General features: G+C 37.6%; 4 protein-coding genes across 10 annotated transcripts; 2 read left to right on the forward strand and 2 right to left on the reverse strand.

Moving 5' to 3' along the window:
* Window positions 1-270: 270 nt before the first annotated feature.
* LOC145988855 (uncharacterized) lies at window positions 271-22422 on the reverse strand. Of its 4 annotated transcripts, none has more exons than XM_083124096.1 (3): window positions 22402-22422; window positions 12897-14758; window positions 271-1087 (listed from the first exon to the last, which is right to left on the reverse strand). In XM_083124096.1, the coding sequence occupies exons 2-3, from the start codon at window positions 14540-14542 to the stop codon at window positions 325-327; spliced, it is 2409 nt and encodes an 802-aa protein (XP_082980222.1). In that variant the 5' UTR covers window positions 14543-14758; window positions 22402-22422; the 3' UTR covers window positions 271-324. The 4 variants fall into 4 exon arrangements, with proteins under 4 accessions (XP_082980222.1, XP_082980218.1, XP_082980220.1 ...); XM_083124092.1 differs by lacking the exon at window positions 22402-22422 and adding an exon at window positions 21642-21855; XM_083124094.1 differs by lacking the exon at window positions 22402-22422 and adding an exon at window positions 21513-21587.
* LOC145988860 (uncharacterized) lies at window positions 22010-58436 on the forward strand. The gene is made up of 4 exons (XM_083124107.1): window positions 22010-22341; window positions 43643-44648; window positions 47829-48514; window positions 56921-58436. Exons 2-4 carry the CDS (start codon window positions 43666-43668, stop codon window positions 57013-57015), a joined length of 1764 nt encoding a protein of 587 aa, XP_082980233.1. The 5' UTR covers window positions 22010-22341; window positions 43643-43665; the 3' UTR covers window positions 57016-58436.
* Window positions 58437-86894: 28458 nt separating this feature from the next.
* LOC145988861 (uncharacterized) lies at window positions 86895-126219 on the reverse strand. The gene is made up of 5 exons (XM_083124108.1): window positions 126126-126219; window positions 111327-111832; window positions 105366-105770; window positions 95120-95185; window positions 86895-90024 (listed from the first exon to the last, which is right to left on the reverse strand). The coding sequence occupies exons 2-5, from the start codon at window positions 111824-111826 to the stop codon at window positions 89262-89264; spliced, it is 1734 nt and encodes a 577-aa protein (XP_082980234.1). The 5' UTR covers window positions 111827-111832; window positions 126126-126219; the 3' UTR covers window positions 86895-89261.
* A 155-nt stretch (window positions 126220-126374) lies between these two features.
* LOC145988856 (uncharacterized) lies at window positions 126375-207501 on the forward strand. Of its 4 annotated transcripts, none has more exons than XM_083124100.1 (3): window positions 126375-126399; window positions 195680-197246; window positions 206680-207501. In XM_083124100.1, the coding sequence occupies exons 2-3, from the start codon at window positions 195940-195942 to the stop codon at window positions 207470-207472; spliced, it is 2100 nt and encodes a 699-aa protein (XP_082980226.1). In that variant the 5' UTR covers window positions 126375-126399; window positions 195680-195939; the 3' UTR covers window positions 207473-207501. The 4 variants fall into 4 exon arrangements, with proteins under 4 accessions (XP_082980226.1, XP_082980224.1, XP_082980223.1 ...); XM_083124098.1 differs by lacking the exon at window positions 126375-126399 and adding an exon at window positions 161371-161404; XM_083124097.1 differs by lacking the exon at window positions 126375-126399 and adding an exon at window positions 188284-188445.
* The last annotated feature ends 80857 nt before the right edge of the window (window positions 207502-288358 follow it).

The raw sequence follows: 288358 nt of genomic DNA on the forward strand, positions 1-288358 counted from the left end.
CATGCAATGGTACATTTTGAAATTTAACAGTTGTGTTGCTCCATGCAGCTGCATCACACTAATATTCTAAGATTTTGCTGATGCAGTTAAGTGTAAGTTAAGCATACTAATTGAATTTAAGCACAGTACTTGAATTTCACGAAAAACCCTAAGGTACTTAAGAGGTTTGGGCCACAGATTGTCTGTACATACATATGGGTGGTAAAGATTTGCCACGCTCACTGCTATAGGCTAGTGCATAGCTACTAGCAAGGAAAAATCATGTTCACTATTTTCATGACTTTATTTTAACTGAAGCAGCAAAGAACAAACAATTACAATGTTTCACTTATGGCAGGATTCTACATGTTTACGAAGATTCCATTTCTGTGAAAACGTTTTCCCACAAATTTCACATACAATATGCTTGATACCTGCATGGAGTTTTAAGTGCGTTGCCAAATTGTATATACGGGCAAATTTCTTACCACACACTTCACACACATGTGGCTGTTCCCCAGTGTGTACAGTCATATGAAACTTCAATGTACCTGAATTTGCCAGTTTGGAACCGCAAATTTCGCACTGAAATAATCTTCTTTCCTTGTGCGTTCTTGCATGTTTCCTCAAAGTACTTTTTTTACAAGCTTTTCCACAAATATGACACGGAACAACACTAGTGTCGTGTGTTTCGATGTGACGTTTCACCATACGTTTACAGGTAAAGCTCGCACCACACATGTCACACTTGTATGGCGTATGTCCCTCGTGCTTCATCAAATGTGTTCTCAAACTACCCTCTAGGAGGACGAGTCCACAATATGTACATTTCGTTAGCACGTTTAACTTCTCATGAACAATTTTCACATGGGTGTTTAGAACACCTTGTTCGTGAAATTTCTTGTTGCAAACTTCACATTGGTATGGAAATTCACCAGTGTGTTTCCGTTGGTGGTAGCGCAGCTTGGATTTCTTGTGGAAACTACTAGGGCAGTCACCGCACTGATACCGCTTACGGCCATGCTCTCTCATCATGTGGCCACAAAGTATTCTCACCCATGTAAATTCCTTTCTACACACTGGGCAGTGGATCACACGGCTTGTCCCTCTGTAAAGGAAAAAATTATGAGCATTATCCTTTAATAATTTACTGTTTAATCCTATAATAAAATTCATATTATACTCTACTGAACCTTAAACTCTTAAGCAAGTATTTATGTGTGATAAGCCTCGTTTGATCTGAGTCGAGAACTAACATCTTACATAAGTAAGACTTGAAGCTTTCCTGGCGACGAATGATGAACAGATTCTCTTGGGCTATTGACCAGGTGAGTTGTGGAAATGATTACAAGCTTTCGAGAGCTAACATCACTCTCATCTTCATGGTACAAGTGCAGTTCTGAGCATCAACCCGGTGTATATACAACAAGAAAATTTCAGATCTTCTAGCAGACTCTACATACAGAAAAGTCCCCCGAGATCCCACAGCAGCAGTTGAAAGAAGACCAGAGTACTTTTAAAGAAAACACCTTTTCCAAAACCGATCCAGGACAAATTGACACCGGACAGAACAATACCGCCACGACTGTACGGACTTCCCAAAATACGTAAGACTGCAGTGCCATTAAGCCTCGGCTGGATGTTGAAAGAAATCCAAATTTCGAGGGTGTCGTTAGTTCCGTTCTAACAACAGCACGAAGGGAACACGAGGGAGGCGCTGACGTCGCTTTCAAGAAATTCTCCTTTTTTCCCAGTCACAAATCTCCCATATTCTTACCATCGTTACCCAGTTTCAGCAACCCGACCTCGCTGCTTTTACAATCTGGCAGGGAGAGGGGGAGAATGAATGGTCGTTCCCACTGGCCATTGACAGATGTGCCGAAACCCTGAAAAATAACTGTTTTCCTTTCCTTAGTTGAAAAAAACCTTACGCATCGTTCTGAGAGATCACCAGCCTATGCACTGTGAAGCTGCATGTTTCTTTTTGCTTGCGTCGGTACATTCATTTTGTTACAGTAAAATGGCCAACTAACATAGATTATGTAGTAAAACACCTAAAATATAAATTCTCCGCTTTGGAATCAGGATTCTGTTGTTACTGTTCTCGTACAAGAAGCTTCACACTTTGTGTTATCAGGGCCTCTCCGATGGCATAGTGGTGACGTTGTCACCTTGTAATCAAGGGACCCGGATTCAATACTCGGTGGAGACGTAGTGGCTCCAGTGGCGTAGCAGCCACCCCCGCAATCCCCGCAACATGGGGGGGGGGGGGGTGTAGGAGCCCCACAATGCGCTCTTGAATTTTTTTATATAATCACAGAAATTCCACATATAGTGTCGCTTATAAAAAAATCGATTTACGAAACGAGAAATCTGGTTACCAGTAACATCATATATGACGTCTGCGATAACAAGCAGTGACGCATTATCTCACCCAGAGGGGCCCCAGTAACTTATCATATGGGTCCCTCTCCGAAATGCAGAATTAACTTACTTGCTCGCAGATGTCCATCGATAGGAAAATATCACTCATCTCATACCTTTGTATCTACACAGTTTGTCGTAAACGTAGTGTAGCGTGTCAATTGTCTACAGTTATCAATCCAGTAGAAATATTCAGTTGCTCACCCAGTCTATCCTTATTTTACAATAAACATCAAAATTCTTAATTCGTAACCTTTTAGTTTTACACGTGATATATAAAATTTAACTTCCCACCTAATATTTTCAAGGGGGGTCCCAGTTCTTTTCATATTGAAATAAGAGCTGAAATGAATTTCCCATATTGTCTACACTAGTTGCATTTTACTTCAAAGGGGACGAAAACCTCAGTTAAAGGTGGGAGCCATAGTAAATTATCCCTTTGCTGTAAAGACAATCATTATCCCATCCTCTACCACGCAGGGTATACAACGTATGAGTTAAATGTGACCATTATTTTGTGTAATTTTGTAAGTTCATTTTTCTTACAATTTGGCATTTTGTGGACATTTCTGTATAACTAGTTCTTATTTTCCAATGTGTTACGATTTTTTGATCTGCAGTGTTCGAAGGGAAAATTCCTTGCTGCAAATTTCCTTGTTTGTGTTGGGGATAGAAGGAAGGATCCTTGTGTGGAACAACTTGAAGATAATGCAGTAGGTGAAGGAGAATTATTATGCAAATTCGAGCACTGATGGTCTATTAAGAAAAAGGTTCTTGTTTCATGAAAAAGTATTTAAGACAGTATGATCACTGGTCTATCGAAAAAAGAATGGCAGCATTAAAATTATGAATAATGATGTTGAGGTCTACTAACCTGTGGCAACCTTCTTTAATTTTGTTGGGGGGGGGGGGGTCAGTCCTTCCAAGCTGCATTTCATGGAGTGACAAATTTTCAGTGAATAGAGTTCCTTCACAGCTTTATTATCTATCACTCAAGACTAGAGTCCGCAGTTATTTCTTCGTAGCAGATTGAAATTTACCTTGTGATAGGTTACTACCGACAATCTAGATATCCGGTTCAACCCCCTTTACTGAAGGATAAGTTTGTTGCTTGAGTATATTACTCAATCAGTATTAGAAGGCTAATATGAGCGACTCTTACGTTGAATCTTGACCTGGAGGAACCAGGGGATGGCTTAGGGGCTGAAGGCACATCCACCTCAAAGTCCAAAAGAGGAGTGTTTACTATCTTTTTACAATTCCACCAAAACAGTATTTTTTAATATCTGTGTAATATGTAACTTCATTAAAAAAAATATTTCAAGCAAAAATACAAAGCATCAAGAACAAAATATTTGGCAGCGGGAAGCTTCCCCCTCCTCCAAAAGTGATTCCTGGTTGTGTCCCTGCGTTGAAGTAGAGAAAATATTTCCAGATTCTTCTTCCAGTTATTTTTCAGAGATTCAGACCATCCTGATTTAGTTCCAAGAAGGTACTACAGTGATATAAGTCGATAACAAAAAAATGGGAAGGCATAATATTTGAGGTAAAAGTTAATTTCTTGTACAACGAAGGGGGGAGGGCAGATAACTAGCTAACTATTGTACCTCTCTCCCATTCTGGCATCATATTTTTTTTGGCACTAAGGGGGCCACTCAATATTTTACTTGCAGGGAGGGGGGGATGGGTCGGATCCCACTTTAAACTATACGTCCAGTCCCAATTTGCCATTCTGTGCATAAATTGGTCTTAAAACAAGTTTAACAAACAAACTTTTTGCTATTAGTTCACAATCATAATTGCCTGTGCTCTAATAGTTGGAGATATTGATGTGTCCAAAATGGATAGATGCACGTAAAGAGTGAGGTATTTGCAAAATTTCCAGCAACTACTCTTGAAGCATCGATATATTATAAATTGTACATATATAGTCTCGCCACAATAACCAAATATTAGTAAGCAGATGGAGGACTTCCCGTTCCCTTTCAAATACCATTCTGTGCATAACCGCCGAACTCAGGACCTCTATTACTCAAGATTAGTCTGTCTGATACCCGGTGGAGGCAAATGGCACAGTGGTTCGGATCCCACTTTCAACTGTAGGTCCAGTCCCGATTAGACTTCCTGTGCATAAAGTGGACTTAAACCAACAAATCAATCAATCAATCAAGATTAGTCAAAAGCAGGCACGTATCAAGAAATATATTTGGGGGGGGGAGTCCGAACCAAGTCTCAGAAATAATAATAATATAAATGATGAAATTAAAGTATTCACATTAGATTAATGACATTAATTAAATATGTAAATTAATTAATAATGTATTATTATTATTACTTGAATAGGCAAAAGACGGTGTAAGAACAGGGATATAACAACACATATTCTTTATCTAGCTTAGGTGTAGTTAATATCGCAAAAAAATTCAATGGGAAATGAATGTCAAATAGATCAAGGATCGAATATTTATTGAATAACAAAAAAGAAGGTTGGATCCAGTAGACGAAAAGTAAATTTCTTGGTTAGTTTCAGTGTGCATAAATCGTCTTTGACACTGGCCTTCACAACCGTATGTTCCCAATATAGCTAATCATTGCCTTCCAATAAGTTCCGCAGAAATAAATAACCTTCGATTATACAACAAATACTAAAAACATATATTTTTATTATTTAATTTCAGTACTTGATACCCTCTGGCACTGGCGTACGAAGAATTAGAGATTATAATTTTCTATATATTTTATTTTGGGGGGCTGAACTTGTGAACTTGGATGGTGCATAAACAGTAGCGCAGGAACATTTTTCATCTTTAAGGTACAAAATTTGTCCTCCATATATATGTCTCTCTCTCTCTCTCTCTCTCTCTCTCTGTGTGTGTGTGTGTGTGTGTGTGTGTGTGTGTGTGTGTGTGTGTGCGTGCGTGCGTGCGTGCGTGCGTGCGTGCGTGCGTGCGTGCGTGTGTGTGTGTGTGTGTTATACACACACGCACATAAAGTTGGGGCATTGAAAATTCCATTTTAGAAGAGCACACACAGATTTCCTGTTTTTTTTTAAATAAATACATTTTTTTTTATTTTTAGAATTTATGGTTATTTTAAAAACAGATAATTTCGAAACATATAAAACTCTTTTTGTTCTCCTTTGGAAGAGGATGAAACTGAAAATCAGAATTTTGTCATTTGAAAGTAGCTAATATCTATTAATTTTAATGCAGGGTGTCATTTGAAGGGACAATAGGAGGGATTTTCCCCACGTCTTCTTTTGAAACATCAAATTTCTAGTTATGAACGACACATCTCAACTGGGGATCATTATTTCCAACCCACTTGTAAACTATATCGTACTTATGGTGTTCCATTTGGATTCAATTAAGTTTACCACACCATAGCTACATACAAAAAATTTTCGTTATGCAATTTATGGTGACTGTGTACAGTGACACCAATTTATACGGGTCTGTGGGGCCCGAGCCCACCCAATAATTTATGTGATTTGTGAATTCAAATTTTTGAGCCCACCCAGTGTTTTTGAAAAATTGGGACCCCTGGCTGTCTCTTTTAAATGCTATGTATTTGGTATTTTTCAGACTTCTGGTGATTCACACGTACTCTTGTATCGAACACTAAAACTGGGCGGCGTTTCTGACGTATGTTGAGTCGCTTGGTCATATAATCTTCTTCGAGAGCTTGTTGAGATCTGTAGTATTTTGTTGTGTTTTATAAAAATAAGTCGAGGTGGTCCTCGATCGAGGAAAACCATACGTTTGAAAGCATTGTTTTCAATCTTAATTGCACAGTATGAATGGCCGCTTTGAAGACAGGTTTATTTTTTAACATGGTCCTATTAAATGCACACACATGGCATTTAGACGATTAAGAACGTGTGTTTTATGAAATCATGTCAGCCAAGACACATTTTCACCTCACTCAAGGTCAAGGATTATGTGAATTCAATTGAAATTGTACCAATATCTACAACTGAATGTGAATGCGGGTTCCGTGTCATGAATCTAACCTTTACTGAACAGAGGGAGATTAAATATTTGGTTGAATCATAGAATACATTGCCGTAAATCAATTTCAGTGTTGGTGTTTTATTTTCATTTGGTATGAGCTCAAATTACAATTATAAACCTTCGTTTTAACAGTAATTCAAACACACAAATGGTTATTGGGGGTCATTTTGAGTTTTTTCGACTTTATTACTACCTTCATTTGAATTTTTTATTTTCTAAAAATTTCAGGGGGGGGCTGTAGCTCCTTTAGCACCCCCTCTGCATATGCCAGTGCCCTCTGCATCTCCCTCCCCTAAATAGTCCTCGGCTCAAAAGTGACAGAAAAGCCAAGGTGAATTCCTTTTTATAATCTCTAATTCTCCGAAACTATTCTTTTTGGAATGAAAAAATAGAGATTAAAGTTGATTTCCAAAAAAAAAAAAAAAGTATTGAAGGACAATAACAGGGAAGTTTTCCCTTTGTAAAGTCGGCTGGGCGTCTCACTGGCCTGCTGGAAACTAAGATTAGGTTCCTGGGCGTGTTTTGTGAGGTCGGATTTTTGCGGCCCTCTCTCTTCATAAAGTGACTCTGGGGTTCACTAATTCTCAAATAAATAGGTACCAGTGGAGGACTGCACCCCTAGGGGTGGGGGAGGCTAAAGGAGGTTGGAGTGTGATGCTTAAAAACCAAAGGATAGAGAATGAAAGTGAAAATAAAGATTGATTGATTGATTTGTGGTTTTAAGTCCACTTTATGCACAGAAAGGCTAATTGGGAGTGGACCTACAGTTTAAAGTGGGATCCGAACCACTGTGCCATGTGCCTCCAGTGGAAATAAAGAGGCAACACAGACTGAAAGAGAGGAAAAGGAAGAGGAAAACCAACCAAAACAGACTATAATAACAGAGGGAGGGGTGGATTGAGAGAAATGAAGATAAACATTTCTCACGATGGAGTGAGAAAAGGAACAAAGAAAAGAAACAGTACAGAATGATAAAGAGATAAAGGAAGGAAGAGAAACAAAAAGAGAGGCATACAGAGAAATCCATAGAAAGAGAGAATGCGAAATAGAGAATGAGCAAGTGGAGGGAGAGAGAGAAAGAGAAGGGCAAGAAATGAAGGAAGCTCTATATCTGAAGAGCCAGGGAGAGAGAGCAAAGAACACAGGAGGGAAAATGGAACAAGACCTAATCTTGAAAAAGATACTATGGTTTTACACACACAGAGAGATAAAAGAGTTATAAATAAAAGTTAGTTTTCTGTATTACAAGTTCTAGACTCTCCCAAGTCTCCTTCCAGCTAAAATGAGGCGAAAAAAAAAGTCGCCCTAGTTTCGAGTGTAAGCGAAATTTTAAAATTTTACTCGCTAAACTGCTGGAAAAGGAACACAATTCAATTGTATTCAAATATTATTCATTACTAAGGAGGGCCTACCAGGTGGCTTAATGGTAACACCTTGTAATCAGAGGGCCATGGGTTCAATAGCCGGTGAAGGAACGCCGCTCCCGAAGGAGTGGTTTGGATCCCACTTGAAACTAAATATTAAGATTTCACCAGATTTCTGACTGTGATGCACTGCAAGGTCATAAGTCCTATAGGCTCGAATGTCAGTTAATGAATGAATGCTTCCTTAGTTAATGTTACCAATGTCAAGTCACTGTTCAAATTGAAGGGGATTCCAGGAAAGAGTCTCCTGTCTCATTTTCCCCAGCCTCTACATCTTCCAACCAGTAACATAAATTTCCCCCTTCGTAAATTTTCTGTTATTTTTGTATAATTTGTCTTTTAATTTTTAGGTTCATTTAATGCCGACACGTCAGTCAAAATTGTCAATTTTTACATAATCTTACATTATTTTTTGTATTAAGTCCTATGTTATGCACAGATAGGCTAATTGGGATTGGACCTACAGTTTAAAGTGGGACCCTAACCCGGGAACCCTTGATTACAAGGTGATGACGTTACCACTATGCGATCGGAGAGATCATTAATTTCAGATGAAATTCATGGTTTGTAAATAAATTTATTAAAATTTTGTTACTCCACAGCAAACTCACAGAGCAGTTTCGTCCTATTAAATTTTGCACTTTACGTTTTATAATAATAATAATAATAATAATAATAATAATATGATGATGATGAACGTTAATTTAAATTTTTATTTTATCATTTACTTTGAGCCTCAATAAATTAAAATAAGTCAGTTCTTGGGTCTCACCGTATAGTATAAGTATAATTATTGTATTAGGTAAAAACAAAAGTCAAAATGCAAAAATGGGAATCTCTGAACCACCCTCTTCCATTATACATTTTCTTCAATTCCCATTATGATGCATATAACCTAGATATGTAAAAAAAAATCGGAGAGCATCACAGAGTACGTCAACGAAGTAACTGGCTTTCTTGTTTCGGATCAGACTTGTATGAACCGATGTAATTTGTGTAAACTAAGTGATGGCGATTCACTTCCTCGACTTGCAAGACTGTCTGTCTTGTATTTTGCAAGTAGCCACAACTGAAGGAATGAATGCACTTCTCTGAGTTCCAAGGTCTTTGCGTGGACAAAACATAAACCAGATGTCAAAGCAAGATAAGTTTACAAATTGCAGTGTGAAACCCTCCCCCTCCTCTGCTCTGAGCGGCACATGACCGGTGCCGCAGATGGGAGAATACACATTCAGAGGGTTGCTCGCCCAGAAGCAACAGCAGCCCCATAAGCGGAAAATCCTCGAACTTGCAGAAGGCGTGGGAACTAAATATTTGTCTTTTTTTTAATAAAATTATGTAATTTCTGTTGAAGATATTGTGCAAATGCTTGGAATTATCTATATAAATTCACGACACTAAGATGCACAATATTGAACTTAAATGCTAAAATGGTTTAAAACTCTTCAAACGCCCCATTTAAAGCTGCTTTCAGATCCAATTAATGCTGAATTTCCAATTTTTTGTACACCAAACTAGAATCCCAAATTGATTTTTTATTCATTACATCACTCTGTGTATCCTTCTAGAAAAGCCTTGCAGGGTATCACCGAAATTGGAGGCATGTGTTAGGAGATTTTTAGAAGGAGGAGCCGTTTTCAGCTGTTGAGAGAAACATCCAGCCGAGGCTTAAGACCAATCGTCAGCGCCATTGGAAGCCCAACGTATAGACTCGCCAAATTCCTGACAGCCCAGCTTCAACCACTCATAGGGAAATGTGAACACCGTGTGAAAAACTCAGCAGAATTCATCGAGATGCTGCAGCAGATCAAAACATCACCAGATGACATCTTAGTCAGCTTCGACGTGGTGTCACTCTTCACCAAAGTGCCACTTCAAGATTCACTTGAATTTCTGGAATGCCACTTTACACCAGAAATCATCAGGCTGTTCAAACACACACTGACCTCTACCTACGTCAGCTACGGTGGACAGTACTATGAACAAACCGACAGTGTGGCAATGGGCTCCCCACTCTCGCCTGCCATAGCGATTTTTTTTTTCATGGAAAGCTTTCAGCACAAAGTCCTGCGCACAGCTCTGCTGAAACCTGCCGCCTTCTACGGATACGTCGATGACACCTTCATCGTCTGGCCGCACGGTAAAGAAACTCTTCAGCAATTCTTACACCACCTAAACAATTGACACCTAAATATCAAGTTCACCATGGAGACTGAGAAGAACAACAGCCTGCCGTTCCTGGATATTCTCATCAAACGCAAGCCAGACGAATCCTTGGGACATAGTGTATACCGGAAACAGACTCATACCGATCTATATCTCAATGCCAACAGTTTTCACTACCATTCTTTCTTTGTCTTTGTTTTAAGCTCAGCTGCATAGTTCTACTTCACTTCTATGTGACATGATATTACAAAGTTAATGATAGTCGCATGCTTGGATGACAATTGTCTATCACGTACTTACATATGTAACACAAAAAAAAATGTCAAATTATCGAAAGACAGAGCACACAGCAGATTCAGATGTTGCATGACTGAAAAAAGAGGAGGGCACTAACAAGACTGACCATTTTATGAACAATAGAATTCCCATATAGTGATTACACATGTAAAGTTTCATGCTTCCACTTTGATGTTTTGTTGCCTCAAATGACCAACAGTTTGTGAGTTTGATATTTGTTATTAAGCATCATTCTTCTGCTACTTTTGGCTAATCGCGATGGTGAGGAGGAGTGATAATATGATGAAACTGATGAGCATCGTCATTTATCACACATTGTTTTGTCAGCATATTCAGCCGAGTTTGACACCCATAGCTATATCAAGACACAACAACTCATCGGGGTCAACAGGGTGGCAACGTAAAAACAACAGACGGAACAGGGAAGGAAAACGAAAGGGTCATTGTGTGTGTGTGTGTGTGTGTGTAGAGACGTGTTGTTTCCCGTGTTTCTTCGAGAAACGATAACTCCGGCTGTATGCGACGGAAATTCATGGGACTTGGACAGTCAGGTTCAAAATGTAGTGTCCCATCTTATGAGGAACCTTAAAGTGGCGAGTTTTATGAAAACTTCTTGCACGCAAGAAAAATACAGAACTTGGTGTTTAACTCGTGTGCCGCAGTCTCCTAACTGTACAACGTTGCACTCCTGCCATTGGCTGGTCGCAACGCACACCCTCTCCGTGGCTCTGCCCGATATCGCTTCTAAAACCGTGCGTCGTATAGTTTTTACTGAAAAACCAGTCTTCCGTTCTGTGCCTGGCTAACGTAGAACAAAACATATAATTTCAATTTCTAAAATTGCGAGTGGAAACTCAATACCAGCTTGCAAATGGTAGTTCTTGCTTTCACTTCAATTGTCAAAAGAAAATATCTAATCATAATAATTGAGGATTTGAAATCTTACACCATTAATTTAGCATATTTTACAGAGGTTGTTCGCTTTATATCCGACCATTGTCGATTCTGTGCTGCCACCTGGTGTATCATGCTGGAACGATGGGTCTGCTGGCGGGAGCAGTGTTGTGTCTGACCTTGTAGGTGCGTGAGTTGTTAGTGAATGTTATCAAATGGTGCCGAAAATCAACCAGTATTGGGAGGGTTACGTAATGGCCCTTTTCCATGCTAAGTTTTCATATGTATGCATTGTGAAACAGTGTCGGGAAAATGGGTTATCACTCGGGGTGACTACTGCGAAAGCTATTGTGGCCCGTTACACACAACAGGCTCTCCTTGTGAAACATTCACCCACGGAAACCACCAGGAGAAGGGCTGCAAGCAAAGTGTCACCCGTAGTGCTAAGGGGGATCCGTCGATTGGCATGCCAAGAAAATCCCCCGACTCAACATGATATGGCCCACAGATTTCACCTCGCACCGTCAACTGTGAACAAAACAATTTGCAAGCGCCTCAGGTTGAAGTGTGTGCGGAAGGCCAGTGTACACCATCTTCTACCACGTCACATTGCCGAAGACGAACTGCAGGAAACTGTATGAAAAGTACCTGATGGGTTCCAAATGGAAGAAAGTTGTCACAATGGATGAATCATATGTCCATTTCACTGCTGGTGGTCACATTCGGGTGATCACATACCATGACATTGACGGCAAGGTGCGCAGCAACTTTGTTAGTCAGTGTAGGGAAAGTTTCCCTCGTGGCTTTATGGTTGTGATGGGATTTGGATATGAGGGTAAGTTGATGAAACGCAAGGTGGACAAAAACGTGAAGGTGAATGCCAGATACTTCCAAGACTCCATTCTGACACCTATCTATCAAAGAGACATCCCACAATTGCATGGAATGGATGCAAACCAGGTGATGATCCATATGGACAAGGCTTCGAGTCATACCACCAGAACATCACTACGTTTTTATCAGGAAATGGCAGAGGAATTAGAAATTCGTGTCATTCCATTTGCAGACATTCCTGTGAAAACCCAGTCCAATGGATTTTTGCGCATTTGGACTGTTGAAATGACGTCTTCAACATCGCCGCCCGTGCATCCTGGATGATCTATGGAAAGCTTGCAGGGAGCAGTGGGACAGAATTCCCATGTCTGTCCTGCGCCAGAGCTTGCTGCAATGGAAACTGCGATGTGGGGCGGTAGTCCACAATGCTGGGGGTCCAATAGAACATGATTGGTGGTGGTGGTGTGGTATCTCTTAAGGTGAGTACCCATCAAAAATGGTCGGATATAACGCGAACAACCCCTGTAAGAAACCCAGTCTCTGGAACCGTACACAATCATCGACTTAACTTTTCTTGCACTACCCATGAAGGTTTAATGAAGGCAGTGGCCCTTTGAAACTTATTCAACAACAAAAATAACAAAACAGGAATAAAAAATTTTACCTACACACTCCCTTCATCCTCTTTAACTGCACCAAAGTATGAATAAATATTGGGATTGTTGTGCCTTGAACTGTATTTCTGTACTGAAAGCTTAAAAAACTGTTCCCAGGAACAGGATAGGCATTAGGGCAAAATCCAGGCTCTTATTCACATCAGAACATTTTACATCAATATTTATAATGGAGAGAAATTGATACTTACACTTCTTGTATTGTAACAGTTTTGTCAGCAACAGTCTTGTTGGCACTATTTCCAGCATCACTACAAGCTTTAGGCTGCATAGACCTGAAGCTATCGGTATTTCGGTTTGGAGTTTGTTGCACTTGATGCAAGGGAGGACAATTTTCAGAACGATCTTGCTTTACAGAACTTATCAGTCTGTCAATGTCATTGCTAAGAAAATTCAATACATGATCAGTTATCACCGCAGATAGGGCATCAGCATTATCTGAAGGCACACTTTTGAAAGGAATCTCATGTTTCAACTTTTCGCTATTTTCACATTTTGCAACTTGAAGTGTTTCGATATCACTTACTAGAATATTTGATACTTTGTTATCTTCAGTTACGGTAGGACTCACAGTAGTATCTTCATGTGCTAGCCCAAGGAAGGAAGTACTAGCCATAGGTACTTGTTGATTTGGCAGAAAACTTTTGGCACTGTTTTCAGTCAAGAGACAGGAAACATCTTTATTTGCATTTATAAATTTGTGTGTATTACTTACATGTGGTTTCCTTAGCAGAGAAGGTGCAGTATTGTAATTTTTCTTAAGAATGCTTCTACTGTTATCACCTAATAATACTTGCACAATTACACCATTTGACTCTTTCTCTATTTGAAATCTGACACCAGACGGACTCTTCAATTTCTCAGTAGATGTATTAACAGCAGCTGCAGTCCTGTTAAGAGGGCTGGCGAGGGTGATCTCATTCCTTTCTGTAAATTTACTTATATTATTGACATGGTGCTGTGACAAAGATGTAGGCACATTGATAGCAATACCCTTATGTGTGTCCACTGGAGAACTTTTCCTCTTTTCATTTGGTTCAATATCTGAAAATATATTGGCAGTATTCTTCTGACTTGGTGGAATTTCTGGAAGTACATAGGTAGTACTCTTCTGACTTAGTGGGACTTCTGTAAATGCATAGGCAGTGATCTTCTGACTTGGTGGAACTTCTGGAAGAACATAGGCGGTAGTACTCTTCTGACTTGGTTGAACTTCTGGAAGTACATGGGCAGTACTTTGCTGACTTGGTGTAACTTCTGGAAGTAGGTAGGCAGTAGTCTTCTGACTTGGTTGAATTTCTGGAAGTACATAGGTAGTACTATTCTGACTTATTGGGACTTCTGGAAGTACATAGGCAGTACTCTTCTGACTTGGAAGTACATAGGCAGTACTCTTCTGACTTGGAAGTACATAGGTAGTAGTACTCTTCTGACTTAGTGGGACTTCTGTAAGTGCAGAGGCAGTACTCTTCAGACTTGGTGAACCTACTGGAAGTAGATAGGTAGTAGTCTTCTGACTTGGTTGAATTTCTGGAAGTACATAGGTAGTACTCTTCTGACTTAGTGGGACTTCTGTAAGTGCAGAGGCAGTACTCTTCTGACTTGGTGGACCTACTGGAAGTAGATAGGCAGTAGTCTTCTGACTTGGTTGAATTTCTGGAAGTACATAGGTAGTACTATTTTGACTTAGTGGGACTTCTGGAAGTGCATAGGCAATACTCATCTGACTTGGTGCCTCGTTTGATTCTGATGAGGACCTCCATGCATCCTTCAGATTGTCAATACACTTACTGGAACTGACTGTATTGGAAAGTAAATAAGAAAGATGAATACTCATGTTTAGTATGGAATTATTCCGATTTATGGCTTGGACACTTATCTATCTTCATGCAAAAATTTTAAAATTTCAGTGCAAGAACACTTTTCTAAGGTTCAACATCAGCCACTCTGTGCTTGCATTACACAGACACACAATCTGCTAAAGAATCATTTTTGTTCAAAGTCACTTGGTACACCACTGTGGCTTGGTTGTGTTTTCCTCATTGCAGTAAATCTGTAAATGAAAAAGAAAGAATCTGAAAGCACTATGAAGCATGATATTAAAAAAAAAAACAACCCTGCACATTATTCATTGTAAAATTTTATTACTAGCTCAAGGTTTGAAGCAAATTATATTAAGGGCATACAACACAGTCCCCACAAAACTCTTCCCAAGCTCTTCCATCCGTAGCAGTGTGCCAACTTAGCTCTCTTGGAGCCAGATCTGGCTCTTTTGTGAACTCGTTCAGCTGTGAACTGGAATGCCCACCCCTGTGCCCCACTATGATGCCATCACTGGTTCCGGCCCACATACACCAACTTTTGTCATAATTATACATTTTGCACGTGACATGATATTGTTATATTGGCTGCGTCGCTCCACTCTCTCTTACCTCCCCAGCTACTTCTTTATAGTGCTGTTTCACGTGAAATTGACATAATATTGTTATCAGGGAATTCTTTATTTTTGATTTCATATGACCATCGGTGGATTATTGAGATGGGTGATGCCGCCAGATCTAGATATTGAAAACTAAGAATAAATTGCCATCAATTTAGAGTTAACGATAACAGCAGTGCCCCCACCCCTTTGACAACTAACATTACCCTAGGAGGCACTTTATCCAGCCATCGTAAATCTAGCTCCATGAAAGTCAGTTTTAACTACATTTGTGGTTAAATTTAGTTCTTTTATGCGCATCAGGTTTGACAACATTGCCAGGAGGCAAGGAGAAAAGCATTGATCATGTGGGAGTATGATCTGATTGCTTCTTTTGGGAATATGAAACTTCCGATGGAGGGAAGAGAAAAAGATGTAAACTGGAAGAGGGCAGTTTGAAGATAAATTTCACAAGAAGAAAAGTCAAAACTTCCATTTCATTAGCCGTAACTTTATGTTGACGTTGATTCCCCATAAGGAATACATGGGATTCCGAAAATTCTTATTCATCATATTTTTCAAACATCGTGTCCAGCTCAATAATCAACATTAAAAAAACGCTTCCACTTGCAACATTGAGAGAAATTCAAACTCTTGGATACACCCAGGGTTATTTCTAGTAGCAGTGCCGATTCGGGCAATATTGAAATAAATCCACAATTGGTGCATAACTGTATCTCCTCCCCTTAAGTATGGTAATTAAGGATATAATGTAATATTATTAAATATGTAATTTGCCTATTTTCTAATCCAATATTCCTACAAATAACATTTCAGTTCAATATATTTTAAATGTTTCTTTTTCTATCCTTTAGAGCAGCCACATCAAATTCGCAGGCTGCATGCGGCCCTCAGCATGCCTTGTTGCAGCCCGTTTTGACCATGTGTACACTTCATCCACGCAGGATGATCCGTCAATCCACTTTTTATTTTCTCATGAAACAAGACTAGACTCATCCGAACTTCACCAGAATGACATACACTGCCTTCCAAAAGTTAAACACGCAATGCAAATTTTCGAAAGCGTATGTGAATTTCAGTGACTGAAAATCGCTTTGGATCTAGATATCAGTTTTTATGTGAAGCTTCCTTTTTGTAAGTAGAGAGTGAATCATCTGTTCCTAGGTGCATAATCTATGCTCTTGAAATAGCATAAAAGCGAGGATTTCATGCAAGAATCATCACACTTTCGTTGAAGGGTTTGAGGTGCATTTTAAAGATGATACGAAGTGTTTGTAACTTTTGTAGGGTTATTTTTGATAATATTAGTGTTTCTATGGCTGAAAGAAGACGAATGACAGATAGTGAGCACCGGCATGCTGTCGGGTGCATTGAAGCAGGACAGTCAATCAAAGATGTCGCTATTTTCTTTGGTGCTGATCATTCGGTAATTTCTCGATTATGGAAACAATTCCAAAAAACCCAAACAGTTGTCCGGAGACCTGTGTACGGTTGTCCAAGGGTTACCTTCCCCTCTGATGATCGATATATTGCTATAGTAGCCAAGCAGAATCGACGAGCAACCTCAACAACTGTTCCATCCATGGTTGCAGCAGGACTTGGTAAGACAATATCTTCCAGTACTGTGCGCTGAAGGCTCCACATGAAGGGATTGTATGCCCAAATACCACATGTTTGTGTTGTACTAACTGTCCAAGCCAGAGGGACAAGATTAAAGTGGTGTTGTCAACATGTCAATTGGACTGTCTCAGATTGGTGGAACGCCCTGTTCACGGACGAGTCTAGAGTTGCGCGGGAATCAGATTATAAGCATGCAAGGGTCTGGAGAGAATGAGGCACACACAATCAGGCCAAGAACGTCATCGAACATCATGCATTCAGAGGTGGCAGCATCATGGTGTGGGCTGGAATTTCAATGGGATATCGCCCCGAGCTGCACATTTTTAAAGGCGGTTCTGTGATGGCTGCGCAGTATAGAAATGAAGTCCTAGACCCCATTGTGAGACTCTATGCTGCAGCTGCTGGTCCCGATTTCCTCCTTATGAACGATAATGCCCATCTCCATCGAGCCATACATCTTTGACGACCTGGAAGATGAAGGAATTTCTCGTGTGCAGTGGCCGGCATATTCCCCCCGACCTTAATCCCATTGAAATCCTTTGGGATGCCCTCAGGCATGCTGTCTCGGCACGTTTACCTCCTCCAGCCAGTCTCAGAGAGTTGGAAACGGCCCTAATGGAGGAATGACCATTGCTCGCATCTGTGATGGTTGATGATCTCATTGAAAGTATGGAAAATCGTTGTAAAGTTTGTGTGAAGGTCCGAGGTGGTCACATACCATATTATTGTAAGTATTGTTTGCCTTTAAACATCATTACGTTAATGACCCAAATGTGACGTCATCATATAACTTACACAAAGTAAATTTTTTTTTTCATCATTGTACACAATTCTTGTTTACTTTAATGCATAAACACATTTGCTACCTTCATGTGCAATTTTGTGTTAATCAAAGTTTTACTTTTCCATTTTTGTTGTTTTTACCATTGGGTGTTTAACTTTTGGAAGCATGTTTATATTCTTACACAGGTACATTCTTGCATTCCATTAACCTTTAGTCACCCGAGCCTTTTTCGCATGTAACCCCCTTGCAGCCGGAGCTGATTTTCAGTAAAATGCAGAGATTTATAAAAATGACTGTAGATCGGATGCTAATTGCCATAGACAGACAAATGATATATTGTTTTACTCAGAATGAACCATAGATTCAAACTATATAAAATTTATGCACATGTGGCATATATATGGATGGAGGGGGGGAGGTAACTGAAAATTCCAAACATTTTTAAGAAAAAATGGGGATTTCGGTCCCTCTCCCCGACAAAAAGTACAAAACATTGTAACAATACATATGAAAATAATTGCTGGAGTGTTAGGAACAAGAAAATATTTGCACTATTATCATATGATCAATAGAAAACGACGTGTACCCCCAAAACGACATGTCTGCATGCCACTGACTCTTTCAGAATATATACAAAAAAAAAAACCAACTGATGCACGCACAAAACCACCACCGCTGAGCTATGGGATGTTCCTAGAATGATAGCCAGGAAAGGGGTGACGAAAGTGTGCCAAATCTTCTTCTTTCTTGCATCTGCGGCATCATTCTATTTTTAGACAATGCATGCTTGGCAACAAAGACGTTTTTGTCTTGCTTTCGAACTTTTCTTTGTAATAGTGCAGTTTTACTCAACCCTCTCTTCCCCCCCCCCCCCTTTGTGGCAACATGAGGAAAATTCCTTGTGACCTTGGGTACCCGTCTAGTTTCCAGTGGCGACGAAAAGAATTGCTAACAAATTAGGCCTCTGTTTGTTGGAATTATTTTTCCTTTGTGAGGAAGCACAAAAAAAGGTGCCATTTTCCCACCTTTATTGTTTGACACCAAAAAGTGCAAGAGTCATAATTGTTTAATAAGTGTGTTAACAATAATGTATAAAAGAAGAAAATCACAAATCCAGCTAAAAATAGCAAAATTATAACGTCATATCTACGAGCATGCTAGAGGATCTCGATCGAGAGAGATGCAAGGGTTACATGTAGGATCTCGATCGAGATGCTCGGGATGCAAAAGGTTAAGGGGTAATGGTTGTGTTAACTAAGCAAGTTGATTGACAGGTTAGTCCTGAGGTCTTGCTGGCTGGCAGAGGGAAGTGTGCACACTTTCTGTCGCCAATGAATCAGTTCCTTTGATTGTAAAGAAGGAAAGTAAGTTTGCGAAAAAAATTCAGGTAACTGTGTCGCTTACTGTTTGGCACATATAGATGATGTACTACTGCCTAAGCTTTGTGGGATTGAGAAAACAAGAGAAGAGGAATGTAGAATTTTTCAAGTGAAATGGGAGATTGCCTAATTTTGTTGGGAAATAAAGAGTGAATATCCTGGAAATGTTGTGCCCTGATAAAGTTAATTAATTCAGAAACCCTTATTTGTTATAAAATATAGGTGTTGACCTGCATGGTGGAGTGATTAGCTCAGCGATCCTGTGTTCGAATACCGGTCTGGCATGGGTGTTCTTTGTGTATCTTCATCAATGTCATCGGTAACGGTTCCGATTCTTCTATGATTTCTCCTAGCACAAAGACTAATTATCGTAGAATTTTGGAAATCTTTGTCACATGAAATTTGAACCTTCCTTAAAGTAATGAGCAATGTTTGGACTCGAAAAATTGTTATTTATGGTCAAAAAAACAACTTGAAAATTACCTTACGCACTTCTCATGGACAAGATATTCTCCGTCGACAAGCGATAGTAAATATCGTAGAAGTGTTGGATTGAATGTAGAAGTAAATCAGAACCTTAGTAGAATGCATTTAGGGACTTTATTTTCAAGCTAAGGGAACCAAACCTAATCTGCCTAACCTAACCACGAAAGCATATATTGAATAAAACCTTAAGCAATCGCTAAAACTCCTCAGTATGTGTTAACAGACGTACACCGAAATTGAACCATGTAAAAATTGCATTCGTAGCATGATGAAATCGCAATAAAACAAAAGGAACTTGGTACCTTTTTTTTTCAAATTCTCCTAGCAGAGAGACTAACTATCGTAGAATTTTGGAAATCATTGCCACACGAAATTTGAACCTTCCTTAAAGTAATGTGCACTGTTTGGATTCCAAAAAAAGTTATTTATGTTGAAAAAAAATAAATTACATTACGCAAGCATGCGTGCTTCCAATGGACAATGTTCTTTCCGTTGATAATCGACTGTATCATAGACTAGTTGGAATGAATGTAGAAGTAAATCGGAACCTTAGTAGAATGCATTTAGGGACTTTATATAAATGCTAAGAGAACCAAACCATACCTGCCTAACCTAATCATGAAAGCGTATATTAAACACAATATTAAGTGATCGCTAAAACTCCGCAGTATGTATTAACAGACATAAATCAAAATGAAACCATGTAAAAATTACATTCCTAGCATGATGAAATGCGAATAAAACAAATGGAACTTGGGCCCAAATACCTGCTAGGTTCTATGTTTGGAACGACTTAAGATGACCGAACCCCTCTCCGATTTTCTTCAATTGAGGCACCCTAATCATGAATCTGAAGTTAAAATTTGTCGGAAACGTCTAGAAGTTGCGGTACTAGTTTACTATTCTTCGGACACATTTATTTATTTTTACAGAAGAAACTACTTACCGTAATAAGTTCCTGTAGCATTGTCGAACATCGGGAAGATGTTTTGTGTGATGTGGGAATGTTTCATAGCTGAAATTCATGTTGTTTATTGAAAATTAATTCTCCAACGGAGAATAGCATTTGGTGCGTACACCTTCGTACAAAATCATGCATCGTGACTGTTACATGACGTGTTGTGATTGTGTTTTGTTAGTCCCACGAACCATTGGCACATGGTTAGGTTAGTTCGGTTAGGTTAGGCAAACATAGTTAAACTTTGGTGTCGTGTTAGTATGAGGATCTAGAAATTGGAAATAATTGCGAACCATTGGCGCTAGCCCCACAAACCATTGACGCTAGCTCCACGAACCATTGGCACGTGGTTAGGTTAGGCAAACATAGTTAAAATTTAGTGTCGTGGTAGTATCAGGAATATATATATTTGGTTATGAAACAAAAAAAATCGCGAAAATCGACAGGTTCCATTCCGAAAACTAACGCCTTATTTTCGCTTATTTTGCAATTTCTAGATGTTCTACACCTTCAGGAATGTTCCGCGAAGCAGATACGTAAGTACGAATGTCAAAAATTGACGAAACGAAAAAATTAGAGGTGTCCGAAGGATAGTAAATTTTTACCGCAATTATTTGCAATTTTTAGATCCTGATACTACCACGACACGAAATTTTAACTATGTTTGCCTAACCTAACCACGCGCCAATGGTTCGTGGGGCTAGCGCCAATGGTTCGTGAGGCTAGCGTCAATCGTTCGCAGTTTCTAGACGTTTCCGACAAATTTTAACTTCAGATTCGTGATTAGGGTACCTCAATTAGTGACTATGTCAAATATGAAGAAAATCGGATAGGGGTCCGGTCATCTCAAGTCATACCCTGACTTAGTATGTGTTATGTGATCAGAGTAGGTTAGGCTAGTTAGTTCTGGTTGCGTTAATGTTACAATGTATCTTCTCCTTTTTCCGTGTAAAAAACTATGGCTTTGTGTAACATACGATAGTCACGCACTCCTTCTGAAGCACATAATAATGTATTTCACTTACCATTATTTTCTAAAATAATTTATTCTTTCTGTTTTATCAGTTTTTTAAGAGAATCATCGCTGAGAATTATCTGTCTCTTCAATTAAATCAATCGCAGATCTTCATAAGTACTTACAGTGATATGGTTTTCCACGTACGATGAGTTCTGTTCATGTTAATGTATTATATGTAGCTCACAACGAAAATCATCTGCAAAGTAAGCAGAAAATAAAATAAAAAAATCAGTGCAGAAAATGTTGCTTACCTTGCACAATCTCGGAACTTCCTTTGCCTTCCTGTTACTTTTCGCACCCTAATATAACACATATTACGAAAGGAACGAACCAATTCATATAATGAGCCTTATTACGGTTGCAAGTAATTGTAATTCTAATAATAATATAAAAGCTTGCTTGCTTGCTGTTTCTTGGCTCACACCGCCTATTAATATAAAAGCAAAAAATGTGTTGCACGTGCATTGCGCTTCAACGTAGTTCTGTTGTTTACGGGTGTTGCCAACCTGCTGTAAATGATTCCTCGTTAGATTTTGACGTCATATATTATTTTTTTGACTGTTTATCTCATTTTTTAATCCTACGTCCGTTTTATAATCCAAACACTTTTTACGTAAGTAAACATAATCCAAGACACTAAATTCACAACAATGTCTGAAGTAAAAAATACATACATGTTTTTAATGATGAGTCTTGCAACGCTGATTCAGAAAGTAAACATTAAACAAGATCGAAACTCAAAAACCATGCTCTCGTGCTGGAGCGGAAATAACCTCATAACGGTATGCATACTTTCACAACTTACGAGTCTTCAAATTCAGAAATGTTTCACAATCCACAAACTACAGAATGATGACACGTTGAAGCGAGGGAGACCATCGTTATTTCAGAAGTACAGCATTCTTTTGCAAAGATTGCGACAACTGAATATACTTTTGGAGTACATCGAGGGTAAGTGAACGGACAAATTATATGTATGAAATAGTGAATATTAGTGAAGCCCATACTTACTGGCAATAAAATAGTCCACGATTTTTTTTTCTGTTGTAACCACGTTGAGTTTCGCGTGATTCAATTTATGGTCATTCCACGCTAAGGGGTCTAATCTACAATGTCTCAAATTATAGACGTTTTCGAATTTGCTTTATAATTCAGATTTTCCTGCGCCGGCATTAAGGTGTTGAAATAAATTTCGCAAAATGTTGCATTTCTAACTGAATTGATTAGTGAGATAAATCCCCTTATCCAATGGTTCGTGCTGTTGACCCTCAGTATACCAGAGAGAAAGTGGAAAATTATTCATGGTTTATGAAGATTGGAGACCCAAGTTCCTTTTGTTTTATTACGATTGATTTCATCATGCTACGAATGCAATTTTAAGATGGTTCTATTTTGATATACAGTATGTGACATTCTTATTCGTACTCACACATTTTCAAAGAAAATGCTTAAATATCTGAAAGGAAATACACTCTTTTGAAATTGTTTCTTTACAATTCAATAACTAATATCATTAGGAACATAAAATCTTACCCAAATTCTGTATAACCAATGACAATAATACATTAAATGAAACTGAAAGAGAAACATGCCATTTTTTGTACAACTTTTCTATTCGTACACTTAATAATATAAAAGGAAAAAGTATATTCAGAGCAAATTGACTGTGATGCATATCCTTTGGCTTTAATTAGTGCTTGACACCTGTTCTTCATAGAATTAATCAGTTTCCGACATGTTTCAGAGATTATTTTATTCCACTCGGCTTGCACAACAGTTTTCAACTCTTGTTTGGACTTGACGTCTGCTTTATGGACTCACCTCTTCAAAATTGCACATAAATGTTCCATGGGATTTAAGTCTGGACTTTGAGCTGGTGTTTGTAGTAGTTTGGGCACATTCCATATTAGCCAATTCATGTTAACTCACACCTTATGCTTACTGTCATTGTCTTATTGGAATCTATAGATAGGCGGCATGTCCATTTTTTAGCACTCTGCTTTACATTGTTCTTCAATATGTCCAAATAAACATATGCATCCATGATACCATCAATAAACTGGATGGTACCAATACCTTTGGACGACATACAGCCCCAAATCATTAATGACCCACCACTGTGTTTAACTGTTGGAACTGTGTTAATGTGATCATTGTCTTTATTTGATTTTCTTCAGACCCTATTTATCCCATGTGACCCGTATGTATTAATCTTGGACTCGTCTGACCATATGATACTATCCCAAAATACCTGGTCCTTGTGGGTGTGTTCTTTCGCGAATGAAAGTCTATTCCTGAGATTCACCTTATTTACATACGACCTCTTTTGTGGTATTCTGCCATGATATCCATGCTTCCACAAGGCACGTCGGACAGTTTGATCGGACATCATCTTGCCAGCAACATTTTCTACTAACGGTCGTAACTGAGGAACACTTAGTTGGGGGTTATCTCGCACTCTCTTTAAAATAAAGCGTTCATCACGTTTATTCAACCGTCTCTCTTTTTGTTTTCTCGGCACATTCTGTGTTGAACCTTCCTCTCTAAATTTGTTTACTATGTATTGAACTGTGGTGTGTGATTGTCCAATTTTTCTTAACAAATAACCTCTAAGAATCAAATTTGTAATAACATCCTTCAGATTGGAACTAAGTTCCTTCACCTTGCCCATTTCGAACACACTGATAGATAGACGATAGGCCTACAACAATACCTACGCCAACATTCCGCTCGGCGGGGAGCGCGCCTGCATGTTCAAACTTGTTACAAATAGTGGTGGCGCTGTATGCGAGGAAGATTAAAACTCTTGCCTGTACGAATAACAATGTTGCATGAAACAGCATGTTTTTCTCTTTTTACACAAATTATATGCTCTGTTTATACACTTTGAACATACATTTTTATTGACGTTTGTTGGTGAAACCTTCATTAACATTAATTTCCAGGTACATATGAAAATGATTATATTTACTAGTAGATATGACATTTTTTCCTCGGAAATTCTGTGTGTAGGAATAACAATGTTACATACTGTACATACTGGGGAATTTTAGCAATTACTTTGTCACGTGCTGAAACAGGATCAACTCAACTCAACTGTGCAACGCAGAATCGCTCCCCGTGACACCTGTCACGCGGATTAAACATTACATGAATACGGTCAGGATAAGTGCCTATAGTCGGAGTTACCGAGAATAAACCTAGGAGGATTTGATTTTAAGTACCTGAAATGACGTTACATAATTCTAGGGTGGTTCTGAATATACACGTATATCAAAGCACAGATAAATACACAGTACATCTTGCCCTCTTTCACTCGATCTCTCATTCATACACTCATTCCATGTCATATTGCAACAATATGACAATTACAAAGGTTAGATTAATTAATACTTTGACTGTACTCATGCTATTTCTTGGCTACATTGTCGTTTACAATTTACCGTTTAGGATTTTCAGTATAAAGTGAATAATTGTTCCTTGTGCGAACCCCTTTTATCTTTTCTGAAGGTATAAATATATTTCAATGAACTATTGTTTGCTGTTAACATAAACTCTGATCTACAACATTGATTGTCCGCCGGAATACCGTTGTCTAGTTATGCCCTAGCACTGATTGTAAGTTATGCAATGATTTGATTTACGCTGATTCGCGGTAGATTGGCGTCATCTCTCTCACACACGCACATGGTTGGATCTTACCTTCGCGGCATTCCCTCTGACCTGGGTAGGGTGAAAGGGGTCCTACAGTTTTGGATGACGTTTGCACTCCATTGTTGTACTTCGCGGTTATCCTTGTTGGCGAAAATGGTTCTCCCGGCAGTTCCGTATGGCATCATCGGATCCTGGCTTCACTCGTTCACTTCACAGGGACATCCATGACGGTACATGTACACTGTCAACTCCATACGACAACTAGCGCAGTAGTAGGTCAGTCCTTCACGGTTTCACATGGACTCACATGGCTATTAAATGTTATTAACTTCTGCTAACTTAGGACATTGTTTCGGACGATTGACACAGGTGGACGTGGCTGGCGTTATTCTCACATACCACACGTATGTGCACGAATGCGGCAAGGGGGAAACGACCCCCCTAGGTCTACTCTGTTCTACTCCATGGCTCTAAAACACTCACTCGAGGAAAAAACAAATCCAGACCTCGGATCCGATCGCAACTCTGAGCTAGGTCGCACGTAGCTTACACTCCGGTGGCGATTGTAGGCAAACTGTTTTCTCGCTATTCCGAATCATCCCTTTTATTCCAGATTTGAACGAGGTAACGCTCTAGCCTCTGTGTTTAGGTATTCATTTATTGTTTCTGGTGCTTTGACCGTTGTCCTCCTATCCTGGTCAACGCTCACTCCGGTCCTTAACCTCTGGTAGCAGCCCCTCGTGCAGAGATTAGGTTAAATCCTCGGCTATTGTATTCGACACGTTCAGTAAGGGCCAACTCAGTAGGGTAGCGTCTCCCATTCAATCCAGCGATTAATCTTTAATAATTCGTAACTCCCGTATTTCTGTTCTGATTAGGCTCAAATCTTGGAATCAGTACTTTCATGATGTAGTCTTCCGCTGGTTAAAAATCTCATCCAATTCGGTCCATTGGTTTAGAAGTTGCTCTTTTCCTGCTATTCCCCATAAGAATGCATGTAAATCCGAATTTGGGCGAAAAGCTGTGGTTAAGCAAGTTAGTGTTGGCTAAGACAGTCGCTAGACACCTGTATTCGCGACGGATTTTAATATTACCAATTGTAATTAATTCTTAATAACGGGCAATTAGATTAATTACCTGTTACTCAATATTTGACCGTTATAACATTCCCCTCCTTTTAATTATGAATTTTTTTCAGAGCGAACTTGCGAGTGACAGGAAAAAATTCATACCACATATTAATGATATTTGTTAGTGGTTGCGCACTTAGGCGTCTGAATAGGGACTCGAACCCTGGACCATATAACTTTCAACCCAATATTTGAATGAAGTTATACTTCCTGCAATTGTACTATAATTATAAAAATATAATCAAATATAATAAAGTATACAAGAATACAATACAATGTACATTTTAACATCGAAATCTCAACGTATATTACCACTTACATACTAACTTTGGGTACACCCTGTAGTTTTATACATAATAAGTTAATACTGAATAATAAGCTAAATAAGATATAAGTAAATATTTGGTTTGCAATTTGTTCCCTCTCGCACATATGTCTGCATACCTCTTTCATTAATGATAATAAATGTCTACATTTTTGCCTTTTAATATAAAAAAAATAATCTCTAATCTCCCTAATGTTTACTTTATAATCAGGGTGGCTCTACTGCGATATTTTCTTCAGTGTCTCCTTTGACCTGAGCCGAACTGTCACAGGAGTCTGCTAGTCTCCCGTCGGGCCTTGAATATCGGTTGTCTGCTCCAAAGATCGCTGTTCTTGCCTCAGTCCACTTCGTCTGGGTTGGTAATCCGGGGAGAGTGGGTTCAAGTTATGGCTAGTAGACGGTCTATTCCAGTTGGGTAAATTAGCACCAGTCAGTGGGGCCACCATTCTTCTAACTGCATTCACAGCACGATTCCTCTCATCTTGTCTTGTGTTGTTTTGATCCCAGCAGTGTTGCCATCTCGCGTTTCCTCCATCCCTATTGTCTCTGAAGTGTTGTTGTTGTGGGCGGTGATTGTTGTACGAACCTCGCTGGGGATAAGCTTCTCTACGGTTCCTCCCAGAGTTCTGTCTCCTACTATTGTTTGTTGCCAAGTTTACTTTTGGGAATCCCTCTTGCCTTCCTTCATCAAAATTTCCATACCTTCTTCTGTGATTTTTGTTTTCCCAGGATGCTCGTTTCTCTTGCTCCAGCGCGTCCAAATCGCAAAGGATCATTGACATCGTGTCCTGGTTGGTAAGTGCGTCTCCGGTTAGCTGACGTTGCACATAATGTGGAAACATGGCACGTATTGTGGCTAACATTTCAACTGGCTCAATTCCAGGCTTCAGGGCGTTGAAATCACTCACTCGTTGCCAAAAGAATTGTTTATAGGTGGTTTTCTGGCTCTCATCAAACCTGCGATTTCTAAGTAAAGTGATTTTACGTTCTACTAGCTGGCGACCTTGAAATTGTTGTAGACAGGCTTGTTCAAATTCTTCAAAGCTATCAAATTGTGGATTCTGCTGCTCGAGCCAGATCCTTGCACTCCCTTTGAGTAATTTTCGCATTAGCCTCAAGCAGTCTGAGCTATCGATACCGTACAACAAACAATCTTCCTTGAAGTCCATTATGAACATTGATGGTAGAGTCTTGTCGTGATCGGGGTTGTACATTTGGAAATTAATTACCTGTTACTCAATATTTGACCGTTATAACTTAAGATTTTGTTCAATATATGCGTTCGTAGTTAGGTTAGGCAGGCAAGGGTTGGTTCTCGTAGCACTAAAAGTCCCTAAATGTATTATACTGAGGTTCCAATTTACTTCTACATTAATTCCCACTAATCTACGGGGGTCTCCCCCATGGCACAGTGGTAGCGTCTTTGCCTTGTAATCAAGGGGTCCCAGGTTCGATACCCGGTGGAGGCACAAGTGGTTCGGATCCCACTTTAAACTGTAGGTCCAGTCCTGATTAGCCTTACTGTGCATAAAGTGGACTTAAAACAGCAACTCAAACCACTAATCTACGATACTTACAGTCGCTTGTTAATGGAAAATACATTGTCCATGGGAAGTGTGCATCCTTGCATAATTTTTATGTTGTTTTTTTCAGTACTATTACAGTATAAGGGATACACCTATAAATCATATATTTCACACTTTTTTACATTGCTAACATACTATTTTGGAATGCGGAACGTTTCCTAAGGTGAAATAATGCATTTCTAACTAAGATAATGTCTATTTCTTACATTTCCGAGTACTTACTGTTACTTGTTATTTCGATTCTGTAACGCGTTATGATGGGCAATAGCGTACTGGTTCAGGGCAAGTTGTGCGAGTGTTTTGACGATTTATGCAATGTTGCAACCTCGTTCACTGGAAAATACCTACTTTCATGCCCAGATTTAAAATTATGCTAATACGTCGGAAACCATTGACGTTAGCCCCAAAAACCATTCACGTTACCCCGAAAGACCATTTTTCGTAAGGTTAGTTAAGTTAGGTTAGGCAAGCATAGTTAAAAAAAATAAAAAAAACAAATTAAAAATACTCGACAAGTCCTGTTCTAGTGAAAACATGGTGAGGCTGAAACACTGACTATGGGGTTGCATCATCTTAACACATGGAACATTGTACTCTCGTACAGAAAGCAAATGGCAGCAGCAGAAACAGTGTGTCGGACAGATTTTCACAGAAAACGACATGTTTTCGCATTAAAATGGATAGAAACTACATTCATGAACTTCCACAGGGATACAGAAAATGATTTCCGTAAGTACTTTCTCCTGTAAATTTGAAGAAATCTGTTTCCCTTATACTATAATGTTACCGTTTTTTTCCAACATAAATAACTTTTTTTGAAATCCAAACAGTGCTCATTACTTTAAGGAAGGTTCAAATTTAGTATGACAATGATTGCCAAAATTCTATGATAATTAGTCTTCCTGCTAGAAGAATTTGAAAAGAAAAAATCATAAAACAATTGGCACCATTACCGAGAAAGATAAATTTTCAAGGGTGTAGAGTTTGATGACTGGCCCATGTTCAAGGCAACTTCACAGTTTTTATTCAAATTTCAAGGTCAATTTGAAAAGGGGTCATCCTGAATACCCGAACAGTCAATATCTGAAAAACTTTCCCTGCTCCATGGATATATTTTCATTTTGCAATGCCACCATTATAGTAGATTTAAATGTATTTCAAAGCTTGTGACTTTGTGCGAGCACAGCATTTGAATAAGTATTATAGATTTGACACTAATATTTTATACTTGTTTTCAGGGGCGATGCCAGATAAGTTTGACCGGGTGGGCAGGATTCTCATATTGTTAAATTAGGGTGGCCAGATATAAAGTGTAAGTGTGTGTGTGTGTGTATACAGTATGTAACAGTCTTATTCGTACACATGGATTTTCAAAGGAAATGCTTTAATATCTGAAAGGAAATACACTCTTTTGAAATTGTTTCTTTACAATTCAATAACTAATATCATTAGGAACATAAAATCTTACCCAAATTCTGTATAACCAATGACAATAATAAATTAAATGAATCTGAAAGAGAAACATGTCATTTTTTGTACAACTTGACTATTCATACACTTAATGATATAAAAGAAAAAAGTATGTTGAGAGCAAATTGACTGACAGTTCTAATACTTTGATGCATATCCTTTGGCTTTAATTACTGCTTGACACCTGTTCTTCATAGAATTAATCAGTGTCCGACATGTTTCAGAGCTTATTTTATTCCACTCGGCTTGCACAACAGTTTTCAACTTTTGTTTGGACTTGACGCCTGCTTTATGGACTCGCCTCTTCAAACTTGCCCATAAATGCTCAATGGGATTTAAGTCTGGACTTTGAGCAGGTGTTTGTAGTAGTTTGGGCACATTACATATTAACCTCATGTTAACTCACGCCTTACGCTTACTGTCATTGTCTTGTTGGAATCTGTAGATAGGCGGCATGTCCATTTTTTGGGCACTCTGCTTCAAGGTCCGTCGAAGCCCACGTTCCCCTGCTCTAGAAGGTCTGGTCATAACAGGCCTTTTTGTCAATCCCCATGTTTACAACTTCGGCAGGGCTTCTGTGACATCATCAGCATGATACTCTCCGCGTGTCTGCTATTTTCAGCACTGTAAAGCTTGCAACACTCTTGAATTTAAGAGAAAAATCAAATACTGAAGAGCATCGCAAAACAACTTACACAGAATACATGAAAGTAATGGTGTATAGATGAATTATAAGTATGTAAAAGCATAAACTTACCCACGGCTAGTGCTGGAAAGAACTGGAAGAAGAGCAGCTCTGGGTCCATTGTTTTTGTTTCATGGCATTTCTCCTTTTTATTGCTTGGGTCCTGTGATTCAGATATCGAACTCGGAAAAATGTTCTTGCTCTACAAAACAACTTGAGCATCTTCAGATCTTCATGGAGAAACCTATGTTTCAGAATTTCCAACAGACTGCTTATTACTTTTGCTCCCCGATTTTTTGTTTTTCCGTGGAACTGCCGGAATACTCCCTCACACTCTTTTATAACTTGCATCCAATTAGGAGAAGGAGACACAAGACCGCCCCGTGACAAAGTTTCTATCCATCCTCCACCCGATGAATTTGATGCACAAATTTCACCAGCTTCGACATGCCTACATTTTCTTGCGATATAGCCCGCAACATACCGCAGAGCCTCCTTTTCTTCATTTCTCATCAAGTAAACCATGTCACTGTTTTCATGTGGCAAGTCTACAGATGATGACGTAAAGGTCACTTCTTGTCTTTGGTCAGTTGTTTGAGTATCGACGAGACCATCAAACAATGAAGCAAGCATCGTCATAACTCTTGCCTCTGATATTGCTTTCTCCATTTCACTAAGCACTTCCATTTGTTCGTTATAATGTATGCCAAAGCCACATTTTATTTTATTTCTAGAATTCAGTGGCACACCTGAATTCATGACGTCAATAAAATTGTTAGTGAGATGGAAAAAAATTTGCCTCAACCTCATTCTCTGGGAAGACATGCTCAATAAGAGCAGCAGTGTGCCTGGAGAATAGTTCCATTGCTGGCGCAACCCTTTGTCTGTCGTTCTGTTGCACTGATATGCGCATCCAATTTAACTTTGGAGCAAGCCTGAGTTCGGAAGAATCCATTTTGAGTATCCTTTCTATGATATTTTTCTTCATAACTGTTTCATTCGACTGGATTCCATTATCGATAAAATGATTCCTCAATAATTTTATTAAGTGTGGCAAATCCACAAAAAACCCAAATTTTCTCCCCTTACAATGGAAATAAAAAAAAAAGGCTGCTCACAATTAACACTAAGATCGTTCCATAGTTTTCTATTACTTCCACCTAGATCCGAAACTATAGCAACTATTTTATACCCAGCTACCCCAACCATTGATATAATATCAAACAACAAAGCCTTGGTCATAGCCGTATCAAAGTTATAGTATACTGGCTGTTTCTATGCACCTGTCAATCCTCGAAGATTGCAACCTGAACATTTCTATGGGGACCCAAAACTCTGTCATTTTCACTGTCGTAGCACACTCGTCCGTTAACATTAATTTCACCAAAGAACAGGACACACAGTTTTTCCACTTCAGTCAAACACTGTCCCTGGTGTTTCATAATATTCAAAACTGGTGCAAGAATTCCCAGTGGGAGTCTCAATTTCTGCACCCAGCGACGAAGTGTTGCAATGCTGGGTAATGGAATTCCGACCTCTGATCTCATGTGGGTATACAATCGTTCACTGATCGCCCTTTGTGTTAATGCAGGAAATATATATTCCTGTTTCCACCTCTGCTTTCTATTCCCCTTAATTAACATGTTGATTTGCCCTGGAGTAAAGGTTTTGCTCAAAATTTGTCTCACTATTTTGTTCACAATAGTTTTCACTTTCTTCCGGTCTCTTGTTTTTAAAGCCACTTTTGACTTCAATATCTTCTTATACCTTGCTTGCAATTTTTGCAAATTGATTTTAAGGTTTTTGATTTCCTCATGACAATTATTTATATCTGTCTTTAGCTTTTCATTTTCCCCATGAAGCACTTCCAGTTGTTTTGTGTTCTCGATTTTTTCACTTTCTATTGAACAAACAAATGACAACACAGATAAAGGCTTTTGTTCTTGAGGTGGCACGCTGCTGTTCACTAATAATTGTTCACTTACATTAGAGAGAACCCTTTTCCTAGCACATCTTGCCTTTGCACGTCTTGCACGAACGCTGTTGTCATCACTGACCTGCACATGTGTGACTGGAAGTAACAATGTAGGAATGGCATCTTTCTTCAGTCTCTTCTTTGGTGTAATTCCTAATAATTCCGATTTTAAATCGCGTTCGTAACATTCTGGTGAAAAATGTGAAGAACAAATACTCGAGTTAGCAAACCTGAAATTTGTCTTTTTGATAACATTTGCTCTCCCAGATTTTTCGGAACTTCTCGTTGGGAGGAAATTTATGGTAAACAATTTCAAAATTTTTAGTTTTCCTGAGATAGTTTCGACATGTGCTCACAGCACAGTTAGACATTATTATCACTCACATTACAATATGAAAACACAACAAAATGACTGAAAATACACGCGAATACACGAATACAAGAGCAAGGAAAGATCACAGAAACACGTTTCCCCTGTTAAAACTAGCGGATACTAAACTTTCCCCAGCGATCTGTCATGTGTATGACGTCACAGTTTTACAACCACCTCGGCTTGCTCAAAAGGCACGTTATGAACGGACCTTTCAAAGCGAGTGGCAAACACAGGTCAACGGATCTTGCTCTGCTTTGCATTGTTCTTCAATATGTCCAAATAGACATATGCATTCATGATACCATCAATAAACTGGATGGTACCAACACCTTTACGACATACAGCCCCAAATCATTAATGACCCACCACCGTGTTTAACTGTTGGAACTGTGTTAATGTGATCATTGTCTTTATTTGATTTTCTCCAGACCCTATTTATCCCATCTGACCCGTATATATTAATCTTGGACTCGTCTGACCATATGACACTGCCCCAAAATTCCTGGTCCTTGTGGATGTGCTCTTTCGCAAATGAAAGTCTATTCCTGTGGTTCACCTTATTTACATACGGCCTCTTTTGTGGTATTCTGCCATGATATCCATGCTTCCACAAGGCACGTCGGACAGTTTGATCGGACATCATCTTGCCAGCAACATTTTCTACTAACGGTCATAACTGAGGAACACTTAGTCGGGGGTTTTCTCGCACTCTTTTTAAAATAAAGCGTTCATCATGTTCATTCAACCATATCTCTTTTGGTTTTCTTGGCACATTCTGTATTGAACCTTCCTCTCTAAATTTGTTTTCTATGTATTGAACTGTGTAGTGTGATTTATTGACTGTTTGTCCAATTTTTCTTAACGAATAACCTCTAAGGGCCAAATTTATAATAACATCCTTCAGATCGGAACTAAGTTCCTTCACCTTGCCCATTTCGAACACGCTGATAGATAGACGATAGACCTACAACAATACCTACGCCAGCATTCCACTTGACGGGGAGCTCACCTGCATGTTCAAACTTGGTACGAAGTTGCAAACTGCACAAAATTGCGCGTGGCGCTGTATGCGAGGAAGATTGAAACTCTTGCCTGTACGAATAACAATGTTGCATGAAACAGCATGTTTTTCTCTTTTCACACAAATTATATGCTCTGTTTATACACTTTGAACATACATTTTTATTGACATTTGTTGGTGAAACCTTCATTAACATTAATTTCCAGGTACATATGAAAATGATTATATTTACTAGTAGAGTGCTCGAAAAATTTTCTTTAAAGCTAGGCATCAGCTCTGAAGATCAGGTGCCAGGAGGCTACCTACTAGCAATTGTGCATACTACAGGACAGCAAAAGTAGGGGATATTTCTTGGAAAACCTCGTGCACACGAATGTAAGAATGAGTAGTAAAATAATTTTCAGCAATGCACAGGCACTGCTCCAAAGAATACACCATGCTGAATCAATTAAAAGAACAGGCACAGTAGCGTCGAAAGTGAGCGAAGAGAATTCAGTGTAAACCAGAGGCAGACTAGGATTCTCTCAAGAGTCCAATTTCGGCACAAAATCTTGGTTTATGATTTTTCACGTAAATGTATAGCCAATACTTAGGCACATGTTGCATGCATCTATTGACAATATTTCGACCTGCTAGCATTGTCATACATGCCCCAAAAATGGCACTTTTTCACTCAACCCATAAAATCGCCAATAAAAGATCCATCAAATGTTGGACATGACCAATATTGGTCGCAAATGACAGATTGACATGGCATCAGACATCTAATTATAACCCTTCGATAATTTCTTACGTATTTTTCTAATTCAAAAGTGCATTTCTGGAAAAATTTTAACGCTGCCTTCCGTCAGTGATTAATTTATCTAAATTTTCTGTATGGAGAAAACTGATAATTTTAAGCATTGAAAAATATATCAATGGATGAAACTTTATAATGCAGAAAACCCGATGTAAATATCTCTTACGGTTTTCATGATATACATTTTCAAAGTTTTGGTTGTGCAACTTTTGAAACACACTGTATAAGAAGCTGAGCATCACGGTATTCAAAACATCGCTAAATCATTCGAGAAAACAGGAAATGGGGTGTTGGGGGACAAAGAGTAAGAAATTATTACTGACACTCTGGATGTTCACAACGTTGATTTAAAAAAAAAAATCATTTGCTAACTTACGCTCTACTGCAATTTGAACTTAGAATCATCAAAATTTCGTACATATTACAGCATAAGATCACAGCCACCAGGCTGAAATTTTTAGTATTTTTCGAGCCCTGGATATGCCATTTTTTCCTTGGAAATTCTATGTGTGTACAATTAACAATGTTACATACTGTTCATATATGAGTTTCACAAACATGCATTCTTTCTCCCACTCTTCTGCCTCATCTCTCCCGATTTCGTTTATATTTCTTTTCCTATTTCTTTTTGTTGGTGTACATTTTCTTATTTATCCTTTACATATTGTTTTTTCCTCTTTTGTGTTCCCCCTTTCTCTCGCTCTCTCTCTCTTTCCCACATGCACATAATTCTTTTGTCAATTCTTCTAATTAAATTGCTCATCTGTATCCTTTCTATCCACTCCACTTTAGAAAAAGATGGTGAGGGAACTCGATGCAGTCACCTATTGATAAAAATGCTTGGCGAGTCCTGGCCCTCAGAGATCTGTTGCTGCTCAGGAGTTTTTTCATCTCTATCATTTCTTCTGTCATTCCTGTGTCAGTCTCCACATAATCTAGTCTCTTTTCCTTTCATTGTATCGTAGGAAATAACAGTAGGCTGTACTATAATTCATGCGAAAATTATGAAAGTGAAAGTTATGGGTCGGGTACCCTATTCTACACCCTCGAATTTTGAATTTTTTTTTTTTCATTATGAACATTATTCGATCCTATTTGTGAATAAAAAAAATTGGAGCGTGGAAAGAAGTATTTACGACTGTACAGCCATTTAAAGTTGAAATTTTGTCGTTTGAAATGGTTCGCAATTATTTCCAATTTCTAGATCGTGATACTAACACGACACCAAATTTTAACTATCGATCTCAACCTAACTGAACTAACCTATCCATGTGCCAATGGTTCGTGGGGCTAGCGCAAATGGTTCGTGGGGCTAGCGTTAATGTTTCGTGGGGCTAGCGCCAATGGTTCGTGAGGCTAGCGCCAATGGTTCGTGGGGCTAGCGCCAATGGTTCGTGGGGCTAGCGCCAATGGTTCGTGGGGCTAGCGCCAATGGTTCGTGGGGCTAGCGCCAATGTTTCGTGGGGCTAGCGTCAATGGTTCGTGGGGCTAGCGCCAATGGTTCGTGGGGCTAGCGTCAATGGTTCGTGGGGCTAGCAATGTCTAAAGTCGCACAAAACAATTGCAATGTCTCAAATATCCAATCCGGCAATAAATTACATAAATAATATATTGAAATCGCAAATTATCCCATTGCACAAGTCATTCATAACAAGAAAAAATTGCAAATTATCCCATTGCACAAGTCAAAGATAAGAAGAAAAAGAAAATTTTCAGACGTGCGCCTGTGACATGAATCCAAGATGCACCATGATCAAATCCCTGCAAAACCGTTTCGACGTTACATAAGGAATCTAAATATTGAAAAACGTAAGTTTCCTAGCACGTAGATCTAAAAAAATTATTTTCCGCGCTATTTAGAAACATCGTTTCTTATGAAGAACTAATTTTCGTAACGAGAATATTTGAAATGTGCGAAAAATCGAGGGTGTAGAAAAGGGTACCCGAGCCAAAGTTATTAGGTTACAAGAACTATTTATATTTTTGAAACCAGCGCCGCCCCTAGGAGCGAGGCAAGGCTTCACGCTACATGGAGGGTAGCCACCTAGCAGCAAAAATATTTGAAATATAATTTTAACATACCTGGTGTAGGTACATAGTGGTTCAGATTCCACTTTAAACTGTAGGCCCAGTCCCAATTAGCCTTACTGTACATAAAGTGGACTTAAAAAAATAATTAAAAAATCAAATTTAATTTTAGCGTTTAGATTCAGAAAGCGAGTTATGCAAGAATTTGATGTTTACACTTGCGTAATTTTGACTGCCCTCCTTTGTTTGCCACTATTAACAAAACAAAATATTTTGTTTTCTCTATCGATGCAAGACACATGCTGTGTGTATATTATTTATTCAAGGATGGCGACAGATAGATAGTGGTGTGTCCCAACATCTGTATTTGATTGGTTTTCGAAATGTCTTCGCTCTGCATCCTCAGGGTGCCCTGCTGGTGTCGATTCAAGGTTTGGAACAGGTAGCATTGATGAGGGGTTTCGTCCACATTCACGTTTTCTTAGTCACCTGACGTGTACCATGAATGTTGATCCGTATAACAATTGAACTTTATATATTAGGCAGTTGCTTTATATATTAGGCAGTTGCTAACTCTAGACAATACCATTCCTAGTACTTTCTTCGGTGTCTGAACCCAGACCGGACCATTAGGAAGATATGTAGTTTGGTCAAGTCTCTTCCTCTACTCGGGCCCTGCCGTGATTCAAGAAATGGTGGGTGATCCGCTCGCCTTTCCAACTCAGGCATACCTGTTACGATCCACCAGAGTCTTGGTTGAAATCCCAACACTGAAGCAGAAGGCAAGCTTTGTGGTTCTCCTAATCTTAAATTCCTCAAAAACAGAAGAACTTCTGCGATCCTGACATCCATTTGTCATCATCATCCTTTTCCGTTTCCTCCCTCTGGCTGGGTCGGCATAGAAGTCCAGCCTCTCTATTTTTTCCTGGTTTTCCATCACTCCTCTCTTTCCAAGATGTTCCAATCTTGTCCTCTTCTCCTAACACTCTCCACTATCTGCTGTTTCCACTGACATCTTGGTCTCCCCCTTTGCCGTATTCCTACTTGTTGCGCATTGTAATCTCTTACTGGTAGTCTTTCTGTTCGAACTATCTCATCTGTGCCTGATCTGTCCTGTCCTGAAGCTTCACCACACCCACTGCCTGTCAGATCTCATTCCTTATTCTATCCCTTCTAGTCTTGCCTAGTATACTCCTTAAAAATTTCATCTCCACTGCCTGCATCTTTCTTTTGTCTCTCTCTCTGTCACTGTCCAAGTCTCTTGTCGGTAATTATTGGCACATAGTATGTGCTATATTACCTTCTTGCATCCATTTGTAATGGACTCGAATTGGGATGTTCCAATACCAGTTTCCTCAAATGATCTTTCGTGGTGCGTATATATATCTCTCGGCCACTCCGTTATTTGGGCTTTTATTTTGGGATTTTTTTTTTGAAATGTTATGCTACTGAATGCAGGATCATTATCTGATAAAATATTATCTGGCAGACCCAAGAAAGAACACTACTGCAATATCCAACGCACTGTTTTGGCGAAATCGAGAGATTGAACAGGCCATATGTCAACTCATTTACTGAATGCATAGACTAGAATGAGAAATTTATTTTCTGTGAAGAAAAATGATCTACGTGTACTCTCAGCCACACGTGAAGCTTCTGGCCACTCATTCACAGTGCCTTTTCTTACTTTCCACTTTTATGGTAATTCATTATTAATGTTTGTGTTATTCTTTGGTTCAGACCCGTTATTTAATACTTTTCTCCAACCTGGATAAATACTGTTGAGCCATGAACGCCCATCAATGGACAATGCAGTTCTTCTTCACACTGTATAACTGGTAATTTATACAAAACATCATTCAATGATAAATCCGCCAAGGTTTGACCTTTCAACTTAACGTATCATTATTCACACCTCGTAACATTTGTGAAGTGAATTATGTTCGCCAATGAGGAAACAATTGTTTGAAAGACTTATCATTGAACAGAGTAACTGTGGATCCAGTATCTACTTCACATTGTACAATTCATTTATCAATACACAGATCAACTATGCACGGTTCTGCTAACACAAGAACATTAGTGCCAAATATAGCTTGTACTTTTGGCTTGAAACTAACTCTCCTTGTTTCTGAACTCATGATGTAAATAATGTGGGAATGGGCTTGGATGTGAATGTAGATCACAATATGATTGATGTTTGTCACAGACTGAAAAAACTCCCTCATCAAAAATTAGGTGGAATAATTGTTAACATTTGTTAGGCGTACTGATAAGGGCAACTTTTTTGCAAAATGCAAGGTAAAAAGAAACTTGAATTGTACTCATTTGGGATACACGAGTAATGAAATTATCTATAGTAATCAAAGCCTTACACCTTTTCGAAAGATTGTGTATGGGAAAGCCAGAAAAATTAAGCATGAATGAAATTATGCCTATTTATGGGTAGATAGTTCAGGGAATATCAGATTAAGGAAAAAAGAGGATGATAGGGACATACTTGTACTAAAGACGATTGAAGATGTAAATAACCTATAATATTATAAATGGCTACTTCAGATGAGATTACAATTTACTATCAAAATGTAAGAGACTTGTGTACAAAAACCCAAGAATTATATGTAAATGTTATCTCAATTAGATACGACATTATACTCATTACTAGAGCCCGGAAGTTCAGTCATTTATTTTCGTTAAAATAGGCAGGCAAAAAGGCATTTATAATGTGGTAAATAGGCACTAAAAATGAAAAAAAGGCAAAATAAACCGAAAAAAGGCACATTTAGAAGTTGCTTACTTTTATCTATAATTTCAGGCAAAATGTTAAAATCTAAATTGGGAAGAGCATTTCAATTTTCTCCGTCTTGATTGCACATAACTACAAGGTGCTTTTTAAGTTCTAAACATTCATTGATAGTCGTCTATCAGAGAGAATGTTTTTCATAATAGAAAATGATCTTTCTACTTCGACAGAAGTTATTGGAGCATACATATAACAAGCTAATGTAGCTGGACTCATTTTGGTAACAGCATTTTCACCTTTTAGAATATCAAAAATTGTTTTCAATTGTTTCAAGTCCTCATTTGCACTCACTACCCGTTAGCACTTTTCCACAACATCTCACCCCTTTTCTCCTGGCACTTCCATCATCTACTGCATAGATTCCTCGAAGATTTTCATGGATGCTATAATTGTAATTGTCTCTGGCAATGCACCATAATGTGCAAAAGTAAACTTGAATAGCACAGGAGTTTTTTCACTTCACGAATTGAAGCCGCTTCATTTTCTGGAAGAGCATCGATCACCTCACTGATTTTTTGAAGGTTGTTAGCATAATATATAGCTGCTGATATCCAGGTTCCCTATCTCGTCAAGACTGGTTAATGAGGTAAACTAAGATCAATCGCAACTTCCTTAAATTTTCGTGTTCGAGAGGGAGATTTCAGAAATATTTTCTTTGTGTTCGAAATCAACCTGTCCACTTCAGCGGTCAATCATGCACAAGAAATGTTAACCGAAAGGCAATATACTGACTCAGCATGAAATACTTTTTTCTCACACATTTCTCCTTCAGCAATGTTGAAATATGCGTGAGTTCAATATTACTTAAATAGGCGAAAATTATTCACATAATAAACGGAAGAAAAATAAATGCCAACAACGTTTTTTGGGAGAAAAATAATTTATATACACATTTTTTTTAAAAAAAAAATGTCAAATTTCATTGAAAAAGGCAAAAAAATGCATTATTAAAAATAGGCAGTGGGGTCCCAAATAGGCAAAATAGGCAAAATGAAAAGGCTTCCAAAACATTCGAAACAACATAAGAAACGTATATCCGGAAAATTTTTATCAATATATGCAGTAGATAAAAAGAGGCATTTTGCCAAACTTCCGGGCTCTACTCATTACAGAAGCATGGTTACATCAGGGTATACATGATACTGAACTATTTAATGAGAAATGATAAACCGGTTAATAATAGAGGGGAGGAGTTCTCATTGCAGTAGGGAAGGTATTATTTCTAAGCACATAAAGTTAGATGACAACCTTGACTTATGTTGTGTAAAAGTAACCATATGTAACATACTATATATTATTGTTGTTGTATACTTGGTATAAAATCTAAAGTAGATTTGGGTGGATCGTTACTTAAGACTGTGACTGCCTGAAGTGAGAGGTATTGGCTGTGAGAGGTACACTTACGGCTTGAGGTACTACCCTGGAGAAACAACAGTAACACGTAAACAAGCAAAGCGGGCTAACCTCTGTGAAATAAGGAGAACACTTAAACATTAGATTTTAACACTTCGATGGCTGGTTGGTGTGGCAGGGTTGTGAGAATAATAGAAATGTGGTAAAGGAACGTCCGTTTACCTGTAGAACTCGATGTGAAGATTGTCTCGCTGAATCCGTAGACTAGGCACAGTCCTGAAATAAACTTCTTTCGGTAGTGCAAATCCTGTGGTAACTCTTTATGTAACAATTAACTGTTTACGCGATAAATTTCTGAGTACAACTGGGCTGAGAAATGTTCTCTCGAACTATTGATGTGAATTTCCGATCGTTAGAACCGTTGGCGAGCTGCATCCTGTCGCTAACGGTGTTTTTAGCATAAAGCTGTGTTCGCTTTATTTTTCATACAATTTCCGGTAGAATTCTTATCTGCGGATTTTTCAAGATCCGCTGAAGATTGCTCGTGTTATGTGCTTGTAAGGAGCTATTTACAGGACTTCAGCCAGACCCCTATGGCAAGTTATGATGCCAGGGCTACCGGGTTCGAGTCACACCTTCACCGTGATACGACTTTACACCTGGTTCTAACGTAGACAACGATGCAGCTTTTTATAGGTTATTTGAAGACCATGAAGAAATCCAAAACAATAATCTTATTAAATGGTGACTTCAAGCTTCCATCAATAATAGATTCAAATTGTAGGTTACAAAATGAAGGAAGTTGTTACAGAGTATCGGATGACTTTTTAAGTCTTGTTAACTTACAATCGATTAATAATATTGCAACGTTCTCCGGGGTGCCTACTACAGCTACAGGAGTACGTCAGCGGAGGTGCAAGCCAACTAACTTGGCAACTTCCGATCAGTAGCACCAAATCCACTGCAAATTTACCCATCATGCTACCTTTTTCTCTCTCGCGGTGGCATGAGATTTCTATTTCACTCAGGGTTCGGGAAAAAGTACACAGTCTAAAGTTCAGAGAAAGTTTAATGACCGTAGATGGATACACTTATGCAATAGCAACTGTAAACGGTGTAAGTTTAGCACATGCCCATGTAGGATATTACACTCACTTGACCAATATACTGCCACACAATGGGGGAGAAGGGCTTCTGTAAACTGCCATAAACTGGAAACAGGAACACTGTGGCTGCTGCCTTCTGCCGTCGTGACCGTAACTCCAACCCTTCTTAGGAAAGTGCAGTCCTTTACTTGCGCCGTCTTCTGTAGCTGCAGCCTCTCCGATGCCGCATTGGTAGCATCGTAGCTTTGTAATCAAGGGGTCCCAGGTTAGATTTCTGGTGGAGGCACATAGTGGTTTGGATTCCATTTTAAACCGTAGGTCCAGTCCCGATTAGCCTTACTGTGCATAAAACTTAAAACAATAGATCAACCAACCAACCAACCAAGATATCTTGAGAGAGATCTTTCTTTTTCTCCTTCTCTCTTGGGTCTCTGGAAAGGAAGAGAAGAAGACACGAACCTCCTTCCCTCTTTCCTCTCTGTCATATTAGATTAAGTTACACCGCGTTTGTTACAACCTGTCCTGCTTCCCGCGCTTGCTGATCGCTGGCTTCTCTAGCAGAAACCACGTGGCATTGCTGCCGCAGACCACGTGAACTGCATGCTGGGGGAAGCCGAAGCCAGGCTGTGAATAAAATACGCGGAAATGAACAAATATACACAATTCCCCTTCCTGAATGTTCCAGCTAAGATGACACTAAACACAAAAATGACACAAGCAAATATCACCAGAATACATTGCATCCTGGATATTTTAAAACACACACTAATCAGCACCAGGCTTACAAAACAAGCTTCTTCAACAAGACACAAACAAAACATGTGGCAACAGCGTCTATGTAAGCGCCTCTCTTCTGCCTTTCATTTGCTCCTCGCTGCCCAACAGACGACTTTTTCCTCGTTTCTGATTGGTACCGGTTTATATTTTATTTGTTAGGTGAAAGTAGTGCAGGAAATAGTACAGTTTAGGCACTGAAAATATATTTATACATATATAGCAAGCAATCCTTCTGCTCCCAATGAAATGGCCCTGAATCATCTATTAAGCCCAAGTGTTAGGGTTGCCCCAAGTATGGAAGTTATCATAGCATCCTTTTTCCTCTACAAGAATGCAGTATTCCTTCTCATAAGAGGGGTCCATTGAATTAAGTACATATAAGGTGACCATGGGATCATTTTTTTTCTGATATATATGAGGGCGGGCTGAAAAGTAATGCCTGCTATTTTTTTTGTGACTGTGTAAAGACATTTTGGATTTTGAGCAACCATGCATTGTACTCTTCAGACTTTCTCCCTTCTCCATTCCAAGATTCAAACTTCTATCTCCAGGGGTTGCTGAACTAGAGCGAGGAAAATGGCAGCATGTAACCATAGTATGTCGGTGCACCTGAAACTGCATGTGGTGACAGAGTTTCTAACTGCAGAAAATGTTCCCCAAATTGACATTCATCAGAGAATGAAGGCTTTTTATGGCAATGAGTGTGCAACGTCAGTACTGTATAATGTTGGGCTGTTCATGCTCACAATGAGAACTCCTGCCGAAGAACTCGCAATGTGTGTGACAAAGAACTTCTTGAGAGTTCAAACCTCACATCGCTACTGTTTCTGGTTTCTTCGCTATTTCAGGTGGTACTTTTAGGTGCCTCACGTGGTGTGTGTGTGTGTGTGTGTGTATATATATATATATATTTAGTGTTTCAGATAAACTCAAAGAAAGTTGGAGTCAGACCTTATCTATCTCACAGTCTTTATAATACATGAAGAAAGAATGTGGCAGTGACATGTGTCCTTGCAAGAATTGGCAATATGGAAGGTCATCAAGGTTATGAGGGAGATATGGGTCCAACTTTCTTTAACTTTGTCTGGAAGTATAGTCTCCATTTGCAACTGGAGATTGGTAGTTTTCATATACTGGTTTAACATGTTTTTTTTTCTGTCTTTACAGGTTCACCATAAACAGTTAAAACCATGGATCAAAAACATTCATTATCTCTACAGGAATCACAGTGCATCAATATAAATTCACCCTGTTACCAAGAGAGCTCTGTCAACGGCAAGATAACATACCAAAATATATCTGATGTTGAGAAATGTGTTGATGAATTTGTTTCTCTCTTGGGTGTATCTCAACAAAGTAAAGAGTTGCATGCTCCTCAAATGCTACAAATAAAGAAAGAACCTGACAACAATTTGAGTCATGATTCACTTAACGATGAAACTGCTGTAAATGGAGCTGTATGTAGTAGCACCCTAATGCCGGCAGCATTGTACAAAGAGGAGAACAACAATGTTTTTGAGAGTAATATCGTGGATCAAGATTTTATCAAGAAGGAAGACTGTAGCTATAAAACAAACAAAAGTAATGAAAAGTATTTTGAAATTAAACCAGATAGCATTTTCAAAGATGTTACCGTTGATGCCATGACTTCATCACTGACAGATAACATATTGACATATGTGAGTCATGAATTAGATTCATTGATAAGTACAATAAAAAAAGAGAACATTCCTGCATTGCTTAAAGTCAAGCAAGAAAATGACTGTAGTAATGTTAGCCTCAGTTCTGACACTGCTTCGGAGAGTTTATCAGTGCACGTAACTTCAGATGGAAACAATGTGAAGAAAGAAGATGGATTAGTTTTCAAAACATCTGAATTTGATGTGGAAAAGTCATCTGCATGTGTAACTGAAGACAGAAGTAATGTCAGGGAAAAAAATGCATCAGTTGTCAAAATGTCTGAAGTTGCCTCGAAGAGGTCATCAGTGCGTGCAACCAAGGGTAGAAATGCTATTAAAGAAGATGGAGGCAATGTCAGGAAAGAAGGTGGATCAGCTGCTAAAGTTGCTTCGAAGAGGTCATCAGTGCATGCAACCAAGGGTAGAAATGCTATTAAAGAAGATGGAGGCAATGTCAGCAAAGAAGGTGGATCATCAGCTAAACCATATGGAAAGTAAGTAACTGACACTGGGCTTATAGTAAGTCAAATTAGGCACTTTTGGAAGCAAACCTGGACATTCAAAAAAATGAAATGAAACTTGCTGGAGCACGTAGTACTACTTGAGTTGTATTTCTCACAAAAAGTCCCAAAGAACCCTGTTTCTTGTTTTGGAGAAATGACGTCATCAATATGGCCACCGTCAGAATTGTAGTAAAATCTTTAACGCGAAACCGAATAGTCGATGTGCAGTCCAGCTACTACTGTACCAATGTGACTAGCAGACACACCTGTGTGTTTGAATGCCCGCAACGCTGTGCATGGCCAAGGGGTGGTGGAGGCGAGCCCTCCAGCAGCATGTTCTATAATCACCGGTGTTTTAGTTTCAATGTCCACCACCTGTAGTCATGACCATTATCCGCTGCATATTTCATGTAGAGAGGAAGGCTACTGTGCACTTCATGTCATAAAGGTCAAACTTTGTCTTCCAGTGTGCATAAAATATCTTCCCTCTGTACTGTTCATCTGTAAACTGTGTTGCCTAGAAGTGAAATAGCTCATCTACTCCTAGAAACTCTTTGAACGTCTCAGGATTTTTGTGGAATGTGTGATTTGGACATGAATTCCTTTATCTCAAAATGTGTTCTCTAGACTGCCGGGTATCAGGCCAAGATTATGCCCATCAAACATCACATCAATTCGAGTTAAGTTCAGCAACAACCTACAACTTGAAGACAATGTAGTACTCCAAAAAACGTTTTTCTTGTCTTTGGAGTAAGTACATGCATTATTACTGCTTCATCTAGTACAGCTGTCGTAATTTTAATATTACTTATATTTTCTTTGTAGGTCATCAAGTTTTGCCTTTGAATTTGGCTTAAACTTAATCATTTCTCTTTGACTGGAAACCACATATTTCCAATGACTTTTTTCCATTTTTTGCTATTGGCTCTAATAATGGAGTTGGTCTATGGGGACTCAGTCTGGCACTAATTTTGGTGCCACTGCTGAATTCTAGAACCTTCAAAACACGGAATGATTCCAAACCTTATCGTATAGGTGAAATGTTCATTTTTAGATTTCGGCGGCCATGTTGACCACCATATTTAATGTTATGTAATAAAGTGGGTCTTTTAAATTTCTTATAGGCCTATTCATAATAGAGTTTTAAACTGAAACTTTCATTAAAATTAGATGCCATGAATGATAAATAACTGTAATGAAGTAACAGGGTTCATGAATGAAAATATTTGTCATGGCCACCATTTTGATGACGTCATTACAGACGAACGAGAGGTTAAAAACTTGTGGTCTTGAGCGTTTTACATTCAGGAATAAATGTAGGTCTCTGCCAGAAGTGAAATAATCTACCACTTTTCCTTACATTTCAACGGCACTAGTAGGCCTGTATGTCACCTAGCAAACAACCACTACATTAAATCAAATAACCAGGTACCGTCCTTAAACACGCTCTACAATTACAATGTCAAAATGTTCAATAGTACATTATATTCATAATTGGGAAAAGATGCGGTAGTATATAAATTTAGAGAAACTAGTACTCACTTTATCCGCGAATAAAGTGAGTACTAGTTTCTCCATATTTAGTACATTATAGTTATTAAGTAATATACGAAAAATCTAATTTTCTCCATTTTTGTTAATATATTTCAGACAAAGTTTTCAGTACACATAATATACTTTATTTAATAAATTTGCCAATTGATTTTCTTTCATTTGGTATAAGAACAAAGGTTCTATCACTATCCTGTGAGAAGTTAATTTTGTACTAAAGTTTTTCTCTCAAATATTATAGCCACGGTAGCTCAGTTGTTAGGGCATCTGACTACCATGTGAGAGACCTGGGTTCGATCCCTGGTGGGGGAGAACCAGGATTTTTTCCATCTGTTCAAGTGGCTCCGGTGCTCATCCAGCATCCTATGAAGTGGGCATCTGGAGGAAACTCGAGGGGGGGTTAAAGGTGGCCAGGGGTGTGGTACTGATCACGTCACCCTGACCTTGGGCTGTGATCAGGAAAGTGTGAGGCCCTAACTTCACACCCCCTATATGCCTTCATGGCATGGTGCAAAGCAAAGGAGAGCACTTTAACATGCAGAAGGTTTATAAATACAAGGGGAAGTCATTAAATAGGAATTTTATTCTAAATTTCATGGAGATTTATGCAATATGAAAATTTGTATTTCGGGACTGAAAATGGTTCCTTAGCAACATGCCATGAACGGGTCATGACGATCGAGCAGTATGCACCTGCGCAGTATCTCGTACAACATGGCCGCTCCACTGTTGACTTGCATCATAAAAAGCAACGAAGTGTTATTCGTTTTTTTGTGGTCAGACGGGAGTGAAATCTTCTGAAATCTACATCAGAATGAAGGTTCAGTACAGAGACATTTGATTTGATTTAATTTATTTTTATTTTACTTCGCGTTTTGTGCCTTTTGGCTAATTTGCGAAGATGGGGATGAATGATGAAATTGATGAATGGACATTCACAAACAACCATGCCCGAGCAGGATACAGAGACATTTGTTTAAGTCAGGAAAGAGATTATGAATGGGTGGAAAGATTTAAAGACTGAAGACAAAATGTCATGGATAAACACCGGAGTGGCAAGTGAGGCAGTGAAGCAGCAGATCGACCAGTGAATCTGTTAATTTAGTACACTCTCCACTGACTTAAACAATTGTCTCCATACCGAACCTTCATTCTGCTGTAGATTTGAGAGAGAGAGCTAATCTAATTAAAAAATTTCATAATTTGGAATAAGAATGTGGTCATTATTTACTGATGCAGTCAGTCATTTTGGTTCTCCTTTCATCTTGTACACATGAAGATTATGTTTGTAGTTGATGAAGTGCTTGCTTGTTCCCATTACTTAGCATCAATAAAATTACCAGAAAAATGCTAATGTGATACAATGTGTATGTAACAATTCTAATATACACTAGGCGCCATAAGTACAGAACTCCTCTTATTCCATGAATCCCATGAATAAGATGCATTGTCCTGGTAAAACACAAGTTGTTCTCTCTTTGGCATGAGTATTCCATTGTCTTTGTTTATTATTGTTAGTGTAATCAGTCATGCTTAGTGTGACTATTAAACAGAAGAACTAGAAAAGAAACAAACTACAATACAATAGATAAGAGCATTCTTTTTTTACTGTATTTTCAGGGACATCTGGAATGATATTCAAAGACAGCACTACCCTCTCTGTCCACTGTGCAAGGAGAAATATACTGAACCGAGAGAATTTAGGAAGCATTTGAAGGTGCATGGCATCCGAAGATGGCAATGTAAAGAATGCCCTCGTTGTTATGATCAGGAATGGAGGGTGAAAGTCCACTTTAGATATCATTCAGGATTCCGACCTGTCCATTGCAAAGTGTGTAACAAAGGATTTTGTCATAATGTTGCTTTAAGAAACCACATAAGATGTGTTCACGAGCGTGAAAAGATAAAAGTAACATGTGAATTTTGTAAATTGAAAGTCTTCCAGGAAAATTTGAAGAATCATTTGAGTATGCACGAAGAGCACCCACAGTTTAAGTGTGATATTTGTAAAGCATGTTTTCCTTTAAAAAGTTATTTAAAAAGACACTTGACAAAACATGATCCCATCATTGTTCAGTGTGGCATTTGTAGTGATCGCATATACAAAAACAGTTTACAGTCTCATCTAGCATGTCATAACAAAACTAAGAAGCAGTGTGAAGTCTGCGGAGCTAAGCTATCAAGCTTTAACACTTTGAAACTCCACATGAGTATGCACAATGGAGAACAACCATACGTCTGCGATATATGTGGGCGGAAGTTTGCTCGGAAGACTAATATGCAAACCCACCTGAAACTTCATGCAGGTATCAAACATATCCAGTGTGAATGTTGTGGGAAGAGATTTTCTCAGAAGTGGAACCTTCAAACGCATGTGAAATCATGCCACAATTGAAGCAGGAAATCCATTAAAAAAACTGCTCATAGGATATTTGGCAATGATACGGTGTTTTAGGTTTTAACTTATTTTTAATGAACTGCAACTGCATGCACTGATTTTATACTGTGCAATCAATAATAATTTATTGAATTTGTTTAACTGGGTTGGTAGGTTAATAGTATTTGTTTCTATTTTATATTTGCATTTTTGTTTGCTTCTATTTTATATTTGCATTTTTTCTGAAAGCAAAGACGTTTTTACAAAGCCATGTCTTCCCACATCATGATATTTATAGTTTACATCGTGACATGTGTAGTTTTTCAGCTTGAGGAGATTTTAATACATCACATATTCATAACAAAATGAAAAATTTATATAAATTTTCCCTATAAATAAGTTAGATATTATAATACAAAGTGCAAGCATTATAGTTTTGTACATTCACTGTAATGATATAAATTAATAAATACTTTATTTATTTGTAAGTATTGCTCTGGAACAGTTGAAGAGTATTCAAAATCCATATACGATAAATTCAATCAGCTCTCCTGCAAAGTCAGTGCAGATGGACACAACAAAATACGTGGGTTGTAAATCAAGTAGTGACAACACTGTCAGAAAAAAGTGATGATACCATGCATGAGCTATCAGACAGTGAGCAATGTCAGTTTGTGGCCATGTCGATGTATGGAGATTTTGATTCACAATCACTGTTCTACCTTTGTATGAATAAACATGTTTTAGTGGAGTCAACAAAATGGTGTTCATTTCAACCTCGTACATACACAACAGCACTTGCTGCACCAACCACTTTTAGCACTTCACACATCGACATGGGTCCCAACGGACAATGCTCACTGTCTCACAGCACATGCAGAGTGTTATCACCTTTTCCTGACAGTGTTGGCACTGCTTTATTGACAACCCACGTAGTATTCCCCACACGATGTGTGTGTGTGTGTATTCACATTATAAAATATATTAACCGGCACGGCTACATTTCTGTTGGTCAGAAGTAAACTTCTTGTGATAAAGCAGCATACTTTTGTCCCTGAGCCATTCCAAAATTCCTTTCCTATATAACTTTCAGCAAAAAGGTTAATCCTTTTACTTGTGTTTTCCATATTATCCAATTGCTAAATTGTTCCATGCCCTTTTCCCAAAATTTCATTGTCAACCGTCTTGTTGGTGACAATTAGCAACCTCATAGATTTATTTCATTCACGCTAGAAATACCTTTTTCCCCAAGAGAGTATCACATTACAGGATAGGTGTATCTAATAACTAACTAACTAACTCTTTAGCCTTCTTAAACCCGAAGATTCATGTCTGCAGCAACACAGGCCTTTCATCTGTCCCTATCCTGAGCAAGATCTATATACTCCTTTCCATCCCTACAGATTTCCCTTAGGTCCATCTCAATGTTGTCCCTCCATCTTCGTCTTGGCCTTCCTACAGGTCTCTTACCATCAGGTTTCCCAACAGGAATCCTGTAAACTATTCTTTCCTCTCCCATTCGTGCCACATGGCCTTTCCTAAGGATCTTATTTTCAAATACTCTCAATTTATGTTCTTCTTTCAATGTAAGGGACCAAGTTTCACACCCATATAATACTGCAGGCAAAACTGTTTTGTATATTTTAACTTTTAGTTTCTTAGATATTAAACGAGAAGACAAAAGTTTATGAATAGAAAAGTAACATGCATTAACTGAATTAAGCCTACTTTTTATTTCCTCTTAATATAAGTTCTGTTTGTTAATATTACTCCTAAGTATTTGAATTTGGAAACTGGTTCAAATGAGTTGTTATCGTAATTAGATTTTGATTTTTGCGGAATATTGCTGCCGAGGTGAATATCAGTGTCGGGAGTGTTGAGACAATCATTCACGACCACTTACGCTCCCGCAAAATCTGTGCAAGGTGGGTTCCCCGCCAGCTGACATTCGATCAGAAGTGGACACGAAGGACGGTCTTTGAACAGCTTCTGAATCGGTTTCGAGCAGAAGGTGATGAATTGTTGCAATCCATCATCATGTGTGATGAAACATGGTTGCACAATTCAACCCCAGAGACCAAAAGATGCAGCATGGAGTGGGAAGAAATTCACGACAGACGAAGTACTGCAGTGGCTACGACACCAACCAAGTTCTTTCTATGCCAAAGGAATTCGGGAGCTGCCAGAACGATGGCAACGTTGCCTCGGCGCGCACCGAGAATACTTTGAAAAACTGACATAGTTTGGTGTTTCTTCTGCTACCTATTTCCTCTGCAGAAATAAAAGTCCCGGTCAACCTTGAACGACCCTTGTAGATATTAAATGAGAAGACAAAATTTTATGAATAGAAATGTAACATGCATTTCCTGAATTAAGCCTACTTTTTATTTCCTCTTAATATAAGTTCCATTTGTTAATATAACTCCTAAGTATTTGAATTTGGAAACTGGTTCAAATGAGTTGTTATCAATAATTAGATTTTGATTATTACCTAACACTTGGTTTCGGCCTGTAAGCATATATTTAGTTTTCTCTTTGCTAATTTCCAAACCTATCTCTTTAGCAGTTTTGAAAAATATTTTAGCATTATTCTTAATTGTATTTATATCATCCCCTAATAAGTCTACATCATCTGCATATGCTAACAACCGAGTCACGCCATTTAATTTTAGTCCTTCATTAGTTTCTTTTACCTTCCTAACAGCATATTGTAAGGCAAAATTAAAGAGCAATGGAGATAATGCATCTCCTGGTTTTAACCCATCATGAATTGTAAATTTGTCAGACACATTAATACCCATATGAATTTTACTTTCTGTTTCACTGGTGCATACATTTATCATATTAACAACATTCTTAGGTATTCCAAACTCTACTAATATATTATATAATTTATCTCTTTTGACCGAATCATATGCTTTTTTGAAATCAATAAATAGTTGATGGACATTTTGATTATATTCCCACTTTTTCTCAAGTGTCTGTCTGATGTGAAAAATTTGATCTGTAGTTGATCTGTTATGTTTAAATCCACATTGATGATCGATTACCTATAATTTCATTAGCATATGGGGTTAGTCTTGTTAAGAGAATGTTAGATAATATTTTATATGTTGTTGAGAGTAAAGAAATTCCACGGTAATTATTGCAGTTCAGGCGTATCTAATAGACCTTGACTTTTAACTTTTAACCAACAATGTCCCAGAGTTCAGAAGTAGTTGAGACCTTGCCCCTTTGTGTCCCTGCATATTGCCACAATAATATATTATCAATTAGTCTTGAGTAGTGAGCGTGTACTGGAACAGTGTCTGAAAGAAAAGAAAGAAGAAAAAAATGAAAAAACAGCATAAACACCCATCAGCGTACACTGCTCTAGAAGTGTGTTTCATAAATGCACATGGGATTTGCTACTGGCGAGTTAATAGCCAATCAACGGCAAGGAGTGAAAGTAACATCATGACAAACTTGCCATCCACTTTCTCTTCTGTCAAGAGGGCCGTCGCAATATTTGACCACTCTTTCTTTCCAATATGTAATGTAATTTCACAGGTGCCATTGGTTGTAGACTATTTGCATAGTGAAGATTATGTCAATGTAAAAGAAATTACACAATTTAAAATTTAGTCATTAAAAAAGGTCCTGGTTTGGTACATGCAGTACTTGCATTTGTTAGCATCATTTCTGCCACTTCTGGCTAATCACGACAATGAGGATGAATGGTTGACAATTAGATTAAATTGATTAAGGGACACTTGCAAAGAAAGCAGGCCTAGGACAAACTTTAAGCAAATTCAAATTGATTCACGTGCAAGTGGTATGTATGCTATGAAAGTGTCATTTTAACACATACAAATTCAAACTTAAATAGCACTAGCTGATTGCCCGGGTATTTATTTATCCCAATCTTCTATTTGACAGAAAAATAATGAATTCTAACTATAGTGTAAAATAAACTTGGAGTTGAACGGCATTGGTAGTGTCACTATTCATCTTAGCAGCCTCGAAAGCTATGGATTCCACACTAATATCGGTCGTTTTACATGTCACCACCTTCCCACCTGCACCCCTAGGGGTGCCAGGGGTGTCTTGGAGTTGAATGGCATTGGTAGTGTCACTATTCATCTTAGCGACCTCGAAAACTATGGATTTCACACTAATATCAGTCGTTTTACATGTCATCCTCTTCCCAACCCCATCCTTAGGAGTGCCAGGGGTGTCTTAAGAGTCGAGTGGCATTGGGAGTGTCACTATTGATCTTAGCGACCCCAAAAACTATGGATTCCACACTAATATCATATGTTTTACATGTCACCCCTTCCCCCCCCCACCATACCCCCACAGTATTTCTTTCGAGATTGCAAGTGTGTACCTAGTTTGGTTGAAATCGCTCCAGTGTTTGACAGTTATGCCGGAACAAACACACACACATCCATTTTTATATATATAGATTGTTAGAATATTGTATTTTTGATCATTCAAAGCCATTTCCAGTACTGTTAGCATAGAAGCAATGTATCAATTTTCCTATGTATGAATATCAGCTGAAATTTACAGATTCAAAACTTGCAAATATGTGAAAGTGATTCTGATGTTCAGCTCTTGAAACTTGAAAACATGCAAATCAGTCACAGATATAATACAGTACAGTGTGGTATGGTTTCCACATAAGGGAAACAAGAATTATGGGTTTTCAGCTCAGTTTCCTTGTAATGCTTTCAAATCTACCATACTTCATGTTATTTCTCTTACGTTGCTCTACCAATCTAAAATGAGGATGTTTTTAATGTAAAAACAGAGATTTTTTTTTAGAATATTTTATTCACATTGCTGGAAATGCCATTGTATTTTTATACATAAATCACACATAACATAATTGTTTAAATATCAGCTTTGGAAACATTTAAAAAATATTCAGGGAGTACACATTGGAATGTAAAACATGCTATTTCTTCATTGTAATTACTATTTGGTCTAGGAATTAATTTGTGCACCTGGACAAGAGATGGCGTAACGAGCGTATCGTCCGACAGTTCCGTGTATCCACACATGCATTGAAAACTCCTGTCAGCGCGCATCGTTCGTAGTATAGGGCAGTTGATTGACGCGTCAACAACAGCATTTTGTAGTCAACTGAACATGGCGCAGTTCGTGCCAGATAAAGTGTTTTTGCGGGGTGTTCTGCTTCATTACTTTAACATGCAGAAAAGTGCTACCGAAAGTCATCGTATTTTGGGGGAAGTGTAAGGTGACTATGCGCTAGCTGAGCGAACGTGTCAGAAGTGGTTTGCACGGTTTAGAAGTGGTGATTTGGCCTGGAAGACCAAGAGTGACCTGGACAGACAAAAAAATTTGAAGACGAAGAATTGAGAGCATTGCTCGATCAGGATTCATGTCAAACGCAGGAAGAACTTGCAGAAGCATTAGGCGTTGATGAAACAACAGTTTCCAAATGCCTCAAAGCCATGGGAATGATTCAAAAGATATCACATTGGGTTCCACATGAATTGAAAGACAGAGACGTTGAAAGACGAAAAACCATTTGTGAATTGCTGCTTCAAAGACAGAAAAGAAAGGGGTTTTTGCATCGCATTGTTACTGGCGATGAGAAGTGGGCCCATTACGAGAACCCGAAACGAAAAAAGGCCTGGGTGAAGCCAGGTGAACCAGGTCCATCACAACCGAAACAAGATATTCACTGTGCAAAGGTTATGCTGTGCATATGGGGGATATGAAAGGTGTGGTGTACTATGAGCTGTTGCAACCGGGTGAAACTATTAATGGAGAACGTTATCGACGACAATTAATGCGTTTGAAGCAAGCTCTGGCCAGGAAACGACCAGAATGGGAGAACAGACATGATAAACTTATTTTTCAACATGATAACGCTCGCCCACATGTCGCAAAACCGGTCAAAACCTATTTAGAAAATGTTGTATGGTAAGTTTTACCCCACCCGCCGTATTCACCAGACGTTGCTCCTTCGGACTACTACTTGTTCGATTGCATGAATAACGATTTGATTGGACAGCGGTTCACTTCTTCAGAAGATATCGAAAAATGGGTCTCTGACTGGATCGCTTCAAAGGATGAGGACTCCTTTCGCCACGGAATCCGTAACTTGCCTGACAGATGGGCGAAAGTGGTGGCTCGCGATGGACAATATTTTTCTTAAGGTATTTATGTATTTTGTGTTTGAACTACAGCTTCAATGTGTGCGTAACAACCGCACGAATTAATTCCTAGACCAAATAGCTGTTAGGTTAATTGCAACAATGGGGTCGAATGATAATTAGATGAACTAATACATACAATGTTAGTGCTGGGATTCAATGTGTTTCTTAAGGTTCCAACGCTGGGTGAATGTCTTTCCGCAGGTGTCGCACACAATATTGCGAATTCCCGCATGGAGTTTCAGATGGGTCTGCATGTTGGATTTCCGTGCAAATTTCCTACCACAAATCTCACAAACAAAAGACTGTTCTGTATGTGTTGTCATTTGGAGAATAAGTGCATATTTGTTTACCAACTTTGCACCCCATGTCTCACACTGACTTCCTTCTCTGTGACCAGCCATGTGACCTTTCCATGATGACCACTTCCTTAATACTTTCCCACATACTTTGCATACTTCCATATGGTCCTGAATATGTTTCTTCAAATATGGTCTACCTGCGAAGGATTTTCCACACAAATCACAAATGTATGGTTTCTTATTCGCATGGCTATTTAAGTGTACCTTCATGTAATCTCGCAGGATTCTTTTTCCGCACTCCTTACAATCTCGATATTTCACAGCTCTAATCATCTTGTGTACATATGCATCGTGACTATAAAGCATGCGCTTGGTTATGAACTTTTTACCACATTTCTTGCACTCAAAATCTTCCCCTCCTCCAAAATGTATTCTCAAGTGATCTTCAAGGAAAGGTTTCTTTTGAAATTGCTTACCACACAGGTAACAAGTAACTTTTGCATTATGTCTTGTTATCTCTACAATCTCTTCTGAAGAGAATTTCGTCACTAAAAAAATAGAAAAGAAGAAACATGGTTGAAATAAGTAGAGTAAAAACTAAATAATTATGTGTGCCATAAATGGAAATATCAGCAAATAAAATAAGCAAAAGATATGTGCTGCATGCAATTTTAATGGAGAAGTATTGTAAAATGAATAATAAATAAATAAATAAAATTACTATAATCCAATACAAGTTTGAACAACAACGAACCATACTGAGAGCAGAATTATCATATAGAAAGCAACAGTTCTAACTTCTTTCCTACCTAAATGCAAAATTAATTACACTTCTGGCCTTGGGCTGTGATCAGGAAAGTGTGAGGCCCTAACTTCACACCCCCTATACGCCTTCATGGCATGGTGCAAAGCAAAGGCGAGCACTTCAACATGCAGAAGGTTTATAAATACAAGGGGAAGTAATAAAATAGGAATTTTATTCTAAATTTCATGGAGATTTATGCAATACGAAAATTTGTATTTTGGGACTGAAAATGGTTCCTTAGCAACATGCCATGAACGGGTCATGACGATCGAGCAGTATGCACCTGCGCAGTATCTCATACAACATGGCCGCTCCACTGTTGACTTGCATCGTGAAAAGCAACGAAGTGTTATTCATTTTTTGTGGTCAGACGGAGTGAATCCTTCTGAAATCTACATCAGAATGAAGGTTCAGTACAGAGACATTTGTTTAAGTCAGGGGAGAGTGTATGAATGGGTGGAAAGATTTAAAGACGGAAGTCAAAATGTCATGGATAAACACAGGAGTGCCAAGTGAAGCAGCAGATCGACCAGCAAATCCGTTAATTTAATACACTCTCCACTGACTTAAACAATTGTCTTCATACCGAACCTTCATTCTGCTGTAGATTTTAGAGAGAGAGAGAGCTAATCTAATTAAAAATTTTCATAATTTGGAATAAGAATGTGGTCATCATTTACTGATGCAGTCATTCTGGTTCTCCTTTCATCTTGTACGCATGAAGATTATGTTTGCAGTTGATGAAGTGCTTGCTTGTTCCCATCACTTAGCATCAATAAAATTACCAGAAAAACACTAACGTGATAAAATGTGTATGTAACAACACACTAGGCGCCATAAGTACAGAACTCCTATTATTCCATGAATCCCATGCATAAGATCCATTGTCCTGGTAAAACACAATTTGTTCTCTCTTTGGCATGAGTATTCCTTTGTCTTTGTTTATTATTGTTAGTGTAATCAGTCATGCTTAGTGTGACTATTAAACAGAAGAACTAGAAAAGCAACAAACTACAATACAATAGATAAGAGCATTCTTTTTTTTACTGTATTTTCAGGGACATCTGGAATGATATTCAAAGACAGCACTACCCTCTCTGTCCTCTGTGCAAGGAGAAATATACTGAACCGAGAGAATTTAGGAAGCATTTGAAGGTGCATGGCATCAGAAGATGGCAATGTAAAGAATGCCCTCTTTGTTATGATCAAGAATGGAGGGTGAAAGTCCACTTTAGATATCATTCAGGATTCCGACCTGTCCATTGCAAAGTGTGTAACAAAGGATTTTGTGATAATGTTGCTTTAAGGAAACACATAAGATGTGTTCACGAGCGTGAAAAGATAAAAGTAACATGTGAATTTTGTAAATTGAAAGAGTTCCAGGAAAATTTGAAGAATCATTTGAATATGCACGAAGAGCACCCACAGTTTAAGTGTGATATTTGTAAAGCATGTTTTCCTTTAAAAAGTTATTTAAAAAGACACTTGACAAAACATGATCCCATCATTGTTCAGTGTGGCATTTGTGGTGATCGCATATACAAAAACAGTTTACAGTCTCATCTAGCGTGTCATAACAAAACTAAGAAGCAGTGTGAAGTCTGCGGAGCTAAGCTATCAAACTCGAACAGTTTGAAACTCCACATGAGTATGCACAATGGAGAACAACCATACACCTGCGATATATGTGGGTGGAAATTTGCTCGGAAGACTAATATGCAAACCCACCTGAAACTTCATGCAGGTATCAAACATATCCAGTGCGAATGTTGTGGGAAGAGATTTTCTCAGAAGTGGAACCTTCAAACGCATGTGAAATCATGCCACAATTGAAGCAGGAAATCCATTAAAAAAAACTGCTCATAGGATATTTGGCAATGATACGGTGTTTTAGGTTTTAACTTATTTTTAATGAACTGCAACTGCATGCACTGATTTTATACTGTGCAATCAATAATAATTTATTGAATTTGTTTAACTGGGTTGGTAGGTTAATATTATTTGTTTCTATTTTATATTTGCATTTTTGTTTGTTTCTATTTTATATTTGCATTTTTTTCTGAAAGCAAAGACGTTTTTACAAAGCCATGTCTTCCCACATCATGATATTTATAGTTTACATCGTGACATGTGTAGTTTTTCAGCTTGAGGAGATTTTACTACATCACATATTCATAACAAAATGAAAAATTTATATAAATTTTCCCTATAAATAAGTTAGATATTATAATACAAAGTGCAAGCATTATAGTTTTGTACATTCACTGTGATGATATAAATTAATAAATACTTTATTTATTTGCAAGTATTGCTCTGGAACAGTTGAAAACTATTCAAAATCCATATGCGATAAATACAATCAGCTCTCCTGCAAAGTCAGTGCAGATGGACACAACAAAATACGTGGGTTGTAAATCAAGTAGTGGCAACACTGTCAGAAAAAAGTGATGATACCATGCATGTGCTATCAGGTAGTGAGCAATGTCAGTTTGGGGCCATGTCGATGTATGGACATTTTGATTCACAATCACTGTTCTACCTTTGTATGAATAAACATGTTTTAATGCAGTCAACAAAATGTTCATTTCAACTAGGGATGGCCAAATGGATCCGGATCCGAAAAATCCGGAACCGTTCAGATCCGGATCCACAAGTTACGGATCCGGATCCCGATACGAAAGTTTCGGATATGGATCCAGATCTGGATCTTTATCCAAAAATCCGGATCCAGATCCGAGAGTTTCGTATCTCAATCCCATTATAATATTACCACACCTTAAAAGGTATTATGATCTTTGATTACAAAGAAATTTTTCATTAGTTAGTCCTTCAAAAATTTTTTTCAAGTATTGTTCAAGTGTTGTTCCTAAAATACTTTGCTACTCATCGGCTAACACACTCGTGCACAAAAATAATCTTACTTGTTTAACATAAAATGTCAGAGGTGATTTTGTAAATGCCATTGAAACGAATATGTATTCATTCGAATGTGTTGGAAATGGAAACACACATAAATGTGACACATTCCATTCCAGGATGAAACCTTTAACACATTTAACAAGATAGAAATGTTATACAAAAATTATACAATTGTTCTACAGTTGCAGTTTTACAAATTAAAATAAAACATTATGATATATGCAGTGTTATATAATTACAAAGTGTAAGACAAACAAGGCAGGTTATCTAAGTGTCCACTTTTAGCACTTCACACATCGACATGGGTCCCAACCAAGACCATCTTAGAGACTCAGGCCACAGCGCTCAGTCCTGACGTCATCATCTGGAGGCGATCATCTTAACGCTGTACAAGGAAGACAATATTTTATCGTGAAGAATTTAAGTTCGTTTGTTTCTTTTAGGAAGGACTGGAAGCTCAGAGGAAGTTTGTTTTCAACATTTACTCTCAGAAAATATAGTTAGAAGAGATAGAAGAAAATATTGAATATTTACACCATTTTTTGTTCAAGAAGCCACTATGGCCACCACAAAAAAATCCCTAATATCACACAAATTCATGTTGAAAATCTTTACAAACTTCCTGGTGGAAATTTTTTAAAAAAAACTGCGTGTATTTGTGAAATATTATCCGTAATATTTTTAAGTTTTACATAAAACTCGTTACAGTTTTTGTAAAAAAAAGTAAGAACAAATAGAATAAGTTTAACCCCGCATGTTACGTTCAGAGGAAATTCGTCAAGTTGCTAACCAATTAATAAACTCTCAGAAGCATCGCTAGCACTTTCATTATTATTATTTCATTGTCTTTCTGTTCATGAAAAGACGACGACAGATAGCACTTTGTAGTACCAACACTCAATTATTTTTTTAACAATTAAATAAGGCAAACAGCAAAAAAGTTTAGTGTGTAGAGAGTTAAAAATGCCAGGAATTGGCAGTAAAAAGAACATAGGCGAGTATGACATTCATTTTCACCAGCATAGAATTAAACTGGGAAAGCTCTTACAATTTATTAACAATACACATCTACAGTATTTAGTTACTTATCCTGTCCTCAAGCAGACATGTAATACTTTTGTTGAAAGGAAAAAAATATTCTCTCCTGGAGGTCACCTGACATCAGAGCCGACCTCGGTGGCTGAGAGGTTAGCATAGCGCGCTACAACGCCAGAGGATCCGGGGTTCGAATCCGGCCGGGGCACGGATGTTCTTTGTCAGTGCTACATCAATGTTATCATATCGTCATTCGTCCTCATCGTCGCCATTAACCAAAAATTGTAGAAAAGCGACGCTAAATAACAAAAATCAAACATGACATGAGCAAGTCTGAATACTAGTAGCTGTACATTTTTTTTTTCATTTTGAACCAATACTTTTTACAAAACGGTTTAAGGATTCAGGTTACGATTGGTACAGAGAAAAAATATTTGCTTAGACTAACGAAAAAGGTTAGGTTGAGAGTTTGGCGATTTATTTGTTTCCAATAACTAAACATCAGTAAAAATGTCTAAATCATTTTGTTTAGGAATACCAAAAAAAAACTGTCACATAAAAGTTGGTACAGTCAAAATAATTTATACACATGTAAGTAAAGAATTTGATTAAATATACTAAAGAAAAACCAATTTAAACTTAATGACTATGTTCGCTTATTCACATAGCTCGGTAAAAAGTATGCTTTTTGTGTGAAAACGTTTATTTGATACACAAACAATATATTCTTGTATAATTATACAAGGAAACATTCCATCAAAGTGCTTGTTGTTACACAATGTACTTTGTATCTCAATGCACAACCTAAATTCTAACTTGCCTTCCATTATCTCCGATTAACCTAAAGAAGCACTAAAGTGAGCTAAAAATAAGAATATAAATGTTCATATTTTTCAATCTTGCTCACTTCTATAGTTTTCTTTCCTTAAGCATGCTTTGAAACTGAACATTTGTATAAATTATATAGACGTTTCCATGAAGAACATGTTGTCGAAGCAGTAGACTGCTTTGGCAGATATGACAATATTTTATAACGTTGAACAATTCATTTTGCAACGATAAACAACTATGTAACGTTAACTAAATATGGTAATTCAAGTTAAATTATTTGACATTTCTAAAGAAATAAGCTTGGTTACATTTACCAATTCGATACTGGTGATTAAAAATGATTTTCAAGAAACAAGTAAAACTTGACCAAATCTAAAAGTATGTTAAATGCCTATTTCGTGCACATTAAATATTTACATTATGAACTAAACTATTTCTCTCGTTTATTTATAAGTATAAAGTCGGTGTTACTTACCCTGGAGTTGATCGTAGAGACACAATTACGTGGAATTGCCCTAATCCATCTATCTTTTTCAGTAACGTCTTGAGGAAATCTAAATACGTACATTAGTCTTACCGATCTCATCATAATTTCCTCTACAATTCGGAACACAACACTTATAGACCATATTCCTTTAACGCTCCTAATTCAATTATACTTCGTTGCAGTTCTTAAAATTGCATTGCAATTCCACATTCGCTAAAAAAGATCCAACATTACTCCTACCAAATAAATCAAACATGGCGGCTGTCTTGCCTACAGATGATGACGTCGCTCACGTGCCTAGAAAAAGCCATTCGGCTTTCTCCAGTTTGAGAAGGTGATGTCCCAACGGACAATGCTCACTGTCTCACAGCACATGCAGAGTGTTATCACCTTTTCCTGACAGTGTTGGCACTGCTTTATTGACAACCCACGTAGTATTTCACCACGCGATGTGTGTGTGTGTGTATTCACATTATAAAATATGTTAACCGGCACGGCTACATTTCTGTTGGTCAGAAGTAAACTTCTTGTGAAAAAGCAGCATACTTTTGTCCCTGAGCCATTCCAAAATTCTTTTCCTTTATAACTTTCAGCAAAAAGGTTAATCCTTTTACTTGTGTTTTCCATATTATCCAATTGCTATATTGTTCCATTCCCTTTTCCCAAAATTTCATGGTCAACCGCCTTGTTGGTGACAATTAGCAACCTCATAGATTTATTTCATTCACGCTAGAAATACCTTTTTCCCCAAGAGAGTATCACATTACAGGATAGGTGTATCTAATAACTAACTAACTAACTCTTTAACCTTCTTAAACCTGAAGGTTCATGGCTGCAGCAACACATGCCTTTCGTCTGTCCCTATCCTGAGCAAGATCTATATATTCCTTTCCATCCCTACCGATTTCCCTTAAGTCCATCTCAACGTTGTCCCTCCATCTTCGTCTTGGCCTTCCTATAGGTCTCTTACCATCAGGTTTCCCAACAAGAATCCTGTAAACTATTATTTCCTCTCCCATTCGTGCCACATGGCCTTTCCTAAGGATCTTATTTTCAAATACTCTCAATTTATGTTCTTCTTTCAATGTAAGGAACCAAGTTTCACACCCATATAATACTGCAGGCAAAACTGTTTTGTATATTTTAACTTTTAGTTTCTTAGATATTAAACGAGAAGACAAAAGTTTATGAATAGAAAAGTAACATGCATTAACTGAATTAAGCCTACTTCTTATTTCCTCTTAATATAAGTTCTGTTTGTTAATATTACTCCTAAGTATTTGAATTTGGAAACTGGTTCAAATGAGTTGTTATCAATAATTAGATTTTGATTATTACCTAACACTTGGTTTTGGCCTGTAGGCATATATTTAGTTTTCTCTTTGCTAATTTCCAAACCTATCTCTTTAGCAGTTTTGAAAAATATTTTAGCATTATTCTTAATTGATTTTAAATCATCCCCTAATAAGTCTACATCAACTGCATATGCTAACAACCGAGTCACACCGTTTAATTTTAGTCCTTCATTAGTTTCTTTTACCTTCCTAACAGCATATTCTAAGGCAAAATTAAAGAGCAATGGACATAATGCATCTTGTTTTAACCCATCATGAATTGTAAATTTCTCAGACACATTAATACCCACACAAATTTTACTTTCTGTTTCACTGGTGCATACTTTTATCATATTAACAAGCTTCTTAGGTATTCCAAACTCTACTAATATATTATATAATTTATCTCTTTTGACCGTATCATATGCTTTTTTGAAATCAATGAATAGTTGATGGACATTTTGATTATATTCCCACTTTTTCTCAAGTGTCTGTCTGATGTGAAAAATTTGGTCTTATATTCCCACTTTTTCTCAAGTGTCTGTCTGATGTGAAAAATTTGGTCTGTTACGTTTAAATCCACATTGATAATCACCTATAATTTCATTAGCATATGGGGTTATATGGGGTTAGTCTTGTTAAGAGAATGTTAGATAATATTTTATATGTTGTTGAGAGTAGAGAAATTCCACGGTAATTATTGCAGTTCAGGTGTATCTAATAGACCTCGATTTAACTTTTAACCAACAATGTCCCAGAGTTCAGAAGTAGCTGAGACCTTGCCCCCTTTGTGTCCCTGCATATTGCCACCATAATATATTATCAATTAGTCTGAGTAGTGAGCGTGTAGTGGAACAGTGTCTGAAAGAAAAGACAGCATAAACACCCATCAGTGTACACTGCTCTAGAAGTGTGTTTCATAAATGCACATGGGATTTGCTACTGGCGAGTTAATAGCCAATCAAGGGCAAGGAGTGAAAGTAACATCATGACAAACTTGCTACCCACTTTCTCTTCTGTCAAGAGGGCCCTCACAATATTTGACCACTCTTTCTTTCCAATATCCAATATGTAATGTAATTTCACAGGTGCCATTGGTTGTAGACTATTTGCATAGTGAAGATTATGTCAATGTAAAAGAAATTACACAATTTAAAATATAGTCATCAAAAAAGGCCCAGGTTTGGTATATGCAGTACTTGCATTTGTTAGCATCACTTTCTGCCACTTCTGGCTAATCACGACAATGAGGATGAATGGTTGACAATTAGATTAAATTGATTGAGGGACACTTGCAAAGAAACCAGGCCTATAACAAACTTTAAGCAAATTTAAATAGATTCATGTGCAAGTGTAATTTGTGGTATGAATGCCATGAAAGTGTCATTTTAACACATACAAATTGAAACTTATCTAGCACTAGCTGATTGCCCAGGTATTTATTTATCCCAATCTTCTATTAGACAAGAAAATAATGAATTCTAACTATAATGTAAAATGAACTTGGAGTTGAACGTCATTGGGAGTGTCACTATTCATCTTAGCAGCCCCGAAAACTATGGATTCCACACTAATATCAGTCGTTTTACATGTCACCCCTTTCTTACCCCACCCCCATACCACACATTATTTCTTTTGAGATTGCAAGTGTACCAAGTTTGGTTGAAATCGCTCCAGCGTTTGACAGCTGTGCATACATCCATTTATATATATATAGATTGTTACAATATTGTATTTTTGATCATTCAAAGCCATTTCCAGTACTGTTAGCATAGAAGCAATGTATCAATTTTCCTATGTAGCAATATCAGCTGAAATTTACAGATTCAAAACTTGCAAATATGTGAAATTGATTCTGATGTTCAGCTCTTGAAACTTGAAAAGATGCAAATCAGTCACAGATATAATACAGTACAGTGTGGTATGGTTTCCATATATGGGAAACAAGAATTATGGGTTTTCAGCTCAATTAACTTGTAATGCTTTTAAATCTACCATACTTCATGTTATTTCTCTTATTTTGCTCTACCAATTTAAAATGAGGATGTTTTTAATGTCAAAACAGAGATTTTTTTTAGAATATTTTATTCACATTTCTGGAAATGCCATTGTATTTTATACATAAATCACACATAACATAATTGTTTAAATATCAGCTTTGGAAACATTTAAAATATGTTCAGGAAGTACACATTGGAATGTAAAACATGCTATTTCTTCATCATAATTACTAGCTCTTAGCTTAATTGCAACAATGGGGTCGGATGAAAATTAGATGAACTAATATACAATGTTAGTGCTGGGATTCAATGTGTTTCTTAAGGTTCCAACGCTGGGTGAATGTCTTTCCGCAGGTGTTGCACACAATATTGCGAATTCCCGCATGGAGTTTCAGATGGGTCTGCATGTTGGATTTCCGTGCAAATTTCCTACCACAAATCTCACAAACAAAAGACTGTTCTCCTGTATGTGTTGTCATGTGGAGAGTAAGTGCATATTTGTTTACCAACTTTGCACCACATGTCTCACACTGACTTCCTCCTCTGTGACCACCCATGTGACCTTTCCAGGATGACCACTTCCTTAATACTTTTCCACATACTTTGCAGGTATAGTTACCTTCCATATGGTCCTGAATATGTTTCTTCAAATATGGTCTACCTGCGAAGGATTTTCCACACAAATCACAAATGTATGGTTTCTTATTCGCATGGCTATTTAAGTGTTCCTTCATGTAATTTCGCTGGATTCTTTTTCCGCACTCCTTACAATCTCGATATTTCACAGCTCTAATCTTCTTGTGTACATATGCATCGTGACTATAAAACATGCGTTTGGTAATGAACTTTTTACCACATTTCTTGCACTCAAAATCTTCCCCTCCTCCAAAATGTATTCTCAAGTGATCTTCAAGGAAAGGTTTCTTTTGAAATTGCTTACCACACAGGTAACAAGTAACTTTTGCATTATGTCTTGTTATCTCTACAATCTCTTCTGAAGAGCTTTCGTCACTAAAAAAATATAAAAGAAGAAACATGGTTGAAATAAGTAGACTAAAAACTAAATAATTATGTGTGCCATAAATGGAAATATCAGCAAATAAAATAAGCAAAAGGTATGTGCTGCATGCAATTTTAATGGAGAAGTATTGTAAAATGAATAAAAAATAAATAAATAAAATTACTATAATCCAACACAAGTTTGAACAACAACGAACCATACTGAGAGCAGAATTATCATATAGAAAGCAACAGTTCTAACTTCTTTCCTACCTAAATGCAAAATTAATTACACTTCTGAAAACAACGTCCAAGAGTTTTTTTTTAATATAAAAAAAGCAGCACCATCATTGTAGGGGGACTGTATTTTTGAGATTGTCTGTTTTATCCTTCCTTTGATGTACATAGCTAATATCATGCAACACTGACAAACATTCAGAGCATGTGCAGAATATCAAAACGAAAATATTTCCAAGTAATGTTTTGCTTATTGAGGCCCTATTTTGGCATTACAAACCTCAGAGAATTGAATTTTCTAATTATTTCATTACAAATTCAATGTTGTAACTGCAATTTATTATTTATGGCAACAAACATATTTAAATGACAGTATAGTATGAAAACATCTTACCAGCACAGTTTAAGTCATGGACTTTAACCCAGCCCCCATATATCAAGGAATATGCAACACCATCCAAACAGGTTGTAATGCCCTGGACATTAGGTTCTTTGTTTTTTTTTTAGTTAAAATATTGTGTTGTTTGTTTTTAATTTGACAAATATTTATGTCATAGACAACTAGTGTCAGGTGGATAAATAGACTAACCTTGATGACCCAGGACCTGGCAACATTTAACAAACTGATAGATTAATTAACAAGCAAAAAATACCATACCAACAAGGAGATAGGGAAAAAAATGGCGTTGAGCTTGTGTTCGGCTACGAGGTTTTTCGGATCGTGATTGTGTTATCCGGTTTTTATTTCGTAGTTATTACGTGTTTGACTATAAAATACCTCTTGTGAGGTATTCGAAGTGAAAATTAATTTGGATTTATTAACTTAGTGTGTGTATTTGTGTAAATAAGAGTATAGTAGTGGTAACGATAAACTGACTCACCTGAACGCTATTAATCAGTGTAATGGGGGAAGAAGCAACCCTATGTACTGCTGATACCCTATTAGCATTAAGCGGTGGTGAAACTCCCGTCTTTCTACAGACTAATATATCAAGAGTGAATGACGAGGATGCTATCATGAAAGGGGAGGAAGAAAAACAAGAACATCGTGCAAAAAAGAGATCGGCGGATTCAGAATCAACTGCCCAACCAGATAAAATCATCCGATCGAACGAGAATGAAAATTCTCCATGACGACAGTACACATATGACAATGCACAATCAGGTCCATATATAGTACTGTTAGAGGGAACAGGAAAAAATATAGGAAAACTGTCCGGTGGCAGTTTAGGGAATAAATTTCGAAAGGCAGGACTAGACACAGAATTGATCGAACAGTGTGGTAAAAATAGAGTCCGTGTGACTTTTCCAAATGCAAAAGCTGCAAATGCTTTCACACAAAACGAAATGTATCATAAAGATTTACAGGTTCGAGCTAGAATTCCTCAAGCTCTTGTACAGCGAGACGGTCTTATTTTCGGAGTTGGCATAGATATCAGTGTACAAGACATTATGGATGGAGTGCAATCGGCGATCCCAGTCATCAGCGCGAGGCGTATGCAGAAGAAAGTATGGAATAATACAGGTTCTTTCGATCTGAGAGACACAAAATTAATATGCCTAACCTTTCAGGGTAATGTCTTACCAGAAAGAATACTAGTAAACAGTGAAATTTTCGAGGTCCGACCTAGAACGAGGTCTGTCTTACAATGTCAAAACTGTTTCCGTTATGCGCATCAAACTAAGAACTGCCGTTCAAAAGCAATCTGCATCAACTGTGGAAAAGAAAAACATGGAGATTCCTGCACAGAAGTTCCTATTTGTGTCATATGTCGAGGTAATCATAGAGCTACATCCCCAGATTGCCCTCAACGACAAATAGAACAGCAAATACAGACATGGATGGCGGAGGAAAACTTATCTTATTTTGAAGCTAAGGCAAAAATATTGGGGACATATAAACCACCTCTAACCAGAAGAGACATTTTGGCACCTCCATTAACTGCTAAACAATTTCCACCGCTCCCCTCTCACGCTGAGGTCATCCAATGTACAATGGCAAGTCCATTAATATCTGTGACAACTAGAGAGTCAATAACTCCTAAAATAGTTACATCCTCGCAACCCTCAATGCGAAAACAGAAAAATCACACGAGTGTGAGCAAAGATGGGCTGCACTCACGTAGAAGTAATATATGGACACGAGAAACTCCAAAACCACCTAAAGAGCTATTTTATGAATCTTCATCACTTGACAGTTTATCCGAAGACGAGGAGAATACGCCATCACCCCCAATTGGACGAAATGCGCAACCCCAGTCTGGATCCAATCACATTGAGCAACATCCACATGAGCATAGATCATCAAATAGACAGATCATTTCAATCCTCCAGCGGAAAATCTTCAGGCACTGTATAAATCGTTAATGCAAACTTTGCCAGAGCTGTGGTCGGCACTAATAAATATATCAGAACTTAGAAGACAACAACCACTACTTAAACATATTCATGAGCTAACAGGGAATCTCTTGACTGTTTTACAAAACTTAATTTCATAAATCCAGGAATCAAAGGGGAAAAAATTAATAGTATATTGTAGGGAATGGAATTTTTAATTCAGTGGAATATAAATAGTTTTTCCGCACGTAAAATCGAATTAAATAAACTAATTGAGGAATCCCATCCTTTAATTCTCTGTTTACAAGAGACTAAAGGAAAGCAATACGAGAATTACAATCTAAAATATTATAATACTATAGGTCCGCCATTTCAACACAATGAAAGAGGTGTGAGCATACACATTCATGAGAGTGTGGCCCACCAAACTCTTTTTTTATACCCAAAAATTAATATAGTAAACAGATATCATGTAGAAATCATAGCAGTGCGCATAAAAATACAAAACTTTTATTTCAGTATTATTAATTTTTACATACCTTCGAATTCGTTATCTCAAAAAATACAACTACAAGATTTTCAAGGTATTCTGGACAATATTCCAGGCCCTTATATTTGTGTAGGAGATTTTAACGGGCATCATCCAATGTGGGGCGGTTCACGATCAGATCATTTAGGCCAGATTTTAGTGGACTGGATAGAACATAATAATTTTATCATACTTAATGATGGTTCCATAACACATATTCCTCGATCCGGAAATAATCCTTCTGTGATAGATCTAACCATAGTATCTGATGAAATTTCCCCCCAACTTACCTGGTTTGTGGATGAGGATATGCGTGGAAGTGATCACTTACCCATACATGTTCAAGGAAGATTTATGTATAATGTACAGATCCCGCGAAATACACCTCTCCTTAGACGCTGGAAAACTAACCTTATTGATTGGTCATTGTATTCCACAACAATTGACTCCTTGATATTATCAGAAAATTTACGATCTAATACTGATATCTCGTATTCTCAATTTATACAACTAATTACAAAAACTCTGGATATCGTAGGTGTACGTTCAAAAGGGCAAGATACACATAGATTCCCACAATTATATTGGTGGACACCAGAATGCGAGACAGCAAAACAGAACCGTAAACGTGATGAGAAAACATTTGCTAGCAGACCCACAATTACCCACAAAATTGCCTGGAAGAGAAGTCAGGCTCTTGCTAAAAAAGCTTTCAAAAAAGCCAAAAAAATAGCCTGGATAAATTATTGTAACTCTTTAGGAAATGCTGAACCTATAAAACTCGTCTGGAAAAAATTTAATTCTTTAAGACACCCGAAACTAAGCAGGAAACAGACAATTGATGTAACCTGGCAAAATGAATTTCTCTCCATGATTGCGCCTCCTTCAGTAAATATAGAATATCAACCTCCTCTGGTTCCACAACAAATTTTTACAAGAGAGTTTCCAGCTGTGACTGTCATAGAATTACATAATATACTACATAGAGTTAAAAATTCAGCACCAGGAATGGATGGAATTCCATACCAAGCTATAAAGAGCTTACCTAAAAGGGGATTTGATATTTTAGTCGCTATATACAATAAAACATATACCGGGGGTAGTATACCTTCAGAATGGAAAACACATGTAGTAATTCCTATATTAAAGTCGAATAAACCACCATCAAATGCCCGTTCCTACAGACCAATAGTTCTAATTTCAGTATTGGAAAAATTATTCGAACGCACGATACAAAAACGTCTTATGTGGACTTTAGAAAAACAACGATTCTTTCCTCCTACGCAAATTGGTTTCAGATTACAACATAGTAGTCAAGATGCCATTGCAATTCTCAACGCTGTAATTCAAAATAACATTGTTATGAATTCCTATTGTTATAGTTTATTTATCGATGTGGAAAAAGCCTATGATGCTGTACCACTGATGCAACTTTGTCAATTACTAGAAAGAATAGATATATCTCCTATGATTCCCAGATTAATTTGGAATTTATGTGCTGATCGAAAAATTTTTGCCTGGTTTCAAAATTCTATCCAGGGGCCTAGATTCACAACTACAGGAATTCCACAAGGAGCTCCACTCAGTCCTATACTATTTAATATATACACACAGTCTCTACACAATGAACAATTGGAGGATTTTGAACTTATTCAGTATGCAGATGATTTCTGTTTTTACAGAATTACTCCACAAGCAACACAGGGATTAATAGACATGACACATTTAATACATAAACTTCAAGCATGGTTTTATGAAGTAGGTTTATCTTTCAACCTTAATAAATCTCAAGTTATGATTTTTAATTATCGTAGCCAAAATGTATTTCCTAATAATATTAATCATATTTCTGACATCCCAGTGGTATCTACATGTAAATATTTAGGAATTCATTTCGATCGTAAAAATAATTGGAAACTGCATATAGATTATTTAATAAATAGAGGGAAATCTGTCCTAAACATTCTTCGTGGATTGGCAACTACTAAGTGGGGCAGTCAACCCACAATTATGTTACTATTTTACAGAAACTGCTTTCGTTCCTTATTTGAGTATGCGGCTTACAGGTACGGTGGTGCGTCCTCAAAACAGTTACAAAAAATTGATGTACTACAATGCAAAGCATTACGAATTTGCTCTGGATTGATGAATTCTAGTCCAAACGTAAGTGTTTATATGGAAAATAGAGAGATGGCTCTATCTCATCGGCGCAAACAATTAACAAATAAATTTCTTTTTCAAACCTGGGAGAATCATAATCATCCATTTAATTTGCTATTTGAAACACAAAAACAGTGGGCAATTATGAATGTTATAGATCCGATCAACCCGAAATTTTATTTTCTTCATTGTTATTGTATGGATCCTGACGCGTACCAAAATTCTTTCACATATCATTCACCTCCAGTATATAAATTAGATTTGCCTCTTTATGCTCAGGCTAACGTCCAATTTTTAGATCATGGTCAGCACGCTCGGTATAGAGAAATATGGCCAGATTTAATTTTCATATATACTGATGGCTCCAAAAAATTTCAGGATGTAGGTTGTGCGTTTTATATTCCTGAAATGAATCAACACCAAATATTTAGGTTACCAGCAGACACTACAATTTTTACAGCAGAATGCTATGCTATTTACCGTGCATTAACTTATTCCATACAAAATAACTATAAAAAAATACTCATTCTAACAGATGCGTTAAGTGCCTTACAGGCACTAATATCATCATATCCTCAACTATGTCGTCAATCTATTTTCATTATATTGATTATACAATTAACTCAACAAGCACAATCCAAAAATATTACTGTTCAGTTTACATATGTCAAGGCACATCACATTAACCAGAGTAATAATATGGCAGATATGTACGCTAAGAGAGCAAGGGATTTACCTCAAATATCTTTCATCAGACTCCCTTATACAGATCTATTACCTAGAGTTAAAATTAAAATAAAAAATCACTGGAAAATTTGGTGCAAGGAACAATTGATGATGGTAGGTCATACATATAGATGGCTGGCGGAATTTGATGCAAGTCAACCATGGTTCCACAGATGTCCTCTTCCAAGACAGGTTATAGTTTTTATTAATAGATTGCGAACTGGTCATGTACGTACACCAGCACATGTAGCGAAAATAGGTATTATACATCAACAAAATTGTACATGTGGTAAAGATAATCCAGATGCCCAACATTTATTTTTGGAATGTGATCAATTCTCTCACCAACGAAACATATTATATAAAAATCTGATAAGATTAAAAATTCCATTTCCTATATCTTTACTTTCTCTTTTATCTGATTTATCAATACCAATTATTTGGATTTTATATGGATACGCTCGAAAATGTCAAATTGAATTATAAACAGAACATAGAATGTAAAAGTGTAAAAATTGAAGATTGTTTAGTGTCATCTGTTGCGTATTGTAAGGAAAAGTTGTGTAACAGAAATCCCATACCACAGACTAATGATGTCCCATAGTATAAATACAGAAACATTGGCCAAAGTCGACAGTGTTTTGTCTGACAGGGTCAGAAGAAGAAGAAGACAACAAGGGGATAGTGCTACAAAATGTCGTGATTAATGGTAATATGTGATATAAAGTTTATAAATTGCTGTTAAGAGCATTTATCTAAAAATAAACCTTTCATTAAGGTGAAATAGTAAGTTTTGTTTTCCGCGCATTGTGATTACAAGTGTCTTTTGACGACGACATGAGCGAAGGGTAAATTCCTGAGCTGGATGAAAGGTACGTAACAAGGTGTTGCATATTCTATTTTTAGAGGCCTGCACAATACCTATAAGACACCCATCTACAAGGCGTCTCCTAATATAATATGTAACATACGTACATGTCATACTAGTTGTTAGAATTCAGTTGATCCAATAGTATTTTATGCTTTTCATAAATATTGACTAACAATTTGAAAAATAAAGTGGAATCACAGCCAAATACGCATACATGCCTCTGGCATGAGAGTGACAATAGTGCTCTGTTATGAACTTCTTTCTTAAAAAGTGCACCAGGACTCAAAAAAGTTTGGGAACCCGATTTAATTCATAATTTGCACTAATTTGGGGTAAAAATCTGGTCATAATTTACTGATGCAGTCAGTCATCCTGGTACATCTTTCATCTTATGCACATGAAGATTACGATGGCATTTTTATTAAGTGCTTAACCATTCCTATCATAGTCCAAAGTTTGAGTATAATGAATTTTTCTTCGCCAATTCTTAGTAGGTGCCTTAGGAAGTATTTTTAACTTGAGTGGACATCCGCCACCTGGTACATTTTCCTGCTATGACATCATCAAAGATGGCGGCCACTCTGTCACAAAACTGCTCATATCTCTGTTAATACTTGACCGATTTTGATGGAAATTTTAATTTCTTTTTAGAAGGTGAAAGATGATGATTATAAAAGCGTTTTTCTTTTGTTTATTGTTTTTCTATTTTCTTTTGCATAAAAAGATCCATAGATACTTTCACTTAATACATATTGTAATAAATTCAGTGTTACTGATTAGTTTATTTTTAAGTCCACTTTATGCACAGAAAGGCCCCTCGGACTGGGTCTATAGTTTAAAGTAGGATCTGAACCGCTATATGGCTCCATTGGGTATCGAACTTGGGACCCCTTAATCAAAAAGGTGACGATTGTATGATTTGGTTTATTTTGCTTCACTTTTCTGCCACTTCTAACTAATCATGAAGATGAGGATGAACGACGATATGACGACATTGAGGAAGGGACACTCACAAAAGACACCCATGCCCAGGCCAGGATTCGAACACAGGACCCCTAGCTTTGAAAGGTGCTGTGCTAAAAGGCAACGACTTTACCACTGTGTCGATAATCATAATGCAATGATACCATGAATAAGATGGCAATTAATATTTTCCAAGAATGATTATATTTCAATTTCAGATTTTATCTAATATGGGTTTTTGCAAGCTGAATCCGTCCCCTGACATTGGCACACCTACAAATGGAGCAACATATTAATTCATGTCCCCTACAAATGCATGAAGATCTAGCACATTTTTAACAATTATACACCCTAAGTAATCGGGATATTTCTTCAAGTTCTTTTCTGGAACATAACCATCTTCTCTCAATTGAAAACCAAATTCGCAAGGGTCTATGCAAACAACCACATCATTTCAATACAGTCTTGCAATAAGATCTCAGCAATGTTCCCTAGCATCTGCATGTAGGTAGAAAATCTTCAGTTTCAATGCCTGTAGCTATTCTTCTCATGACAATACCACTACAATATGAGTTCATCTTAATATTTGCAAACGGAACATCTTCTGGAGGGTTAAGGTTAATACAAGTCCAGTGAAACTTAGCCAAAACCAAAATATCAGGATAGATCTAACAAGAACTGTTTTAGTAAACTGCCTCTGGGGTAGCTGATTTATTTGCTTTCTATGTTGCACAGATATACAGTTGATTGATATCTCATTTCCTTTATCACCAGAAAAGGCACAAAATGTGTGGATGGCACATCAAAATATCTATTACTGCATTATCAGTGAATTCTTGCAACATTAATTTGTTCCTTGATGATCTCCAGAAACTTGGTTGATTTGGACTGTCAGTGGAACCACTTTGGAGATGTGAGCGATATCTATTACAATGCCCATATTGTGTCTCTGTAGTCTCTTAAGCTCTTTCGGTGATAGTTTGTGATAACTATGAAAATATAATTTACTCTTCTGGAGTTCTTTGTGATGCCGCTGACATATGAGAAGAAAGCATGAAGAGCTCACCAAAAGTATTCTTAAGTCAGCTTCTCCATCGAAAAAAAACAACAACAATATATACGATACGAACATTGTGGACCTTTTCATACCTGTCCTCAGGCCTCACCAATGGCACAGTACTAGCGTTGTTGCCTTGTACTCAAAGAGTACACAATAGCTACAAGGTTCTATACCTGGTGGAGGCACATAGTGGTTCGGATCCCACTTTAAACTGTAGGTTCAGTCCCAGTTAGCCATACTGTGCATAAGGTGGACTTAAAACACCAACTCAATCAATCAATCATATCTATCCTGGGTTTTCATAGAAAACTCGAAATGGATGTTCAAACCTTAGGCAAAAGTAATTTAGTCTGTTACTTTCCGAAATAGATTGAATATCATCAGATGCTCATGACTTGTTATCTCCCATTTTTCCACAGAATGCTTTTGTTTAGGATGCCCTGTGATGCCAGATGACCTCTTTAGAGCCCAATTAATTATCTGCTCCAATTGCCATGTCCGCAGCAACAGTTGAAAATTTATGATTTTAACGTTACACAACATGCTCTCTTTTCAAGAACATTTGATGGACCTTTGGGGATGTCTAGAGCAGTCTCTTCATGTCTTTTAGATATACAGAAGTGGACAGAATCAAACATAGCAAATACTAACTAAAGTTTTCATGCTGTGTTTAGGTGTAGTTAATGAGATCTTGTCTATCAAAACGGATCAAATTGCTAACAAGTTGGAGAAGTCTTAGAAAATTATCCCCAATCAGATTACTCTTTCAAGTTTAGTAACAAGAAAACTGCTCTTTATAGTGCATCTAATTTATATTTAGAGAACTTTGGAATATCACCTGTCTGTGAGGAGACAGAAAAAAAACTCTTATAAAAGATCTTACTGCAATGGCGTGGTTGTTTGCATAGACCCTTGTAGATTTGGTTTTCAATTGAGAGAAGATGGTTATGTTCCAGAAAATAACTTAAAGAAATATCCCGATTACTTAGGGTGCATAATTGTTAAAAATATGGTAGATCTTCATGCATTTGTAGGGAACATGAACTAACATGTTGCTCCTTTTGTTGGTGTGCCAATGTCAGGGGATGGATTCAGCCTACAAAATCCCATATTAGATACAATCTGGAATTGAAATATAATCACTCTTGGGAAATATTAATTGTAGTTGTAGTATAAAGCCACTTAATTCATGGTATCATTGCATTATGATTATCGACACAGTGGTAAAGTTGTCGCCTTTTAACATTAGGAGTACCCAGTTTGAATCCTGGCCTGGGCATGGGTGTCCTTTGTGAGTGTCCCTTCCTCAATGTCATCATATCGTCGTTCATCCTCATATTCATGATGAGCCAAAAGTGGCAGAAAAGCGAAGCAAAATAAACCAAATCATACAATCGCCACGTTTTTTGATCAAGGAGTCACGAGTTCAATACCCAATGGAGCCATATAGTGGTTTGGATCCTACTTTAAACTATAGGTCCAGTCCCGATGGAAAGCATCTATGGATATTTGTATGCGAAAGAAAACTAGAAAAACAAAAGACAAAATGCTTTTCAAATCATCTTCATTCACCTTCTAAATAGAAATGACAACACACTGACTCATTTTCCATCAAAATTGGTCAAGTATTAACAGAGATATGAGCAGTTTTGTGATCGAGTGGCCGCTATCTTTGATGATGTCATAGCAGGAAAGTGTACCAGGTGGCAGATGTCCACCCAAGTCAGAAATACTTCCTATGGCACCTACTAAGAATTGGTGAAGAAAAATTCTATATACTCAAACTTTCCTACAGAACCATAGCCAGGGACAAAACTATCACCTGCCATCAAGCCACTAGAACATAGGTGCTGAGGGTCCAACTGCTCCATTGACCCTCCTTGGAATTGTCATTCTTAATTTCAAGTAACATAAAAATCGAAACAAAACCCAGTTTGTTAGTATTCCAATAGAATAACCACAGTACGAAACTGAATTAGATAAAAAAATATTTAATGTTTTTAAAGCTGAACTGGGCCTTTGGCAGCTGTCAGGGTTAATTTTTCAAATTTTCCTCTCAATTTAAAAAAAACGTTGTTAAATTCCAAAATCTGAAAAACTACATCAGCTTAGAACTCCTTCTAGAGCACTGATGTGAATGTTCGTCTGGTTTTCTTTCATTGTTATTATTATTATTAATAGTTTAATAGACTTATGTAATTGCGAAACTTGACAATATCTAGATAACAGTGAAAGGAACATTTGAAAACAAATTGCCCTGACGGCTGCCAAAGGTTCAGTCAAGTCTTAACCACGTTTTTCTTTCATATTCCATCTAATTCTAAATGGTCCTGCAGTTTTGAAAATACCTTGTACTAGATATTCACTCATCTGGTGCAACGAATGGAATATTTTTCCAAAAAAAATATATACTGAAGCTACAACTAAATTTGGATTAAGTTGGTTTATTTCTATTTACAATAGTTATTATTGCAGTATAATAATCATAACCATTATTGCTAATATTATTTCTACTGTTCAAGTTTTATCAATATCCTAACTCCCTCCCCCAAACAAAAATTTATAGCAACAACCGTACAGTAGAACAATTAACGTTGTAAAATGTATATAACAATTCTAATATACACTATTTTCTCAGAAGTAGAAACTTCAAACACATGCAAAATCATGCTACAAGTGAAGCAGGCAGAGCAATCCATTAAAGAAAAATTGCTTGTAGGATCTTTAGCAATAATAGGGTGTTTTAGATTTTACCTTATTTTTAATGATCCAGAACTGCCTCCAATCAATAAGAGAATGTACTGATAGTTTTTACATTATGATAAAACCATGGATTAAAAAATTGAGTTTAATAGATTAATAAATATTGTTCATTTTAGCCACTGTACACAGTTGTATGCCCTTGTAACGCATTTATCTGTGTTCAATTTTAAGAGTACAGAATTTTCCACTCATTTTTAATATTGATTTTTCATCAAAAGCCAAGATTTATTCATTATTTCACTGAAATGCATAGACTCAACTAGAGATTTCTGCATTCAGAGTGAGAATAGATTTTGGTGCCTGGTGCACTGATTTTGGCACCAAATTTCCCTGCTTGACACAAATGTTACACATCTTAACTTTTTATTCATTTTTAATAGTCCCTCATAATCAACAATTTCCAAAAATTTATATGGCATCAACCACAATAATGGCATTGAACTATATTATTTGTAACTGTACAATAGTGTGGAACGAAAAATAATAATCTAATAGTGCGGAAAAGTTGCCTTTTGATGTAAAAAGGACAAAAAAACATTTGATGGTAATCGGAGCATGTCTTGAGGTGCCGCAAGTACGATCAAGTTTCATAAATTTGTAATTTTTTGCTCTATTTCAACCTTTTCTCCAGTTTCTTATTTGTGCTATAAATGCCAAACTCAAAATGTTCGTACTCTTTATGCCTTTTTATTAATAGAACAAGCATTTTTTGTTAGTTGTAAATTTATGATGAGGAAAAAAATATATTACAAGTGAAAAATGTGCAAGAAATCGACTTTGAAAAAATAAAATATACTCTTTTCTAATCTGAAATTATTGCTGTTATTGTTTCAGGACAGGTGTGAGTCATGAGCGAACATGATAACGTCATGTGGAATGTGATTGATTGATTGATTTGGTGTTTTAAGTCCACTTTGTGCACAGTAAGGCTAATTGGAACTGGACCTACAGTTTAAAGTGGGATCCGAAAAAATATGTGCCTCCACTGGGTATCAAACCCGGGACCCCTTGATTACAAGGCAACGATGCTACCAGTGCACCATCGGGGAGGCCCATGTGGAATGTGGAATGGAGGGAGACGTGGTGGGGGAAGCAGCTTTCTTCATATTGTCACAAGCGTCAGTCCCTGAGTGCAGTTCACTGAGTTCAGAGTCAATTAAATTGATACAGTATATTTTGAGAGTTTATGTATCGTTGTTATTACTATTGTGTAACAAAATGGCCCTGGGGTCATTCCATGTCAATTCATCCAAGCAATGATGACACCCACCATCCCCGATTTTGAAGAAATTCGGTATAGAACTTATAGAACTTTTAACGCTGATTACAAAAATGACATTTCTTTTAGATTGGTCAAGGGGTTCAGAAGTTACACACTTTTCAAAATCTCCGCGTACTCCACTTGCGGCTCCACTTTTAATGACACACATTCGGTTATAAATGATAGTATCTTCCCTCAGGTTTGCTGTAGAAACTTCAAGTTTGTTTTGTTTTCTTTTGTTGAGAATAGTGTAAGCTTTCATTTATAAAGTTTCAGATGAGTGTATCAATAACCATGTGTTTTTATGTATAATTTCATGTATCTTTTTAGACAAATTAATTACTAACTTCAAGAGCGAATTTCGTGCAATGCCCCCCCCCCCACCCATTTCAATTTTCCCCCAATTTTATATGTAGGAAACTCAAGAGTGTGTACTAATGCCTGATGGAAAAATTGGGATGGGTGGTTCAGAGACAGGGTGATAAAAAAATAATTTGCATCAAATGACATTAGAAGTTACTATCTTATTAAAAATGCTTATGTATTTTACACAAAGTCTGAAGTACAATATGTTTTTAGATATAATATTCAAAATTCCTGTTCATTATGTGTGAAGGTCAGCACAATTGAAAATTCACAATTTCAAACTAGTTTTTTTGACTTCAAAAATTTGAGTTCTTGTTTACTTTATGCCCAGATAGGGTAGTCGGAATTGGACCTTCTGTTTAATGTAGGATCCGAACCACTATGTGCCTCCACCGAGTATCCAACTTTGGAACCCTTTATTGCAAGACTCCTCGAAATTAATTTATTGTTCATTTAGCCATTTCCATCCAATTCTATTTATTTATTTTACATTGTTTATCTACCTCGTCTAATCGAGACAATGATGGCTGGTGAACAGGACAAAAGCAAAGATACATATATGCCTTGACCAGGGTTCGAAGCTGGAAACCCTAGCTTGATGCTGCCTACTTCACAAGGAGCCGGCTGTTATTTTATTGTGAACCGTTCACTTGCATATAGCTATAACATAAGACAAGAATACTTTTCCTTTAACATTCATGTAAGGTTCTAACATGCTGTGAGGTTGAAATGGTAGCAATTGGCCTGCAACCACCCACTGCCCAAACAATGGGGAAAAGACATGTAAAGTGTCCGATATGCATGGAAAAGAATGGCCTCTTGAAGTGGCAGGAGTCAAATATACCATATATAATTTTCATCCCATGCATAGGCACACAGCAACATAAAATGCTGACCAAGTAATTTGCTTTGTGATTAATATAACTATTATTCACTACACTTTCGATGTAAGTTCAGAAATATTTGCTATTTTTACCTAAGGAGCAGCTGGCGTTGCTTCTCATCCAGTTCTGTTACGAGTCCTTACACGTTCTTGTCACAGAGAACATCAGAAAGCTGCATTGTGGAGTGCATATCTATCATTTACACTCTTGTTTCTCAAAAAGGCCCAGGTTTGGAACATGCAGTACTTGTATTTTATATTTTTTTGTTTATTTGGTTTACTTCAAATTTCTGCCACTTTGGGGTAATTGCAAAGATGATATGATGAATCGATGAAGCAACACACAAAGCATGCACAGGCCAGGATCAAACCCAGGAACTCTGGCATCGTAGCACAGGGTGCTAACTACATAAACTGTAAGCAAATATAAGTCAATTCATGTATAAGTGTAATTTGTGGTAGAATTCAATTTATGAAATGAAATTATTATTGTAACATACACAAGTTGAAACTTGTCTAGTGATTTTGGTAAGTCAAAATGATGGACCCGATTTCAGACATTTATTCTGTGAAATATAATAAACAAATGTTATTGTGAGACATGTGTTAAGAAAGGTAAACTGGTAAAGTTTTTTTCAAACCAATCACAAGTGTTTTACGTGAGCACCTCACGTAACATGGCACAAATCAAGCTGATAGACTATCTCCTGCCATGCTACCTTGTGTAGCATGTTGCGGTCAATATCAGCAATGGCTGCTATGATGCGGGCACGCAGGTCATCCAATGTTGTTGGAAGTGGTGGTACGTAAACATGATCCTTGACAAAACCCCACATGAAGAAATCACATGGGGTCAAGTTGGGGGAACGAGGTGGCCAATGAAGGAGAGGTCGATCCTCCGGAGATGCACGCCTATCCAACGTTGTTCCAATGCCCCATTGAGATGGTCCCGAACGCTGCCATGAGAATGCGCAGGGGCACCATCCAATTGGAGAATGAAATCTGTGCTATCCTCTGCAAGCTGGAAGGAGCCATAGTTGCAGCATATCAAGGAAAACAAGTCCTGTCACAGTACGTTCATGGAAGAAAAAGGGCCCATAAATCTTTTCATGGGAAATGGCACAAAAGGCATTCACTTTGGGAGAATCCCGTTCGTGTTCCACAAATTCATGGGGGTTAGCAGTTCCCCAAATCCTTACGTTGTGTTTATTCACTTTCCCTGAAAGGTGAAAAGTTGCTTCATCACTGTAAATTAACCTCTCAGAGAACCCATCCGTTTCCATTAATGCGAGGAAATCAGCACAGAAGGATGCACGCAAAGCATAATCAGTGTCTTTTAAGGCTTGAACTAGTTGCAAGCGGTAGGGTTTCATTTGTAAACGTTTCCGCAGAACCTGCCAGACAATTTTCAGTAGAAGTTGAAGTTCTCTCGCTGCCCGGTAGGTGGACTTCTGTGGACTCCGTGCGCACTAGTTCCACTGTCTCTTCCCCAATCAATTTTCATTTACAGATGCAGCCCAAATCTCTGAAATGTTCATACCACTTACGAATGACCTTCCCCGTAGGTGGCTCTCTCAGATATTTGGTACGGAAATGCCATGGCACACTAATCACAGACTTGTTCACATGATAATCAAGCACACAGAAAGATCTCTGTTCTCCAGTCAACACCATTTTCCTGCTCGCTGCTGTCTCCTAGTGGTAGAAAGTGGAAACTAAACTTTGGAAGTTAACCTTTTCAAGCGCATGTCTCACAATAACATGTTTATTAGATTTCACAGAATAAATTTCTGTAATCGGGTCCATCATTTTGACTTACCCTGTATTTTGATTATTCAAAATCATTTCAGTCTAGTTAGAGCAGTAACATTATCTCTCTCTCTCTGTTTTGCTCATTCCCTGTTTTAGAAACTGAAGTACAGGAAACCCTAATTGCCACTTTTAATGATGAAAGTGTTCCTCTGTCCATTGCACCACAACATACAGGCATACAGGGGGTGATGTGATCAGCACCATGTCCCTGGCTACCTTTACCCCCCCCCCCAAGTTTCCTCCAGGTACGCACTTTATATGATGCTGGGTGCACCAGGCCCATAGCTAGAACTGATCTCCAACGGGGGAGGAGCTCACAGGTTATCGGGGGGGGGGGCTTTGTAGACCAAGTACATTTTTCAAAAGCTTAACAGTATTAAATGAAGGTAAATTATGTGTGTCGGGGCCATTAAGTTAATTTAAAATATAAAATTTAGAAATATCATACAAATACTAGTTTTTTCCTATATCTTCTAAAACTTCTCTTGAAGTGCTAATGACTGCTACTGACAACATCCCTTAATACACACTCCATACTATTTTTGATGATACAAATATTTTTATCATACATGTTAAAATGTACAATATTCACTTCAATCATAGTGCCTACCCTACATTCCATCCCCAGTCGAAGCAATAAAACTTCCCTTTGTTCCCAAAACTTGGGAGCTGGGAGCTGTTGACATTTGACGCAGATGTGGAAGGAATGTGGATCATAATGGCAAAGCCATAGATTTCTGTCGAACGAGAGGCTGGCTGCAACGGGCAGGGAAGGTACAGATAAAGAAGGCTCCCTATGAAAGAACTTTCTAAAGTCTAGAGAATCTTTTAAACACTTGCTGCTGCTTAGACTTCTGCTCATAAACAAGATGAACGAACGAAGTTGTGAACAAAATAATATACTATGTCTACATTTTCACAATTCACCTCAAACAAATTACAAAATAGTTTTACCTAATGTCAAAATGGTTGGCCAGGGGGGGGGAGGAGGCTGAGCTGGCCCTGCCTGGCTATAGGCCTGGGGTGTGCACTGGAGCTGCTTGAACAGATGAAAAAAATCCCAGTTCGATCTCCGGCGGGGGGAGAATTAGACATATATTTTGTATTCAATTGTTTTAATATTTGAGTTGAACGGGCTGAAAATATTATCATCTTTGCCCTGTGGAACAGTACACCTTGGACATAAAACATTGGATTGATGCATAAGTTTGTAGCATTTTTTAATCACTGTAGCAAAAGTTTCTATTTTATTAAACTTGATACTTATTTGAGATGAACAGAAGGCAGAAACTTGTTAGTAATATATTCTCCATTATTGTCTGCGACTGTTTACCAACACTTGGGCAGTTTTTCGATTCCAAGCCTCAAGAAACCATCTGATTTGTAGTTAAAGACGTCTTCAAGCCAAGCTTGAGGAGTCCTTTGGTTATCCTTGAAAATTGTTGAATAGAGCAGAAAAGGTGGAAATCAGAGGGTGTAAGATCAGGTGAGTAATGGGGATGTGGAATAACCTCCCAACTAAGGTCCTGGACAGTACCTTTGGTCATGTTATCAGAGTGTGGGCATGCATTATCTAGTTGCAGCAACACTTGATGCAGTCTTCCTGGTAGTTTTGGTTGAATTACGTGTGCAAAACGGTCTTCACCAAAGCTGGATGGTCTTCCTGAACATGCAGAATCACTCAAGTCAAAGTTGCCATCTTTGACAAAACCATTTTCTTACTGTTCTTTTCCCCGATGACATTCTCCCTGTACATGGCACAAATGTTTCCAGTTACCTCTGCTGCTTTGTTCCTGTTAAAATTCAAACAGAAGAATATGTCGGAAGTGTCAGTTTTATTGTACTTGACACTCCATATTCTTTTGTGCACAAATAGCACTAACTTCCTTCAAATTGCAACTTTCAAGGTATATTCACAAGCACAACCATGCCGCAGTGTTGCCATACCAAAACCAATACTAAACTTTGAGACATAATCCATGGGTGACTGGGTGAACTTCTGTGATTTATCTACACACCCCTAACACCCTCCCAAATTTTGACAAACACCCCCCAAGCAGAAAAGTGGGACCCCCCTGCAGGTGGGGGGGGGGTGTAAATATGAATTTTTATATCAACAATAGAATGACAATACTTCAATATAAAGGAACCATTTGTAGCTCTACAAGAAGCGAAGTCCAATGGACCTTTCGATCAACTACAACCAAAGTGTCAAAGAAGGAGGGTGGAATGTTCAGCATGGTTATTTCCTGGAAACACCAGCTTCCTTGACAAGGCTTTGCTATGGAAGGGACACTGCCATCTGGAAAATGTCAAACTGACCTCTAGCCCTCCTTCTAGGGAGCACATACCGCACACAGTGTTGATATTTCTTAAAGACGTTACAGGTTTATAAATTCAACCCCCGAGTCAATGAAATTTACATTTTTGTTTCATTTTCCTTTCAATTCTTTCCATGGGCGCCCGGAAGTTCCCCCGGAAAATGAAAGTCCACCAAAAATTATATATTTTTCACATATAATTTCATTTCGGCCATATTAATATGCGTTAATTATTGCATGAATGCGATAAATTCATATTTAAGCAATGTTTTTTGAGGGGAAAATACTATTATTGGGAAAATGTGCCCCCCCCCCCCAGAAAAAAATACCTTCCTTGTCCCTGGAAAAAATCCTGTGGACGTCCATGATTCTTTCATGTGAAAAATGTTCGATAAAAGTAAGGGAAGAAATTCAAAGATACAGGTTTGACTCCTTATAGTGAATTGTTTTACAATGGTTAGCAACACTATTTTCTGTAACTTGGGCGAGATGGATGATTTTGAAGTGGTAGAGAAGAGAACAGTCAAATGCCTTAGTGTAGCATCTCAGCTTGTGTGTTGTCGTTCTGCTTATGTAACAATGTCTAAAACTTTACTGCAAAATTGGCTGAAGAAAATATAGAGAAATTGAAACCAGACAGAAAGAAACCGAAAGTGGCGAGTAGAAAAGCAGTAACACTACTTCAAACGGATATTCATAAAGTACAAATCTAAAATTTACTGACCGAGTATTCGATATAAAACGGCAAGTATTTCGTGAAGAACCTAAGTGATTCATTCGTTTATAGTTGATGTGCGTGACCATTTTTGTGGCTCTAAGAGTTCTTACCTTTGTAAAAGAAATTAGAAAGTGTTTTGTAAAGGGGGGGAGGTCACGCGGGGTTTGCCTGGGAGCAAAGGACAAATGAGCTGCCGAACAAGCAAAACAGATATAAATAGAAAAGCATTAAAGTCGTAGTGCCATGTGAAATTACTGGCACCCTATTAAAGTTATTGCCAGTTTGCAAAGATACAGATTTAGTAAAAATTGTCTTCCTCTTTTTATCTAGTCTTCCCTGACATAATGACATATTTAATTTTTTTCCAACTTTTCAGAGAAAGCAAAGGAAGTATAAGGAATTAAACATAAAAATACATTTTATTTACATTAAGTCCCAAATTTATATCTGACCATAGGCGCACCAGAGGGGACACGACTGTGCTTGCCACTGCCTGCTGGAAAACGTGGAGAGAAAAAAATTGCTTGTTTCATTGTGCTATTTGTGTTGGAAAGTGAAATAAATGCTATTCAATTTTTAAATAATTGAAAACAAAGCATTACCTCAAATTAGAAGTGAAAATTCCTTGCCTTCCCGTTGCAGCTAACATGCCATGCATTTATTTGTACATGTTATTTAGTTTTCTTTTAAGGCAAAGAGGCACAATTCTCTAGTCTCTCGTTTAGTATTTGAAAAATAAGCTCTCAACAGCACCAAGCATATTTTCCAAAGTTTTGTAAGGGTATAAGACTTCAATATGAAATTCCTTGACCGATTTCATTCAAATGCAATACCAGATGTCTATCAAACGTGCATCTCAACTTCCCACTATATTTTAAAGTCTTCATGGCCGTGCTCTATATAGAGTTTCATTATTTTATTTCAGTTTGTGAATTATTGTTTAAATAGAGATTTGACAACACCAGCAGCATTTGGAACACTCTCGCAACAGAGAACTATTAAAATTATATATATGCATATTTTCTAACTGAAGCTAGAACAGGAGGAGGCAGGGGTAATGAGGTAAAGATGACACCGAACGAGCAAAGCAAGATTGTAAAGAGTACACATGGTGGGATACTGTGAAATGAAAGTATTGTCGCTATGTTTAATTAATAATATGCATTATCAGTTTGCAAATAAATAGTTCTAAAAATGTTCTTGCTCGCAGTGTATTAATTTATTTAAGACTCATATTATATCTGCAGATACATGTAAGTACTTATTACTACTACTTCAGACAGACAAGAGCACACGCACCCACCCGTGCAATGCATTCTCACCTATAGTTCATCAATGAATTGAGACCCCCTCCCCCAAGATAATATCTGAGTTACACCTATGATAAGAACCATACAAATACAGTAAAAAAATATTGCGCAAGTGTTCCTAATTTCTTTATAACTAGCTTAAGAATTGCATGAAATGATCCCTGATAATAATATGTTTAAATTTTGTGTTTTTCAATCAATGTCATCTCCTGTGTTTGTCTAACTATTGATTAAATCAAGTACTGAACTGTAGACTGAAATGTTAACATTATCACAAAAATATATTTTCCATCTTTTCCAGCATTTGACCTCTTTTTTCTTCTGAAATGTAACGTGAAGGGAAGGAAAGGAAAGGAATCTCTGGAAACATCTATGAACAAATTGAATTAGGGCAAACATTTTAAAATGGTCATAACATTCCCAAACTTACACCCCCCCCCCCCCCCCAAGGGAAAATTCCTGGATAAACCCCTGGTGAACTTTATAATGCATTACTGGCAGTCACGGGCTTATTGATTTTCAGCTTTACCTTGCTTGTCTGCAAAATAGAAAATAAAGTATAGTTGATTGATTGAGTTGGTGTTGTAAGTCCATTTTATGCACAGTAAGGCTAATCGGAATTGGACCTACAGTTTAAAGTGGAATCCAAATCACAATGTGCCTCCACTGAGTATCGAACCAGGAACCCCTCGATTACAAAGCGACGATGCTATGCTACCACTGCACCATGAGGGAGGTTGGAAAATAAAGTATAGAAATTTAAGCATCTGGTTCAATGGTTCCGTAACAGTAGGCTTCTCAAAATGTCATAGTGGCAATGCTGTTTCCTTGTAATCAATGGTTCAAAACCCCATGGTGGCACATTGTGCATTGGTTTGGAATAAACTATACATCTATTCCCAATAAGCCTATCTGAACATAAAGTGAACATAAACAAAACTTAAACGCCAATGTTCTCCTGATTGTACACATTACATTTTTTTGTGTTATGGGGACAATGGATAAAACATCAAGAATGCACACACACAAACATAATAAGGGTGTTTGAAAAGTTTGGCAAAAGAAAATAAACACATTTCATTTTTTGGAAAAATCACTTTTATTTCTCAATCAAGGGCTATACACTTGTCCAGCAAGTTTCCAATTTTTTCATTCTGTTGGAAAAATAGGTTTTGTGATACTAAAAAAATAGTCATCCTCATTTGATGATTTTTTTTTCTTCCGCAGTGCCAAATTTTTAAGTTTGGTACCAGGAAGAAATCGCAAGGGGCAAATCCAGGCTTGGTCGAGGAATCAATTCAAAGCCAAACTCATGAAATTTTGTCACTGTGACTGATTTATGGCACGTTACATTGCCTTGGTGAAAGAGGACTTCTTTGTGCACCAATCTTGGCCATTAAGTTATCACTTCAGATGACTGCTAAACGTTAACTATACATTGCACCTGTCTGAAACCTTGTCATAGGTTATTTGAAGAATGGCACTTGCCAACAGTGATGCCATTTACTAAAATGTGGGGCAATCTCCTGGAAATTTTCATGATCCAAAGTGTACATATGCATGCATGATAGTAAACTCAAGTAAGCAACTAAACTAAATTACAATAACTGCTTTTAAGACATTTTATATATATAATCTAGGGAGCTGTTCTATCAAATTATCTAAACATTTTAAGCATAACTGGTCTTGCAGTGCCTGTGAAGCATTTATTAAATGAGTGGCACTTTGTGCAATGAATGTCATCACTGCTTTATCATTCTAGACTTGAGCCTGCTACTTCCTCTGTTAAAGTAGCTTCCCAGTTGTCATGATATTGTGTCACCACCGGAAGTCCAAGTTCTCACTAGAGATTCAGCCTAACCTGCACTGTCTTTCCTTTATCTCATGCTATGTCGAAACTCTATCTTGATGTCATGTATGTACATTTGACTTTTTTCAAAAAGAAATTATGGAAGCCTAGGTCATGTCCAAATTGGCAAGCACACTGTTACATTCATCCCTGTGCCAACGAAATTGTCCTAATCTAGATGCTACCTTGCAGTACAGTTGCCATTTTGACCACTAGGTGTCAGTTCGAATGCAATCCATGTCACTCTGGGGTGCAAGCACACAGTACAGAAGCAGAAGTCAGATACTAAACAATCATCACATTGCTTTCCATCGATTTACTATAATTGAAAATGTATCATGCGATTTCTTTTTTCACACTTTTTTATTTTCATTTCATTTTTGTTATTTAGCATCACTTTTCTGCCACTTTTGGCTTATTGAGGATGAGTGATATGAAAAACAACCGTCCAGAATGGGATTTGAACCTGGGGCCCCTGGCATCATAGCCATGCTGTGCTAAAACACTGCCATGGAGGACAGCTTTTACAATTTTTCTATATACAGTGTTATTGATAAAATGTTCATGTAGCACTGAATTTTAGATTGCCTATTCACTAAACATTGGCTCTAGAAAGGAAAAGTTGCAGTATGACTGTAGTGCATGGGGCTATACAGCAAGTTGGAGTGTGCACTTGTCCCACTTTCCACCTCTCCCCTCCCAACTCCACCTATGGTGCAGATTTGGAAGATAATGGTAGGGGAATTCTGCAGGTGGAATGGTGCTGTAGGTGAACAGCAGCTGCCGATTCAGACCTCTTCAGGAAAGGCACAATTTGTATGGAATTAACTGGCCATGTAAACTTTGTGAAAGCAATTTTCAATCAGCTTTTGGATACTCAGTCGCAGAATTTTGTTTGTTTCTACATGACAAGCAGACAAACTTTGTTAATGTTAGTCTGAAGTCCACTTTATGCTCAGATAGGCTAATGCAATTTCAATTGAGATCCAAACAACTGTGGAATATGTGTGTCTACCTAGCTGTTGTATGACCAGTAGAAATCTGTTCTAGCAAAGAGCAAAATGCACAGTGAATGTTAATGATTCATGGAGGACATATGAATCCAAGTTATTAGAATCTGAATCCTGGATCTAATATTTGAATCCAAAATCATACATTTGAATTTGGGATCAGACATCAGATTCTCAAATCCTGAAATTGATATCTAAAAATCTCAAATCCAAATGCAATATCTGAATTTTGAATCCTGGTTTAGATATCAATTTCCAGATCTTGAAAACAATATATACATCCAAATTTTGAATTCAGAAATCCAGAATCTTATATCCAAATCCAAATGAAATATCTGAATATGATGCAAGATTTGTTATCAAATCCTGGATCCAATATTCAAATCTCCATCATCCAAATCCACCATCATTTGCCATGCATTGCTAATTTGATTCACATTATGACTGGTGAAAAAACAATTTACACTCAAACTCCAGAACATTTTCCGAATTTGTGTTTCTTTAAGCTGACCGGTTGCATGCAGTAAATAAATGATTTGGAATTTCTTAAGACATCCATAGTCCACTTTATGCACATATAGGACAATAGGAACTGGTCTTTGGAGCAGAGCTCTGAAATTAACATGCTGCATTATGGACTACTACTGCTGGTAAATGGGCAGTCTTTGAGATGCATGACTCCATATGCTTCTTAAGGTTCCAACGCTGAGCAAATGTCTTTCCGCAGATGTCACACACAATATTGCGAATTCCCGCATGGAGTTTCAGGTGAGTCAACATGTTAGATTTCCTAGCGAATTTCCTGCCACAAACCTCGCAAACAAAAGGCTGTTCTCCCGTATGTGTAGTCATGTGGAGTTTCAGTGCATGTTTGCTTCCCAACTTGGCACCACACATCTCGCACTGCGTACTTGCCTTGTGCCCAGACATGTGACCATTAAATGTTGACAACTTCCTGAACATTCTGCCACATATTTTACATGATAGAATGGTTTCCGTATGTGATATTATGTGTGTCTGCAGTCTGGCTCTTAGAGAGAATCTCTTACCACACAAATCGCAAACAAATCGATCTTTATCTGCATGTTTCCTTCGATGTCTGGCCATGTAAAGATTGTTTATTCTCTTCCCACATTCCTTGCACTCGGAGCATCCAGGTAGTTTCCTCTTCTTCCTGTGTACATATGATACATGAGAAGTCCTCATCCTTTTTGTTACAAACTTCCTATCACAATATTTACACTTGTAATCCTCTCCTCCTCCAAAATGTATTCTCAAATGATCTTGCAAAACAGGTTTCTTGCCAAACTGTCTACCACATAAGTCACACGTAAATTTTGGTCTTTGTTCTTTCTGCACCACATACCATGATGATTTACCACTGCAAGAAAGAAAGAAAGTCTTTAGTACATGAAAGAAGTGAAAACTAACAAGGCTACAATTTCAATATGAAAGCAATGGAAAAGGAAGAACAACAAATACTGAATTTTAAAATAGAAAATAATGAAACAGTGTGTGAACACATGCTGCAGTCAATAAACAAGGTTCAATTTTTTACCTCTAGGTGGCAGAAGCTTTACGTTTTAATCATTTCCAGCCATTTGAAAGCAAAGTCACAACCCCAGTTAGTGCACAGCAAGGTGAGCTGTGGACAATAGTAATTTGGAGCAGTGTATGTGGTGTTTCGTTTGCCATTTGAAGCAAACATATAACTTGTGTACGGTTACATTTCAGCACAATACAGATTTTTTCATAACATGTTTTTACCTCTAAGCATCCACAGAATTAACCAGATTCTACGAAAACAGTCTTATGGTCCTCCACCCAGAGACAAGAGACAACAGTTTCTTCAATTCCATAATGCACACATTGCATCATATTAATACACTTACCACACTGGAGTGGTAATCATGGTGGTCCAATTAGTAGGTAGGGCATGCAATTACCACATTGGAGGCTAGTTCAATACCCAAGTAAGTGATTTCGGCAATTCTATCGGTGTATCTCAGGGCATTACCTAACCTTTTACAAATGGATTCATTATGAAAGTCACACACATTTAAAATGTCAAATTATTTTTAAGGTCATTGGCCATATCATAAATTGTAATCTTGTCTTCAAATGGCACCTGGACACCCTTATTTGATTTCTTCACACACTATTGTAGGTCTACTGTTATTATACGAGATGTCTTGCTCAGCAGTATAATCCAAGTAGTGTTGTTAGGTGCAACAAAATTTACACTCGACAGTACAATTTCAGGGAAAAATGATGATTTATATCTTTTTGTGTGTTTGTATTGGTGACAAAACACAGAATAGTATGGCAACAACTGCACAAATTCAAGTTATGACTTTGCAATAATTTCTTATCTGTTTTTCTACTTTGAAGTTGGCATTCTGAAGAAAACTAGAATTAAAGATAGTTTAAAATATGTCAATAGACGAAACTTCACAATATAGAAAACCAGTGTGAATATCTGCCTCAGTGTTCATGTTAGAAGCACTCAAACTTTTGCAAAATTTTCACATGTAAATTTTTCAGGTCCCTATCTATCTGCATTGAAAGGCATAATGTGATTCCAAACTTAGTAAATTTTTGTGTTTGAAATTTAATCAGGATCTCAAAGATGAGAGATTATCTTACATTGTTTTTTGCAGTTGTCAAGGAGCACGAAATGTCATGTGCTTTTTAACCTGAAAGCAGAGCGTATAGAAGAGAAAGTGTGTGCACTTCGGTTTCTTCCCGTAAGCCAAGTGAATAGAGCGGTGCCCCACCGAAACACTGGCAGCACCTTCGCTTGCGGCGAGCGTCTTCTGCTTGCAGTGCGGCCGCGCTTTATGTAGAGAGTTGTGTTTTGTTGTATCAGAATAACATTGTGTACTTTTATTAGACAACGTTATTACGTTATTCACTTTAGTGTCGTTAGATTTGTGATTGATCCGTTGTGACTAGTTTGTGTTGTGTTCAACGCATTATTATTGTGTTTGAGACAGCAGCGAGCGAAAACTACAAGATGCCTACGTGTTTCGTACCCGGCTGTAGATCAAGATATGACCGCTGTTCTTCAGGTAGTAGACATTTTTTTTAGGCCACTAAAGACAAAATGGGAGTGTGCCATCCCTAGAACAGATAAAAAAACTAAGTCATAATTGCTATGTGTGTGATATTCATTTTTCCTCTGACCGTTTAGTGAAAGTGCATTCGTTCATAGTGGATGGCGATACAGCAGAAATTCCACGACAAAGGTGGAAATTAAAACCAGAAGCTGTTCCTCATATATTTCCTAATCTGCCCAAATACCTCTCTAAGACAGTTAAGAAGCGAAAATCTCCCATGAAAAGGCAATCCTTTCGGACAGATGATAATAAAGTAAGTACTCGTCGCAATGTATATTAAGCTTATCAGTAGAGGATGATTTGCTTCACACTGCGGATGCTAGCAATACAATAGCATTGCTAAAGAAAAACTTAAGAATCAGAAACGCAATTAATTAGAACGCAGAATAAACTCAAGGTCGCACAGGCTAAAATAAATTTGCTTGAAAAAGGCGTTAAAGACAACAGTCACACAGTCGAAACAGTTCGCGTCTCTTAGCAAAAATCAAAAAATTGTAATTGATACAATCTTAAAGAAATGCCAACTGAAAAGTAAGACAGGAATGAGACACAGTTCTGAGTTTATACTGGAGTCTCTTCTTTAAAAAATTAAGTCCCCAAGGGGTATAGACACTGTTTGCATCACGATTTGCTACCTTTGCCTTCTGAAGATCACTTAGAAAAATTGGTGAAGGGTCTTATATGTCCTTATGCAATCAATTTACGTACCAGCAAAACTTGCTTTACTTTCTGGCGGAAACTGTGAATGCAGGACTGAATCTCCTCTGACGTCTTTTGTTAATCAAATGCGAACTCTGGCAAGAGCAACCGAAAATAAAAATCTTTCGGTGAAGAAGCAAGCTGAAAATGAAATAAGGGAAAAATTTCCATTGTTGAAGATGAAATTCAAATACCGAACTGAGAAAACAACATACCGAACTTAAATGAACAAAGTGTTGGTAAATAATACTTGGCGTATCATTTGGCAGGATACATAGTGCGGTATATTTCCAAAGTGACTGATTGTAAACTGTGTACAACTTTTCTGCACGGGGAACCAACTAATGTACCTGCCCCACTTACGCTAATCCAAGCCTATGGTTCGGACGACGGCTGTAATACCTTACCTATGTATCGAAAAGTGTTTATGATGTTCTGCTACGAGTGGAAGGAGTTATTGTAAAAAGAATTATCATGTGCTAATAGATTATGGGGTGATATATTTTTTGAGTGTTTGGACAATTTAAATATAATTGCTGTAAAAACTACGCACTTAGGATGCTGTGAAGATCATGTGCTGCGTACGCTATCTAAACTCGTATTTCACTATCTGAAATGTCTATTTTTCTTCCGCACCAAAGAGATAAGAAAGGAATTAAGTGCCTCGAAGACAGCAAAATCATCTCGGAAATTCTCCAAACTATCCAGCTGCTGAGCTCTTCTCCAAACGTAAGTAACATGCATTTTTGTTTCTTATGTAGTTAGTTATGTAAGCAACGCGCCGTCTCAAACGTCACCACTGCCATCTAGGCGGTGGACCACGGCAACTCGGGGAGTGCGCACACTATTTCTTCTATACGCTCTGCTGAAAGTATGTACATAAAAAATTAATAAAAAGCTATTTTGTTTGCATTAAGGTTCACAGGTGTGGAGACAGTGTTTTACACATTCACAATCTCGGCCATAGTTGAGGTGATGTGATCAGCACTATGCTCAGGTCACATGTAAATTCCAATGCCTTTCTGATGGCATAGTGGTAAAGTCGTCATACTATAGTCAAGGGGTTCTGAGTTAGATCCCCAGTCAGGGTGTCTACAATTTAGTAAAAACAAAATTCCTTGAATTTTCCAGACCAAGAATAAAAATTTTCCAGACTTAAGTCATTAGGACAATTCATATATTTAAGTATGCATGTAAGAAGGTCACAATATTTTAGCTAACATCAACACTTACAATCCCATGTAATTAAGTTTTTATATTATTCACTTCACTTGTAAAAATGGAAAGTGCTCCCCTGTGCTTCGCACCATGCCACAGCACCATGCTCCTGGTCACCTTAACCTCCCAGAGTTTCCTCCAGGTACCTCTTTATATGATGCTGAGTGTGACGGGAACCCTTGCACAGGTGGGAAAAAAATCCCAGGGATCAAAACTGGGTCTCTTTCATGGTAGTCAGATGCCCTAACGACTGAGATACCGCTATCACTTGTAAAAGTGATAACAAAAATTCTTTTCTATAAAAAATTATAACAAATATAGCATAAATAATATATAATTGTAGTAAATGGTAATAAAATCTGCATTAATTCTAATATCTACCAAACACAACCCAAAAAGTTGCAACAAGAAAGTGGTAAATTCCAATAGGCTTACTGTATTAGATTGACATGAAAATAGTTCAAAACATAACCTTCTTCTAAAGTATTTAATGTACAATTTATAATGTAACTACTCGTAATACTCAGTACAATCAAATTGAAGTACAGTTTGTTCATAAAACATTTAAACTTCCTTGCTTCTCCCGTTTTTCTTTGTACACTAACTGTTTCAAAAATGTTGATCTTTCCAGAACCACAATAAATTTCCCTTACTTTTCCAGGATTTCAGGTTTTCAAGACTGGTAGACACCCTGTCAGTGGAGGCACATCGTGGTTTGGATCCCACTTTAAACTATGTCAAATTCTTATTAGCCTTTCTGTGTGTAAAGTGGTAAAACAAAAACTTTGACATTGAAGTACCTTTCATGTACCAATTGATGTAAAGAGAAATGTTCCGAGGGAATTTCAGAAAAATTCCCACCTGAGAACACCCATCCCATGAATCAAAGCAGTCTCTCTTGCATGACAATCAGATTTCCTACTGAGTAGATTACCTTGGCTCTTTTCCTCAACTCACACTTACAGTGATTTCGACTTTGCTTTCAAAATGGCACTCCACAGTGCTTTTTCTTTGTAGCTGTTTTGTCTATGTACATAAGGTAAACAGATTGGTGGATTTGAACCTTTGTATATTTGAATTAAGGATCAGGATTTAGATAACAAATCCTGGATCTGAGCTTCAGACAATTAATTCTGGATTTGAGGTTTGAAGATATGGGTTTGAATGTCTATCCCAATGTAAACTATGTGTAGATTATATGACTAATCTATGAAACATTACTAACACACAATCTTCTACAATAATTGTTATTTTCACATTAAACCACAAAGTAACACATGCAATTAAAAAAAAATAGCTTTGTCCAACATGCAAGATGTTCAGCACAAACATTGTCCCACCAGAATGCACCACCAAAATGAACAACAGGAAATACTGAGCTACAAAAAGAGCAAACTTAAAAACATAAATCAAAACAAAAATACATTGTTAACCCATTACCTGCAGCGGATTAATATATATATACTCTCTAAAAATTGTCTTCTTTTTTTCCTTTTTGGAGAGCATCTACATAGAGAGAGAGAGAGTATTTAAAAATTAACAGTTGGGGCATTCCATGTGAAATCAACCATGAAGAGGCATTTTTTCAACCTCACATACTTTGATTCATTTGAAATTTAGCATACAGAAAGGGTCACCTGAGGTAGCAAAATATGCAACTTTGCAGATCCATATCTTTCAGATTTCCGAAATTACAATGTTGCAAACTGTGCGATTTTGACCATTTTTTCCAGCATCTTGTTAACTTTAAACTGCAATATTTTGGCAACCTATAGAAGTGATTTGGACAGCATTGGGAAGTTCTTGACATGTAATTTTTTGAAAAATTTAAAAGCTCCGTTTTTTGAGAAAATGGCTACCAAAGTTTTCTTTACACCACCTTCAATTGTTTTTTTTACGTTAGCATAGGCATGCTATATCTTGTGTGAAAGAGCCCTTCAAGAACTTTCAAATCACTTCTGTAGGTTGCCAAAATATTGCAATTTAAAGTTAACAAGATGGACAAAATATGGTCAAAATGGCAGTTTGCAACATTGTAATTTCTGAAATACAAAAGCTATGGATCTGCAAAGTTGCATATTTTCCTACCTCGGATGGTCCTTTCAGTATGCCAAATTTCAAATGAATCAAAAAATCTAAGGTTGAGGACCTTGTTGATTTGACATGGAATGATGACCCAGTTGTTGTATTGCAGCAAGTCATTTTTATAGACATCACTTTATCATGCATTTATTAGTCTTTGTGAGCAAAAAATCTATTGTTGATGCTTTTCCGGCTCCTGGAAAAACAATTATCTTTTTGTTATGAGTGTTTTCCTGCATTGTACACTTTGGGGCAGAGTCTATACATAGATTGCTTTCCAAGCTTCATTATGTGGCGGGTCTTTTTATACTTATTTTTTACATTATTTATGAAACGAATTTGCAGTTGCATCTAGATAGAGATGTTTTCTTTTTGGAAGCACTTGCCTTCAACGTTGCCGCAGGAAAGGGGTTAATTAATGTACAAACAAGTGTGACTGACACTATAATGTTTTGAGTTTCTTGCTGGTTTCCAAAATAAGAGGCTGAAAACATTGGCTCATTGCCTGATTGGCTGAGCTTATGAGCATTAACCATACAAGTCTGGTTATATCATGACTAGACCTTGGATTTTAGGTTTTTAACCTATTTTTTTTCCTTTACAGGTATGTAAGTAATAATAAGTTATGTCAGCGTTTCGTTAAAAAATGCAACACCTGATGAAGTTTTAGAGGGCCTAAAAAAATATTTTGCTTGTTAGAACCTATTGTAGGTTTGTGCACCTAAATCAAGCTTGTTTTAGGTTTTTATATAATTTTAAACGTTTTACAGGATTTTTATCTCACACAGAGGCATCTGCTTTGTTTGGTCACGAAAAAATTCAATGACGAATGTGTTTGAAATGTACTGTCTAGTCTCTGTACTTTTCAGAACCTAAAAATGCAAAGTCTCATCATCAAATCTGCAATAACATGCCAATATTATACTACCATGTGAAAATATTGATTCTGATAATGTGAATAAGTATTAGAAATCCAAGGTAACTTCTAAAGATGGCAGTATTGAAGTTCTCTCAATCAAGAAAATACAGCGTGTCCCAATTGAAATGTCCTATTTTTATTTTGCGATTATAAATTATTGTATATATATATATTTGTTTTTTTCTAGGTGCCATAAAGAAGGTGAAACGTACAAGTTTTGTTGGAAATTGTTTGATATTCCAAATCAATGCCAGATGGCAGCAGGCAGACTGAAATTGTGACCATCACAGAGAAAGCACAGGTCATTTGGTGGTACGCAGAACTTTGCGCGATTGTGGCAGTAGAATGACGATTCCATCAGATGTACCAGAAAGATCTTCCCAATGCGAAGAGGATTAGAGCATGGAAAGAGATATTTTTGAAGACTGGTTCAGTGACAAAAAAGCATGGAGGTGGCCGACAAAGTGTATCAGCAGACAATGTGCAGCACATTGTCAAAATATTTCAAAGTTCGTGTAAGTCCATTCGTAGCACCTCGCAGGAACTGGCATACCAAAAACAACTGTCCACAGAGTTGTGCGTAATCATCAAAGTTGTACGCGTACAAATTGCAATTGCTGCAAGCACTGAAACCCGACGATAAACCGAAGAGAGCAGCTTTTGCTGAAGACATGTTTGGAACACATCGAAAATGATCCCACCTTTCTGTCTTTCACTATGTTTTCCGATGAGGCCACGCTTCACGTGTCAGGACATGTCAATCATCATAATGTAAGAATCTGGGGGTCAGAACCGCCTCGTCAGGTAATTGAGTTCGAGACAGACAGCCCTAAAATTAATGTGTGGTGTGGACTCATGGAAGATGGTACAGTCATAGGACCCTTCTTCTTTGCTAAAGGTACTGTAAGGGGCATTACATACCTTGACACGTTGGAGCAGTTTGTGTTCCCACAAATTCAGCATAGGTATCCTCGTATATTTTTTCAACAAGATGGGGCACCTCCACACTGGCACACAGAAGTGAGGAAAAGACTGGATAATGAGTTTCCTGGTAGGTGGATCGGAAGAGGTGCACCAATTCCATGGCCACCCATATCACCTGACATAACCCCTCTGGACTTCTTATGGGGGTTAATCAAGGACAGGGTGTATGCGACAAAAGCAGCGAACATCCAGCAACTGTGTGAGCGCATTGAGAATGTCATTGCAACCGTCACACCTGAAATGCTTCAACGCACATGGGGAGAAATCTAAAATCGGTTGGATATCCTTCGTGTGACTGGTGGGGCACATGTAGAAGTGCTATAATTTTTCTATACAAACTTGATGAGTCACACAAGTATTTTTTTAGTTCATGTTGATATGTCTAATATTTTGGGAGAAATAGTGCAATGAAAATAGGACATTTCAAATGGGACATGCTATATTTACAAAAGTGAAGGATGAGGGTTAAGAAATAATCACTGACCTGCATAAAACAATCTGAAAGAATTAGAAAGGAAAACAAATTATTAATAAAATTTGAACCTTAGTCCAGAATTTAAATAATGTTTTTGTTTTCTGACATTAATTGCAAGGTTGATAGCTCACACTGTAGTTTTATTTATTTTGTGGAAGTTCAAGGTCAATAACAATGCCTTGATTACACCATGTTATATACACAAATATGTTTTTTAACTTTGAATATTCTGAATACAAAATGAATACAGGGTGAGTCAAAAGTCCTAGACCACCCCTTACAAAATGAAAGGGAGTGTAGATTGCACCAATTGGTCATGGTAGTAGTATGTTAAGCCTAGGAGGAAAATTTTTGATGCATGTCATGACAACGTCCACCATCTTGGATCCAACTTCATTTCTTTCAATGAGAAGGGGGGCATGTGGGGTATGGTTTTGGGGTAGAATTTCATCATAAATTCAGTGGTGAAGTCAGATTTATGAAAACTTTAATGATAAGGAAGTTATGGTCATATGAAAGTGATAATTACATATCATTTGCAGGTGATGAACCATGCCACTGACCAAGGCCGAATGAATCCAGATCATCAAGCTGGGGGAAGGGGGGGGGGGGAGAGAAGTGCCCATGCTGTAGCTTGTGATTTCAACGAACGGAACACAGTGTCCCAATTGCTGTCCAGGTTTGAAGAGAGCAGTACAGTCCAGGAAAGGCCACGATCTGGTAGACCCAGAACTGCCACTGACCAAGGAACAGCTACGGCAGTGCTAGCATCATTTGACAAGTCACAGCAGAGCAGTACATGTCAAATGTCTGTTCCATTTGCAGGGTGTTAAAGATGGTTAAGTGGCACCCGTACAAGCTGCAGCACCATCTCTCTGAGGACGACCCCCAGATAGGAGAATGCAGTTTTTGTGGAGAGATCCAAGCAATATGGTTGGTGCTGGGCAGGTTATGGTGTGGGCCAGGATCTGGGGGACAAGTATCATTGGCCCATTCTTCATTCATGACAATTTAAATGCAGAGGGCTACTTGCAGTTGTTACAAGGACACATTTTACCATCATTTGTGGCAGCTTCTCCTCATATTTTCAGCAGGATTGGGCACCACCTCATTATGGGTGACAGGTCACTATCTGAACATGCAGTTGGTTGATGGATTGGTCGACGTGGGCCAGTGAAATGGCCTTCCCGATCTCCAGATTAGCCCCACTCGATTTTTACCTGTGGGGCCATGTGAAGTCAATGGTGTATGCTGAAAAGATTCAGACTGTGGGTCACTTGGAGCAACGGATACTGGATGCCTGTGCACAAATCACACCCGAGATATTGCTCCGTGTCCACAAAGCATGGGAGAACCGTCTCAACATGTGCATAGCACAAGAAGGACAGGATATTGAACACATTGTGTAACTTTCATATGGCCATTAACTTCCTTATCATTAAAGTTTTCATAAATCTGACTTCACCACTGAATTCCTGGTGAAATTCTAGCTCAAAACCATACCCACATACCCCCCTTCCCATTTAAATACATGTAGTTGGATCCAAGATGGCAGACGTTGTCATGACATGCACCAAAATGTTTCGACCTAGGCTTAACATACTATTACCATGACCAATTGGTGCAATCTACACTCCCTTTCATTTTATAAGGGTGGCCAGGGACTTTTGACTCACTCTATACACACACTTGCATCATTTTGGACATAGTTTCTGTTGCATGCAATACATGTGTTTAGAAGTGAATTTGTAACTCTCGTAAAAGAAAAGTGCACCATGTGATTCTACACAAATTTTCAACCACTTCTCAAGAAGATCAATGTTTATTGGTTCAAAGGCTGAGTGCCTAAGTATGATGTGTAAATTGCAATTTTACAATTCATGCAAATGTAGCAAATATTACATAATTATCCCCTTAATGGACTTCTGAGATTAACACTGCAAAAATCACCCATAATACTGTAACACCTGTTTTTAATACTGAAATCCACTTGGGTTGGGGCCATTAAAATGTCTAATCACTAAAATTTTATGGCCCTATGGTCTGTACTACTGGAGATTCCTGATATAAACAATATTGAATCTGTTATATGTGGAATCACTTCTTTGCTAGCTGCATTTGTGATTCTATTGACCACAGCAAAAATATACTCCTTTATCACTATGTACGCGCCCAGCACTTGTTTATAATGAACTCCTGATACAGTTAATTTTAGTGCTGAGGAAATGCCCACACACTTACTGATTCTCACCAACACAGATACCAATACTTGAAAATTTTAATAAATAAATGTTCAAAATATTAATTAATATTAATATCCAAGTTTATCAATTTACCAGCATTTTGGTTTAAAATAGTCAAGGATTACACTGGAATATAATAAAATAAATGTAAAATTGTTTTTGCATAATTTCCAGGATAATTACACTCTGCAAAATACCCAACTCTGGAAAATCATCAATTGATATTGATGAATAAATTCCAACTGATATTGATGTATCAGCTCATTATTTTTTTTTACTTTCTGTACAAAGAAAAAAAGGATTCATGTTTAATTCCCTGTATAAAAATCAATAATCTCCACATAATTCCAAGAATTCACAGGTCAGTATGTCTTCCATTTTGATTTTTTTTTTGTGTCATAAAATATGACCAATGAATAGTTGAATTCAAACAAGTGTTCAGAACTCAACTATCTAAGAACCATGCTACATTAGAATGGATACATGGGCATCGCCAGAAATTTTTGCAGGGGTGGTCGGGCAAATGATAGTTGAATTCACGATTAAAATTACCACCTGAGCGCTAGTGTCACTTCCAATATGGCCACTCTATGTAGGATAAATCTTTGTTTACATTCAGCGGTAGTACGAAATAGCAGCGTGTTGTCATGGCTGGTATGGTAGAAACCTTTAAATTACGCAATATTTTTTAAATATTATGAATGCGATGTGAATTCCAGGAATTCTAACGAAGGTGAAGCTGTGCTGAGAATGAAGCATTTAATTATGATAGGCAAAAATAACACGGAAAACGCAGACGAAACTAATGTATACACACTGTTTCTTCAAAGCAAAGCTGTATCATCTGCACCTATGTTGTAACTGGGGTTCTTGGAAATTATTTGAAAATAAATCAATTGAAATTGACCTGTACTTGAAAAGCTGGGGCATAATATTCACAATTTCATGACCAAGCTATCCTCACTGAAAAAGGACATCGTACTGAATGAAACAGCAACATTAGCATGTCCATTTTCTTTTTCTGGTTACATTTGACAATAATTCATTCTAAACTATATTCATCTCTCTTAATCGACTTGCACCTGTTCCAAATTTCACCCATACATAATACATGGATACATTGGGTAAGATGCATGACTTTTTTTTTTAAAAAAAAAGGTTTATTTATAAAATATAATTTAAAACTTTACTTTCATGGTAATATATATTTATCTCTCGAAAAATAAAGTGAGCACACTCATGCAATCTTCGTAATTTCCTTGCCAAATTACAGTGTTATCCCCCATGCCAATCTTCATCAATTACAATTCCCCTGATTTATTTACAGATTTCATATTTTGACTCCACAGGGTGGAAACACATGACAATTTTTCATTTGTTCTGACCAATTTAGATCAAAAGAAACATGAACAGTAGACGTTTCTTTTTCACATATTCCCCATGCTTTAAATGATTTCAACACAACGTATCCTACATAGAGTAGTTCCTGAAAATCCCACCAGACGGCATATTGGTTAATTTTAATTGCGAATAGTAGAAAAATAATAAGTATTATTACCATGGTAATAAATGTTTTTATATAATAAAATAAATATTATAAAGTAACAACAAAAAATTTTATTCTAAATAATTTTCATTATTACATAAATGGGGAGACTCGATCAACCAAACGAGTGAATTCCAGCACAACTATTTTCCATTATTTCTTTTGCATTTTATGGAGTTAGTATCTGAATGCATTTTGATATTAGCTTTTGCACGTCTCTTTCAAGAAAGGCTTTAAATGTTAGGGGGATTTTTTTTGTCATAAAGTTTCTTGTGTGACCTCTCACCTACAACTGTAATTATTAGAATTTTGAAAACTGTGGAACCATTTGCTCTTTGGATGAAATGGTAGAATATAACCTTATTCCTGTATTTTTCACTCAATGTTTTCGATCCAATGCATTTTTACTTTGATTTTTCTGTTCGAATACTAACAAAATGAACTTTCTGTTCTTAACAATAAGAGTAACAAACTTTCGGCTTTCTTGAATCTTTAAATGAATGATGTCAATGTCCCGTTCGACCCCCCTCCGGACGTCAATGGATACAACATCACTGACATTAACAGGGCAATCAACAAGGCAGTGATATCTCAGCGGAAACCAACCCTGGACAACAGTGTGGTCCTTAGAAAGGTCGATTCTTCACCACCCAGACCAGCCGAACATGGGGATGTGGTCGCTTCACCACACAGACCCTCTGCTAGCAGCAACACAGGAGAAAGTCTCACTACAATAGTTTTACCCTTTATTGGGCACACCTCTGGGAAATTAAGTAGAATTCTCACAGGACACGGAGTAGACCATCCACAGACCACCACTCAAGACCAAGACTCTTCTCTGCTCAATCAAGGATAACCTGGAGCTAGAGATTCCAGGAGTATACTGTATTCCTTGCTAGTGTGGGACACCATACATAGGCCAAACCATTGAACAATGATGCAACGAACATCAGTGCAACATCAGATTATTCCAACCTGAAAAGTCAGGACTTGCAGAGCACAGCATCACAGAGGGACACAGAGTTTTATTTGCCGACATCAAAATAATAGCCAAATGTGCCAGTTACTGGGACCGATGAGTACAAGAAGCCATAGCCATATCACGGGAAAGCACCAATCTCAACACGAATGTGGGACTCCAACTCAACCACTCCTGGAATGCGCTCCTCCATAAAAACAAAGCTGCAGCCAATAAGAGCAACAGGATCCAAAATGAGCCAATACGACAAAATCCAAATTCCACACCATAATTGTCATATATTTAATCCTACACTGGTCTCCATTTCTATAGCAAAGTATGCGCTCGAAACATTGGAAGCCGAAATAGACTTAACCTGGCTGGTAACCCGAGAACACTTGTTCGAATCACGTTGCCAGGAAAGCAACAATTCCTATTTTCAAATGGTTGAATTGTTGCTTTACGTTCACTTTATTCACAGACAGGCTAATTGGGACTGGACCTACACATTAAAGTGGGATCCGAACCACTGTCTCTCCCACCAGGTATCAAACCGAGGACCCCTTGATTACAAGGTGACAACATTACCATTGTGCCATCAGGGAGGCTCTGATTACAATGATTAGATGAAATTGACGAAGGCATTTTCACAAAGAATGTGTCAGAACTTAACCTTGGAATTTTGTGGCAAGATCAAAATTCAGAACTCAGTAAATATACTCTGCCACCAAGATTTTATAAATGAATTTTATCTTCCCTTGCAAAATTAAAATTAAATCTCATGAAAAAATAATTTAAAAAATACTAGAAATGCAAATAATGTGTTGTTGTCTTGTAATTGTGTGACTATACACACAGTAAACTTTGATTTTATGTTTTTGAGAATACCAAGCTGAAAAAACATAAAATGCAGAAAATGTAAAATCTTTGGAAAACTCTGTAATATTTTGTTCAATGGAATCTATGAAGATCGAATGTAGAGTAATGCAGCAAAATGCAAAATCCAGGTACACAAATTCAGGCTTCCAGTGTATCATGTCTCAAAATAGCAGAACAATAAGGGAAAAATTACATAAATACTAGTACCTATAGTTCCAACACCCATTCAGAAAGCATCTTGGTTATAAACAGACTGATACAGATCCCCAAGAACATATTACGTACATACTACTATTTTAAAAATTAATATGTGTAAATGAAAACAGTCATTAGTAGGTACCACGGAATTAATATACAGGTTGATTAATGCAAAAAAAGAAGAAGAAGAATGAAAGTAATACATACCATTCATTATATATTGATGCTTTTTCTGAAGGGTTACAGCCAAACAGTGTTTCCAAATCTTGATCCAATCATATCGGTACATATATGAACTGAAACGTACGATTCTCGCATTTAACCTAATAACATTTGGAAATGACTAAATGTCAGAGCCGGATGTATTCCACACCTCCAAGAATTGCCTCGTGGCCAGAAATAGTTGTCTACGTGTACTCTACAGCCCTGTTGTGTCATATGGATACTTGATGAGCATCCAACTTCTTTGAGACTTTGTGATAGCTCAACCCTGATTTTCAAAGACTTCCTGTGAAGACCTGACCTGATGTGCAATGATGACACATCCTATGAAAGATGATGCAAGATAATCTGTCAACTAACCAGGATATATCGCAGGTATAAAAATCCTACCACAACTCCCAGTCAGTGTGCAAGCAGAGGGCTCGCAAGTGTGCTCACAGTGCCAGTCAGTGTGCTCGGAGAAGGCTGTCACCAGAGGAGCTCACCATGTCAACAGCCAGAGGACCACCAGGCACACTTCGCTGAACTTCTCCTCGTCTCATTAAGTATCCACTATCACTTCATTCCACACAGCTCCTCTCACTAACACTATAGGATGGGTAAATCTCCATTATATCAGGCACTATCCATGTAATAAACCTTGTTATTGCTACTTATGTACATTTCGAACAACTTTTAATTGTTACAATTTTCAAGCAACAGTGCGAATCGTTAAAAATATAGGCATTGGTATGGGAATCAGTTGAATGAAAGTGGTATCATCTCTGCCCTAAAATTTTGGTATTGATCTGCTTGGTGAGAACTGGAGAGTTACTGGAAAAGAGAACGTACCATCTGTTACACAATTCCAAATAAAAGCAACAAGAGAACTTCTGTGTTGGTCACACTTCACCCAACTAAAAGATAGCGGGCAGGTCACTATTCAAGGACTGCTGAAATTTTGGATTTAAATTTTCATTTTGCTAAATGTTTGCATTTTTTATTTGCAATTTTCTGATTTTTCAATGTTGACCATGAATGAATATTAGATAAAGTAACACTCACAAATGCACACCCTTGCCCAGCCCTCAATCGCAACCCAATCCTTCAGTGGCAAGTTTGTGAGTCTATCACTCAAATGTCCTAACACATATAATGGTTCACAATTGTTTCACGTGGACCTTAAAACAACAATACTTACTCATCTATGATCTGAGAAACTCCACTATTGGAGGAAGCTGCATTACTTGCTTCTTTAGATGATTTAGCCATGGCACCAGTTGAGGAGGACTCAAATGTAGGTGAAATCATTGGTAATTTCTCATTCTGAGTAGCTGATGATGTTTTGCAGGTAGTAAGAGCCACCTCAAGGAGAGACACTTTAGATGGCACAGTCTTCGAGAGAGATGAAGATTTAGAAGTCATTGCTGTATTTGAACGCAATGAAAACACTCGTTGGTGTTCTTTAGCCCTGTGAAGTTCCAACAGTGAAACTGAAGGAAATAATTTTGAACATTTGTCACACATGATACCAGCTTGCAAGCAATCTTCAAGTTTCATTTGTTTGTCAGGTTTCAGGTGATTACTTGATACTATCTGTTTAATGCTGAAAGAAATAAAGAAAAATAATCAAAATTCTTAACAGTTGATGAAAAAGTTTGGGTTATGAACCTCAACAGGGAAGCAAAAATTATAATAAACACAACAAAAACCAAGGTTTAAGACCACATCAGTAGTCATACAAATAGTCAATTTTAATTATCTTGTAACATGAGACTATTCAACATATTTATTGTTCTTTGTAACATGGAACATGGTTCTACATCATGTGGCTATCAATTTCCATCATAACATGCACTCAGTGCCGGATCTATAAACATCAAAACCCGGGGGCAGGGTGGGATTTCCTTAGCACTGCAAAGCAGAGAAGAAAATACCACCTACATGTTTTGAAAGAATTTGTTACTCATGTTAAGATGGATAACATCAAAGTGGCCACTCTAGGACCATGATAAAATTCAAGTATAATTCCTGGTTTTCAAGGTGAACTTTCCAAAAATTCAAGGGTACAAGAAGGTATTTTCTCTATTTCAACCTTATGTATTACCACCTCTCACCACACACACAAACGCAGAAATATATTAACAATATATTATATATATTTTAAATACTTAGTTTAAGATGCGGAGTTTAAATTTGCCATTTCATATATTCAAGACTCGTAACACATTTCCAAATACAAGTCACAAATGTTGCGGGATATACTAATCTATGAAAAATTGTTATTTGTAACAATAAATAATCTTTCATGTGTTACACAGATTATTCTGAAAAGGACACTAACAAAGTGTATGATAATTCTGTTTTATTTTCCATGCAGCTTTTCCTCCTTCATCGATAAATAAAAATGCAAAACTTGCAATACTTGCCTCAGGGAATTTTAACCCTAGAACACTACCGTGTTCCAATATTACAGTATAACTACAGCTACGTAAATTTTACGTACATGAAGAAATCTATTTTTAAAACAACCTCTACATCATGAAAACAAATTTCTATTCATTGTGAACATTATTTTGTTTATTTGTCCTTATATTGGAATTTTATTCTTCATTTTATAATGTATAAGCATGGTTTTATTAAACATAGAATATTTTAAGAGAAGGTCTTTCTTGACAAGCCCGTTCGTACATTAAGAATGAAGGCAAAAATTTCGAGCAATGAAAAGCAAACAATAATAATATTCATAACGCTGTAAATAAGGAACAAATGTAATTTTAAAGTCTTACAAGAAAATAGTGCATGTTTCTAAACTTTTGTTTTCAAAATCTAAGTATCCAAATCGAATTTACAAATGTCAAAATTAAGTGGAAGATACTTCTCGTTTTCCACAGCTACATAAAATTGACGTACAGTGCACAACATAACAAACAAAATCAAGACGATCAGCGCTTGCACCCTCCTTACACAGTGCTGCCGTATGTCTGACAGACAACTTGAGGCACTGCTAGGCAGAGGGGTGAGTGGGTGTGAGGTGGGAGGTAGGGGAGGGATTTGAGCGCAAAGCATACGTAAATTTTACGTACGGTAGTGCTCCACAAATTGGCTTCGCACAGGGGCAGTATGTAGTTGTCATCCTCCTTTTCTTGTAGTTGCAGAAACTGCAATACTTTCTGTTCCCTTGTGACGTGGCTACTACTGTACTTGTCTCTTCCTTCCCCAGTACCTTCAAAATTGACTTCCTTAACTCCTGTGCCAGTCCCGGATTTATTAGCCTTTGCTCCTGCCAGATCTTGGTCAAGATCTCATGGAGGTGAAGCATGAACTGAATTCGTGAGAATGGTCTCTTTTATGAGTTGCCCTGATTGTTGTAGAAGTTGTGAGTGTGAATAATGTATCCATTGATCGCTGTGATGTTGATCATATTATAGAAAAATGAGATGATATACAAAAATTCACGCAAATCTTACGTGAATACAAATGGCGTTATTACTACATGCACGTCAAAATTACGTGCAAGATTTTCCCTTTGTTACTATTGCTACGTATTATTGATGTACAGTCTCTCACATAACGCACAAACTAAAGACGTTCACTGCTTCCATACCACAGTGCTGCCACGCACCTGACAGAATGCCCGAGGAATACCATAGGTGGAGGGGTAGGTGGGTGCGATGTGGGAGGTAGGGGAAGGAATTGAGTGCCCGAGGAATACCATAGGTGGAGGGGTAGGTGGGTGCGATGTGGGAGGTAGGGGAAGGAATTGAGTGCCAAGCATACGTAAATTTTACGTACGGTAGTGTTCTAGGGTTAAACATGTATAAATTCAATGGGATTTGGATTAATAAAAATTACAATTTTTCAAGTCTACGGAAAAAAATTCACGCAGAATTCCCGGAGCCAATAATTCATGCATAATTCTTGAAATTCAAGGAATTCCCAGTGAGTAGCCACCCTGAACATGCAGTAATTTTCAGTTAATAACTTCTGTTAAATGCTCCATACTACAAACTAAATATTACCTTCTTTCTAACCACAAGTTTTTCTTCCCTAGCTCTGTGGTGTGGGACCATTAATTTCGATTGTACTGTAGGTACATATGAGTTAAGTGGCAAAACGGGTCTTACTATAAGTCCCATTACATTGTTTTCTTCTCATAAGCCATTATTGAGTGGAATAATATCACAGAATTACTATGCATATGAACAGTAGTATAACATACCCCATAATTACACTCATTATCAACTCACTGGACATTCGTATAAATGCTACACGTAACACTATTTCTATGTAAAGAATGCAAGTATTTCTTTGGTAAAATGAGAAAATTTACCACAGCAAGAATTAACAATAAAATATGTCTGTTTTTATGAGCAGGTACAACCTTGTTTAAATCCAAATATTTTACAAGTTATTCAAAGGACAGAACAGAGACAGGTATTGGTCCATCATTCCCTGAATTGTTGTCCCTTCAAGCAGCTCTCAAAAGTGACTTATCAAAAATTTTCATCTGGACATGATTTTGCAAAGTATCTTTAAGAAGTTCAATACAATGCTACCAATTCTTCAGACCTCCGTGTCAGAGTGGTTAGCACAATGTGCTACGACACCAAGAGTACTGGGATCAAATCTCCACTTGTGCATAAGTGTGAGTATTCGTTCATGAATTTCATCCTATGATCACTCATCTTCATTGTCGCAATTAGCCAAAAGTGGGAGAAAAGCGATGCTAAATAACAAAAACAAATCAAATCTTTCCGGAGGTGCACACACATACTGAAGAAACATAATAATAACAAGTACATGTGTTTTATATAGAGGGGGCCGTTAGAGATATTTTGCAGAAGTGTCCAAAGTTTGTAGATCCGGAGGGCCTGAACATGAATCTCAACTTCCAGTAGGTTAAAAAATAAATACCCTTAACATGTAAATTTTAATTAACCTGAAACTTTTACTGGGACGAATGTCCCTCCATTGCCTCTGCCAAATTATGATGCATGTTACCACTATTATTTTGAGTCTCACAGTGGCCCAAGTGAATGCAAAACCTGGCCAAAATCTGAAAATTAAAATTGCGAAAGTAGGTTTGGTACCCTTATAATTCTAGAGTAAAAGGTCCATTCTATGGAAAACTACCTGATGTTACACAATAAGTGTCGTCCTCAGATGGTTGGGAACCCGTAAGACTCGACTGGACCTTTAGCAGCCGAATGGGCGAATTTTTAAATAATTTCCTCTCCATTCGAAAAACTGCTATGATATTCCAAATTTTAAAAAATTACATACATTTAGAATTCCTTCTGGAGCATTGACGTCAAATTTCATGTAGTTTGCCTTCACTGTTGTCTAGATATTATCAAAAGTTTCGCGATTACATAAGTCTATTAAACTTTTGATAATATCTAGATAACAGTGAAAGAAAACTACATGAAAATTCACGTCTATGCTCTAGAAGGAATTCTTAGCGTATATAATTTTTCATATTTTGAAATATTCAAGAGGTGTTTTGAATGGAGAGTACCAAGGTGTTTCGAATGGAGAGAAAAAATTGAAAAAAATCGCCCACTCGGCTGCCAAAGGTCCAGTGGAACCTTAAAGTGTGGCTATGATGTAATCTTTGCTAGTTCGTTGCAGAAAGGACTTTTCAACGTAGTTAGTTTTGTGTCTTTATAAACATTTATTGGATGCCAATTGCAGTTTGAAACTTATTTCTTGTTAGTTATAAGCTTTAATTATAAGGAGATACTTTCGTCATCTGGTATAATGAAGTATTAAATTGTTAATGTGCCAGTCACCATGGTGGACTGGGCACCCTGTATGTTTGTACCCCTGGGTACAATGGTAATACTATCACCTTGTAATAAAGTTCCGACTTTGATCACTGGTGAAGGCAAACATACTGCACAGTAGGTCAGCAGAACGTATAAACTGGAACTGTTCTATATGGAGGGAGGTAGAAAGAAGGTAGGGATGATAAATCCCACATGAGGTCTTAACTTTTTCATGTTGCTTTCAAAGGTTTTCTAAATATTTGTTATAAATTTCCAGGCAATTCTTACTGAAATATAGTAAGGCATTGTACTGAAGTATATTTCACATTCTTGGAAAATAAAATAAATAAATCAACAGGGTATCTACCAAAATAACAAATCCAAAATTCTTGACTTTTCTTGACCTGTTTTCTTCCTTTTTCTTAACATTTATTTAACTGCCCCCTACTTAGGTATAGTTGGAAATTAAGAAAATAGATATTTTTATTCAATATAAACCCCTTCCACAAGGGCGGTTAAGATAAAAATTGAAGCTGTACTTAACAAGAGATTTACTATTAATGCATGTAAAAATTAATGCTTCAGCATTCGTCCTGGATGGGGAATGGCCACATTACTTTATTTAAAATTTTAGAAAACTTCACACATACAAGAATGCAATTCTTAAGAAACAAAGTCAACAAATCTTAACCACAACACAATACAATTTTAGATTTCCAAATATTCAATTTTATCAAATCTCAGTACATGTAACCATGTAAATTCACTATACTGTAAAAGTAATAGCAAAAATTTTTGACCACAAGCATAATTTCTCGACTTTCTTGACCTACAGGTCAATTTCTTAACATTCTTGACTGGTAAACACCCTGTTTAATCAATTAACCCAATGAAAAGTTCAATTACAGAAAAAATGTGAAATATGGTGGGTCCCTAATTCTAGTAGGAAAAAAATGATTTCATATTCCTATAATTTTTTAATTACGAGTTGTTCAATTTCTCTGACTTTTTCACATTTTCCAGGTCAGCGAAGCCCTGTATGAGTAAGTATTTATGTTCATTCCAGGCCTACTACACCTTCTTGCTGCTATTGGATGTCTTCAAGCATGAAAACACTAATGCCATCTCTCAGTCATTGTGAAACTAAGACACTGAACTAGGTAAATGATTACTGAATTATAAATTGACATGGAGAAGTTGTGGAAATTGCAGGAAGCCGAGAAGCTGGGTTCGTAGCACAGCAGTAAAGTACTCATACCAAATGTAAAAGACCCATGTTCAATCCCTGGTTGTACCACAATTTTCACATTAACATTTCAGCAAGTTATAATAATGTGTATCCAGATAACTAAAGCAACTATTGAGGAAAAAAAATATAAATTAATACTAACCCTTTGTTTCCTGCATTTTCTTGTTTCACAATTGCTGAGGCATCCATCTCTGCTGAACTGATCAGAGTATCAATATCATCACTCATCGCAGTTAATATATGGTCGGTAATCACTGCAGCAAGACTACCATTCGAAATAGTTCCACCCTCACTCTTCAATGATTGTTGTTCCACAGATGCATCCACCGATTTCCTGTTCAATTTTTCACACTCCACTTTGGCACACTTGGGCAAATTGGAAACACAACCTTTGTTTCTTGATTCTATACCCTGAAGCAAATCTTCAATAGAATCAGAATCAATGGGTTCAGTCTTTACTTGCAACATTGCACGAGAATCTTCCTCCAATTTCTCGGTCAGCAATTCCAACATCCCAACCAACTTATCTTCGATCATCCTACTCTCACCTTCATTGGGCATTTCTACTTTATTTGTGGCAGCCTTGTCAACATGTGGTTGGGGCACTGAAGACATTTCTTCTGGATTATTTGAGGACTCCATTTGTTCCTGGAACAGAAAGAAAAATATTTTAACTGGTTAGTTGGTTGACTTGGTGTTTTAAGTCCACTTTATATACAGTGAGGCTAATCGGGATTGGACCTACAGTTTAAAGTTGGATCCGAACCACTATGAGCTTCCACCGGGAATATTTTAACTGCTACATGTATATAAATTAACCTTTAGACTCCCCAGCAGGTTTACGAAAATAACCCCGTTCTCAGCCGGCCTTCTCGGCGGGAATGTTAAATTCGAACACTCTCTGGGGGAAAATTATTATAACTCTGGCACTATGAGAGCAATCTCCTTCGGATAAGTTTTGTTTTGCAGCTAAAACATCAGTGCATGCAACCGTGTACAATTCAGAATGCCGGACCGAGGAAGGGGAGCTGGGGGGGGGGGGGGGCACGATTCCCGAATTTCAATGGAAAAAACAAAAATCTGGAGTTTGCCCCCTCTTCTCCTGCTATTTTGGGGAGAAGGAGCGAACTTTAGAATTCCTTTCAAAGAATGGACATTTCTCAAGAGAATACAACATGTTTCATGTTCTTGACTGCCATACAAGTTGAATAATAAGCCAAAATGTGATTATTATCTTTTTACGAAAAATAGGTAATTTGCATTTTTGGAGGAAAATTGCTATAACTCAGACACTAAGGGAGCAATCTATTTCGGATAAGTTTTGTTTTGCAGCTAAAACATCAGAGCATGCAACCATGTACAATTCAGAATGCCGGACTGAAGAAGGGGAAGCTTGGGGGACGACCCCCGAATTCCAATGGAAAAATATATAATCTGGAGTTTGCCCCTTATTTCCCTGCTATTTTGGGGAGATGGCACAAACTTTAGTATTCCTTTCAAACAATGGACATTTCTCAAGAGAATGAAGCATGTTTCATGTTTTCAGGTGCCATACAAGTTGAATAATAAGCCAAAATGTGATTTCATTTTTTTAAAGAAAAATAAGTAATATGCATTTTTGGAGGAAAATTGTTATAACTCTGGCACTATGGGAGCAATCTACTTCGGATAAGTTTTGTTTTGCAGGTAAAACATCAGAGCATGCAACCATGAACAATTCAGAATGTCGAACCGAAGAAGAGGGGTTTGGGTGCATGACCCCCGAATTTCAATGGAAAAAAAACAAAAATCTGGAGTTGGCCCCTCTTCTCCCGCTATTTTGGGGAGAAGGTGCAAACCTTAGTATTCTCTTCAAAGAATGGACGTTTCCAAAGAGAATGAAACATGTTTCATGTTCCTGGGTGCCATACAAGTTGAATAATGAGCCAAAATGTGAAACTCCTTTCGGAAATGTGACATGGATATGTTGCAGAGGGGAGGAGGTTGGTCATCAATGTGAATTTCCCTGGCTTGCTCCAGACCTGTGTCAGAGTTTCCACCCAAACACAAGAGTATCAAGGTCCAAAAAGCACATTCATTTCGTAATCAGCAACATGATATCATATGGTATCATCGGGGCTGTACAACCTTACTCTGGGAGGGTAAAGGTTAATAGTACCATGGATTTTGTTCTTCAAAATACATACACAATTAAATCTAATGCCAGTTAGAATAATTTGTAACAATTAATTACTGAACGTTACATTTATACAAACTGACAATTAGTAATAACAAATACAGTGAAACACCGATTTTACATTTTTCAGGGAACCTAGCTGAAAAACTTAAAATATGGGAAAATGTAAAATCCAGGAAAATTTCTTAACATTTTACTATGCTGGGACCATAAAAATTGAATGTATAATGCAGGAAAATGTGAAATCCGGGAACGTAAAATCGGGGTTCCACTGTAGTACAAAACAAACATTTTATTCTCACATTAGAATTTACCAATAAGTTGCAGACATCTCTTTAGTGGCAGATGTTAATTCTCTATATCAAATTTACTAGAGACATAAATTCAATATTGCTGGTACACTAGAAGAGCTAAATGCTATTGTAGATGTGATAATCGAGGTGAAGCAGGGGCGCAGATGTTAAGGTATATAAAAGCTATGTGCCTTCTGATATAGATCCCCCACAACATTTAAAACCCTGGAATGGGAGCAGTGGTGCTAGTGTCGCTAGGCTAAGTTACGGGAAACCTGTAGTACACACATTATCCTAGGTTTCAAAAGGTTGACGCTACCATAGAACAGTATTGTTGAGACTTCCATGGACCATGCTGAAACATGGTTAAACGGCTTGTCCAAGCAGAACCACCTATCAATTCCCATTTGGAATTTGGCAAATCATGCTTGCTAGAAATCAGGGGCAGACAGCAGGCACCAGGCCCTTTTTCTCAGCAACCAGATTATTTTTTCTTTTTCTGAAATACAGACTAAGAAAGCCATGTATCCAACTAAGGCCCGCTTTAGACGAAATCATTTTTCTTAACATTTATGCCATGACCAAAAAGCGATCACCAACACGGTAAGCTTGAATGGTGTTGGGGATTTTAACATGTTTTTTCGTGAGTTTTAAGGAGGAGAGGGACAATTTCCCCTAGGTCCATCTCGCTTCGGCAGCTCCCGATCACTGTTGCCAGCTTCGCCCTTTTGGAGCCAGATCTGGCTCTTTCGTGCACTCTTTTGGCTGTGAACTGTGGCACCCGCCCCCTGCCCCACTAATATACCTCCACTGGATCCGGCCCACAAATACCAACTTTTGCCATGAGTGTACTATTTGCACGTGACGTGATATTGTTATATTGGCTGCATCACCCACCCCTCCTTACCTCCCCAGCTACTTTTATATAGTGCCGTGGCTGAGGTGAAGATGACAATATTGTTATCCGGGAATCCTTTATTTTCGATTTCATATGAGCATTAGTGGATTATTGAGATGGGTGATGAAGCCAGATCTAGGCGGTGAAAATTAAGAATAAATTGCCATCACTTTATAGCTAATGGTAATAGCAGTGTCCCCACCCCTCTGACACCTAAAATTACCCTAGGAGGCACTTTATGCAGCCTTTGTTAATCTAGAAACTTGAAAGTCATCTTTATCTCTTATTTAAGGTGAAATTTAGCTCTTTTATGCACATCAGGTTTAGCAACACTGCCAGGATGGCAAGGAGAAATGCATTACGCTTATGGGACCATTATTTTATTCGTTCTCTCGGGAATATCAAACATCCAATGACGTAGAAAAGTACATGGACGGAAAAAGGGCATGTTGAACTATGTCACAATAGTATGAAAAGTCCCATTTGATTAGCCGTAACTTGACGTTGAAGTTGATTCCCCATAAGGAATACATGGGATTCTGTAAATACTTATTGATGATATTCTTCAAACACCGTGTCTAGCTTAATAATCAACTTCATATGAACAACAAAATTATGTATGTTACTACAAATTAGTTATCATTTGAGGTACACAAATAAATGTTTAAAGGAACAAATGTTCAAAATGATGACCGTTCTCTTCAATGCATTTCAAAACACACGGTGTCTGAAGCTCCACACTGTTCGTCCCAAAATGTCAGGAGTGATAGAGGCACAAGCATCATTCGTACCGTATGTTTTCTGGCATTGTTGGAACTTCGTGGTAACACTTTTCTTTAAGTAGTCCCCAAAGGCAGAAATCAGGCAACGTGAGATCGGGTGAACGGGCTGGCCAAGAAACGGGTCCTCCAAGTCCTATCCATCAACCAGGAAACTTTGTGTCCAACATGGCTCGAGCCTGAATGGAGTAGTGAGTAGTGTTGTTCATATGAAATTGTTCCTTGAAACCAAAGAGTTGGAACAAATTACTATTATTTATTGTTACACAAAAACATAAATTGCAAAATATTATCGTTTGCCGAATTCTTTGCACACATTTTTTGAATAAAATTCGTTTATGCAATGTTCTCAACGGAAACCAAAACTGTTATTGCATAAAGGGAACAAAATGAATCTGAAACTACCAAATGTTTATAACAGTTGGGCTGAAAAGTTCGTAGGCTGACTCATAGATGGCGTTACTAGAATTAAATCCATGTGATTTTTACTTAGTACTAACCTTCAAAAGATACGTGTATAAATTTCACAGCTGCCGGATAATTAGTTCGTGAGATATAGCATTGTGAGTGAAGCAGCTTTTGTTATTGTGAAAAAATGGATAAAAAAGAATTCCGTGTGTTAATAAAGCATTGCTTTTTGGCGAAAAAAAATACTGTTGAAGCCAAGGCTTGGCTTGATAAACATTATTCGGACTCTGCACCAGGAAAATCAACCGTTGAGAAGTGGTTTGCTAAATATAAACGAGGCGAAATGAGCATCGAAGACGATGCACGCAGTGGACGCCCCAAAGAGGCTGTTACCGACGAAAACATCAAAAAAGTCCACAAAATAATTTTAAATGATCGTAAAGTGAAGTTGATCGAGATAGCTGAGACTTTAAAAATATCAAAGGAACGTGTTGGACATATTGTGCATGAATATTTGAACATGCGAAAGCTGTGTGCAAAATGGGTGCCGCGCGTGCTCACAATCGATCAAAAGCAACAACGTTTTGATGATTCGGAGCAATGTTTAGCGATATTCAACCGTAATAAACACGAATTTTTCCGTCGATATATTACAATGGATGAAACATGGCTCCATAACTACACTCCAGAGTCCAATCGACAGTCAGCCGAGTGGACTGCACGTGATGAACCAAATCCAAAGCGTGGAAAGACGCAACAGTCGGCTGGCAAGGTTATGGCATCAGTATTCTGGGATGCGCATGGTATTATATTCATCGATTACCTCAAAAAAGGCCAGACCATCAACAGCGATTATTACATAGCGTTGTTGGAGCATTTAAAGGATGAAATCACGAAAAAACGGCCCCATTTGAAGAAGAAAAAAGTGCTGTTTCATCAAGACAATGCACCGTGTCACAAATCAATGAAAACGATGGCAAAATTATATGAATTAGACTACGAATTGCTTCCCCATCCACCATATTCTCCAGATCTGGCCCCCAGTGACTTTTTCCTGTTTGCAGACCTTAAAAGAATGCTCGCTGGAAAGAAATTTAGCACTGATGAAGAGGTAATCGCCGAAACTGAGGCCTATTTTGAGGCTAAAGAGAAATCGTACTATAAAAATGGCATCGAAAAATTGTATGACCGCTATAATCGTTGTATCACCCTCGAAGGCAACTATATTGAATAATAAAATCGAATTTTGTCAAAAAAATATTTTTTACTATGTTAGCCTACAAACTTTTCAGCCCAACTGTTAAATGTTCGAAGTTTGCAATTTTTTTACAAAATTTTTCAAACAAAAAATTCTTCTTTTTCAACACGGAATCCAAATATGTAAAACGAATGGGGCTGTTTCATTTGAAATTTCAAATTCACCCTCCCCCCTAAGGGGTTGGTGGTGGAGATGAAATTTTTGCAGCACTGACTTACCCCCTCATTAGTATCAAACTTTTATTCTGTGCAATTTTTCGATTGGATGCATTCTGCATGCGATATTCCATACTATCATTATAAATGGACCACCCGGTATACTCACTTACGTAAGTAGATGAAATTTAATACTTTTAACGTATTTTTGTTTGTTCGTATTAAATGATTTTAGGTAGAGAAGAATGGAGCTGATTAAATAAATACTTTACAACATTTACTGTACATGTATGGAAGAATATTTTAGCTTTTTCAATTGTAAACACCATGCACACAGCATTGACGGTGTAACTCGACGTGCCTTTCATGCTGTATGTATTGTACATTGTAATTGAAACAGCTAACCGAAATGTTCACATAAAATGCTTTCGTGTAAAGTAATATCTGTTATAAGATTTTTAGAAGCATTTACGTAGCATTTATGCTAGCACTATGCTTTCGTCTAAAGACAGCTTAAGATAACGCTGCAAATGTTTATTTGATTTGATTTGTTTTGCCACTTCAGGCTAATCACTGACATGAGGATGATCCTACGCAATGAAAAGGAAAAATCTGCTGGAGGACGACAACATTTAGAATAGAAACTGGCAGAATAACTGTTTTTTCCACATGGGAATAATTGGAAGAGAAATGTAAGAACACCAGAAAGGAAGAAAAATACGATCCAAACAAAATAATACTAGGCAGCTCAACATATACAGGGAGTCCATAAAGTCCTGCAAAAAACTAAAACTCTATAACTTTTTAGCTGTTGGGTTTAACAATACACATTTTTTGGGTGAGAAGGGTGGAAGTTTAAAGTTTTGTTCTGCCCACACTGCTCAGTGACGCTTGCACTGGTAATCACGTGATCATGTGACTTAAGATGGCGTCCATCCAGGAAAAGGCACAGTGTGTTATGTGGTTTGCAGAGTTAACATCTTGTGTTTCAGTGCAGAGAAAGTTCCAGACAACATATGGGAAACCACCCCCAGCAAATTCAAGTATCAATCAAGAGATGATATGAAAAGTTCAAGGCAACGGGAAGTGTGTCAGATTTGCCACGCAGTGAAAGGCCAGGTTCGAGTAACGATGTGATTCAGTCAGTGCAGAACAGCGTGCATTGAAATCGCTGAAACGAAGATCGCTGGAACTGGGAATACCGAAGTCAACATTACACAAGATCATACGCAAGAAGGTGAAGGCCCGTTAAAATTTGTACACGATCTGAAAGACGAAGACTGTGAGATGAGAATGCAGTTTCTTTACGAACAATTTCCAGGTAGATGGATTGGCCGAAGAGGGCCCACACCTTGGTCTGCAAGATCACCAGACTTAACATCTTGCGATTATTGGTTGTGGGGACATGTAAAGACCGAGGTGTATTCACAGAAACCAGCTAATCTGGATGACCTAAAAGAAAAAAATAAGAGATGTGATTCTGAATATCCCAGGAGAGCATCATCAGCACGCAATTCTCGGTTTCACAAAAAGACTGCAACAGTGTTTCGACTGCATATTTTAAACACTTTAAACATTTTTTTTTTATGAATGCATATTGCACGTACTATTGCATGTATGAATCATATATGTGTAAACTTCTTGCATATTTTAGATCCAACAGCCGCTAGATGTGTTGTGTATATTGTCATCTGAATAAAAGAGCATTCTATTTCCTTCTGTCACTGCTGGGTAATCTCTTCTTTCTTTTACAACACAAGGGAATAATAATTCTTTCATCATCCTTGCGGGAACATAACAACAACTACTCTCATTGAGACAGAAATGACAACAATGCAATCAACAGTCTAAATAATCTTGAACCTGATGTGACAGATTCTGTTGCCTTAAAATATTGTCCAGTTGTATCTTGTGAAGTGGACTGAGGTTTCTTGCGAGTATAAAATTATTCTTCCCAAAAACAGAAAGTGTTTCAAGCTGGAAAATTTGAGATATTGTGTCGTAATCAAGTGTGTAAAAAATGTAATTTTTCTTTCATTTATAAAACAGAAGTGTGCAGTAAACAAGAGTGTTTGGAAGAATTCAGAACTGCAACTTTTACATATATTACATGTTAAATTGTAAGAGCTGAAAAAAGAAAAAAATATCTGTTTACATATAGGATTTTTGTGGTATTCGAAAGAAAATATTTAATAAAGATACGTTGCTTTTCTAAAGTGCATATTTATGTGCATATTTTGCACATTTTGAGTGCATATTTTAGGTTTTTAAGTGCGTAACTATAAAGGCCCTAATTATGAATAATGAACCATATGCACTGTAATGAACAAGGAAGAAGAACAGAGACAGCTTGATAGTTGGAATGAGGAAATCAGAAGAGCAGGAATGAAATTTAGTGCACAAAAGAGCAAGATGCTAATAACAAGAAACAGCGCCAGAAATGTACCGAGAATAAAGGTGGACACAGAAGAGTTGAGGGTAGTGGAGAGTGTCAAATATCTGGGTAATTGAGAGAAGTGGAAGAATAGATGAGGAGGTAAACAGAAGAGGACAAATGGGTGGTAGACTCTATCAAAGCGTTCGAAGATTAATACGGAACAGGGATGTACCTATGAAATGCAAGAAGGTAATATATAACACATACTATGTGCCAATAATTACGTATGGAGCAGAGACTTGAACAATGACAGACAGAGACAAAAGAAAGATGCAGGCAGTGGAGATGAAATTTTGAAGGAGTATATTGGGGAGGACTAAATGGGATAGAACAAGGAATGAGGAGAACAGACACCCGTGGGGGGTGGTGAAGCTTCAGGACAGGATAGATCAGTCACAGATGAGATGGTTTGGACACACGAAGAGGATGGAAGCACAAAGACTACCAGCAAGAGCTTACCATGCAAAAGAAGTGGGAATAGGCCAAGGGGGAGACCAAGATGTCGTCGGAAAGAGCAGATAGTGGAGAGTGTTAGGAGAAGAGGAACACCGTGGAAAGAAAGGAGTGGTGGAAGACCAGGAAAAAATGGAAAGGCATGACTTCTATGCCGACCCAGCCAGAGGCAGCAAACGACGAAGGATGATGATGATGCACTGTACGCAGTGGATGGTCATGCGGCTGACAGCCAATCCACGTTACTGGTAAGAAGCAGCTTCTATCATCAGTGACAGAGCAACCAGGAATTCTTTCAACATTGCTAATCAGTCTTCAGCAGTGTTTTTCTCCCTGCATGACCATAGGCCATCATATGTAGTAAACTCAGGCCTAGAACATCTCCATGGCAACTCAACCAAGGTGACTCAACCTCTTATTTTTGTTCATAAGAATAGAAATGCTAGATTTAATGGGATTAATTTTTTAGAATATTTATAGAAATATCTGTTTGATAAATAATATTTGTAATTTTTCTGAAAAAGTCTATAGCATTACTCAGTGGTGGTGAGGGGGGGGCAGTTGCCCCCCAGTTTTCGCCACTTATGCCCCCACACTATGCTAAATCTTATCTACAAAGGGAAATAAACTGTCTTTGCCCCCCTAGTTTTGGCACCTTGCCCCCCCCCCCCCCCCCGGCATTACTAGAATATAACATCTCGATTTTGCACATTCTCTTGTAAAAGCACCAAAATCACTTATTTTATAAATCCATAGTTAACAGGCATGTGTAACTCCATACAGTGCACTAACTTTATATTATTATAGGAAATTATAGGATTATAGGAAATTTCTGCTCCAATGAAATAAAATAGTGACAGAGATAGGTGGTATTTCCTTCTAATACAAATCTTCAATTTTTATAAAACCTGAGTTGTTTTGCAAATAATCTTTGGCACTGTATCATCTCACTCGTAACTCTAAAAATAAAAATAGTAAAATGTCTGTATGCAATGAAATATTAGCATCATACAGAAAAAAAATAGAATCTTCACTTTAAATATCTTAAGCACACTTAATATTACTTCCTTTCTACATAGAGGTTATTTCAGTTGTTTACCGCCAGAACGTCGGCGGCCCCTTCATGCAACAGGTCTCGGCAAATTGCGTTACAGGAAGTCCGTAACAAAAACCGCTTGTTTTGTAATGTTTCCACTTTTCACAATTACAGTTACAATTACAATTGAAATAAGCACGTACCTTGTCGCTAGGATGCTGGAAAAGGTGTCCTCCCAAATACAAATATTTCTGGCACCTTACTTCTGACATCTAATCTTAGATTAGACATCGCTACTTTATCCTCAGTTGTAGCGAGAGTGCCAGCAGCTTATCGGGGGAGTTGTCAGCTGTGAGAGGGTGCTTCATACTGCACGAATGCGACACCTGTCAGCAGTGATGCCAACCGTAGGGACATGTCCCTATGCATAGGGACTTTCACTATATTTCGTTCGCATAGGGACAGATTTTGCCAGCTTACTTGCCAGTCAGTTGCACTTTCTTTGTGATCGGTTTGGAATGAATGGATTAGTTTATCTGACACTTAGAACGTCCTTCATTTGAACATATTAGCCCCGTCTAGTTGGATGAACTTTTTGACTCGCTTTGCACCGAAGCTTCTAGTTCGTTGATTTCGAGTCAAGTAGTGTATTTGGTGTCTGCACCACCTTCCGGACCAGTGTAGGTATGGTGTATGGTCACGTGGTGCATGCTAACTAATCAAATGACAATTTAAAGCAGAACACAGGCATTTGTTGACTATTCTGAACTCTAACACCGCTTTCCGTCTAGTTGGTTGAACGTAACTTCCTTGCACCACTCTGACACTGGATACACCTGCACTGCACCGAGTGTAAAAAAAATGCAGCCAACTAGATGGTGCTATTGGGGCTCCTATTAGCCTTGACAAATGTCAAGTTGCAGCACAATGTTTGTTTCCTGACAAATGCTGGGTGACTTGAGAATGCTGTTCTGCATGAATTGCCTTGCCACATCCACATGGTTGACAAAACAGTGCCGGCAGTAGTGGAGTCCAGAATAGGATAGGAGTAATTTAAAGGCATAGCTTGGCAATATAGGTATGCATGAACTACCAAATATGCAACCTGCTAACTGAACAAAACTTTCAGACTTCAGTATCAATCCAGTAGAGAGCAATAGTGACTGATGTGTTGTGGAGTCCTGAATAGGATAGTAATTTATTATGCACTCTCCAAAATATGCATTTCCACAAAGAATTTGGAAACTTAATTTTGTCTGGAATGTCTAAAATATGTACATTTTATGCTCTTTCCCTAGAAATACTATCCTATATGATTCATTGTTTCTAATGAAGACAAAACAAAACAAAAAAATCATTTATTTACTGTTGTCTTGGATATGAACAGTTCCTGACATCCACTTAACATATTACATTGCTAAATGGTTTCATTGTTAGGTTAGACAGGTCAGGATTTGGGCTCTTAGCATTAATAAAACATTCCTAAATACTTTTGTTGTTAGGTTAGGTGGGTCAGGTTTAGTGCTCTTAGTATTAAAATGATGCCCCTAAATGCTTCCAATGCCTGATCACATAAAACTTGGGTCTCAAGCACGTAACCTCCTTCGAGCTTCGCATAAAAATCTGTTTCTGAGACAACCAGAAACTAAGAATGGCTGCCAACTACAAAGCACGAACATTTGCACAAGATACTTCTCAAATCATAATTTGTCCAGTAAATAACACTCAGTGAAGCTCTTAACTGTACTAATTAGCTTCTCCAAGCTTTGAACTTTTTTCTTCAATTGTTTCTAGTATTCTAAAGCACTTTCTATTTTGTCCATAGAACTTGCAAAAAAAAAAAATAATAATAATTGGTAATAGTTTCGTATGGGCGAAACGTTTTCTTCATTTTTACAGAAGGGTAATACTTCCATATAGTGGAAATCATTTCTTTCGCACTTTTGTACATTGCTAATGTACAATTCTACATTGCAGAACATTTCTTTATGTGTGATAATGAATTTCTAACAAAACTAATGTCTATTTTTTAAATTTACGAGTACTACTCACTGTTCTTCCTTTTTCCGTTTCTGTAACACACAATGTGGTGATAGCGTACTGGTTCATCATGCGTTGTTTTGTCGATTTGGAGTGTGCATGCAGTGTTTCCAAACTTCTTCACAGAAAGATTTCGTGGCCGGATTTGAAATTATGCTAATACCTCGTTAGCCTCACAAGCCCCACAAACTATCGACGTTAGCCCAACAAACCATTTTCGGTAAGGTTAGGTTCAGTTAGGCAAGCATAGTTTGTATTTTTGATAAATAAAAAATCTTGCAACAAAACATGTTTGGAAACACTGACAGGGGGGTTACATCATGAAATGCACGGACCATCCTTGATGTATGGAAGCAAATGGAAGCAACAGGAATTGCGTGTCGGAGAGATAATTTTATAGAAAAAAAAAAAAGATTTCACGCAAAAAAAATTACACGGTGAAAGAAAACACATTGAGGAACTTCAACGATGTTACAGAAAGTGATTTCCGTAAGTTGATTCTTCTGTAAAAATCAAGAAATCAGTTTCCACTATATGGAAGTGTTACCTACAGAAGAAACTACTTACGGAAATGAGGTTCTCTAAGGTTTCCAACGTTCGTTGAGGTATTTTATTTCATTGTGGAATCTATTTGACTAGGAAATCATGTATTTTTGAAGAGAAATAAAATATCTCACCGACGCACAATTGCCATTGCTTTCATTTGCTTCCCGTACGTGAACCGGATGCAGCGTACGTTTGATGACATAACCCCCTGTCAGCGTTTCCAACCCACCCTTTTTTTTAACTATGCTTGCCTAACCTAACCTAAACTTATCGGAAATGGTTTATGGGGCTTTCCGTGAATGGTTTATGGGGCTATCCATCAGCTACACATGCATGTACAATTTGCACACGTGACGAACACAATAGTAGGTGTTTTTCTGTGAAGAAGGTTGGAAGCACTACACACCCACAACGATAGTCAAGCTGTGCCTACCATATTGTGTGTTACGGAAACAAAAAAGGAATAACAAAAATTACTCCCTATGTGAAAAATTGTGTTTCTTTTCGTGTAAAAAGCATAATGGCACCCTGAACTACGAGGGGCGTTCATGTCAATCGGGGACTTATTTTTTTTTCAGGTTTAAATAGATGCCTAGGCTGGAGGTTTTGTATGCAGTAGGAACTGGCAACTGTGTGCTGTTACTGGTAGGCGGCGCTTATTTCCCGCGCTTCTGCATAGACCGTTATTCAAGATGGCGCACAACAGTGTGGACGTCTACATGGAACAGCGTGTTGTGATGAAGTTTTTTAGTGAACGAGGACAGAAAACCTGCTGAAATTTACAGAAGACTTCAGGCTCAGTACGGTGATAAGACGCTCTGTCGCAGTAAGACATTTGAATGGTGTAAGCGATTCAAAGATGGCTGTATCTTTATTACTGACGATCCCGGTCGTGGTGGATCACAGCCCACGCCAGTCATTCCTGGGAACATTCAGCGCGTGGAGCAGCTGATCCTGGACAATTGTTGCATAACCTGTCGTGAAATTGCAAGTATCAATACTATACTATCAACAGTGAGTATTACTGCAGTGTTCTGCGTGATGTGCATAAGAGTTTATGGAAGAAACGTCAGGGTTTCATCACAAAGGGTGTTCTCTTTTTGCAAGACAATGCACGACTGCATACCGCTCAACGCACATTCCAAACATTCCAGGAAATCGGCTGGGAGATATTACCACACCCCCTATAGTCCTGACTTAGTGCCAAGTGATTTTCACCTGTTTGGACCCCTGAAGGAATTCCTTGGAGGAAAACATTTCAACACTAATGATGAAGTAAAGAATGCTGTCCTACAATGGTTCCGCCGTAATGATAAATCTTTCTATGCTGAAGCATTCCAGTCGTTAGTTAAACGCTGGGATAAGTGTATAACTGTAGCAGGAGGTTATATGGAAAAATAAATCCAGTTACCACACTTTGAAATTTGTTCTTCTATTTGTTTTAAAAAAAAGTCCCCGATTAACTTGAACGACCCTCGTATGTTCCGCAATACACAATTGGTAAGTATAAACCATGCAAAACACAAAATATCCGATTTTAATGTGTCTCCGATATATGAAACTGGTAATAAATAATTAAACATATGGACCTGTTACCAAAGTATCGCAGAATAGTAGAAAGGATTGTGAAAGTAAATTTGAAGCTTTCTGAAAGTAATTAGTACTCCTTGCAGGTATAAAAACGGTAATGGTTCAGATTGTTTTATGATTTCTCCTAGCAGAAAGACTAATTATTGTAAAATTTGGAAATCATTGTCACACGAAATTTGAACCTTCCTTAAAGTAATGAACACTGTTTGGACTTGAAAAATAGTTATTTATGTTGAAAAAAAAACAACTTGAAAACTACCTTACGAACTTCTCATGGACAAGATATTCTCCAACGACAAGCAACAGTAAATATTGTAGAAGCGTGAGAATGAATGTAGAAGTAAATCAGAACCTTAGTATAATGCATTTAGGGACTTCATTTAAATATGCGTAGCCCCACACACAATTCTCGCAAAGCCACACGAAACATTGACACATAGCCCCACGAAACATTGACACATAGCCCCACGAACCATTCACACATAGCCCCACAAACCATTCACACATAGCCCCACAAACCATTTGTGGAAACGTACGTTCTTCAGTTACAAAAACACTTTTTTTAAAAAAAATTGCAATTACTTTCATCAAAAAAACGTGAATGCACCCTCAAGAATGTTCTGCGAAGCTGATGGGTAAGTACGAATGTCAAAAATTCACAAAACGAAAAAGTTATAGGTGTCCGGGGACTATCAGATTTTTACCAAAATCTTAAGTAATCGCCAAAACTCCGCAGTATGTGTTAACAGGCACACATCGAAATCCAACCATGTAAAAATTGCATTCGTAGCATGATGAAATCGCAATAAAACAAAAGGAACTTGGGCCCTAAAAAGTCCTATTTATCAGCGAAAATAAGTTATAAAAGGCACCTTATGCAAATATCCCTGCTTTCCACTGACAAGGAATTCTAGACTACTGCCGACACGAGGATCGAAGGGGCATCGTTCTTGACACCAGCCCCAAACATCTACATTTAGGGAAATTATTATAACACTAAGAGCAGCCTAAAACTTGACTCGCCTAACATGACCTACATGTTACCAGCAGTGCATAACCAAGACAACAGTAAACACATATCTGGTTGCAAGAGAAGAATTATGTAGGATATACGGAAGCAAACAACCATTCTCAAGCAAGCACACGGTAAGTAACCGCTAAAACTTCAAAGTATGTGTTACCATAAATAGAAAGAAATCGAACCATGAAAAATATGGTATAATTTAACAATACAGGGAATTTATCCAATTTGGGATACTTACTAATTTTGGCCTCCTAATCACGAATCTGCATCTAAAATTTGTCGCTCACGTATACAAATTCCTGAATTATGTGGAATTAACACTGGTATGATTGTCAATAAACTACTGTGGTAGCCATATTTCATATGGACAAGTGAGGTTCCGGGTTCGGTATTCGTTGCAACTTGTTGCTGTGTCTACAGCGTTGCCACATTGTTACTTTTTCCTTTGGGGATCATTGATCGTGGAAGAATGGGAGCAGAAATTAATGGGCAGGGACGTCGTTAGGGTGGAGCCCGCGGGGGCACTGGCCCCGCAAACGTCCACGTGACCCCGGCAAATGTTTCTGTATTTTACTGGAAATTTTAATTTGATGGCAAATATTGCAAAATTGTTATTCTGTAAATGTTGCTTACAGTTTGAAACACTGCTCCCAAATTTCCCGCGCCATGAACGCCAAAGCAAGACTTGTACTCTTTTTTCTACTGCTTGCCGTTGCCTGTCGAAACAGATGCCCCTAATGATTTTATAGCCCGTCCCGTTAAGGGAATTCGGAGATCTTTTGAAAATGTACTTTTTCCCCCTGCCAGGACAAAATTCGGGCCGATTGACTGATAAGCGGTAACAGATGTCCTTCGGGATCGATGTTACTCCTTCCGGAGCTCTGGAAACAATTTTCATTTCTCTCTCAGATTATGGAGACCATAGCGAGTCATAGAATAGAATACTATTCTAATTCTATGGTCATAGTGTGGTGCGTGTGATAGAAGTTGCAAGATAAAACTTCAGAGGGGGGATTGCCGCTAACACTTGGCTGTTATGAATAATAAGCCAGCCCGCATTTATGGAAGATAACGAGGTAGCATGTACTAAATTATTAACAATGATCTACACGCTTTAGATACACTAGCTTTTCAAATTCTAAAGAACTTTCTGTTATCATTTGTATAATTACTCAAGGAAGACGGTGGAGTAGTTAGCACATCGCGCTACGACGCCAGGGGTCTTGCATTCGAATCCTGGCCTGAGCATGGGATGTTTGTGAGTGTCCATTCATCTATTTCATCATATCATCACTCATCCTCATCTTCGCAAATTATCCAAAAGTGGCAAAAAAAAGCGAGTCAATCAATCATTACTCATAGAAGCGGAAATCTTCTTCCCATGGGGTAGTGTACTCAACTTGTGCAATTTCGAGAGAACGTTTCCTAATACCATTTCTAGGTTGGTTATTTTTCGTTGCATTTCGAATTACATTGCACCCATGCCTGACCAAAGTTAGAGCCTGGGGCGTCTGATTTCATAGCGTATTAGGCTTACACGTCGGAAGCGGAATTTTGTAAAAAAAAACTGTAAAAGTGGGCTGAAGGAAAGTAACATCGCTGGGTGCATAAAAAGCCACATTCGACTCACGCATAAAAAATAAATTACCCAATAACTGTGCGAAATCTGTTATATTCAGTGCCATCAAATATTTAGTTCTGCACTCACAAACAAGATTATTTCTTAAGAAATTATACCATAAACGTATGTAAAATTTGTTATTCAACGTCATCATTCTTGAAGTTCACAACCAGTTGGAAAACAGACAAGGACCTCCCCGAAGGGTAGTGGGCGTGTTACCTCGAAATAAAAGGTGCTAGGTTCGATTCTGGTATAAACTATATACATAAGATAAGATCCCAAGCTGAGGATTTATTGGAGTTAACTTCCCATATTACAGATCCATCAAAGCATTTGAAACCCTAGCATGGAAGTGCCAAGGTGAAAGAAAGAGGAAGGGAAGTCTGTAGTTCCGATGTTTCAGTTATCTTGGCGCAAGTACACAGCGCTCAAGGCTTATGTCGGCGTCTATGTTACATTATGAAGACTGAAATAACAAACATCCATTTCTAGTAAAATTCTACTCTCAAAACCATCATGGTTATTAATAGTGCGTAATGATTATTTTTTGTTAGACGCGCGCGCGCTCGCGTTGCTGTATCCCAGTAAACAACCAATATTATTTATAATAGGGAGTAGTGTTTTACGGAGGGCGCTCAAGTATCAACCTTTCTTCCACATAGTATACCGTGGACTACAATGCTGCAGATTAATGAGGCTCCGGTATGTGGACCCACAGCCAGTGTAATCCTATGACGGGTTCTGTTTTGTCTTGTCAATGTTCCTCCGTGATTCTTCTTTCATCTTATCATCATTCGTCCTCAATGCCGCGTTTAAAGCCAGTTTTTGAGAACTAGATATTATCGTAGGAATAAAAGGGAAGGATAACAATGAAGCAAGAGCAGTAAATGTATCCACAATTTCCAAGTTCTTCCCTGCAATAGCAGAGCAGTAAATGTATCCACAATTTCCAAGTTCTTCCCTGCAATAGCCTATGTTCAAATTCACATTTCTTCTTCTTATTAATATTATTTTCTTTGAATAAAGCATTTTCCATATCATCAATTTCATCTACATAGCTACTATTCATCATATTCGTTGCGATTAACCGAATGTAAATAATGTGACGCAAATATAAGAAAAATACAATAAAATATCAACACTTTTGCCATCAAGTGCTTATTTGCCTGCTGTTTTAAAAGTTCTTAGCGTCTATAAATCTACACCCCTGCTCATTACTCTAAGAAACAACAGCACTACGTGCTTTGTAGTACTGAAGTATGAGATACTCGGAAGGCAGTTAAATCTTGATGTCAGAGAAACCCTCCCGCGGTTGTAAACACAAGAGGGCGGAGAAAAGCCCAGTGGACCTTCTGGCTTCTGGCCCTGAATGCCGACGCAGAGAGATGTATCCCATTCTCTTTGGCGGACAGCCTGTCCGTTTCTTTTCATCCTTCCTCAATTTGGTCACACCCTAAATGCAAGTGTGTATACCGCGTTTGTTAGAACCTGTCCCGTTTCCCGCGCTAGCGATCGCTCGACAGTTTAGGTGCCAATGAGAAACGAGGAAAAAATCGTCTGCTGGGCAGCGAGGAGCGAATGGAAGCCAGAAGAGAGGCGCTTACGTAGACGCTGTTACGCTGTTGCGACGTTGCGTATTTTAATTGATAATATTGCACGTAAACTTTTCTTGCGCTTTCGGTGTTGTCGCAGCGCACTTGAGCACTATGTAGAGACTTGTCAACATTTGGAAGCTGCACAACAAAGGTAGCGCCGCACGTAGGGCGATTCGTTGTAATTTCTAATCTCTGGACAGCGGGAGAGGGTACGTTCTTGAATGAGAGAAGGAGTCAACTACTGGCAATATTAACGAATCGTTTTATCTGCGGAAGGTTCTAGATTATAATGAGGATATAAATACGCGGATTCATTTTTTCGCTTGATCTCACAAAGAATCGGTTAATGAGATTTCAGAGGTAAGTGTGACAATTCATACGGTCGATTAGTGATCAGTCAGTGTCCTCTGGTTGCTTTATAATATATAGTGATTCAAAAATGAAGACATTGACAACAGCAGAACTTCCGGGGCCTCAGTATAGTGCTATTTCGGGTCGAGGGCCGAAGAGATCAACCCCCCCTCCTCTCTCTCTCTCTCTCTCTCTCTCTCTCTCTCTCTCTCTCTCTCTATACTGAATATTTCAGCAGTACCGGATATTGGAGTGGTTTATTAAAACAGTTATAAGCTGCATATGTCAACTGAAAATCAAAGTTTTGAGTGATGATTTAGTTTTGCCAGAACTAAATTTCGTATATGCAGTCCGAGAATTTCATAAAAAATACTTTTGTTTAAGCCTACTGTGTTTGAAACACATTCAAACACTTAACTACTATAAAGGCACAGCCGAAAATTTCATGAATGTCGAGAAGAGAGCAAGAAGATGTTGCATATGTAGACATTTTAGGCGGAAATTGCAGGCTCTACCTGGACCCGAATCAGGGCTCTAACAACTGAGCCACTAAGCCATCCTTGACTTCAACCGATTTTTCGTTAAAATGTCTACATAGTGCATGTATTGTGTATATCAAATCGTAAGGCGTTGCCTGTCTAGTGAACAAGCACAGAAAATATAGGAGAGAGAAGAAAACTGAGGAGCATTCCCACCGGTTAGGGAGAAATTTTTCCTTCTGTGGTCAACAAGAGCTACTACTTCGAGGTGACAATGACAGTGGCCTAATAAGGGAGATTTCACACCGTGTCCCCCGAGGATTTCACAAGTCGAAATTAGGTTTGTGCAGCCTTTTGTGTCGCTACGGTGTGAAACGTTGCTGTTGATTGGCCCATTCCAATCGACATGTATCTCCTCTCCCTTCGGTCTGAAACCTTCCTAAGTCTTGAAAATCCAAGTCACAAGGATGGAAAATTAGGGCCTTGTTAAGATTAGGTGTGAAGGTAGGCAGACAGCGCCCTAAAGGATCATATCCAAACCTGCAGGAAGAACGCATGTTACTTCCATCTCCAATACGGAATGATAAAAACTTCTGGTGAGTTGATTTTAAAAAATGTGTCCGAGATAAAGAGTGGCGTGAGTAGTATGATTGGTCATATTACTGGAACACAAAAGTACGACCCCCCTCAGATTGGTTTGGCTACACTTAAAACTATGTCAAGATTCTTATATAAGCTTATTGCCTACAGTGTGCTACTCTGTCGAATCCAAGAATTTAGTAAAATAGCCCTCGGGGATTTCCCGTGAAAAGTACGACCCCCTCAGATTGATTTGGCTACACGTACAAAAGCTCCCTCTGTCACATTGTTGTCCATAGGATCGTAAAAAATATGGCCCTCTTGGCATTGTTTTGTATGAGTTTATTGCCTTTAGTGTAATACTCTGTAAAGTGTAATCTTATTAGCTACATCTACACCCACACCCACACCCACCCACACCTACACCTACACCCACACATATTTACTTCCGGTTCACTTCCGGTCACTTCCGGTCCACTTCTGGTTTACTTCCGGTCCGCTTCTGGTTTACTTCCGGTCCACTTTCGGTTTACTTGACAGACACCTGTGGGTTTTTTTCAGTTTTTTTTAAGTATATAGTTTTTGATTTGAGCCCCAAGAAATTATTTATAAATACCAAAACTAAAAAATAGTATACACACTAAGTATACACACTAAGTAGACATACTAAGTATACAAAGCACACTGCTGAACCCAACTGATATTTTTATTAAGTATATAGTTTTTGATTTGTGTCCAAATATTATATATAAATACCAAAACAAAAAATAGTAACAGACTAAATATATACACTAAGTATACACACGAAGTATACAAAGTACACTGCTGAACCCAACTGATATTTTGTATTAAGTATATAGTTTTTGATTTGAGCCCCAAGAAATTATATATATACCAAAACAAAAAATAGTAACAGACTAAGTATACACACTACGTATACAAGGCACACTGCTGAAGCCAACTGATATTTTTATTAAGTATATACTTTTTGATTTGAGCCCCAAAAAATTATATATAAATACCAAAACCAAAAAATAGTAACAGACTAAGTATACACACTAAGTATACAAAGTACACTGCTGAACCCAACTGATATTTTGTATTAAGTATATAGTTTTTGATTTGAGCCCCAAGAAATTATATATATACCAAAACAAAAAATAGTAACAGACTAAGTATACACACTACGTATACAAGGCACACTGCTGAAGCCAACTGATATTTTTATTAAGTATATACTTTTTGATTTGAGCCCCAAAAAATTATATATAAATACCAAAACCAAAAAATAGTAACAGACTAAGTATACACACTAAGTATACACACTAAGTATACAAAGTACACTGCTGAACCCAACTGATATTTTGTATTAAGTTTATAGTTTTTGATTTGAGCCCCAAGAAATTATATATAAATACCAAAACAAAAAATAGTAACAGACTAAGTATACACACTAAGTATACAAAGTACACTGCTGAACCCAACTGATATTTTGTATTAAGTATATAGTTTTTAATTTGAGCCCCAAGAAATGATATATATATACCAAAACAAAAAATAGTAACAGACTAAGTATACACACTAAGTATACATACTAAGTATACACACTAAGTATACAAAGCACACTGCTGAAGCCAACTGATATTTTTATTAAGTATATACTTCTTGATTTGAGCCACAAAAAATTATATATAAATACCAAAACCAAATAACAGTAACAGACTAAGTACACACACTAAGTATACAAAGGGACACTGCTGAACCCAACTCAAATTTTGTATTAAGTATATAGTTATTGATTTGAGCCCCAAGAAATGATATATAAATACCAAAACCAAAAATAGTAACAGACTAAGTATACACACTAAGTATACACACTAAGTATACAAAGCACACTGCTGAAGCCAACTCATATTTTTATTAGGTATATAGTTTTCATTTGAGCACCAAAAAATATATATATAAATACAAAAACAAAAAAATAGTAACAGACTAAGTATACACACTAAGTATACAAAGTACACTGCTGAATCCAACTGATATTTTGTATTAAGTATATAGTTTTTGATTTGAGCCACAAGAAATTATATATAAATACCAAAACCAAAAATAGTAACAGACTAAGTATACACACTAAGTATACACACTTAGTATACAAACCACACTGCTGAACCAAACTGATATTTTTATTAAGTATATACTTTTTGATTTGAGCCCCAAAAAATTATATATAAATACCAAAACCAAAAAATAGTAACAGACTAAGTATACACACTAAGTATACACACTAAGTATACACACTAAGTATACAAAGCACACTACTGAACCCAACTGATATTTTTATTAAGTATATAGTTTTTGATTTGAGCCCCAAAAAATTATATATAAATACCAAAACCAAAAAATAGTAACAGACTAAGTATACACACTAAGTATACAAAGTACCCTGCTGAACCCAACTGATATTTTGTATTAAGTATATATTTTTTGATTTGAGCCCCAAAAAAATATATAAATACCAAAACCAAAATAGTAACAGACTAAGTATACACACTAAGTATATATACTAAGTATACACACTTAGTATACATACTAAGTATACACACTTAGTATACAAAGCACACTGCTGAAGCCAACTGATATTTTTATTAAGTATATAGTTTTTGATTTGAGCCCCAAAAAATTATATATAAATGCCAAAACCAAAAAATAGTAACAGACTAAGTATACACACTAAGTATACAAAGGGACACTGCTGAACCCAACTGATATTTTGTATTAAGTATATAGTTTTTGATTTGAGCCCCAAGAAATTATATATAAATACCAAAACCAAAAATGCCAAATCAAAAATATTGTAATCAATGCAATTAGATTATATATAGCTCTAATTGGGCTAGGCACCAACGTAATTGTGATCCTGAGAAACGCAAAATGCCCACTAAAATATGCCCAAAATGCCATAGAAAATTTAGCATGAATACTTCAATAGGCATATAGGCTCTTGTTCTGCACAGGCATCAACAGTGCCCCCACAGACATCTACATCTTCTTCTGGTCTAAAAAGAAAGCTTGTTACATCCGATAATACTAGACCGCCAAGGCGACCACGCAATGCACCCATTCATAGTAGTTTTGACGGTCAACTAAGGTATTACCGTTTCGTATCAGAGCCAAGATGTGATATTTAGAATTTTTTGAACATTGAAAATCCTGATACGCTAGCTATTCTAAATGCACAAAATGGCTCTTATAAGCTATCTCTTAAATTGTATACTGAATATAAGAAACTAAACAGTACAAAATTTACACCTCCCCACATAACAGAAACTGTACCTGTATACTCAAATACAAAGTTAGACGAAATACTAAGCAGGTTGATAGAGCAATTGGTTATTAAACATTCTGAGTTTGCTGCTAAGGAATCGGGTTGGAGTCTTTGCGGATTCCCACACAGGCTCTATGTTAATATTTCTGAATTCAGACCTCTACAAGGTTCGACATTTCTGCCTTCACCTGACAATATCAAAAACAAAAAAGCTGTGGTCAACGTAGATAATACCGACCGGAAATGCTTTTTGTGATGTATTTTGGCTGCTTTATTTCCAGTTTTAAATAATCCACAGCGAATAAGTTATTATAAGCAGCATGAACATGATTTGGATGATGCTATGGATGGCTTAGAATATCCAATGTTTATCCAGAATATCGATAAATTTGAAAAAAGGGCCAAAGATAGCAATGGTATGCCATTATCTATTAATGTGTTTATTTGTTCTGCTAGTAGTGGCGATTGCTTAATAGAACCTCTTAGAATCAGCAATCTTGATGATGACTTTGCTGTCCTGATTGATCTGCTCTTAATTGAGGGGGATGGTACATATCACTACACTCTGATACGCAATCTTCAGGCTTTAGTCAGAAAACAAGGCAAATCCAACGCAATATACAAGTTGTGTCGAAGATGTTTGACTGTATTTGATGGTCGAAAAATGGTAAATGCGTTCGTAAAAAGAATATCAAAATTGTTCAAAATAAGTTGGTTGAACATTTAAAATACTGTGGCAACCATAAACCTGTTCATGTGGTTATGCCCAAACCAAACAAAAATGCCGAATTCAAAAAAATTCGAAGCCTTGTTGGAGCACCCAGCGTATATAGTTTGTGATTTTGAATCAAATCTCAAACCGCTTGCATTCTGCAGCCCAGATCCTGAAGAATCATCAAGTACAGCGTATCAGCTACACGAACCTTCTAGTTTTTGTTATGTGGTTGTACAGGATGGTGTTGTTAGTAAATCATACTTATACAGGGGACCAGCTGCTGTTAAAAAATTTGCACGTAAAATAGAAAATGAGTGCCGTCGCATAGCCCATGATATATTATTAAAATCAATACCTATGCTACCTTTAACAGAGGATCAAATCGAAGATTTCAACAGTACAGAAAAATGCCCGGTACGCAATTCTGAATTTTCGGATACAAATATCAAGGTGCGTCATCATCGCCATACGGACGGTCGATATAAACAGGCTCTGTGTAGTAGCTGTAATATTAAGATTCAGAGACCAAAATTTGTCCCGATATTTTGCCACGGTGCATATAATTATGATTTTCATCATCTGATCAGATACGAAGGGTAGGATTTAAATATTTTAGCAGAAAATGACGAAAAATATATAGCTATTAGCAAAATAATCAGTGTTAATGGCAGGCCCATATACCTAAGATTTCTAGATTCATATAGATTTCTGTCGGCTAGCCTTGCCACTCTGGCCAGTCAATTATCTGATGCCCAATTCAAAATTACGTCTGACACGTTTCCAAATTTGGACCTGAAATTTCTTAGGCGTAAGGGTGTATATCCATACGATTATGTTACCGATTTTTTCAAATTTGACGAGTGTGCTTTGCCACCGTAAGAAGCGTTCTACAGCAAACTCAGGGCATCAGGAATCACCCATGGCGATTATCGCCATGCCCAGTTGATGTGGACCAACTTAAATTGTCAGAAGCTTGGTGATTATCATAAATGCTAATTGGCACTCGATGTAACGCTCTTAGCCGATGTTATTGAGGCATTTAGAGCATCCTCAATACAAAATTATTACCTTGACCCGGTCTATTTTTACAGTGCTCCAGGCCTAGCATGGTCTGCGATGTTTCTGAACACTAAAATAAAATTGGATCTGATCCAGGACCAGGACATGTATCTGTTCATCGAACAATGTATACAAGGGGGCATAGTACAATGTTCTCAAAGATATAGCAAAGCCAACAACATGTATGTCCCTGATTATGATCCTGCACGACCATCAAACTATATATTTTATGTGGATGCCAACAGCCTGTATGGTTATGGCATGATGGATAAACTGCCATATGCAGGGCTTGAGTGGGTCAAAGATTTTAATATTGAGGATCTTCAAGACTTTGATGACAGTGACTATGGCCTGTTCTTAGAGGTGGATCTGGCAATTCCTGATAATATTCACAGCCAGTTTTCTGATCTGCCGCCAATACCTGAGGTCAAGTGTCCACCTGACTCTAAACAGAAGAAGCTGATGTTGACTCTGGAGCCAAAACAGGGTTATGACATTTATTACAAGAACCTGCAGTTCCTGATGCGTCACGGTGTTAAAGTAACCAAGGTTGGCAAAGTCTTAAGGTTCAGGCACTCAAGATGGTTGAAGCCATATATTGATACAAACACCGAGCTTCGAACACTTGCAGTAACACAATTTGATAAGACCTTGTTCAAATTGATGGTTAATTCGGTGTATGGTAAGACCATAGAAAATGTCAGAAAACATACTGATGTCAAGTTGGTTACTGACTCCAGCCAGAGCAAAAAATTGGTAGCAAAGCCTAATTTCAACTACTGAAGAATTTATGATGACAATCTGGCACTCTTCAACATGAATAAAACAAAGATCAAGTTTGATAAGCCTATTTATGTAGGGGTGTAACATTAGAATTTGCCAAATTACATATGCTGGTGCTTTATTACGATGTGCTTAAGCCTTTTTATGGTGATCGTGTAAAACTGATGTATATGGACACGGATAGCTTTATCCTTGATATTCAGACAGATGATGTTTATAAAAATATAGCACAGCCTGCATTGCTTGAATATTTCGATACCAGCGAATTGCCTGGCCATCTGAATATCCAACCACACAACAAAAAGATGCCTGGCAAGTTAAAAGACGAGACACTTGGCGATGTTATTGTAGCATTTGCTGGGTTAAGGGCCAAGATGTACAGCTATGAAACATCCAGTGGTGCTGTTACTAAAAAAGCCAAGGGTGTTGGTAGAGTAACTGTAGACAAAGAGCTCAGATTTGAAGATTACGAAGATTGTCTCAAATCATGTAGCACAATCAGAACATCAGAATGCAGAATCCAGAGTACGGATCACTTGTTGACCACAAATATTGTAAGAAAGGTTGCTCTGGACCCACATGACGATAAGAGATGTGTTTTATCATGTGGCATACATACTCTCCATGGGGTCATTGCGACTTGATAAGTGGCAATCAATGCCCAATCACAGAGCATGCCTTGCAATAAATAAACATGCCGATGAACTTATTTGGGTTCAAAAAACAGGCTATTATGGACCTGGCAACACCAGCACCCTCTCCTGATATACAGTCTATGCTATCTAAACTAAGTGGTTTGTTAATTATTCATCTGAATAGCATACTTACAGATGTTGATGTTAATATAGGTAAAACATTGTACATATTTAACAATAACTTAAACCACTACCAGTTACCTGTAGGTGGTCAATTACAATTTATTACAACCCCCGAGGGCAATGTCAAGGTTTCAGTAGGCAGAAATATTTACAGAATTAAGCACTCAAACATGGTTTCTGGCACTGTATATACTTTCTCTGCCGGTGACTGTTTATATATTGAGGTCCTGGGACACTATGACAAGCTTATACCTCTTTTTATAGAAATAAGAATCAGATACTCTATAATAAATAACCGCTAAAAAACACAATGCGTAACGATATATTTGGCCATACAAGGCACGAAGATCACAGCGACGAGAATCTGATGCTTGACGTCAGAGTCAAAAAATTAAGAAGTAATTTACAAGCTCTACAAACTTCACTTAATGCCAGTCTTCAACTTGAGATTACTAATTTACAATCACAATGCATAGACCCTCTTCTTAAAATTAACTCAGAACTTCAATTGCTGCTTCAGAAATACACTGACTTTGCTACACTAGATAAACTACAGAGTCTTGAAGAGGCCGTAGTAGCTCTTCAAGCCAAATTTAAGACTCAGGCTACCAACTCTGAGCAACTAAAACAGCAACTAGAAGAGCAGATTGGTAGTGTCCAGACACAGCTCCAAACAATTGTTCAAAGCATAAAGTCCCAAGATGATTTTGATCTAGTGATTTCTACTTTAAAAGAATAGATTCAATCACTACAGATACCTAATCTGCACCCCTTAAACAATGCCATAGTCGAGGTCAAAGAAAAAATTGAGACACTCGAAAACTTTATGAACTTTATGACTGGAGTATGTGTTACAGAAGCTTTAAGGACAATCATCAATCAGAGTGGCAGATTACCGCGCTATCTACAAACAGATAACGGTAAAGAATTCTATAATTTGGTGTTTTAACAATTTGTTAAGAGCCAGTCAATACGACATTACTCAAGTTACAGTTACGCTTCAAGGTAATTATAAATGGGTTGCTATGATACCAGAACTTCTAGATCAGTATAACAACTCGGTCCACACCACAATTAATAAAAAGAGTATGTATTTATACGAAATATTAATTTGACTTGGCAGTTTCTTTTTTCGAACAGGAATAAGTTTTAAATTTTAATAGCTTATAAATTTACACTAGCAATTTTGAGTAAAGGTTTTGCGTAACCCTAAAAGTACAGTCACGGACACTTCTGGGTTGTAACGACCTTACTGAAGAAGCACTGAATCAAGCCATCCATGTTTGACCACCAAGCGCCTTGTGACTAGACAACCCAACCAGCATTGCAATTCTGCGGCTTGTATACCAGTCACGGGTATACATCTCTGTAAATTGAGTAGTGATGCCAAAGAGAAATACGAGATGAAGATTGTCGATCGTAATGTCTCGTGTTCTCGACATGGAATAATACTCGGTCCACGTTACGTTCCATTATTTAATGTTGTTTGGGAACGAACCTGACGGACTGGGTTTATATTTTCACTCCTTGCATTACAGTAAATTCCATATATTACAATTATATTAATGCTTTGAACGAAAATAATGCCCAGAAAAACATCGAACATACGTTCACACCATTCTTCTCACACACATGCACGTGAAAACAAACACACAAAGCTAAGTTTTAACTTCCAATTGAATGTCCAAATAACAGTAAATGGAGAAGCACTATGTGCGAAACATGGGATTTTTCACAGAAAGAATGCGTCTATTTGTGACATACGTGGTTTCTATTAATAGACAATGAAACAATTATGAGAGAAATTAACATGCATTTTCGTCTTCAGGTGCTGAGGAAGGAAACAGACTGACTGGAAAAAAAAAAAGAAAACATGGTGCTATTGGTAGAGTGTTGGTTAGCGTACAGAGCTTTCATCAGTGAGGTCTAGGTTCGATCCCCACCAAGGACATTTTTTTTATTCTTTTCTATTAGTGAAGAAGTATGTAATATTGTTTTCTAGGCATTTTGACGAAAGGATACGCATCAAATTTGTTTGTTTAATCTGCATTTCTAATAAGTTCTCTATCACAATGGGATATAGAGATTCTCTATCTAGGCGATGGATATCTTCTCAATGGTTACGTAGCTACGATTCTCCAGTCCCTTCCACCCACTTGTCTTATTTATTTACTTCATTTCATATCTAACGAAAACACACAGATATAGTTAGAACAAGAAACACACCTCGCGTCGAAGGTTCCAGACTCGAGTTCTGGCTTTTTTTTGCGAGGGTGATTATTCTTGTGTGTCTGTTTATCATCTTTGTCAATAAAATATTCCTCATTATTGCCGTGATTAACCTAGGGAGAGACCAAATCGACTGAAATAATAAAAGTACAGAAAATGCAAGACACATCTGCCTAGGCATGTTATACCTTGGGAATTAGCAATCTGAAAATTAACTTGCGTTTCAGTCGACTACTTGCGAAAGAGTTTCGTGTTGTCTCGTTTGGAGTGTTGGTTATCGTGTCGGACTAGCATGCGGGCAACCAGAGTTCGAGCCCAGCGGAAGGAAAGTTTTTTTTTTTTTTTTGTCTAATTTCATCAAACCTTATTTATAAAACTGAGGTTTCTGCAAACCTTTTGAATTGCATGCCACTTCGTATGTTGGTAATCTGAAAGCAGCAAAGTTGAAAATTTGATGTTCCGAAGCGACGATGTATTTGTGTATGTGTTGAAAAAACGCAGTTATTTATTAGCGAAAAACATGCAGCCACGTGATCATTGAGAACGCTTCCTAGTTATCAGTGCTAATATGGCAGTAGCTACAGTCTGTCAACACACACCAACTTTCACGTTTCCCGTAAAATGATTACCTTTCCACGTTTCAAAATCATGAATGCTGTCTAAAGCAATACTTTGATACTTGCGTTTGCATGTTCGAATCTAAAGTAATACGAAACTTTTTTTTCCCAACAAATGACATTGAAACCATTAATAACTGTTTGCAATATGATATTGATATCATATATGGAAAGAATAAAAATGGAGAATTTCGCTTAATACAACTTATAAATAGTTGATGAAATGTCATCTTTTTTCTGACATCTCGGACACGATGCCCATTAAATATACACAATATTGCACTTCATCTAGAACCCAAAAGAGGTAACTTTAAAGTGCATTTTTTTGCATTTGTTGACATTTGTCAGGTTTTAGGTCATTTTCCCGGATTTTCGGCACTTACCCGTCATTTTTTGCAATATTCGGTATATTGTTTCATCATATTTTGTCACTTCTTTAATTTTGGTAATATTCTTGAATCTTTCCACCAAGGTATATATATCTCGCAGGATTGCAATTTACGAGCAAAAGAAATGCTGAACTGGTGACAGTCTTTGTTGTGTCGGGGGAAACCACCAGGTGTCCGTCTGGGGCAAACTCAGGTTTAAGATCAGATAAGGAGAGGCTTGAAATACCATAGCTAGACCCCGTTTGCACTGAAAATCCTCGTTGCATATTTTAATTGAATGTGCATGTGCTATCATTTGGTGCCCTTTTTTTTAAAGCAAGATTGCATTTTCTTTAATTTCATTTTCATTTCAATTTTTAAACTGAAACTAACAAATTTAATGGTCATTTTTTGCATTTTACGTCATTTTTACCCCATTTTTAGGATATTCTATAGGTCATATACCTATATTTTTTAGGTCATCAACTTCCGCTCCCTACTTATAAATATATTAAATTATGTGCATATCTGATGTGAAACGTACGATGCACGATCAGAGAGCCTGAATGTTGCATTGAAAACTGCAGAGAACAATGACTGACTTATGAGCAGTGAAAGGTTTTTCCATCCCCATCTCTTCACCCCACCCCTAACAGCGGTGCTTGGAAGGGAACCAGCGAAAAAGAAAGCCCTTGCCATTGGTAACAGCCTTGCTGGGATACAAGAGATCTGACCAATAAGGACGTTTGAAACCCACGTGACTGTCACCGAAAGAGATCTCCCCCCAATTTGTGCTGGAAACAGCACAAGCAGACGGCCGCGCCATCTACTGGCCACCGATGGAAATGCAATTTCAAAGCGCAGCGAGGTTTAAATGTGGGGTAATCTTCTATACCCTAATTATTCTATGCTAATATCTGAATACACAATGCGTGATTTGACGTGATTTTTTTTTCTTTGCGAAACGATTCATTGGTCTGTATAACTGAATGAAGCGCAGATGCTTACTTTTGGTAACATAACTTTGTACTTTGAAAGATAAATTGATCTGGAGAAACTATGACACTGCAGGTTGGTTTCTGCTATATAAACTGTTCAGGCAGCAGGAAATATTTCACCGTGATTTTTTCAGGACGAGGATAGTAATTCTATTATATTTAGTTTCTTAAAATTTAGATGAATATAAATCCTAACCTACTTCAGTATTGGCGAAAAAGGGGTAGCTATTACCATAGAATAGTTAGGGTATAGAAGCTTACCCTACATTTAAACCTCGCTGCGCTTGGAAATTGCATTTCCGTCGGTGCCAATAGATGACACGGCCGTCTTCTTTTGCTGTTTCCAGCACAAATTGGGGGGGGGGGAGCTCTTTCGGTGACAGTCACATGGGTTTCAAACGTCCTTATTGGTCAGATCTCTTGTACCCGACGAAGCCGCGACTCCTGTGCACCCTACCCCCGCGAGTAGGAGATGGGGAGAGTGGACCATGCTTCCTTATGGCCCGAGGTGGAGGGAAGAAGGGAAAGCTGCGCGGGGACTTCCAGTCCCAAGGTTTTTTCCTTGTGGTCGATCTATAGCTCTGGGTTGGGGTTTGCGATGCGTGTCATCCACCACAAACTCTTCCGAATCTTTTCGTGAAAGTAAGGTTGCCTTTGCCTGTCCTGTGTAATTGATAATAGCTTCTCTGAGTGCTTATTTTAAGGCGAAATTGGTAATGTAAAATGTAGGTATTTTCAACTGGCGCCTGAATTTTCAAATTCAGTTCTAATATATATATATATATATATATATATATATATATATATATATATATATATATATATATATGGTAAAATCGGGTAGCCCCGGACATCGGGTACCATCGGACAGTGTGAGTTCCGAAACTGCGGTATGAGCTAGCAATACTGTATCAGCAGAAAAAGGAAGGACTTTGTTCTCCCCTGCACGTGCAAATAGTAGGAGTTGGTCGGTGAAGAATAGCGGACGTGCTGCAAGCCGCTCTGTTTCTGCGTATGCGGTGCTCGTCCCGAAGTAACTTAAGGAAGGTCATTGCTATTATAAAGTTAAGTAAATGAAACACAAATAGTTGTCAGGGTACTGGTTAGGGTTTGAACAAATCGTGTGTGAAACCGCAAGTATATATTTGACTGTGTGATAGTATGAGGCATGTTATTGTCGAATGGTACGTGTCGGGTAGCGCCGGACAGGCAATTGGAGGGTAACACCGGACAAAATGTAGCAGTTCTTGACACTGTGTGATAGCGTTCCAGTTCTGCTACTTGTTGACGGACATTGCAGTCATAAGGATTTGAAAGTGATCCAATATGCGAGGGATCACAGTATTCATATGCTCAGTACTCCTCCACATACCACGCACAAGACTCAGCCCCTTGACAGGTCTTTTATGAAACCGTTTAAAGGAGCATACAATGAAGCTTGTTCGATGTGGATGCGCAAGAATGCTGGAGTAAAGATAACCGATTATGATGTAGCACACCTTGTTGCAGAGGCATACTTTAAGGTGTGTCGCATGGACATTGCTCTCAATGGATTTTCGTGCACTGGAATATATCCACTCAACCGTAATATATTCACAGACATTGACTACCTGCCCGCAAACGTGACTCGCGTTGAAAGATGTTACACTCCGCAAACCTGTGAAGACCCAGAACCTTCAACTTCAGCAGCGGTGGAGGCAAGGAGGGCTGCTTCTTCTCCGTCGTCTGTAGTGGATCCACGTTCTCTACATGTCACAGAGGAACCTGAATCTCCTCGTCCATCACGTAGCAAAGGGCTCTCAATTATTGAAAAGTTATCACCATTACCAGAAAATCGTAAGAGACGTTTAGCGTCACGAACAAGAAGAACTGCAGTGAGTGAGATACTAACATCTTCAGCATATAAGAAGCAACTTGAAAGAAAAGTGACCTCAACACATGTATCAGCAAAGAAAGGTCGCAAGAAGCTAATGGGCCACGATCAGCTTGCTTGTGACAATAACAAAGAGGACATACGACCAGACGAACAGGATAGCACAACTGAATGCATCATTTGCGGTGAAACGTTCAATGAAGGCTGGATTCAGTGTCAATCCTGCGATGGCTGGGCCCATGACAACTGCACCGATATCGAATCAATTGATATCCATTACACATGTGATCACTGTAAACTTCCTGGGTAGGTGTTCTTATTGTTCCTTCCAAGTGTAGAATATGATTTTCTTTCAATTATCTTAAGTGTCCGGTGGTACCCGCCAATATGTGAAAATATGTAAAATGTAGAGATCTGTATTGTCATTTGTTTATGTACTTCGTGTTGCATTTCTATCGATAACTTTGCTTTGTCAATAAAGATCACATTCCAAATAAATATTTCAGGCTTGTTTTAAAACAATTTTGCATCTTCTTACCAAGAAGCACATCACTATGTGAACATGTCCGGGGCTACCCCATTTTCTCCTATATATATATATATATATATATATATATATATATATATATATATATATATAATATTTCAAGATCTCTTATGTAAATTTTTATTATCATTTTTAAAATATGGAGTGCAGCCATGGTCGTCTACAGTGTTTTTCCAGGGAGGGGAAAGGAAGGTAGTTTTTTCCAGGGGGTATGGCAAACAAAGCACATTTTCCCCAATAATAGTGTTGTTCCCTCAAAAAATATTGTTTAAATTTGAATTTATCATATTCATGCAATAATTAACACATATTACTGTGGCTGAAATGAAATTATATGTGAAAAATAGAAATTTTTTGTTGACTTTCATTTTCCAGGAAGGGGACACGGCCCCCCTTGCCCCTCCCCCCTTCCGGACGGCCATGAGTGCAGCATGTGTTTTCTGCAACACGTGTATCGTTAAATCAGAATAACAAACGTGCCATATAATTCTCGAAAGTTACTTGAAAGTAAGACTTCGACTTTTTCCTAACAATAATCTCCTTGATTTCAAGTGTATCGCCATTATTTCCATTTATCTGTCGTGGCGAAATATGAAACATTTAACAATTTTTCTAAGGCACCCTTCTGTTTTTGAAGTTCTTAAAAAATAAGATCTACTATTGACGACATGCTATGAACAAACAATACCTCTAGTTTCTTCAATCACTATGAATTAAAAATTCACCATACTTCTAAAACTTGTAAGAGTTTGTCTTTATTTTCGAAGAGTGTCAGTAATGTAAATTCATCTCGTATGTGGAGTGAGTTGACCATATGTTCGAGGTCAGTTGACAATATTTGTAGTTCTACCCTTGATATGGTTTGGAATATTTTATTACAAACAATACACTGCCTTTAAAATTACAGATTACAAAAATGTTATGTAATGAACAGCATAATATGTAAAATAAATGTTTCAAACTAAAGAAAAAAAATTACAGTTGGAAGAATATACTTATTTTTTTTACCCATTGTTTATTATTTTTATTTTTGCATCACAAAAGCAAATGCAATAGGCTGTCTTATAATTGTAATATACTATATTATCACAAACAATGTTGAGCTATTTTTAATGAAACAATTATTTGAAAAACAATTTTCGCAATAGACCTAGAGTAGGCTAAATAATTGCCTTCGCAATGAGTCGTCACAGTTCTTACAAAAAGAGTTTTTTCCTCTTCCATTTGTTTTCGTGAACTTTCATTTTGATTATGTATCAACAGCAGTGGCGGCGATTAGGGGAACAGTTGCCCTCCCCTTTTTGCACCTTGCCCCTTTAGTTTTGGAACCCAATCACACACTGATCAACAGTTACATTTGCACATAACCTTTGCAATGTAAAATATAATTATATATGCGTGTGTGTTAAACATATGCATTATACATTATAATGATGTTATTTATTGTCAAACAGATAATACGTACAATCAGGGAAAAACATCTTTGGGGCAACAACCTGCGGACCGAAAACTTAAAAAGTAGGAGTTTACATTTTCCATTATAAAACTTCCACTGCGGCATTATTAGCCTCTATACATCGTATCAGTATATTTCGAAGTAGGTCTGACAAGCATAAAAATATAATATTTATGACGACGTTAAAAATCTAAAGAACGTTATAGAGTATTCATTTTCTGTTCGTTAGTTCCTCATTCGAGTTTTGACAATTCCATGAGTGTTAGCGATGCTCCCTCATTGGTTTCATCGTTATATCTATTCTTTTCGCTGCAAATATTCGAGAGGGAGAAATACGATGTTAAGGAATCAAAGAGTACACAAGCACCTAATTTTGAAATGCTAAGAATTCGAAATATTAAAATTGCTCTCCCAGCCCAGATAGTCTAGCGATAAAACGGTTATTTTGATATCGAGGTGTCCCGGTTTCGATCCCCTGTGGAGGTAACATTTCGTGAAGTGGTTCGGATACCACTAGAAGTTTTAGCTGTGGTCCCGATTAGCCTCTAATAATAATAATAACCCGTGACTCGATAGCCCTAGGCCTATCTACCGACTGCAAGTCTCCCTCCCACAATCCTACCCTAGAGGTGTGGAGTTTATCAACCGGTAATAGGGTGACGTGGGGTCAGCACGTCGAATCCCCAGCCTTATAGGGGATTTAGAATGATGCTGGTTTAGAAGCCACTTTTAATTTTGGAGTTCTTATTTGGTCGAATAAAATGGAGCATAATATTGATAGTATGTATTGTAAATAGAGTAAAATGTGTAAGTCGTGTCCAAGTAATAAATAGAGCGGTGTTTACATACAAAAGTAATGTTATAATTATTGCGTTGCACTATACTATGAATATTGTAAGAAATAATGCTGATTTAGAAGCCGCTTTTAATTTTGGAGTTCTTATTTCGTCGAATAAAATGTAGCATAATACTGATGGACCCCACTGTACATGGTGCTTTTAAAATGAAAATAACTATTGGTAGTATGAATTGTAAATAAAGTAAAATGTGTAAAATGTTCTGAATTTTCAAGTTCTTATTTCGCCTAATAAAATACAGCATAATACTTATGGAGTCCGCTGTACATGGTGTTGTTAAAATGAAAACAAATATTGGTAGTATGTGTTGTAAATTGAGTAAAATGTGTAAGTCTTTTCTGAATTTTGAAACTCTTATTTCGTCGAATAAAATACAGCATAATACTTATGGAGCCCACTGTACATGGTGTTCTTAAAATGAGAACAAATATGGGTAGTATGTATTGTAAATTGAGTAAAATGTGTAAGTTTTTCTGAATTTTGAAGCTCTTATTTCGTCGAATAAAATACAGCAAAATACTTATGGAGCCCACTGTACATGGTGTTCTTAAAATGAAAACAAATATTGGTGGTATGTATTGTAAATAGAGTAAAATGTGTAAGTCTTGTCCAAGTAATAAATAGAGCGGTGTTTACATACGAAAGTAATGTTATTATTATTGCGTTGCACTATACTATGAATATTGTAAGAAATAATGCTGATTTAGAAGCCGCTTTTAATTTTGAAGTTCTTATTTAGTCGAATAAAATGCAGCATAATACTGATGGCCCCCTGTACATGGTGTTTTAAAAATGAAAATAACTATTGGTAGTATGAATTGTAAATAAAGTAAAATGTGTAAAATGTTCTGAATTTTGAAGCTCTTTTGTTCCGTACCTTGTGCTTTTGGAGCCAATATGGCCGCCATGTTATTCTCTGGACACTAGTGCCTACTGAAAGTGAGAGAGTGAATAGTCTGTGAAGAGAGAAGCGACGCTATGTAAGAGATGTATTGCAGGTTGGCTGCAAATAATGTATATTTTGCGACGAATACAAAAGTTCGATGTAATTGAGTGTCTCATTTATGTATATTAGTCTACCTACAGCACCATTACCTTCCTGGAAATGCTACAAACAGCGGCCGAAACAAGAAAAGTGTTTCTTGTTGTATGACGGGATTTCGCTAAATAAAATACAGTATAATACTTATGGAGCCGGCTGTAAATGGTGTTCTTAAAATAAAAACAAATGTTGGTAGTATGTATTGTAAATTGAGTAAAATGTGTAAGTTTTTCTGAATTTTGAAACTCTTATTACGCCGAATAAAATACAGCATAAAACTTATGGAGCGCACTGTACATGATGTTTTTAAAATGAAAACAAATATTTGTAGTATGTATTGTAAATTGAGCAAAATGTGTAAGTTTTTCAGAATTTTGAAGTTCTTATTTCGTCGAATAAAATACAGCAAAATACTTATGGAGCCCGCTGTACATGGTGTTCTTAAAATGAAAACAAATATTGGTAGTATGTATTGTAAATAGAGTAAAATGTGTAAGTCGTGTCCAAGTAAAGTAATAAATAGAGCGGTGTTTACATACAAAAGTAATGTTATTATTATTGCGTTGCACTATACTTAACAAATTCTTTCCCTCCATCTTTGCACTGTACTGATAAAGCCATTACAGAAGAATAAAAACTCTGCAGTGATGGTCGGAAAATATGCACATATTAGATACGTGTAGGATTGAGTCATTAACGGAACGGATGCAACTTCCTTGTTGGGTCTGCATGCCTGAGATAGCAAAAACTTCCTGTCAGAGTCTCCATAAAAAGATAAGTTGGTTCACACTAGTGATGGGTTCAAGCCGTTCATTTGTGTGAGTCGACTCATGAGCGCTCGCTCACTGAGAAGAGTCGTTCAAATGAGTCGTTCAAAAGAGTCGACAAGCTTCTTTTTTTTCGAAACACATGCCTGAAGAGGGGGAAGGGGGGTAGGAGGTGTTGAAGCAGATTATTGTATTTAAATAAACGAACACAACGGAACGTATCAGCCTCTGTCCATCAAGATTAATAAATTGTATTGCATTTTTGTGTATGTGTGTGTGCGTGTAGCCGACTAGATGGCCAAGATTCTGAATTAATCGACATTTGATCTTGCCATAGAAGTTCCCGGGTTCTAGTCCCGGTCTAACTAACTAACTAACTCCCTAGCCTTCTTAAACCCGAAGGTTCATGGCTGCAGCAACACAGGCCTTCCATCTTTCCCTATCTTGAGCAAGTTCTATATACTCTTTTCCATCCCTACCGATTTCCCTTAGGTCCATCTCAACGTTGTCCCTCCATCTTCGTCTTGGCCTTCCTACAGGTCTCTTACCATCAGGTTTCCCAACAAGAATCCTATAAACTCCTCTTTTCTCTCCCATTCGTGTCACATGGCCTGCCCACCTAAGTCTTCTTGATTTAATTATTCTAATAATATCTGGACATGAATACAAATTATGTAGTTCTAAATTATGTAACCTTCTCTACTCACCTGTCTCCTCATCCCTTTTAGGTCCAAAAATTTTCCTAAGGGTCTTACATTCAAATACTCTCAATTTATGTTCCTCTTTCAATGTAAGTGACCAAGTTTCACATCCATATAATACTACAGGCAAAATTACTGTTTTGTATATTTTAACTTTTAGTTTCTTAGATATTAAACGAGAAGACAAAAGTTTATGAAGAGAGAAGTAACATGCCTTTCCTGAATTAAGCCTACTTTTTATTTCCTCTTTAATATAATTTTCATTTGTTAATATTACTCCTAAGTATTTGAATTTGTAAACTGGTTCAAACGAGTTGTTATCAATAATTAGATTTTTATTATTACCTAACACTTGGTTTCGGCCTGTAAGCATATATTTAGTTTTCTCTTTGTTAACTTCCAAACCTATCTCTTTAGCAGTTTTGAAAAATATTTTAGCATTATTCTTAATTGTATTCACATCATCCCCCAGTAAGTCTACATCATCTGCATATGCTAACAACTGAGTCACACCATTTAATTTTAGTCCTTCTTTAGTTTCTTTTACCTTCCTTACAGCATATTCTAAGGCAAAATTAAAGAGCAATGGAGATAATGCATCTCCTTGTTTTAACCCATCATGAATTGTAAATTTGTCAGACATATTAATACCCACACGAATTTTACTTTCTGTTTCACTGGTGCATATTTTTATCATATTAACAACATTCTTAGGTATTCCAAACTCTACTAATATATTATATAATTTATCTCTTTTGACCGAATCATATGCTTTTTTGAAATCAATGAATAGCTGATGGACATTTTGATTATATTCCCACTTTTTTCAAGTGTCTGTCTGATGTGAAAAATTTGATCTGTAGTTGATCTGTTACTTTTAAATCCACATTGATAATCACCTATAATTTCATTAGCATATGGGGTTAGTCTTGTTAAATAAATGTTAGATAATATTTTATATGTTGTTGAGAGTAGAGAAATTCCACGGTAATTATTGCAGTTCATTTTATCACTTTTTTTAAACACAGGAACAATTATGGATTCTTTCCACTGTTGAGGGATTTCTTCTTTATTCCATATTAAACAAGTTAATTTATGAATTTGACATATTAATGAATTTCCACCATATTTAATTAACTCAGCTGGTATTAAATCAATGCCAGGTGCTTTGTTATTCTTTAGCCTTTTAATAGCATCTTGAACTTCAGTCAAGTTAGGTTCTGGAACTAAAGGTTCTGCTGTGTGGACTTCATTTACTTCTGATTTATCTCCTACATGAACATTTAAAAGGTCATTAAAGTAGTTCTTCCATCTATTTAGAATATCGCTTGAGTCAGCTAGAAAATCACCGTCTTTATCTTTTATCAAGTTTACTTTAGGTTGCCACCCCTTTCTAAACTCATTTACGCCTTTATATAAATCTCTGATATTTTTATTTTTGCTGTTTGTTTCAATTTCGTTAATTTTGATTTTCAAGTAATCTCTTTTTTTACTTCTAAACGTGCGGTTAACTTCTCGCTTTATTCTATTATAATTGTTTAGATTTGTATCATCAGAGTTATTTAACCACCTAAGTCTAGTTTGATTTCTTATTTCTATTAGATTATGACATTCATTATCAAACCATGGCTTACTTTTTCTCGGTTTATGGTATCCAATACTTTCTTTAGCTGCTGATTCTATTGCATTACGTATGTGCTCCCAATTCTTATTTACTTTCTAGTCCCGGTCTGGGCAAGGATATTCTTTACGAGTGTCTCTTCATCTATATCATCACGGATAATACTCATCGTCGCGATTACTTAAAATTTGAAGAAAAGCGGCATAGAATAATAAAAATACAAATTCGAGTCTGTGTATGTGTGTGGATATACATATATGTGTAAACAGTAAACACACATACACAAACAAAATTTATTGCACATACTGCCTCATGAGTGAGATTTTCTATATTTGTATCTTGTTTCAGTTTGCATTTCATGCTGCGGATAATGCAAATTATGCAGTATGATAGCATGCACAGAAATGCTATATAATTATATCAAACGTTTGTTAGTAATAACGTGCATTTACATATTCTTCCTTTTTTGCATTCGATCACTGGTTTTAATATCGCAACAAATGTGAGAAAGCGAGTCAACAAAATGCACTCCAGATCTGCGCTGCGACACATGCTTGCCGACTCTTTAAACAGCACGAAGAGTCACAGCACAGTCCCACGACTCTTTCCCCATCATTCGTTTACGACTCTCCTGGCAGCTCGAAGAGTCACAGCACAGCGCCACGATTCTTCTCCCGTCGTTCGTTCACGACTCTCGAGACGGCTCAAAGAGTCGTGGAGCACCTTAACGACTCGCTCGCCTTAGCGATTCTTCTCCTCACTCATCGTTCGTTCACGAGTCGCGAGTTCTCTTACACAAGGCGCGGCGGCGGCAGTCTCGCCAGCAGACTGGATCTACAGTTTAAAGTGGGATCCACCCGCTCGCTCTCCGCGGATGGCTAACAGCTGTGTTTAAGAAATTTATATCGCTCTTGAACATTATCCATGTCCATCCCAGATAGCTGTTTGTTGTTCCACAGTCATTCAATATAAGTTTCTGCCAATATCATAATGCATGATCGAATTTCTATAAAGCGGGCCAAATTATACGTATGTATTTTTTTTTAATGTTGCTTTCTACTAGTAAAACACCTTAAGGCTCGGCTGGACCTTTGGCACCCGAATGGGCGAATTTTTTAAAAAAAATCCTCTCCATTTGAAAAACTGCTGTGATATTCCAAAATATGAAAAATTACATCAGCTTAGAATTACTTCTAGAGCATTGACGTGAATTTTCGTGTAGTTTGCTTTCACTGTTATCTATATATTATCAATAGGTTAATAGACTTACGTAATCACGAAACTATTGATTATATATAGATAACAGTGAAAGCAAACTACACGAAAATTCACGTCAATGCTCTAGAAGCAATTCTAAGTTGATGTAATTTTTCATATTTTGGAATATCACAGCAGTTTTTCAAATGGAGAGTATTTTTTTAAAAAATTCGCCCATTCGGGTGCCAAAGTTCCAGCCGAGCCTTAACACGTAGGCTCACCGCAGATGGCCAACAGCTGTTTATATCACTCGTGAACATGACCCACGTCCATCTTACGTAGTTGTTCCTAATTCTGCAGTCATTCAATAAAAGCTTTTTTGCAGTATCATGTACGATCAAATTTATGATTAAACTTCTATATTTATTCTTTAATGCTGTTTTCATTAGTACCTAGAATATTTACACGTTAATGTTAATGAAATATTTCACGTCCTATGAAAACGATTTTGTCAGACAATGTTTAAAGTTCACTTTATGCTTAGATAGTCTAATCGGGATTGAAGCTACATTTTAAACTGGTGTCTAAATCACTGGGCAAGGTGCCTCCACCGAGGATCGAATCCGAGACAGGAAGCGATTTCCTTACCAGGATTTAACAAGGAATGAAAGGGTGGCTGAATAACATAAATAAAACAAACTCCATGGTGCATGTTCTTTGTTTCTTGGTTTTTATGTTGGCCAGCTTGAAATAATCTTGGAGTGACAGATAAGTGGTGTCGCCCTCCTCAAAGTAAGCCTATTGACACCGAAAGTTCCGGGTTCGAACCCCTGCCCAGAGATGAGTGGTAATCTGTATTTAACCTCCTGTCAATTACTCTAATCCTCCGTCGTTGTCTTGTAACGATACCTGGTGGATCCCACTTTAAACTGTAGATCCAGTCCCGATTAGCCTATCTGTACGTAAAATTCATTCATCCTCGCTGTCAACACTAAGTAATTAGGTATAAAAGATGCATAAAATACAACAAATCGTATTAGGCAGTTAAAATATTAAAATTGAATTAATAAATTATAAAACATAATTACTGCATGCTAATTTATAAGAAATTATAGCATTTTGAAAAATGTTTGTTCCTTAATGGAAAAATAACTAGTACCTTATTTCTTCTGTTCATTCTCATGTTAACAGATTTGTTTTCTTGGATAAATAAATTGAATGTGTAAATTAAAAGGTTTACATGTGCACGAAGTGGAAGAGCAACTCGATCGGGTATCGTGGTGAGACGAGATGACTTGGCACATCGTTTCAACTCGTGACTGAGAATGCATATCTTTTTCCCGATTTGATTTCAAGTTAAAAACACCTGTCTGGTCCTGTTCGCTCATCGATTTCTAAAGCATAAATCGGTATCGTTACTCCAATGAGACGAGATTCTCGGACAGTAGATTTTACACAGAGTGTCTCTCATCATCTCACCAACTTTGGAAGGGTTGGCCCTGTTTTCATTGCGATTTTGTAATGTCCTGCTACTTGTGAAACTGATTCACTTCCCACAATTTCAGTCGCCTCTGTGGAGGAGTGGTTAGAACAGTGCGCTAAGAGAAATCCCGGAATTGAGTGTCACTTCAACAATTATTTTCTGATTCACCCTAATAGCATAGTGGTTAACGCTGTCATGTATTAAAATGGTTTGCGTGGCAAAAATTGTTATAAGTCCACTTTTATGCTCCAATAGGCTAATCGGGTCTCCCCGATGGCGTAGTGATAACGTCACCGGTAAACAAGGGGTACCGTGTTCAATACAAAGTGGAGGTTCGGATCCCACTTTAAACTGTAGGTCCAGTCCCGACTATCCTATCTGCACATAAAGTGGACTTAAACAATAACAACTCAAAATAGGCTAATCGGAATATTGTAATCAAGAGGTCTCTGCCTAACACCTTCCGAAAATTTTCACAAGACTCCCCTAATATTTTTTACTAACATTTAATTTCTTGTAGTTTTAGCTCTAATTTTGTCTGGACATCATAACTGGGTATAGGCTTCCAGGGGCTTGACTTCCGGCGAAGAAACGCAATGGTTTAGCCGAATTTGAAACTACAGGACAAATTTGTTGGTTGTTCTTCGTTGCCCGTCATGGCCTGGAGTTGCGCGCTCTCTCTCTCTGCAAACAACACTCGCGAGTCGACTCTTTCCTTCGTTCAAAGAGTCGACTCCTTCCCCTCTCATCGTAGACGGCACGTTTCAGCCAGCTTCAAGACTAGAGAGCAACTGGGAAGGCGGTCGTCTGCTACCTTTGCGCAGAGCGTTGCCACATCCGCGGCCGCGTGGATATGCGATGTATTTCGCACGCACCGCAATGAAACGATGAACAAGATCTTTGAGCCAAAATTAAAAAAAAAAAAGAAATTTCGTTTGACATTAAGCGAACAAATCGAAGCGTCATTGTCTCCATAGATACTACAATTCCTACAGGAACTTTTAGGCCACCCGTACCATCGTTTTCGTGTGTGGTTCTGGTTAACGCACGTTTCATCGAGGTAGAAAATAGGTGATCTTCCTTCTTGTTTGATGCAATGCATCTTTCGCAAGAATGCAGCTCTCGCAGCTACGATGTCCGTCCTTTCCATTAACATCTTCCGTCCATCATTGCATTTTCTATATTTAAACCCCATGCTCTTTAGAATACGCAGCATAGACCATCGGCTTCCAACAAATTTACATTGCGCCTTCATTTTCTTTGCGAGTTTCAATGATGTAGGAAATTCACCATTTCTGTACATGTTCAAAACTTCCCTGCGTAATATGCTCTTATCGAAATCATCAATATCGGTAACAGGCTTTTCGCGGCGAGGATTTTTGCCTGGGGATCGAAATACAGCAGTCCCACTTGCAAGAACAGATTTTTTCCCCTCGCTCACAATTCTCTGCACTGAACGCAAACTTACCCCGCACGCCGCGGCAGTCCTTTCTTGAGGTCTGGCAACATGGCACTCAGCTTCGCCCTCCACAATCGTTTTCTGCTCGACCTCGATTTTAAAGTAATTGTACACGTTGTACACGATCTTACGTGCTTGCTTGTGTAAAACACAACGCTTCCTATTCTCAACTTCCATTGTGCACACAGATATGCCAAATATTGCTACTCCAATAGCCACAACCAAAACAGTAAATCACAGCGTTCAAAAGTCCGCGCGCGGAAAGACAGTTGCAGATTCGACCTTACTGGCTCCAAGTCAGCGTTGCCAGCCTCGCTGCTCACTGAATTTATTCTGTAGGCTACTGGAAAGGGTAGTAGAATTTCACGCTTATCAGACATTTTATTATTTGCGTTTGTAATAATAATAACAAAATAAGGAATAATAACACCAAACACTTATTTCGCTGTTATGGTTCTGTTTACCAGAAAATATTTAGATCAAAATGAATTCTTGGACTGTTACACGTATATTCTTTTCTAATAAGTGCTGTAACTTTCCAGTTCTTCGTTGTACGGTTGTACTTTCCATTTTTAATTCAATACATTACAGAATTACTGGGAACGATTTCTTTGGTTAGCGTTCTTATTACGCGTATGGATGACTATGGCAATAGGTATGGCAATAACACTAATATAATACAGATACATTGTTATTGTTACCCGTATTGATATAGTAATTTTACATATATAATAATACGTACAACAATAACTCAAACAGAAATGTATGACATGATGGTTGCCGTTATAAAACATTGCATAAGATCGTGGTGGCTTGAACCCAATCTATTCAGTATCAACTTTAATTTTTTTATTTTTTTTATTTTATGTTTTCAGTCCACTTTATGCACAGTAAGGTTAATCGGGACTGGACCTACAGTTTAAAGTGGGTTCCGAACCTCTGTGTCATGAACCTCAACCGGGTATCGAACCCGGGACCACTTGATTGCAAAGCAACGACGCTACCACTCCGCCATGGGGGAGGCCCTTTAGATATCGTGTTTGCCTCACGGACCAGATAAAAGGCAAAACGTTCTCTGCAATTATCTCTGCAGGTTTTCACGCGTTTTACTTTCCGTCCCAATTACCCACACCTTTTCCTATTTCGATACAAACAGCTGTCCCTTGCCTCACCGACAATGTAGACTTTGAATTTGCACTATTTATTTGTTTGGAATGAGTTGCAAGGGGATAGGTACATAATGCTTGGAATGCTGTCCCTAGTTGTGGTGGTTACATTTTACGGATGGTTTCAGTACTTATAGCTAGGGTTGGCAACGCTGCCTTTCCTTGCTACTGCGCACCCACTTTCCACCCGCCTTCCCAGATGCTCTCAAGTTCTAGGTAAGGGAAAAGGAACTCTCCTCTCCAGTCCCCATTTGCTACCCTCAGAATCGACTTGCTTTCTTTCAAAAATTCCGGCCGCCAGGCGAGTATACACTTGCGCATGCGCCTTCCTCGCAAAATTCGTGGAAACGAGAGGGAATAATAGTTGCTTGGCGGGCGGAGGAGTCGTGGCACACATACGACTCTTTGAACGTGTCGTTCAATTCTGGTGAACGAGTCGTTCACCGCTCACAAGAGAGAGTCGTTACTTTTGAACGACTCGTTCACGAACGACCCATCACTAGTTCACACTATGTTCCTTGTCACATCCTGCTACAGATACACAGGCATCAGAAAATTGAACACTTGCAGCCGAAAGAATGGAGAAGGTGCCAGCGGAAATCTGTTTGCGGATTTTATCCATGGTTCCCCTGCACGATATTATTCCCTTGGCAGCATTGAATAAAATATTGAAAACTGCTGTGCAGATAGTGGTGGGCGATTACACTCATGCCACGTATGGGTGCAGAATGAAGGAGATAACAGACTTTGCTAATTTTAGCCCCATGCTTAACGACGAGTTGGATTTTCTGGAAGAAAATCGCTTCCCTGGTATGTACCGGTGTAGTGATTCATGGCGCGAACATAATAGAAAAGTAGATGATGTGATAGACAAAATAATTCGCTCCACCGAACTGAAAACTGCATACCGTAAATATGGAGTGTTCGACGTGTGAATGTGTGTATTTTGTATAGTAAATAAAGAGAGTGAATTAACTTTATGCACTGAGGCTAATCGGAAGTAGGATGTATGGTTAATCGGGAGCAGAATGTATCTATGCGGATTGAACAGATGTTTAAAGTCCGCTTTATGCACAGATAGGTTAATCAGGACAAAATCAACTTTATACACTGAGGTTATTCGCGAGCAGAATGTATCGAAGTGGATTCCGCTTTATGCACGGATAGGTTAATCGGGACAGAATTAACTTTATGCAATTAGGCTGATCGGGACAGAAATATACGAGGCCATGGTAGAAATGAGGTTGTATAATAATAGCAATGGGATAGGGCCTACAGTGTTCAATTAGGATATCGATCACCCTTGGTGCATAAAACGGATTACAAACATCAGTTCAATCAATCGATCAGCCCCTAAGAGGATTCCACATTTTCTACCATGCCGTCGTATATTTCTGTACCGATTACCCTCGGTGCATAACCACGTATATTTCTGTATCGATCAGCTTCGGTGCATAAAACAGTTCATCCTTGGTGCATAAAACAGGTTTCAAACATCAGTTCAATCCGTCACTCAAAAAAATAGTTCACTAAATTGGGCACTTCTTTTTTTCTGAAACCATATTTTTCTTGATACAATATACAAAAGCCTCCATTTTGGGTTGCAATTTATGATAACGTTCGTTCTTTAATTTCTGCAGATGCCAAAAAAGGTTACACAAAAATAAGTGTAGTTCAGAGGCTGTGAAAATAAAAGCATCGGTCTAATTTTAGCCCCATGCTTAACGACGAGTTGGGTTTTCTGGAAGAAAATCGCTTCCCTGGTATGTACCGGTGGAGTGATTCATGGCGCGAACATAATAGAAAAGTAGATGATGTGATAGACAAAATAATTCGCTCCACCGAACTGGAAACTGCATGCCGTAAATATGGAGTGTTCGATGTGTGAATGTGTGTATTTTGTACAGTAAATAAAGAGAGTGAATTAATTTATGCACTGAGGCTAATCGGAAGTAGGATGTATGGTTAATCGGGAGCAGAATGTATCTATGCGGATTGAACAGATGTTTAAAGTCCGCTTTATGCACAGATAGGTTAATCAGGACAGAATCAACTTTATACACTGAGGTTATTCGCGAGCAGAATGTATCGAAGTGGATTTCGCTTTATGCACGGATAGGTTAATCGGGACAGAATTCACTTTATGCAATTAGGCTGATCGGGACAAAAATATACGAGGCCATGGTAGAAATCAGGTTGTATAATAATAGCAATGGGATAAAACCTACAGTGTTCAATTAGGATCGGCATCCATGTGAGCCTGGTCCGGGTCGTCAGGGTGGTGTCAGGGGATTGGTCTGAAACATGTCCGAACATCTTTTAGGTTGACGAGTCATTCTGGGGAGGAAGTGTTATTCCAGGAATTGGGTGTGGTCCTTTTAGCGTACATGGTGTTCTTAAAATGAATACAAATATTGGTAGTATGTATTGTAAATAGAGTAAAATGTGTAAGTCGTGTCCAAGTAATAAATAGAGCCGTGTTTACATACAAAAGTAATGTTATTATTATTGCGTTGCACTATACTATGAATATTGTAAGAAATAATGCTGATTTAGAAGCCGCTTTTCATTTTGGAGTTCTAATTTCGTCGAATAAAATGTAGCATAATACTGATGGACCCCACTGTACATGGTGTTTCTACAATGAAAATAACTATTGGTAGTATGAATTGTAAATAAAGTAAAATGTGTAAAATTTTCTGAATTTTGTAGCTCTTATTTCGCCGAATAAAATACAGCATAATACTTATGGAGCCCGCTGTACATGGTGTTCTTAAAATGAAAACAAATATGTGTGGTATGTATTGTAAATAGAGTAAAATGTGTAAGTCGTGTCCAAGTAATAAATAGAACGGTGTTTACATACAAAAGTAATGTTATTATTATTGCGTTGCACTATACTATGAATATTGTAAGAAATAATGCTGATTTAGAAGCCGCTTTTAATTTTGGAGTTCTTATTTCGTCGAATAAAATGTAGCATAATACTGATGGACCCCACTGTACATGGTGTTTTTAAACTGAAAATAACTATTGGTAGTATGAATTGTAAATAAAGTAAAATGTTCTGGATTTTGTAGCTCTTATTTCGCCGAATAAAATACAGCATAATACTTATGGAGCCCACTGTACATGGTGTTCTTAAAATGAAAACAAATATTGGTAGTATGTATTGTAAATTGAGTAAAATGTGTAAGTTTTTTCTGAATTTTGAAACTCTTATTTCGTTGAATAAAATACAGCATAATACTTATGGAGCCCACTGTACATGGTGTTCTTTAAATGAAAACAAATATGTGTGGTATGTATTGTAAATTGAGCAAATTGTGTAAGTTTTTTAGGATTTTGAAGTTCTTATTTCGTCGAATAAGGTGACCCGCAAGTGTTCGTAAGGTACGAGTTCTCCATTTTTTCACAAGATGGAAAGGAGATGGATTAAAACTTCTAAATCGAACGGATTTTTTTTACAGTCTCCGAGAAAACTGGCGGGGGATACCATAGCAAAACGAACAAAATTCGGAAAAGGACCTTGAAAAGCATTATCGATCGAAATCTGCTGTGTTCCGGCAACGTAATAAACTTTGATGACGCTTCTGGTGAACGGATAATGGGCAGGAGTGTGATAAACTCCTCTCCTAATTGACGTACAGCGAATCTGATTATATATTCGTAATCTGCAAGTCGAGACCTTTCAGTAGAGTGGTCGGAAGGGGGTCTACGATTGAAAATAAAGAAAGTAGGAACAATGAAAGCTGGTTCACCGGAAAGAGAACTTCACTGCGACTCGAACAAGCTATCAACCATCCTCCTAGGTCAATTAGGAGCCGAGATACAGCGATTTTAAGTTTTCAAAGAGAGAGAGGAAAAAAAAAGTAAAAGGAAAGTAAAAAAAAGTAAAAATTGAAATTTTAAAATCGCTCTAACCCCTCCCCTAATTTGACGTACAGCGACCTTTTAGTAGAGTGGTCGGAAGGGGGTCTACGAGATACAGCGATTTTAAATTTTCAAAAAATATACCATACCCACGTATATTTCTGTATCGATCAGCTTCGGTGCATAAAACGGTTCAACCTTGGTGCATAAAACAGGTTTCAAACATCAGTTCAATCCGTCACTCAATCACTACATAGGACAACTTATACGAAGCCCTCGTATATTTCTGTATCGATCACCCTTGGTGCATAAAACGGATTACAAACATCAGTTCAATCAATCGATCAGCCCCTAAGAGGATTCAACATTTTCTACCATGCCGTCGTATATTTCTGTACCGATTACCCTCGGTGCATAACCACGTATATTTCTGAATCGATCAGCTTCGGTGCATAAAACGGTTCATCCTTGGTGCATAAAACAGGTTTCAAACATCAGTTCATTCCGTCACTCAATCACTACATAGGACAACTTATACCAAGCCCACGTATATTTCTGTATCGATCACCCTTGGTGCATAAAACGGATTACAAACATCAGTTCAATCTATCAATCAGCCCCTAAGAGGATTCCACATTTTCTACCATGCCGTCGTATATTTCTGTACCGAATACCCTCGGTGCATAACCACATATATTTCTGTATCGATCAGCTTCGGTGCATAAAACGGTTCATCCTTGGTGCATAAAACAGGTTTCAAACATCAGTTCAATCCGTCACTCAATCACTACATAGGACAACTTATACCAAGCCCTCGTATATTTCTGTATCGATCACTCTTGGTGCATAAAACGGATTACAAACATCAGTTCAATCAATCGATCAGCTCCTAAAAGGATTCCAAATTTTCTACCATACCGTCGTATATTTCTGTACCGATTACCCCCGGTGCATAAACGGCGATCAGCTTCGGTGCATAAAACGGTCCATCCTTGGTGCATAAAACAGGTTTCAAACATCAGTTCAATCCGTCACTCAATCACTACATAGGACAACTTATACCAAGCCCTCGTATATTTCTGTATCGATCACCCTTGGTGCATAAAGCGGATTACAAACTTCAGTTCAATCAATCGATCAGCCTCTAAGAGGATTCCACATTTTCTACCATGCCGTCGTATATTTCTGTAGCGATTACCCCCGGTGCATAAACGGATTTCAAACATCAGTTCAATCCGTCGGACATTTCACATTTTACTTATATTCATTTAAGAGATATCACTCGTTCCTCGTTGAAGAAATTGAGCCGACACGGAACAAGGAACTCCTGCGACAATCATCAAGGAACTCCTGCAAAAACTATCAAGGAAATGTTGTGCCTCACACAAAAAAGCCGTGATCTCATATCCAGACTTTTAAAGTACGTTACAAAAATGATTCCAGATGTGCGACTCTATATGGAAGTGGGTATATATTCTTCCTTCCAGTTCATCTCCTCTTCATCTCCACATCGAAATGAACGAAGCTCGAGAACTCTTCCGTATTGTAAGTACCCTTTTGCATTTTACTCTGTATTCTATGTCTTTTGACTGATTTGCAAAGATGGAATAAGTGCTAAATAGACATTCAGAACCAAACCTCTCCGATGGCGCAATGGTAGTGTAGTCGTCGTGTAATCAAGGACCCCGGGTTCGATACCCTGTGGAGATATAAGTGGTTCCGCTCCTATTTTAAAGTGTAGGTCCATTCCCGATTAGCCTTACTGTGCATAAAGTCAGGGTGATATTTGTAGAGAATGGGGGGATTTCCCCCTCTGGGTACTTGTTACCCCCCTGTTTGATAAATTTTATCCATGGGGAATTTACATGGCATAAAGTCGTCCTTCTTAAGTTGTTACTAGAATTTCCCCACAGGAAATTTCTTAAATACCACACTGCATAAAGTATAGTTAAAACAGGATCGGAATCCTGGTTTGTATGTAGACATGGACAATTCCGTGATTGGAACCAGGGTAACAACCACGCCTGGAGGTTCCGAATCCGCTACTTTTTCATATTGACAGTTACTTTCAAGATTCGTGGTATTTTTTCATTAAATTTTAGGATTTTTATCCTGTGTCTTTGGCATTCTAATACAATACTATTTATATACAAAAACAACATCGTTCTGTACAAAATCTTTTATTAACACACCGAAATTCTATAGAAACATTACACGTTTTCTACATATACAAACTGCTGTTTTATTTCAACTCACAGGTTATCAGATATTTTACATATTTTGTTACATTTTATGATTTATACCCTCTACAGAAACATCACAGGTTTCATTTTACAACAATGGTTACATACAGATGGCCGTTTATCAACATAGTGAACATCTGTAGAATTATTACAAGATGTAAGGGTCCTGGGTTCGATACCTGATGGAGACACAAGTGGTCCGGCTCCTACTTTAAACTGTAGGTTCAGTCCCGATTAGCCTTACCGTGCATAAAGTGGGCTTAACACATCTAATCAATCAATTGTTACGAGATGCTTTTACATAAATGTCCGCAATATGTCCTACATACATTTCTATAGATATAACATATTGGTCAGTGTTAGATATTAGTGTATTAGTATGTGTTAGTTACTCGTTAAGTTTCCTTTTCTTCAGCATTTCCATCATTCGTTCCTGCATATCTTCCCCTGTTTCCCCTGTCTTCTTATTTTCACCCTTCTCATTTCTCAAACCAGGGGTGTAAGGGGTGACCTTCCACGTAGTACACCCAAATGTCAACCTCACTTCCACGTCAGTACACCCTGGACTGCAGACTAACGAGGCTCTGGCGACTGGCCCCATGGTCAGTATAATTTTGTTTGTGTTGTCCTGTTCTTTTGTCCTTATGTGTGCTGAGTGCCCCTTTACAGCCTCAGCTTTTAACGAAAGTCAGAATATTTTATGGTTTTTATTTATACAACGTTAGAGTTGTCATGTGTAATGGTAAGGGGCTGGACCCCGTATAATGTGACGGGTGCAAAATAGCCTTAGTGCTGACGCACCCAAAATTTTAAATTCAAATTCAAAAATTCAAATTTCTCAAACCTTTAAACACCTCCATTAATTCAAAGCATATTCTTAAAGAAAGATGGGAAGGTACATATTGCGCTTTCTGAACATTTTCTATAAAATCGCCAAACACTGGCGCATCTCGTGTTTTGTCAACAATGTAAGTAAATATTTTGACCAAATAGTCCAGCGATAACTCAATAGATTTACATGTATCTTCTAATTTTGTCAATAACTCTTCCGCCAGTCCGTTTTCTTCGCAAAAATTCACATAATTGCAGATGTGTTTTTCAACCTGTCTTGCATGTGTTTTACTCCATAAGTTCCTTCGTTCTGTTGGACCTGCTGTCGTCTCCTTGATATCGCCATACACTAAACTGAATCCTAGGGGGAGTGTCGACATCTGAAAATATAAACAGATTATGTTAGATTTATATATTGCGCGCAACCCGTGATTACAGTTATACATTGTTGTTCCAGAACCGGGTGGGCTCCATAAGAATTATGCTGTATTTTATTCGGCGAAATAAGAGCTTGAAAATTCAGAACATTTTACACATTTTACTTTATTTACAATTCATACTACCAATAGTTATTTTCATTTTATAAACACCATGTATAGTGGGGTCCATCAGTATTATGCTACATTTTATTCGACGAAATAAGAACTCCAAAATAAAAAGTGGCTTCTAAATCAGCATTATTTCTTACAATATTCATAGTATAGTGCAACGCAATAATAATAACATTACTTTTGTATGTAAACACCGCTCTATTTATTACTTGGACACGACTTACACATTTTACTCTATTTACAATACATACCACCAATATTTGTTTTCATTTTAAGAACACCATGTACAGCGGGCTCCATAAGTATTTTGCTGTATTTTATTCGACGAAATAAAAGCTTCAAAATTCAGAAAAACTTACACATTTTACTCAATTTACATTACATACTACCCATATTTGTTTTCATTTTAAGAACACCGTGTACAGGAGGCTCCATAAGTATTATGCTGTATTTTATTCGACGAAATAAAAGTTTCAAAATTCAGAAAAAACTTACGCATTTTACTCAATTTACAATACATACTACCAATATTTGTTTTCATTTTAAGAACACCATGTACAGCGGGCTCCATAAGTATTATGCTGTATTTTATTCGGCGAAATAAGAGCTTGAAAATTCAGAACATTTTACACATTTTACTTTATTTACAATTCATACTACCAATAGTTCTAGTAGTTATGTTCCCGGATATAGGCCGATAAATCAATTGATTGGAAAAGATGGATGAAAGATAAATTGATGATAAGGGCAGTGAATAAGCAAGCATTGTTTATTTTTGGATGGAGGCCAGAAATGGGCGGGGTTTGAGATATGGGTGAGAGTTTTGATTGGTTGTTTGGATGAGGAGATGATGACGTCATAGGTGTTTTGTGTTTTGATTGGTTGAAGAGTTTTTTGACCCCGTAACGGGTAATTCCCGAGCTTGATTCCGACAGGAAATTACTGACTCACCTGAATGATGAATTAAGTGTTGTCTGAGAAAGGTGAAAGGTTATAGATAAGAGGTTGAGGTTTAGAAAATGCTGTGTGAATCACGTGAAAATCACGTGATAGGAAATTGCTGATTCGGGTCGATTCTAAGAATTTCCCGCCAAAATCACGTGAAAGTCACGTGACCGGAAATTCCCGGCTCGGATTAATTTTTGAGTGAACAATCAGGCATTGTTATTTCTTCGCAGGGTTCCAAAAGTGTGTGGAGTTCGAGATAGATAAGAGGTTAAGAAGTTATAGATAATGGAAGGGGGAATGTTTTACTGTTTTCTTTTATTTATTATGTTTGTTTTTCGGTACAGAGGTTGATTCAGGTTTTCGAACTTAATGACTCATTCAGTATAGAGGTTAACAACCTGTGTTTGAGAAGCCGGGAAAATGTTGCTGACGCATTTGATTCAAAGATCGTTGTATTAATTTAAGAATACAAAAAATTGTTTATTTGGACATGTTTAAGGAAAATGACGTAATAGGAAGAAGGGTATATATATCGTCACGCGCTAATTTAATAACTAATTAACTCAACTGGACTAAGCAACGCAACAACGCAGAATCGCTCCACGTGACACCCGTCACGCGAATTAAACATTACATACGGTCAGGATAAGTGCCTACAGTCGGAGTTACCGAGAATAAACCTAGGAGGATTTGATTTAAGTACCTGAAATGACGTTACATAATACTACGGTGGTTCTGAATATACACATACATTAAAGCACAGATAAATACACAGTACATCTTACCCTCTTTCACTCGATCTCACATTCATACACTCATTCAATGGCATATTGCGACAATATGACAATTACAAAGGTTAGATTAATTAATCCTCTGACTATACTCATGCTATTTCTTGGCTACATTGCCGTTTACAATTTAGCATTTAGGATTTTAAGTATAAAGTGAATAATTGTTCCTTGTGCGAACCCCTTCTATCTTTTCTGAAGGTATAAATATATTTCAATGAACTATTGTTTGCTGTTAACATAAACTCTGATCTGTAACGTGATTAGTCCGCCGGAATACCGATGTCTAATTATGCCCTAGCACTGATTTAAGTTATGCAATGATTTGATTTACGCAGATTCGCGTTAGATTGGCGTCATCTCTCTCACACACTCACATGGTTGGATCTTACCTTCGCGGCATTCCCTCTGACCTGGGTAGGGTGAAAGTGGTCATGACGTGGAAAATGACGTAATAGGAAGAAGGGTATATATATCGTCACGCGCTAATTTAATAACTAATTAACTCAACTGGACTAAGCAACGCAACAACGCAGAATCGCTCCACGTGACACCCGTCACGCGAATTAAACATTACATACGGTCAGGATAAGTGCCTACAGTCGGAGTTACCGAGAATAAACCTAGGAGGATTTGATTTAAGTACCTGAAATGACGTTACATAATACTACGGTGGTTCTGAATATACACATACATTAAAGCACAGATAAATACACAGTACATCTTGCCCTCTTTCACTCGATCTCACATTCATACACTCATTCAATGGCATATTGCGACAATATGACAATTACAAAGGTTAGATTAATTAATCCTCTGACTATACTCATGCTATTTCTTGGCTACATTGCCGTTTACAATTTAGCATTTAGGATTTTAAGTATAAAGTGAATAATTGTTCCTTGTGCGAACCCCTTCTATCTTTTCTGAAGGTATAAATATATTTCAATGAACTATTGTTTGCTGTTAACATAAACTCTGATCTGTAACGTGATTAGTCCGCCGGAATACCGATGTCTAATTATGCCCTAGCACTGATTTAAGTTATGCAATGATTTGATTTACGCAGATTCGCGTTAGATTGGCGTCATCTCTCTCACACACTCACATGGTTGGATCTTACCTTCGCGGCATTCCCTCTGACCTGGGTAGGGTGAAAGTGGTCCTACAGTTTTGGAAGACGTCTGCACTCCATTGTGGCACTTCGCGGTTATCCTGGTTGGCGAAAATGGATCTCCCGGCAGTTCCGTATGACATCATCGGATCCTGGCTTCACTCGTTCACTGCACAGGGACGTCCATGACGGTACACGGACACTGTCGACTCCATTCGACAACTAGCGCAGTAATAGGTCAGTCCTTCACGGTTTCACATGGACTCACATGGCTATTAAATGTTATTAACTTCTGCTAACTTAGGACGTTGTTTCGGACGATTGACACAGGTGGACGTGTCTGGCGTTATTCTCACATACCACACGTATGTGCACGAATGCGTTGACGGCGAGGGGGAAACGACCCCCCTGAGTCTACTCTGCTCTACTCCATGGCTCTAAACACTCACGCGAGTCAAAAAACAAATCCAGACCACGAGTCTGATCGCGACTCCGAGCTAGGTCGCACGTAGCTCACACTCCGGTGGCGATTGTAGGCAAACTGTTTTCTCGCTATTCCGAATCATCCCTTTTATTCTAGATTTGAACGAGGTAACGCTCTAGCCTCTGTGTTTAGGTATTCATTTATTGTTTCTGGTGCTTTGACCGTTGTCCTCCTATCCTGGTCAACGCTCACTCCGGTCCTTCACCTCTGGTAGCAGCCCCTCGTGCAGAGATTAGGTTAAATCCTCGGCTATTGTATTCGACATTTTCAGTAAGGCCAACTCACCAGGACACCGTCTCCCATTGAATCCAGCGATGAATCTTTAATAATTCATAACTCCCGTATTTCTGTTCTGATTAGGCTCAAATCTTGGAATCAGTACTTTCATGATGTGGTCTTCCACTGGTTAAAATCTCATCCAATTTGGTCCATTGGTTTAGAAGTTGCTCTTTTCCTGCTATTCCCCATAAGAATGCATCTAAATCCGAATTCGGGTAAAACACGGTGGTTGAGCAAGCTAGTGTTGGCTAAGACAGTCGCTAGACACCTGTATTCGCGACGGATTTTAATATTACCAATCGTAATTAATTCTTAATAACGGGCAATTAGATTAATTACCTGTTACTCAATATTTGACCGTTATAATATGTAGACGGTATAAAAGAACAAGAGTGTGTCACAATGGCAGAGTATTGTATAACGTTACCGGAGAAAGCTCTAAATTTCTACGAGATAAGTTACGAGGAGTTTTGGGAAGTTATAGAATCCTGCGGCGATGTCGATACCGATCGTGAGGCTGTACAGCGAGTGTTGAAACATTTCCCGTTTATGTACGTAGCACTACGTGAAGCTCCATGGTGCGGATGTTACCTGTTTAATAGATCGGAAGAAGCAGTCCATCATTCCTGCGAGACGTTGAAGAAGATAGTGGAAAGAAAAAAGTTTACGGATGGGAGAACAGGATTTCCTAGTCACAGATGTTCGTGTGAACTCATTCAGAGGAAGGATGAAGATGAGATTGCTGAAGCTTTAAAACAAAGAGTGAAAGAGTGGCTTGCCGTGTTAGTGAACAGAACTATTTTGTGGTGTACTACCTGCAACCGTTCTCTACTACGTAAATTAGAAGGACATCCCTGTTTTCCAGTGGTATCTTCGAATCGTCTTGGTTTTTCCAGATCTCTGTTCGATAGTGATGTAGAAGATACTGTACCGGTACCGTTATCACCAATACGTGGAACCCCATCACCTATTGTATCAGATTGTTTTTCTTTGGCTGATTTATGAAAGTGTTCAGTTACCCCTGCTACCGATTTTCGGGGCATTGTAATAACTACCTATCAGTCGATTCTCGATACAAAACTTACGAAAAGTGGCCTTTAGGATTACAACAGACACCCGAAGAGTTAGTGACTGCAGGATTTTACTATTCAGGCCACGGTGATAGAGTACTGTGTTCATATTGTTTTTATGGATTTTGTGATTGGACATCGGAAGATTGTCCTGTTATAGGACATCTGGCATCAGTGCCCCATTGTAGTTTTATACGAAGTGTTGCATTACTACATTATAAGGCCGAATGTAAATATTGTGGTAATAGAGAAAACTTTGCAAAAAGTGTTATTGAAAAAATGCAGATTCTGTAATGATTTGTAAAATATGTTTTTTGAATGTTTGTGATATAGTGTTTCTCCCGTGCAGACATTTTGTCAGTTGTCGATCCTGTGCCTCACAACTCGATAACTGTGCTATATACCGTGGATCTATTAAAAATACATTGACAGTTTTTACCTGTTGAACAATGGATGTATGTTTTTTGGGCGTTCAAGATTTACGAGGAAAAGACGGTGAATTTGTGTGGAAAGAAGTCGGAATATTGAAGTCTCCTTTTGAATGTACATTTGATTATTTAGTAAAACCTCCATACGGTCTACATTTGCTAACTGAAAAATATCGTCGTGTGAATTACTGGCTCCGTGCAAACAAACACGGACTCTCCTGGGAAAATGGTTGGGTACCGTATGAAAAGTTAGGAGATCTTTTATATTCTGTACTTGTAACTGAAAATGTGTATGTTAAAGGTACTGAAAAAGCTAAATGGTTGGAAAAATGTATTGGAGAAAAACGTATGAGTACGTTAACCGTAGATAATATTGAAGAATTTGGGTGTCCAAAATTGGAGAGTGTGAAACTTTCGGTAGAGAAAAAAGAAATGTAGAAAACATTGTGAATCAAAAAATGTGAAAAAAAACTGTGCAGTTGAAAATGTTTGGAAAATGTACCATTTCTACTGTAATAGAGAAAAATAAAAAATGTTCAACCTTTTTCAAATGTTTTATTTACAATTTAATAATATACATATAGAGATATAAATTTACAGTAAAAATACATAATGGATAGTAAAATTATTTATAATAACAATGAATGTCCAAGATTGTTTTGAAGATATATTTCAATCATCAATTCGTTGTACCAGAGAACGTGAAAATGGCTTATCAGATTTCCTGGTACTTCTTTTCTTTCTGAAAACATATTTTTTTTCGATACAATGTACAAAAGTCTGTATATGTGGTTGTAATTTATGATAACGTTCGTTCATTCATTTTCTTAAGGGTGTGAAAAGTTCACAAAAAAATAAATGTAGTTCCGGGGGTGTAAAAATAAAAGCATCAGGTGAGGAATGTTGATACATGGAAATACAACGTTTTCCGAAACAAATTACAGCACTGACAGTAACATTCCCTGTGACGAGATAATTAAATGGCCGACCTGTTTCGACGTAATTAAGTAAATCAGATTTCAAAACACACAATTCTGTAATCTGTGAAGAATTAATTCGTACGGGTAATCTTCCTTGTTGCGAAAACTCCCATACCAGATTGAAAGGTGTCTGTTTTTCGAATCCTACTGCTACATATTTGGTTTTTTCGGTGTTTAGAAAATATATATTTGCAAGATAAAGATCCAAACAGATATCTATGTTGTGCAGTTCCGAACATTCGATTTTATTTTGGGAAGAACTGTTTTCTTTACGTATTTTTATGAAATCACAATCCTTTGTCACATCCGGTCCACTCGCGATCGGTTCAGTTTTTATAACAGGAATCTCAATTTTGGTAGAAGGCAGACGTCTACGTTTTATGCATCTAGAAACACCATCCTTATGGGTAATACTGTCTAGAAGCTGATCATGTTTTTCCATTGTAGAATTTTTGACAGATTCCATGATGTTTTCACTAAAGCTGTCAAGATGATACTGAGAGCGAGCAGAATCATCATACATATTTTATATAGAAATCACTTTATACACTCCCGAAATGGTTTGATGGAACGACACACCTGTGCTCCTTTAGGACACTTTGAATGCGGCAAACATTTGAAGATCTGACGAAAACGGTGTAAAATATATTCATCTTTACTGACACCCCGTGGGAATATCCGGATGAAATCCGTGGTTGTGACGTGATGTGCTTTATAATAAGCATATACACAACAGTAATGTCCGCAAGTTGTAGCAAATATTCCTTGTAAGGGGGTTTTATTGTGAGTCCAGACAGAGGAATGACGTTTCAAGAATGTTATGAATTCTGGGTAATAGGGGTGGAAACCGTATGAATCAAAATATTCTGCCTTATTGTTTTTGTCGAAATAGAAGGCAACCCAGTGTGTTCCTTTGGAATCGGAAGTATCCGTGTTTGCAATTATCAAAGCAGGGGTGGAGAACGTTCGAGGCAGAAAATTTCTCGGGTAAACACCACAAAAAATTGTTTTGGTGGAACAGTTGTGAGATAAAATATGTCTGATTTGTGATGTGTTCATGTCGGATACGTTTATAATAAAGTACACAAACACGGTGGTCTTTTTCTATTACGATACAGGTAGGTTTCTGTGGCAGAAAACAGGAACACACCAAATTTATAGAGTAAAATTGTTAGGTTTATTAGTGAAGGATAACACCTCTGTCTTTTGTCACATCCAAGGCCACTTCGAATTCAGCATAGAGAAGACAGGTAACATTTTCCGACAGTTGTGGAGAAAACTGCATTTCTACTCCTAAGGTACCTTGTTCCTGTAGACTGATGTGTGTATCGTTTCCTGAAAAATCTGGTGTAATGTCGTAAATCAGAAAAAAATGATCCGTTTTCAAACATCTTCCTTGTTAGCTGATGTCGATAATTATTGTGATGGATACCTGTGCCGGAAAAGAGAGTTTGGTAGGCACGTGTTATTAAACCGCCATTTCCTCCTGTACTGATTCGTAAAGGTTCAGAAGGTGTGAGCTCTCCATTTTTCACAAGATGGAAAGAAGATAGGTTAAAACTTCTAAAGTCGAACGGATTTTTTTTACTGTCTCCGAGAAAGCTGGCGGTGGATACCATAGTACAAAGAATAACATTCGGAAAAGGACCTTGAAAAGCATTATCGATAGCAATCTGCTGCGTTCCTGCAACGTAAGAGTATGCCTTGATAATACTTCTTGTGAACGGATAATGCAGGAGCATAAGAAAGTGCTCTGTCTATAGCCAAACTGGTGCTAGGAGTAGGAATGACGTGGTTTATTTCGAGAGCAGCTTTTAAAATTTTTATTTGTACGCTAGGTGAATCTTGATCTCCCCAGATATAAAAAGCATCACGTGACTTGATAAGTTCGATACGTACTTCAACACCATTGAGTAGATATTTAGGCTGATTGAAAAAATCTATGTGGAGTTTTCCCATAAGTTCCATTTCAGCTGTTACTTCCATAGGATTTCCTGATGACGGAACGTACTGGAAATTTTTTTTTCGGGTGGTGAAACCTTCGTTATTGGTTGTGATTTTATCTTGGTTTCCAGGTGTGTCCAGGTACCATAAAGCATTAGTAAAATGTGTATTTGCAGCATCGGTACCGTAATTGAGAAGTACTTCAAAAATCGATTTATATGCATAATTGTTGTCAGCATTTGTTACAGATATACCGTTGATAGCAACGTTACATTGTGAAAATATAGTATTGAGGAGATAATTTACTACCCCACAGTTTTTTGTGGTTGCATTATCGGTCGGCAAAGCACTCATACGACTCCCATCTTGTTTAACCATCTCCACCTGTAAACGAAGATAAACAGATGCAAGATCCAGAAAATCTGTTGCTGTTGCAGGTATGAGAAATGGTATCACGTTCTGGTTATCGATGGAAGCAATAGGTTTGTAGGTAACAGTGTAGGGTTTTTCGACATTTTGTTGAATAGTTTTTTTCTGAAAAAGTTCGAACTGTGAAATCATACAGGTGTTGTTCTGCATCATTGTGTAAAAATATCTTTGACTTTGATATTCTGTCTGATTTTTCTGATCCTCGAGGTTCTAACACGGGTACCTGAATGTTTTAACATCGAATGAGTATTTTTTCTTGTAATTCTTCTTCTTATATCCGAATCTGTCAGAGAATCGATTTCTCGTTGTGCTCTATAGTTTCAAATTATCTGGCCTGACAATGTTACATTGTGAAAATATAGTATTGAGAAGAGAATTATTGGGCGGCAGAGCACTCATACGACTCCCATCTTGTTCAACCATCTTCAGCTGTAAACGAAGACAGACAGGTTCAAGAAACGAAGTTACATTCTGGTTATCGAAGGAAGCAATAGGTTTGTACGGAATAGTATGTTTTTTTCTGAAAAATGTCGAACTGTGAAATTATCCAGGTGCTGTTCTGTATCATCATGTAAAAATATCTCTGACTTTGATATTCTGTCTGATTTTTCTTTTACGTGTTTTCCTAGATTTCGACGATGTTTTTCGACGTTTTACGGATGTACGTTTTTTCTTGATTCTCGAGGTTCTAGCACGGGTACCTGAATGTTTTAACATCGAATGAGTATGTTTTCTTGCAATTCTTTTTCTTATACCCGAACCTGTCAGAGAATCGATTTTTTGTAGTGCTCTAGTTTTAAGATTCTGACCAGCTTCACGTATTCGCTGACGAACAATAGTTTTCGGAGTCTGCTGACTTGTTGCAATATCTGTAACAATATTAGCACCAGTTTTTAAAGCTTCTTTTCCGATAACTTTTGCACCACTCCAGAGAAGAGGTTTCACCATTCTGAAAAGTCCAGCAAAAAGAGAACCTAATCCTCTTCCTTTTTGAATTCTGTTAGAACGAAAAATGGGTCCGATTCCTCCATGTATTTGGGTTGTATAATATTCTGCTTGCGAATTCATGATGACTCATTCGTTTATCAATATAGACTGAGAAAATAGTGTTATGTCGGTTTTTTAAAAGGATTTTGTTTTTTTTACGAAAATATAAAACAGCGATAGTAAAAACGGAACCGTTTCTTAAAGGTAAAAAGTTTCCTTTTTGATCGTTTAAAGTAATTTCTATTGTTTCGAAAGAACTTTTATCCAGAGAAACATAGTGAATCGGATTGAATGTATGATGAGCTACAGGTATCGTACATGTGGTATCTACTTCTGAACATTGTTTTCGAGTAAGACGTAAAAGACGTATCATTTCTTCACCGACCAACTGCTGTTTTACAATATCTGAATATGCAAATATGTAAGGATTTTTATCGACAACGTTATTAGATATTACGTGCAAAGAATAGATAGATTTTAATATATCATATCGAAATTTAGCATAGGCGTCTGTTAAATCTATAGGTGTTATTGTATTGTCTACAGAGGCATCAGGTTCAGGGTCGAGCATTCCTGTTTCGGACAAGTGTTTATATACGGCAGCTTTAAAATCGAATCGAAGATGAGTAGGAACAGCTACATTTGCAGGGTTGGTTTTCAGAAAAATAATAAGATCATCTATTGTATAAGTAGCTGCAGGAAAATAAAACGGTTGATCGTTAATATATAGTGTGTTATCTGTAGAAACAGATGACTCGAATGAACTCCATTGCGGGTCAGCCAGAAGATGCCAGAATTTGTAAAGCACAGATTTTCGTATTTCTCGATTATCGGGAAGGGAAGTAACGATCGACGAAATCAAGTCTTCAACATTTGTATATGTTCGAACAGGAAATGTTAGTTGTCCTGAATCTGTTTCCAGAACGTTATCATAAAGAGTTGAATGACATAATTCTGCTAATCCGACTTCCCACAAATCTGGAGGCAGATCGATACGTTTTGCCAATATTACAGTAAAATGAGTTAATGTGTTGTTTGAAAAATATTTTTCTGATGAAGACGATGGGCGGTAGATATAGAAATCATCATCCATTCTGACTGAACAAGAAGAACTCACTGATTCGAAATGGTGATATATTTCGATACATATTGAGGATTAGTTGTTTGATATCGGTTTTAGCGATGATGCCTTGATCCATGAATCAAAACTGGAGGGATAACCCAGCCAACGAACTAGAAGGTTACCGGATTTAAACCCCCTTGAGCTTATTATAGAAAATAAAGGTGCCCACAGTATATTGCGCCATCAATATTTTCTTCTCAAAAATATTATAAAATTCAACATTTACTTGTATGTATTTTTCCAAAATATACATGAAACGTTTACACCTTAGATGAAGATATCGAGGGATCTTCTGAAAGTATTGACACTCCATTAATATTCACGCAAACCTGCAGAGAATTGGGTGTAAAAATTTTCTTCCTCGCTTCGCTCGCAATATTGCAGTACAAAAATGCGTGTATGGCTTTTTAATGAGATGATTGTGAAGAATTATACCGTAGCTACTTTTCGAATCACACAATATTCTCAGTATAGGTTCATAATATCATTTCTTAAATTATAATGCTGTGTTGTTGGACTACACTTAATTTATAGCAGCTGTTTCAATTTTGATGAAGTAGTTCTATTATCAAAACTTTTGTAGCCTATTATTGATTCCCTGTATGCTGCAACAGTTGTACCAAGTATACTTTATAGTAATACATTGCGCGATAATTACCCGATAAAATGCAGAATAGTCTCATTTCCAATTTCTTGTCTCAGGACAGTTTTACTTTAGCAAGGGAAAATTGGGATTAAGATAAAATCCATGTAATTATTGCTAGCGATAACTAAAATAATTATATTCACCCCACACGGGGGGGAGGGGTTGAGTTCGTGGAAGAAGGCACCTTATTAGCCTATATTCTAGCCCCGGCATTAGAAAATTCTCGATAGGGTTCTGCGTGTCTCGTGAAACAATAATTGAATCGGCGACACAAACAAGCCAGTTGTGGCTAACAGAAAACTGCAACTGCCCGTGTTCAATTTTCTCTGTCTTAACTGCTCAAACATTGTTTAAATGCATATTCATATAATTTTCTTCATGGAATTTGAGATTAAATTAAGCATTTAACCAATCAATGTGCTAGCTTTTCGTTACTTAAAAAAGAAGTTACTTTTTAGTAGACACGTTGTTGTAATTAAATGCTTTATGATAATTATTACGTGATTTGGCTGGGGTGGGGGCGCATGACATGATTTGGAGAGGATCATGACATTTATTAAGGCGGACGCGCAATTGGCCTTTGGCGAGTGATGGACACTCCCTGATGAAAAATGCTATGGAAACAAATTGAAATGGCCAATTTATCAGTCAAAGATTTGCGACGACAACAACAATAATAATAATAATAATAATAATAATAATAATAATAAAAATTTGGATTATTATTCCCATGCTTCACGGAGAAAAGCACAGCATTCCAAACACACACATGTTTAAGAGTGAATGCGTTGCAAGTAAGCATGGATTCTTGAAAATAAAATATGATGGCAACTATGATATAAAAGAGAAAAAAATTGTTTTGTATCAGCTGCAACAATGTTTAACGTTCAACAACTGTCGTATGTGAACAATGTGCATTAACTAAAGAAAGTTTTTGGTTCGTTGCAACTGGCTAATGCAGACAACGGCTAGGTTGACATGAATACACAGTTCTATAAATGTTCTATAAATTTATTATTGTTAATAGCATGTATCCAAAATGGGGATCAGAGGGCACGAACCGCCCCTTCAGGAAATATTTCAGTTTACACTGCATAAAATTATGTTTTTCTCTTCTTGAATACTGTGACGATAATTTAAGAAAATTCGTAATTATAAAGACGGAGAATGTTCTATATAACCCTGTTGTTGATAATATTGCACGTAAACCTTTCTTGCGCTTTTGGTGTTGTCGCAGCGAACTTTTTGGAAGCTGCACATCAAAGGTAGCGCCACAAGTAGGACGATTCGCTGTAATTTTCAATCTCTGGAAAGCGCGAGAGGGAACATTCTTGAATAAGAGAAGGAGTGGAACTACTGGCAATATTAACAAATCGTTTTATCTGAGGAACGTTCTAGTGCATCTAGTTCAGGTCGAGAGCCGAAGAGATCGAAGGTCTCTCTCTCTAAAGTGAATATTTCAGCGGTTTATTAAAACAGAAATAAGCTTCACAGAGCAACTGAAAATCAAAGTTTTGAGTGATGATTTAGTTGTGCCCGAACAAAATTTCATGTATGCAGTCCGAGAATTTCATGGCATAAAGGAAATAATTTTGTTTAAGCCTACTGGGTTCGCACACACACAAATACGTAACTACCATGAAGGGACAGCCGAAAATTTTATGAATGTCGAGAAGAGAAAGCAAGAAGATGTTGCATATGTAGTTATTTTAACGGAAATTGCAGGCTCTACCAGGACCCGAATCAGGGCTCTGGCATACCATGCCATTGCTCTACCAACTGAGCCACCGAGCCACCACTGACTTCGGCTGAGTTTGCGCTAAAATGTATAGGCTACATAGTACATGTTCTGTGTATGTCAAATTGTAAGATTTTACCAGTTTTATTAACAAGCACAAAAAATAAAGGAGAATGAAGAAATCTGAAGGGCATTCCCATCGGTTGAGGAGACATTTTTCTTCGGTGGTCAATGCGAGCTACCGCTTCGAGGTGACGATGACAGTGGCCTACTAAGGGAGATTTCATACTGTGTTGCCTGAGGATTTCACAAGTCGAACGTTAGTTTGTGAGGTCTTTTGTGTCGCTACGGTGTGAAACGTTTTTGTTGATTGGCTCGTTCCATACGTCATGTACCGCGTATTCCTTAGGTCTGAAATATACTTAAGTCTTGAAGATCCAAGTCACAAGGATGGAAAATTAGGGCCTTGTTAAGGTTAGGTGCGAAGGCAGGCGAAAGCACCCTAAAGGATAATATCCAAACTTGCAGGAAGAACGCATTTTACCTAAGTCTCGAATACGAAATGATAAAAACTTCTGGTGAGTTGATTTTAAAAAATGTGTCCGAGATAAAGAATGGCGTACCCACGATTATCGGTAGGGAGCCGGGTTACGAATACTATTTTTAGTAGTCAGTCCTCATTTTGCCATCTTTTCCTATCTTTGACGTTCCTCTTTTAAGGAATACTGGATCAAATGGGGTTATGACCCCACCAATCCTCCTTTGGGCTCTTCACTAGAAATAAAAAAGTAAGCATTTGATCATATTGGGAGACGAAACATTAGATGTGTTGGGAACTCAAGGGTTTTCAGAGGCCTGAATATGAACAATTTAGTGGGTTTCGGCTTTTATAAGAGCTGCAAACATGGGAGGACACGACACAGTAGTGGTGTTCAGGCTCGAAACAGAGAAATATTCGACAACTGTCTGCGTCCACCTCGTAGCCGACAGTTTGAATCTTGCGTTGTCGAGTGGATTGTCCATCCCGTGCATGGTAACGGCTTCGTAAAAACACTCAGACATCATAGATGTGTTGATGCCTGATGAGAAGAAATGGACAAACACACACACTCAGATGGTTCTGGCACACAATGTTAATGCATGGAAGCAGGGGAGTCTAGTGGTAAAAAACGTTCCGATTTCACGTTCTGATTAAAATGGCAGCCTTAAACAGTGGCAACCATTTAGGGGATAGTTGCTCCCCATTTTTTTGCCTCTTAATCCTAGGCCTTGTCTACCAAGAGAAAGTAAACTTTCCTTGCACCCCCCCCCCCCCGGTTTGAAACCCAATCGCCACCACAGACCTTAAACATACAATTGTGAGATTCTATCTATACCCCTTAAAAATATGATGTTCAGCCCCCCCCCGAAAGGAATTCCTGGATACGTGCCTGTCTTTAGCCTTCTTAAACCCGAAGGTTCATGGCTGCAGCAACACAGGCCTCCCATCTGTCCCTATCCTGAGCAAGATCTATATACTCTTTTCCATCCCTACCGATTTCCTTTAGGTCCATCTCAACGTTGTCCCTTCATCTTCGTCTTGGCCTTCCTACAGGTCTCTTACCATCAGGTATCCCAACAAGAATCCTGTAAACTTCTCTTTCCTCTCCCATTCGTGCCACATGGCCTGCCCACCTAAGGCATCTTCATTTAATTATTCTAATAATATCTGGACATGAATACAAATTATTTAGTTCTAAATTATGTAACCTTCCCCACTCACCTGTCTCCTCATCTCTTTTAGGTCCAAATATTTTCCTAAGGATCTTATTTTCAAATACTCTCAATTTATGTTCCTCTTTCAATGTAAGGGACCAAGTTTCACACCCATATAATACTACAGGCAAAATTACTGTTTTGTATATTTTAACTTTTAGTTTCTTAGATATTAAACGAGAAGACAAAAGTTTATGAAGAGAGAAGTAACATGCCTTTCCTGAATTAAGCCTACTTTTTATTTCCTCTTTAATATAATTTTCATTTGTTAATATTACTCCTAAGTATTTGAATTTGGAAACTGGTTCAAACGAGATGTTAGCAATAATTAGATTTTGATTATTACTAGAGACATTGAATTTTCGCGATGTGCGAAATCGCGAAATGTGAAATAAAGATGCAATTTTGAACATTCTGCACGTAACTACACCCCCAATGATGAAATATGCATGAGATTTTTCGCGAAGTAATGCGAAATGTGTGCTTTTCCACGAAATGAACGCTTTTTCTCGAAATAACCGTGAAATATCATCAAATTAAGTAGAAAACACGCCAAAACCGGCAATCGAGGTTCTGCGCGCAAACTGTCGATTTGTAACGAAACGTTTGCTTAAAGTTTCCTACCACTTGCAGCTGAAGAACGTTTTATCTTCGATCACATCAGGATGACGCTGCAAATTGGGATTTCCCATGCACATAATCTCAGTTCGAAAACTTCGCTCCCTGTCAAGCTGCATTCCTTTCTTCCCCCGAATATGCAATTTAGAAATGAAGTGATTTTGTGTTGATGTTTTCTTTTTGGTTGGACAGCTAAGTACTTGTGTATGTGTACAGTATATAAAAATGAAGTAGTTTATCAATTTATAGCTCTTTTGTATGCTGTTTCCTCTCATGATGAAAAAGTGTGTGCCAATTTTTTTTTTCCACCGCTGGTATATACCGCTGATCTAACATTTTATTTACCGCTCTCCTCAGTTTTAATTTACCATAAATTTGTCTCCCTAATTATTACCTAACACTTGGTTTCGGCCTGTAAGCATATATTTAGTTCTATCTTTGTTAACTTCCAAACCTATCTCTTTATCAGTTTTGAAAATTATTTTAGCATTATTCTTAATTGTATTTATATCATCCCCTAATAAGTCTACATCATCTGCATAGCCTATGATAAAACAACTGAGTCACACCATTTAATTTTAGTCCTTCTTTAGTTTCGTTTACCTTCCGAACAGCATATTCTAAGGCAAAATTAAGAGCAATGGAGATAATGTATCTCCTCCTTTTAACCCATCATGAATTGTAAATTTGTCAGACACATTAATACCCACACGAATTTTACTTTCTGTTTCACTTGTGCATACTTTTATCATACTAACAAGCTTCTTAGGTATTCCAAACTCGACTAATATGTTATATAATTTATCTCTTTTGATCGAATCATATGCTTTTTTGAAATCAATGAATAGCTGACGGACATTTTGATTATATTCCCACTTTTTTTTTTTTCGAGAGTCACAGTGATTTCTTTTGGGGGGGGGGTGCAAAATTGAATTTTGCGGTGGCGGTAGCTTACATGGTTCATATCGAAAGTTCTCAAACGACACTGTAAAGATTCGTGAGAAATCTCCAATACCGCTCTCAAAATCTACCATGCACATGTACAATAATTTACATCTGGATTGCCTCGCTGTTCTTACCAACAAAATATTTCACAATAGTTAGGCTTATTGTCGTTCGATTTCTAAAATTCAAACGTGCTGTAGTAAACAATAGGGTGGCGGACTGGTGATTGCGTATTCTTGTCGGCCTAGCCTTTGTCTTTATTAGCCGATTACAATGGACCAAGAACTTTCTTTACTTGATGCTCATTATTCACAGGAAAAAATACATGTTCGGTGAACATTGTTGCAGCAGAAGATACAAAACAAACTTTTTTCTCTTTTAATTCATAGTTGCCCTCATATTTTATTTTCAAAAATTCGTGATTATTTTCAAGGCATTCACTCTTAAATATACCGAATGCTGTGCTGTATGGGAATAATAATTCAAATTATTATTATTCGCAGATAATAATAAACTTGCCATTTTTTACCACATAATTTTCCATTATCTTTTCAAAACTCAAGAGGGGGTTTAAAGTCGGTATCCTCCCCTTGCGTACGCCACTGATGTTAATATTTCTATGCAGGGGTCCCGGGTTCGAATCCTGGCCTGAGCATGGATGTTTGTAAGTGTCCATTCATCAATTTCATTATATCATCACTCATCCTCATCTTCGCAAATTTAGCCAAAAGTGGCACAAGAAGCGAAGTAAAATAAAGCAATTCAATCAATCAATCAATCATTAATATTTCTATGCGCCACAGATCTTGTATCCCCTGTACGCGCTTCCACGTGAACAGTGAACACGATATCACAGGAAGGAAAATTCTTGGAGCTTCAACGATGACGTCACAGAATTTTCAGACCGCGAGGGTTGACAAAAGCGCCTTAGACTTGCAAAAATGGGTTCTCAGGCAGAGAACACGACGGAACTTGCCTGCGTGGAGAAGGGACGACTTCTTGCGAGGCATAGAGGACCATGGGACCAGTCGTCCTTGAGCGAGGGAAAGTTGGGGGAGAGACGAATCCATTGACCATAGTTTGATGTCGTGTGTCAACGATTTCTTTAAAAACAACCCCCACACTCCGTGCTGTCATTTTCCTGCCTGATGTAGGCTTTCTCTTGGTTGGGAGAGACGCATTCAATGGTGTGCGAGGATTTTCGAAAGGGGTTGCATCTTATTTTTTAGTAGTTCTGCACTATATTTTGACATCCACCAACACCAAGCCCCCTTCCCCATTGGGCACGCGTCTGGAGCTGGACGCATCTCCTTCGGTCGTGGCAGGTGGTCACCCACCCAGAATCGTGAGGAAATTGAACGAAAGAGTAGTGTAACCTGGTCATTAAAACCTACGATAATGACTGGGGTTGGTCGTGCTGACCACACGTCACCCCTTCTACGTAGTACACCCAATTGCCAACCTCACTTTCACATAATATACCCTGGACCGCATTTTGCTGACCTACAGCTAGTATAAATCCTGTGTTGCCCTGTTTTAACTCAAGTAAGAATATTTTAGTCCTCTGACATTATAGTATTGTTATGTTAGTTATATTTTATATATGGTAAGGGGCTGGGCTTCGTATAATGTGATAGGTGCAAAATAACCTAAGTGCTGACGCACCCAAAATTACGATTTCAATTTCAATTCATTCACATCTCACCCCGTAACTGGTTGGATGATATCCAACTTCTGGTAGGAGTGAGGCCAGCAGTCGGTTGGTAGGTACGGCACGGGTCAGGCTCGTACCCAGGATTTTCTGGAGGGAGGGGGCAGACCCATGGGTGGAATTTAAAAATTTTCTCTGGAGAAGGACATTATGTTCATTAATGTTGTAAATATATTAATCACTATGTAAGATAAAACGAAATGTATTTTCGGTTACCAAATATGGCAATAAACATTCCCCCGAGTCCAGGTTTCGAACGCTTATAATAAATTTTCTCTGTTTCCAATGACCATCTCATTCCTAGCCTTGTTTTCCTGACTTCTCCAATTATCCAGGATTTTCAGGCCAGTCCGACCCCTGTAAATGAATTTTTCTGGCAGTGTGTGTGTTGGCATAATAACGTTTCATGGTGTATTTTCGCTTTTAGAATCTAATTCTACAGTAAAAATAAATGACAGTGGCAACCAAGAAGCTATTGAATGGGATTGCATGCATGGGGGATACAAAATGCGATTTTCAGAATTGTTTGACCTTCATATCCTCTACACACTGTGAAACTTGTCACTGTTGTACAGTCGCACCCCGTGTGTATTTATGATCAAGGCAAGTACAAATAGAAATGAAGAAAAGTAGCAGTAAAATATATTCCGATTGACAGAATCTCTTTAATCATATTACACTTAATTTCTTGGGTGTTTTGGACAAATAACACTATCTGTTAAAAGTACTTCAGGCAATTTTTTGGCAAAAGACCTAGCAACGATTCTGATGTGAAGTGGATTCTCCTGTTTACATTATATTCATTAAGCCTAAGACATTGACTGGCTGGACCTGCATCAGTTGCAGAAAAGCCCGATGTTGGAGAAAGAAATCAAAGTCTTTTTGTCCTTCTGCCCAGTGGTGGCGAAAAGGGACCAGACCTTGCGGTGCGGGTGGAACGCTAAATGCCCCCCTTATATGGTTGGTTTCGTATTGCAGTCATTGAGGAATCTTGGTTTCATAATGTAAATAATAGTGGCGTAACCAGGATTTACTTAAGGGAGGGGTTACGTCAGGCCCGCATCCAGGATTTTTTAGGAAGTGGGCCAAGCCCGAAACTATGTATATTATAGGTATAGTCATGTAATATATCAATTATTAAATAATTAAATATGTATAAATAAATTAATTTCGTACATTTATTCATGTAAATCAGTAATATTATTTCTTTAGTAACTGGTTTAAAATGTCAAGAAATCAAATGATAGATTAAATGTTTTTAATAAGAATTAGGTTTTATTTAACTATTGCTTTCTATTAATAATAATATAACACAGAAAACAGCGGCGATGGGACTCGATGAGCTGACCACGCATCAGCGAATGAACAGAAGAACGCTTTGGCAGCAAGCAGGACTATTGATTGAGTTTGAGTAACTCCACTTTATACACAGGTAGACTAATCGGGACTGGACCTACAGTTTAAAGATATATCCGAACCACTATGTTACTCCACCGGGTACAGGGCTGTTGCGTCGCGAAGTTTAGTTTAGTTTTAAAGTTATGTTTAAGCGACGTATGCAGAATACAACATAACTGGCTCTCTCAACTCGTAGGCAACATCAAGGAGAACAACTTTTCCTGTAATGTTTTCTTTGTGAGTCGTTTTGATACGACAGCGAGGTATTATTTAATAACTGACACTAATAATCAATGATAAGAATACATACTTCTTGTCTCGTAATAAATACAGCTATAGCAGGAAACAACTTCATAAAAATGATAACCAATTATTTCACAGTTTTGCCTTTTCAGAAAATGCTCATTCATTTAATTATCACTTCTAGTGTTTTCTATAAGTCAGTGTGTCCATTCATCAATTTCATCATGTCATCACTCATCTCCATCTTCGCAAATTAGCCAAAAGTGGCACAAAAAGCGAAGAAAAATATAGCAAATCAAAATCAAAAATTAAATCAATCAGTAGGTAGGGGGTGGGGGAGACTGGGGTGAGTTTTCAAATTGTGTCCTTTTCCTACCAGACGAGAATTGGCAACATTGCAGCTTTCTGTGAATATGCGTCAAAACACTGGGTAAAAAATTGAGTAAACACTTCTAGCTGTAATGGTTATTTTTTTCTTTAGTTTGGAACAGGGTGTGAAATCACTGCAGATTGGTGGGGGGGAAGGAGCAGACAGACAAACAGACACACACACACACAATATACTATATAATGTCATTAAATGTGTGTCAATTATTAAGTAATCAAATTATATTATAAAATATACTGTCTTTCATTCAAAATGTAATTGCAAATTGACGAACAATGATTTGCGTAAGGGAGGAGCGACAAGAATTAAGAGATCTTAAGAAGATAATAGTTTCCTGTATAAAATTCACATATAAATGCTATTACGTGTTTTATTAATATATCTATATACTTCGTGGTTGCTAACGAAAGACGATGAGAAATGGAGAAGAAATAACAAGTCGGTCCAATTCCTGTGTTCTGGGGGTTGCTGGGTTCAGTGTCCTTAGAGATGAGGCTCTTTGTTGTCAGTTCTTTATGTATGTTCTCGATATTATTCCAGTCATGTATATTCGAATCTCAAACTAATTGGTGGAAATTTCAGGACAAGATCGTTGGTGGGGGGAATTCCCCCCCCCCCCGTCACCCAGAATTTCGAACCCTGGTTTGGAACATTTATGCTGTTCATTAGATCACATTTTTGAAATCTGTAATTTTAAGGCATTTCAAAGGTAAGTTGACAAGTATTGTCAACCGACCCTGAACATATAGTCCTCTCACTCCACATACAGGTTGAATTGACAATTGACACTCTTCAAGAAAATAAAATAAACAACATAAAATAAAAAAGCAATAATTTTACAAGACGAATGGTCACCCTATCTTAAAGAAATAATTTTATTTCGAGCAAAATGAGACAAAAATTATGTGAATCACGTTATTCATTTCATTTTCATTTCTTGTGCGGCGGGGGCGAGTAAAGATTGTTGCAGTCAATAAATGATTGTTCCGCCGGTGAAACAGGTGGCCGCCACCAGTTTGTACTTCAGTTATGAGTTATCGTCATTTTTTCCTTTTGCTCAGTGCTGCTGAGGGCCTTCATCATTTGGAATTCCAGTGCAAATTACTTGGTTAGGAGAATGAAGTTTCCCGCAGACGGGGAAGGGGCATTTTGCCACATTTTACAACTATGCCAGAGTGCCAACAATTTTCAAGTCATTCTTGTTTGAGACAGTAGTGTGCGCGAATGCGTAGAATCGGAATTATATGAAGAAATTAAATATCTAGGGAACGAAGGAAATTTCGTAAATTTGAATCGGGATTCCGAAAGGCTAGAAGAAAAGGAAAAAAGAAAAAAAGTCAGAAGGGTGTCTTCGAAAAACTGTTACTACCTTTAATAACGTTTCAGACTTCGCCACGACTGATAAATTAAAATAATGGCGATGCACTTCAAACCATGGTTGATTTGATTAATTTGTTTTTTCAATTTTACTTCGCGTTTTGTGCCTCTTGGCTAATTTGCGAAGATGGGGATGAGGGATAAAATTATGAAATTGATGAATGGACATTTACAAACAACCATGCCCGAGCGGGATTCGAACGCGGGACCCTTGGCGTCGCAGCGCGATGTGCTATTCACTTTTTTTTTTTTTTTAAAAAAAAATAATACCCCTAATCGGCAGTATCCCCCGTCATTCACACATTTTTCACAATCTTTTACACATGTCAAGTTTTACTGTATTCACATTGGTTCTCATTATTCGGAAAACACACACATCCAAGCCCGAGCGGGATTCGAACCCGGGACCCCTAGCATTGCAACGCAATGAGATAACCACTTTTTTTTTTTTTTTTTTGAAGGAATATCCCTAAGCGGTAGTTTTCGCTGTTTTTCACTTTTATTCACTGTGTTTCATTTCTCATTTTAGCTCAATTTCTTATCATCTGGACGGACACAAATACCCATGCCTTACCCGGGACTCGAACCTCTGTTCGTTAGCTCTGCTAACCACTCGGCCACGGAGGTCAACCCACTCGGCCACAGGGCCCGACAACCACTCGGCCACAGGGTCCGGCACTTGAAACCATGGGGTTTAGTGTTAGTGATATGGTCGAAGTCTTACTTTCAATTGATTGATTGATTTGGTGTTTTAAGTCAATTTTATGCACTGTAAGGCTAATCGGGACCTACAGTTTAAAGTGGGATTCGAACCACTATGTGCCTCCACCGGGTATCGAACCCCGAACAACTTGATTACAAGGCGACGTTACCATTCCGCCATCGGGGAGGCCTCTTTCAAGTAAATCTGAAGAATTTATTGGTATGGTTGTTATTCTGATTTAATGATACACGATGTAGAAAAAACACACACTGTACTCGTTATTTCAACAAGCGAAAATGGTATATATTTTTTTAAAAAAATAGTTTTTTGAGAACTGAATTTGAAAATTCAGGCGCCAGTTGAAAATGCTACATTTTACATTCCCAATTTCGCCTTCAAATAAACACTCAAAGAATCTGTTAACAATTGCATAGGAAAGGCAGCCTTACTTTCGAGTAAAAGATTCCGAAGAACTTTGCGGTGGCGGAAACGTAGGCATCACCCATCCCATGTCTTCACCCCACCCTACAGCGCCTTGAATCACGTAGTGTGGAAAACGACCCAAGAAACTGGTTCCCCGAGACGATGACAAGTAGATGGCAGTGCGATCGACCCAGGTGCTAATTTTGTTATGAAACTAATGCGGCTTAGTTAGTTTTTGGAATATATTGTGTAGATTTGTTTCTCTAGAAAGGCGGTAAGTGAATTGATGGAAACAGTTATCTTTGTGGAGTGATTTGCAGTCACGAAATGGCATTAATTTGGAAAGAAAAGTAAAATAAAATTAATAAATAAATAGCATGCGTAGCACAAGAAGAAACATCGCAATGTGATTCCGGACGTCAGGTCTTGGACTGTGTATTAGAGTTTATTTTTCTATGTTATTAGAATATAAATAGTATCCTGAGAGATATTTCATACCGAGGCGACAAAACACAAATGTCGCTTGAAAGCGAGCAGCCGGAAATCAATGCAGCCTTTCGAACCGTAGGGACAAAAGCTCTGACTGCACCGTCTTCTCAAGGAGATTTTACACCAAAGCGACACGCGACAAACGATACGAGGATTTCACACCAAAGCGACACGGGTCATTCGGTCCAAGGCAACTTTCATACCGAAGTGACACATGTTGCTTGGAAACGAGCCAATCAAGATCAACATTTCACATCGTAGCGGCATGACGGGAAGCACAGGCCAGCGTTCGGTTGGTGAAATCTTCAAGCGATAAGTGTCGTGTGCCGCTTGTCGCTTTGGTGCGCAATCTCACTAAAGCAAGACACTAATTGCATCGCGTATCATCACTTCTTTAAAAGAAGTGATGATGATGATAATAATAATGAACCTAATTCATACACAAAAATTTAGTTGCCAAGAACATTCCAGGCGTATTTTTTCTCCCGTATTATTAACGAAAGTATGACGATAACAGGACGTGGTCGACTGTCTAGAATGTTCGTTAATATCTTCGCGACTACTGTACCAAATATCATAGCAATTATCACATTCATAGAAATGCTTCATGTAAAAGAGTCAGACGTTGCAGTGAAAACTCCATTTACTTCCATTATAAGCAGTCGACCACCAAGCACCGGGTTCAACACCAGCGCCTCTAGCGGATCATTTTCGAGTGGAACCAGCCAGACAGCGCAGAACGCCGTTTTACACACTTCGTTATTCTAGGCGCTGTACCCCACCCCTAACAGCGGTGCTTGGAAGGGAACCAGCGAAAAAGACTTTGCCATTGGTAACAGCCTTGCTGGGATACAAGAGATCTGACCAATAAGGACGTTTGAAACCCATGTGACTGTCACCGAAAGAGCTCTCCCCCAATTTGTGCTGGAAACAGCAAAAGAAGACGGCCGCGCCATCTATTGGCCACCGACGGAAATGCAATTTCCAAGCGCAGCGAGGTTTAAATGTAGGGTAAGCTTCTATACTTTAACTATTCTATGCTATTACCCACAACTTTTGCCCCTGCAGATCCCGAAATGTCGGGACCGGGATCTGGAAAGAAAATTTCTGTCCCGATCCCGAATTCCGGAAATGACTTCCCGACTTTTTGGGATCCCAAGTAGTCTGGAAATTCCGAATGGTCATTTTAAAACGTCATCAATTCTAGACGTTCTCTGCATTGTAAATGTCTGGAACTTATCGGAAATTGTTAGGTTTTGTACCAGAAGTTCAAAAACATCCCGTCCCGAAAATTTTCCGACTTTTTGGGGAAATTGAGAATTTTCCCCGTCCCGAATGTCGGGATTTAAAGAATTTCCAGTCCCGACCCAAAAAATTCTGTCCCGCACACCCCTACTCTGCAGTATGGTAAACCTTATCTCCAAAGGTAAATAAACTGTCCTTGTCGCCACTGTACTCATAAAAATGAGTATTTTTTCTCTTTAACGACTTTAACTATAATTTACTGGGAAAAGATTGAATTTGTTTTGTTTAAAACATTTTTTTAACTCATGTTTAAAACAAAAAAACAGTTTGTTTTGTTATTTTTTAAAAAGACACAAATTTTGCGAACCCTGCTTGGGAGTGAACGACTGCGAGCGGGAACTGCTGGAGCGGCTGGCAACTCACGCAAAGCCCACGACTCCGAGGAACCACCCCGAAGGAGCGGGCAGTTCACAGCTCCCAAGAGGGAGTCGTTCAAAAGGAACGACTCGTTCACGAACGACCCATCTTTGGTAATGGGTGTTGTCACATGATCTGTGGTTGTCCTCCTATGGTTGTCCTGTTGTTATCATGGAAAGTGGTGCTGATAACTGACAGGCGAACGTGATTGACATTTGACCCAGTGCTGCAACGTGTGGCGGGAGGGAGGAACTTTTGTCGTGGGCCATTGTAACTGTCACCAAACTTCAGGTTTGTGTATAACATAAAATGAAATAGGTATTTTTCAGTCCATATGTTGCTGTAGTATGTATCATACTAGTAGTAAATTAATAGAATTAATACGACACATGATTGAAGGCTACGAGCCGGGGTGTCATTCATACGATACGTGGTGGTGGTCTTATCTTGTACATGATCGAAAATTTACATTTTTTTTTTCATTTTTGCCATAAAACTTCCTTACAACAGGCCTATGGTAAGATAAAGGGAACGACTGATGATGACCGAACCGCTCTCCGATTGTCTTCATATTTGGCATACTCACTAATTGAGGCCTCCTAATCACGAATCTAAAGCTCAAGGTTATCGGAAACATCTAGAAATTGCAAAATAATCGAAAATAAAGAGTTAGTTTTCGGAATGGAAACCGTCTATTTTCGCGAAATTTTTTGGGTAACCACCAAACGTCTCTAATTCCCTTATTTTTCACACTGATACTTACGTATTCTGCATTCCTAAGGATTTTTGAAAGAAAATACCACCAAGAACGTCCAGAATGCTAAAGAAACTCATTTCAGTAAGTACTTTCTCCTGTAAATTTGAAGAAATCCGTCCGGGCGATATCGCATATTTACCATGAATGGTTCATGGGGTTATGCGTGAATGGTTCGTGGGGCTATCCATGCATGGTTCTTGGGGCTATCTGTGCATGGTTCGTGGGGTTTTCGAACTTGGAAAAAAATACAAAATCAGTAACACGAAACTAGGTATTTTTCGATGAAGGAGGTTGCAACACTGCATAACCACTGATCATGGACAAGGCTTGTCAAGATTTCTCCGCCATACTGCGTGTGATGCAGCGAAAGCAAACAAAAAAAAAAATACTCGATATGTCTAAAATTGAGATTATTTGCGTGGTAAAAGCAAAATGCCACCTTCAAGAATCCTTAGGAATGCAGAATACGTAAGTATCAATGTGAAAAATAAGGGAATTAGAGACGTTTGGTGGTTACTGAAATTTTACCATTTTTTGTTTCACAAGCAATATATTCCTGATACTACCACGACACCAAATTTTAACTATGTCTGCCTAACCTAACCACACGTCAATGGTTTGTGAGACTAGCGTCAATGGTTCGCAATTATTTTCCATTTTCTAGATCCTGATACTACCACGACACGAAATTTTAACTATGTTTGCCTAACCTAACCACAGGCCAATGGTTCGTGGTGCTAGTGTCAATGTTTCACAATTATTTTGCAATTTCAGACATTTCCGACAAATTTTAACTTCAGATTCGTCATTAGCATGCATCAATTAGTAAGTATACCAAATATGAAGAAAATCTGAGAGGGGTCCGGTCATCTTCAGTCATCCCAGATAAAGTAAGGTTTCCCTTGTATGTAGAACCGTGCGTGCCATGAGAGCACATTTTGAGGGTGTGGGGGGTAGGGTTGTGGTAGGTTAGAAAAATTATATCCCAAACTGGCGACCTGACTATTACAATTCATACACTGTCATTTTGAATTACCTTTTTTCACAGTACACCTCGACGTGTGAAATCATAGATCACGGGTACTGAGGGAGAGAAGACTAAGTGGTCTATTGTTCATATGGTACTATTATAGTATGGGGGAGATACCTATAAATCATATATTTTGCCCTTTTTTACATTTCTAACGTACTATTTTGGAATGCGGAACATTTCCTAAGGTGAAATAATGCATTTCTAACTAAGATAATGTCTATTTCTTACATTTACGAGTAATTACTGTTATTGTTGTTTCGATTCTGTAACACATTATGGCGGGCAATATAGCGTACTGGTTCAGGGTGCGTTGTGCGAGTGTTTTGTAGATTTATGCAGTATTGCAACCTCATTTACCCGAAAATACCTACTTTTGTTCCCAGATTTGAAATTATGCTAATACCTTGCAAACCATTTACGTTAGCCTCACAAACCATTCACGTTAGCCCTAAAAACCATTTTCGGTTAGGTTAGGTTAAGTTTGGTTAGGCAAGCGTAGTTAAAAAAAAAAAAAAAATTAAAAATACTCGACACGTCATGTTCTAGTGAAAACACGGCGAGTTTGAAACACTGACTATGGGTTTACATTATCTTAACACTGTGCTTTCATGCAGAAAGGAAATGGCGGCAGCAGAAACAGCGTGTCTGACAGAAATTTTCGCAGAAAACAACATGTATTTGCATTAAAATGGATCAAAACTACATTCACGAACTTCCACAACGCTACAGAAAATTATTTCCGTAAGTACTTTCTCCTGTAAATTTGAAGAAATCCGTCTCCCCTATACTATAATGTTACCGTTGATATCTGTGCATCATGCTAAAGTACAATAAAACAAAAGAACTATTTCATCAAAAAAGTGACATGTGCTGATGGAAGGAAGCAAGATGAATCTAGCTTCTTTTTACATTGTTGGTTCAAGTGTGAACTTTTCTGCAATATCTAAGTATTTTCAATTTAATTTGAATTTTATGATTTGTAAATATTAGTAATAACTAGAGGGTGGATTTATATGCACGTAAAATATACGCTATAAGTTTTTGAAAGATGTGTTTGACAATCTATATATGCTTTATCACTGCACCAGTACCTTCCCACTTTCCGGTAGCATGCTTCTGCCCACATAATTCAAGAATTTGAAGCAATTCATACCATAGACCCATATTTTCAGTGTAATTGCTCAGCATTGATAGTAAAAAAAATCATTTTTTTCATTTGTGATGATTTTACAGGTAAAGAAGGTTTATGAAGCATAAATTTATAACAGCTAAACTACAGTAAAAATACATACAAAATTTGTAAAAGAAATTAATAAAGTTGCGCAGATACCCACAACTAGTCTTATACAGTCAAAAAAATATGGTTGAACTAAGTGACTTTCATGTATCCCTCCCCCCCCCAAAAAAATTGAGAAACTGCTATTCGCATAATTCCCCCCCCCCCCTCTTGAATTGGATACCATTTCTTTACGCTCCTGACAACCCTGTGCTACCAGGTATTAGCATTGCTTCCGCTGCGTTCATGTTGCTCACTTCTGATTTCAATTCGGTGCTAAGATCACCAACGTTCCCAATCAAGTAAAATGAATGAATCCGTTGAAAGCATATGAATTTTCCTCAAGGTAAAAAACATGCAAATATGCAAAAATCCACCCCATAATAAATGCCCCCTTGGTTGGCTCCACAATTATTATTTAACCATTCTAGAACCAGGCCCGTAGCTAGAATTGATATCGGGGGGGGGGGGGTGTTTGTAAACCAAGTCCATTTTTCAAAAGTTCAGTGTTAAATGAAGGTAAATTATTTGTGTGTGTGTGTGGGGGGGGTCATTAAGTTAATAAAAAAAATAGAAATATCACACAAATAGTACATTTCTTTTTGGTATCTTCTAAAACATCTCTTGAAGTGTTAATTGCTATTGACATCATCCCTTATTACATACTACACGCTACATTTTTTGATACAGATATTTATATCATACAAAAAAATGCACAATATTCAATCATAGTGCCTACCGTATATTCCACCCCCAGCTGATGGAATAAAACTCACCTTCCCTTCGTTCCCAAAACTTAGGAACTGTTGTGTTGACCTTTGATGCTGATATGGAAGGAATGTGGATAATGACGTCAAAGTCACAGATTTCTGTCTAAACGGGAGACCGCAACAGGGGCAGCAAATGTACGGATAAAGAAGCTCCTCTGTGCAAGAACATTCTATAGTCTAGAGCATCTTCTAAACACTTGCCGCTACTTCGACTTCAGCTCATAAAGAACATGAAGTTTATGTTCTGTGAATTTATCCTTCACCAAGCTGTGAGCAAAATAATATCTGCTGTCTACATTTTCACTCTTTACTGCAAACAAATAATTTTACCTAATGTCAAGGAAGAGCTCAGCCTGGCTACGGCCCTGCTATGCAACTTTCTAAACTCTATACAACCTACTAAATACAGGGTGTCTACAAATGATTCAAGTAGTTTCACAATGTTACTGTACGTGAATTATTGAACATATTATGAAGTAACTTTACAGTTTTGTAGAGAAACTCAACAATTTTTGTGACACATTACAAGTGTTCGAAATGCCCCCTGTTCGTGATTCTGCAGACATAAACTTTATAATCTAGTTATTCCCAAATGCGATGAATCATGTACCTATCAATTCGATCAAAAGCACTGATGATACGAACCCGCAGTTCTGCTAGATCACTCGGTAATGGAGGCTCAAACACTAGATCCTTCACATAACCCCACACACATAAAAAGTTACCGTAAGACAATGACAGCAGTTGTTGATCATCATTTCCACAATGACCAACCCATAGTTTGATACTATGGTGGTTAAGATTTTGTGGACATCGTGATGGAACTGGGACGGAGCACAATCCAACTGGTGGATAAAGTTCTCACTGTCTGTCTCGAACTGTGACATGAGCCAATTTTCTAACATGTCAAGATACCCGTATTCTGTAATGGTTGTTCGCTGGAGAAGAAGTGGCCGTAAACTATAAATTTTGAGAGTGCAGCATTGAGTTCCGGAAAGTCACGAATATTCTCAACGGCACCAAGGCGAACAGAAAACTCCCATAACTTGTAACGTGTCACAAAGCTTGTTGAGTTTCTCTGCAAAACTGCAAAGTTACTTCGTGATACTTTCAATAATACATGTACAGTAACATCATGAAACCACTTTCAGTCATTTGTAGACACGCTATACTTTTCGCTACTTAGACTTCAGTTCATGAACAAGATGAAGGAATGTGATAGCTGATGTTCGTTCTGTGAATTTGTTCTTTCATCAAGTTATGACCACATAATATTCGCTGTCTACATTTTCACTTATCACTACAAACAAATTATAAAATAGTTTTACCTAATGATTGGGTACTAACGACAATGCAGGGGGGGCTGTCGACGATGCCAGGTGGGGCTGAGCCGCCCTGGCCCCTGTCTGACTACGGGCCTGTCTAGAAGACTGTTGATGGCTCCAGCAATCAGCCGTGACATACTGCACAAAAATGAGCTCAAAGGAAATCTAATCCGCATGAAAGTACAGAGCATTCCCTGACATTCGCTACGAGACTCGGCAGCAAGTGGCCCGGCATCAGTGCTTGTCTTTCCCGGTGAACGGAATCCGTAACAGTCTTACACTACAGTCTGTTTTTTTTTTTCTCTCTCTCCCTGCCTTCACTTTCTTTCCCTTTCTGTTGACGTTGCAGACTGACGCCAGTATAATCCTCCCTCGGAAGTTGTGTTGTGTCGTGTCGAAAGGAGTCATCTTGATACACTTCCTGGAAAAAGGCAAGACCATCACCGGAGACTACTATAGCAACCTCATCGTCCAGCAATCCAAGAGAAGAGGCCTCACATGAAGAAAGAGAAAGTGCTGTTCCACCAGGACAATGTGCCCGCACATTTGGCCATAGTCACAGGCCGGAAACTTGACTAACTTCGCTTCAAAATGCTACCTCCCCCCCCCATCCTCTCCTGATCATTCAGAAATTCTTGGGTGGTAAGAAATTTCAATCCAATGAAGAAGTCATCGCCACAGTGACAGGCTATTTTGCAGACCTGGTCGAATCCACATATTCTGCTAGTGTCAAGGCATTGGAAGGCCATTGGCAGAAGTGCATTAACCTTCGAGGAGATTATGTTGAAAAATAAAACCTCAATCACTCTGATATTGTGTTTCTTTATACCCGATTCTTAGAACTTTCCAAACAGCCCTCGTAACAGTCACATAAGGTATCATTACCCTCAGCATATTTTGCGGATATTTCCAGATGGGAGAGTTTTGGTGCTGGTAACCCTCCATACAACCAGGAGAAAATGGAGAGTTTTGTATTGTTTTGATTGTATTAATGTGTACATATATTGAATGTGTTATAAAATAAAGTATATCCCAAAAGTCACATAACCGAGACTGAACGTACATAACTTTTCTACAAAAATGTGTTCGAAACATGTACCTTGCACTGGGTATTAACTTTATCTGTGTGGATATTTTTTAAAAATAAAAAAAATAGAAGATTTTCTACAGGAACATTCAGTATAAGGAAAAAGTTACTAAGGTGTATAAAAATTGTTGTACAATTTACAAAGAAACATGAATAAAAGACAGTTATGAAGTTGTTTGCAATAATTCGTTATGCATTACTGATGATTTATGGCGTTAGTTATGACATATTCATGAAAACATCTTCCCTCCCTCCCCCCTCTCTTTCTTTCTCTAGCCCCATCTAGACGGAAGGCGGTGTTCGAGTTCAGAATATTCAACAAATGCCTATCTGCTGCATTAAATGGTCATTTGATTAGTTAGCATGCACCACGTGACCATACACCATACCTACACTGATCCGGAAGGTAGTGCAGACACCAAATACACTACTTGACTTGAAATCAACGAACTAGACGACTGTGTTGCACCGTGCAACCAACTAGACGCTTCGGTGCAAAGAGAGTCAAAGCGAGTCAAAAGGTGCAGCCAACTATACTATTCTCTCTCTGTCTCTCTCTCTCTCTCACACACACACACACCACACACATATATGTTTTGTTTTTAAATTATGAGGTGTACTGGCAATATTGGTCATGTCAGAGGTCAGTACCAGCTGTGTCCAATATCTGGCTATGTTATTTCATCAAAGACCAGATGAAAGAAGAGAGTTGAAATTTATCGCACAGAAAGACTTAACTTAACTAACATGCCTAACTTTTGTACGATAATTTTCAGCTCTTTATTTCATCTGGACATTGATTAAATAACATAACCAGATGTCTGGCATACCCAGTACTACCCTCTGTCATGGCCAATGTTGCCAATACACATTGTATTTTTTAAAAAACTAATTATTTTTTTGGTGGATAATGTCATAATTAAACCCATAAATCATCTCCAATGCATGAAATGCGTAAATATTTATCACCCTTTTTTCAATTCGATAAATACCCACAGAGACGATCGATACGCATGAAAGATAATTGCAAGCATCTCTGTAGCTGTCTATGGTGTACTATACAAGGACACATGGAATTGAACAAACAGTGGTCTAAGGGGTTCAATGTCTTTGTAATTTCTAGTTTTCACAACTTGAGATAAATTTTATGTTACATTAACACTGAAATCTTTTGATTTCTGAACGTTTGTGTGTCTTAAGCATTGGTACTGTTATAGCCTATGTGTATTGACCATTTGCAAGTCAGATTTTTGATTTACAAACAATTTATTTTCCAGATTCCAACTGTATTGACAGAAAATCTTCGCAGGAACCAGGATGAGAACTAGTTTCCTGTCTAGTTGAATAGAAGAAATGCTATTCTATCTCAAAAACAGTGGAAGTAAGGTGTGTTTTCAGTCCTAGAAATGATGGAAATGTTCTTTACTCAAATCATCCATTAGGACCTTTCCGATGGCATAGTGCAAATGTCATCCATTAGCCATAAGTGATAGTGCTTTGTCTAGTGAACACTGCAGTTACAGGTAGAGAGCACAATATGAATGAAAATGGGGCAAGGAGATGTGAGACTGTTAATCCATCATTGCAAGAAAATATTACAAACGACAGTGCCTCTTGTAGTACAGTAGAAGATCAAAGTTTTCAATCTCAAATTGGTACTATAACATCACTAATGAATATTGTCAAACATGATTTGAACAATGAGAACATGGCAAGTAGCATTCAATCTTCATGTGCAAGTTCTCACAGTCCCACAGAGGACGATAATGCTCATAAATCGGAAATTAAACTCGCTCCACATGCCAACAATTTCAATTCTGCTCTACCATCAGGATTAGTGCCAAATGGACTTGCCAACACTGTTTTTGCAAGCAGTGAAAATGCTCCACCTTTATCAGCTGCTAGTAGTGATACAAGTACTGTTTTTAGTAGCCTACCTTATGTTCACTCAAGCATTCAACACGAAGATAAAATCATTAGAAAATATGCACAGAGTGTCAAAGTTGAAAGAGATGAAATTTATTGTAAAATTGTGTGCGAGTCCACCCTAATGGATGTACAGGTTCCATTCCAAATATCCCAACTAAAAGAAGTTAAATCCACTCCATGTGCCAACAATATCAATTCTGCCCAACCATCAGCGTTAGTAGGAATGGGACTTGCCAACACTGTTGATTCCAGCAGCGAAAATGCTCCACCTTTATCAGCTGCTAGTAGTGGCACAGGTGATGTGTGCAATAGCCTTTCCTCTGTTGACTCAAACACCAGCACTCAACATGATAATAGTATCTGCAGAAACAGTGCACAGAGTGTTAAAGTCAAACAAGAAGAAAAAGATTCTGAAATTTTCTGCGAGTCAAGTATAACGGATGCACATGTACCATATCAAATATCCCAACTAAAAGCAGAAATAGCAGAAAATCTTCTTGATATTTTTGCAAATGCCAACATGGAAAATGTTGTTACCTCGAAGCCCCCTTTACCTGATGGTATATCTCTTCCAAGCAATTCCAGTGAAAGCGTTTCTGTTCCAAATTCCATAGTGCTACAGGGAAATGATCAGTTGAAGCAGGCTAGTACTCTTGAAGCTGATTGCAGCGTAATGTCACCTTCTCTTCGGCATGGTAGAACACTTCAAAAGAAGGTGCCAAATGTTCAATCTACTTCAAAGCCAATTGCAAAGCCAACTCAAAACCCAGCATACCCAAATCCACAACAAAAACATGTGACTAGGTCCGCAAAGGCCACTAGAACTTTGCAGCCCCCAGTACAAGTGGAACTGGTTGATGCCACTGTTGCCAGTCTTATGAACACCCAGACTTCAAAGCCTGTGTCATCTCTGGGGTAAGTGTTACCTTAAATATAGTGTTATTAAAAAATAACTCCCTGGTTTCGTTTATTCACAGTTTGTGAAGTTTTATCTTTCTGATTCATAGAAAATCTTCTAATTTTAATGTAGCCTATCTAGAGGAAGAATCTTGTAACATTACAAAGTAACATATTTCATGTTAACGATTCTTTTCTTAAAATGGATTTTGAAAATGCAGTTCTACCTTAGAAAAACACATACTGGCAGTCAAGTAAATTATACCAGGCACACCATTACCCTGAAGTAATATTTCTCAGAATTCTCCAGTGACATATCATTAGTTTGTATTAATAAAATGTTTATCACACAAAAGCATCATATTACTGCAAGAAGTATATTGTATGGGGTCTGTGAAGGCTCTTTACAACTTCAAGATTTAATAATGTCACTTTGAACTGACATACAGGCACATACTGTGCTTCAGGTGATACAGAACCTGAAAAATCTTTCTTTCTTTGGTGTGTGCATTCCGCCAGTCTTGACATGTGCTCCTGTGGTGGCACATACAACATTGAATTTGTATTCCAACTCTGTCCGTACTCAATGTAGCACAATCTCAGGCTACAGTGTCAATGGTATTGGCTATTCACTTATTCTCATGACTTTGGCATATCTGGACTGACATACTGCACAAAAAAGTCCAGGGGATCTGGAAGCAGTGGTGTGGTGGTAAAATCATTTTTTCCATAATACACACACACACACACACACTTACACACACACACAAAATGTATTTATGTATACATATATATGTAGAAATTGGAGCAAAATTTGAAGTTGTCGGACTTCTGTTTTTGTTTTACTTGCATGCCTGCATTCGTGTTTTATTTCTATATCTGATTAATGTATAATACGTACAATAAATAAGATTTGTCGCTGTAATCAAGGTCAAATTTTCAGAACACACCACCGCCTGGAAGGGATCAGGCAGACGACCTCCGAGACACTTTTGTGTCATCCGCGACCTTCTGAGTAAATACTGTCAGTTTATATTACATGGATTACAAAGACCAGCTCTACAACTCTCTACAATTGGATATTTCATTCTCTTAAACCTCTGAATACACGGGATTGTGCTCCGACGTGGCAACAGCACGAACTTGTGCCACCTGCCTAATTTCATGGCCGTATGTTTAAAGATGCACATGTCAAGATTATATTAACACAACAAAAACTTCTTGAGGTGTAACACCTGCCACACAGTAGGTTCCTATATGCCAGTTAACAGTGATATGAAATCTTAAATCGCCATTAATCCTAATTAATAAGAGATTTGGAATGAATCTTTTTTTTTCCTCAGATATAAATCCATGACTGTCCCAGGTTTTGCTTAAGCTAATATGTTAAAATTTTCATATATCTGTATCTGGATGTCTATTATCATTTCTTCTCTGTCTAAGTTAGATAGACTGCAGTGATCTAGATCCTAGGGTGTTTGGGTCTCTCTGGTCCACAGAGTGTGATGTGAACCTAGATACGAGAATGTCTTCTCTGTGTCTTGAAGCATCTCACCCTCTATTAATGGGAGAATTCACGAAGGGACAGGAGACACATGTGACTTGAGGGTTTCAGAAATGGAATGCAGGCTTGTGCATCCTGTCTTGCCTCTACGGTGTGAAATGTTGCTGCTGATTGGTTTCGTTTCCAAGTGGCACATATCACCTCTCGCTTGTCACTACGGTGTAAATACTCTCTATGAAGGACACACACCAACTGGGGATAATTGTTTTTCGCACCCACTAGATATATAATCTGTATTATTAAATGTATCATACTTGTAGAGTTCCAGTTCAGTTAATTTTAGAGTCCATAGCTACATATAAAAATGTACATTATATCATCAAGCAATTTAGGGGGGAGGTTGACAGTCTCTTTTAGATGCCATGTATTCGGTATTTCTCAAAAGCCAAAAACTCTGAGACTTGTAGAGGGTGTTCCACAAACTGGTCCATGTTTCAGATATATGTTGGGTATATTTGTCTTTGATGCTGTTCGGGTGCTTGTTGAAAGCTATTTGAAGAATTGGTAAAAGCTTTAACACAGAGTCAATGGCATAAGCAGAATGGGGGCTCATAGGGCTATTTTATAATTTGTCAAATTTGGCTTCTTTTCAGATATAGCCATATTAAATGCAGATACATGATGTGTAAACATGTTTATGATGACATGTCAGTTCCTCATTTGTGTGAAAAAATTAATGTTAATGTTTTAAAGCGAAAGTATAAGCATGTGCAGGAAATCCAAAACACATTTCAACCTCACTCAAAGAACTTGTGAATTCAGGCGAAGTTGAATGTAGATGTACACGTGCCGCAAAATGACTTCGGACCTCATAACAAAAGCACAAAAAATTCAGAAAATTCATGTGAAAAGCTATTACAGTAAAACCTGTCTATCCCGGAACATGATGGTTCCGAGCAAAATTTTCTGTCTTAACAGTTTTCCTTCTTATTCAGGGTTGACTTTAAATACAGTATAGAGTGCTGCAGGAAATAATGGAAAGACAGATTTACATTTTGCATTACTTATAATGTAGAGTACTAATGCATGTACGTACATGAAGAAAAATGTGATACAATCGCAATAAGCATAGCAGAGATTACAATTATACAGTGTCCGGCAGAGGAGTTAGACGGTTTTGAAATGTGAATAACACACATAATTTTCAAAGGTACAGAAATGTATTACTACAGAAATACAGATTATGGTATGCCATTGTAAGTTATTGTATGCCAATTGCCATGCCAATTCTTTACGACTTAAAAATGATGTCCAAGTGACTTCCATTTACGTGTACACACATTCGAAACCTCTCCCAGAAGTTGCGGACGGCACGTTGCAATATTTCACCATCAATGTTTGCAATTTCATCTCTAATTGCAAGATTCAGGTCGTCTAATGTGCAAGGTTTATTCACATACACTTTGGATTTGAGGAATCCCCACAGAAAAATCACAGATTGTAAGGTCTGGTCACCGAGGAGGCCAGGGTATGTCAACAAACCGGGAAATGACATGTCCTGGAAAAGTTTACGAACAACAGCCATAGAGGATCTAGATGTGTGAGTCGTTGCTCCATCTTGTTGGAACCATATGTCTTGCTGATTTATCCTATGCCTACGGCGAATCCGACAAAGTTCTGGTAAAACAAAAGTATTCATCAATGCGATATAGCGTTCAGAGTTCACCGTCACACAATCCCCATCTTCATCTCAAAGAAATACAGGCCGATGACACCAAACGCTCGATGTTGCACATTCCAGGGCTCCATGCTTACTGAGCTGACAACCGTTAAGCAGGCCACCAACTTCTCACCGGATCACTGGTTGTTGATTTGAATTTATTTCAATTGTTCAAACGGACAAAGCGCTGACTCAAGATCTTACGTAGGTCATTTAAAAGGAAAGGAAAAGGCCTTCGAATGTGTATAGAAGTAAATTGAAGGCATCATTTTTTTTTTTTTTTACATGAACTGTCGTGGTAAATAAAAATGCATACAATAACCTGTATTTCTGTAGTAATACATTTCTGTACCTTTGAAAATTAAGTGTGTTATTCACATTTCAAAACTGTCTAACTCCTCTGCCGGATCCTGTATAACTACACAACATGTTGGTACACTTTCTACAGTATTGTAAAAATGTACAGTTCATACTTATGTATCCTTGCCCCACAGCTGCTTCAAAGTTGGTTGACATGTTTTGCTCACAACACGAGCAAGTACATAGTTCTCTACATCTTGCAAGAGTTGTATCAATTCAGATTCGTTGCAAGAAGCAGCAAATTCTTGTAGTTCGTTGACATTGAAGAGTGCATGTTTGTAACTGGATATTTTCAATTCGCGTGTCATATCTTCTTCTCCTCCGTCATCCTCTTATACAACATTGTCGTCTTTTTCTTCAATGTGCTGCAGATGTAATGAATCGACAGCTTTCTCTACGTCCTGTCCTGTTGCCAATTTGCTGTCGAAATTTATTATGTTCTCAGCTGCAATTGATAAATTAGCCTGTTTACAAATGTCGGCAACGCAACCTAAGTTCTCCTCGACTTGATCATGCTCGACAGTTGTGTCCTCACAAGGGAAACCTGCTTTTACGAAACATTTCTTTACTGTTTCTGGGGTGACTTTCTTCATTGCTTGGTGAATCCATTCATCAGTTTCATCATATCATCACTCATCCCCATCTTTGCAAATTAGCCAAAAGTTGCACAAAATTCGAAGTTAAATGGACACTCACAAACATCCATGCCCATGCCAGGATTTGAACCCGGGACCCCTGGCGTCATAGCATGATGTGCATAGAGAGAAAGATTGAAAGATGGAATAAGAGATGTGAAGAAAGATTGAGATAAAAGTGAAGAAAAAAAGAACGAAACAAAGAGAGATAACAAGAAAAATAGATGACGAAAGAACAGAGGAGAAATAGACAAAGAAAGGTTGAGAAATACGGTAAGAGATGAAGGAAAGATACGGAATTGTAACAGCTATGAGTATTGTAGTGCAATCTTTCATATCGGCAATGTTACCGATAAGTGAGTGGCATCAGAGGCGTGTTCCACTTACAGTATTGCATTGTTTTCTTGCGAGTGAAAAAAATAAAGGAAGAAATTTCCGTCTTACTGAGAATAAAAACATCTCGTTGGTCTTTAAATGGTGTTCCTTTTCCGCGTTAAGGAGGTTTCCACCTTGAGCAGGTCATTTTCAGTTATAAAAATGGTCCGTTCTGGGGACTTTTTATCCGTATTTACAGGTTTCCTTCTTATAGAGGTTCCGGGATATGCAGTTTTTACTGTATTAATCTATTAGATTCAGCAAAAAATGCATACATTAGTACTAACTCATGTTGCCTTTACTTTTGAGAACCATTTGGATGAGCTTGGGCATGGAATCACTAAGACTTCGGTAGTAATTTAAGTCCATGTCAATACACCACATTTTCTTCAGTTCTGTTTGGAGGGTCTGTATATTCTGAATCTTCTTCTTTCCCAGGAATTGCTCCATACGATGCCAACAATTTTCAATTGGGTTGATCGGGGCTATTCCCAGGCCACTCTAACATCTTTATCTGTTGTTCCTAAAGCCATTTCCTTACCTTCTTAGCTGTGTGTCAAGGAGCGTTATCATGCATGAAAAGATCATACTTGTGGATCTGAAGCATATCCACTAAATGGTCCTTAAGAACGTTGATACATTGGTCTGTGATCATCGTCACGTTTTACGGTAAGAAATATAAACGTGCCCTACCCTTTTCACCTGAAATACACCCCCACACCATTACAGACTGGGGGTGCCTAATGGTCGGAACCGTATATTTTGGGCCATATCGATCTGAAGATGATGGACGTCGAACCTTAGCAGCTCCCATTCAGAACAGTTGGAATGTGCTTTCATCAGAAAACATGACTTTCCTCCACTGTGCTGATGTCCAGTGTGCATATTTCTTTGCAAACGCAAGACGGTCTTTCTTCATGCGGGCAGTGAGTAGTGGCTTCTTAGCAGCAGTATGACACGGCAAATCCAAGTCTTTCTGTAAACAGTACTGGATCGTGCGAACACTAAAGTTCTGATGCTGTTGGTCGAGGGTTTTTCTTTGCCTCCCACCACCAAATTTGTGCTTTGGAATGACAGTCGGAGGCTGTTTGTCTACAAATCGTCTTTATCGGGACATTTTCACTTCGCCATGCAATAATGCTGGCTTTTTCCACACTGCTACAGTACTTTCCCAGCATATCGCAAATACACCTGTACAGTAGTCAAATATCCAACACAAATACAGTAGTGAAATATCCAACACAAATACAGTAGTGAAATATCCAACACAAATACAGTAGTGAAATATCCAACACAAATACAGTAGTGAAATATCCAACACAAATACAGTAGTGAAATATCCAACACAAATACAGTAGTGAAATATCCAACACAAATACAGTAGGAAAATATCCAACACAAAGTGCACCACACGAAAACACAGCACTTTATCACACACGCTACAGCAGGAAGTCACCCTTCCTGTGTCAACTAACAATACAAAATGAAATAAACTCGCTTATCAGCAGTAATACACTTGCCAGATACGTTCATGCAGAAACCATTCCGTGTTTGAAACAAAACAACAGTAGATACAAGGCTACAAAGTGATAGACCACTTACTATGGCAGATTTCACATGAGGTCCGAAGTCATTTTGCGGCAGGTGTAGGTTCAGTGCCATGAAGCTAACTTATTTTTTCAGAAATAATTTACAAGTTGCAACACTGAAGAAACTGCTTTTCCGGATCTCCAGTGCATTGCATCAATGCAGAAAAATTGGCAACAAAGTGGATCAAGTCTAAGCATCAGAATGCCCTTGACAATCCAAATGGCAAATCATTTGTGAGTTGTTTATGTTTAAGTCTACTTGATGCACAGTAAGGCTAATTGGGACTGCATCTACAGTTTTAAAGTGGGATCTGAACCATTGTGTGACTCCACCATCAAACCTGCAGAAATAGTCTCAGTCATGTTGCCTATTCACCTGGAATGTAAAGGGTAACCATTTTGGAAGTCACCCAAATTTCAACCATTTTTCCACCGGACTAAGACTAATGAGGCTCTGTTGTCTTGACTCTCAGCGAGTATAATTGTCTGAGAGACTTACTTGTTTTGTATGCTGTCCATGTGTCTTTGAGATTGTCCTTTCATTAATTTCACCATTCATCATCTTCTTTGCAACCAGTCAAAAGTGGCAGAAAAGCAAAGTAAAATAAATCAAATCAGTCAGTTAATTGTCTATTCAACTGATTTATGTAATTTTATTATATCTTGATTTCAGATGATAATTTTTGTTCCATTTAATATTAGATTTTAAGCACTTAACATTCAATTATAAGCATACATCATATACAGGTGAAAAATATACTGCATGCAAGTTTTAAATTAATGGGAAACCTATTACTAGAATAGTTTTATGGGAAGCTATCATCTACACACTAGTGTGCACAAAGTCCATTTTTACCCTCTGATGAAATCACGAGTTGCATCCTGCTTGCCAACATTTTCTGTAAAGAAGACCAACAATTTATTTTCCAGTATATGTATCTGAACAGGTCATTGTGTATAATATTCTGTGTCACAAAGTAATATTGTTCTGGCTTATCATGAGAATTCGTTAGAAGTCAGTGACCCAATCCCAACAATTTTACTCGTAAATAGCTTTCTAATTTTTATAAAAGTGTATATGTTAGTTAATATTTACCTTTGAAATTTAATATTAATAAATAAATTATGGTATAATCACAGATAGTATTAATCCGATTCTGTCTAGGCTTGTTGACAAATATAAAATTTGGTTTAAATTAGTTGACAACGACTAGATCTAATGGAATCTTTTAGTTGGATCTGGTTAATATCATTAAATTAATTTGGTAAGTGCTGATTTTCATTGCCATGATCCATTTTGGACATCAAAAAATTACAATTAATCAGATTATTTACACTTCAATATATTTGTTAATGAAAATTGCTGCGCAAACTAAATTGACCGTGGTCAACCTTCAAATTTCGAGGTGGGAAGAACTCCCTCCACCCGGGTTAGATTTTTTTATTGCTCACCACCAATGTCACAAAAGCATTTTCTTTTATCACAGTGGAAACTCGAAGAAAAAGCTATCTCTAGGTTGTTGCCAGCTTGGGCTGCAAGTTGCTTCACCCTTCTGTCCATAAGTTGAGGACTGTCCGACAGTTGTAATTCAAATTTGGAGGCTACATGGGTGATAATCGCTCCCTCGCCAGCTATGATTTCTCACAGGAAGAATTTCCTCTTTATTGCTTGTGAACCCCGAGCAAAAGACCATCTTTCCAGGTGGTTGCTAGAGTCGTTTTCACGTTCAGAAGACACAACGGCGCTTATGGAGAAACCGCACAGTGTTGCCAATACAGCGCTAGCTCATGTCGCCGGGAAATGATGACCTTCCTTCACAATGAAGGTGTTACATATTTTGTATATATATAATGATAATTATATGTAATTATTAATATTAATATTATACTGTGAACGTTACAGTTACCTTTTTTACTATGATCCATTGCGATGACTACACACGCGAGTGTAATGCACGAATATGACACTTAAAAAAGTAAAAATCACTGAGCGCTCACACAACTGAAAACACTTTTTCGAGAGAGGGAAAAGTCTAAACAGACCAAAGCAGATCTCTCATTCAAATAAGGGGAACCTGGCACATGGGTTACATTCAAGTTGCAACCCAAACAAACAAATGAGTTATGGCCCACGTGAACTGATAAGACGTGAATGACTCAAGCAAGGCATGTCGTATTTCTATCTTGAAGCCCCATATTTTGTCACGTGTTGGAAAGCCTTTCAAAGGTTAATATGATGTTTATGAATTTATGTGTAAGTTGGAAACTGAAAGGTGATCTTCATTTCAGTATTAAAGTCGACAGTAATGTAAACAAAAAGAACGTGTATTTGCGACAGCACTAATGTTGCTCACAACAGCCGCATTGGAAATAATTGTCAGTTATTAAATTTAAGTAATTTCAATTCTATTATAACAAACTGCATGAAGTTCATATTTTTACTGAATGGAAATAAAATAACAACTCGAAAACTTGGTGGTGATAGCCGGAATGCTGCGGTGAGTCGGCTCAAGATGGCCAGACAACGTCTCCTTACTTCGCACGCGGTTCGGGTTAAAAGGAAACTCCAAATGCATGGAAGTAATATTTCTGGGAAGCTTTGAGTGGTTATAAAAAATAATTTCATTATTTTGTCCACAACTTTGTCGCTGGAAGTTTTTACTTGGAATTACAGAACAAAAAATGGCCAGCGACGACATTTTCTACTGCACGAATATAAAAATTCTCCACATACTTTATTTGAATATTTTTTAATGCGAATATACTTTAAAGTATTGATAAATTCTGAGCACCACCATCACCTATGACAATTAAAAAACAGTGTCAATTTTTTTAATAATGAATGCTTCAATTTTACGGCATGTTTCAACGTTAGGAATGAAAACAATGTAAAAATTGTGTTTTCACAGAAAATTTGCGTTTTTAATTTATCTAAAACTATGTAAGCAAGTTACCAGTTTTTTGTGTTCACCATCGTATTTTCTACAAAATTTCCTGCAAAACTGCAGGTACCGATTTTACTTAAGCTAAATTTGTAAATCCAGAAATTTCACAACAGCGCGCTCGTATTTCCCATAAGAAAAGCATTGCCCATAAGAGCCCATTGTGTCTTCTGAACGTGAAAACAACTCTAGTTCGCGTTACAAGTCGCAAACTTCAGGAGAACCTCTCCTGGTCCGCTATAATTGATGCCAGTGCTACCTGGTGGTTGAGAAACACTGATTTAGGGGATTGTTAATTTTCTATTGATATTAAATTTTTTTTCTAGCTTGGAGTCTACCCTCTACCGCCCGGGAGTTAATCATTGCAAATTTTGTGGAAAGGATCTGAGCTGGAAGGGAAGAGAAGAATTCTTTAATCACATGCAGGAGCATGATGTTACAAGGTTTACATGTAAAGTATGTTGTAAAGGGTTCAAGAAGCGAGAAAAACTAAAAGATCATATCAGAATTCATATTGGAGAAGAGAAGTTTGCATGTAAGGAATGTGGGAAAATGTTTGTTACGAAGGCTACTCTTAGAGTTCATATTTCTCATCATCACAGGAACAGAGGTCCAGCAAGGAGAGTGAAGTGTGAAGAATGTGGGAAGGAGATTTCAAGTGGAGAATTAGCTGCACATAAAACAATACACTCTTCAGAAAGACCTTATATATGTGATATGTGTGGTAAATGTTTTAAAGGTAAAATGGCACTCATCACCCATATTAAAAGTCACGACAATACCCTCTACCCTTGCAAAATTTGTGGAAAGATGTACAAGACAAACACAATGAAGTCACACAGGCGCTCTCACAAACAAAAAGACATGCTTCAGTGTGAAATATGTGGAGCTCAAACAGCCAATAAACAAACTTTGAAAGCTCACATGACCGTGCACACTGGGGAACAGCCCTACATATGTGAAATCTGTGGCAGGAGATTTGCTCGTAAATACAATATGTTCACGCATTTGAAGCTTCATAAAGGAATTCGCCCTCTCTCATGTGATAATTGTGGGCGGAAATTCTCCCAAATGTGGAATCTCAAGAAGCATGTACAATCATGCCTTAAAGTATTTTAGATGGAAATATATATTTTATTGTGTGTCAACTATGTTTCGAAAATAGTATGTAAGGTTGTCAGACATCCTCTTTTTCCTACACATTTCTTACGTTTTAGTCTCATGTTGGTGATGTGGGAGGAATTTTTAAAAAATCGAAATTTGTCTTCCACTTGGAGAAGGAAAAAAAACTAGGAAATATACAGGGTAAGTAGAAAATAATGTAACAACTTTACACACTTATGATGTAACTATTTATAGTAGAAAATCAAATAAGGCATCAATATAAAGAAAAACTGGAAGATATGCTTATGCAGCTTTGCCATTGGTCCGGCAGGATCGGTACTGTGGCAGAATGGTGATGTCATGTGTACCCTGTGAGTCTGTTAACAGAATGAGGTAAATGTTGAAGATACAAGATGATGGATTACTACCAAAAGGCATACAGAAATGTCTTTCAACTGTTGTGATTGAATTGCAATTCCCCCCCCCCCACCCCAAATCAGGAAGGTTCGCAGATTTTTTCACTGAGGGACAAGAAAAGGTATTTCCTCATGGGGCATATTACCCCGATAATAGTGTTGAGCCCTCAAAAAATACCACTTAATTTGGAACTATTGCATTAATGTAAATTACTGTGACTGAAATCACATTATATGTATGAAATATATACTTTTTAGGTGGCCATCTTTGAGGTTCTGTGCAACAAGTGGTAAAGCTCGAATTAACGCTGAATTAAATACAAGGCAAGTAATGCTTTTCAGTCACCAACTGCGTGCTTTTTACAAATGCAACATGTATGTATGTATATGTACACATAAGCTTTTTAAGGTATGAATTATTGCTGACTGTTCCATTAGATACGAAGCATGGGAACGTAAAAATGTGAAGAGTCAGTTTTCACGGATTTCCACGTTGACCGCATGCATCAAATCGTCAGTCACAACAGATGGCCAACCGCTCCTTGGTTCATCGTGAACTGACTGTCTCACGACCTTCTTTAAACATCTGGATCCATTTTCTCTCCATCCCTTCACTCATTGCACCCTCTCCATACACCTCACACAGTTGACGGTGAATGTCTACCGGTTTTTTGTTTCTTGCATTGAAAAAAGGAATCACAGACTAGACTTCACAGTCGGCTGGCTTCTTGATTTTCTTGAACATCTCAAACCTTCAGAAAACTACGAAGAAAAAGCATGAGCTGCTCCCACGCATGCTTGTGGCTTACTAATGTATGAAGGAAGTCAGCGAGAACTCACACTGCAGTGCTACAGCAGCAATATTTGCAAACGGTACTTACTTTATGAATACGCCTTGTAGGTTTTTTGATGACGCTATTCGAACAAGTCTTTTTGGGTTACCAGCCAGATTAAGTCAGCGTTTGCTTCCAACATTTTGAGCCCATGCATTGCTCTCAGCATCAGAGAATGTAGAATTGGAGACCAGTGTAAAGGTCAATATATGATTATGATAGGGTAGGCCAGAGCTTGGACACTCCTTATTGGTTCTCTCTGGATCCTGTTGTTCTTATTGACTGGTGTTGTGGGTCATTACAGAGAAGTGGGTTTCAGGCGTAACTGAGCTGGAGTCCCACATCCTTGTTGAGACTCATACTTTTCCAGGAAATGACTATGGCTTCGTTTACTCGTCAGTCCCAGTAACTGGAAGATTTGGCTATTAATCTCTAAGATTATGATAAAGGTTTGGTATTGGTTTAGTACAGTTCAAAAATGTTAGCAGTTAAGAATTTTTTAATTATATTTTGACCTGCACTGACATTTTGAAAAAATATATATTGTTTTTTTAGATATATTCAGTTGAAAATACATCTAATATTATTGATTGTAAGATTTTGAATTATGTAATAAAGAGCTCATTAAAAATGGATTATTTTTTAACCAAAAATGTGTAAACTTCAAGTTATTTCCAACATTTGCTAAGCTGCACGTCAAGCTAACTTTGCAACAGGTTTTATGTAGCAATCTGTACGAGAACTCAGAATCTTGCCTCACCCGCCAAGCTGTTTACATCGCAGACACAGAAAATTTGCAATATTGCCAACCGCACAACACATCAAAACCCACACATGCATGTCAGGTGGAATGTAATTTTGTTTCATTTTGTATTTGTATTTAAAGTATTTTCTGTGCATAGATTATGTAATGAATGTGTCATTACTTGATGTAAATCACGAAATATATTCGAAACATAAGGGCATGTGTATTTCGAGCATGCAAAAAAGACAAAGGTAAAAGTAAACGACAGGTTCTTCTTGAATTTAATGAAGTTATTATTTCTGGTTTAGAAAGGAATAAATTTATGAAAAACTTGGTTGCTTCATTCGCAATACATCAATTACTATAAAACACACAAACTTTTCAAGTTTATACCACCAAAAAAAGCATGATTTGCTATTGGTGATATATACAATGGAGTACATTGTCTGCTACTATTACTGTTTGGTTTCAATTTATTAAACACTTCACTAAAACAGGATTCAAATCTTGGTATGCTCATTTATTGGTGATAATCACCCTTACCTTTATTTGCATGGAACAGTAAACATGCATCTTCAACAAAGCCTTAATTGCAGTGGGTGAAACAATAAGCCTCCCCCTTTCCCATCGGTTGCTTCAGTCATGGCGGTGGTTTTGCATGGTGGTATCCTCCCACGATTGATTCAATGTTCACGCATGTCTCATCCAAATAATAAACATATTTCTTCTCACGGCGGTATATTTTAATACCGTGGGGATTCTTTTGTTGTCAAAGAACAAACAATCGTTTCTTCCTCCTAAACTCAAACCTCAAATCATTGAACATCCGAGATACAGTTCGTGCGCACATTGACAGCAAATCACATTACTCCCTGTTTTATTTTGGTCTTGTTGCCATAAGGAGGAATATGCATTTAAAACAACTTGCTTTTCTTTGAAGAGCTTTTCCCTTCAGATGATGCTAAAAATAACACTCGGGCAAAACCATGCGCTGAACAGGAGACCTCGATTCAGCCATTCTTGCCACTGATTAGCAATGAATCACGATAACATAGGGTTACAATAGTGGTATCACTGATTCGATGCACTCTGCAATGTATTCAGTGTCACTCGACTCGCTCTTGAGTGTTTCTTCTGTGCAATAGACATCTCAGTTGGTGAATCTGCAGATCCAAGTTCGTCTGCACAGTGATTGCAACAAATCAAGTCCATACCTGCTAATGGGTGTATTATTTTGTCTGTATATTACAAATTAAATAACTGTGTCGGAATAGAACCCGTCTCAGTGGAACTATATTCTAAGTGCACATTTGGAACTACATATGCAAAAACCTGCTGCAAAGCTAACTTGACGGGCAGTTTAGGGTTCTATATTATATACTCCAATGATTGTATCCTACATTTTGGAAGAGTGCTTCCTACTCTCTGCTTGTGTAATCTTGTAATTATGTGTTAAAAAAAGTTTCCTACTTCAAATGTAAAATATGCATAGAAAATATGTAGGATACTTAAAGTACATAAAAAATCTTATATGATTTAAAAATTACATAAAAAATAATACTGCAGATACTATTTTCGCCAATGAGTCATTCCATGCGAAATCAACACAGCCCCCAACCTGACCATCTCCGATTTTCATGAAATTTGGGGAGTTGAAACTATGCATGGAACTTAGTAACTATGAAAATGTTTAGTCTTGTAATTGTTAAATTATTCAAGGTCAAAAGTTAGCAACAATTGCCCTTTTTGAGCCCGCTTAGCTATACAAAATGTGCTGTCACTCCGCCACTATTTCACCTAGGAAGCTCAAATAAAGCTTATTGTACAGGAAATTGAACAAGCTTTCCAGTGATATATAACAAGCCTACCTTTGGATAAAAATATAGTTTTGTCACGTCACCTTGACCTTTGACCTTGAATTTCTCAAAACATGTCATTACCAAAAATCGTGAAAAAAATATATTTGGTCCCGCATGCCATACTATAAAACATATCAAAAAATCATTCTGGGACTGCAATGGGATCAGAAGATACAAATTAATATGTGTAACTATGTGACTGATAAAAGTCCCATTACATGAACTATGCTGAGTCAAAAGTCCTTTAACACCCCTACAAAATGTAAAGGAGTTATCCTGGTCATGAAAGAAATAGGTTAGGCACAGGGAGATCCCTAGCTGTGTGTGTCAAGCGCAGGTTCAGCACATTATTGACCTCCATATTGAATTCAATGCAAAAATTTCAAAGGAAGGGGGATGATGTGATATATCAAATCAGGCTAGAATTTCATGAGAAATGAAGTGTCGAAGGTTTTTTCAACTTATTTTTAGGCAGCAAAACGTTATACGCATATCTTTCACTTACGATATATGCACATTATAGTGTTGTCAATATTTCTGTGAGCACACTCGTTGATGTCTCTCACACTCCCTTAGAACATTTGGCAATGTAGCAGGTGCAACATCGTCGCAAGCAGCAACTATGCCTTCTCTCAGATGGTCAATATCAGGGACTTTAAGTGCATGCGCCATTCTCTTCAAATGTTTCTGAAGGTAAAAGACCTCCTAAGATGTTAGATCTGGGGAATGTGCAGGCCTTTTAATAGATCCCCGTGTGCCCATCAATCTACCTAGAAATTTACCATGAAGAAATTGCCAAAATGTTCACATAGTGTGGTCACACACTGTCCTGTTTCAAAACTCTGGTAAAGTGCCATATCCCGTAAGCAAGGATGAAAAACCTGTTCACTTAACACATCCAAGAAGCCCTCAGCATTTAAGATTCCGTTGTTGAATATGGACCAACCATTCCCGTTCTTCATACACTATACCACATCATTAGCTTACCAGCAACAACCATTCGGCTGGGATTTGTCTACTGTAGATTATCAAATCACAGGTTTTGAATATAATTTTTATTAACTTTACCGTGAACATAAAAATTAGCCTCGTCACTGAAGAATTTTTCATTCCAAAGGAAGTGTCACGTATTTGTTTGAGATTCTTTTCCCAATATTCTCCACTATTCAAGTATTTGGTGAATGTTGCTGATTAAAATCATATGCAATGGTGCATATACTTCTTTCTCTCCCAAGATGTCAGCGTGAATTCGACGAGTTCCTAACATGTTAGGAGCATTCTTAATACTTTGTTTTTAACACCTCGAAAAGGAGAAAATAGTTACAAGCATGCAGTAATAACTTTTTGCTGATTAAAGATACTTGGGAAAAACCTTTGCCATTTCATTTTATCATGAAGTTCTAGCCTGATTTGTATATCACTTCACACCCTTTCCTTTGAAATTTTTCGTTGAATTCAATATGGCGGTTAACAATGTGCCGGACCTGCACGTGACACACACAGCTAGGGATCTCCCTGTGCTTAACTTATTTCTTTCATGACCAGGATAACTGCTTTACATTTTGTAGGGGGTGTTAAAGGACTTTTGACTCTGCATAGTTCATGTAATGGGACTTTTATCTGTCACATAGTTACACATATTATTTTGTATCTTCTGATCCTATTGCAGTCCTGGAATGATTTTTTGATATGCTTTATAGTATGACATGATGGACCAAATATATTTTTTTCACGATTTTTGGTGATGACATGTTTTGAGATATTCAAGATCAAAGGTCAAGGTCACGTGACAAAATTATATTTTTATCGAAAGGTAGGCTTGTTATATATCACAGAAAGTTTGTTCAATTCCCTGTACAATAAGCTTTACTTGAGCTTTCAAGGTGAAATAGTGGCGGAGTTACAGCACAGTTAGTATAGCTAAGTAGGCTCAAAAAGGGCAATTGTTGCTAACTTTGACCTTGAATAATTTAACAATTACAAGATGCACGAGACTAAACATTTTCATAGTTACTAAGTTCCATGCATAGTTTCAACTCCCCAAATTTCATGAAAATCGGAGATGGTCAGGTTGGAAATTGCACATATCTGTGTTGATTTGGCATGGAATGACTCCAATATATTATTCGATACTATTTTTGCCTGTATATTATTCTATTTACTGTGTGTATTATTTACTGATCATTGTTGTTAAAGAAAAGTAAATTGGGGGAAAGTTAGCAAATGTAATTAACATTATCCTTAATCCTTAAACTATGGCTTGTTCCATAATGGAATATGGAGCTTTTTCTCATAGTATCTGACTTTCAGAACATATTGTGACTCTAATAAAGGTTGAAGATGCATTTCTTGAGTTCTGCGTGAGTCTTGGAGTTGTAATTATTATTATTCTCTATTTTTCATTGATTTTGACAATATCACACTTTTCTCAATTTTGGTGTTCGGAAGCACACTTTTACCAAGGGAAAGCAGTAAGTGTGCAATTTTTTCCACGATAATGGAAAATATATCAGGCAATGTGCAGGTACCATTCTGTACCTTTACGTCCTTGCATGGGGATCCGATGAATTTCAAATTTTGTTGAAAAAAAAATAGCTTCTCCTCGTCTAACCAATTACAGAAAATTTGTTTGATCTACCACATGCTTAAGCCCAGTGTGTTATGAACAAAAGGAGATATAATTTGTAACAAGCATTCTTAGTTCTGGAGATATCAAATATTATTTAAAAGCATGCAGAAGTTTAAATTTCGCTCTGAAAACTTGCCCATAGTTTACGCATTCACCGGCAAACACGCTTCGTTGTTTAAGGGTTAAACTTCTCTGTATTTGGCTCTGCCTTTCTTGCCCATGGTAGCTCAGTTGTTAGGTCATCTGACTGCCATGCAAGAGAACGGGGTTTGATCCTGGGCAGGATTTTTCATCTGTTCAAGCTGCTCCGCAGCCACCTAGCGTCGTATAAAGTGGGTACCTGGAGGAATCTCTGGGGGGTGTAAAGGCAGTCAAGGGCATGGTGCTAATCACATCACCGACACCTTCTGCTGTGATCAAGAAAGTGTGGGACCCTAACTCCAAACCCCCTACATGCCTTCATGGCATGATGCAAAGCATAGGGGAGCACTTCACTTTACTCCCTCTTCCTTGCTATCACTTGTTCAGGTTTGTTTTGAGATAACTTATTTCTATTGCATGCTTAGCCTTAAAAAAGCAATAATAGCATCAGATGTTAAATTTCTGGTTCTGGTTATACATAATAATAATAATAATTATTATTATTTTGTAGTAACAATTATTTAATTAGTTCTGAGAAACTATAAAACAAGACATTGAGTTACCTTATCATTTGGTACACATAGGACATATACTATGTAGAAATTTTGGCGAGAAATACAGGTTTGGCCAGACTCTGCTCATTGGTAGAGCAATGGAATGCCACACACCCTGTTTTGAGTACTGGTAGCCAGCAGGCTTCACTGCTATTTCTACATGTGTGAATAAAATATATACATTGCAAAACTGTATTTAAGAGATTTTTTTTTACGAAAGTACCATTGGTGTATGTTAATTACAAATTATAAATGTTGACACCACTCCTATGTAAATGAGACATTACGTTAACATATCAAAATAATAATGTAACATAAAACCAATGTAAAATATACAGAAAATCATTGTACTATTAGGTATCATGGGTATTAATTTTTGTTATAATTTTTTGTAACCGTGTAATGTGTGCGTAGAATTCGTAGGTAGGTAGGTAATTCTCCAAGGGCATTCGCTGAACTTTTTCCAGCAGAGGAACAATCAAGGCTTTTCCAGCAGAGAGGGGCAATCAAGGCATTTTCCTTCAAAACACTGTTTCAGTTTGAAGTTATGGGGCTCCTGCAATAATCTGTATCATACTTTGTTCTCGTTGTCTGTTCATTATAATACTTAATTATTTACTTATCCATCCTCTTCTACTTTGTGGTGTAGAGGTTTACCATAAAGATTGCCATCTGTTCCTGTCCTGCACTAGATCTTGTACTTCTTTCCAGTTGCTGCCCCTTACTTCCACAGCTCTCTCTACATCATCTTCCCACACTTTTCTAGGTCTTCCTCTTGGTCTTGTCCCCTGCATTTTCACTTTGTTGATTGCTTTGGTTATGTGGATTCCAGCCATTCTCTTCACATGACGAAACCATCTTAGTTGGTTCTGTTCTACTTTCTCTAGTAAAGGAGAAACTCTCAAACAATTTCTTATGGTTTGATTTCTCACTCGATGTCTTCTTGCTTTTCCTTCTTCTATCTTACGCAATAATCTCATTTCCATTGTCTGCATTTACTTTGGTGTTTTTACAGGGTTGCTACGATTTTTTATTATGAAATTCCCCGACATTTCCAGGGTTTCCAGACCAAAAATGAAATATTTCCAGACATGTTTATCATCATGATTTTTACTTCTGAACCTTGTGTTTTTCAATTAAATATATAATCCATTAATTTTTATGAATATTCACTTTCACATTTTTCTTTTAACAAATTTCATTCTACACACACAAGAACATGTGAAAATTCGAAGAGTAAAATGTATTACAAACGGTGTCAAATGTATTGGGTGCTACAATCACGTGCATCTAGCCTTTGGGCTAATGTAACAGAGGTACATTATTTCACCGTAACAGATCTCCACAATATAAATACAACAAAAAAAGTTCATAAACTATACCCAATTTTTCATTTTCTAGCAGATTTATGGTTTTGTAGAAAAGTGCTGCTTTTTTTTGCTTACGTTCATAAGTACACAGCATCTGGAGAAATTTTTGTTGCATATAGGAATTCTATAGGAAATGCCAACAACAAGACTAAGATCTATAAAATAATAGACGACAACCTCCTCTTCACCAATCTTTCCGATAATTATGATCATATTGTGAATGTAATTTAGTTATCAATCAGATATCTGGACTGCAAGTTTTACTTTGATATTCTTTCTAATATCTAGTGTTATAAAAGTGAAAATTTATTACAGAAATTCGAGGGAACCTTAATTTTGCACAAGACTGAGAATCAAAAGAACAAAAGAAACAAGTTCCTAAACTGAATCTTTTTTGGAAGCGGAATCACAAGAACTGAATCCATAAGTGGAAGTGAACTGCTTGTCCATTTTGCATTTTTTCTCTTACAGACTCCAAAATGCACGTAAATTGCAGATGGTCTGCAAAATTCCCCTGACAAGCCAACTTCCCTGACATTTCCCTGTTTTTCAGAAACGTGGCAACCCTGTTTAATGTCAATGTCAAGGACTCACAGCTGTGCAGAATTGTGGCTATCTATATAGTTATATACACTGCTAGTTTTGTGGACTTTGTTATTTCCTTTTTATTGAGGAAGTTTCTCCTCAAAGCATTAAATAAGCATGCTGCTACTTGTATTCTGCTGTTAATTTCATCATCTATTTTACCATCTTGCTGTAGTATTGTTCCCAGATATTTGAAGCTATTAACCTGTTCTAATCCTTTATTTCCGAGGTATATTTTATGCTCTACCTCTTCTCTTGCTATTGTCATGGTCTTCGTTTTATTGTTATTTATTCTCATCCCATATCTTAGGAGTTATTTATTCCAGATTTTCATGTTATATTGTTGAGAGCTTCCTAAAATTCGGATATCGCCTGTGTATGCAAAATGTGACAGTTATGCTGGCCTCATGTTTTTTATATCCTAGTTGTAACTTTTTGACTTTTTTGTTGCATTCTTTTATGACTTCATCCAGCAATATGATGAAAAGGAGGGGACTGAGTATACATCCTTGTTTCAAACTCTTCTAATTTAGCACTAACAGTTCTAACATGGATATGGCATATACAGGAAGTCCCAAAAGTCACAGAACAGATACTTTGAATGTTCTTAACTTTTGTACAAAAAACGATAGAGACATGAACCTTGTATTAGTTATTAACTATATCTATATGGATATTCTATAAACATTAAACATGAAAATAATTCTCTGCATGAAGGTTCAGTATGGAATAAAAGCTTGTAAAAAAATATTGTACGAAGGAAAGAAAGACATGAATAGAAGACATTTAGATTTATTTCATCCATGAATCACCTTTTATTTTCATGCTGTGATATTGGACATGTCAGTCAACATTACAATATACTAATACAATGAAATAAAATAATGTAATATACAATGAAATGATACCATAGCCTATTACAGTTTTATGCTGGGAGGTGTGTAGTCATATTAGTTATACTGTCTATACATAAAAACACCACCAGTAAGACATTTTAAAGTTACAATGTAAAAATACTATTTTGTAATGCATTAAAATATTAAATATTGGGAGATAATATAGAGGTAAGACTAATAACATTATAAAATGATACTAAAATTGCACTCATGTAATATAGCAGGTACAACTCTATGGAGTTGCTGGCAATAATTTTTGTGTGTCGATGGTCTCAATGGATATTTTTCATATTGATATAAGAACAATACATTATATTCATAGAAAGTAAAAAGAAATGTTAATTATTGCATATTCATAAAAGAATTCTTTTTTTTTTTTTAATTACGAAGTGTACTGGCAACATTAGTCGTGTCAGGGTCCAGTACCAGGTGTGCCGATATCTGGCAATGTTATTAAATTAATTTCCAGGTGAGATAAAAGATCTGAAATTTATCATGCAGAAAAGGAACCTACCTATCTCTTTCTATGTAACACTATCTTTTATATTTGAAAGAACCTTCCTGGTCACGAGAAATGTTCAATTCCACTGTGGTGGATAGTGATTTAGAAATTGGGAATAACGCACTATGTGGTACCAGTGGCGTAGCGGGATTCTATGAAAGGTGTAAGGCTTCCTTAGATAAACCTGACCTGAATATTGGATAAAGAAAACCCAAAAACATTTTAACTAAATAGAATCTATTTGAATCTAAGTCATTTATGGGCATACTCAATTTCAAATACAAAATGCACACACTCTATGTTAACAATAATAGCATATGTATTACTTAATGAAAATTCTCATTTATACTGTAACTCGATCCGACGATCCTTTAGTCTGAACACCTCTATCATGTCGTCGTAGAATCGGGAGTTTCTGGTCAATGTTTTTGGCAGCTCATTTTCAATGGATATCAGTCCCAAGTCAGATTTCTTTGCCTGAGTGTGTGTGCTGCATTGAAATGTATGAATCCTCTTCAGTGCAGAAAAGACCTTTCCACGGACGAGCTTCAGGCAGGAACAGTGAGGAACAATTCTGTTAGTTTGTACACTTGTTCAACAGCTTCATTCAAATGGGTAGTACGCAAGTAGTCATGAAGTTCAAACACACTCTTTACTCGATATTCGGCTTCAGAATATCATAGCTCAACTTTCAACTGGTAGCAATTGAAAAATTTTACATACAGCTTAGTTAAGGACTCCTCTTCTGGAAAGGTCATGTCATATTTTTATTATTATTCTTTTTCTTTCACTAAAAAAGGTATTTGTAGGAAATGCATAGAATACAATTTGCAAATGCAAATACATTCGAGAATATTACTCAGCATGGTTACGATATATGCGCACATTTTGAAAAGCATATCAAGCAACTTAGTAAAAGGAAAAGGTCAAAAAAAATTCTGTAAATCATAACGCTAAGTATTACGGGCAACTGGGATGCACGCACCAAACTTTGCGGGCGCTGCCAGATCTAGGATTACCAGACATTCTCCTTTCATCGTTAACTTCGCTCCTTCTAATGGAGGTAATATCAAACATTAAACCATCTCGTTTGTGAACTTAATACACATTAAAAGTGACACCCGTTTTGTTACACCTCCCGTCAAGCATTGTTGAAACAACACGGGAGTAGAATTTATTTGTTCTCTTCCGACCGTGGCAAGCACATGAGTCATACGCAGCGGCAACCATGCCAGCGTAAGCTTCGCCTGCCTGGGGACAGAAATTCTCGCCAGTTAGCACCCACTGGTAATGCGCCTTACATCTGGCTCAGAATCGGGGTGCCCTGTCATTGGTTGAGAAGATACTATGTAAACAAACACACCCACCATGGGCGAGTCCAAATCATTTCTTCCATTCACCTACACATAAGTCTTCTGAAGAAGCCTTACAGAGAAACAACTCAAATCAAAACAGTTGTTTCGTTAAAAGTTCTACTTGCAGGCTGATATTTCTGTGTGTGTTCAAGCGATAAATACGCGAATGAAATAAGTTTTCTTCAATAATTTCAACATGTAAGGTGGACTTACAAGCCTTACGTGGGCACTACGCCACTGTGTGGTACTGATTTCAATACGAAGAGCACAACGGCATATACACATGCTTTTATTAACACACTAAAAATGCTGACCAAATTTATTTTTTAAGAAAAACAAAAAAAACACTATACATGTGACTTTTCAACCTTCTAGCAAGGTTTTCTTCAGACTCTGAACAAAATTTAAATGACATTGTTCTGAGTCTGAAGGAGACCTTGCTAGAATGTTGAAACGTAACATGTATAGTGTTTTTTAAAATAAATTTCTGCCTTGGTCAGCATTTTTAGTGTGTTATTAAGCATGGAAACAAGGCTTAACAGTGTTATGTTTTTATTCTAGAAATAGCCACACATTACAGTGTAACAAAATTAACAATCTGTCATGTGATCCCTTGGTTCAGGCCATATAGATACATCAAAAGGCATTGAATGAATACCAACCATTCTTTGTGTTATAGCACAACTATGACATGTACTATGTGAGCCACATAGGCGATCTTGATCTCCCAACGATAACCAAAGTACAGTCGGTTCACTATCTTTACTTACACAATCTGTGATGTTTTTACATTGCAATTTTGGATTGCATTCTTCAGAAATGTAACAATGTGTTAAGGTGATATACACAGCTAAGGGGTTCTTTCAGTCGACATAGTTTATCAGAGCACAGTCCACTGTGTCACTGCACAAATCAAATGCTGTAAACTGCATGTTCATTTATTACGATATGTAATAATATATTTTATTGTAGCAAACAGGGTTACAATGAACCCCACATAAAAATACATAGGTCACGACTGAAGGTATACATGATTATGTGGCATGCAAACAGTTTGCAATTTTGCCAGGTTGCAAGAAAAGGGGAATTCAGCTGTGCATGCATTACCCATATTATACCAAATATGATGTCAGGCATATCTCGAAAGTGTTTTGAGTGATGGAGAAAAATGAGTGGCAAATCCGAAATCAGTGTGCCGAAATTAGTTAAGAACGCATATTAGCCAACAGCTGAAAAATTGCCTTTTGGGGTTAGACCCCCTGTACCCCACTTTGGATGTGTGCTATTATCAATAACAGGGTTACAGAACATACTCAGTCCTGCCTCGATAATTCTTCTCTCCTTAAATTATCATCACATTATTTTATTTAACGCAACAAAACCCTAATTTTATCTAGTTTAAGCTGAAAACTTTCGGGATGGGCTTGAACCCCCTAGGTCCCCCCCACGTGGATACGTGCCTGCGTGTAGGTAATATTTATTTGTGTTTCTAGCAAGTTGATAATGAGTGTTGTTTTTAAAGTGTATTTTACCGTTCGCATGAATAGTAAGTTTGAGATATTATTACTCAATAATGGATTAGGAAAAGAGAACAATATAATTATTACATTTTATTTGTCATAAAAGAATCGTGCCCAAAAGAACAAAATGCCGGCCGGCATTAGTTAGCCCCCGAGACTCTGAAATCTGTAGCCCCCCTCCCCACCTGTTTCAGACTGGCGCCAAGCTTTCCGCGTTGATGTCAGAACGCAAGGTTGCTAGCGCGTTGTGCGATAAGGGACACCCAGAGTATTAGGCGGGGCAAGAGCAGCTTACTTTTCTTTGTATAAAATGCATTGGCATTAAAAGGAGGCCATAGTGCGATGACAAAAGTGGCTAAAACTTAGATATAATTGCTTCCCCTAGTCACTAGGGGTGTGCGGGACGGTTATATACATTTCATGAAATCAACATAATTCCCCCTCTAGGTTCCGTCACTAGTGTAACTTGGGCCTAACTTTGGGAAGGGGGGACAGAACATGAACATTAGGTTCCAAAAGGGTTTTAAAAATTTCTTCCACCATTGTACATTTTAGTAAACATGAAAATTTGTTGGGAGGGGGTGTCCTTCCTTGCGCCTTGCCCCGTGGTCTACAGGCATTAACGCGCACAGCTGAAAACAAGGGTACTGGGTCCGAATCTGGGATAAGTAAAGGATGCTTATTAATTTTCTCAATCAGTATTATATATACTGCTGGACAAAAAAAACCGGACACCTTAACCCATTAATGCATAAAGTTTACAAACCCCTTTCATGAAATTTTTTTCATGGTTTTGGTATCAGTACAATTCAAATAAGACACAATATACGATACATTTTCATTTTTACAATGTATGTAAGAGATACAGTGCATCCGATAAATCGGACACTGTGCACTACGATCACTTCCATGTGTCCCAATAAATCGGACACTGTGCACAATGACCACTTTCATGTTTTGTCTATAAATAGCTGTTCCAAGGAAAAAGTATTGCTGTAGAAAATATGTAACTAAAAAAAATTAAACCCTTAAGATGAGTCATGTGCAGTTTTGGGTTCAAAAACATGGGGGGAGGGTGGCAAGGTGCCAATGCCAAATGTAGGGGGGAAATGACAGTATATTTCCCTTTGTAGATAAGGTCTATCATAGTGCGGGTGCAAAAGTGACGAAAACTGTGGATGGCAACTGTCCCCCTAATCACCGCCTCTGGTCATGTGTATGTTTACATACATACACAAATTTCGAAGAAACAATACAAAAAGAAAAGTTTGGAATAGAAATCAACTAATATACACAAGATTATTATTATTATAGTACAGAACACAATCGTCCGTTATCAGTTTTTTATCTGTGTACAACTGGAAATCTATCATGTAACCGCTACTAGAGCTTTTTTGCCCAGTTCTTGAACCCAAAACGGATCAGCTTTCCTCTAATGAACTGTTTTGCGTAGTGCCTCTTGTAGTAAGGAATCGTACTCTTGTCGATGGAAAGCATTTCGTCCACACCCCCATGCTGTTTGAAAGATGAGGAAAGTTTGTCCAAATATGGCCGTATCCTGTACAGACTATCGGACTAATCTATTTGTATATTGTCATTCAAATGAATATTGTGTAGATCACAACGAATGCTTTCAGAAAGTATCGAAGTAGTATCTTTTTTTTTTGACCAAAACATACATTTGTTTGAATATTTTGCATAACCTGACGACAAGAGACCACCAAGAACAACAAGAAGTTCTTCTTTCGTCAAATCAAGATTTTTTGCGAAGCGTACAATTTGGATTCATTTGGTATAACATTTAGCATGTCCTCATCAAAAAATAAATTATAAAAGTCTAATTGTGATTCACACTTTCGTGCTTCTTCAGATGGTTCAATACGGCAGCACTCAGTTTGTAATTAGAACGAAGGTAGACTTTTCTTCCACAATGGTCTTGATTTTGTCTGAAGACGTATTCTTTTTTTTGAAGCACCAGTGTCATGTGTAGTGGTAGATGTAGACTCTACATTACTGGATGAACCTTCACAATCAACACAACTTCGTATCTTAGTTTGCACCTCACAAACACTCATTAGCGTATTTTGCCAAAAATTGTTTAGATTGGCCGCATGCTCATCATCAGATTTATCACTGTCTTCGTCTGTATCCTTGCCATCCACTGGTGGTGTAACATAAATGAGTTGTTCCTCCTCCTCCTTCACATCTTCATTCTCCAAAGTAGTCAAAATTTGATCACACACACACACGCATGCACAGATGCACACACATATGCACACATACACACACTAATGCATAAACATGCACACATTCACACACTAATGCATAAACACGCACACATTCACACACTATTGCATAAAGACGCACACATACATGCATATATGCATACACACGCACACATACATACACTAATGCACACACACACAGGCACGCACACATACAAACATATATGCACACATACATACACATATGCACACATACATACACATATATACATTGACAATGTCTAAACATCAAAGGTATCGAAAATTTTACAGGAAATGGAAAATCTGCATAAAGTGCTCAATGTGCATAGTGTCCGATATATCGGACACTATATTTTCTCTTGCAATAGCAGCTCAGGGATGAAACTAATGCACAAATTATTGTTACATATTTGATTACTAATGTTTCTTACGCATATTTGTCAAAACACATCTCGGATAAATATCAACTACTATATATGAATTGAAATTAGCTTTCCCGTTACGCAGAAACGCAGTACAGCTCTCTCTTCATGTTTCACTCCCTTACAATTTGGTGGGAAATTTACAATGTTGCCAAGCCTGTACGGTGACATATGCATCACAGAGGTACCAAAGAACTAGATTTGATAAATATAACCAATTAAAGTAAAACAGTGTTACAGGAAATGCAAATATATCAACGTCCGATTAATCGGACACCATGCATTAATGGGTTAATATTTGACATCTGAATTGCAATTACTTATGAATTATGCTCTCAGTTAAGTATTGAACAATTGAACATTCATTATTGAACATTTTGCATAGTTTTCCATTTACTATTTATTTATTTATTTACTCGTATTTACTTATTTGGGACACCTAGTAGGCTCAAAATTAATTTCATGCAATTTTGTTTTAATTTATTGATTTTCAATTCCTGTTGATGTTATTTTGTTTAATGTCTAGAGAGGCATGAATTTTGGTTCATAGTAACCATAGTAACAGATATTATTGATATTGTCATTGCTGGTGTTTATCTTGCAAGTGTATTGTAAGTTTGCTAGCTTGAAAATGAGACGTGAAGAGGTAGTAAAAGCAGTAGCTCTTCGTGATGATGGTCGTATATTGGTAGGGTGCTAAATATAGCACAAAGTACTATCAATGAAGCTCTCAGACGGTATGATGCAACTTGTTCCTATGGTAGAAGACCGGGTTCTGGTCGGAAACGATGCACAACAGCACGGGAAGATCGTTTCATGTGTATCATAGTCTTAACGGAACCATCGTACGACTTCAAATATTGTGGCACGGCGTTTGAGAAATGTTCATAGAGCTGTGGTTTCTTCACGAACAGTTCGTAGAAGACTAAATGAAAGTGGTTTATCATCTCGGAGGCCGGCTACACGTCCCAGGTTGTTAGCACGTCACCGGAAGCGAAGACTGGAATTTGCTACACAACACTTACATTGGAATGTGGAGCAGTGAGAAAAGGTTTTATTCTCCGATGAGTCAAAATTCAACCTACGTTCATCAGACGGGTGTGAACAAGTGTACAGAAGACCTAGTGAGCGTTATGCACAATGTTGTTTCATTGAAATAACACCCTTTCGAGGCGGTGGTGTAATGGTCTGGGGAGGTATTTTTTTACAAGGACGTACAGAGTTGGTTCTTGTAGAGAATGGGGCAATGACAGCTCGCAGGTATATTACAGAATGTTTTGCAGATCATGTAGTACCATATGCACCATTCATAGGCCCAGATTTTGTTTTTATGCATGACAATGCGCGTCCTCACATTGCAAATATTGTCACGGAGTACCTGGACAAAGTTGGGATTACGCGATGAGAATGGCCACCACAAAGTCTGGACCTAAATCTGATAGAGCATGTCTGGGATCAACTGAAACGACATATCAGAAACTGTGCAATAGTTCCAGGAGCAATTGAAGAGCTAAGACTTGCTATTCAAGAAGAATGGGAGCAATTGGACCAATAAGTGATTGCCAACCTTATTCGAAGTATGCCACGGAGGTTACAAGTTGTATTTGATGGCAGGGGAGGTAACACCCGCTACTAGACAGCTTATATACCCCACCATAGTAGCACTTAACAATATTAAAACAAAATATTGCTAAGATTTTTTTTTTCTAATTTAACTTATTAACAATAAATTTTAATTTGCTTTCTGTTGAATATATTCAGGTTTTTTTATTTCCAATAATTTCTGCAACATTTAGTTAGCCTTCGAATCAGAATTTATGCGTTATCACAAAATATGCAAGTGTCCGGTTTTTTTTTGTCCAGCAGTATATTTCCATTACTGTGATAACCCTAATTAGTAATTACATAAATATGCGAATAAAGAAATGGGGAAATGAAGAAACAAGGACCTCTCCTATAGGATCATGTCGCCCCTGTTGATGTAAGAATGTAAAAATATGCATATAGCATTAGGATCATTTATTTTTATAATTTTGATTTAGAACGTATATTCTCAGCACACATCCTCAATACAAGCTTCGGAACAAATAATTATAATAACTGAAATTCGGTATTACAATATTTATAAAATATTCATAATGACCATCTATAATGATTACACGAATTAAATACAGGATTACTGTATAATACTGACGTAAATTATATAATATATATATATATATATATATATATATATATATATATATATATATATATATATAATGGATGAAAGCAAGGAGGGCCAAAAGGGCTAAGTAAAAATCAAAGAAGGTAAAAGGAAACGCTCACCGGACAGTAGAAAAATTCAAAATTTTCGCTAATTTCATAGCATCATCGGTGTGAGGAGAAATAGACGGCACCGATGATGCTATGAAATTAGCGAAAATTTTGAATTTTTCTACTGTCCGGTGAGTGTTTCCTTTTACCTTCTTTGATTTTTATATATATATATATATATATATATATACACACACCCAGCCCCGTTTCAACATGTCTGCATCAACAGTTTGCACTGCAGCAGTAATGTGCTTTTTCAGTTCATTGACATATGCGGGTAGAGGTGGTTTGGGTGGTTTGTACACAATGTCCTTTAGATGTTCCCACAGAAAAAAAACACAGGGGGTTAAATCCGGGGATCTTGGTGGCCAACATAGTAACTGTTGATCATTTTAAGTATATCGCCCAATCCAGCAGTCTGGCAGTCTGTTATTAAGGTAATTTGTAGTCAGCATGTGTAGGAATGTTTGTCCAGTCACAGTTTCTTCGTGAAAGAAGTACGGACCGTACACTTTCGTAGATGAAATGGTGCAAAAAGACATTAGTCTTCGGTGAATCATGCACAACTTCAACGATTTGACAAGGATTCTCAGTCCCCGAGATGCGAACATTTTGCTTGTTCACTCTTCCCGTCACATGGAACTTAGCCTCATCACTGGAACAAAGTTTGTCAATAAAATCATCATCACCACTGCATAACTCTAGAAATGACTCACAAAAATTTTTGTGGGACGTGTGATCATTAGGTGTTAAATGTTGAAACAACTGCACTCGATAGGGATACATCTTTAAACGTCTACGCACTACGTGCCAAACAGTTGCTCAAGGCAATGTTAGCTCTTGACTCACTTTCCTTGCAGACTTTTGGGCGCTGCATTGAAAACTAGCTCGAACTCTCTCGACATCTGCCTCAGACGTGGACCGTCTACCGGGCGATTTTCCTTTGCAAATGCATCCCGTTGTCTTGAATTTATCATACCACTTACGTATGAAGTTCTTGGATGGTGGTTCTTCACGAAATTTCGTATGAAACTCATGCTGAACACTAACAACAGACCCAGTGATTTATCCACACACCCCCAAGACCCTCCAAAATTTTGGTGAACACCCCCCCAAGCAGAAAAGTGGAACACCCCCCTACAGGGGGTGTGTAAATATTGATGTTTATATGAACAATAGAATGACAATACTTCAACATTAACAGAAAGGAATCCTTTGTAGCCGAAGAAGCATAGTCCAATGGACCTTTCGGTCAACTAAAACCAAAGTGTCAAGGAAGGAGGGTGCAATTTGCAGCATGGCCATTTCCTGGAAACACTAGCTCCCTTGACAAGGCTTCGGTCAGCTCTAGGGAAGGGACACTGCCATCTGGAAAATGTCAAACTGACCTCTCGCCCTCCTTCCAGGGATCACATTCCGCGCACAGTGTTGACAGTTCAGCGTTTGAATACCTTATATATTTCTTAAATACGTTACAGATTCGTAAATTCAATTATTCAACCCCTGAGTCAATGAAATTTACATTTTGTTGCATTTTCCTTTCGATTCTTTCATGTGAACAATGTACGATAAAAATAAGGGAAGAAATTCAAAGATACAGGTTTGACTCCTTGTAGTGAATTCTGTTACTATGGTTAGCAACACTATTTTCTGTAACTTGGCAAGATGAATGATTTTGGAGTGGTAGAGAAAAGAATAGTCAAATGCCTTTGGCCTTAGGTCAGTCAGTGTAGCATCTCCGTTCATGTGTTGTCGTTCTGTTTAGTGTATAACAATGTCTGAAACTTTACTGAGATAGAGAAAATGAAAAACCAGACAGAAAGAAACCGAAAGTGGTGAGTAGAAAATCAGTGACACTATATGTAGGTATAATTTCTTCCAACCAATATTCATAAAGTACCAATATAAAATTTACTGACCGAGTATTCGATATAAAATGGCAAGTATTTCATGAAGAACCTAAGTGATTCATTCACGTCTATAGTTGATGACCATTTTTGTGGCTCCAAGAGTTCTTACCTATGTAAAAGAAATTATATACTATTAGGAAGAGAGTTGGTAAAAGGGGGAGGGTCGACGTGGGGTGCTTGCCTGGGCGCTAAGTACAAATGGGGTGCCGAACAAGCTAAACAGATAAAAATAGAAAAGTGTTAACGTCGTGGTGCCCTGTGAAATTACTGGCACCCTATTAAATTAAAGTTATTGCCAGTTTGCAAAGATATAGCTTTAGTAAAAATTGTCTTTCTCTTTGTATCTAGTCGGTTCCCTGACATAATGACATGTTAATTTTATTCAACTTTTCAGAGGAAGCAAAGGAAGTGTAGCTAGAGGAGAGCAGGGGGCAACTACCCGACTGAGAGCCTGCATTACCCCCCCTGTGAAAAATAGAGAACACCTAGAATTCTCACTAATCTTTAGAATTACTCTATCAAAAAAACAAAGACACTTATTGATTTTGTGATTTATGAAGGTGTGGGATTCAGTATAATGTCATATCAGGATTGGTGGCGGGGGGGGGGGATTCCCTTTTTGGTAATAGTGATTCATGTGGTAGAGAGAGGGAGTGGATATTTGATTTTTGTTACTTAGCGTTGCCTTTCTACCACTTATAGCTAATCGCAACAATGAATGATGACGTTAAATTGATGAAGAGACACTCATAAACAGTGCCGCAACCACAGGGCAGCAGGGGGCATTATCCCCCCACCCTCCCAACCCTCCATTCTAGGAGAGGCAAACATTGAAGTAAAAAAAAAACAAGATTAGGAGAATCTAAGAATAGCAGGACAATTGGATACTCATGATGGAATTAGTTTTTAAGAGTTCCTTGCATTTTTCTTCGAGACGGCCAAGGGCACTTGTAAAGGGCAATTGCCCCCCTCTCGATTTCAAATTTTATACAAATAAAAATACATTTCGTAAAATTTTAGTCCAAGTTCAAAGCCATAGCTATGGGGCGGTGGGAGTCGGTCCTGGGAGCCAAACGATCTATATAAATAAAAAAAAAAAAAAAAAAAAAAAAAGTTAAAGAGAATGCCATGGTGCCCCCGTAAAATTATTTGCGCCCTATTAAAACAATTTCTTTCTATGAAACTTAATATGAAATATTAATGATGACACTGTAATCCAAGAAGTCATTGATCAATCAAGGTATTCCTATCTGTTTGTCAGGTGTCAAAACATATATTTCAACTATAATATAATTCACACAATATTTTGCAAAATGGTTAACGTAACCAGTAGGCAAATATTGTCTGTAGTGATGCAAGAGTCTCCCCTTTGAAGGAAATAGAGTCCGTGGTGGACTAAGGGACCCATCTTTTAGCAAGTACAAAAAAAATGTATTACAAATTTTTACATAATTCATCAAAGTGTAGATAATATGTAACCATTATTATTTAATTAATTCGATTTTTCTCGCATAATGGTGTTGTTGGATTCGCGTTAGATTCCTATGTGCGGAAATATCTTGCATACTAGAAACTAGAGGGAATCATTATGAAGCGTAACGATCCGTAGTATCTTTTAATTATTATGGAGAACGAACTCCAACTTCCAGTCATTCAACCATCGTTTTCCAATCAGGAAATACTCAGAAACATCACAGGAATGCAGTGTCAGACAGCACTGAAGCTCTTCCTGGTCATCAGCTGTAAACAGACGAAATCCAGGAAGAGGCTACAGGCCTGACTGTGCATTTGTTTATTAAATTGAATTGGAATAAATGTCTGGGAGGCAGAGAGTTCGGGGTCAGTTCTAATTGAGTTATTGAGGAGCAAGTTACGATTGAATAGAGAGAGAGGAGGAGGTTCTAGGGAGAGCGTGTTAACGCTAGTCGCAAGTCAGACTCTACGTACAGTCACAGGCATAACCTCTCACGGCAGATCTTCAGTTGCAGTACAGAGACAGGTATATCCTTACATTACCCATGCTGATCCAATCTTTAGGGGTGTGAAACTCAAGTGTCACGTGTTGCCATTCAAGTGTGTAAATTTAGTACCTCTAGCGCCTTACCATCAAGCTCACCACGAGCAGAGAGTGCTTTACCATCAAGGATGAATGATGATTAGTGAGCTACATTCCCAAAAGATCCCACATACCTAAGGGTATGAGACGTGGATGGAGATGCTTAGGGCTTTCATCCATTTTTACGGAAATGAGATGAAAATTGGTGATTACGTGGTGATAGACGCAGGATTTCACTTATAAAAATTTCAATTTTAGAGCATGAAAAGTGAAACCACACCTAAAAATTATCAGAATCAAGGTTTTATCAGTTTTCTTTTACCATCAAAAGTATGCATTTTGAAGCACGGAATCTGGAAAGTTGCTCGCGGATTTATATTAAGTATTAAGTACCAGCGGGGAAAAATAGTGCAGTAAACAATGATAGATGTCGAGTTCTAACTCGAGGATGAATCAGATGAAACCTATCGACTTCAAGCAAAATGTAAGGATGCGGAGGAACCTGCGCCCTAGCTCCGTCGCGGTTATCCGCGTAGGGCTGGCGATTTGGTATCAGGAGCGTCCGGCATTCCGCGTGGCGGAAGGTTCGATGTCGGGTTTTAGGCAGCCACATTTTGCCAAAAATGCGGTCGGCCCAGAGACGTCCTTGGACGTTTCCCTATCAATCCGCTCCTGGTAGCGCTATGGTTCGTTCGCGAATCCTGTACCCTGGCCACGACAGAATTCCCACCCTGGGAAAAATTTTACCATTCCCAGAATTTTTAGAAGAAAAGGCATTTAGATTCGATGGTTCTTTGCATTTACAGTGATTTTAGAACGTAAAAGGTAGGATTTTTTTTTAATCATGATCATGGATACGAAAATTATCACAGCGTTGTTTATGAGGGTTAAAATAATGCACTAAGCTACAGTAATTTGAAATATTTTTTTTAATATATCTAACGTTCCTGTGCATTTTGCTCAGATTGTGATTAGGCTTACCCTTAACATATTAATTAATTAAAACGTGGATTAAAAGTGAATATTGAAGTTATATTATGAACAAGGAAAATAAATTAGAGTTTATTGACTCTGACTCGGTGGCACTATGTGCATTTTAACGAGTCATAGCAGAGAGTATGCTTTTCTGAGTCAATTTTTTTTGTTATTGTTATTATTAATAATTGAGATTCATTAAAAGATTAATTTAAATTTGGTTTAAAACTGACCGTAACTTGTAAATGATTTAGAATGCTTGAACTATAACTGCTAAGATTATTGCAACGAGGATATCACAGTTTTATACATATATAGTTTTGGGAACGAATAAGGCCCCGAGGACCACTCATTTATATTCTTAATGACTGAAGTCTCCTAGCACCTCATGAAGGGAGCTTAGATTAAGGAGATAGTCAAGTTTATACGAGATAGTCACTTGCCTTACGTTACCTTAACTTACGCATACATTGCCTAAAAATTTTCAATTCATGTTAATATGTAAAGAAACGAAACGCTAATTATATTCCTCGACACGCTGTACAATTATGTCCGCTATTACGCCAGGCGTATATAGTTAGAGTGGCGTACCGTGATTTAGGGTATAAACCGCCCGATTAATTAAAAGTTCTAGTTGAGAAGTAATAGATGTATAAATAGGCTGCAGTGACGTGAGATGTCCGTACACAGGTAAGCAGTTGTGACGAGAATGAATCCGTACACATATATACATATACTTATATGCTTTAAGCAAAGTTAGGCACAGCCAACTTATTTTGAATAACTAGAAGAGAATTATGAGAGCATTACACGGCGTGGACGAATTCTCACATATTAACGAGATTTTTTTTTGTTAGTATATATTTATATTTTTTTTTCTCTGTCCGAAACAATGTTTTGTTTGACAGTTGAATATTTATCCTTAGCACGTTGTAGCTTCGAACGTTAAAAACTTTAAAATGTAGATTGTTTTAAATCTTAAAATATAAATATTGCAATTTTTGCTCCAAGTTACGGCATTTATTAATGTTAAATAGGTCCTACACGACTCAAGTGTGCACAAAGTAAGTTTTTTTTAAGGCATTCGTCTCTATTAATTTATTCAAATTTCTTAATATGCGATAATATTTTGTCTAAGCGGTATAATTTATACTAGCTTAGTAGTTACATCACTAACATTTTAGTTATACTTCAGAAGAAGGTAAACATTTATATTAGCGAAGTTTTGTATTAAGCGCCAGTTATTGAGAATATTTATTTTATATGAATATGTAGACGTCGACGTCACGATATTTTTTGCGCCCCAATAACAAGTATTTTCCTTCGGATATTGGATCTAGACCAAAATCCTGGAAATCCATTCTGCCATCGCAGAATGATTAGGGTTAAACCACAACGGTTTTAGTTTTAAGCTTTGCTACAATAATATGCTAAGCATATGTTAGAATGGATAGAGAGAATGATAGATTCTTCATTTTTATTGATGTCAGCATAATATAAGGCAATTATCGCATATTTATAGATTAATTATTTTATTTTTGGAATGCTCGACTTTAAATAAGCATCGTTTCCCGTGTAATTTTGTATTTGAGTACATTTTTAACGACCACTTGCACACTATGAGTAACATAAGAGACTAAAATAAGATTCTTTTTTTACACAGCAAAGATTAAACAGGCTTCTACAAGTAAATGTAACCAGTAGGGAAAATAAGCGCAAGGCGAAAAATAACATTATTCGTTTAGCTTTAAATACGTTTTCATATGTCCGTATAGTAATATGGTATTTTCATTTTAAATGCACAAGACTGGTTTTCTCATCAAAAGTAAAGTAGAAGAAGCAATACATTCAAGCAAAGTTACTAGCTACCAGTATTTCACAGCAAATCATGTAGTTTAGAAGTAATCGATAAACAAACTGGGCGTACATACGCAAACGAATCTATTTCCTCATTGTCATTGTACAGTTAAACGCAGAAGCATGTTAAGGACTTAGGCATTGATGTAGATGCATGCAATACATTATTGACGCAAAGGGTACATTTCAACGGCATCCGAGAAACACAGCAGCGGCCAGAGTTCAGTTACACGGCTTTACATATCTTGCGCGCTCGAATCTACGACCGGACGAAGAATTTTGCTAACGTAAGAATTTCCCCTCCGAACCTCTCCCGTTATGGGGATCAGGTAGCCAGCCAGCAAAACCCCGGTCGCGGGAGACATGTAGACTTGAAGCAGGAAAATTATCGTAAGCAGAAATGATGACGGCTAAATTCTTTAGACTGTAGCAGGTTGCCAGATTGTTAGAACGTTGTCAAATAGTAACTCACACCTCAAATAGTAACTCATAACAAGCAATAATGAATTAAACTCAATTAATCGAATCACGACATATATCATTGGTACTTTACGGGGACAAAAATTATTTAAAATTCCGATTGCTTTATGGGCACTATCCTATTTTCTTTCTAGATTCTGGAATAACCGTGGTAGCTTTCACGAAGCTATTCTCATCATATTTCTTTTTATATTTTTCCACTAGGAATTAGCATTTGCCATATTTATTTTAATGGGTATAATATAAGAGTTTATTACTAGTTTAAGTATATTTCAATTGATAATGGCATTTTTAAATCATGAGTGGCAAAATATTATTCTTGAGTGTTGTACTAAAAAGATTGGATCAAAATAATCCTTTCCCAGAAAAATTACCCTATCTTAAATCTACGCTAACATTACCTTTACCTTAAACCTGTCTCAAATTCGAAATTTATCAGCTGTCGGCCAGAGAACAGCCAGTGTCAGCCGCAAGGGAAACAATTCGGCATTCCCAAACCCGAAAGGAAAATGTCGAACCGGGAACCACTAGCAGCGCGTCCAGCATCCTGACAGCATTCGCCAGCTTGGGAGCCAGACTGCTGAAACATGTTCCAGCTTTACTCTACAAGGGATCAAGAACCCCCCCCCCCCTCCCGCCTTGTTAAGGCAATTCGTAAAGTACACCACGACGTTCCACGTTCCAGAGAATCTACACAGCTTCTCAAAATTGTCGTGCTACGTCTCGAACAAAATCTTCAATATAATCTACAAGTCCAGCAGTAAAAATATTTACAAACAACAACATGTTCCAGAGGGTAAACTACATGATTCCTCCATTAAAGTGTCATGCTACACTCCTAATATACATATTACTTGACACACTTCCATGTCATGTACAACTCTACGAACGTACGTCTATTCTTCTTCACAAAGCCTCAAAAGAAGAATCGCCCAACGAAGTGTTAGCAGTACAAGAAGTTTTCACACCAAATGTTCCAGTTTTTCATCAAAGGGGTAAAATCATTGGTCCACCCCACGAAGTTCGTCTAAAAAAAACAAGCAGTACACATAGTGATTATTCCTCCAGGAACATATTTGTCCCATTCCGAGGACACATACGACCACACATTCCATTGGTCGTTACATGATACACTCAGCAGCAAAAATGTATTAATCAATATTCCAATGCAGAACAATTCTCATTGCCAGAAGAAATCACGTTTCTACTCTTAAGTTTGAACTTCCCCAAATTATCCCTTCCCAAAGTGCAAGTACGAGAAACGCAGACAGCAGAACTCTACAGGGAAGATGTTTATTCAGTGACAGACAGAAATGTACAATCTGGGTTGTCTGACTTTCATCAGTACATTCCACACAAGTACAGTGTGGCAGAACGTAGTGGCACTGTACTCTCAGGTACAGTAAAATTCCACGAAGTATAGTCAATCTGAGCTGAACATCGTGTCTGGAATAAAGGATGATTATCCTAAATGGACAATGTTACGATTCATTTGTTCATCGTACCTTAAGTGAACGACATCGAGGTCAACGATGTTGGACTTTTCACTCTCAGCGTGTGTTCAATGCATGTTTATGGAATTATCAACGAACAATTTTAATAGAAGAATAAATACAACATTGATATGCATGGACAAAAGGTGTAACAATTGCGATGCTTAAATATTATTTTTACGTGAATTATTAATTCATATGTTATATATGAGTGTGTACATATTTCATATCAAAGGACAGAGTTGAATAAGTAAGTATATATTGTTAATATAAAAATAAAGACGGTGATCCATCGATAATAATAATAATACAGGAAAACTATAGTAATACGTGCTACTATTATATTTATGAGCGATAAATTCAGTTCGCAATATTTAGCATACGTGTTGGCCCTAGTAACCAAAAATTACTAGCAACACAGGTGCAACGAATTATGTATTTATACAAGTGCTTCGATTTATTTCTTATTCAGTGCTCCACATTACGGTGAAGGAAGGCTATTAGTTATCTATCATTCAATGTTAACACAAATTTATTATGTAATTTCGAGTCTCTTACCTTCAAACGGTGCAATGACTGTCTTGTGTAGACAAATACGTCTTGTGTCGCAAGAGGCTGGTCACGCTCTGACGTGACGTATTAAATGAGTGTGTTTTGACGGCCGACGCCATGTGACGTCAGGTCTCTACATCAACAAATGCATGCGTTATGTTATTTCACGCTGATCCACTCACTTATTCAGCAGAAATAATGCATTGTGTTATATGTTCTTGTGGGTCAGTGGGTTTATAGGATATTCACTTTGGATAGGTTCATGGTTTTACTTTATTATTTTCTTGTTTTCGGCATTTTATTTTGTTTTCGTTTCTTATTTTTATAATAAATGGTATCCCTATAAGATTGGATCAGACATAAAGACGAATTCAAAAGGGAATTCTTTTCCGGAGAGGGACATCGTAACGATCCGTAGTATCTTTTAATTATTATGGAGAACGAACTCCAACTTCCAGTCATTCAACCATCGTTTTCCAATCAGGAAATACTCAGAAACATCACAGGAATGCATTGTCAGACAGCACTGAAGCTCTTCCTGGTCATCAGCTGTAAACAGACGAAATCCAGGAAGAGGCTACAGGCCTGACTGTGCATTTGTTTATTAAATTGAATTGGAATAAATGTCTGGGAGGCAGAGAGTTCGGGGTCAGTTCTAATTGAGTTATTGAGGAGCAAGTTACGATTGAATAGAGAGAGAGGAGGAGGTTCTAGGGAGAGCGTGTTAACGCTAGTCGCAAGTCAGACTCTACGTACAGTCACAGGCATAACCTCTCACGGCAGATCTTCAGTTGCAGTACAGAGACAGGTATATCCTTACATTACCCATGCTGATCCAATCTTTAGGGGTGTGAAACTCAAGTGTCACGTGTTGCCATTCAAGTGTGTAAATTTAGTACCTCTAGCGCCTTACCATCAAGCTCACCACGAGCAGAGAGTGCTTTACCATCAAGGATGAATGATGATTAGTGAGCTACATTCCCAAAAGATCCCACATACCTAAGAGTATGAGACGTGGTGGAGATAAGCGGGCCTTTTCATTTTTCAGAAATGAAAAGAGTTTGTTAACCAGTTTTAAATTTAACCCCACCCCAAAAATTGAGACGTGGTGGATTTGCTGGGGCTTCTCATGCATTTTTTTTTTTTCGGAAATGCGATGAGAAAATAGCTCGTTACGTAGTGGAATTGCAGTTAATTGTTAAGCAGTTTAAATCAATCCCACCCCTAAGCATGAGACGGAAGCATGATTTATAAAGGGCTCCCTTAATCAGTTCTGCAGAGAGGCCCATTAATCGCCTATTAACATTATCAACCTGTAAATATCAAGTAGATACAGTCCCTATTAACCTATTTATGTTAAACTTTATATTCTTTGCCAATCTGGAAAGGTCATTATCGAAAAAATGCCATTTGATGTTGCTCGAAGGTTTTTTTTTGTCCGTTGCAGTTTCAAGATATCATCCCTTTTCTGTTACTTATCTCTTTTGGGGGAGGTGACAAGTGCCTCTGTGTACCCCGTTATATCTGCCAATGCGACACAATATATTAAAAATTTGCCCCCTCTAGGATTGACTTTCTTCCTCTACACCTGGCTACGGGCTTGAGTGTAAGGAATTAAACATAAAATAAATTTAATTTACATTAAGTCCCAAATTTATATCTGAATATAGGTGCACCAGTGAGGGCACGACGGCGCTTGCCACTGCATGCTGGAAAACGTGGAGAGAGAAAATACACGTATGTTTGGTTCATTGTGCTCTTTGTGTTGGATAGTGAAATAAATGCTATTCAATTTTTAAATAATTGAAAATAAAGCATTGCCTCAATTTAGAAGTGAAAATTCCTTGCCTTCCTTTTGCAGTTAACATGCCATGCGTTTATTTGCACATGTTGTTTCGTTTTCTTTTAAGGCAAAGAGGCTCGTGACTCCTAATTCCCTAGAGTCTCTCATTTAGTATTTGAAAGATAAACTCTCAAAAGCGCCAAGCGTATTTTCCAAAGTTTTGTAAGGGTATAATGCTTATGCATATTATTAATTAAACATAGCGACAGTATCCCATGATGTTTACTCTTTAAAATCTTGCTTTGCTCGTTCGGCGTCCTCTTTACCTCACCACATGCCCTCTGCCCCCTCCTGTTCTAACAGTTAGAAAATATGCATGTATAATTTTAATAGTTCTATGTAGCGAGTGAGTTCCAAATTCTGCTGGTGTTTTCAAATCTCTGTTAAAACGATGATTCACAAACTGAAATAAAGTAATGAAACTCAATATATTTATAGCATGGCCATGAAGACGTTAAAATATAGTGGGAAGTTGGGATGCACGTTTGATAGATACCTGATATTGCTTTTGAACAAAATCGGTCAAGAAATTTCATATTGAAGTCTTCAACGAACGAGCAAAGCAAGATTGTAAAGAGTAAACATCATGGGACACTGTCGCTATGTTTAACTAATAATATGCATATTCAGTTTGCAAAGAAATGGTTCTAAAAATTTTCTTTCTCGCTTCGCTGGCAGTGTCATAATTTATTTAAGTCATATTATATCTGTATTTATGACTACTACTTCAGACAGGCAAGTGCGCGCACACCCATGCAATGCATTCTCACTGATATTTCAATTGCCTCCCCCCCCCCAAGTTGAACTCAGAGTTACACCTACGGCAAGAACGATACAAATACAGTTAAAATATTGCACAAGTGTTCCTAATTTCTTTATAACTAGCTTAAGAATTGCATGAAATGATTACTAAAATGTTGTGATTGATTAAATCAAGTACTGAACATTATCGGAAGGAAAGCAATACTCGAAACGTTAAACTGAAATGTTAACATTAATCTATTTTCCTGTATTTGACATCTTTTTTCTTCTCAGATGTTACGTGAAGGGAAGGGAGGGGGGGTTAATCTCTAGAAACATCCATTAACAAATTGAATTAGGGTGAACATTTTTAAAACGGTCCAAAATATGCACTTAACTTCCCCAAACTTACACCCCCCCAACATTTTCCAACACCCCCCCCCCAAGGGAAAAATCCTCGATAAACCCCTGAACAGACCGACAAACGTGAAACTGTAGGACAAAGGCAGCCATCTTGGAACTTATCACCCTGCCACCTAGTGGAGAAATTTGGAAGTACTACGACCATTGCAAACAAAACTCGAGGATATGGTTGAAAGTATTTACATAGAAATTTAATTGTTGATAAAGTTTTATCGATCCTGGAACAGTTTCCTATCGTTCAAACCATTTTGAAGGACGCTGTATAATGTATGGAAAACCCTAGTTTAAGCTTTTGATTTGGGAAGGGCGATCGCCCTCCCCGTGGATCCGCGCCTGGTAAAAAAGTATGCATAAATAGTTAAATACCAATACAGAAAATTCCCCCCAAGCCGCCAACCACCTCCATCAAACACCAGAACAATGCCAAAGCAAGCTTTGAGCACGCGTGAATAAACATTTCCACTTTGATATGAAAAGTGTTTTAAATCCATTCATTTTACAGATAATGACACAAACATGAGATGTGCAAAATATCTCGGCGATATTTGTTTTGGTTCTCGAGAAACACGCCTTCAAACACCGCTGAAATTCACCTCCCACGTCACGTATTTGAAAACGTCCTCTCCACAGACACGAGGTCCTCTGACGTCATCACTTAGAAATTCGTGCAGGCAGGGCTTCTGCTCGTCCCGTCAACTTAACATGAGCCGCGGAAGCGACAGCAAAGTCACTTGTTACTGTGTAAAACAAGTATCTTGTAACTTGTGGTGCAAAATCCTGTGCTCCATTTCTTGGAGATGAATTATGCCCTAGCAGTATAGCATTATTTACTATAATTCAGCCACTCGGTAAAGGGTTTTCCCATTAGGCTGACAAAGCAAAACTTGTAACAGTCAATGGCTGAACACGTGAACAGCCTTAATCATTGTGAATACATAGGTTGGTACTGACTAGCAAGAACTTAATGTTATAGGAATGCCTTTTCTGGAATTACAATTATTTTCGTCATAATATTTTCTTCGCAAAATTTAAGATAATACGTTTATAACACTCTGATTTACACGCCAATTTGTGCAATATAAGAGGTGATACTGTATAAAAAGGTACGGGGAGTTTTTAAATTTCTGCAGTAAATGACAGTTTTCTTCAATTAATATATATATTGCAAATTTTTGTATTTAGCCTACTTTTACGTCGCTTTTCCGTCACTTTGTTTAACCGCAACGATGAGAACACATGGTTAATTTAGTATATATATCTTCTCATCACATTTCTTCCCACTTTTGGCTAATCGCTTCAATGAAGATGAATGACTACAAGCAGTATTCGAAGTCGGGGTGCAGCAGGACACCCTCCCCCACCCCATAACACACACACACTACCACAACCACCAACAAGCACAATCTAAGTATCACCCAACCTGCCACGATACGAGACAAACTTTTTCTTTTGTCCCATCTCATTTCGAAAACATTCACTTGTCCCATCTCCTTTTATGAGACGAGACGGAAAATGTCTCGTCTCGTGAACAACACTAGCATTAACAATAGAAGCTTCCTCCTAGCTCTCCCCAAAGTCTCGAGCAAGCATCCTCCCATTTAACAATTTCCAGTTCAATGAAATGTCACTCACAAGGAAAGTCATGCACAGGTCGAGAGTCAAACCTGGAACGTGTGACTTCCTCAGATAAATCATGAATTCTGTGTATAATAATTACAACGCCAGTTCATTCCTGGTAATTCTGAATCTGCGGTTTGGTTTGCATTATATAAGCAGGATAATATTCAGTTTTCGAGGGCTCGTACCGTCGAAACGAGGAGTCAAAAAAATATTAAGAAAGTTTTTTTTTTTGTATTGATACTGATAAGCCTTTGCATACGTTGTTAATTCTATATTTTTCGAGACTTGAGACGAGAACGAGAATTGCCCTCCCAAACCGAGACGGATGTTTATAAATCGAGACGAGACTGTCAATGAGTAAAAAAAAGTAAAGTGCTCCCTGTGCAGGGGTGTGGGGGTAACGCTCCACACTTTCCTGATCTGGTTGTGAGTGGGGGTGATGTGATCAGCATCATGCCCCTGACCGCCTTTACCCCCCAGGGTTTCCCCCAGGTACCCATGTTATTGGACGCTGGGTGGGCGCCGGGGCCACTTCCGACATTAGAAAAGTTCCCGGATTTGAACCAACCGGGGATCGAACCCGGGACCTTTAGCATGGTAATCAGATGCATTATCACTGTCAATGAGACATTTATAAATAAACACGAGACAGACATTTACAACTCTCAACGAGACCAAAGCTGCCATGTCTCGATACCTTAGTTGTGAACCAACCAATTAATGCATTCGGGGTAACGAGATGAGGCTGCTTTTCGCAGTACAAAATTCAAAATATATCGTACCATTTCAGTATGGGATATTGTTATACACATGGGCGTATATATAGTTCACGTGGGGAGGTTGATCAACTTTTGGTATGATTAGGGTTGCTTTATTTCGTAAGTGAAAATCCATGACACTGCTGGCCAGAAGCTTGTTGGGGAGCAGGGGGTGCTGGACCCGACAAAGTTGTGTGTATGTAGTCACGAAGTCATGCTAGTATGATAATTTTCTGTTCATCTTGTGTCACTGCGTTTTTAAAAACCAAATATCTTTAAGATGACTCGATTGGAAAAAATAACTGATTTGACAAGTCTCAATGCAGTTTCTTATCGCAGAAATTCCGAAACTATCAGGAAATTGCAGACATTTGGTCTGCAGTCCCATCTGTTGTGTGGAATTAAGTAATTTCCTTCCCATCCGTATCCCGCCGTACGTCTCTAATTTAAGCGAATAAAATAAGTCCGAAGAATTTTTTATGAACAAGCGGATGAACAGGTAACTCTGGTAAATTTACTGAACCAAAGGGAGGTGGACCCGTTGAACCCCCCTTTAAATACGCCCTTGGTTATACACATTATTTCCTTGTAATAATTATACATAAACTAAGTATTAATATGTACTGTGCAACTGATGTAATCTTCTCAGTGTATTTTCTCGTAATTGCCCCAAAATATTTAATCATAACTTAAGAAACAGAAATGAAACACAAACTGAAATTGCTTTATAGAAAATAAAGTAAAATAGGCTTTATAAATAAAGTGAAGAATGTGAAAATTTTTACTTTGCACTACATAGGTTACGGTAAATTTCGATAAATATAAGTTAAAAATATATATATTTTTGAAAGTTTGGTCAGCAACCAATTTTACAAGCAATATTTTTCTCATGACCTGAGAACACGCACGCAGCAGAACCCTTTCATTTATCTTGCACGTGAACAGTGATCCCTTCTTAAGTCTTATCTCACTAATCGGCAACAGATAGCAAAATTTAATAATAAGAAATCTGATGAGCTAGACTTTGTCTGGTGTCCCCCAGGGATCAGTATTAGGTCCATTTTTGTTTTTAGTTGATATGAATGACCTACCTAATTGCCTACCGTATAAAACAGCTATATCTATATGCTGATGACACTACCTTTATTACAAATAATCATAGTATTCTAAACGTTGGTATCAAAAATAAAGAAATGTTAAATGCTTCCTATTTATGGTTTAAAACAAATAGCTTGGTGTTAAATACGACAAAAACAGAAACTCACTTTTCCTACTTAAGGCTCCTTTATACCGCGACGAAAACGCGCAGTGCAGACGTTCCGTTTTAAACAGATTTTTCAGTTACGAGCAAAGATAGGACCTCGGGGTTTGTTTTATATCCTTCAGAAAATATGGCTGCGTAATTCCTACAAAGCCGAAATTTTAAAAAAGACCCTGCTTAATAAGTAAATTGGGCATAAAAATGGGGAAAACCGTAATTTTCACATGCAATTATCTCGTTAACCACACAAGCTTACGGAAAACTGTTTTGTTGGGGTCATGCAATGTTCATTGTACTTGACATTAACATCATCACTGTAGAAGTCAGTTTTCCTATTTTGAGACTGTTTGAGGAAAACGAAACCCTTGCAATACGTAAAAGTGTCGCTGCACTGTGGCGACACCTCGTGCAGATAGTTGGAAGCATTCTAAACCCCACCCACAGTAGAACGCGGAGGGATACAACAAAATAGCCCGTGAAGACAAAACACGATCGCAAGAGACAGGGAAGTGTGCATGCGTCAACTGGACGTGTTCAATTGCAAAATATGGGTGACGGCATCAAGTGTGTTTGGCGTAAGATGTGGGCTCCGAGAAAATCTTCTGCTGCAGAAACAACAATGAAGTTTCAAGCGCTACAAAATCGCCGGCAAATTAACTGCACAGACGTTCACGTATTGTGGAAGGGTTCAGAATGAAATATAAATAATACCTATCCGTTTACTACATCATCAAATGGGGAAGTATTTATCGCTTTCCATTAGACGTTTACATTGTAAGTACGTAAACCAGTAACGTTATTTGGAGTAATTCAATTAAATCGGTCTCTTTGGCAAATATTACGCTATAATACGTAGAACAAGTTTGCTGGGGGTCCGTACCCTCCGAAAGGATAATGAAGTACTAAAATTAAATAATGTAAATATACTCCTTTAGCAATTTTTGCATATTCGATGGATAATTTCCTCTGAACGCGTATTGGAAGGGAAGGATTATAGCTATAAATATAATACAGCTTTGAAGTATAGCACCAGAAATACTTATCAAGTAATACTATTTTTACTCTGAATATATTGGAAGGCAATGATTAGGATTGACATCATATGGCTTTGAAAGACATAAAGTATTTATTTAGGGCGTATGGACCCCCTCCCCCAAACGAAAAGATTACCAAGTAATAAAATAATAACAATACTCGTTTAGCATTAGTGAATTTATTGGAAGGAAAGGATTATATTGGGATCGTACGGTTTGAATGATATTAGAAAGAAAGTTTATGCATACTACAACTCATAACAATATGTATACAATATTAATCAGAAACTTCACTGTATATATTGGAAGGCATATATTTATAAATATTGTATATATTTATTTCGTTATGCAATAGTATTCAACTCTTCTTCTGTTTGACATTAATTTAATTGCCAGGCACTTGTTCTTATGTAAATGTTTCTACTTTTAACTACAGGTAAGCTACAGAATGAATATACACTGTTTGCCTCTTTACCTAGTCACGTAATAATAATATATTAATTTATATATTGAAATTAGTATTACTTTAATTCAATTAAAATATTATTATTATTATTATTATTATTCGTAGACATTTCGTTCATATCCACCCCGAAACATTTCTGGATACGCCACTGATTCTGCAGAATTTTCTTTGTTCCACTTCGAAACGGTTTATTACGAGGTGTAAGAGCTATCACGAACACAACACAGCGAGCGAAAATAAAACTACACAAACAAACGCACACAGATGAAATATCAGAGCATTGTTACAGCTTGTTTCTACCTGCTTCCCTTCTCGCATTTGGAATAGTCCTTCCAGATGGTTTTGTCTCCCGTGGCCAGACTGTAACTGCTACTGAAGTGTCGTGTGCGTTTCATCTTTTAGTGGAGTTTGCAACATGAAGCCGAATATAATTATGGAGGGCTTTAAACGAAGTTTGGAGTTGTACGGTGTGAAGTTTGCTACTCTTGTGGCTGATGAGGATTCCAGCGTGTATGCAAAAATTCTAGAAGCCAGACCTTACACCGATGTCACAGTGGAAAAAATTGAGTGTACTAATCACTTACTGCGGAACTATTGTAAGAAACTGAGACTCATAAGCACTAATAGTAAACTGAAGTATGTTCACCTGAGAAAACGAATCGCATCCAGCATTCTGAGATTAGGAGGAGGAGTGACAAAGGCCGTGAAACAAAGTACACGAGTATTAGTCAGGGCGGTTTGGCACCTGCTTGTCGACATACAGATTTGTATAAGAATATTATCAACGGGCCAAACCATGTGTTCGGTGAACATTTGCATTGCTTTGAGCGTGGCTACTTCTGCTCTGGAAAATCTGCAGAAGAAATTAATATTGTTCCCGAACTTCAGGCAGCCAGTCTGTACCCGCTCATCATGGAAGCAGTGGGCCAACTCGCAATTCACTGCAGAAGTCTCCTCAAGAGACTTATAGTTATAGTTGTGATGTGTTTGTGTGTGTCTTGTGTAGTAGTTGTGCTCTCTAATGTGTTTTTGTGTTTGTCTTCTGTAGTAGTTCCTCCAATCATATTGGGGGTTAGGCGTAGAGCTGACAACTCTGCACTGTAAAAAGCCATGTCAAGAATCAGCAATATAAGGCCATGGATGTTCCCAAGGTAAAATATTCCAGAGGTAAAATAGTCCCCCGTTCAGATCTCCGGGTGGGGACTACTTTGGGAGGTCCCTGGACTAAGGATAAGATCTACGTTAGGAATAAGGATATTAAATTAAGCACCTGGAGTGTTCTGAGCCTTTACCGGCCTGGGGCATTTCAGTGTACAGTTAATGAGATAGTTAAGTATAAATTAGATGTAGTAGCTGTCCAGGAAGTTAGGTGGCCAGGAGAAGGGAATTGTAAAACTAAAAATTATACTTTTTTCTATGGTGGTACTGAAAATCATAATTTTGGAACAGGCTTTTTCATAAATAATAGAATTATCTCGTCTCTTAAAACAGTAGAATTTATTAATGATAGGATATCATATGCAGTTTTACAGGGTAGGTGGTGTAAAATTATCTTAATAAACATACATGCACCAACGGAAGATAAAGATGATAATACTAAAGATGATTTTTATACAGAATTAGAACAGGTCTTTGATAAATTTTCTCAGTATGATATGAAAATTCTGTTAGGTGACTGTAATGCACAGATTGGCAAAGAACAGACATTTAAACCTACAATTGGTAAAGAAAGTCTTCATGAATTAAGTAATGATAATGGTATAAGATTGATTACTTTTGCAACCTCAAAGAATTTAATTGTGAAAAGTACCACTTTTAAACATAAAGATATCCATAAATATACCTGGTCTTCTCCAGATGGTAAAACTCATAATCAGATAGATCATATTCTCATTGATAAGAGAAGGCATACTAGTATAATTGACGTTCGTACACATAGAGGTGCTGACTGTGCCAGTGACCATTATTTAGTAATTGCTAAATTAAGAGAAAGACTCTCAGTGATAAATCATAAGCAACAAAATCTAAAAGTTCTAAAATTTAATACAGGAAAGTTTGCTGATGAAAGAATTAAGAGAGATTACCAAATTAAACTGTCAAATAGATTTGATGTTTTGCAGGATTTAAATGATGATGAAAATATAAATGAAACAGACGTAAATAAGAATTGGGAGCACATACGTAATGCAATAGAATCAGCAGCTAAAGAAAGTATAGGATACCATAAACCGAGAAAAAGTAAGCCATGGTTTGAAAATGAATGTCATAATCTAATAGAAATAAGAAATCAGGCTAGACTTAGGTGGTTAAATAACTCTGATGATACAAATCTAAACAATTATAATAGAATAAAGCGAGAAGTTAACCGCACGTTTAGAAGTAAAAAAAGAGATTACTTGAAAAGCAAAATTAACGAAATTGAAACAAACAGCAAAAATAAAAATATCAGAGATTTATATAAAGGTGTAAATGAGTTTAGAAAGGGGTGGCAACCTAAAGTAAACTTGATAAAAGATAAAGACGGTGATTTTCTTGCTGACCCAAGCGATATTCTAAATAGATGGAAGAACTACTTTAATGACGTTTTAAATGTCCATGTAGGAGATAAATCAGAAGTGAATGAAGTACACACAGCAGAACCTTTAGTTCCTGAACCTAACTTGACTGAAGTTAAAGATGCTATTAAAAGGCTAAAGAATAACAAAGCACCTGGCATTGATTTAATATCAGCTGAGTTAATTAAATATGGTGGAAATTCATTAATATGTCAAATTCATAAATTAATTTGTTTAATATGGAATAAAGAAGAAATCCCTCAACAATGGAAAGAATCCATAATTGTTCCTGTGTTTAAAAAAGGTGATAAAATGAACTGCAATAATTACCGTGGAATTTCTCTACTCTCAACAACATATAAAATATTGTCTAACATTCTTTTAATAAGACTAACCCCATATGCTAATGAAATTATAGGTGATTTTCAATGTGGATTTAAACGCAACAGATCAACTAAAGATCAAATTTTTCACATCAGACAGACACTTGAAAAAAAGTGGGAATATAATCAAAATGTCCATCAGCTATTCATTGATTTCAAAAAAGCATATGATTCGGTCAAAAGAGATAAATTATATAATATATTAAGTAGTGTAATTGATGATACTATAAACCCGAGAAAGTATGAGCCCCCCTCAGGCAGATTTGCTTACACTTAAAACTAGCTCAACATGCCCATATGAGCTTTTTGCTCAAGTGTGGAACTCTGTCTAATCCAAGATTTTTGTAAAAATGCCCTCGGGAATTTCCCGGGAAAGTATGACCCCCCCCCTCAGATTGATTTGCCTACACTTATAAAAGGCACTTCTGTGAGATTGTTGTCCATAAGCTTGTTAAAAATAAGCCCCTCTTGATATTGTTTTTGGCTACACTTAAAACTAGAGCAAACGTATTAACACACCCACACCCACACACACACCCACCCACCCACACACACACACACACCCATATATTTATTTCCGGTTTAAGTTTAATTGGACACCAGGCCCAACTTGTGCAATATGCAGAGGCCTTCTAGAATTGCTCTGTGACTCTCTCATTTCTTACATCATAAACATATGATTTTACACCTATGAGAATAACACTACATATGGTGTCATCAGGGAGTGTATCGTGGAATTCACAGATAATTTTAATGTTTGTCCTGTCATTAACCACAACTTGTTTCCTTTTTGAAGTGTTGATGACAAACATGGGTCTCTGTGCTTTGAATTCATCTGGTGTGTAATACATGTCAGTATTGCCTGAGCCTGGCTGATATTTCTACAGCACTGATGAGCAGGGATTTGGAACTGCATGTAAAACAAGACAGGAAATTTGTTACACTGATGAGAAGATCCTATTAAAAATTAAACTTGTTAGAATTGATTACTGACAAGAATAATAATTATGAAGAAACGCAGTCCCTATCTCTGACAGAGCAATGCTGTGATGAGGTACAGGCTTCAGAAAATTATACCCAAGCAGATTTCAACTACAAATATCTTGCCTCTTCCTGCATACAGACCCGAGCCTGGCTGATATTTCTACAGCACTGATGAGCAGGGATTTGGAACTGCATGCAAAACAAGACAGGAAATTTGTTACACTGATGAGAAGATCCTATTAAAAATTAAACTTGTTAGAATTATTTTCTTGCATCGATTATACAATTGTTAGAGCATATAATCATAGAACATGTGGCAGAGTGATGGCAATGTTGCAGAGAGAAACAAGATTGTAACAAGAGAGCCTGAAAAATACAGAAACATAAAATCAATAAAACATCTCATACATCCAGATTGTTGCAGGTTGTCATATCTTATAGAGGTTTGTTCAGAAAATTATACCCAAGCAGATTTCAAACAAATATCTTGGCTCTTCCTGCATACAGACCCGAGCCTGGCTGATATTTCTACAGCACTGATGAGCAGGGATTTGGAACTGCATGTAAAACAAGACAGGAAATTTGTTACACTGATGAGAAGAGCCTATTATTGTAGAATTGATTACTGACAAGAATAATAATTATGAAGAAACACAGTCCCTATCTCTGACAGAGTTATGCTGTGATGCTATTATTAGATACAGGATTCCAAAAATTCTACCCAAGCAGATTTCAACTACAAATATCTTGCTTGTTCCTGCATAGAGACCCCAGCCTGGCTGATATTTCTACAGCACTGATGAGCAGGGATTTGGAACTGCATGTAAAACAAGACAGGAAATTTGGCAGATATTGTTATAGTGATGGCTGCACAGAGAAACAAGATTGTAACAAGAGATCCTGACATCCAGATTGTTGCAGGTTGTCATATCTTATAGAGGTTTGTTCTGAATATAATTATATTTTATTCATTATAACTAATGCAATAATTATGAAGAAACACAGTCCCTATCTCTGACAGAGCTATGCTGTGATGAGGTACAGGCTTCAGAAAATTATACCCAAGCAGATTTCAACCTTGCCTCTTCCTGCATACACACCAGAGCCTGGCTGATATTTCTACAGCACTGATGAGCAGGGATGGAACTGCATGTAAAACAAGACAGGAAATTTGTTACACTGATGAGAAGAGCCTATTAAAAATTAAACTTGTTAGAATTGATTATTGACAAGAATAATAATTATGAAGAAACACAGTCCCTATCTCTGACAGAGCTATGCTGTGATGAGGTACAGGCTTCAGAAAATTATACCCAAGCAGATTTCAAACAAATATCTTGCCTCTTCCTGCACACAGACCCGAGCCATTTCTACAGCACTGATGAGCAGGGATTTGGAACTGCATGTAAAACAAGACAGGAAATTTGTTACACTGATGAGAAGATCCTATTAAAAATTAAACTTGTTAGAATTGATTACTGACAAGAATAATAATTATGAAGAAACACAGTCCATATCTCTGACAGAGCTATGCTGTTACGTACAGGCTTCAGAAAATTATACCCAAGCCGATTTCAACTACAAATATCTTGCCTGTTCCTACACACAGACCCGAGCCTGGCTGATATTTCTACAGCACTGATGGACAGGGATTTGGAACTGCATGCAAAACAAGACAGGAAATTTGTTACACTGATGTGAAGAGCCTATTAAAAATTAAACTTGTTACAATTGATTACTGCCAAGAATAATAATTATGAAGAAACACAGTCCCTATCTCTGACAGAGCTATGCTGTGATGAGGTACAGGCTTCAGAAAATTATACCCAAGCAGATTTCAACCTTGCCTCTTCCTGCATACACACAGACCCGAGCCTGGCTGATATTTCTACAGCACTGATGAGCAGGGATTTGGAACTGCATGCAAAACAAGACAGGAAATTTGCCAGTTATTATTATAGTGATGGCTGCAGAGAGAAACAAGATTGTAACAAGAGAGACTGAAAAATACAGAAACATAACATCTCATACATCCAGATTGTTGCAGGTTGTCATATCTTATAGAGGTTTGTTCCGAATATAATTATATTTTATTGATTATGACTAATGTAATAATTATGAAGAAACACAGTCCCTATCTCTGACAGAGCTATGCTGTGATGAGGTACAGGCTTCAGAAAATTATACCCAAGCAGATTTCAACCTTGCCTCTTCCTGCACACAGACCCGAGCCATTTCTACAGCACTGATGAGCATGGATTTGGAACTGCATGCAAAACAAGACAGGAAATTTGGCAGATATTGTTATAGTGATGGCAATGTTGCAGAGAGAAACAAGATTGTAACAAGAGAGACTGAAAAATACAGAAACATAACATCTCATACATCCAGATTGTTGCAGGTTGTCATATCTTATAGAGGTTTGTTCTGAATATAATTATATTTTATTGATTATGACTAATGTAATAATTATGAAGAAACACAGTCCCTATCTCTGACAGAGCTGCACTGATGAGCAGGGATGGAACTGCATGTAAAACAAGACAGGAAATTTGGCAGATATTGTTATAGTGATGGCTGCAGAGAGAAACAAGATTGTAACAAGAGAGCCTGAAAAATACAGAAACAATAAAACATCTCATACATCCAGATTGTTGCAGGTTGTCATATCTTATAGAGCTTTGTTCTGAATATAATTATATTTTATTGATTATGACTAATGTAATAATTATGAAGAAACACAGTCCCTATCTCTGACAGAGCTATGCTGTGATGAGGTACAGGCTTCAGAAAATTATACCCAAGCAGATTTCAACCTTGCCTCTTCCTGCATACACACAGACCCGAGCCATTTCTACAGCACTGATGAGCAGGGATTTGGAACTGCATGCAAAATAAGACAGGAAATTTGTTACACTGATGAGAAGAGCCTATTAAAAATTAAACTTGTTAGAATTGATTACTGACAAGAATAATAATTATGAAGAAACACAGTACCTATCTCTGACAGAGCTATGCTGTGATGAGGTACAGGCTTCAAAAAATTATACCCAAGCAGATTTCAACCTTGCCTCTTCCTACATACAGACCAGAGCCTGGCTGATATTTCTACAAGGCAGGGATTTGGAACTGCATGCAAAACAAGACAGGAAATTTGTTACACTGATAAGAAGATCCTATTAAAAATTAAACTTGTTAGAATTGATTACTAACAAGAATAATAATTATGAAGAAACACAGTCCCTATCTCTGACAGAGCTATGCTGTGATGCTATTATTAGGTACAGGCTTCAGAAAATTATACCCAAGCAGATTTCAAACAAATATCTTGCCTCTTCCTACATACAGACCCGAGCCTGGCTGATATTTCTACAAGGCAGGGATTTGGAACTGCATGCAAAACAAGACACGAAATTTGTAACACTGATGAGAAGATCCTATTAAAAATTAAAGTACTGTAAGTTGGCCGGTTCAAAATCGTACTTGGTACGAGTGCATTTGTAGCCTCTTTTTTTATCAATGGAATATCAGTTTTTGACATATTTTGACAATTTTTTGCCGATGTTTTAGCGCTTAGCGATGTTTTAGCAAAATTTCCCATTTTTCCCACTCGTACTTGGTACGAATGCCACGATCTTACGTGATATAACTTAACCTATTCATTTTTTTTTCGTGCTAAACTACACGAGAGCCTCTACGTGCTTTGACCTACTTTAGAGTAGGACCATAAGGACAGTTCTGCAACCGAAAGTGAGGCTCGAAGTGAGGCTCGGTGAGGCTCGACTTAATGGTTTGCTCTTGTAAGACATACGCCTCATTTTCTCGCAGTGTTGCCAACACCTTACTCGAAATAAAATCACCAAGGTTTTTTTCTTGGTCTAACCTATGTTATTGAACTGCGTCGTCACGTCCAAACCCGCATGAATTCCGAACACTATTGGTTCTATTCATATTTTTTCTTACGTATAGGTGTACATGATGAATCCCCAAACAGATTTTTCCTAGGTCTTACCGTTTCCAAGATAATCCCACTTCCGGTCGCCATTTTGGATTTCCAAGCATAGGTTCTATTCATACTTTTTCTCACGTATAGATGTACATGATGAATCTGCAAACAGATTTTTTCTAAGTCTTACAGTTTCCAAGATAACCCCACTTCCGTTCGCCATTTTGGATTTCCGAGCATAGGTTCTATCTATATTTTTCTCACGTATAGGTGTACATGACGAATCCGCAAATAGATTTTTCCTAAGTCTTACTGTTTCCAAGATAACCCCACTTCCGGTCGCTATTTTCTATTTCCGAGCATAGGTTCTATTCATATTTTACTTACATATAGGTGTACATGATGAATCACCAAACAGATTTTTCCTAAGTCTTACCGTTTCCAAGATAACCCCACTTCCGGTCGCCATTTTGGATTTCCGAGCATAGGTTCTATTCATATTTTTTCTCACATATAGGTGTACATGATGAATCACCAAACAGATTTTTCCTAAGTCTTACCGTTTCCAAGATAACCCCACTTCCGGTCGCCATTTTGGATTTCCGATCATAGGTTCTATTGATATTTTACTTACATATAGGCGTACGTGATGAATCCGCAAACAGATTTTTCCTAAGTCTTACCGTTTCCAAGATAATCCCACTTCCGGTCACCATTTTGGATTTCCAAGCATAGGTTCTATTCATATTTTACTTACATATAGGCGTACGTGATGAATCCGTAAACAGATTTCTCCTAAGCCTTACCGTTTCCAAGATAAACCCACTTCCGGTCGCCATTTTGGATTTCCGAATATAAGTTCTATTCATACTTTTTCTCACGTATAGGTGTACATGACGAATCCGCAAACAGATTTTTTCTAAGTCTTACCGTTTCCAAGATAACCCCACTTCCGGTCGCTATTTTCGATTTCCGAACATAGGTTAGTAGTGTCACAAATATGCCTTTGACGCCAACCCTGATTTCTTGACCCCACGACCACCAAAACCTCAAAAACTCACTTTCTCTCCACGTTCCGCGCCTCATTTATTGCGCTGACGATGTTTCACAGCGTAGAAAAGCAGTGATGAGTGAAATGCACTCTCTCATCCTCTCATCCTTGAAGGATGAATGCACCTTATCGTAATTTTCCAAGTCCGGGGCCAATGTTTATATATCGTGACTTTTGTAAACCTCTCGGGAACGATGTGCCTCTCATTATTTCCGTATTGTGTGACGCAAACAAACAAACAAATAATAATTGTTGTTTTTAGGATTCCTGGCCCCTATAACCTCGCCAGGGTGCGTGGTGCCCCAACCAAAAAAAAAAAAGTTCTAACGGCTGCGGTTAGATAACCACATACCTCTGTAGAGTTTCACGTGTTTTATTTTCTCAAAGGTCCTATGGGACACCTCTGTTTGTCAAAAATTCGAGATATTTGCAATTTAACGCAGGACTTGGAAAAGTTTCGATTGATGAAAAAAATTGGTTCCATGACGACCTATGTTTATTTTGGTATGGGAGGACAGAGGACACCGAGACTCGACCGACGCACTAAACCCGACCTCTCTACGACTATTCGTTCAAAACTTACGAGTGATCAAAGTTTTTGAGAGGGGGTGGGCTAACTTCTTACCCCTTGACCCCAGGACCACCAAAACTTGGTACACGTATTCTACACCTCCAAAATCGACAGGGGGCATCTAACGATGCCGTATGGGGGTGTTTTTCGATATATTTTTTCGATAACTCTTACCATTTTCGAGATATTTGCAATTTAAGATTTTTTTTAACGCTGGACTTAGAAAATTTTCGGTACATTTTTTTTTGTTCCATGACGACCTATGTTTATTTTGGTATGGGAGGACAGAGGACACCGAAACTCGACCGACACACTAAACCCAACCTCTCTACGCGTACTCTACGTCACCAAAAAAGGTTAAAGGTTCCAAATAACAATAGTTAGAGTTTCGCCAATCTAGTAAAGTGGATTGGTTGAAATCTCCAAGGCGTATTTTGCATTTTTTTTTCAAATATGAACACGTTAAAACTGAACTGTCTTGGATTTTTGAGTTTTGTATTCGCCCTGAGAAAATTCTATATAAAATAACATACCTGAAAATTATATTCGCAGTAGATTGATTTTTTTGAGTTTTGTAATCACCTCAAGAAATTCTATATAAAATAACATACCTGAAAATTGTATTCACAGTAGATTGAATTCTTGAGTTTTTGTATTCGCACACAAGAAATTCTATATAAATAACATACCTGAAATTCTATTTACAGTAGATTGAATTTTTGAGTTTTGTAAACACTCCAAGAAATTCTATATAAAATAACATACCTGAAAATTGTATCGCTATATACTAGATTTTTTTATTTCTGTGATTTTGGAGAAAGCAATGGCATCCACCACCAGTTTCAATCATAAAAATGATAAAACTGAATGTGTTACTTGCGAAAAATTAATATCTAAAACTAATATTAGCAAGCACAGGGCAAGATGTAGCGAAACAGGTTCGAGAATTAATCGTTCCTTACCTTCTAAGTCTTGTGCTCGATGTGGAAAGATGATTAGCATTACAAATTTAAGTAAACACCTCAAAATTTGCAAACCATCGACCGGACAAGCATCGAAAAGGAAAATCGATAATGCAGATACGGAAGCTTCCACTTCCAAGCAAATTAAATTATCCAATGAACGCAAACCAATTAGATCTGCATTCAACGACCAACTCCAGGATTTTTCAATTAAGTCAGAAGCAGGCCGTGACATCCTTAGTTTCTTGCATGAAACGAAAACATCTGTACTAAATATTTTGAAAGATAAACTTGAAAACAACTCTATAAAAGTATACGTTGTTCTGTTTTCCGAATACGAGAAAGTTGATGGCACAACGAGTATTTTTTATCATCGTACAAAAAACCAGACTCTTTATTTTGCTGACGTCGAAAATTTAGACAACTTCTATTATAAAGTTTCCAACGAGCTGGTTAAGAAACACGACGAGTTCGAGGCTAAAGGGTCGGGATGGTCTCTGTGTGGAAGTCCTCACACGTTAACCGTTTACGTGAACCGATTCTCGCCTCTTCGCGCTTCTAGCTACGTTCCTCTTCCACCGAACATTCAACACAAGAGAGCTGTGTTAAATATACAGAACAGCGATAAAAAATGTTTCCTTTGGTGTATATTGGCTGCACTGCATCCTGTTTATTGCAAAAATAATCCACAGTGGGTTGGACATTACAAACAATACGAGTCCGACTTTGAAAGTGTAATGTCTGACATTGAATACCCGGTGACATTGTCGGATATAACAAAGTTTGAAAATCGTGCAGGAAAACTCATCGCTATTAATGTATATTCCTTCACGTCAGGTAAATATCTCGTGCATCCCGTCAGGATAAGCGATATCGACGATGACGATGCTTGTGTAATAAATCTCCTTCTGATTTCCAACGAGGATGTCTATCATTACACGCTAATTCGTTCAATGTCTCGATTACTAGGAAGCCAAACAACCAAGCATGAACATTGCATCGAAGTTTGCCCGAGATGCCTAACCATGTTCGACGATCGAAAACAACTCGATTATCAAAATTACACCGGACGTCAAATTGCTATCGATAAACTTGTCGAACATAAAATTTATTGCGGCGACAACAGACCGGCTAGAATGTTGATGCCCGAAACGAACGAAGTCGAAGAATTCAAAATGCACAAGGCATTGTTGGAACATCCCGCAATCATCGTCGCAGATTTCGAGTCTTTCCTGAAACCACTCTCCTACTGCGAACCGGATCCTGAAATTTCCTCCACAACGCCGTACCAGCTTCATCAACCTAATAGTTTCGGCTATGTTGTTGTGCGACGTGATAAAATAAATGAAGCATATATATACCGCGGGCCAAATGTAATCGAACACTTCCTGGAAAAAATGATGGAGGAGGTTGAGGTAATTGGTAGCGTACTGCTTACATCAAAACCGATGGCACCTTTAACTGAAAATGAACTTCAAAATTACAATTCCACTGAGGTGTGTCCGGTATGTGATCAAAGTTTCACTGATGAGAACAAAAAAATATTCCACCACGATCATTTCAGCGGAAACTCCATAGGTGGAATTTGCAACACGTGCAATCTTAAAATCCAGAAACCTAAATTCATCCCCATATTCTTTCACAACGGAAGCGGATATGATTTTCACCACCTGGTGAGACATCTTGGCTACGATCCGAAACGTATAGGTGTCTTGGCCGAGAATGAAGAACGCTACATTAGTCTCAGCAAGCAAGTGTCGATTCCGGGAACGAAAAATACAATCGAGATGCGCTTCCTGGATTCGTATAGATTTCTCTCTGCAAGTCTGGATGCTTTAGCGAACAAACTCACTGACGATCAATTTAAAATAACTAGAGCTAGTTTTCCCAACGTAGACATAAAACTCGTTAGACGTAAAGGGGTTTATCCTTACGAATATGTTAGTGATGGTTCTAAATTTAACGACGACGCTCTTCCACTTCCAAGAGAATTTTACAGCAGACTCAGAGAGAAAGGAATCGCGGACGAAGAATACCAACACGCGCAACTCATGTGGGAGAAATTAGAATGTAGGACACTCGGAGACTACCACGATGCATACTTAAAATTAGACGTGACGATACTCGCGAAACGTTTCTCACAACGTTGCAACGTTTAGAAAGTCGTTGATTTTGTTTCTGTATTTTCCGTCGTTGGGTTTCCTCGTCATGTCGATCGTCGCGAATCCGAAATCGTCACTGTTCCAGCAAGAAGAGCAGCGTTCCGAAAATTGATTGATCAACAGGCCGTTGAGTTTAGATAACATGGAAGGTAGAAATTCATGATCTGCCTTGCGGTGTACAGTCTCCATTGTTTGCTTTCGGAAACCAAAGAGATTCATTGTCCTTGCTAGTTCTTTATTGTGAATGTGATAATTTGAGACCGTTAAAGTTTTTTTTATTTTAGTTATAGTTATTTTTTTTCAATTGCATTGCCTACAATTTTTACTAATTTCTAAACGATAGTGTCCCCAAGGCAACGTGTGGATTCCACAAGACAAAATACATCTTTTATCGTCATGCGGATCTAATGCTACTTTCCTAACTTTGTTTGTTGTAATCACGTGGTCTACACTTTGGATTCTTTGTTCTATACTTAGTATCGTCGATTGTGAGTAAAGGCAATCGATGTAATCGTGGAAGGTGAGTTTGTTCTCCACCGTATTTTGCCCACACCTTTTGCTTTCTTCGTGATGCTACTCTCTGTTCTCATGGCATACATTTTCGAACGCAAACCCGCGAACTCAACAATAATATCACCGTTACATTCATCTTTCACTTTACCTAGGACTTTTTTTGTTACGAGATGGAATTCCAAATCTGTTGGGTTGAGGATACGCAGAAGTATCGAAATACTCAAGCATGGAAGGATTTTTTATGTCTTCGTATAGGTTAGGTGTTTGTATGCTGTAAATAAAACTGTCGGTGTCCGTGTACAAAAGTGATATTTTAACATTGTAGAAGGGTTTCATCACGTCATAATGAAATTCGAACATGTAAAGTTTCGACAAGTCGAGAACCGTTGCGCCAACGTAAATTGGTTTTCTGAATTTCATCAATTTTATATCTAGATTGAAAAGTGCCAAATTCTCGTTGTAAATTTTTCTCGACTTGAATCTAGGATCGGCTATCCACTTCCGACATTTATTCTTATCGGAAATTAATTTCACGTCTACGTGCTTTCTAACATTCTCCATGGTCTTTCCGTACACCGCATTGTTCATTAATTTAAAGAAGTCCTTGTCTAAATCGGAAGTGGCAGCTGTTCTATATTGTGTGTTAGTTTCTATGTAAGGTCTTAACCACGTGGAATGTTTAAACTTTAGTATTCTTCTAACATTTACTATCTGAACACCCTTCCCAATCAAAAACCGGAGATTCTTGTAGTGGACGACGTATCTCTGTTTAGGGTCCAATGTTAACAAAAGCTTGTCTTGAACCGAGTCGGGTGGACATTTGATTTCGGGAGTCGGAGGCAAATCCGAAAACGTGTCGTGCAGGTGGTCGGAGAATTGGAGATCTACCTCTGCGAAGAAACCACACTCGCTATCGTCGAAATGAATAATGTCTATCGAAGTGGGATCTAACCATTCGAATCCCCCGTAAGGAAGTTTCTGAACAATGGCATGTCCGTAGAGATTATTGACGTCGGCGTAGAAGATGTAAATCACGTCGCACAACAACATAGCCGAAACTATTAGGTTGATGAAGCTGGTACGGCGTTGTGGAGGAAATTTCAGGATCCGGTTCGCAGTAGGAGAGTGGTTTCAGGAAAGACTCGAAATCTGCGACGATGATTGCGGGATGTTCCAACAATGCCTTGTGCATTTTGAATTCTTCGACTTCGTTCGTTTCGGGCATCAACATTCTAGCCGGTCTGTTGTCGCCGCAATAAATTTTATGTTCGACAAGTTTATCGATAGCAATTTGACGTCCGGTGTAATTTTGATAATCGAGTTGTTTTCGATCGTCGAACATGGTTAGGCATCTCGGGCAAACTTCGATGCAATGTTCATGCTTGGTTGTTTGGCTTCCTAGTAATCGAGACATTGAACGAATTAGCGTGTAATGATAGACATCCTCGTTGGAAATCAGAAGGAGATTTATTACACAAGCATCGTCATCGTCGATATCGCTTATCCTGACGGGATGCACGAGATATTTACCTGACGTGAAGGAATATACATTAATAGCGATGAGTTTTCCTGCACGATTTTCAAACTTTGTTATATCCGACAATGTCACCGGGTATTCAATGTCAGACATTACACTTTCAAAGTCGGACTCGTATTGTTTGTAATGTCCAACCCACTGTGGATTATTTTTGCAATAAACAGGATGCAGTGCAGCCAATATACACCAAAGGAAACATTTTTTATCGCTGTTCTGTATATTTAACACAGCTCTCTTGTGTTGAATGTTCGGTGGAAGAGGAACGTAGCTAGAAGCGCGAAGAGGCGAGAATCGGTTCACGTAAACGGTTAACGTGTGAGGACTTCCACACAGAGACCATCCCGACCCTTTAGCCTCGAACTCGTCGTGTTTCTTAACCAGCTCGTTGGAAACTTTATAATAGAAGTTGTCTAAATTTTCGACGTCAGCAAAATAAAGAGTCTGGTTTTTTGTACGATGATAAAAAATACTCGTTGTGCCATCAACTTTCTCGTATTCGGAAAACAGAACAACGTATACTTTTATAGAGTTGTTTTCAAGTTTATCTTTCAAAATATTTAGTACAGATGTTTTCGTTTCATGCAAGAAACTAAGGATGTCACGGCCTGGTTCTGACTTAATTGAAAAATCCTGGAGTTGGTCGTTGAATGCAGATCTAATTGGTTTGCGTTCATTGGATAATTTAATTTGCTTGGAAGTGGAAGCTTCCGTATCTGCATTATCGATTTTCCTTTTCGATGCTTGTCCGGTCGATGGTTTGCAAATTTTGAGGTGTTTACTTAAATTTGTAATGCTAATCATCTTTCCACATCGAGCACAAGACTTAGAAGGTAAGGAACGATTAATTCTCGAACCTGTTTCGCTACATCTTGCCCTGTGCTTGCTAATATTAGTTTTAGATATTAATTTTTCGCAAGTAACACATTCAGTTTTATCATTTTTATGATTGAAACTGGTGGTGGATGCCATTGCTTTCTCCAAAATCACAGAAATAAAAAAATCTAGTATATAGCGATACAATTTTCAGGTATGTTATTTTATATAGAATTTCTTGGAGTGTTTACAAAACTCAAAAATTCAATCTACTGTAAATAGAATTTCAGGTATGTTATTTATATAGAATTTCTTGTGTGCGAATACAAAAACTCAAGAATTCAATCTACTGTGAATACAATTTTCAGGTATGTTATTTTATATAGAATTTCTTGAGGTGATTACAAAACTCAAAAAAATCAATCTACTGCGAATATAATTTTCAGGTATGTTATTTTATATAGAATTTTCTCAGGGCGAATACAAAACTCAAAAATCCAAGACAGTTCAGTTTTAACGTGTTCATATTTGAAAAAAAAAATGCAAAATACGCCTTGGAGATTTCAACCAATCCACTTTACTAGATTGGCGAAACTCTAACTATTGTTATTTGGAACCTTTAACCTTTTTTGGTGACGTAGAGTACGCGTAGAGAGGTTGGGTTTAGTGTGTCGGTCGAGTTTCGGTGTCCTCTGTCCTCCCATACCAAAATAAACATAGGTCGTCATGGAACAAAAAAAAATGTACCGAAAATTTTCTAAGTCCAGCGTTAAAAAAATCTTAAATTGCAAATATCTCGAAAATGGTAAGAGTTATCGAAAAAATATATCGAAAAACACCCCCATACGGCATCGTTAGATGCCCCCTGTCGATTTTGGAGGTGTAGAATACGTGTACCAAGTTTTGGTGGTCCTGGGGTCAAGGGGTAAGAAGTTAGCCCACCCCCTCTCAAAAACTTTGATCACTCGTAAGTTTTGAACGAATAGTCGTAGAGAGGTCGGGTTTAGTGCGTCGGTCGAGTCTCGGTGTCCTCTGTCCTCCCATACCAAAATAAACATAGGTCGTCATGGAACCAATTTTTTTCATCAATCGAAACTTTTCCAAGTCCTGCGTTAAATTGCAAATATCTCGAATTTTTGACAAACAGAGGTGTCCCATAGGACCTTTGAGAAAATAAAACACGTGAAACTCTACAGAGGTATGTGGTTATCTAACCGCAGCCGTTAGAACTTTTTTTTTTTTTGGTTGGGGCACCACGCACCCTGGCGAGGTTATAGGGGCCAGGAATCCTAAAAACAACAATTATTATTTGTTTGTTTGTTTGCGTCACACAATACGGAAATAATGAGAGGCACATCGTTCCCGAGAGGTTTACAAAAGTCACGATATATAAACATTGGCCCCGGACTTGGAAAATTACGATAAGGAGCATTCATCCTTCAAGGATGAGAGGATGAGAGAGTGCATTTCACTCATCACTGCTTTTCTACGCTGTGAAACATCGTCAGCGCAATAAATGAGGCGCGGAACGTGGAGAGAAAGTGAGTTTTTGAGGTTTTGGTGGTCGTGGGGTCAAGAAATCAGGGTTGGCGTCAAAGGCATATTTGTGACACTACTAACCTATGTTCGGAAATCGAAAATAGCGACCGGAAGTGGGGTTATCTTGGAAACGGTAAGACTTACAAAAAATCTGTTTGCGGATTCGTCATGTACACCTATACGTGAGAAAAAGTATGAATAGAACTTATATTCGGAAATCCAAAATGGCGACCGGAAGTGGGTTTATCTTAGAAACGGTAAGACTTAGGAGAAATCTGTTTACGGATTCATCACGTACGCCTATATGTAAGTAAAATATGAATAGAACCTATGCTTGGAAATCCAAAATGGCGACCGGAAGTGGGATTATTTGGAAACGGTAAGACTTAGGAAAAATCTGTTTGCGGATTCATCACGAACGCCTATATGTAAGTAAAATATCAATAGAACCTATGATCGGAAATCCAAAATGGCGACCGGAAGTGGGGTTATCTTGGAAACGGTAAGACTTAGGAAAAATCTGTTTGGTGATTCATCATGTACACCTATATGTGAGAAAAAATATGAATAGAACCTATGCTCGGAAATCCAAAATGGCGACCGGAAGTGGGGTTATCTTGGAAACGGTAAGACTTAGGAAAAATCTGTTTGGTGATTCATCATGTACACCTATATGTAAGTAAAATATGAATAGAACCTATGCTCGGAAATAGAAAATAGCGACCGGAAGTGGGGTTATCTTGGAAACAGTAAGACTTAGGAAAAATCTGTTTGCGGATTCGTCATGTACACCTATACGTGAGAAAAAATATAGATAGAACCTATGCTCGGAAATCCAAAATGGCGAACGGAAGTGGGGTTATCTTGGAAACTGTAAGACTTAGAAAAAATCTGTTTGCAGATTCATCATGTACATCTATACGTGAGAAAAAGTATGAATAGAACCTATGCTTGGAAATCCAAAATGGCGACCGGAAGTGGGATTATCTTGGAAACGGTAAGACTTAGGAAAAATCTGTTTGGGGATTCATCATGTACACCTATACGTAAGAAAAAATATGAATAGAACCAATAGTGTTCGGAATTCATGCGGGTTTGGACGTGACGACGCAGTTCAATAACATAGGTTAGACCAAGAAAAAAACCTTGGTGATTTTATTTCGAGTAAGGTGTTGGCAACACTGCGAGAAAATGAGGCTTATGTCTTACAAGAGCAAACCATTAAGTCGAGCCTCACCGAGCCTCACTTCGAGCCTCACTTTCGGTTGCAGAACTGTCCTTATGGTCCTACTCTAAAGTAGGTCAAAGCACGTAGAGGCTCTCGTGTAGTTTAGCACGAAAAAAAAATGAATAGGTTAAGTTATATCACGTAAGATCGTGGCATTCGTACCAAGTACGAGTGGGAAAAATGGGAAATTTTGCTAAAACATCGCTAAGCGCTAAAACATCGGCAAAAAATTGTCAAAATATGTCAAAAACTGATATTCCATTGATAAAAAAAGAGGCTACAAATGCACTCGTACCAAGTGCGATTTTGAACCGGCCAACTTACACTACTAATTAAACTTGTTAGAATTGATTACTGACAAGAATAATAATAATGAAAAAACACAGTCCCTATCTCTGACAGAGCTATGCTGTGATGCTATTATTAGGTACAGGCACCCAAGCAGATTTCAAACAAATATTTTGCCTCTTCCTGCATACAGACCCGAGCCTGGCTGATATTTCTACAGCACTGATGAGCAGGGATTTGGAACTGCATGTAAAACAAGACAGGAAATTTGATACACTGATGTGAAGAGCCTATTAATAATTAAACTTGTTAGAATTGATTATTGACAATTATTTATTACACATATGTTTGCATCGATTATACAATTGTTAGAGCATATAATCATAGAACATGTGGCAGAGAGAAACAAGATTGTAACAAGAGAGACTGAAAAATACAGAAACATAACATCTCATACATCCAGATTGTTGCAGGTTGTCATAACTTATAGAGGTTTGTTCAAAAAATTATACCCAAGCAGATTTTAACTACAAATATCTTGCCTGTTCCTACACACAGACCCGAAGCCTGGCTGATATTTCTACAGGGCAGGGATTTGGAACTGCATGTAAAACAAGACAGGAAATTTGTTATATGGATGAGAAGAGCTTATTAAAAATTAAATTTGTTAGAATTGATTATTGACAATTATTGATTACAGATAAGTTGTTAGAGCATATAATCATAGAACATGTGGCAGATATGCAGAGAGAAACAAGATTGTAACAAGAGAGCCTGAAAAATACAGAAACATCTCATACATCCAGATTGTTGCAGGTTGTCATATCTTATAGCTTCAGAAAATTATACCCAAGCAGATTTCAAACAAATATCTTGCCTGTTCCTGCATACAGACCCGAGCCTGGCTACAACGTTTCAACGTATCTGCTTGGGTATAATTTTCTGAAGCTATAAGATATGAGAACCTGCAACAATCTGGATGTATGAGATGTTTTATTGCTTTTATGTTTCTGTATTTTTCAGGTTCTCTTGTTACAATCTTGTTTCTCTCTGCAACATTGCCATCACTATAATAATATCTGCCACATGTTCTATGATTATATGCTCTAACAACATATCTGTAATCAATAACTTGTCAGTAATCAATTCTAACAAGTTTAATTTTTAATAGGCTCTTCCTGTCTTGTTTTACATGCAGTTCCAAATCCCTGCCCATCAGTGCTGTAGAAATATCAGCCAGGCTCGGGCCTATGTGTAGGAAGAGGCAAGATATTTGTTTGAAATCTGCTTGGGTATAATTTTCTGAAGCCTGTATTTAATAATAGCATCACAGCAAAGCACTGTCAGAGATAGGGACATTGAGTATAAAATTCTTGTCAGTAATCAATTCTAACAAGTTTAATTTTTAATAGGCTCTTCTCTTCCTGTCTTGTTTTACATCCAATTCCAAATCCTTGCCCATCAGTGCTGTAGAAATATCAGCCAGGCTCGGGTCTGTATGCAGGAAGAGGCAAGATATTTGTTTGAAATCTGCTTGGGTACTGAACAAACGTCTATAAGATATGACAACCTGCAACAATCTGGATGTATGAGATGTTTCTGTATTTTTCTCTTGTTACAATCTTGTTTCTCTCTGCATATCTGCCACATGTTCTATGATTATATGCTCTAACAACTAATCTGTAATCAATAATTGTCAATAATCAATTCTAACAAATTTAGTTTTTAATAAGCTCTTCTCATCCATATAACAAATTTCCTGTCTTGTTTTACATGCAGTTCCAAATCCCTGCCCTGTAGAAATATCAGCCAGGCTTCGGGTCTGTGTGTAGGAACAGGCAAGATATTTGTAGTTGAAATCTGCTTGGGTATAATTTTTTGAACAAACCTCTATAAGATATGACAACCTGCAACAATCTGGATGTATGAGATGTTATGTTTCTGTATTTTTCAGTCTCTCTTGTTACAATCTTGTTTCTCTCTGCAACATTGCCATCACTCTGCCACATGTTCTATGATTATATGCTCTAACAATTGTATAATCGATGCAAACATATCTGTAATCAATAATTGTCAGTAATCAATTCTAACAAGTTTAATTATTAATAGGCTCTTCTCATCAGTGTAACAAATTTCCTGTCTTGTTTTACATGCAGCTCCAAATCCCTGCTCATCAGTGCTGTAGAAATATCAGCCAGGCTCGGGTCTGTATGCAGGAAGAGGCAAAATATTTGTTTGAAATCTGCTTGGGTGCCTGTACCTAATAATAGCATCACAGCATAGCTCTGTCAGAGATAGGGACTGTGTTTCTTCATAATTATTATTCTTGTCAGTAATCAATTCTAACAAGTTTAATTTTTAATAGCATCTTCTCATCAGTGTTACAAATTTCGTGTCTTGTTTTGCATGCAGTTCCAAATCCCTGCCTTGTAGAAATATCAGCCAGGCTCGGGTCTGTATGTAGGAAGAGGCAAGATATTTGTTTGAAATCTGCTTGGGTATAATTTTCTGAAGACTGTACCTAATAATAGCATCACAGCATAGCTCTCTCAGAGATAGGGACTGTGTTTCTTCATAATTATTATTCTTGTTAGTAATCAATTCTAACAAGTTTAATTTTTAATAGGATCTTCTTATCAGTGTAAAAAATTTCCTGTCTTGTTTTGCATGCAGTTCCAAATCCCTGCCTTGTAGAAATATCAGCCAGGCTCTGGTCTGTATGTAGGAAGAGGCAAGGTTGAAATCTGCTTGGGTATAATTTTTTGAAGCATGTACCTCATCACAGCATAGCTCTGTCAGAGATAGGTACTGTGTTTCTTCATAATTATTATTCTTGTCAGTAATCAATTCTAACAAGTTTAATTTTTAATAGGCTCTTCTCATCAGTGTAACAAATTTCCTGTCTTGTTTTGCATGTAGTTCCAAATCCCTGCTCATCAGTGCTGTAGAAATGGCTCGGGTCTGTGTGTATGCAGGAAGAGGCAAGGTTGAAATCTGCTTGGGTATAATTTTCTGAAGACTGTACCTAATAATAGCATCACAGCATAGCTCTCTCAGAGATAGGGACTGTGTTTCTTCATAATTATTATTCTTGTTAGTAATCAATTCTAACAAGTTTAATTTTTAATAGGATCTTCTTATCAGTGTAAAAAATTTCCTGTCTTGTTTTGCATGCAGTTCCAAATCCCTGCCTTGTAGAAATATCAGCCAGGCTCTGGTCTGTATGTAGGAAGAGGCAAGGTTGAAATCTGCTTGGGTATAATTTTTTGAAGCATGTACCTCATCACAGCATAGCTCTGTCAGAGATAGGTACTGTGTTTCTTCATAATTATTATTCTTGTCAGTAATCAATTCTAACAAGTTTAATTTTTAATAGGCTCTTCTCATCAGTGTAACAAATTTCCTGTCTTGTTTTGCATGTAGTTCCAAATCCCTGCTCATCAGTGCTGTAGAAATGGCTCGGGTCTGTGTGTATGCAGGAAGAGGCAAGGTTGAAATCTGCTTGGGTATAATTTTCTGAAGCCTGTACCTCATCACAGCAAAGCTCAGTCAGAGATAGGGACTGTGTTTCTTCATAATTATTACATTAGTCATAATCAATAAAATATAATTATATTCAGAACAAAGCTCTATAAGATATGACAACCTGCAACAATCTGGATGTATGAGATGTTTTATTTTTTCTGTATTTTTCAGGCTCTCTTTTTACAATCTTGTTTCTCTCTGCAGCCATCACTATAACAATATCTGCCAAATTTCCTGTCTTGTTTTACATGCAGTTCCATCCCTGCTCATCAGTGCAGCTCTGTCAGAGATAGGGACTCTGTTTCTTCATAATTATTACATTAGTCATAATCAATAAAATATAATTATATTCAGAACAAACCTCTATGAGATATGACAACCTGCAACAATCTGGATGTATGAGATGTTATGTTTCTGTATTTTTCAGTCTCTCTTGTTACAATCTTGTTTCTCTCTGCAACATTGCCATCACTATAACAATATCTGCCAAATTTCCTGTCTTGTTTTGCATGCAGTTCCAAATCCCTGCTCATCAGTGCTGTAGAAATGGCTCGGGTCTGTGTGCAGGAAGAGGCAAGGTTGAAATCTGCTTGGGTATAATTTTCTGAAGCCTGTACCTCATCACAGCATAGCTCTGTCAGAGATAGGGACTGTGTTTCTTCATAATTATTACATTAGTCATAATCAATAAAATATAATTATATTCGGAACAAACCTCTATAAGATATGACAACCTGCAACAATCTGGATGTATGAGATGTTATGTTTCTGTATTTTTCAGTCTCTCTTGTTACAATCTTGTTTCTCTCTGCAGCCATCACTATAATAATATCTGCCAAATTTCCTGTCTTGTTATGCATGCAGTTCCAAATCCCTGCTCATCAGAGCTGTAGAAATATCAGCCAGGCTCGGGTCTGTGTGTATGCAGGAAGAGGCAAGGTTGAAATCTGCTTGGGTATAATTTTCTGAAGCCTGTACCTCATCACAGCATAGCTCTGTCAGAGATAGGTACTGTGTTTCTTCATAATTATTATTCTTGTCAGTAATCAATTCTAACAAGTTTAATTTTTAATAGGCTCTTCACATCAGTGTAACAAATTTCCTGTCTTGTTTTGCATGCAGTTCCAAATCCTTGTCCATCAGTTCTGTAGAAATATCAGCCAGGCTCGGGTCTGTGTGTAGGAACAGGCAAGATATTTGTAGTTGAAATCGGCTTGGGTATAATTTTCTGAAGCCTGTACGTAACAGCATAGCTCTGTCAGAGATATGGACTGTGTTTCTTCAAAATTATTATTCTTGTCAGTAATCAATTCTAACAAGTTTAATTTTTAATAGGATCTTCTCATCAGTGTAACAAATTTCCTGTCTTGTTTTACATGCAGTTCCAAATCCCTGCTCATCAGTGCTGTAGAAATGGCTCGGGTCTGTGTGCAGGAAGAGGCAAGATATTTGTTTGAAATCTGCATGGGTATAATTTTCTGAAGCCTGTACCTCATCACAGCATAGCTCTGTCAGAGATAGGGACTGTGTTTCTTCATAATTATTATTCTTGTCAATAATCAATTCTAACAAGTTTAATTTTTAATAGGCTCTTCTCATCAGTGTAACAAATTTCCTGTCTTGTTTTACAAGCAGTTCCATCCCTGCTCATCAGTGCTGTAGAAATATCAGCCAGGCTCTGGTGTGTATGCAGGAAGAGGCAAGGTTGAAATCTGCTTGGGTATAATTTTCTGAAGCCTGTACCTCATCACAGCATAGCTCTGTCAGAGATAGGGACTGTGTTTCTTCATAATTATTACATTAGTTATAATCAATAAAATATAATTATATTCAGAACAAACCTCTATAAGATATGACAACCTGCAACAATCTGGATGTCAGGCTCTCTTGTTACAATCTTGTTTCTCTGTGCAGCCATCACTATAACAATATCTGCCAAATTTCCTGTCTTGTTTTACATGCAGTTCCAAATCCCTGCTCATCAGTGCTGTAGAAATATCAGCCAGGCTCGGGTCTGTATGCAGGAAGAGGCAAGATATTTGTTTGAAATCTGCTTGGGTATAATTTTCTGAACAAACCTCTATAAGATATGACAACCTGCAACAATCTGGATGTATGAGATGTTTTATTGATTTTATGTTTCTGTATTTTTCAGGCTCTCTTGTTACAATCTTGTTTCTCTCTGCAACATTGCCATCACTCTGCCACATGTTCTATGATTATATGCTCTAACAATTGTATAATCGATGCAAGAAAATAATTCTAACAAGTTTAATTTTTAATAGGATCTTCTCATCAGGGTAACAAATTTCCTGTCTTGTTTTGCATGCAGTTCCAAATCCCTGCTCATCAGTGCTGTAGAAATATCAGCCAGGCTCGGGTCTGTATGCAGGAAGAGGCAAGATATTTGTAGTTGAAATCTGCTTGGGTATAATTTTCTGAAGCCTGTACCTCATCACAGCATTGCTCTGTCAGAGATAGGGACTGCGTTTCTTCATAATTATTATTCTTGTCAGTAATCAATTCTAACAAGTTTAATTTTTAATAGGATCTTCTCATCAGTGTAACAAATTTCCTGTCTTGTTTTACATGCAGTTCCAAATCCCTGCTCATCAGTGCTGTAGAAATATCAGCCAGGCTCAGGCAATACTGACATGTATTACACACCAGATGAATTCAAAGCACAGAGACCTATGTTTGTCATCAACACTTCAAAAAGGAAACAAGTTGTGGTTAATGACAGGACAAAGATTAAAATTATCTGTGAATTCCACGATACACTCCCTGATGACACCATATGTAGTGTTATTCTCATAGGTGTAAAATCATATGTTTATGATGTAAGAAATGAGAGAGTCACAGAGCAATTCTAGAAGGCCTCTGCATATTGCACAAGTTGGGCCTGGTGTCCAATTAAACTTAAACCGGAAATAAATATATATATGTGTGTGTGTGTGTGTGTGTGTGTGTGTGTGTGTGTGTGTGTGTGTGTGTGTGTGTGTGTGTGTGTGTGTGTGTGTGTGTGTGGGTGGGTGGGTGGGTGTGTGTGTGGGTGTGGGTGTGTTAATACGTTTGCTCTAGTTTTAAGTGTAGCCAAAAACAATATCAAGAGGGGCTTATTTTTAACAAGCTTATGGACAACAATCTCACAGAAGTTCCTTTTATAAGTGTAGGCAAATCAATCTGAGGGGGGTCATACTTTCCCGGGAAATTCCCGAGGGCATTTTTACAAAAATCTTGGATTAGACAGAGTTCTACACTTGAGCAAAAAGCTCATATGGGCATGTTGAGCTAGTTTTAAGTGTAAGCAAATCTGCCTGAGGGGGGCTCATACTTTCTTGGGTTTATAGTATCATCAATTACACTACTACTATATTAGTAGAGTTTGGAATACCTATGAAGCTTGTTAGAATGATAAAAATATGCACCAGTGAAACAGAAAGTAAAATTCGTGTGGGTATTAATATGTCTGACAAATTTACAATTCATCATGGGTTAAAACAAGGAGATGCATTATCTCCATTGCTCTTTAATTTTGCCTTAGAATATGCTGTTAGGAAGGTAAAAGAAACTAAAGAAGGACTAAAATTAAATGGTGTGACTCAGTTGTTAGCATATGCAGATGATGTAGACTTACTGGGGGATGATGTGAATACAATTGAGAATAATGCTAAACTATTTTTCAAAACTGCTAAAGAGATAGGTTTGGAAGTTAACAAAGAGAAAACTAAATATATGCTTACAGGCCGAAACCAAGTGTTAGGTAATAATCAAAATCTAATTATTGATAACAACTCGTTTGAACCAGTTTCCAAATTCAAATACTTAGGAGTAATATTAACAAATGAAAATTATATTAAAGAGGAAATAAAAAGTAGGCTTAATTCAGGAAATGCATGTTACTTCTCTCTTCATAAACTTTTGTCTTCTCGTTTAATATCTAAGAAACTAAAAGTTAAAATATACAAAACAGTCATTTTGCCTGTAGTATTATATGGGTGTGAAACTTGGTCCCTTACATTGAAAGAGGAACATAACTTCAGAGTATTTGAAAATAAGATCCTTAGGAAAATATTTGGACCTAAAAGGGATGAGGAGACAGGTGAGTGGAGAAGGTTACATAATTAGAACTACATAATTTGTATTCAAGTCCAGATATTATTAGAATGAATTAATCAAGAAGACTTAGGTGGGCAGGCCATGTGGCACGAATGGGAGAGGAAAGAGGAGTTTACAGGATTCTTGTTGGGAAACCTGATGGTAAGAGACCTGTAGGAATGGCAAGACGAAGATGGAGGGACAACGTTGAGATGGACCTAAGGGAAATCGGTAGGGATGGAAAAGAGTATATAGAACTTGCTGAAGATAGGGACAGATGGAAGGCCTGTGTTGCTGCAGCCATGAACCTTCGGGTTTAAGAAGGCTAGAGAGTTAGTTAGTTAGTTAGTCTCCTCAAGAACTTAGACAACGCCCCTGCGGAACAGTTCAACTCCATAATAGCAAAGTTTCTTGGTGGAAAACGAGTGAACTATGGGTTGAAGAGGTTTTACGGGGCTAGATGCTCCGCTGCTCTGGTTTCTCATAACACACACACACTCCATTATAAAGCCTACACAAAGAAATTTGCGCCGAGAACAGCCCAGGATTTTTCACAAAGTTGCTAGTCAAGGTGAAATCGTCGACTAAGCCTCTCCAAGAACCGGCAGCATCCCAGAACCAGAAAGAGGTTGCGACTTGAGCCTACGTCTGCATAATTGGTAATACGCATAACAAGGATTACGGTCAAAATGCCCAAAAACCAGACCTTTCGTCTGATATGCTATAGCAAAGATATCAAGAGTTCCTGCAGTCGTTATCACGCACAGAACAGGAACGGCAAGAACTCGAAAGGAGCACTGTAATGCAGAGGAACTGCGGGCTTTGGAAACAAGAGAGGCGTAAGTTACATAGTTGGAAGTCGTTATTTCTGGGAGGCCTACACATAACGTACAGCAACAGATTTCACTTTTGTAAGTGTTTAGAGGCTAATTTCTTCATGAATTTGAACTTATTTATGTATTGCAGTGCACAGGAGGAGTTTTGTATAGCAACAGAGAATATGTTTACCTTTGAGACTGATTTTGTCATATAAATTGTTCGCAAAGTATTATTAGCTTATGTAAGGTAATGTACAGAAACACAGGGCGCTTTCCAATTATTGTGAGAGTTTCGTTGTCATGTATTTGTTCTTATTGTATTACATAGTGTATCGACGTGCACTGCTGTTCATGAATTTTTAAGAAGCTCATTGTTTGTGTCCGTGTATTATTTTTTGTAGCCCAGTATTTTTTTACCTGTTTGTCAGAATGTTTTTCTTTTCTTGTTATTTGTACTTCAAATAAGCAAAAATTGGAATAGTATACAGGGTGGGCCAGACTCAATTGGGCAGTTTTCGAATATTAGTAACCAATAAACCCAACAGCACACGGAAAAATTGGAAAGTACATTCTGTTGTCGATAGATGGCTGCATCATACGGTATGCTGTGAACGAGGTTGATCGCTGGATTGGCCGTCGAGGGCCTGTGGAGTGGCCAGCCCGATCACCCGACATCAACCCACCATACTTTTTCCTTTGGGGTTACCTCAAACACAAGTTGTACGCTAATCCCACTGACAGTGAGCAACATATTCGTGAGGTGATTGTTCAGGAGTAAGGCGTGTGAAAATGTTGCTTTGCGTCTACAAGCCTGTGTTGACTTAGATGGTGCCCAGGTCGACCATTATCTTGAAAATCAATGACTTGTGTGTGTGTGATTCCATTTTTGTAACAATTTTGTAGCCATTCGAATTGTTAACATTTGTCAATAAAAATAAAATAAGGAAAAAATAAAAATAACATCTAATCAAAAACTGCATAATTGAGTCTGGCCCACCCGGTATATATACATAAGAAACTGTTACTTAAGCAAGAAAAACAAATGCACCTCGAGAAAAACCAGTCTACTCCGTTCCCTGCGGTGTAGATGGCAATGTCTGTTCTCATCATCCCATTCATTACTCTTCACCACGAAATAAACTTTATCTGCAGAAAATAATACAGAAAGACTACTAATTCAGTAACGCACAACTTTGCTCTTCCAGTGTGAGCGTTGTTCGTTGTAAAAGCAAAGTTGTAAAACTACAATTTTAGCATACGTGTAGTTAATTGTACATGATCAGAATGATATGTGTATATCTTATGGAACACCAGGCGCGGAGCGTCCGTGTAAGCCGGGCTTACACTTTATTAATTCTAGTAAAATGTATGTAATTATATGGCAATATTCGTAAAAACTTCAAAGTTCATCTCGGCCTGATACCAGTCTTCGAGATCCTGTTTGTTAGATTGCAACACTTCACACCAGATGGCACATGAGAACTCCCGCCTTTTGCTTGGGGAAAGTTGTAAGCCGTCTGAATGTTGCCTTACAAATTTCTGACCGCGAAGGAGCAGTGCCTACTGTCGCCCACCGTATCTGGAAGGAGAAGAACAAGGAAAGGAATATAGGGAGAAGAGCGCGTCGAAACCCTAGGTGTGTAACCCTACGGGCAGAGGCTTACAGCAGCGTTGCAAACCTCATGTTGTTCATGGACGTCCGCAGTATTTCTTTCCACCAGAGAGGATTAAGCAAAGTATTTTTTCAGGGGTTGGGGTAAACTAGGTATATTTCCTTTCTCAAAATATACTAATTCAATTTGAAGTTAACATTTTTCTGCAACGCCCTTACAATAATTAACAATTTGATGTGACTGAAATGAAATTATATGTGTGAAAATGGTTGACATTCATTTTTCAGGAAGTGCCTCCTCCCCTTGCCCCTTCTGGACATCCATGGTGTCGTTTAAACTCCGAAATTATGCTACATACTACTAAATTGTTCTGGGATTTTCATATTATAAATATTAATTTATAAACAAATAAAAACAAATATAAATTTGAATGGTTCAACCAACGACATGGGTTCCACGTTATGTGAAAAGTTTGAGAAAATTCAACCACAACTAAAAGCGGCCCTGTTGTTTTATTTATATCTCCAACTTACAAACGACTTTTTAAACTTGTGCGAGATTTAGCACCATTATGCTTGGGTTGGCTTCACTGAATACGCTCCAGCGAGACACAGGTCCTGTAAGAGGAGGGGCTCCAGCGTTGTCGGGTATGAATGGTTGACTGTAAAGGAAATTTGAGCCGGTGGTGCTCCAAGGAGGTTTTTTTCCCCCAGGAACAGGGAATTCTGAAGCAAAAAACTAACAGGAAGGGGAAGAAGGAGAAACCTAGAAATGAGCGGGATACGGGAAAACTAGATACACATTGATGTGCTAAATTCTTGTTGTTTCTGTTTTTAGCTTGTAGGAGAGCATAAACATTAGACATATTAAGACTCTGTTTTCCGTTTATGTATGAACTCAGCTGGTAATAATTGAGCTAAAAAGTGAAATAAATAAATAAATAAATGTTAATGAAAACTGAAGATTGAACCAATTTTACAAATTTCATGTTAAATGTGAACCAAATATTATTAATTACATAGTCCGTGATTCAAACACTCTTCGAACAACGTACGAAAAGCCTGTTTATGATCTTTTAGGTGCTAGATTTGCTTTTACACTATCCTAAGAAAACACTTACATGTCCTTTGATAGAAATTTCTGGATATATCCCTACAATTTGTGAGCATTTCTTTTATATTTTTTATTGTATTTTTTTTTTACTAAATATAGGGAATTTTAAGGCAAGAGAGGGAATTTATTTATATCCGAAAGGGATATTCCCTTCACAGTCCGAAAGATCACTGCTTTGAGCAGTGACCGATTTTGGATCTGGTTTCTTTTTGTTTTCCCCTTCTTGCTGTGTGTTTGTTAAAGTCTCGAGGTATTGCTTTTGCGAATTCCATCAGTAGTATTGATCCCAGCCAGTGGCAATTAGTGCATGTGTTTTAATTAATTTGCACGTACTTATAACTAATTTGCACGTACTTAGAACTAATTAGCATGTACTTAGAATACTTTACATTTATGTATTTGCTTAATTATAACTTTTATGAATATATAATTATTTATTTTATGAAAAATATGTATATAGAAGGTAATTAGAGGTACTAAACGCTATGCATATGGTTTTATATTCATTACTGCAAAGTATGTAATGTATCAATCGATAATATTAATGTTTATAATATTGAAAATAAGTTTTCTATGGTTTATGAACCGCTATGAACGGTGGTAATGGGTGTAGGTACAGGTTCAATTACAATTGGGGACGGTCCCGGTACTCGAACCCGCGATATGTAATGTTATTAATTAGTACTATGTAATAATGTATGTTGTTATGTTATAAAAGACGGTGGTTTCACACGCTAGACAGAATACTGTCTCAGAATCTCGACTCGGCGGTGAAGGTAGACGAGAAAGGAATTTGGGGAAGTGCGGTGAAGGTAGACAGAGAGAATGAATTAATATTCGGCGCAGGTAGAGGAGAAAGGAATTTGGGGAGTGTGCGTTCAAGGCGAAAGGGTTGTGGGCGGGATGTTGTTGTGACGGGACAAATACACAACAAGTCATTTTGGGGAAAATAAATTGGTTAGAGATACGATCCGCTTCGATTTCAGGTGGAAAAAGAAAATGTATCACGGGGTGATTGTGTCCTTTGAAAAAATACAAGCGATTGTAAAATGCTAATTTTAAAAGTCTCCCCTAAGCGGAAAAGTCCGTCTGTGTGTGGAGCGATACGGGCAGTAAAATAGTAATCGCCAAGGCAGGTACAGAATTTGGACGAAAAAAGGATTTTAAGTTAAAAGGACATGAGGTGAAGGTAATATAATTCAAGGCGGGTGGACGTAAGGAATTTATCTAATGGAAAAAAGAGGCTGTGGGTTTTAAATTTGGACGTCTAGAGTTAACAAGGCAGCGTGAATTTAAAGAGATTGTTAGTTTCCAGTATGGAAAATAGGGGGTGGCTGGAAAAAGCTTTGATTTTTCGGCCCGATTTTTTGGGGTATTTAAACTTGGGAATCCGAATTTGACCGCACATTTTTGTTATTTTTTCTATTGAGTTTGTTCTGTGTTTGTCTGCTGAGTTTTCTGGTTTGTCAAGATGATGATGCAAATTGTAAGTATTGCATTTTTTTATCTAAGTACAAGTGTTATACGAGAATGGAATTTGACTAGTGTTTTATCCGAAATACAAACTAACTTGTCAAGTTCTATCTCGGTTGTGTTTTTTTTGTTTAGCGGCAAAGTGTTTAGCGTGGCGAGACGGAATAAAAGTGAATTGTAGTAACAGTCGCGATTAATGTATTTGAGATTTGTGCAAAATCCCTAACAAGGATCGAACCTAGGACCGTTTGCACCAACAATATCAGCTTTTGTTTTTACTCTACATATAACTATAAACCTTTTATTTTTTAAAAGAAATAAAACGCACAAGTCTACTACATACAAGTTTATTGTTCTAAAACTAATCTACTACAAAATAAATACAGAGTCAAATTAATTTTACAAAAGGTTATACATAGCGTTAACACAACGCTTTACAGTTTTTTATAAGTCATTTTGTACACATGTTGTAATACATAGCGTTCACACAACGCTTTATATTTTCTCAAGCAAAATTGTACATAGATAGTAAACAGCTTTAACACTACGCTGCTATATTTATACATTATAACTACTCAAAGTACAATGCTTTTAAGTTGTTACTTTGTGGAACAAATAGCTTCCCAGAACTTGTTCTCCAAAGAAAAATCATATGAGTGAAACCGGTGCGAATCCAACGCACATATACATTCGGGTATATACATATATCCCTGCCCACAAAAGTGAAACTTTTTTGTTGGCTTTTTATTATATTTAAACACACAGTGACGTACGGGATTACCGTACAATTCTCTTCTGCGTAATGTCTGTACTGGCGCCCCAGAAAAGTACATTTTATTATTATTACAGGTGATAAATTTATTTATATACATTACACCTTTTTGTTCTGTTTTTGATTTGTTTGGAGCCCACAAATCATTGCATGTATATGCAATATGATGATTATTGTAGAAAAATGTACTATGCAGAAATTTAGTATACAGTTTCATAACTAGTTCGATATCTACACTGTCCACTTTTGCATCGAACGCCTTTCTGTCACGTATAACTATTCTTTTATGAGCCTGCTGGAAGTAGCAGCCGATAACACCCTTGTAAGTTTTGATCAACTGTTCCATTTTCTTTTTTTCTATGCACTCAAGATTTAGACATTTGTGAAGTTCTTCTTTTGGTTCGCCAAGTTCACATTCAGAACATGTAGGCTTGGGATAATTTTCTACTATTGCTTGTGCAATAGAGAAAATAAGACACTGGTCTTCGATGCAGTATTCACTGCAGGCACACTGTAAATTAATTAAAGGCACTTGAGAATTTTGTCCATACAATTCTGTCATTTCTTTTTAAGTTTGTTCCAAACAATGACAGAAAATAGGTTAGGGGTAACTCACGGCACATATAATGTAAAAACATAATACAATAAATTCCACACATGGATGAGTTTGGGTTTTGAACCACCGTTTCACTGATGCACCATGAAATACAGTTCTTTTTTATAAATTTTAGTACATTTGCACTAGGAGGCTGACCAAAACTATCAAAGTACATGGCCTCCTTATCACTGTTTATAAACAAACTTGTCCAGTGTATCCCTGGTCCAGATTCATTGTCGGTGTTAATAATCAATGCAGCAGGCAATTGCACATTTTTTGGCAATGTGTTATTAGCAAAAACACCTCGAAAAATAAAAGACAGACATTTGTCTGATTGAACAGTTTTTTCAATTTCAATGTTATTCATTGTTCACTATCCGAAAATGCACTATCCTTGGAACAGCAACCTTGCTCGGATAAGTAATACACATTTGAAGCGTCGTTGTAAAACGAAGCTAAAGATAAATATCCACTGTCTGATGTTGAGGTGTTCTGTTTAGGTGCAGTCTTTGTGGCTTCTCCTATAATATGCTGTTGAAGCATGAAGCTACGGAGATAAGATGCGTATAAATGTGCGTCTCTAAGAGCACATTTGATTGTTCTTAATCTGTGATAATTGCGACAGCAATTTTGTGCAGGGAAGGCTAACAGTGACGCTTTAGGGCATGCTAGGTCCTCGAGGTTAACCACAGTGCGGTGAAGTACTTTAATCAAAAACTTGCATTTGTCAGCTCCAAAAGAATAAATAACTGATGCGTTTCCGGTGTACTGGGAAAGTACAGAAAACAATTTTGAATAGCAAAGTTCACCGATAGGCCATTCGAGAGAATGCTTGTTTTGTGTTTGCCACATATTTTCGTTTTTTGCTCCAATATCTAAAGTATCCCATTCGTAAGGTAGTAGAAATATCCATGATTGCATACTATCTGAGTCTGCATCGACTAAAGCTAGTTCTTTAGGAATAAAGTTGCCAGAATTGTCTCGGAATCCTTGAAAATCAACGACAGCCCTCATATTGTGATGCGTACTCCTTTCTGGCTGGTACTCAACTGATTATTATTTTGTATTATCTGGGAAAATACCTCTGTGTTTGTCTATTTGGAGCAGAGAGTCGAACTCTCCATAAATAATGCACGTGACCGCCGTAGGCAAGGGCGCAGAGAATGACAGTTTAGCACTTACACTCCCATCGCGTAATATGTCCCAAGTAGAGTCAATTTCCATTGTGGGTGAAAGAATAAAGGGATACAAAGCAAATCCATTATCAAAATCTTCTCGGGAGAGACTATTTCCTGTATCCTGGTAATGTATTCCCGTTCCAGAGAATAAATTGTAATATGCTTGGATAATATTTTTGTCTGTGAAGCTGGGGCAGAGAGGTTGGTTTGGAATGGTTCTAGTTCCAACTTGGAGTTGAATTTTATTCAATCCCAAATGATGGAAATTAAAGGGGTTTTTATGTATTTGACCATTGAAAGCTGAATTTTCAACAAAACCTAATATTACACGTTTAGGAACAGTACCTAAAAATATATTATCTAGATTATAAGAAGTAATATTTTGAGGGATAGTTATTGATTTTACTTCCACGCGTGTAATTGGGTATTTAGCTGTAGTAGTTTCAAGAGCATTTGCATGAGCAAGACCTATATCTGGAGATACAGTAACTCTTTTTACATAAAGAGAAATGTCCTGTATTTCTACACGATAAGAAGAATTTTCGGCGGCCATCAATGAAAATGCATCGTTTGATCTATGTAATTTAATTCTCATGGACACATTGTTCAAGAGAAGACGAGGTTGGCACATAAAATCAGAATACAGTCACCCGTACATGTCGAATGACCGACTTTGCGCAGCAAGACTCATTCGTTTTTCAATTCCTTTATTTTCAGTTAGATTTTCTAATTTCCCAGGCGTATCGCGATACCAGAGAGCAGCAGTGAGATGAGATTTTTTAGCCTCATTAGAATAGTTGAGTAATGTTTCAATGTATGCCCTGTAAGCGTAACACCCTGCAGAGGACGAGATCAATTTGTCATTTAACGAAACGTCGACCTGACTGAATGCTGTATGTAGAAAATTGTTTCCGGGGGCAACCAGGTTATCGGCAGCTAAGGCCGTACCATCTGGTTTAGTTAATTTACATTTTAGGTACAGATAAATGTGTGCTGGATCAATGTATTCCCCACTGTCTCCAGTAATGGCAAACTCGACTGGACTTTTACTAGTTAAAGATGAAATGGGACGATACTCCACTAAACAAGAATTTTCAATGCTAGTTTGAGTTAATGGCAGAGAAAACAAATCCAATTCTGTATTTGTGCATTCCGATGAGTTACAGTTTACTAACGACATGGTAGTTAATTAGCGAATATATCTCTGTGTACCCTTCGCCTCTTTTTGCGTGACTGGCAGGTAATAAATGGAGGTTCGAATTTTATAGTTTTAGCCTTTCTTTTTTGTCTGCCTTTACCTGAAAGAATCTGAGAAATTTTTCTCTCGCCTTTTTCACGAAGAGCTTCTCCCGCCTGATTTACACGATCTCTGAAAGATTGTTTGAGAGGCCTGTTTTGTAGAACATCCCCAACAAATTCCATTCCCGATTGTAATGCTTGATGGCCAATTGCTTTAGCACCCTGTTTTAATAAAGGGGCAGCAAAACGAAACAAGCTTTTAAATATTGAACCGAGGGCTCCGTGGCCTTTTTGATAGGGAGGACCGGAAAAATAAGGTAAACCTGTTCCCGCCTGGTTGAGATAATAATCTCGATATAACTGACGTCTATCGTATCTCATTGTCGCTTGAAATGTAGTTTAACACTCAAATCTCCGAAGGCAAATGAGAGTTTACGACCTGTGTTGTCTCTTAAAACTATTTCTATTGTATCAAATAAATATTTCGATACAGGCATATAATGAACGGGGTTAAATATTATAGATTGTGACCGGCCATAAGGGACCGAAGAAAATGTAAACATTCTTAAAAGAGGTGCCTTTGTATCTCCTACAAACTGGTAACTGAGTACATTAGTGTATACTAAAACCTGCTGGGGATAACCAATATTTAGGTTGGTCTGTTTCGAACTATGCTGTTGTTTAACAAGATTTCTATTTGGTTCGAATCCTAACTGCAGAGCCAAAATATCAGAGAGGTTCAGTGTAGATAATTGTGCATTGTATTTTCCCTCAACAATATTGCTGGACGAGTTATAACCGAATCGAAATAGCCCTTCTCCAATATGATCTTGATTTAAAACTTGTAAAACAGACTCCACACTTGAATAATATCCAGGGGGAACGATTGTTTTACCGCTCTGTTTACTTGACTGATCCGAGTCTTGGTTATAATAAGTCCACATAATTTCATTTTGTCCTTTTTGAATATTAAACAGACTGTTTGTGAAATGAATTTCAGACAGACCCACTAACCAGCCTCCAGACTCGAGCTTAACAGCATTAGAAAGTTTAGTTAAAAAATGAGAAGGTGTATTAGTCGGAAAAATATTTTTGGATGCATTTGAAACCAAAGTTACATAGTAATCATTATCACTGCCTTCAAAAATCATTATTCCACTTTTTTAAAATGTAATGTAACGCTTGACGCTCCAAACTCAAATGGAAGCAAAGTTCCATGCTCTGTTTTTAATATAATTTCAATTGTTTCAAAGTAACGCTTCTCTACTTTTAGATACTGCCTGGGCTCAAATATATAACTTTTTATTGCTCCATATTCATAATCAAGTACACTAACCGTTCGTATTACTGGACCTATATTTGCTTGATATTTGACAATATCTGTGCATATGTTGATTTCACGGGGGATATGATAATCTAAATTACAAGGATAAATAGAACTTGATCTTGCCGTACCTGGACCAATAACCGAATGTATAGATATTTCTGACTTGGGAGTATCCAACGAAAAACCAAACACTGGAGCTAATTGTGGAGATATATACAATTTCATAATTTCATCTTCCTCTAGCGTTGTTTGTGTATACATACTATGCGTGGACAAAGTATAGCCAAATCGGACATGTTGAGCAAGCAGTTTTCTTTTTGAAGGGGGAATATTGTTTAATAATAATTGAATATTGGAGTAGTAACCTTTAGGAACTATACTTTCACTATAAAAAATTTGGTCCTTCTTTTTCGGTTTAAATTGATATGAAATGCTATTTGTATCGGAAACAATATTATAAAAACTCCAAGTTAAATGAAGCTCTGTGGCCGCCACCACCCATTGTTCATTTAATTCTATTGGTTCGCTCAGCTTAGTACGGTAATGTGCTATTTTATTATCAGGAAACAAGTTCAAGTTTACATTGGAAGGTAATGTAACATAGAATTCGTCCAGCGGCATAATGGCAACTAACCTAAACACGCGTAATATCTGATTTATGTACATAACTTGCACATGCGAGGGGGTAGTTTTTCCATTTTACTAGAACAAAGTCTCCCTTTCGTTTTAGAATTTTCTCGATAGTAAATGGCTTGTCTGGATCAAGCGTAATTTTTTGTAATTCTGGTTCATAGAAAATGTCTTTGACAGGATCGTTACTCCAGTCTTTTATACGATATGTAGGGGGATCAGTACTCATACGATCACTAATTATAAAAATTTCCTCTGTCCAACTAGGTAGATATCCTTTCTCGAATTTCATTTTGGCTTTACTTATCCTTACGTAGTTACCAATATTAAATTTAAATTTGATATTATTTTTTTTTTGACTTGTATTGTTTCTAGACTGAGACCAGACCTGCAGCGCATTATTTTCGCTCACCTCAACAGGAGCCATTTTTATAGAACGGTGATACGAGTGATTGTATGATTTTACTACAAAGGGGAGAATATCTACATAACGATACGTATTATTGGCTGAGAAGTGTTTATACAATTTTGATTTTAAAGTACGAATAAATCGTTCCACTACTGCTGCCTTTAGTTCTGAATAAACGCTATAATGAATAATATTGTACTTGTCAAACACTTTTTTCACTTGAGCGTTATAAAACTCTTTTCCTTGATCTGTCTGGGAGTAAACAGGAGGATATTCTAACATGTTTATAATTTTAGTGATTGCTTTTGCCATAATTTCACCCGTTTTGCTTTTCACTGGTATACAGAACGCTTGCCTTGAAAACACGTCAATTGCACAAAGTATATAGCGCATACCGTCATTGTACTTGGCGATATTCTGCATATCTGCCAAATCCATTTGCATAAGTTCCAGGGGAAAAGTGGTTTCGTAACGTTTACGTGGGAATTTTTTTCTAACTGGAACATGTAAAGTATATGTATCTTGTTTTGATAGCCACTCAGAAATATTCTTTCGTGATTGCGTAGAATGTTTGGATAATTTTTCAGTATTGGAAAATGAAGTCGGTAGTTCATGTGTATAATACAATGTTTTAAGATCCATACTTTATATATCTTCCCATATAAACTCAGCTTTCCTATTTCTAGAAGGGGATGGGGGCGTGCGTGTAACTATATATTCTTTGGGTATGTTTAGAGAATGAAGGATAGATTGGAACTGATCTCTCCCTACAGGATCTCTACTTTTCTTACGGGGGCGAACAGAATCATTTATCAGATCTATGATATGTGAACCCTGAATTCTTTTTCCATTTATGTACACTGTTCCATATTCGTCCCAATTTATATATTGAGAAGAGAATAGTCTTTTAAGTAAAAGTTCTGTTTTCTTCTGAACAGTTTTCGGTACTGAAGCAAGAATTTCTTCCCTGAGAGTAACACTAGGAGGGGGTCGTCTTGTTGCACTGGTTCACTTATTTGTGGCAGCTTATTTTCTTCTTCGATCAATGGTAGGTGTGTGGGAATAGGCTTAGTAAAATTAACAAATAGTCGAAGTGCCTGTTGGTAAAGTTTCCATTTTTCACTTTCCCCTATATCTTCACGTGCTAATATTGTACGAATATTAGAATCTAATCTTGATTCGTGTCTCTGAGCTTTCTCAACGGAGGCATGCATATTAGTGGCAAAGTCCTCGGGAACAAGAATCATTTTTCTCACGCTCATTGTGAAAACAATGCACTACCTAACGCTGATATAATCGGACCGATTAAAAATGGCAAAAAGCCGGCGCCTTTTTGAATTAATATTTTATTTTTATTTTTGAGCGAAGTGCCCTTCGCCGCTAGTTTACGCAAACTGGCCTTATACTTTTGAAGCTTAGTTTTTTGTACCCCTGAAAGCGGAATATTACCGCGTACTGTATTGGCTGCACATTGTCCTAGTACACGAACTAGTCCTGGTGTTGCTCGTTGCAAAAGGCGTTTCCGTTGAATAGGTTTTAATTTACACAATACTTTAAGTGCCGGAGCATGTTCTTTTAGCTGTGATGTCATTCTGACGTTCGCACAAGAAATGGTTTATTTACATGCTTTCCAGTGGCATAAATAGCCATTTGTTCATCGGGGAAAATATGCGCCCTCGTACGTAAAATTTCAGGTGTATTTTGTGTTAAATCGAACAGCAAATAACTGTGTGGTGTTTCAGTTGCATCTTGAAAAGCTTCCAAAACACTTTTACTATTGTCAGGTTTGAATTGTCGTGCTATATGGTATATTTGGTGTTTGTCACGTGGATTTTTGAATATCACAAGATAGTGTGAGTTGAGGCTTATGTCTCTCATTTTAGCACCTTTGTGAAATAAATTTTGTACTATAAAAATAACACTTATATTTTTGTGATGAGAATATTTCGTAAATATATCTGCGACTGCTGAATCTTTGCTGCTTTCATTCATTAGATAATCAATGACAATTAATCCAGGAGTTTCAATATCCATATTTGCTACATCAGGGATTCCTTCAATAAACTGAATATTTGTATTTTGGCTTAATTTTAATCTGGGAGGAACCGCACCATACGCTCATATTACTGTTTTTGGAACTTGTGTAAACATTTTATGTTTATAAAATAGAAGCTTATCTACAAAAGTGGTTTTTCCACTTTGTGAGGGCCCACAAACCATCATTGCAAACGGGTGTGTAAAACGCAATTCCATGTTGAACAACACACGTTCTCTGATTGAAGCGCAGACACACAATGGCCCAAATATATACCACAAATTAATTTTATCTTTTCTTTTCAGGATGAAATAAAGAGAGAATGCCCTATATGTTGGATTACAGGATTCAGGGGGAAGAAGGCCCTCAGAAACCATATAAGGGCGGAACACCACCTTTGCCCGGTGTCCCCTCCCTCGTCGCGCCGGAGTCGTCGAAGAGAGGGGAGATGCGGTTTCTGCGCCAGGCGGCGCGTCAACGGGAGTGCCCCTGGATAGCACGCCAAATTGAACTTATACAGATGGCCTTAGGGCTCTAAAAAACAATAAAAAATAAAACAAAACACTCGTTTTTTATTTAGATTCCATATGGAACCGTCTCAAAATTTTCAATTTTTCTTCGTTTTGTGTGGACTGCTTGGTGTGTTTTCTGCTCAGATTCAGAAACAATTTCAAAATTGGCTTTTCGTTTAATTTTACGTGGGTTCTCAACAACTCTCTTTTCAATTTCCCCTTTGACCAGTTGCTTAAAATAATCAAAATTAATCTGGAGTCGAGTTCTGTAATTCATGGTAATGCCCCTTACTTTAATAACATGTTTCTCATCCTGAGGATCATGTTTGTTCACCATTTTATATGCATAGTTTTTGGGACCACCACCCAAAAAGCATGTAATTTGGTAGGGCTCTTTAATCTCATCCGTCATTTCACCAAGAAATGCGCCTGTAGGAATAAGTTTTTCATGTTGTCTTTCTACATAGAACACAGAGTCTGAATCCACGTAGTGAATACTTTCCTTGACTTTGTCCATAAAAGAATATAAGTGCATTCTTCCATAAGCAGTAATAAACGCAGAGACAAGTACATTTGAAAGTACTAACGGTTCATTTTTGCTTTCCAGATCAATATAATTCACTAATAAACAAGATTCGGAAATAGGGACAACATTACTGATTTCATACTGCGGATTAAACACTATATCATGGAATTTCTGTTCTGTATTTACAAAAATAGACTTAGTTTTTAAAGGATTTTGGGCGAATTTCCCATACAAAGAATTCAGCAGAATTTTGGAAATAAAACGAAGCCCTGGGTTAAGTGGAATTTCATCTTTTACAAGTTGAATTCCCTCACGATCGAAATAATCTTGAATATACTTGTCTTTGTCATGTTCTGAACTGCAGCCGGAAGGATATCCTGAAGACTGTTGTTTCAGTCTAAGAAACGTGTCTACATAGTCTTTGAACACATTATCATTCTGGTGAGCCGAAGGAAAATCCCAAATTTCATATATTTTGAGTATTTTGTACCCTTTTTTTGCAGCTAGTTTCAGTTCTTCCGATACCCAGGTGCCATGTAAGTATCTTTCTTTATCTGCGTGTGAACATTGTTCTTGATTCTCGCTTTGTGCACAAGTTCTGCATAAAGCAAACATTAATTTGTTATTGCATGACATGCCCAGTACTGGTAAATATAAATCTTTAGGGGGGAGAATATCACATTTTACAACCCCAAACACATTATCCAAGGTAGGAAACTCTGACGTGTAAATCACTGGTTTCCCTGTAGGCATTTTTCTTTGCTTCATCATTGCAGGGTAAAGGGAAACTACATCTAGCAGTTTCATGCTCGTATTTTCATTCTCTTGTTTTTCATAAACTGCCCTGAAAAGTTCAGTGCGTCCCCCATTAAAAGCTTGTTTTGGGATAAGTGGGTTATTCAGGGAATAACAATTCTCAGCAATGAATTTCCGTAATTCTGGATCTTTTTTAATTTCCTCATTGAATTCACATTCCCATTTTTCTACAACCTTGTACCCCATTTGCTCTAATATTTCTTTACGGGTAACAGTACGTTCGTACCTATGGTCTAGGGTCTCGTCAGTCTCGTTAAGAGGCTTATCTCTGTTTTCAGGAAGACAAATCGGGCAAGCATGGTAGTAGCAACCTTGGAAACTATAAACAGTTTTACTTTCTTCATGGAGCCCGTCCAACTTATAACGTCCTATTTTAGCCTCCCCGAGATTCCCTGCGTGTCTTAGAGTGATTTTTTCAGTATTTTCTACCCACTTTAAGGCAATTAGAGACTGTTGGTCTTGTTCACGAAATCCAAATGGGGGGACTTTAATAAGAGTGTTTTCTTTCAGATATTTACTTCTAAATATCAAAGACGCTAACGACGCAAGAGTCGCGCAGCGAACAAAGCACTGTATTCCAGTCACATCTTCGATCAGATTAGAAAATTTAATACATGCAGCAGCAAGAATTTCCACATCTTTAATACAGTATTCGCGCAACTCTTTTTGAAAATCAAAAATTTTCCCTGCTTGGACAGTTTCCTTGTGCCATTTTAGCATCTCTTCTCTTTCTTTGGGGGACTTGGAATCTATATCATAATATTGAATATCAGGGAATGGACCTACATAATTCTGATTTGCAGGGGTGGAAAACAAATACGGAAAATCGCCTTTCTGCAAATCTTCCGCTAGTCCCAGACTTGCAGGCAAGTCCTTCAATTTCATGAGCATGAAATTCAACGAGTCCCTGAACACTATTTTATTTGTAATTGACATCTCTATTATTTTTCTGCCCTGCATAATTACGGAGGGGGTAATATTCTCTTTAGTAATCAAATAATTTAAAACAAAATGTGAATCGTATCGCCCTGCATTATGTGCAATACACACAATTTTATCAAACCCTTCCCTCGGAGTTTGTATATATTGCATAAATTCTTGAATATTAGGGAAAATATGGACACGGGGACCACACGTCTCGCAGAAATCTGCATCAGTGTCTTTACAGACATGACAAGCTTGCTTAGCAACAGCCAGATTGACTTCGTGTTTCTGGTCATTTTCGCCCTCTACCAGCATACACTCAAAATCATAGAAAATATAAAGAAACTTTGCACTTGGTTCAGGCTTAACAGGCTGAATATAGCATTTGTGTGCTGGCTCAACAAAAGCATTACAGGTTTTACAAAAGAATTCTTCGCATTTGTGTGGTGTTTTGCGCAATCTCTTGTTCACTACTTTGTAACAAACGTTACATTGGTGAATAGTTTGGCAAACACTTGATTTCCGCCCTTCGGTGCGTAAATGATTTTCATAACATTTCGGGGACAAAAATTTCCTGTTACATGCAGAGCATTTTCTGGGGATAGTGTTACTGGATTCATTGCCATCATGACTGTATTCACACAATGCACAATACCTAGTGCATTCAGTATGTTGAGGTTTTTTAGAAAATCCGACTTGACATTTTGGGCAGTAATAATTTTTCACAATAAGTCTGCGTACACAATTAACTATATCAAAATGTTGATCGTGATAGAGTAAATTAATCTGTTTAGAGGCGAACGGCGTTGACCGAATAACTTCATACTCCCTTTCTCCCTCTTTCATTGAAAACACAACAATTTGGTACTCTGGTCCCAAATGATTCTGAAATTTAACAATGTCCTCTACAGTGCATCCATTGGATGGATCAACGCGTGCTTCATGGCATAACCGCATAGCGGCTTCTTTCAATTTATTGTCATACTTTCGGAACGAGTCGACTTTTTTAGTATTCTTGTCAATTTTGGCTTGCGCAAATACAATAGCGCGCGGCAAGCACAAATTGTCATCGTTAGTCAGAACAGTGATAGCCCGCTGTCTCTGGTTAGAATTGTTTATTGATAGTAAAGGGGCGTATTTTCTATAAAGGGGGTACTTGTTCTTCCCTCTGCCGCGCTTGGGTTCAACAATATGCGCCATGCATTTCAAAGAGTTATCTACAAAAAAAGATTCATTGCTGTTCAGCACTTTGGTTACATAGTGTTGAATAATCTTGGGATTTAATGCCGAAAGGCGGCGCCAAGGGATATAAATATCCTTATTGGTTTGATTGCCAAAAATAATCAAACCAACCTGACTGTCCGGAGACACATCAAAAAAAAACATTTTTCATCAAAAATTGGAACATAGACCCAACCAAATATTCAGGGTCGCCCACAACCTGATTAGGTATTTCAATGGATACCTCCCGCCCTACCATTCCAAATCGTCTAAAATATCTTTCTCTTTCATCCACAATTGAAAACTGATTTGCCCCCACCCCTAATTGACACATTGCTGTTTGCACTGTCTCACAGAAAAAAGTCGGATCACAAGAAGGGATATCGTCGTGGAAAATAACTCTGTCACACATATCATAGTATGCATTAACGAGTTCTAGTGGGGAAGTATACTTTCCAGAATGAAAATTACATATAATTTCGTCCGAAGTACTCACCGCAGTATGGTTAGCCTCGTTAGTGGAGCTTGAAGACGCCATCTTTCACTAACAGATCCTTCCAGTCGCACGTGCACAGAAAATAGAATCACCTGTAAAAAATAGAAAAACTAGTTGTAGTACTTGTTCACATTACGCATATTTGTTTCTTGCTTCGGTTCATTATTTGGTTTACATATTATTTAAAAGCACAATACATATATGTAACAATTCACTTACCTTAATTATAGCTTCTTTTGAGTTCTTTGTCTTCAAATCTCAGACAATGATTAGAAGTTGATATCTTTTCTGACACAATGGTTCAGAAATTCTTCTCAAACTAACATCTTCTCGCTTTTACGCGCTTTTTTATACTTCATAAACAAAACTGACGCTTTCTCTGATTGGTTGAAATAAAACCGACGCGTTTTCTGATTGGTTGAAATAAAACCGACGCTTTCTTTGTTCTCGCGTTCTAGTTCACCTTGAACTCCTTCCCATCATCCTTTGTTCTAGTGTTCTCGGTAACCTTGGCATACTTTGACAGAAACATGTCGTAGCATGCAAGCGACGCGCAGTTTCAAAAAATTTGACCCTTGCTGCGCATTTCCAGCATTTCCTTTGTTGTCTGGTTCAATCCCTCCCCTGCCCTACAGTATTGCATAGCTTTCCCCTGTTATTGCGTACTGGTTAACCTTGGAAAAACCGGTTCTGAAAATTTACCGACGCGTTCTCTCATTGGTCAATCGGGTTCTTCCTTTGTTCTGACGTTCTGACGTCATTTGACCTTGAACGCACACTCCCCAAATTCCTTTCTCCTCTACCTGCGCGGAATATTAATTCATTCTCTCTGTCTACCTTCACCGCACTTCCCCAAATTCCTTTCTCGTCTACCTTCACCGCCGAGTCGAGATTCTGAGACAGTATTCTGTCTAGCATCTCGTACCATCGTGTTTCATACCATAATAACATACATTATTACATAGTACTAATTAATAATATTACATATCGCGGGGTCGAGTACCGGGACCGTCTTCTTTCGTACCATTACCAGCGTTCATAGCGGTTCATAAACCATAAGCTCTTATTTTCAATATTATAAACATTAATATTATCGATTTATACATTACATACTTTGCAGTAATGAATATAAAACCATATGCATAGCGTTTAGTACCTCTAATTACCTTCTATATACATATTTTTCAT

The sequence above is a fragment of the Lepisma saccharinum genome, chromosome 6, assembly GCF_977018435.1.
Source record: "Lepisma saccharinum chromosome 6, izLepSacc3.1, whole genome shotgun sequence".
Lineage (NCBI taxonomy): Eukaryota > Metazoa > Arthropoda > Insecta > Zygentoma > Lepismatidae > Lepisma > Lepisma saccharinum.

Excerpts from the sequence above, each read along its gene's own strand:
- LOC145988856 (XM_083124100.1), top strand. The coding sequence starts at position 195,940 with ATGAATGAAAATGGGGCAAGGAGATGTGAGACTGTTAATCCATCATTG. Across the intron at positions 197,247-206,679 it reads AAGCCTGTGTCATCTCTGGG|CTTGGAGTCTACCCTCTACC; the intron begins GTAAGTGTTACC and ends TTTTTTTTCTAG.
- LOC145988855 (XM_083124096.1), bottom strand. The coding sequence starts at position 14,542 with ATGAGTATTCATCTTTCTTATTTACTTTCCAATACAGTCAGTTCCAGT. Across the intron at positions 1,088-12,896 it reads ACTGTTACAATACAAGAAGT|AGGGACAAGCCGTGTGATCC; the intron begins GTAAGTATCAAT and ends TTTCCTTTACAG.
- LOC145988861 (XM_083124108.1), bottom strand. The coding sequence starts at position 111,826 with ATGGAGTCCTCAAATAATCCAGAAGAAATGTCTTCAGTGCCCCAACCA. Across the intron at positions 95,186-105,365 it reads GTTTCTCAGATCATAGATGA|ATGCTCTCCAAAAAGGAAAA; the intron begins GTAAGTATTGTT and ends CTCTCTATGTAG. Across the intron at positions 90,025-95,119 it reads TATATATTAATCCGCTGCAG|TGGTAAATCATCATGGTATG; the intron begins GTAATGGGTTAA and ends TCTTTCTTGCAG.
- LOC145988860 (XM_083124107.1), top strand. The coding sequence starts at position 43,666 with ATGGATCAAAAACATTCATTATCTCTACAGGAATCACAGTGCATCAAT. Across the intron at positions 44,649-47,828 it reads TCAGCTAAACCATATGGAAA|GGACATCTGGAATGATATTC; the intron begins GTAAGTAACTGA and ends CTGTATTTTCAG. Across the intron at positions 48,515-56,920 it reads CCACCTGAAACTTCATGCAG|GGACATCTGGAATGATATTC; the intron begins GTATCAAACATA and ends CTGTATTTTCAG.